Below are 288,358 nucleotides of genomic sequence, written 5' to 3'. Positions count from 1 at the left end.
AAATCAGTTCAATTAAGTCCCACAGTCAAACGTTTCACTGTTAAAAGCGATGCAACCTAGTAATATCCGAATACTATCGCTAAATACATGTTGGGCGAATATGTGACGCAACCGTTGTAACTCAATCGGATTGACACCGTTAGAAAGTCAACGAAAAGTAGTTTTTGAAACTGTCTCTATTTCTTCAGCGCGAACTAATGGCTGGGATTGGTCCCACAGTAAAGAATGACTTATTTAACCTAATTTTTAAATAAAACTCTACCACAGCGCCCAGTGCAATCGCTGAGTTCCAGCAATCAAGTCAAATTAAGAAGAATGATATTTCTTGTAGACAAACTGGCTCATTTATAACATTTATCAGGTCACAGTCCAAAGTTAGTTCAATTAAGTCCCACAGTCAATCGTTTCACTGTTAAAGGCGATGCAACCTAGTAATATCAGAATACTATCGCTAAATACATGTTGGTACGAATATGTGACGCAACCGTTGTAACTCAAACGGATTGATGTAGCCAAGAAGTCGATGAAGTGTAGTTTTTGAGAATCTCTCTATTTTTTCAGCGCGTGCTAACGGCTAGGATTAGTCCCAGAGTAAAAAAAGACTTATTTATCTAAATTTTTAAATAAAACGCTACCACAGTGCCCAGTGCAATCGCTTAGTTCCAGCAATCAAGTAAAATTAAGAATAATGTTACTTCTTGTAGTCAAACTGGCTCATTTATAACATTTTTAAGGTCAAAGTCCAAAATCATTTCAATTAAGTCCCACAGTCAAACGTTTCGCTGTTAAAAGCGATGCAACCTAGTAATATCCGAATACTATCGCTAAATACATATGGGGACGAATATGTGACGCAACCGTTGTAACTCAAACGGATTGGCACCGTTAGAAAGTCAATGAAATGTAGTTTTTAAAACTGTCTCTATTTCTTCAGCGCGTGCTAACGGCCAGGATTAGTCCCACAGTAAAAAAAGACTTATTAATCTAAATTTTTAAATAAAGCACTACCACAGAGCGTAGTGTACTCGCTGAATTCCAGCAATCATGTCAAATTAAGAAGAATGGTATTCCTCGGAGCTCAATTGGCACAATTATGTCATTTAGAAGGTCACAGTCCAGAATCAGTTCAATTAAGTCCCACAGTCAATCGTTTCACTGTTAAAAGCGATGCAACCTAGTAATATCAGAATACTATCGCTAAATACATGTTGGTACGAATATGTGAGGCAACCGTTGTAACTCAAACGGATTGATACCGCCAAGAAGTCGATGAAGTGTAGATTTTGAGAATGTCTCTATTTCTTCAGCGCGTGCTAACGGCCAGGATTAGTCCCACAGTAAAAAAAGACTTATTTATCTAAGTTTTTAAATAAGGCACTACTACAGAGCCTAGTGTACTGGCTGAAGTGCAGTAATTATGTCGAATTAAGAAGAATGTTATTCCTTGGGCCCAATTGGCTCATTTATCGCATTTACAAGGTCACAGTAAAGAATCAGTTCAATTAAGTCCCACAGTCAATCGTTTCACTGTTAAAAGCGATGCAACTTAGTCACATCGGAAAAAAATTACTTAATACATGTTGGTTCGAATATATGACGCCAGCGTTGTAACTCAAACGGATTGACACCGTTAGAAAGTCAACGAAAAATAGTTTTTAAATTTGTCTCTATTTCTTCAGCGCGAACTAATGGCTGGGATTGGTCCCACAGTAAAGAATGACTTATTTAACTTAATTTTTAAATAAAACCCTACCAAAACGCCCAGTGCGATCGCTGAGTTCCAGCAATCAAGTCCAATTAAGAAGAATGATATTTCTTGTAGACAAACTGGCTCATTTATAACATTTATCAGGTCACACTCCAAAGTTAGTTCAATTAAGTCCCACAGTCAATCGTTTCACTGTTAAAAGCGATGCAACTTAGTCACATCGGAAAAATATCACTAAATACATGTTGGTACGAATATGTGACGCAACTGTTGTAACTCAAACGGATTAACACCGTTAGAAAGTCAATGAAATGTAGTTTTTGAAACTGTCTCTATTTCTTCAGTGCGTGCTAACGGCCAGGATTACTCCCACAGTAAAAAAAGACTTATTTATCTAAGTTTTTAAATAAAGCACTACCACAGAGCCTAGTGTACTCGCTGAATTCCAGCAATCATATCGAATTAAGAAGAATGGTATTCCTTGGAGTCCAATTGGCTCATTTATCGAGTTTACAAGGTCACAGTCAAGAATCAGTTCAATTAAGTCCCACAGTCAATCGTTTCACTGTTAAAAGCCATGCAACTTAGTCACATCGGAAAAAAATCACTAAATACATGTTGGTACGAATATGTGAAGCAACCGTTGTAACTCAAACGGATTGAAACCGTTAGAAAGTCAATGAAATGTAGTTTTTAAAACTGTCTCTGTTTCTTCAGCGCGAACTAACGGCTGGGATTGTTCCCACAGTGAAAAATGACTTATTTAACTTAATTTTTAAATAAAACGCTACCACAGTGCCCAGTGCAATCGCTGAGTTCCAGAAATCAAGTCAAATTAAGAAAAATGTTACTTCTTGTAGTCAAACTGGCTCATTTATCACATTTACAAGGTCAAAGTCCAAAATCAGTTCAATTAAGTCCCACAGTCAAACGTTTCACTGTTAAAAGCGATGCAACCTAGTAATATCCGAATACTATCGCTAAATACATGTTGGGCGAATATGTGACGCAACCGTTGTAACTCAGTCGGATTGACACCGTTAGAAAGTCAACGAAAAGTAGTTTTTGAAACTGTCTCTATTTCTTCAGCGCGAACTAATGGCTGGGATTGGTCCCACAGTAAAGAATGACTTATTTAACCTAATTTTTAAATAAAACTCTACCACAGCGCCCAGTGCAATCGCTGAGTTCCAGCAATCAAGTCAAATTAAGAAGAATGATATTTCTTGTAGACAAACTGGCTCATTTATAACATTTATCAGGTCACAGTCCAAAGTTAGTTCAATTAAGTCCCACAGTCAATCGTTTCACTGTTAAAGGAGATGCAACCTAGTAATATCAGAATACTATCGCTAAATACATGTTGGTACGAATATGTGACGCAACCGTTGTAACTCAAACGGATTGATGCAGCCAAGAAGTCGATGAAGTGTAGTTTTTGAGAATCTCTCTATTTTTTCAGCGCGTGCTAACGGCTAGGATTAGTCCCAGAGTAAAAAAAGACTTATTTATCTAAATTTTTAAATAAAACGCTACCACAGTGCCCAGTGCAATCGCTTAGTTCCAGCAATCAAGTCAAATTAAGAATAATGTTACTTCTTGTAGTCAAACTGGCTCATTTATAACATTTTTAAGGTCAAAGTCCAAAATCATTTCAATTAAGTCCCACAGTCAAACGTTTCGCTGTTAAAAGCGATGCAACCTAGTAATATCCGAATACTATCGCTAAATACATGTGGGGACGAATATGTGACGCAACCGTTGTAACTCAAACGGATTGGCACCGTTAGAAAGTCAATGAAATGTAGTTCTTAAAACTGTCTCTATTTCTTCAGCGCGTGCTAACGGCCAGGATTAGTCTCACAGTAAAAAAAGACTTATTAATCTAAATTTTTAAATAAAGCACTACCACAGTGCCCAGTGCAATCGCAGAGTTCCAGCAATCAAGTCAAATTAAGAAGAATGTTATTTCTTGTAGTCAAACTGGCTCATTTACCACATTTACAATGTCAAAATCCAAAGTTAGTTCAATTAAGTCCCACAGTTAATCGTTTCACTGTTAAAAGCGATGCAACCTAGTAATATCCAAATACTATCGCTAAATACATGTGGGGCGAATATGTGACGCAATCGTTGTAACTTAAACGAATTGACACCGCTAGAAAGTCAAGGAAAAGTAGTTTTTGAAACTGTCTCTATTTCTTCAGCGCGAACTAATGGCTGGGATTGGTCCCACAGTAAAAAATGACTTATTTAACTTAATTTTTAAATAAAACTCTACCACAGCGCCCAGTGCAATCGCTGAGTTCCAGTAATCAAGTCAAATTAAGAAGAATGTTATTTCTTGTAGTCAAACTGGCTCATTTATAACATTTATCAGGTCACACTCCAAAGTTAGTTCAATTAAGTCCCACAGTCAATCGTTTCACTGTTAAAAGCGATGCAACTTAGTCACATCGGAAAAAAATCACTAAATACATGTTAGTACGAATATGTGATGCAACCGATGTAACTATAACGGATTAACACCGTTAGCAAGTCATTGAAATGTAGTTTTTGAGAATCTCTCTATTTCTTCAGCGCGTGCTAACGGCCAGGATTATTCCCGCAGTAAAAAAAAGACTTATTTATCTAAATTTTTTAATAAAACGCTACCACAGTGCCCAGTGCAATCGCTGAGTTCCAGCAATCAAGTCAAATTAAGAAGAATGTTATTTCTTGTAGTCAAACTGGCTCATTTATAACATTTATCAGGTCACAGTCCAAAGTTAGTTCAATTAAGTCCCACAGTTAATCGTTTCACTGATAAAAGCGATACAACTTAGTCACATCGGAAAAAAAATCACTAAATGCATGTTGGTACGAATATGTGACACAACTGTTGTAACTCAAACGAATTAACAGCGTTAGAAAGTCAATGAAATGTAGTTTTTGAAACCGTCTCTATTTCTTTAGCGCGAACTAACGGTTGGGAATGGTCCCACAGTAAAAAATGACTTATTAAAGTTAATTTTTAAATAAAGCACTACCACAGAGCGTAGTGTACTCGCTGAATTCCAGCAATCATGTCAAATTAAGAAGAATGGTATTCCTCGGAGCCCAATTGGCACAATTATGCCATTTAGAAGGTCACAGTCCAGAATCAGTTCAATTAAGTCCCACAGTCAATCGTTTCACTGTTAAAAGCGATGCAACCTAGTAATATCAGAATACTATCGCTAAATACATGTTGGTACGAATATGTGAGGCAACCGTTGTAACTCAAACGGATTGATACCGCCAAGAAGTCGATGAAGTGTAGATTTTGAGAATGTCTCTATTTCTTCAGCGCGTGCTAACGGCCAGGATTAGTCCCACAGTAAAAAAAGACTTATTTATCTAAATTTTTAAATAAAGCACTACCACAGAGCCTAGTGTACTCGCTGAATTCCAGCAATCATGTCGAATTAAGAAGAATGGTTTTCCTTGGAGTCCAATTGGCTCATTTATCGAGTTTACAAGGTCACAGTCCAGAATCAGTTCAATTAAGTCCCACAGTCAATCGTTTCACTGTTAAAAGCGATGCAACTTAGTCACATCGGAAAGAAATTACTAAATACATGTTGGTACGAATATGTGACGCAACCGTTGTAACTCAAACGGATTGAAACCGTTAGAAAGTCAATGAAATGTAGTTTTTAAAACTGTCTCTGTTTCTTCAGCGCGAACTAACGGCTGGGATTGTTCCCACAGTGAAAAATGACTTATTTAACTTAATTTTTAAATAAAACGCTACCACAGTGCCCAGTGCAATCGCTGAGTTCCAGAAATCAAGTCAAATTAAGAAAAATGTTACTTCTTGTAGTCAAACTGGCTCATTTATCACATTTACAAGGTCAAAGTCCAAAATCAGTTCAATTAAGTCCCAAAGTCAAACGTTTCACTGTTAAAAGCGATGCAACCTAGTAATATCCGAATACTATCGCTAAATACATGTTGGGCGAATATGTGACGCAACTGTTGTAACTCAATCGGATTGACACCGTTAGAAAGTCAACGAAAAGTAGTTTTTGAAACTGTCTCTATTTCTTCAGCCCGAACTAATGGCTGGGATTGGTCCCACAGTAAAGAATGACTTATTTATCTAAATTTTTAAATAAAACGCTACCACAGTGCCCAGTGCAATCGCTTAGTTCCAGCAATCAAGTCAAATTAAGAATAATGTTACTTCTTGTAGTCAAACTGGCTCATTTATAACATTTTTAAGGTCAAAGTCCAAAATCATTTCAATTAAGTCCCACAGTCAAACGTTTCGCTGTTAAAAGCGATGCAACCTAGTAATATCCGAATACTATCGCTAAATACATGTGGGGACGAATATGTGACGCAACCGTTGTAACTCAAACGGATTGGCACCGTTAGAAAGTCAATGAAATGTAGTTTTTAAAACTGTCTCTATTTCTTCAGCGCGTGCTAACGGCCAGGATTAGTCCCACAGTAAAAAAAGACTTAATAATCTAAATTTTTTAATAAAGCACTACCACAGAGCGTAGTGTACTCGCTGAATTCCAGCAATCATGTCAAATTAAGAAGAATGGTATTCCTCGGAGCCCAATTGGCACAATTATGCCATTTAGAAGGTCACAGTCCAGAATCATTTCAATTAAGTCCCACAGTCAAACGTTTCGCTGTTAAAAGCGATGCAACCTAGTAATATCCGAATACTATCGCTAAATACATGTGGGGACGAATATGTGACGCAACCGTTGTAACTCAAACGGATTGGCACCGTTAGAAAGTCAATGAAATGTAGTTTTTAAAACTGTCTCTATTTCTTCAGCGCGTGCTAACGGCCAGGATTAGTCCCACAGTAAAAAAAGACTTATTAATCTAAATTTTTTAATAAAGCACTACCACAGAGCGTAGTGTACTCGCTGAATTCCAGCAATCATGTCGAATTAAGAAGAATGGTTTTCCTTGGAGTCCAATTGGCTCATTTATCGAGTTTACAAGGTCACAGTCCAAAATCAGTTCAATTAAGTCCCACAGTCAATCGTTTCACTGTTAAAAGCGATGCAACTTTGTCACATCGGAAAGAAATTACTAAATACATGTTGGTACGAATATGTGACGCAACCGTTGTAACTCAAACGGATTGACACCGTTAGAAAGTCAACGAAAATTAGTTTTTAAAATTGTCTCTATTTCTTCAGCGCGAACTAATGGCTAGGATTGGTCCCACAATAAAGAATGACTTATTTAACTTAATTTTTAAATAAAACTCTACCACAGCGCCCAGTGCAATCGCTGAGTTCTAGCAATCAAGTCAAATTAAGAAGAATGATATTTCTTGTAGACAAACTGGCTCATTTATAACATTTATTAGGTCACACTCCAAAGTTAGTTCAATTAAGTCCCGCAGTCAATCGTTTCACTGTTAAAAGAGATGCAATTTAGTCACATCGGAAAAAAATCACTAAATACATGTTGGTACGAATATGTGACACAACCGTTGCAACTCAAACGGATTGACACCGTTAGAAAGTCAACGAAAATTAGTTTTTAAAATTGTCTCTATTTCTTCAGCGCGAACTAATGGCTGGGATTGGTCCCACAGTAAAGAATGACTTATTTAACTTAATTTTTAAATAAAACTCTACCACAGCGCCCAGTGCAATCGCTGAGTTCTAGCAATCAAGTCAAATTAAGAAGAATGATATTTCTTGTAGACAAACTGGCTCATTTATAACATTTATTAGGTCACACTCCAAAGTTTGTTCAATTAAGTCCCGCAGTCAATCGTTTCACTGTTAAAAGAGATGCAACTTAGTCACATCGGAAAAAAATCACTAAATACATGTTGGTACGAATATGTGACACAACCGTTGCAACTCAAACGGATTGACACCGTTAGAAAGTCAACGAAAATTAGTTTTTAAAATTGTCTCTATTTCTTCAGCGCGTGCTAACGGCCAGGATTAGTCCTACAGTAAAAAAAGACTTATTTATCTAAATTTTTATATAAAGCACTACCACAGAGCCCAGTGTACTCGCTGAATTCCAGCAATCATGTCAAATTAAGATGAATGGTATTTCTTGTAGACAAACTGTCTCATTTATAACATTTATCAGGTCACACTCCAAAGTTAGTTCAATTAAGTCCCACAGTCAATCGCTTCACTGTTAAAGGCGATGCAACCTAGTAATATCAGAATACTATCGCTAAATACATGTTGGTACGAATATGTGACGCAACCGTTGTAACTCAAACGGATTGATACCGCAGAGAAGTCGATGAAATGTAGTTTTTGAGAATGTCTCTATTTCTTCAGCGCGTGCTAACGGCCAGGATTAGTCCCACAGTAAAAAAAGACTTATTTATCTAAATTTTTAAATAAGGCACTACCACAGAGCCTAGTGTACTGGCTGAAGTCCAGCAATTATGTCGAATTAAGTAGAATGTTATTCCTTGGAGCCCAATTGGCTCAATTATCGCATTTACAAGGTCACAGTCAAGAATCAGTTCAATTAAGTCCCACAGTCAATCGTTTCACTGTTAAAAGCGATGCAACTTAGTCACATCGGAAAAAAATCACTAAATACATGTTGGTACGAATATGTGAGGCAACCGCTGTAACTCAAACGGATTGATACCGCCAAGATGTCGATGAAGTGTACTTTTTGAGAATGTCTCTATTTCTTCAGCGCGTGCTAACGGCCAGGATTAGTCCCACAGTAAAAAAAGACTTATTTATCTAAATTTTTAAATAAAGCACTACCACAGAGCCTAGTGTAGAAAGTCAATGAAATGTAGTTTTGAAACTGTCTCTATTTCTTCAGCGCGAACTTATGGCTGGGATTGGTCCCACAGTAAAAAATGACTTTTTTATTTAAATTTTTAAAGGAAGTGCTGCCACAGCGCCCAGTGTAATCGCTTAGTTCCGGCAATCATCTCAAATTAAGAAGAATGGTATTCCTTGGAGCCCAATTGGCTCATTTATCGAGTTTACAAGGTCACAGTCCAGAATCAGTTCAATTAAGTCCCACAGTCAATCGTTTCACTGTTAAAAGCGATGCAACCTAGTAATATCAGAATACTATCGCTAATTACATGTTGGTACGAATATGTGACGCAACCGTTGTAACTCAAACGGATTGATACCGCCAAGAAGTCGATGAAGTATAGTTTTTGAGAATGTCTCTATTTCTTCAGCGCGTGCTAACGGCCAGGATTAGTCCCACAGTAAAAAAAGACTTATTTATCTAAATTTTTAAATAAAGCACTACCACAGAGGCTAGTGTACTCGCTGAATTCCAGAAATCATGTCAAATTAAGAAGAATGGTTTTCCTTGGAGTCCAATTGGCTTATTTATCGAGTTTACAAGGTCACAGTCCAGAATCAGTTCAAATAAGTCCCACAGTCAATCGTTTCACTGTTAAAAGCGATGCAACTTAGTCACATCGGAAATAAATCACTAAATACATGTTGGTACGAATATGTGACGCAACCGTTGTAACTCAAACGGATTAACACCGTTAGAAAGTCAATGAAATGTAGTTTTTGAAACTGTCTCTATTTCTTCAGTGCGAACTAACGCCTGGGATTGGTCCCACAGTAAAAAATGACTTATTTAACCTAATTTTTAAATAAAACTCTACCACAGTGCCCAGTGCAATCGCTGAGTTCCAGCAATTAAGTCAAATTAAGAAGAATGTTACTTTTTGTAGTCAAACTGGCTCATTTATCACATCTATAAGGTCAAAGTCCAAAATCAGTTCATTTAAGTCCCACAGTCAAACGTTTCACTGTTAAAAGCGATGCAACCTAATAATATCCAAATACTATCGCTAAATACATGTGGGGACGAATATGTGACGCAACCGTTGTAACTCAAAACGGATTGAAACCGTTAGAAAGTCAATGAAATGTAGTTTTTGAAACTGTCTCTATTTCTTCAGCTCGAACTTATGGCTGGGATTGGTCCCACAGTAAAAAATGACTTTTTTATTTAAATTTTTAAATGAAGTGCTACACAGCGCCCAGTGTAATCGCTGAGTTGCGGCAATCATGTCAAATTAAGAAGAATGGTATTCCTTGGAGCCCACTTGGCTCATTTATCGCATTTACAAGGTCACAGTCAAGAATCAGTTCAATTAAGTCTCACAGTCAATCGTTTCACTGTTAAAAGCGATTCAACTTAGTCACATCGGAAAAATATCACTAAATACATGTTGGTACGAATATGTGACGCAACCGTTGTAACTCAAACGGATTCACACCGTTAGAAAGTCAATGAAATGTAGTTTTTGAAACTGTCTCTATTTCTTCAGCGCGTGCTAACGGCCAGGATTACTCCCACAGTAAAAAAAGACTTATTTATCTAAATTTTTAAATAAAGCACTACCACAGAGCCTAGTGTACTCGCTGAATTCCAGCAATCATGTCGAATTAAGAAGAATGGTATTCCTTGAAGTCCAATTGGCTCATTTATCGAGTTTACAAGGTCACAGTCCAGTATCAGTTCATTTAAGTCCCACAGTCAATCTTTTCACTGTTAAAAGCGATGCAACTTAGTGACATCGGGAAGAAATTACTAAATACATGTTGGTACGAATATGTAACGCAACCGTTGTAACTCAAACGGATTAGCACCGTTAGAAAGTCAATGAAATGTAGTTTTTGAAACTTTCTCTATTTCTTCAGCGCGTGCTAACGGCCAGGATTAGTCCCACAGTAAAAAAAGACTTATTTATCTCAATTTTTAAATAAAACGCTACCACAGTGCCCAGTGCAATCGCTTAGTTCCAGCAATCAAGTCAAATTAAGAATAATGTTACTTCTTGTAGTCAAACTGGCTCATTTATAACATTTTTAAGGTCAAAGTCCAAAATCATTTCAATTAAGTCCCACAGTCAAACGTTTCGCTGTTAAAAGCGATGCAACCTAGTAATATCCGAATACTATCGCTAAATACATGTGGGGACGAATATGTGACGCAACCGTTGTAACTCAAACGGATTGGCACCGTTAGAAAGTCAATGAAATGTAATTTTTGAAACTGTCTCTATTTCTTCAGCGCGAACTAACGGCTAGGATTGGTCCCACAGTAAAAAATGACTTATTTATCTTAATTTTTTAATAAAGTGCTACCACAGCGCCCTGTGTAATCGCTGAGTTCCAGCAATCATGTCAAATTAAGAAAAATTTTATTTCCTCTAGTCAAACTGGCTTATTAATAACATTTATCAGGTCACAGTCCAAAGTTAGTTCAATTAAGTCCCACAGTCAATCGTTTCACTGTTAAAGGCGATGCAACCTAGTAATATCAGAGTACTATCGTTAAATACATGTTGGAACGAATATGTGACGCAACCGTTGTAACTCAAACAGATTGATACTGCCAAGAAGTCGATGAAGTGTAGATTTTGAGAATGTCTCTATTTCTTCAGTGCGTGCAACGGCCAGGATTAGTCCCACAGAAACAAAGACTTATTTATCTAAATTTTTAAATAAAGCACTACCACAGAGCCTAGTGTACTCGCTGAATTCCAGCAATCATGTCGAATTAAGAAGAATGGTATTCCTTGGAGTCCAATTGGCTCATTTATCGAGTTTACAAGGTCACAGTCCAGAATCAGTTCAATTAAGTCCCACAGTCAATCTTTTCACTGTTAAAAGCGATGCAACTTAGTGACATCGGGAAGAAATGACTAAATACATGTTGGTACGAATATGTAACGCAACCGTTGTAACTCAAACGGATTAGCACCGTTAGAAAGTCAATGAAATGTAGTTTTTGAAACTGTCTCTATTTCTTCAGCGCGTGCTAACGGCCAGGATTAGTCCCACAGTAAAAAAAGACTTATTTATCTAAATTTTTAAATAAAGCACTACCACAGAGCCTAGTGTACTCGCTGAATTCCAGCAATCATGTCGAATTAAGAAGAATGGTTTTCCTTGGAGTCCAATTGGCTCATTTATCGAGTTTAAAAGGTCACAGTCCAGAATCAGTTCAATTAAGTCCCACAGTCAATCTTTTCACTGTTAAAAGCGATGCAACCTAGTAATATCAGAATACTATCGCTAAATACATGTTGGTACGAATATGTGACGCAACCGTTGTAACTCAAACGGATTGATACCGCAGAGAAGTCGATGAAATGTAGTTTTTGAGAATGTCTCTATTTCTTCAGCGCGTGCTAACGGCCAGGATTAGTCCCACAGTAAAAAAAGACTTATTTATCTAAATTTTTAAATAAAGCACTACCGCAGAGCCCAGTGTACTCGCTGAATTCCAGCAATCATGTCGAATTAAGAAGAATGGTATTTCTTGTAGACAAACTGGCTCATTTATAACATTTATCAGGTCACACTCCAAAGTTAGTTCAATTAAGTCCCACAGTCAATCGTTTCACTGTTAAAGGCGATGCAACCTAGTAATATCAGAATACTATCGCTAAATACATGTTGGTACGAATATGTGACGCAACCGTTGTAACTCAAACGGATTGATACCGCAGAGAAGTCGATGAAATGTAGTTTTTGAGAATGTCTCTATTTCTTCAGCGCGTGCTAACGGCCAGGATTAGTCCCACAGTAAAAAAAGACTTATTTATCTAAATTTTTAAATAAGGCACTACCACAGAGCCTAGTGTACTCGCTGAATTCCAGCAATCATGTCGAATTAAGAAGAATGGTATTCCTTGGAGTCCAATTGGCTCATTTATCGAGTTTACAAGGTCACAGTCCAGAATCAGTTCAATTAAGTCCCACAGTCAATCTTTTCACTGTTAAAAGCGATGCAACTTAGTGACATCGGGAAGAAATGACTAAATACATGTTGGTACGAATATGTAACGCAACCGTTGTAACTCAAACGGATTAGCACCGTTAGAAAGTCAATGAAATGTAGTTTTTGAAACTGTCTCTATTTCTTCAGCGCATGCTAACGGCCAGGATTAGTCCCACAGTAAAAAAAGACTTATTAATCTAAATTTTTAAAAAAAGTACTGCCACAGAGCGTAGTGTACTCGCTGAATTCCAGAAATCATGTCGAATTAAGAAGAATGGTATTCCTCGGAGCCCAATTGGCACAATTATGCCATTTAGAAGGTCACAGTCCAGAATCAGTTCAATTAAGTCCCACAGTCAATCGTTTCACTGTTAAAAGCGATGCAACCTAGTAATATCAGAATACTATCGCTAAATACATGTTGGTACGAATATGAGAGGCAACCGTTGTAACTCAAACGGATTGATACCGCCAAGAAGTCGATGAAGTGTATTTTGAGAATGTCTCTATTTCTTCAGCGCGTGCTAACGGCCAGGATTAGTCCCACAGTAAAAAAAGACTTATTTATCTAAATTTTTAAATAAAGCACTACCACAGAGCCTAGTGTACTCGCTGAATTCCAGCAATCATGTCGAATTAAGAAGAATGGTTTTCCTTGGAGTTCAATTGGCTCATTTATCGAGTTTACAAGGTCACAGTCCAGAATCAGTTCAATTAAGTCCCACAGTCAATCGTTTCACTGTTAAAAGCGATGCAACTTAGTCACATCGGAAAGAAATTACTAAATACATGTTGGTACGAATATGTGACGCAACCGTTGTAACTCAAACGGATTAACACCGTTAGAAAGTCAATGAAATGTAGTTTTCGAAACTGTCTCTATTTCTTCAGTGCGAACTAACGGCTGGGATTGGTCCCACAGTAAAAAATGACTTATTTAACTTAATTTTTAAATAAAACGCTACCACAGTGCCCAGTGCAATCGCTGAGTTCCAGCAATTAAGTCAAATTAAGAAGAATGTTACTTCTTGTAGTCAAACTGGCTCATTTATCACATTTTTATGGTCAAAGTCCAAAATCAGTTCAATTAAGTCCCACAGTCAATCGTCTCACTGTTAAAAGCGATGCAACCTAGTAATATCAGAATACTATCGCTAAATACATGTTGGTACGAATATGTGACGCAACCGTTGTAACTCAAACGGATTGATACCGCAGAGAAGTCGATGAAATGTAGTTTTTAAGAATGTCTCTATTTCTTCAGCGCGTGCTAACGGCCAGGATTAGTTCCACAGTAAAAAAAGACTTATTTATCTAAATTTTTAAATAAAGCACTACCGCAGAGACCAGTGTACTCGCTGAATTCCAGCAATCATGTCGAATTAAGAAGAATGGTATTTCTTGTAGACAAACTGGCTCATTTATAACATTTATCAGGTCACATTCCAAAGTTAGTTCAATTAAATCCCACAGTCAATCGTTTCACTGTTAAAGGCGATGCAACCTAGTAATATCAGAATACTATCGCTAAATACATGTTGGTACGAATATGTGACGCAACCGTTGTAACTCAAACGGATTGATACCGCAGAGAAGTCGATGAAATGTAGTTTTTGAGAATGTCTCTATTTCTTCAGCGCGTGCTAACGGCCAGGATTAGTCCCACAGTAAAAAAAGACTTATTTATCTAAATTTTTAAATAAGGCACTACCACAGAGCCTAGTGTACTGGCTGAAGTCCAGCAATTATGTCGAATTAAGTAGAATGTTATTCCTTGGAGCCCAATTGGCTCATTTATCGCATTTACAAGGTCACAGTCAAGAATCAGTTCAATTAAGTCCCACAGTCAATCGTTTCACTGTTAAAAGCGATGCAACTTAGTCACATCGGAAAAAAATCACTAAATACATGTTGGTACGAATATGTGAGGCAACCGCTGTAACTCAAACGGATTGATACCGCCAAGAAGTCGATGAAGTGTACTTTTTGAGAATGTCTCTATTTCTTCAGCGCGTGCAAACGGCCAGGATTAGTCCCACAGTAAAAAAAAGACTTATTTATCTAAATTTTTAAATAAAGCACTACCACAGAGCCTAGTGTAGAAAGTCAATGAAATGTAGTTTTTGAAACTGTCTCTATTTCTTCAGCGCGAACTTATGGCTGGGATTGGTCCCACAGTAAAAAATGACTTTTATATTTAAATTTTTAAAGGAAGTGCTGCCACAGCGCCCAGTGTAATCGCTGAGTTCCGGCAATCATATCAAATTAAGAAGAAGGGTATTCCTTGGAGCCCAATTGGCTTATTTATCGAGTTTACAAGGTCACAGTCCAGAATCAGTTCAATTAAGTCCCACAGTCAATCGTTTCACTGTTAAAAGCGATGCAACTTGGTCACATCGGAAAGAAACCGCTAAATACATGTTGGTACGAATATGTGACGCAACCGTTGTAACTCAAACGGATTAACACCGTTAGAAAGTCAATGAAATGTAGTTTTTGAAACTGTCTCTATTTCTTCAGTGCGAACTAACGGCTGGGATTGGTCCCACAGTAAAAAATGACTTATTTAACTTAATTTTTAAATAAAACGCTACCACAGTGCCCAGTGCAATCGCTGAGTTCCAGCAATTAAGTCAAATTAAGAAGAATGTTACTTCTTGTAGTCAAACTGGCTCATTTATCACATTTTTATGGTCAAAGTCCAAAATCAGTTCAATTAAGTCCCACAGTCAATCGTCTCACTGTTAAAAGCGATGCAACCTAGTAATATCAGAATACTATCGCTAAATACATGTTGGTACGAATATGTGACGCAACCGTTGTAACTCAAACGGATTGATACCGCAGAGAAGTCGATGAAATGTAGTTTTTAAGAATGTCTCTATTTCTTCAGCGCGTGCTAACGGCCAGGATTAGTTCCACAGTAAAAAAAGACTTATTTATCTAAATTTTTAAATAAAGCACTACCGCAGAGACCAGTGTACTCGCTGAATTCCAGCAATCATGTCGAATTAAGAAGAATGGTATTTCTTGTAGACAAACTGGCTCATTTATAACATTTATCAGGTCACACTCCAAAGTTAGTTCAATTAAATCCCACAGTCAATCGTTTCACTGTTAAAGGCGATGCAACCTAGTAATATCAGAATACTATCGCTAAATACATGTTGGTACGAATATGTGACGCAACCGTTGTAACTCAAACGGATTGATACCGCAGAGAAGTCGATGAAATGTAGTTTTTGAGAATGTCTCTATTTCTTCAGCGCGTGCTAACGGCCAGGATTAGTCCCACAGTAAAAAAAGACTTATTTATCTAAATTTTTAAATAAGGCACTACCACAGAGCCTAGTGTACTGGCTGAAGTCCAGCAATTATGTCGAATTAAGTAGAATGTTATTCCTTGGAGCCCAATTGGCTCATTTATCGCATTTACAAGGTCACAGTCAAGAATCAGTTCAATTAAGTCCCACAGTCAATCGTTTCACTGTTAAAAGCGATGCAACTTAGTCACATCGGAAAAAAATCACTAAATACATGTTGGTACGAATATGTGAGGCAACAGCTGTAACTCAAACGGATTGATACCGCCAAGAAGTCGATGAAGTGTACTTTTTGAGAATGTCTCTATTTCTTCAGCGCGTGCAAACGGCCAGGATTAGTCCCACAGTAAAAAAAAGACTTATTTATCTAAATTTTTAAATAAAGCACTACCACAGAGCCTAGTGTAGAAAGTCAATGAAATGTAGTTTTTGAAACTGTCTCTATTTCTTCAGCGCGAACTTATGGCTGGGATTGGTCCCACAGTAAAAAATGACTTTTATATTTAAATTTTTAAAGGAAGTGCTGCCACAGCGCCCAGTGTAATCGCTGAGTTCCGGCAATCATCTCAAATTAAGAAGAAGGGTATTCCTTGGAGCCCAATTGGCTTATTTATCGAGTTTACAAGGTCACAGTCCAGAATCAGTTCAATTAAGTCCCACAGTCAATCGTTTCACTGTTAAAAGCGATGCAACTTGGTCACATCGGAAAGAAACCGCTAAATACATGTTGGTACGAATATGTGACGCAACCGTTGTAACTCAAACGGATTAACACCGTTAGAAAGTCAATGAAATGTAGTTTTTGAAACTGTCTCTATTTCTTCAGTGCGAACTAACGGCTGGGATTGGTCCCACAGTAAAAAATGACTTATTTAACTTAATTTTTAAATAAAACGCTACCACAGTGCCCAGTGCAATCGCTGAGTTCCAGCAATTAAGTCAAATTAAGAAGAATGGTACTTCTTGTAGTCAAACTGGCTCATTTATCACATTTTTAAGGTCAAAGTCCAAAATCAGTTCAATTAAGTCCCACAGTCAATCGTCTCACTGTTAAAAGCGATGCAACCTAGTAATATTAGAATACTATCGCTAAATACATGTTGGTACGAATATGTGACGCAACCGTTGTAACTCAAACGGATTGATACCGCAGAGAAGTTGATGAAATGTAGTTTTTGAAACTGTCTCTATTTCTTCAGTGCGAACTAACGGCTGGGATTGGTCCCACAGTAAAAAATGACTTATTTAACTTAATTTTTAAATAAAACGCTACCACAGTGCCCAGTGCAATCGCTGAGTTCCAGCAATTAAGTCAAATTAAGAAGAATGGTACTTCTTGTAGTCAAACTGGCTCATTTATCACATTTTTAAGGTCAAAGTCTAAAATCAGTTCAATTAAGTCCCACAGTCAATCGTCTCACTGTTAAAAGCGATGCAACCTAGTAATATCAGAATACTATCGCTAAATACATGTTGGTACGAATATGTGACGCAACCGTTGTAACTCAAACGGATTGATACCGCCAAGAAGTCGATGAAGTGTAGTTTTTGAGAATGTCTCTATTTCTTCAGCGCGTGCTAACGGCCAGGATTAGTCCCACAGTAAAAAAAGACTTATTTATCTAAATTTTTAAATAAAGCACTACCACAGAGCCTAGTGTACTCGCTGAATTCCAGCAATCATGTCAAATTAAGAAGAATGGTTTTCCTTGGAGACCAATTGGCTCATTTATCGAGTTTACAAGGTCACAGTCCAGAATCAGTTCAAATAAGTCCCACAGTCAATCGCTTCACTGTTAAAAGCGATGCAACTTAGTCACATCGGAAAGAAATCACTAAATACATGTTGGTACGAATATGTGACGCAACCGTTGTAACTTAAACGGATTAACACCGTTAGAAAGTCAATGAAATGTAGTTTTTGAAACTGTCTCTATTTCTTCAGTGCGAACTAACGCCTGGGATTGGTCCCACAGTAAAAAATGACTTATTTAACTTAATTTTTAAATAAAACTCTACCACAGCGCCCAGTGCAATCGCTGAATTCCAGAATCAAGTCAAATTAAGAAGAATGATAATTCTTGTAGACAAACTGGCTCATTTATAACATTTATCAGGTCACACTCCAAAGTTAGTTCAATTAAGTCCCACAGTCAATCGTTTCACTGTTAAAGGCGATGCAACCTAGTAATATCAGAATACTATCGCTAAATACATGTTGGTACGAATATGTGACGCAACCGTTGTAACTCAAACGGATTGATACCGCAGAGAAGTCGATGAAATGTAGTTTTTGAGAATGTCTCTATTTCTTCAGCGCGTGCTAACGGCCAGGATTAGTCCCACAGTAAAAAAAGACTTATTTATCTAAATTTTTAAATAAGGCACTACCACAGAGCCTAGTGTACTCGCTGAATTCCAGCAATCATGTCAAATTAAGAAGAATGGTTTTCCTTGGAGTCCAATTGGCTCATTTATCGAGTTTACAAGGTCACAGTCCAGAATCAGTTCAAATAAGTCCCACAGTCAATCGTTTCACTGTTAAAAGCGATGCATCTTAGTCACATCGGAAAGAAATCACTAAATACATGTTGGTACGAATATGTGACGCAACCGTTGTAACTCAAACGGATTAACACCGTGAGAAAGTCAATGAAATGTAGTTTTTGAAACTGTCTCTATTTCTTCAGTGCGAACTAACGGCTGGGATTGGTCCCACAGTAAAAAATGACTTATTTAACTTAATTTTTAAATAAAACGCTACCACAGTGCCCAGTGCAATCGCTGAGTTCCAGCAATTAAGTCAAATTAAGAAGAATGTTACTTCTTGTAGTCAAACTGGCTCATTTATCACATTTTTATGGTCAAAGTCCAAAATCAGTTCAATTAAGTCCCACAGTCAATCGTCTCACTGTTAAAAGCGATGCAACCTAGTAATATCAGAATACTATCGCTAAATACATGTTGGTACGAATATGTGACGCAACCGTTGTAACTCAAACGGATTGATACCGCAGAGAAGTCGATGAAATGTAGTTTTTAAGAATGTCTCTATTTCTTCAGCGCGTGCTAACGGCCAGGATTAGTTCCACAGTAAAAAAAGACTTATTTATCTAAATTTTTAAATAAAGCACTACCGCAGAGACCAGTGTACTCGCTGAATTCCAGCAATCATGTCGAATTAAGAAGAATGGTATTTCTTGTAGACAAACTGGCTCATTTATAACATTTATCAAGTCACACTCCAAAGTTAGTTCAATTAAATCCCACAGTCAATCGTTTCACTGTTAAAGGCGATGCAACCTAGTAATATCAGAATACTATCGCTAAATACATGTTGGTACGAATATGTGACGCAACCGTTGTAACTCAAACGGATTGATACCGCAGAGAAGTCGATGAAATGTAGTTTTTGAGAATGTCTCTATTTCTTCAGCGCATGCTAACGGCCAGGATTAGTCCCACAGTAAAAAATGACTTATTTATCTAAATTTTTAAATAAGGCACTACCACAGAGCCTAGTGTACTGGCTGAAGTCCAGCAATTATGTCGAATTAAGTAGAATGTTATTCCTTGGAGCCCAATTGGCTCATTTATCGCATTTACAAGGTCACAGTCAAGAATCAGTTCAATTAAGTCCCACAGTCAATCGTTTCACTGTTAAAAGCGATGCAACTTAGTCACATCGGAAAAAAATCACTAAATACATGTTGGTACGAATATGTGAGGCAACCGCTGTAACTCAAACGGATTGATACCGCCAAGAAGTCGATGAAGTGTACTTTTTGAGAATGTCTCTATTTCTTCAGCGCGTGCAAACGGCCAGGATTAGTCCCACAGTAAAAAAAAGACTTATTTATCTAAATTTTTAAATAAAGCACTACCACAGAGCCTAGTGTAGAAAGTCAATGAAATGTAGTTTTTGAAACTGTCTCTATTTCTTCAGCGCGAACTTATGGCTGGGATTGGTCCCACAGTAAAAAATGACTTTTATATTTAAATTTTTAAAGGAAGTGCTGCCACAGCGCCCAGTGTAATCGCTGAGTTCCGGCAATCATCTCAAATTAAGAAGAAGGGTATTCCTTGGAGCCCAATTGGCTTATTTATCGAGTTTACAAGGTCACAGTCCAGAATCAGTTCAATTAAGTCCCACAGTCAATCGTTTCACTGTTAAAAGCGATGCAACTTGGTCACATCGGAAAGAAACCGCTAAATACATGTTGGTACGAATATGTGACGCAACCGTTGTAACTCAAACGGATTAACACCGTTAGAAAGTCAATGAAATGTAGTTTTTGAAACTGTCTCTATTTCTTCAGTGCGAACTAACGGCTGGGATTGGTCCCACAGTAAAAAATGACTTATTTAACTTAATTTTTAAATAAAACGCTACCACAGTGCCCAGTGCAATCGCTGAGTTCCAGCAATTAAGTCAAATTAAGAAGAATGGTACTTCTTGTAGTCAAACTGGCTCATTTATCACATTTTTAAGGTCAAAGTCCAAAATCAGTTCAATTAAGTCCCACAGTCAATCGTCTCACTGTTAAAAGCGATGCAACCTAGTAATATTAGAATACTATCGCTAAATACATGTTGGTACGAATATGTGACGCAACCGTTGTAACTCAAACGGATTGATACCGCCAAGAAGTCGATGAAGTGTAGTTTTTGAGAATGTCTCTATTTCTTCAGCGCGTGCTAACGGCCAGGATTAGTCCCACAGTAAAAAAAGACTTATTTATCTAAATTTTTAAATAAAGCACTACCACAGAGCCTAGTGTACTCGCTGAATTCCAGCAATCATGTCAAATTAAGAAGAATGGTTTTCCTTGGAGTCCAATTGGCTCATTTATCGAGTTTACAAGGTCACAGTCCAGAATCAGTTCAAATAAGTCCCACAGTCAATCGTTTCACTGTTAAAAGCGATGCATCTTAGTCACATCGGAAAGAAATCACTAAATACATGTTGGTACGAATATGTGACGCAACCGTTGTAACTCAAACGGATTAACACCGTTAGAAAGTCAATGAAATGTAGTTTTTGAAACTGTCTCTATTTCTTCAGTGCGAACTAACGCCTGGGATTGGTCCCACAGTAAAAAATGACTTATTTAACTTAATTTTTAAATAAAACTCTACCACAGCGCCCAGTGCAATCGCTGAGTTCCAGCAATCAAGTCAAATTAAGAAGAATGATATTTCTTGTAGACAAACTGGCTCATTTATAACATTTATCAGGTCACACTCCAAAGTTAGTTCAATTAAGTCCCACAGTCAATCGTTTCACTGTTAAAGGCGATGCAACCTAGTAATATCAGAACACTATCGCTAAATACATGTTGGTACGAATATGCGACGCAACCGTTGTAACTCAAACGGATCAACACCGTTAGAAAGTCATTGAAATGTAGTTTTCGAAGCTGTCTCTATTTCTTCAGCGCGTGCTAACGACCAGGATTAGTCCCACAGTAAAAAAAGACTTATTTATCTAAATTTTTAAATAAAGCACTACCACAGAGCCTAGTGTACTGGCTGAAGTCCAGCAATTATGTCGAATTAAGTAGAATGTTATTCCTTGGAGCCCAATTGGCTCATTTATCGCATTTACAAGGTCACAGTCAAGAATCAGTTCAATTAAGTCCCACAGTCAATCGTTTCACTGTTAAAAGCGATGCAACTTAGTCACATCGGAAAAAAATCACTAAATACATGTTGGTACGAATATGTGAGGCAACCGCTGTAACTCAAACGGATTGATACCGCCAAGAAGTCGATGAAGTGTACCTTTTGAGAATGTCTCTATTTCTTCAGCGCGTGCAAACGGCCAGGATTAGTCCCACAGTAAAAAAAAGACTTATTTATCTAAATTTTTAAATAAAGCACTACCACAGAGCCTAGTGTAGAAAGTCAATGAAATGTAGTTTTTGAAACTGTCTCTATTTCTTCAGCGCGAACTTATGGCTGGGATTGGTCCCACAGTAAAAAATGACTTTTATATTTAAATTTTTAAAGGAAGTGCTGCCACAGCGCCCAGTGTAATCGCTGAGTTCCGGCAATCATCTCAAATTAAGAAGAAGGGTATTCCTTGGAGCCCAATTGGCTTATTTATCGAGTTTACAAGGTCACAGTCCAGAATCAGTTCAATTAAGTCCCACAGTCAATCGTTTCACTGTTAAAAGCGATGCAACTTGGTCACATCGGAAAGAAACCGCTAAATACATGTTGGTACGAATATGTGACGCAACCGTTGTAACTCAAACGGATTAACATTGTTAGAAAGTCAATGAAATGTAGTTTTTGAAACTGTCTCTATTTCTTCAGTGCGAACTAACGGCTGGGATTGGTCCCACAGTAAAAAATGACTTATTTAACTTAATTTTTAAATAAAACGCTACCACAGTGCCCAGTGCAATCGCTGAGTTCCAGCAATTAAGTCAAATTAAGAAGAATGGTACTTCTTGTAGTCAAACTGGCTCATTTATCACATTTTTAAGGTCAAAGTCCAAAATCAGTTCAATTAAGTCCCACAGTCAATCGTCTCACTGTTAAAAGCGATGCAACCTAGTAATATTAGAATACTATCGCTAAATACATGTTGGTACGAATATGTGACGCAACCGTTGTAACTCAAACGGATTGATACCGCCAAGAAGTCGATGAAGTGTAGTTTTTGAGAATGTCTCTATTTCTTCAGCGCGTGCTAACGGCCAGGATTAGTCCCACAGTAAAAAAAGACTTATTTATCTAAATTTTTAAATAAAGCACTACCACAGAGCCTAGTGTACTCGCTGAATTCCAGCAATCATGTCAAATTAAGAAGAATGGTTTTCCTTGGAGTCCAATTGGCTCATTTATCGAGTTTACAAGGTCACAGTCCAGAATCAGTTCAAATAAGTCCCACAGTCAATCGTTTCACTGTTAAAAGCGATGCATCTTAGTCACATCGGAAAGAAATCACTAAATACATGTTGGTACGAATATGTGACGCAACCGTTGTAACTCAAACGGATTAACACCGTTAGAAAGTCAATGAAATGTAGTTTTTGAAACTGTCTCTATTTCTTCAGTGCGAACTAACGCCTGGGATTGGTCCCACAGTAAAAAATGACTTATTTAACTTAATTTTTAAATAAAACTCTACCACAGCGCCCAGTGCAATCGCTGAGTTCCAGCAATCAAGTCAAATTAAGAAGAATGATATTTCTTGTAGACAAACTGGCTCATTTATAACATTTATCAGGTCACACTCCAAAGTTAGTTCAATTAAGTCCCACAGTCAATCGTTTCACTGTTAAAGGCGATGCAACCTAGTAATATTAGAATACTATCGCTAAATACATGTTGGTACGAATATGTGACGCAACCGTTGTAACTCAAACGGATTGATACCGCAGAGAAGTTGATGAAATGTAGTTTTTGAAACTGTCTCTATTTCTTCAGTGCGAACTAACGGCTGGGATTGGTCCCACAGTAAAAAATGACTTATTTAACTTAATTTTTAAATAAAACGCTACCACAGTGCCCAGTGCAATCGCTGAGTTCCAGCAATTAAGTGAAATTAAGAAGAATGGTACTTCTTGTAGTCAAACTGGCTCATTTATCACATTTTTAAGGTCAAAGTCTAAAATCAGTTCAATTAAGTCCCACAGTCAATCGTCTCGCTGTTAAAAGCGATGCAACCTAGTAATATCAGAATACTATCGCTAAAAACATGTTGGTACGAATATGTGACGCAACCGTTGTAACTCAAACGGATTGATACCGCCAAGAAGTCGATGAAGTGTAGTTTTTGAGAATGTCTCTATTTCTTCAGCGCGTGCTAACGGCCAGGATTAGTCCCACAGTAAAAAAAGACTTATTTATCTAAATTTTTAAATAAGGCACTACCACAGAGCCTAGTGTACTCGCTGAATTCCAGCAATCATGTCAAATTAAGAAGAATGGTTTTCCTTGGAGTCCAATTGGCTCATTTATCGAGTTTACAAGGTCACAGTCCAGAATCAGTTCAAATAAGTCCCACAGTCAATCGTTTCACTGTTAAAAGCGATGCATCTTAGTCACATCGGAAAGAAATCACTAAATACATGTTGGTACGAATATGTGACGCAACCGTTGTAACTCAAACGGATTAACACCGTTAGAAAGTCAATGAAATGTAGTTTTTGAAACTGTCTCTATTTCTTCAGTGCGAACTAACGCCTGGGATTGGTCCCACAGTAAAAAATGACTTATTTAACTTAATTTTTAAATAAAGCACTACCACAGAGCCTAGTGTACTCGCTGAATTCCAGCAATCATGTCAAATTAAGAAGAATGGTTTTCCTTGGAGACCAATTGGCTCATTTATCGAGTTTACAAGGTCACAGTCCAGAATCAGTTCAAATAAGTCCCACAGTCAATCGTTTCACTGTTAAAAGCGATGCAACTTAGTCACATCGGAAAGAAATCACTAAATACATGTTGGTACGAATATGTGACGCAACCGTTGTAACTTAAACGGATTAACACCGTTAGAAAGTCAATGAAATGTAGTTTTTGAAACTGTCTCTATTTCTTCAGTGCGAACTAACGCCTGGGATTGGTCCCACAGTAAAAAATGACTTATTTAACTTAATTTTTAAATAAAACTCTACCACAGCGCCCAGTGCAATCGCTGAATTCCAGCAATCAAGTCAAATTAAGAAGAATGATAATTCTTGTAGACAAACTGGCTCATTTATAACATTTATCAGGTCACACTCCAAAGTTAGTTCAATTAAGTCCCACAGTCAATCGTTTCACTGTTAAAGGCGATGCAACCTAGTAATATCAGAATACTATCGCTAAATACATGTTGGTACGAATATGTGACGCAACCGTTGTAACTCAAACGGATTGATACCGCAGAGAAGTCGATGAAATGTAGTTTTTGAGAATGTCTCTATTTCTTCAGCGCGTGCTAACGGCCAGGATTAGTCCCACAGTAAAAAAAGACTTATTTATCTAAATTTTTAAATAAGGCACTACCACAGAGCCTAGTGTACTCGCTGAATTCCAGCAATCATGTCAAATTAAGAAGAATGGTTTTCCTTGGAGTCCAATTGGCTCATTTATCGAGTTTACAAGGTCACAGTCCAGAATCAGTTCAAATAAGTCCCACAGTCAATCGTTTCACTGTTAAAAGCGATGCATCTTAGTCACATCGGAAAGAAATCACTAAATACATGTTGGTACGAATATGTGACGCAACCGTTGTAACTCAAACGGATTAACACCGTTAGAAAGTCAATGAAATGTAGTTTTTGAAACTGTCTCTATTTCTTCAGTGCGAACTAACGCCTGGGATTGGTCCCACAGTAAAAAATGACTTATTTAACTTAATTTTTAAATAAAACTCTACCACAGCGCCCAATGCAATCGCTGAGTTCCAGCAATCAAGTCAAATTAAGAAGAATGATATTTCTTGTAGACAAACTGGCTCATTTATAACATTTATCAGGTCACACTCCAAAGTTAGTTCAATTAAGTCCCACAGTCAATCGTTTCACTGTTAAAAGCGATGCAACTTAGTCACATCGGAAAAAAATCACAAAATGCATGTTGATACGAATATGTGACGCAACCGTTGTAACTAAAACGGATTGATACCGCAGAGAAGTTGATGAAATGTAGTTTTTGAAACTGTCTCTATTTCTTCAGTGCGAACTAACGGCTGGGATTGGTCCCACAGTAAAAAATGACTTATTTAACTTAATTTTTAAATAAAACGCTACCACAGTGCCCAGTGCAATCGCTGAGTTCCAGCAATTAAGTCAAATTAAGAAGAATGGTACTTCTTGTAGTCAAACTGGCTCATTTATCACATTTTTAAGGTCAAAGTCTAAAATCAGTTCAATTAAGTCCCACAGTCAATCGTCTCACTGTTAAAAGCGATGCAACCTAGTAATATCAGAATACTATCGCTAAATACATGTTGGTACGAATATGTGACGCAACCGTTGTAACTCAAACGGATTGATACCGCCAAGAAGTCGATGAAGTGTAGTTTTTGAGAATGTCTCTATTTCTTCAGCGCGTGATAACGGCCAGGATTAGTCCCACAGTAAAAAAAGACTTATTTATCTAAATTTTTAAATAAAGCACTACCACAGAGCCTAGTGTACTCGCTGAATTCCAGCAATCATGTCAAATTAAGAAGAATGGTTTTCCTTGGAGACCAATTGGCTCATTTATCGAGTTTACAAGGTCACAGTCCAGAATCAGTTCAAATAAGTCCCACAGTCAATCGTTTCACTGTTAAAAGCGATGCAACTTAGTCACATCGGAAAGAAATCACTAAATACATGTTGGTACGAATATGTGACGCAACCGTTGTAACTTAAACGGATTAACACCGTTAGAAAGTCAATGAAATGTAGTTTTTGAAACTGTCTCTATTTCTTCAGTGCGAACTAACACCTGGGATTGGTCCCACAGTAAAAAATGACTTATTTAACTTAATTTTTAAATAAAACTCTACCACAGCGCCCAGTGCAATCGCTGAGTTCCAGCAATCAAGTCAAATTAAGAAGAATGATATTTCTTGTAGACAAACTGGCTCATTTATAACATTTATCAGGTCACACTCCAAAGTTAGTTCAATTAAGTCCCACAGTCAATCGTTTCACTGTTAAAGGCGATGCAACCTAGTAATATCAGAATACTATCGCTAAATACATGTTGGTACGAATATGTGACGCAACCGTTGTAACTCAAACGGATTGATACCGCAGAGAAGTCGATGAAGTGTAGTTTTTGAGAATGTCTCTATTTCTTCAGCGCGTGCTAACGGCCAGGATTAGTCCCACAGTAAAAAAAGACTTATTTATCTAAATTTTTAAATAAGGCACTACCACAGAGCCTAGTGTACTGGCTGAAGTCCAGCAATTATGTCGAATTAAGTAGAATGTTATTCCTTGGAGCCCAATTGGCTCATTTATCGCATTTACAAGGTCACAGTCAAGAATCAGTTCAATTAAGTCCCACAGTCAATCGTTTCACTGTTAAAAGCGATGCAACTTAGTCACATCGGAAAAAAATCACTAAATACATGTTGGTACGAATATGTGAGGCAACCGCTGTAACTCAAACGGATTGATACCGCCAAGAAGTCGATGAAGTGTACTTTTTGAGAATGTCTCTATTTCTTCAGCGCGTGCAAACAGCCAGGATTAGTCCCACAGTAAAAAAAAGAGTTATTTATCTAAATTTTTAAATAAAGCACTACCACAGATCCTAGTGTAGAAAGTCAATGAAATGTAGTTTTTGAAACTGTCTCTATTTCTTCAGCGCGAACTTATGGCTGGGATTGGTCCCACAGTAAAAAATGACTTTTTTATTTAAATTTTTAAAGGAAGTGCTGCCACAGCGCCCAGTGTAATCGCTGAGTTCCGGCAATCATCTCAAATTAAGAAGAAGGGTATTCCTTGGAGCCCAATTGGCTCATTTATCGAGTTTACAAGGTCACAGTCCAGAATCAGTTCAATTAAGTCCCACAGTCAATCGTTTCACTGTTAAAAGCGATGCAACTTAGTCACATCAGAAAGAAACCGCTAAATACATGTTGGTACGAATATGTGACGCAACCGTTGTGACTCAAACGGATTAACACCGTTAGAAAGTCAATGAAATGTAGTTTTTGAAACTGTCTCTATTTCTTCAGTGCGAACTAACGGCTGGGATTGGTCCCACAGTAAAAAATGACTTATTTAACTTAATTTTTAAATAAAACGCTACCACAGTGCCCAGTGCAATCGCTGAGTTCCAGCAATTAAGTCAAATTAAGAAGAATGGTACTTCTTGTAGTCAAACTGGCTCATTTATCACATTTTTAAGGTCAAAGTCCAAAATCAGTTCAATTAAGTCCCACAGTCAATCGTCTCACTGTTAAAAGCGATGCAACCTAGTAATATCAGAATACTATCGCTAAATACATGTTGGTACGAATATGTGACGCAACCGTTGTAACTCAAACGGATTAACACCGTTAGAAAGTCAATGAAATGTAGTTTTTGAAACTGTCTCTATTTCTTCAGTGCGAACTAACGCCTGGGATTGGTCCCACAGTAAAAAATGACTTATTTAACTTAATTTTTAAATAAAACTCTACCACAGCGCCCAGTGCAATCGCTGAGTTCCAGCAATCAAGTCAAATTAAGAAGAATGATATTTCTTGTAGACAAACTGGCTCATTTATAACATTTATCAGGTCACACTCCAAAGTTAGTTCAATTAAGTCCCACAGTCAATCGTTTCACTGTTAAAGGCGATGCAACCTAGTAATATTAGAATACTATCGCTAAATACATGTTGGTACGAATATGTGACGCAACCGTTGTAACTCAAACGGATTGATACCGCAGAGAAGTTGATGAAATGTAGTTTTTGAAACTGTCTCTATTTCTTCAGTGCGAACTAACGGCTGGGATTGGTCCCACAGTAAAAAAAGACTTATTTATCTAAATTTTTAAATAAGGCACTACCACAGAGCATAGTGTACTGGCTGAAGTCCAGCAATTATGTCGAATTAAGAAGAATGATATTTCTTGTAGACAAACTGGCTCATTTATAACATTTATCAGGTCACACTCCAAAGTTAGTTCAACTAAGTCCCACAGTCAATCGTTTCACTGTTAAAGGCGATGCAACCTAGTAATATCAGAATACTATCGCTAAATACATGTTGGTACGAATATGCGAGGCAACCGCTGTAACTCAAACGGATTGATACCGCCAAGAAGTCGATGAAGTGTAGTTTTTGAGAATGTCTCTATTTCTTCAGCGCGTGCTAACGGCCAGGATTAGTCCCACAGTAAAAAAAGACTTATTTATCTAAATTTTTAAATAAAGCACTACCACAGAGCCTAGTGTAGAAAGTCAATGAAATGTAGTTTTTGAAACTGTCTCTATTTCTTCAGCGCGAACTTATGGCTGGGATTGGTCCCACAGTAAAAAATGACTTTTTTATTTAAATTTTTAAAGGAAGTGCTGCCACAGCGTCCAGTGTAATCGCTGAGTTCCGGCAATCATGTCAAATTAAGAAGAATGGTATTCCTTGGAGCCCAATTGGCTCATTGCGGAGAGTAGCGGAGTGCGCGCCAGCGCACGGAGCGTAGCGGAGCCTATTTCCTCATTATATAAGCCAAATATAAGGGAAAAGAAGTACGATGGAGAGTATATAGCATTTCTATGCGATTTCGTCCCTATACATCCGAATTATAAAAATTCAAACAAAAAATCACAGTAATCCAGCAATTTAATGTGGTCATTCTTTAGTACAGTTTATAGTAAGCGAGACAACGTGTTTATCAAGGAGCAAAGCGATGGAGTGTTTGTTGTTTTTTAAAGATGGTGCTGTTCTGCCCGGATAATGAACTTTGGCCTGATTAAGTACGGCAGCTTGCCCCGGTTAAGAACAGGGCAGAAAATACATAATCAGGGCAACATAATCGGGACAGGCCAACTTATTACTCAAAAAATATTATTAAAACTGGCTACTTGGCCGGCATAAAATTAGCTATGTAGCTAGATTTAAATGATCCTTAAGACATATTTTTTAGTCATACACATACTGCACAATGAGTTAATTATGCTCTGATTAGGAAAGTACCATCAAATATCTACAATTATCCACAAAATATGTTGGTTTTAACAATTTTAGACAAAAAACTAAGAACCAAAAGTTTAGCAAAATCAGCAAAAGAACATTAATATAGACATATATTCTTTTTAGCAGAAGAGCCTGGACTTTTTTTATAACTAAAAGAATAAATGCAACCTCCATAATGTGTTTTTTGCAACCTTGTCCATAGTATTTATTTTGAAAAATATAGTGAAAATGGAAGGTTATGTAGAGCTATCACTATTTTTCACTTTTAGGTCATTCACACCCCTAAAAAGCTCCCTAACTAAAGCATAAAACATAATTTAGTGGCTCAGATTTTCTAGCTAAATAAAGAGGGTGCCGATAAGCCGCAAACGCCCGCATATATACGGGCGAGTTCGGGCGACTTTTCGAATTAAATTGACGGTTGTCGGTCGAAACCGCCCGCACTTTCCCGAACTCGCCCAGAACATTCCCGAAATGCAACACCTTGTAACATAAACATGGCGGACGACAGTTAAAAAAATGCGTTTGAAGAGAAAGGAGTTAATAAAGTTTATATATAAGTTATTTATCAAGTAAATCTTATCACAAATCATAAAAAACAGTTCTTTTAAGAACTTCGCTATTACATAGTTAGTTCATTTTAATTTTTATACTTTTTTAAATAATTCTTCGAGAGTCATTTGTGGTGAATCTTTTTTTTTTTCGGGCATTGTTCGGGACTATGCGGGTTTTTTCGGGCAAATACCTGACCTTTTTTCAAAAAGCCGAACTCGCCCGAAAATGCCCGCACTTTTTACGGCGTATGCGGCTTATCGGCACCCTCGTGCTAAATATACCAAACTAGGTGCCATATTTTTAAGTAAAAAGACTGTGAGCATATAGAAGATGCACATGTAAAGTTTTTCATATATATATAATCATGCCCTGTTGGTCTAATGCCTATGACACTCATACAAATGAGAGATCCAGGTTCAAAGCCTGGACAGGGCTAGGAAAAACATAATTATCTTGCACTTACAACAACCAGGTAAATGTTTCGCCTTTTTCGTGGACTTCTCTAATTATTTCTATATCTTGACTTTTTAATGTTGTTGTCATTGGAACCAAGTTAACTTTTAATCTCAGATTTATTAAAAATTGATAGTTTTTTTGGCGTTATGACCGATTGTTTAAATATTTGTATTGGCACATAATTCTGCTAACATGATTCACTGTATATATATTGACCGGATATAAATTTGAGAGCTTCGTTTGAGCTACTGAATTTGAAATATTTGCATCTCAATATTTTCTATACTCCTGGATTAATATGATACATATCTTAGATATATCGAGTATACGAATCTTTGAGTTGTAGGGGGATTCTCTATTAAGGTGCCTGCCCCTGCCTTGCCGTTCCCTTGCCTTGCCTAACCCTGCCTTGCTGATTCCTCTTCCTGTTTCCTTGCCTGTCTTTGCCTACCCTTCCTATGCCTTTTCTGGAGCCTGGCTTCTATGCCTTTGCCTGTGCCTCTATGCCTTGCCTACCCCTGCCTTGCTGATTCCTCTTCCTGTTTCCTTGCCTGCCTTTGCCGTGCCCTTTCCTTGCCGTGCTTTGCCTTGGCAACCTCTCCGCAACACTTTCTATATTGATTTATCGAGTTTACAAGGTCACAGTCCAGAATCAGTTCAATTAAGTCCCACAGTCAATCGTTTCACTGTTAAAAGCGATGCAACTTAGTCACATCGGAAAAAAATCACTAAATACATGTTGGTACGAATATGTGACACAACCGTTGCAACTCAAACGGATTGACACCGTTAGAAAGTCAATGAAATGTAGTTTTTGAAACTGTCTCTATTTCTTCAGCGCGAACTAATGGCTGGGATTGGTCCCACAGTAAAAAATGACTTATTTAACTTAATTTTTAAATAAAACTCTACCACAGCGCCCAGTGCAATCGCTGAGTTCCAGCAATCAAGTCAAATTAAGAAGAATGATATTTCTTGTAGACAAACTGGCTCATTTATAACATTTATCAGGTCACACTCCAAAGTTAGTTCAACTAAGTCCCACAGTCAATCGTTTCACTGTTAAAGGCGATGCAACCTAGTAATATCAGAATACTATCGCTAAATACATGTTGGTACGAATATGCGAGGCAACCGCTGTAACTCAAACGGATTGTTACCGCCAAGAAGTCGATGAAGTGTAGTTTTTGAGAATGTCTCTATTTCTTCAGCGCGTGCTAACGGCCAGGATTAGTCCCACAGTAAAAAAAGACTTATTTATCTAAATTTTTAAATAAAGCACTACCACAGAGCCTAGTGTAGAAAGTCAATGAAATGTAGTTTTTGAAACTGTCTCTATTTCTTCAGCGCGAACTTATGGCTGGGATTGGTCCCACAGTAAAAAATGACTTTTTTATTTAAATTTTTAAAGGAAGTGCTGCCACAGCGTCCAGTGTAATCGCTGAGTTCCGGCAATCATGTCAAATTAAGAAGAATGGTATTCCTTGGAGCCCAATTGGCTCATTGCGGAGAGTAGCGGAGTGCGCGCCAGCGCACGGAGCGTAGCGGAGCCTATTTCCTCATTATATAAGCCAAATATAAGGGAAAAGAAGTACGATGGAGAGTATATAGCATTTCTATGCGATTTCGTCCCTATACATCCGAATTATAAAAATTCAAACAAAAAATCACAGTAATCCAGCAATTTAATGTGGTCATTCTTTAGTACAGTTTATAGTAAGCGAGACAACGTGTTTATCAAGGAGCAAAGCGATGGAGTGTTTGTTGTTTTTTAAAGATGGTGCTGTTTTGCCCGGATAATGAACTTTGGCCTGATTAAGTACGGCAGCTTGCCCCGGTTAAGAACAGGGCAGAAAATACATAATCAGGGCAACATAATCGGGACAGGCCAACTTATTACTCAAAAAATATTATTAAAACTGGCTACTTGGCCGGCATAAAATTAGCTATGTAGCTAGATTTAAATGATCCTTAAGACATATTTTTTAGTCATACACATACTGCACAATGAGTTAATTATGCTCTGATTAGGAAAGTACCATCAAATATCTACAATTATCCACAAAATATGTTGGTTTTAACAATTTTAGACAAAAAACTAAGAACCAAAAGTTTAGCCAAATCAGCAAAAGAACATTGGTATAGACATATATTCTTTTTAGCAGAAGAGCCTGGACTTTTTTTATAACTAAAAGAATAAATGCAACCTCCATAATGTGTTTTTTGCAACCTTGTCCATAGTATTTATTTTGAAAAATATAGTGAAAATGGAAGGTTATGTAGAGCTATCACTATTTTTCACTTTTAGGTCATTCACACCCCTAAAAAGCTCCCTAACTAAAGCATAAAACATAATTTAGTGGCTCAGATTTTCTAGCTAAATAAAGAGGGTGCCGATAAGCCGCAAACGCCCGCATATATACGGCGAGTTCGGGCGACTTTTCGAATTAAATTGACGGTTGTCGGTCGAAACCGCCCGCACTTTCCCGAACTTGCCCAGAACATTCCCGAAATGCAACACCTTGTAACATAAACATGGCGGACGACAGTTAAAAAAATGCGTTTGAAGAGAAAGGAGTTAATAAAGTTTATATATAAGTTATTTATCAAGTAAATCTTATCACAAATCATAAAAAACAGTTCTTTTAAGAACTTCGCTATTACATAGTTAGTTCATTTTAATTTTTATACTTTTTTAAATAATTCTTCGAGAGTCATTTGTGGTGAATCTTTTTTTTTTTCGGGCATTGTTCGGGACTATGCGGGTTTTTTCGGGCAAATACCTGACCTTTTTTCAAAAAGCCGAACTCGCCCGAAAATGCCCGCACTTTTTACGGCGTATGCGGCTTATCGGCACCCTCGTGCTAAATATACCAAACTAGGTGCCATATTTTTAAGTAAAAAGACTGTGAGCATATAGAAGATGCACATGTAAAGTTTTTCATATATATATAATCATGCCCTGTTGGTCTAATGCCTATGACACTCATACAAATGAGAGATCCAGGTTCAAAGCCTGGACAGGGCTAGGAAAAACATAATTATCTTGCACTTACAACAACCAGGTAAATGTTTCGCCTTTTTCGTGGACTTCTCTAATTATTTCTATATCTTGACTTTTTAATGTTGTTGTCATTGGAACCAAGTTAACTTTTAATCTCAGATTTATTAAAAATTGATAGTTTTTTTCGCGTTATGACCGATTGTTTAAATATTTGTATTGGCACATAATTCTGCTAACATGATTCACTGTATATATATTGACCGGATATAAATTTGAGAGCTTCGTTTGAGCTACTGAATTTGAAATATTTGCATCTCAATATTTTCTATACTCCTGGATTAATATGATACATATCTTAGATATATCGAGTATACGAATCTTTGAGTTGTAGGGGGATTCTCTATTAAGGTGCCTGCCCCTGCCTTGCCGTTCCCTTGCCTTGCCTAACCCTGCCTTGCTGATTCCTCTTCCTGTTTCCTTGCCTGTCTTTGCCTACCCTTCCTATGCCTTTTCTGGAGCCTGGCTTCTATGCCTTTGCCTGTGCCTCTATGCCTTGCCTACCCCTGCCTTGCTGATTCCTCTTCCTGTTTCCTTGCCTGCCTTTGCCGTGCCCTTTCCTTGCCGTGCTTTGCCTTGGCAACCTCTCCGCAACACTTTCTATATTGATTTATCGAGTTTACAAGGTCACAGTCCAGAATCAGTTCAATTAAGTCCCACAGTCAATCGTTTCACTGTTAAAAGCGATGCAACTTAGTCACATCGGAAAAAAATCACTAAATACATGTTGGTACGAATATGTGACACAACCGTTGCAACTCAAACGGATTGACACCGTTAGAAAGTCAATGAAATGTAGTTTTTGAAACTGTCTCTATTTCTTCAGCGCGAACTAATGGCTGGGATTGGTCCCACAGTAAAAAATGACTTATTTAACTTAATTTTTAAATAAAACTCTACCACAGCGCCCAGTGCAATCGCTGAGTTCCAGCAATCAAGTTAAATTAAGAAGAATGATATTTCTTGTAGACAAACTGGCTCATTTATAAAATTTATCAGGTCACACTCCAAAGTTAGTTCAACTAAGTCCCACAGTCAATCGTTTCACTGTTAAAGGCGATGCAACCTAGTAATATCAGAATACTATCGCTAAATACATGTTGGTACGAATATGCGAGGCAACCGCTGTAACTCAAACGGATTGATACCGCCAAGAAGTCGATGAAGTGTAGTTTTTGAGAATGTCTCTATTTCTTCAGCGCGTGCTAACGGCCAGGATTAGTCCCACAGTAAAAAAAGACTTATTTATCTAAATTTTTAAATAAAGCACTACCACAGAGCCTAGTGTAGAAAGTCAATGAAATGTAGTTTTTGAAACTGTCTCTATTTCTTCAGCGCGAACTTATGGCTGGGATTGGTCCCACAGTAAAAAATGACTTTTTTATTTAAATTTTTAAAGGAAGTGCTGCCACAGCGTCCAGTGTAATCGCTGAGTTCCGGCAATCATGTCAAATTAAGAAGAATGGTATTCCTTGGAGCCCAATTGGCTCATTGCGGAGAGTAGCGGAGTGCGCGCCAGCGCACGGAGCGTAGCGGAGCCTATTTCCTCATTATATAAGCCAAATATAAGGGAAAAGAAGTACGATGGAGAGTATATAGCATTTCTATGCGATTTCGTCCCTATACATCCGAATTATAAAAATTCAAACAAAAAATCACAGTAATCCAGCAATTTAATGTGGTCATTCTTTAGTACAGTTTATAGTAAGCGAGACAACGTGTTTATCAAGGAGCAAAGCGATGGAGTGTTTGTTGTTTTTTAAAGATGGTGCTGTTCTGCCCGGATAATGAACTTTGGCCTGATTAAGTACGGCAGCTTGCCCCGGTTAAGAACAGGGCAGAAAATACATAATCAGGGCAACATAATCGGGACAGGCCAACTTATTACTCAAAAAATATTATTTGACACTTATAAAAGGAACATAATCAGGGCAGTTTATATACGACAGTGTAATATTATTTCTCACTTATTATAGAACGAACATAATCGGGGCAGGTCGACTTATGTATGACAGTCAAATATTATTCGACAATTATAGGACTTAAATAAAACAAATATAATTGGGGCTGACTGCTTTTATATCATTCGTGGCAAATACTAAATTTTGGGATTCGCAAGTTTAATAACTTTTCACCAAAATTAATTCCCGCAAAAAGAATAATTTAGGTTCCGTGAAATTTAGTTGCTTCAAAGTATATTATGTTGAAATGTATTTACTACAAGGGTAGTTTATACTAAGAATTACGTCGACACGTTGCTTCAAAGTATATTATGTTGAAATGTATTTACTACAAGGGTAGTTTATACTAAGAATTACGTCGACACTTTTTTATTTTGCCATGTCTAGTTTTTAGGGGTGTTCTATCTTCCAGAGAATGTTTAATTTACAAAAGCTTGAAGAAAATGCCAATCACAGCCTGTCTCCCAGCTATTTATATCAGCGTTCATAATCCGGTCACCACGACCAGTGCAAAAAAAACATAATCGGGCCGTGCGTACATAATCCGGCTGTCCCGGTTGTAAACAGGTCGTTTTCGCAATCTGGGCAGAACAGTGCCAAGCGGAAAATGGGGACGAACTGATATTTTCAAGAAAACGAAAGAGGGAAGTATGAATAGCTAGCTAGTATATCACTATTTTTTACATGTAATGAACCTCTTCTCACCCACACCTAACTAGCAAATAACTACCAACATATGTGGCAAAATAAGCTGGTATAACACTACCAAATTGGCTAGCTAGCAGCATAAACTAGGTAGATAACCAGCACAAAACTGTTTTTCTCACTAGCTACTTATCTGACATAAAACTGGCTACTTGGCCGGCATAAAATTAGCTATGTAGCTAGATTTAAATGATCCTTAAGACATATTTTTTAGTCATACAAATACTGCACAATGAGTTAATTATGCTCTGATTAGGAAAGTACCATCAAATATCTACAATTATCCACAAAATATGTTGGTTTTAACAATTTTAGACAAAAAACTAAGAACCAAAAGTTTAGCCAAATCAGCAAAAGAACATTGGTATAGACATATATTCTTTTTAGCAGAAGAGCCTGGACTTTTTTTATAACTAAAAGAATAAATGCAACCTCCATAATGTGTTTTTTGCAACCTTGTCCATAGTATTTATTTTGAAAAATATAGTGAAAATGGAAGGTTATGTAGAGCTATCACTATTTTTCACTTTTAGGTCATTCACACCCCTAAAAAGCTCCCTAACTAAAGCATAAAACATAATTTAGTGGCTCAGATTTTCTAGCTAAATAAAGAGGGTGCCGATAAGCCGCAAACGCCCGCATATATACGGGCGAGTTCGGGCGACTTTTCGAATTAAATTGACGGTTGTCGGTCGAAACCGCCCGCACTTTCCCGAACTCGCCCAGAACATTCCCGAAATGCAACACCTTGTAACATAAACATGGCGGACGACAGTTAAAAAAATGCGTTTGAAGAGAAAGGAGTTAATAAAGTTTATATATAAGTTATTTATCAAGTAAATCTTATCACAAATCATAAAAACAGTTCTTTTAAGAACTTCGCTATTACATAGTTAGTTCATTTTAATTTTTATACTTTTTTAAATAATTCTTCGAGAGTCATTTGTGGTGAATCTTTTTTTTTTTCGGGCATTGTTCGGGACTATGCGGGTTTTTTCGGGCAAATACCTGACCTTTTTTCAAAAAGCCGAACTCGCCCGAAAATGCCCGCACTTTTTACGGCGTATGCGGCTTATCGGCACCGTCGTGCTAAATATACCAAACTAGGTGCCATATTTTTAAGTAAAAAGACTGTGAGCATATAGAAGATGCACATGTAAAGTTTTTCATATATATATAATCATGCCCTGTTGGTCTAATGGCTATGACACTCATACAAATGAGAGATCCAGGTTCAAAGCCTGGACAGGGCTAGGAAAAACATAATTATCTTGCACTTACAACAACCAGGTAAATGTTTCGCCTTTTTCGTGGACTTCTCTAATTATTTCTATATCTTGACTTTTTAATGTTGTTGTCATTGGAACCAAGTTAACTTTTAATCTCAGATTTATTAAAAATTGATAGTTTTTTTCGCGTTATGACCGATTGTTTAAATATTTGTATTGGCACATAATTCTGCTAACATGATTCACTGTATATATATTGACCGGATATAAATTTGAGAGCTTCGTTTGAGCTACTGAATTTGAAATATTTGCATCTCAATATTTTCTATACTCCTGGATTAATATGATACAATCTTAGATATATCGAGTATACGAATCTTTGAGTTGTAGGGGGATTCTCTATTAAGGTGCCTGCCCCTGCCTTGCCGTTCCCTTGCCTTGCCTAACCCTGCCTTGCTGATTCCTCTTCCTGTTTCCTTGCCTGTCTTTGCCTACCCTTCCTATGCCTTTTCTGGAGCCTGGCTTCTATGCCTTTGCCTGTGCCTCTATGCCTTGCCTACCCCTGCCTTGCTGATTCCTCTTCCTGTTTCCTTGCCTGCCTTTGCCGTGCCCTTTCCTTGCCGTGCTTTGCCTTGGCAACCTCTCCGCAACACTTTCTATATTGATTTATCGAGTTTACAAGGTCACAGTCCAGAATCAGTTCAATTAAGTCCCACAGTCAATCGTTTCACTGTTAAAAGCGATGCAACTTAGTCACATCGGAAAGAAATCACTAAATACATGTTGGTACGAATATGTGACGCAACCGTTGTAACTCAAACGGATTAACACCGTTAGAAAGTCAATGAAATGTAGTTTTTGAAACTGTCTCTATTTCTTCAGTGCGAACTAACGGCTGGGATTGGTCCCACAGTAAAAAATGACTTATTTAACTTAATTTTTAAATAAAACGCTACCACAGTGCCCAGTGCAATCGCTGAGTTCCAGCAATTAAGTCAAATTAAGAAGAATGTTACTTCTTGTAGTCAAACTGGCTCATTTATCACATTTTTAAGGTCAAAGTCCAAGATCAGTTCAATTAAGTCCCACAGTCAATCGTCTCACTGTTAAAAGCGATGCAACCTAGTAATATCAGAATACTATCGCTAAATACGTGTTGGTACGAATATGTGACGCAACCGTTGTAACTCAAACGGATTGATACCGCCAAGAAGTCGATGAAATGTAGTTTTTGAGAATGCCTCTGTTTCTTCAGCGCGTGCTTACGGCCAGGATTAGTCCCACAGTAAAAAAAGTCTTATTTATCTAAATTTTTAAATAAGGCACTACTACAGAGCCTAGTGTACTGGCTGAAGTCCAGCAATTATGTCGAATTAAGAAGAATGGTATTCCTTGGAGCCCAATTGGCTCATTTATCGCATTTACAAGGTCACAGTCAAGAATCAGTTCAATTAATTCCCACAGTCAATCGTTTCACTGTTAAAAGCGATGCAACTTAGTCACATCGGAAAAAAATTACTAACTACATGTTGGTACGAATATGTGACGCAACCGTTGTAACTTAAACGGATTGAAACCGCTAGAAAGTCAATGAAATGTAGTTTTTGAAATTGTCTCTATTTTTTCAGCGCGTGCTAACGGCCAGGATTAGTCCCACAGTAAAAAAAGACTTATTTATCTAAATTTTTAAATAAAGCACTACCACAGAGCCTAGTGTACTCGCTGAATTTCAGCAATAATGTCGTATTAAGAAGAATGGTATCCCTTGGAGTCCAATTGGCTCATTTATCACATTTTTAAGGTCAAAGTCCAAGATCAGTTCAATTAAGTCCCACAGTCAATCGTCTCACTGTTAAAAGCGATGCAACCTAGTAATATCAGAATACTATCGCTAAATACGTGTTGGTACGAATATGTGACGCAACCGTTGTAACTCAAACGGATTGATACCGCCAAGAAGTCGATGAAATGTAGTTTTTGAGAATGCCTCTGTTTCTTCAGCGCGTGCTTACGGCCAGGATTAGTCCCACAGTAAAAAAAGTCTTATTTATCTAAATTTTTAAATAAGGCACTACTACAGAGCCTAGTGTACTGGCTGAAGTCCAGCAATTATGTCGAATTAAGAAGAATGGTATTCCTTGGAGCCCAATTGGCTCATTTATCGCATTTACAAGGTCACAGTCAAGAATCAGTTAAATTAATTCCCACAGTCAATCGTTTCACTGTTAAAAGCGATGCAACTTAGTCACATCGGAAAAAAATTACTAACTACATGTTGGTACGAATATGTGACGCAACCGTTGTAACTTAAACGGATTGAAACCGCTAGAAAGTCAATGAAATGTAGTTTTTGAAATTGTCTCTATTTTTTCAGCGCGTGCTAACGGCCAGGATTAGTCCCACAGTAAAAAAAGACTTATTTATCTAAATTTTTAAATAAAGCACTACCACAGAGCCTAGTGTACTCGCTGAATTTCAGCAATAATGTCGTATTAAGAAGAATGGTATCCCTTGGAGTCCAATTGGCTCATTTATCGAGTTTACAAGGTCACAGTCCAGAATCAGTTCAATTAAGTCCCACAGTCAAACGTTTCAATGTTAAAAGCGATGCAACTTAGTAATATCCGAATACTATCGCTAAATACATGTTGGTACGAATATGTGACGCAACCGTTATAACTCAAACGGATTAACACCGTTAGAAAGTCAATGAAATGTAGTTTTTGAAACTGTCTCTATTTCTTCAGTGCGAACTAACGGCTGGGATTGGTCCCACAGTAAAAAATGACTTATTTAACTTAATTTTTAAATAAAACGCTACCACAGTGCCCAGTGCAATCGCTGAGCTCCAGCAATTAAGTCAAATTAAGAAGAATGTTACTTCTTGTAGTCAAACTGGCTCATTTATCACATTTTTAAGGTCAAAGTCCAAAATCAGTTCAATTAGGTCCCACAGTCAATCGTCTCACTGTTAAAAGCGATGCAACCTAGTAATATCAGAATACTATCGCTAAATACATGTTGGTACGAATATGTGACGCAACCGTTGTAACTCAAACGGATTGATACCGCCAAGAAGTCGATGAAGTGTAGTTTTTGAGAATGTCTCTATTTCTTCAGCGCGTGCTAACGGCCAGGATTAGTCCCACAGTAAAAAAAGACTTATTTATATAAATTTTTAAATAAAGCACTACCACAGAGCCTAGTGTACTCGCTGAATTCCAGCAATCATGTCAAATTAAGAAGAATGGTTTTCCTTGGAGTCCAATTGTCTCATTTATCGAGTTTACAAGGTCACAGTCAAGAATCAGTTCAATTAAGTCCCACAGTCAATCGTTTCACTGTTAAAAGCGATGCAACTTAGTCACATCGGAAATAAATCACTAAATACATGTTGGTACGAATATGTGACACAACCGTTGCAACTCAAACGGATTGACACCGTTAGAAAGTCAATGAAATGTAGTTTTTGAAACTGTTTCTATTTCTTCAGCGCGAACTAATGGCTGGGATTGGTCCCACAGTAAAGAATGACTTATTTAACTTAATTTTTAAATAAAACTCTACCACAGCGCCCAGTGCAATCGCTGAGTTCCAGCAATCAAGTCAAATTAAGAAGAATGATATTTCTTGTAGACAAACTGGCTCATTTATAACATTTATCAGGTCACACTCCAAAGTTAGTTCAACTAAGTCCCACAGTCAATCGTTTCACTGTTAAAGGCGATGCAACCTAGTAATATCAGAATACTATCGCTAAATACATGTTGGTACGAATATGTGAGGCAACCGCTGTAACTCAAACGGATGGATACCGCCAAGAAGTCGATGAAGTGTAGTTTTTGAGAATGTCTCTATTTCTTCAGCGCGTGCTAACGGCCAGGATTAGTCCCACAGTAAAAAAAGACTTATTTATCTAAATTTTTAAATAAAGCACTACCACAGAGCCTAGTGTAGAAAGTCAATGAAACGTAGTTTTTGAAACTGTCTCTATTTCTTCAGTGCGAACTAACGGCTGGGATTGGTCCCACAGTAAAAAATGACTTATTTAACTTAATTTTTAAATAAAACGCTACCACAGTGCCCAGTGCAATCGCTGAGTTCCAGCAATTAAGTCAAATTAAGAAGAATGTTACTTCTTGTAGTCAAACTGGCTCATTTATCACATTTTTAAGGTCAAAGTCCAAAATCAGTTCAATTAAGTCCCACAGTCAATCGTCTCACTGTTAAAAGCGATGCAACCTAGTAATATCAGAATTCTATCGCTAAATACATGTTGGTACGAATATGTGACGCAACCGTTGTAACTCAAACGGATTGATACCGCCAAGAAGTCGATGAAATTTAGTTTTTGAGAATGTCTCTATTTCTTCAGCGCGTGCTTACGGCCAGGATTAGTCCCACAGTAAAAAAAGACTTATTTATCTAAATTTTTAAATAAGGCACTACTACAGAGCCTAGCGTACTGGCTGAAGTCCAGCAATTATGTCGAATTAAGAAGAATGTTATTCCTTGGAGCCCAATTGGCTCATTTATCGCATTTACAAGGTCACAGTCAAGAATCAGTTCAATTAATTCCCACAGTCAATCATTTCACTGTTAAAAGCGATGCAACTTAGTCACATCGGAAAAAAATTACTAACTACATGTTTGTACGAATATGTGACGCAACCGTTGTAACTTAAACGGATTGAAACCGCTAGAAAGTCAATGAAATGTAGTTTTTGAAATTGTCTCTATTTTTTCAGCGCGTGCTAACGGCCAGAATTAGTCCCACAGTAAAAAAAGACTTATTTATCTAAATTTTTAAATAAAGCACTACCACAGAGCCTAGTGTACTCGCTGAATTCCAGCAATAATGTCGAATTAAGAAGAATGGTATTCCTTGGAGTCCAATTGGCTCATTTATCGAGTTTACAAGGTCACAGTCAAGAATCAGTTCAATTAAGTCCCACAGTCAATCGTTTCACTGTTAAAAGCGATGCAACTTAGTCACATCGGAAAAATATCACTAAATACATGTTGGTACGAATATGTGACGCAACTGTTGTAACTCAAACGGATTAACACCGTTAGAAAGTCAATGAAATGTAGTTTTTGAAACTGTCTCTATTTCTTCAGCGCGTGCTAACGGCCAGGATTACTCCCACAGTAAAAAAAGACTTATTTATCTAAATTTTTAAATAAAGCACTACCACAGAGCCTAGTGTACTCCCTGAATTCCAGCAATCATATCGAATTTAGAAGAATGGTATTCCTTGGAGTCCAAGTGGCTCATTTATCTAGTTTACAACGTCACAGTCAAGAATCAGTTCAATTAAGTCCCACAGTCAATCGTTTCACTGTTAAAAGCGATGCAACTTAGTCACATCGAAAAAAAATCACTAAATACATGTTGGTACGAATATGTGACGCAACCGTTGTAACTCAAACGGATTGAAACCGTTAGAAAGTCAACGAAATGTAGTTTTTTAAACTGTCTCTGTTTCTTCAGCGCGAACTAACGGCTGGGATTGTTCCCACAGTGAAAAATGACTTATTTAACCTAATTTTTAAATAAAACGCTACCACAGTGCCCAGTGCAATCGCTGAGTTCCAGAAATCAAGTCAAATTAAGAAAAATGTTACTTCTTGTAGTCAAACTGGCTCATTTATCACATTTACAAGGTCAAAGTCCAAAATCAGTTCAATTAAGTCCCACAGTCAAACGTTTCACTGTTAAAAGCGATGCAACCTAGTAATATCCGAATACTATCGCTAAATACATGTGGTGCGAATATGTGACGCAACCTTTGTAACTCAATCGGATTGACACCGTTAGAAAGTCAACGAAAAGTAGTTTTTGAAACTGTCTCTATTTCTTCAGCGTGAACTAATGGCTGGGATTGGTGCCACAGTAAAGAATGACTTATTTAACTTAATTTTTAAATAAAACTCTACCACAGCGCCCAGTGCAATCGCTGAGTTCCCGCAATCAAGTCAAATTAAGAAGAATGATATTTCTTGTAGACAAACTGGCTCATTTATAACATTTATCAGGTCACACTCCAAAGTTAGTTCAATTAAGTCCCACAGTCAATCGTTTCACTGTTAAAGGCGATGCAACCTAGTAATATCAGAATACTATCGCTAAATACATGTTGGTACGAATATGTGACGCAACCGTTGTAACTCAAACGGATTGATGCAACCAAGAAGTCGATGAAGTGTAGTTTTTGAGAATCTCTCTATTTTTTCAGCGCGTGCTAACGGCCAGGATTAGTCCCAGAGTAAAAAAAGACTTATTTATCTAAATTTTTAAATAAAACGCTACCACAGTGCCCAGTGCAATCGCTTAGTTCCAGCAATCAAGTCAAATTAAGAATAATGTTACTTCTTGTAGTCAAACTGGCTCATTTATAACATTTTTAAGGTCAAAGTCCAAAATCATTTCAATTAAGTCCCACAGTCAAATGTTTCGCTGTTAAAAGCGATGCAACCTAGTAATATCCGAATACTATCGCTAAATACATGTGGGGACGAATATGTGACGCAACCGTTGTAACTCAAACGAATTGGCACCGTTAGAAAGTCAATGAAATGTAATTTTTGAAACTGTCTCTATTTCTTCAGCGCGAACTAACGGCTAGGATTGGTCCCACAGTAAAAAATGTCTTATTTATCTTAATTTTTTAATAAAGTGCTACCACAGCGCCCTGTGTAATCGCTGAGTTCCAGCAATCATGTCAAATTAAGAAAAATGTTATTTCTTGTAGTCAAACTGGCTTATTAATAACATTTATCAGGTCACAGTCCAAAGTTAGTTCAATTAAGTCCCACAGTCAATCGTTTCACTGTTGAAGGCGATGCAACCTAGTAATATCAGAATACTATCGTTAAATACATGTTGGTACGAATATGTGACGCAACCGTTGTAACTCAAACGGATTAACACCGCTAGAAAGTCAATGAAATGTAGTTTTTAAAACTGTCTCTGTTTCTTCAGCGCGAACTAACGGCTGGGATTGTTCCCACAGTGAAAAATGACTTATTTAACTTAATTTTTAAATAAAACGCTACCACAGTGCCAAGTGCAATCGCTGAGTTCCAGAAATCAAGTCAAATTAAGAAAAATGTTACTTCTTGTAGTCAAACTGGCTCATTTATCACATTTACAAGGTCAAAGTCCAAAATAAGTTCAATTAAGTCCCACAGTCAAACGTTTCACTGTTAAAAGCGATGCAACCTAGTAATATCCGAATACTATCGCTAAATACATGTGGGGCGAATATGTGACGCAACCGTTGTAACTCAATCGGATTGACACCGTTAGAAAGTCAACGAAAAGTAGTGTTTGAAACTGTCTCTATTTCTTCAGCGCGAACTAATGGCTGGGTTTGGTCCCACAGTAAAGAATGACTTATTTAACTTAATTTTTAAATAAAACTCTACCACAGCGCCCAGTGCAATCGCTGAGTTCCAGCAATCAAGTCAAATTAAGAAGAATGATATTTCTTGTAGACAAACTGGCTCATTTATAACATTTATCAGTTCACACTCCAAAGTTAGTTCAATTAAGTCCCACAGTCAATCGTTTCACTGTTAAAGGCGATGCAACCTAGTAATATCAGAATACTATCGCTAAATACATGTCGGTACGAATATGTGACGCAACCGTTGTAACCCAAACGGATTGATGCAACCAAAAAGTCGATGAAGTGTAGTTTTTGAGAATCTCTCTATTTTTTCAGCGCGTGCTAACGGCCAGGATTAGTCCCAGAGTAAAAAAAGACTTATTTATCTAAATTTTTGAATAAAACGCTACCACAGTGCCCAGTGCAATCGGTTAGTTCCAGCAATCAAGTCAAATTAAGAATAATGTTACTTCTTGTAGTCAAACTGGCTCATTTATAACATTTTTAAGGTCAAAGTCCAAAATCATTTCAATTAGGTCCCACAGTCAAATGTTTCGCTGTTAAAAGCGATGCAACCTAGTAATATCCGAATACTATCGCTAAATACATGTGGGGACGAATATGTGACGCAACCGTTGTAACTCAAACGAATTGGCACCGTTAGAAAGTCAATGAAATGTAATTTTTGAAACTGTCTCTATTTCTTCAGCGCGAACTAACGGCTAGGATTGGTCCCACAGTAAAAAATGTCTTATTTATCTTAATTTTTTAATAAAGTGCTACCACAGCGCCCTGTGTAATCGCTGAGTTCCAGCAATCATGTCAAATTAAGAAAAATGTTATTTCTTGTAGTCAAACTGGCTTATTAATAACATTTATCAGGTCACAGTCCAAAGTTAGTTCAATTAAGTCCCACAGTCAATCGTTTCACTGTTGAAGGCGATGCAACCTAGTAATATCAGAATACTATCGTTAAATACATGTTGGTACGAATATGTGACGCAACCGTTGTAACTCAAACGGATTAACACCGCTAGAAAGTCAATGAAATGTAGTTTTTAAAACTGTCTCTGTTTCTTCAGCGCGAACTAACGGCTGGGATTGTTCCCACAGTGAAAAATGACTTATTTAACTTAATTTTTAAATAAAACGCTACCACAGTGCCAAGTGCAATCGCTGAGTTCCAGAAATCAAGTCAAATTAAGAAAAATGTTACTTCTTGTAGTCAAACTGGCTCATTTATCACATTTACAAGGTCAAAGTCCAAAATAAGTTCAATTAAGTCCCACAGTCAAACGTTTCACTGTTAAAAGCGATGCAACCTAGTAATATCCGAATACTATCGCTAAATACATGTGGGGCGAATATGTGACGCAACCGTTGTAACTCAATCGGATTGACACCGTTAGAAAGTCAACGAAAAGTAGTGTTTGAAACTGTCTCTATTTCTTCAGCGCGAACTAATGGCTGGGTTTGGTCCCACAGTAAAGAATGACTTATTTAACTTAATTTTTAAATAAAACTCTACCACAGCGCCCAGTGCAATCGCTGAGTTCCAGCAATCAAGTCAAATTAAGAAGAATGATATTTCTTGTAGACAAACTGGCTCATTTATAACATTTATCAGTTCACACTCCAAAGTTAGTTCAATTAAGTCCCACAGTCAATCGTTTCACTGTTAAAGGCGATGCAACCTAGTAATATCAGAATACTATCGCTAAATACATGTCGGTACGAATATGTGACGCAACCGTTGTAACCCAAACGGATTGATGCAACCAAAAAGTCGATGAAGTGTAGTTTTTGAGAATCTCTCTATTTTTTCAGCGCGTGCTAACGGCCAGGATTAGTCCCAGAGTAAAAAAAGACTTATTTATCTAAATTTTTGAATAAAACGCTACCACAGTGCCCAGTGCAATCGGTTAGTTCCAGCAATCAAGTCAAATTAAGAATAATGTTACTTCTTGTAGTCAAACTGGCTCATTTATAACATTTTTAAGGTCAAAGTCCAAAATCATTTCAATTAGGTCCCACAGTCATACGTTTCGCTGTTAAAAGGGATGCAACCTAGTAATATCCGAATACTATCGCTAAATACATGTGGGGACGAATATGTGACGCAACCGTTGTAACTCAATCGGATTGACACCGTTAGAAAGTCAACGAAAAGTAGTTTTTGAAACTGTCTCTATTTCTTCAGCGCGAACTAATGGCTGGGATTGGTCCCACAGTAAAGAATGACTTATTTAACTTAATTTTTAAATAAAACTCTACCACAGCGCCCAGTGCAATCGCTGAGTTCCAGCAATCAAGTCAAATCAAGAAGAATGATATTTCTTGTAGACAAACTGGCTGATTAATAACATTTATCAGGTCACAGTCCAAAGTTAGTTCAATTAAGTCCCACAGTCAATCGTTTCACTGTTAAAGGCGATGCAACCTAGTAATATCAGAATACTATCGTTAAATACATGTTGGTACGAATATGTGACGCAACCGTTGTAACTCAAACGGATTAACACCGCTAGAAAGTCAATGAAATGTAGTTTTTAAAACTGTCTCTGTTTCTTCAGCGCGAACTAACGGCTGGGATTTTTCCCACAGTGAAAAATGACTTATATAACTTAATTTTTAAATAAAACGGTACCACAGTGCCCAGTGTAATCGCTGGGTTCCAGAAATCAAGTCAAATTAAGAAAAATGTTACTTCTTGTAGTCAAACTGGCTCATTTATCACATTTACAAGGTCAAAGTCCAAAATCAGTTCAATTAAGTCCCACAGTCATACGTTTCACTGTTAAAAGCGATGCAACCTAGTAATATCCGAATACTATCGCTAAATACATGTGGGGACGAATATGTGACGCAACCGTTGTAACTCAAACGATATGGCACCGTTAGAAAGTCAATGAAATGTAATTTTTGAAACTGTCTCTATTTCTTCAGCGCGAACTAACGGCTAGGATTGGTCCCACAGTAAAAAATGTCTTATTTAACTTAATTTTTAAATAAAACGCTACCACAGTGCCAAGTGCAATCGCTGAGTTCCAGAAATCAAGTCAAATTAAGAAAAATGTTACTTCTTGTAGTCAAACTGGCTCATTTATCACATTTACAAGGTCAAAGTCCAAAATCAGTTCAATTAAGTCCCACAGTCAAACGTTTCACTGTTAAAAGCGATGCAACCTAGTAATATCCGAATACTATCGCTAAATACATGTGGGGCGAATATGTGACGCAACCGTTGTAACTCAATCGGATTGACACCGTTAGAAAGTCAACGAAAAGTAGTGTTTGAAACTGTCTCTATTTCTTCAGCGCGAACTAATGGCTGGGTTTGGTCCCACAGTAAAGAATGACTTATTTAACTTAATTTTTAAATAAAACTCGACCACAGCGCCCAGTGCAATCGCTGAGTTCCAGCAATCAAGTCAAATTAAGAAGAATGATATTTCTTGTAGACAAACTGGCTCATTTATAACATTTATCAGTTCACACTCCAAAGTTAGTTCAATTAAGTCCCACAGTCAATCGTTTCACTGTTAAAGGCGATGCAACCTAGTAATATCAGAATACTATCGCTAAATACATGTCGGTACGAATATGTGACGCAACCGTTGTAACCCAAACGGATTGATGCAACCAAAAAGTCGATGAAGTGTAGTTTTTGAAAATCTCTCTATTTTTTCAGCGCGTGCTAACGGCCAGGATTAGTCCCAGAGTAAAAAAAGACTTATTTATCTAAATTTTTGAATAAAACGCTACCACAGTGCCCAGTGCAATCGGTTAGTTCCAGCAATCAAGTCAAATTAAGAATAATGTTACTTCTTGTAGTCAAACTGGCTCATTTATAACATTTTTAAGGTCAAAGTCCAAAATCATTTCAATTAGGTCCCACAGTCATACGTTTCGCTGTTAAAAGGGATGCAACCTAGTAATATCCGAATACTATCGCTAAATACATGTGGGGACGAATATGTGAAGCAACCGTTGTAACTCAAACGGATTGGCACCGTTAGAAAGTCAATGAAATGTAATTTTTGAAACTGTCTCTATTTCTTCAGCGCGAACTAACGGCTAGGATTGGTCCCACAGTAAAAAATGACTTAATTATCTTAATTTTTTAATAAAGTGCTACCACAGCGCCCTGTGTAATCGCTGAGTTCCAGCAATCATGTCAAATTAAGAAAAATATTATTTCTTGTAGTCAAACTGGCTGATTAATAACATTTATCAGGTCACAGTCCAAAGTTAGTTCAATTAAGTCCCACAGTCAATCGTTTCACTGTTAAAGGCGATGCAACCTAGTAATATCAGAATACTATCGTTAAATACATGTTGGTACGAATATGTGACGCAACCGTTGTAACTCAAACGGATTAACACCGCTAGAAAGTCAATGAAATGTAGTTTTTAAAACTGTCTCTGTTTCTTCAGCGCGAAATAACGGCTGGGATTTTTCCCACAGTGAAAAATGACTTATATAACTTAATTTTTAAATAAAACTTTACCACAGTGCCCAGTGTAATCGCTGGGTTCCAGAAATCAAGTCAAATTAAGAAAAATGTTACTTCTTGTAGTCAAACTGGCTCATTTATCACATTTACAAGGTCAAAGTCCAAAATCAGTTCAATTAAGTCCCACAGCCATACGTTTCACTGTTAAAAGCGATGCAACCTAGTAATATCCGAATACTATCGCTAAATACATGTGGTGCGAATATGTGACGCAACCGTTGTAACTCAAACGGATTAACACCGTTAGAAAGTCAATGAAATGTAGTTTTTGAAACTGTCTCTATTTCTTCAGCGCGTGCTAACGGCCAGGATTACTCCCACAGTAAAAAAAGACTTATTTATCTAAATTTTTAAATAAAGCACTACCACAGAGCCTAGTGTACTCGCTGAATTCCAGCAATCATATCGAATTAAGAAGAATGGTATTCCTTGGAGTCCAAGTGGCTCATTTATCGAGTTTACAAGGTCAAAGTCAAGAATCAGTTCAATTAAGTCCCACAGTCAATCGTTTCACTATTAAAAGCGATGCAACTTAGTCACATCGGAAAAAAATCACTAACTACATGTTGGTACGAATATGTGACGCAACCGTTGTAACTCAAACGGATTAACACCGCTAGAAAGTCAATGAAATGTAGTTTTTAAAACTGTCTCTGTTTCTTCAGCGCGAACTAACGGCTGGGATTAGTCCCAGAGTAAAAAAAGACTTATTTATCTAAATTTTTGAATAAAACGCTACCACAGTGCCCAGTGCAATCGGTTAGTTCCAGCAATCAAGTCAAATTAAGAATAATGTTACTTCTTGTAGACAAACTGGCTCATTTATAACATTTATCAGTTCACACTCCAAAGTTAGTTCAATTAAGTCCCACAGTCAATCGTTTCACTGTTAAAGGCGATGCAACCTAGTAATATCAGAATACTATCGCTAAATACATGTCGGTACGAATATGTGACGCAACCGTTGTAACCCAAACGGATTGATGCAACCAAAAAGTCGATGAAGTGTAGTTTTTGAGAATCTCTCTATTTTTTCAGCGCGTGCTAACGGCCAGGATTAGTCCCAGAGTAAAAAAAGACTTATTTATCTAAATTTTTGAATAAAACGCTACCACAGTGCCCAGTGCAATCGGTTAGTTCCAGCAATCAAGTCAAATTAAGAATAATGTTACTTCTTGTAGTCAAACTGGCTCATTTATAACATTTTTAAGGTCAAAGTCCAAAATCATTTCAATTAGGTCCCACAGTCATACGTTTCGCTGTTAAAAGGGATGCAACCTAGTAATATCCGAATACTATCGCTAAATACATGTGGGGACGAATATGTGACGCAACCGTTGTAACTCAATCGGATTGACACCGTTAGAAAGTCAACGAAAAGTAGTTTTTGAAACTGTCTCTATTTCTTCAGCGCGAACTAATGGCTGGGATTGGTCCCACAGTAAAGAATGACTTATTTAACTTAATTTTTAAATAAAACTCTACCACAGCGCCCAGAGCAATCGCTGAGTTCCAGCAATCAAGTCAAATCAAGAAGAATGATATTTCTTGTAGACAAACTGGCTGATTAATAACATTTATCAGGTCACAGTCCAAAGTTAGTTCAATTAAGTCCCACAGTCAATCGTTTCACTGTTAAAGGCGATGCAACCTAGTAATATCAGAATACTATCGTTAAATACATGTTGGTACGAATATGTGACGCAACCGTTGTAACTCAAACGGATTAACACCGCTAGAAAGTCAATGAAATGTAGTTTTTAAAACTGTCTCTGTTTCTTCAGCGCGAACTAACGGCTGGGATTTTTCCCACAGTGAAAAATGACTTATATAACTTAATTTTTAAATAAAACGGTACCACAGTGCCCAGTGTAATCGCTGGGTTCCAGAAATCAAGTCAAATTAAGAAAAATGTTACTTCTTGTAGTCAAACTGGCTCATTTATCACATTTACAAGGTCAAAGTCCAAAATCAGTTCAATTAAGTCCCACAGTCATACGTTTCACTGTTAAAAGCGATGCAACCTAGTAATATCCGAATACTATCGCTAAATACATGTGGGGACGAATATGTGACGCAACCGTTGTAACTCAAACGATATGGCACCGTTAGAAAGTCAATGAAATGTAATTTTTGAAACTGTCTCTATTTCTTCAGCGCGAACTAACGGCTAGGATTGGTCCCACAGTAAAAAATGTCTTATTTAACTTAATTTTTAAATAAAACGCTACCACAGTGCCAAGTGCAATCGCTGAGTTCCAGAAATCAAGTCAAATTAAGAAAAATGTTACTTCTTGTAGTCAAACTGGCTCATTTATCACATTTACAAGGTCAAAGTCCAAAATCAGTTCAATTAAGTCCCACAGTCAAACGTTTCACTGTTAAAAGCGATGCAACCTAGTAATATCCGAATACTATCGCTAAATACATGTGGGGCGAATATGTGACGCAACCGTTGTAACTCAATCGGATTGACACCGTTAGAAAGTCAACGAAAAGTAGTGTTTGAAACTGTCTCTATTTCTTCAGCGCGAACTAATGGCTGGGTTTGGTCCCACAGTAAAGAATGACTTATTTAACTTAATTTTTAAATAAAACTCGACCACAGCGCCCAGTGCAATCGCTGATTTCCAGCAATCAAGTCAAATTAAGAAGAATGATATTTCTTGTAGACAAACTGGCTCATTTATAACATTTATCAGTTCACACTCCAAAGTTAGTTCAATTAAGTCCCACAGTCAATCGTTTCACTGTTAAAGGCGATGCAACCTAGTAATATCAGAATACTATCGCTAAATACATGTCGGTACAAATATGTGACGCAACCGTTGTAACCCAAACGGATTGATGCAACCAAAAAGTCGATGAAGTGTAGTTTTTGAAAATCTCTCTATTTTTTCAGCGCGTGCTAACGGCCAGGATTAGTCCCAGAGTAAAAAAAACTTATTTATCTAAATTTTTGAATAAAACGCTACCACAGTGCCCAGTGCAATCGGTTAGTTCCAGCAATCAAGTCAAATTAAGAATAATGTTACTTCTTGTAGTCAAACTGGCTCATTTATAACATTTTTAAGGTCAAAGTCCAAAATCATTTCAATTAGGTCCCACAGTCATACGTTTCGCTGTTAAAAGGGATGCAACCTAGTAATATCCGAATACTATCGCTAAATACATGTGGGGACGAATATGTGAAGCAACCGTTGTAACTCAAACGGATTGGCAACGTTAGAAAGTCAATGAAATGTAATTTTTGAAACTGTCTCTATTTCTTCAGCGCGAACTAACGGCTAGGATTGGTCCCACAGTAAAAAATGACTTAATTATCTTAATTTTTTAATAAAGTGCTACCACAGCGCCTTGTGTAATCGCTGAGTTCCAGCAATCATGTCAAATTAAGAAAAATATTATTTCTTGTAGTCAAACTGGCTGATTAATAACATTTATCAGGTCACAGTCCAAAGTTAGTTCAATTAAGTCCCACAGTCAATCGTTTCACTGTTAAAGGCGATGCAACCTAGTAATATCAGAATACTATCGTTAAATACATGTTGGTACGAATATGTGACGCAACCGTTGTAACTCAAACGGATTAACACCGCTAGAAAGTCAATGAAATGTAGTTTTTAAAACTGTCTCTGTTTCTTCAGCGCGAACTAACGGCTGGGATTTTTCCCACAGTGAAAAATGACTTATATAACTTAATTTTTAAATAAAACTTTACCACAGTGCCCAGTGTAATCGCTGGGTTCCAGAAATCAAGTCAAATTAAGAAAAATGTTACTTCTTGTAGTCAAACTGGCTCATTTATCACATTTACAAGGTCAAAGTCCAAAATCAGTTCAATTAAGTCCCACAGCCATACGTTTCACTGTTAAAAGCGATGCAACCTAGTAATATCCGAATACTATCGCTAAATACATGTGGTGCGAATATGTGACGCAACCGTTGTAACTCAAACGGATTAACACCGTTAGAAAGTCAATGAAATGTAGTTTTTGAAACTGTCTCTATTTCTTCAGCGCGTGCTAACGGCCAGGATTACTCCCACAGTAAAAAAAGACTTATTTATCTAAATTTTTAAATAAAGCACTACCACAGAGCCTAGTGTACTCGCTGAATTCCAGCAATCATATCGAATTAAGAAGAATGGTATTCCTTGGAGTCCAAGTGGCTCATTTATCGAGTTTACAAGGTCAAAGTCAAGAATCAGTTCAATTAAGTCCCACAGTCAATCGTTTCACTATTAAAAGCGATGCAACTTAGTCACATCGGAAAAAAATCACTAACTACATGTTGGTACGAATATGTGATGCAACCGTTGTAACTCAAACGGATTAACACCGCTAGAAAGTCAATGAAATGTAGTTTTTAAAACTGTCTCTGTTTCTTCAGCGCGAACTAACGGCTGGGATTTTTCCCACAGTGAAAAATGACTTATATAACTTAATTTTTAAACAAAACGCTACCACAGTGCCCAGTGCAATCGCTGGGTTCCAGAAATCAAGTCAAATTAAGAAAAATGTTACTTCTTGTAGTCAAACTGGCTCATTTATCACATTTACAAGGTCAAAGTCCAAAATCAGTTCAATTAAGTCCCACAGTCATACGTTTCACTGTTAAAAGCGATGCAACCTAGTAATATCCGAATACTATCGCTAAATACATGTGGTGCGAATATGTGACGCAACCGTTGTAACTCAATCGGATTGACACCGTTAGAAAGTCAACGAAAAGTAGTTTTTGAAACTGTCTCTATTTCTTCAGGGCGAACTAATGGCTTGGATTGGTCCCACAGTAAAGAATGACTTTTTTAACTTAATTTTTAAATAAAACTCTACCACAGCGTTCAGTGCAATCGCTGAGTTCCAGCAATCAAGTCAAATTAAAAAGAATGATATTTCTTGCTGACAAACTGGCTCATTTATAACATTTATCAGGTCACACTCCAAAGTTAGTTCAATTAAGTCCCACGGTCAATCGTTTCACTGTTAAAGGCGATGCAACCTAGTAATATCAGAATACTATCGCTAAATACATGTTGGTACGAATATGTGACGCAACCTTTGTAACTCAAACGGATTGATGCAACCAAGAAGTCGATGAAGTGTAGTTTTTGAGAATCTCTCTAATTTTTCAGCGCGTGCTAACGGCCAGGATTAGTCCCAGAGTAAAAAAAGACTTATTTATCTAAATTTTTGAATAAAACGCTACCACAGTGCTCAGTGCAATCGCTTAGTTCCAGCAATCAAGTCAAATTAAGAATAATATTACTTCTTGTAGTCAAACTGGCTCATTTATAACATTTTTAAGGTCAAAGTCCAAAATCATTTCAATTAAGTCCCACAGTCAAACGTTTCGCTGTTAAAAGCGATGCAACCTAGTAATATCCGAATACTATCGCTAAATACATGTGGGGACGAATATGTGACGCAACCGTTGTAACTCAAACGGATTGGCACCGTTAGAAAGTCAATAAAATGTAATTTTTGAAACTGTCTCTATTTCTTCAGCGCGAACTAATGGCTGGGATTGGTACCACAGTAAAGAATGACTTATTTAACTTAATTTTTAAATAAAACTCTACCACAGCGCCCAGTGCAATCGCTGAGTTCCAGCAATCAAGTCAAATTAAGAAGAATGATATTTCTTGCTGACAAACTGGCTCATTTATAACATTTATCAGGTCACACTCCAAAGTTAGTTCAATTAAGTCCCACAGTCAATCGTTTCACTGTTAAAGGCGATGCAACCTAGTAATATCAGAATACTATCGCTAAATACATGTTGGTACGAATATGTGACGCAACCGTTGTAACTCAAACGGATTGATGCAACCAAGAAGTCGATGAAGTGTATTTTTTGAGAATCTCTCTATTTTTTCAGCGCGTGCTAACGGCCAGGATTAGTCCCAGAGTAAAAAAAGACTTATTTATCTAAATTTTTAAGTAAAACGCTACCACAGTGCCCAGTGCAATCGCTTAGTTCCAGCAATCAAGTCAAATTAAGAATAATGTTACTTCTTGTAGTTAAACTGGCTCATTTATAACATTTTTAATGTCAAAGTCCAAAATTATTTCAATTAAGTCCCACAGTCAAACGTTTCGCTGTTAAAAGCGATGCAACCTAGTAATATCCGAATACTATCGCTAAATACATGTGGGGACGAATATGTGACGCAACCGTTGTAACTCAAACGGATTGGCACCGTTAGAAAGTCAATAAAATGTAATTTTTGAAACTGTCTCTATTTCTTCAGCGCGAACTAACGGCTAGGATTGGTCCCACAGTAAAAAATGACTTATTTATCTTAATTTTTTAATAAAGTGCTACCACAGCGACCTGCGTAATCGCTGAGTTCCAGCAATCATGTCAAATTAAGAAAAATGTTATTTCTTGTAGTCAACTGGCTTATTAATAACATTTATCAGGTCACAGTCCAAAGTTAGTTCAATTAAGTCCCACAGTCAATCGTTTCACTGTTAAAGGCGATGCAATCTAGTAATATCAGAATACTATCGTTAAATACATGTTGGTACGAATATGTGACGCAACCGTTGTAACTCAAACGGATTGATACTGCCAAGAAGTCGATAAAGTGTAGTTTTTGAAACCGTCTCTATTTCTTCAGCGCGAACTAACGGCTAGGATTGGTCCCACAGTAAAAAATGACTTATTTATCTTAATTTTTTAATAAAGTGCTACCACAGCGCCCTGTGTAATCGCTGAGTTCCAGCAATCATGTCAAATTAAGAAAAATGTTATTTCTTGTAGTCAAACTGGCTTATTAATAACATTTATCAGGTCACAGTCCAAAGTTAGTTCAATTAAGTCCCACAGTCAATCGTTTCACTGTTAAAGGCGATGCAACATAGTAATATCAGAATACTATCGTTAAATACATGTTGGTACGAATATGTGACGCAACCGTTGTAACTCAAACGGATTGATACTGCCAAGAAGTCGATGAAGTGTAGATTTTGAGAATGTCTCTATTTCTTCAGTGCGTGCAACGGCCAGGATTAGTCCCACAGAAAAAAAGAATTATTTATCTAAATTTTTAAATAAAGCACTATCACAGAGCCTAGTGTACTTGCTGAATTCCAGCAATCATGTCGAATTGAGAAGAATGGTATTTCTTGGAGCCCAATTGGCTCATTTACCGCATTTACAAGGTCACTGTCCAGAATCAGTTCAATTAAGTCCCACAGTCAATCGTTTCACTGTTAAAAGCGATGCAACTTAGTCACATCGGAAAAAAATTACAAAATGCATGTTGATACGAATATGTGACACAACCGTTGTAACTCAAACGGATTAACACCGTTAGAAAGTCAATGAAATGTAGTTTTTGAAACCGTCTCTATTTCTTTAGCGCGAACTAACGGCTGGGAATGGTCCCACAGTAAAAAATGACTTATTAAACTTAATTTTTGAATAAAACGCTACCACAGTGCCCAGTGCAACCGCTGAGTTCCAACAATCAAGTCAAATTAAGAAGAATGTTACTTCTTGTAGTCAAACTGGCTCATTAATCACATTTTTAAGGTCAAAGTTCAAAATCAGTTCAATTAAGTCCCACAGTCAAACGTTTCACTGTTAAAACGATGCAACCTAGTAATATCCGAATACTATCGCTAAATACATGTGGGGACAAATATGTGAAGCAACCGTTGTAACTCAAACGGATTGAAACCGTTAGAAAGTCAATGAAATGTATTTTTTGAAACTGTCTCTATATCTTTAGCGCGAACTAACGGCAAGGATTGTTCCCACAGTAAAAAATGACTTATTTATCTTAATTTTTTAATAAAGTGCTACCACAGCGCCCTGTGTAATCGCTGGGTTCCAGCAATCATGTCAAATTAAGAAAAATGTTATTTCTTGTAGTCAAACTGGCCCATTTATAACATTTATCAGGTCACAGTCCAAAGTTAGTTCCATTCAGTCCCAGAGTCAATCGTTTCACTGTTAAAAGCGATGCAACCTAGTAATATCCGAATACTATCGCTAAATACATGTGGGACGAATATGTAAAGCAACCGTTGTAACTCAAACGGATTGATACTGCCAAGAAGTCGATGAAGTGTAGATTTTGAGAATGTCTCTATTTCTTTAGTGCGTGCAACGGCCAGGATTAGCCCCACAGAAAAAAAGACTTATTTATCTAAATTTTTAAATAAAGCACTATCACAGAGCCTAGTGTACTTGCTGAATTCCAGCAATCATGTCGAATTAAGAAGAATGGTATTTCTTGGAGCCCAATTGGCTCATTTACCGCATTTACAAGGTCACTGTCCAGAATTAGTTCAATTAAGTCCCACAGTCAATCGTTTCACTGTTAAAAGCGATGCAACTTAGTCACATCGGAAAAAAATCACAAAATGCATGTTGATACGAATATGTGACACAACCGTTGTAACTCAAACGGATTAACACCGTTAGAAAGTCAATGAAATGTAGTTTTTGAAACCGTCTCTATTTCTTTAGCGCGAACTAACGGCTGGGAATCGTCCCACAGTAAAAAATGACTTATTAAACTTAATTTTTAAATAAAACGCTACCACAGTGCCCAGTGCAATCGCTGAGTTCCAACAATCAAGTCAAATTAAGAAGAATGTTACTTCTTGTAGTCAAACTGGCTCATTTATCACATTTTTAAGGTCAAAGTTCAAAATCAGTTCAATTAAGTCCCACAGTCAAACGTTTCACTGTTAAAACGATGCAACCTAGTAATATCCGAATACTATCGCTAAATACATGTGGGGACGAATATGTGAAGCAACCGTTGTAACTCAAACGGATTGAAACCGTTAGAAAGTCAATGAAATGTATTTTTTGAAACTGTCTCTATATCTTCAGCGCGAACTAACGGCTAGGATTGTTCCCACAGTTAAAAATGACTTATTTATCTTAATTTTTTAATAAAGTGCTACCACAGCGCCCTGTGTAATCGCTGGGTTCCAGCAATCATGTCAAATTAAAAAAAATGTTATTTATTGTAGTCAAACTGGCCCATTTATAACATTTATCAGGTCACAGTCCAAAGTTAGTTCAATTAAGTCCCACAGTCAATCGTTTCACTGTTAAAAGCGATGCAACCTAGTAATATCCGAATACTATCGCTAAATACATGTGGGGACGAATATGTGAAGCAACCGTTGTAACTCAAACGGATTGAAACCGTTAGAAAGTCAATGAAATGTATTTTTTGAAACTGTCTCTATTTCTTCAGCGCGAACTAACGGCTAGGATTGGTCCCACAGTAAAAAATGACATATTTATCTTAATTTTTTAATAAAGTGCTACCACAGCGACCTGCGTAATCGCTGAGTTCCAGCAATCATGTAAAATTAAGAAAAATGTTATTTCTTGTAGTCAACTGGCTTATTAATAACATTTATCAGGTCACAGTCCAAAGTTAGTTCAATTAAGTCCCACAGTCAATCGTTTCACTGTTAAAGGCGATGCAATCTAGTAATATCAGAATACTATCGTTAAATACATGTTGGTACGAATATGTGACGCAACCGTTGTAACTCAAACGGATTGATACTGCCAAGAAGTCGATAAAGTGTAGTTTTTGAGACCGTCTCTATTTCTTCAGCGCGAACTAACGGCTAGAATTGGTCCCACAGTAAAAAATGACTTATTTATCTTAATTTTTTAATAAAGTGCTACCACAGCGCCCTGTGTAATCGCTGGGTTCCAGCAATCATGTCAAATTAAAAAAAATGTTATTTATTGTAGTCAAACTGGCCCATTTATAACATTTATCAGGTCACAGTCCAAAGTTAGTTCAATTAAGTCCCACAGTCAATCGTTTCACTGTTAAAAGCGATGCAACATAGTAATATCAGAATACTATCGTTAAATACATGTTGGTACGAATATGTGACGCAACCGTTGTAACTCAAACGGATTGATACTGCCAAGAAGTCGATGAAGTGTAGATTTTGAAACTGTCTCTATTTCTTCAGCGCGAACTAACGGCTAGGATTGGTCCCACAGTAAAAAATGACTTATTTATCTTAATTTTTTAATAAAGTGCTACCACAGCGACCTGCGTAATCGCTGAGTTCCAGCAATCATGTCAAATTAAGAAAAATGTTATTTCTTGTAGTCAACTGGCTTATTAATAACATTTATCAGGTCACAGTCCAAAGTTAGTTCAATTAAGTCCCACAGTCAATCGTTTCACTGTTAAAGGCGATGCAATCTAGTAATATCAGAATACTATCGTTAAATACATGTTGGTACGAATATGTGACGCAACCGTTGTAACTCAAACGTATTGATACTGCCAAGAAGTCGATAAAGTGTAGTTTTTGAGACCGTCTCTATTTCTTCAGCGCGAACTAACGGCTAGAATTGGTCCCACAGTAAAAAATGACTTATTTATCTTAATTTTTTAATAAAGTGCTACCACAGCGCCCTGTGTAATCGCTGAGTTCCAGCAATCATGTCAAATTAAGAAAAATGTTATTTCTTGTAGTCAAACTGGCTTATTAATAACATTTATCAGGTCACAGTCCAAAGTTAGTTCAATTAAGTCCCACAGTCAATCGTTTCACTGTTAAAGGCGATGCAACATAGTAATATCAGAATACTATCGTTAAATACATGTTGGTACGAATATGTGACGCAACCGTTGTAACTCAAACGGATTGATACTGCCAAGAAGTCGATGAAGTGTAGATTTTGAGAATGTCTCTATTTCTTCAGTGCGTGCAACGGCCAGGATTAGTCCCACAGAAAAAAAGAATTATTTATCTAAATTTTTAAATAAAGCACTATCACAGAGCCTAGTGTACTTGCTGAATTCCAGCAATCATGTTGAATTGAGAAGAATGGTATTTCTTGGAGCCCAATTGGCTCATTTACCGCATTTACAAGGTCACTGTCCAGAATCAGTTCAATTAAGTCCCACAGTCAATCGTTTCACTGTTAAAAGCGATGCAACTTAGTCACATCGGAAAAAAATTACAAAATGCATGTTGATACGAATATGTGACACAACCGTTGTAACTCAAACGGATTAACACCGTTAGAAAGTCAATGAAATGTAGTTTTTGAAACCGTCTCTATTTCTTTAGCGCGAACTAACGGCTGGGAATGGTCCCACAGTAAAAAATGACTTATTAAACTTAATTTTTGAATAAAACGCTACCACAGTGCCCAGTGCAATCGCTGAGTTCCAACAATCAAGTCAAATTAAGAAGAATGTTACTTCTTGTAGTCAAACTGGCTCATTAATCACATTTTTAAGGTCAAAGTTCAAAATCAGTTCAATTAAGTCCCACAGTCAAACGTTTCACTGTTAAAACGATGCAACCTAGTAATATCCGAATACTATCGCTAAATACATGTGGGGACAAATATGTGAAGCAACCGTTGTAACTCAAACGGATTGAAACCGTTAGAAAGTCAATGAAATGTATTTTTTGAAACTGTCTCTATATCTTTAGCGCGAACTAACGGCAAGGATTGTTCCCACAGTAAAAAATGACTTATTTATCTTAATTTTTTAATAAAGTGCTACCACAGCGCCCTGTGTAATCGCTGGGTTCCAGCAATCATGTCAAATTAAGAAAAATGTTATTTCTTGTAGTCAAACTGGCCCATTTATAACATTTATCAGGTCACAGTCCAAAGTTAGTTCCATTCAGTCCCACAGTCAATCGTTTCACTGTTAAAAGCGATGCAACCTAGTAATATCCGAATACTATCGCTAAATACATGTGGGACGAATATGTGAAGCAACCGTTGTAACTCAAACGGATTGATACTGCCAAGAAGTCGATGAAGTGTAGATTTTGAGAATGTCTCTATTTCTTTAGTGCGTGCAACGGCCAGGATTAGCCCCACAGAAAAAAAGACTTATTTATCTAAATTTTTAAATAAAGCACTATCACAGAGCCTAGTGTACTTGCTGAATTCCAGCAATCATGTCGAATTAAGAAGAATGGTATTTCTTGGAGCCCAATTGGCTCATTTACCGCATTTACAAGGTCACTGTCCAGAATCAGTTCAATTAAGTCCCACAGTCAATCGTTTCACTGTTAAAAGCGATGCAACTTAGTCACATCGGAAAAAAATCACAAAATGCATGTTGATACGAATATGTGACACAACCGTTGTAACTCAAACGGATTAACACCGTTAGAAAGTCAATGAAATGTAGTTTTTGAAACCGTCTCTATTTCTTTAGCGCGAACTAACGGCTGGGAATCGTCCCACAGTAAAAAATGACTTATTAAACTTAATTTTTAAATAAAACGCTACCACAGTGCCCAGTGCAATCGCTGAGTTCCAACAATCAAGTCAAATTAAGAAGAATGTTACTTCTTGTAGTCAAACTGGCTCATTTATCACATTTTTAAGGTCAAAGTTCAAAATCAGTTCAATTAAGTCCCACAGTCAAACGTTTCACTGTTAAAACGATGCAACCTAGTAATATCCGAATACTATCGCTAAATACATGTGGGGACGAATATGTGAAGCAACCGTTGTAACTCAAACGGATTGAAACCGTTAGAAAGTCAATGAAATGTATTTTTTGAAACTGTCTCTATATCTTCAGCGCGAACTAACGGCTAGGATTGTTCCCACAGTTAAAAATGACTTATTTATCTTAATTTTTTAATAAAGTGCTACCACAGCGCCCTGTGTAATCGCTGGGTTCCAGCAATCATGTCAAATTAAAAAAAATGTTATTTATTGTAGTCAAACTGGCCCATTTATAACATTTATCAGGTCACAGTCCAAAGTTAGTTCAATTAAGTCCCACAGTCAATCGTTTCACTGTTAAAAGCGATGCAACCTAGTAATATCCGAATACTATCGCTAAATACATGTGGGGACGAATATGTGAAGCAACCGTTGTAACTCAAACGGATTGAAACCGTTAGAAAGTCAATGAAATGTATTTTTTGAAACTGTCTCTATTTCTTCAGCGCGAACTAATGGCTGGGATAGGTCCCACAGTAAAGAATGACTTATTTAACTTAATTTTTAATTAAAACTCTACCACAGTGCCCAGTGCAATCGCTGAGTTCCAACAATCAAGTCAAATTAAGAAGAATGTTACTTCTTGTAGTCAAACTGGCTCATTTATCACATTTTAAGGTCAAAGTTCAAAATCAGTTCAATTAAGTCCCACAGTCAAACGTTTCACTGTTAAAAGCGATGCAACCTAGTAATATCCGAATACTATCGCTAAATACATGTGGGGAGGAATATGTGAAGCAACCGTTGTAACTCAAACGGATTGAAACCGTTAGAAAGTCAATGAAACGTATTTTTTGAAACTGTCTCTATATCTTCAGCGCGAACTAACGGCTAGGATTGTTCCCACAGTAAAAAATGACTTATTTATCTTAATTTTTTAATAGAGTGCTACCACAGCGCCCTGTGTAATCGCTGAGTTCCAGCAATCATGTCAAATTAAGAAAAATGTTATTTCTTGTAGTCAAACTGGCCCATTTATAACATTTATCTGGTCACAGTCCAAAGTTAGTTCAATTAAGTCCCACAGTCAATCGTTTCACTGTTAAAAGCGATGCAACCTAGTAATATCCGAATACTATAGCTAAATACATGCGGGGACGAATATGTGGCGCAACCGTTGTAACTCAAACGGATTAACACCGTTAGAAAGTCAATGAAATGTAGTTTTTGAAACCGTCTCTATTTCTTCAGAGCGAACTAACGGCTGGGATTGGTCCCACAGTATAAAATGTCTTATTAAATTTAATTTCTAAATAAAACGCTACCACAGTGCCCAGTGCAATCGCTGAGTTCCAGCAATCATGTCAAATTAAGAAGAATGTTACTTTTTGTAGTCACACTGGCTCATTTATCACATTTATAGGGTCAAAGTCCAAAATCAGTTCAATTAAGTCCCACAGTCAAACGTTTCACTGTTAAAAGCGATGCAACCTAGTAATATCCGAATACTATCGCTAAATACATGTGGGGACGAATATGTGAAGCAACCGTTGTAACTCAAACGGATTGAAACCGTTAGAAAGTCAATGAAACGTATTTTTTGAAACTGTCTCTATATCTTCAGCGCGAACTAACGGCTAGGATTGTTCCCACAGTAAAAAATGACTTATTTATCTTAATTTTTTAATAAAGTGCTACCACAGCGCCCGGTGCAATCGCTGAGTTCCAGCAATCAAGTCAAATTAAGAAGAATGTTACTTCTTGTAGTCAAACTGACTCATTCATCACATTTATAAGGTCAAAGTCCAAAATCAGTTCAAATAAGTCCCACAGTCAATCGTTTCACTGTTAAAAGCGATGCAACCTAGTAATATCAGAATACTATCGCTAAATACATGTGGGGACGAATATGTGGCGCAACCGTTGTAACTCAAACGGATTGATACCGTTAAAAAGTCAATGAATTGTAGTTTTTGAAACTGTCGCTATTTCTTTAGCGCGATAACGGCCAGGATTGGTCCCACAGTAAAAAAATGACTTATTTATCTAAATTTTTAAATAAAGCACTACCACAGAGCCTAGAGTACTCGCTGAATTCCAGCAATCATGTCGAATTAAGAAGAATGGTATTTCTTGGAGCCCAATTGGCTCATTTATCGCATTTACAAGGTCACAGTCCAGAATCAGCTCAATTAAGTCCCACAGTCAATCGTTTCACGCTTAAAAGCGATGCAACTAGTCACATCGGAAAGAAATCACTAAATACATGTTGGTACGAATATGTGACGCAACCGTTGTAACTCAAACGGATTAACACCGTTACAAAGTCAATGAAATGTAGTTTTTGAAACTGTCTCTATTTCTTCAGCGCGAACTGAGGGCTGGGATTGGTCCCACAGTAAAAAATGACTTATTTAACTTAATTTTTAAATAAAACTCTACCACAGCGCCCGGTGCAATCGCTGAGTTCCAGCAATCAAGTCAAATTAAGAAGAATGTTACTTCTTGTAGTCAAACTGACTCATTCATCACATTTATAAGGTCAAAGTCCAAAATCAGTTCAAATAAGTCCCACAGTCAATCGTTTCACTGTTAAAAGCGATGCAACCTAGTAATATCAGAATACTATCGCTAAATACATGTGGGGACGAATATGTGGCGCAACCGTTGTAACTCAAACGGATTGATACCGTTAAAAAGTCAATGAATTGTAGTTTTTGAAACTGTCGCTATTTCTTCAGCGCGATAACGGCCAGGATTGGTCCCACAGTAAAAAAATGACTTATTTATCTAAATTTTTAAATAAAGCACTACCACAGAGCCTAGAGTACTCGCTGAATTCCAGCAATCATGTCGAATTAAGAAGAATGGTATTTCTTGGAGCCCAATTGGCTCATTTATCGCATTTACAAGGTCACAGTCCAGAATCAGCTCAATTAAGTCCCACAGTCAATCGTTTCACGCTTAAAAGCGATGCAACTAGTCACATCGGAAAGAAATCACTAAATACATGTTGGTACGAATATGTGACGCAACCGTTGTAACTCAAACGGATTAACACCGTTACAAAGTCAATGAAATGTAGTTTTTGAAACTGTCTCTATTTCTTCAGCGCGAACTGAGGGCTGGGATTGGTCCCACTGTAAAAAATGACTTATTTAACTTAATTTTTAAATAAAACTCTACCACAGCGCCCGGTGCAATTGCTGAGTTCCAGCAATCAAGTCAAATTAAGAAGAATGTTACTTCTTGTAGTCAAACTGGCTCATTTATCACATTTATAAGGTCAAAGTCCAAAATCAGTTCAATTAAGTCCCACAGTCAATTGTTTCACCGTTAAAAGCGATGAAACCTAGTAATATCCGAATACTATAGCTAAATACATGTGGGGACGAATATGTGGCGCAACCGTTGTAACTCAAACGGATTAACACCGTTAGAAAGTCAATGAAATGTAGTTTTTGAAACTGTCTCTATTTCTTCAGAGCGAACTAACGGCTGGGATTGGTCCCACAGTAAAAAATGACTTATTAAATTTAATTTCTAAATAAAACGCTACCACAGTGCCCAGTGCAATCGCTGAGTTCCAGCAATCATGTCAAATTAAGAAGAATGTCACTTTTTGTAGTCACACTGGCTCATTCATCACATTTATAGGGTCAAAGTCCAAAATCAGTTCAATTAAGTCCCACAGTCAATCGTTTCACTGTTAAAAGCGATGCAACTAGTCACATCGGAAAGAAATCACTAAATACATGTTGGTACGAATATGTGACGCAACCGTTGTAACTCAAACGGATCAACACCGTTAGAAAGTCAATGAAATTTAGTTTTTGAAACTGTCTCTATTTCTTCAGCGCGAACTAACGGCTGGGAATGGTCCCACAGGAAAAAATGACTTATTAAACTTAATTTTTAAATAAAACGCTACCACAGTGCCCAGTGCAATCGCTGAGTTCCAACAATCAAGTCAAATTAAGAAGAATGTTACTTCTTGTAGTCAAACTGGCTCATTTATCACATTTATAAGGTCAAAGTCCAAAATCAATTCAATTAAGTCCCACAGTCAATCGTTTCACTGTTAAAAGCGATGCAACCAAGTAAAATACGAATACTCTCGCTAAATACATGTGGGGACGAATATGTGGCGCAACCGTTGTAACTCAAACGGATTGAAACCGTTAGAAAGCCAATGAAATGTAGTTTTTGAAACTGTCACTATTTCTTCAGCGCGCGATAACGGCTAGGATTGGTCCCACAGTAAAAAATGACCTATTTACCTAAATTTTTAATAAAGCGCTGCCACAGCGCCCAGTGTACCCGCTGAGTTCCAGCAATCATGTCAAATTAAGAAGAATGTTATTTCTTGTAGTCAAACTGGCTTATTTATAACATTTATCAGGTCACAGTCCAGAAACAGTTCAATTAAGTCCCACAGTCAATCGTTTCACTGTTAAAAGCGATGCAACCTAGTAAAAGCCGAATACTATCGCTAAATACATGTGGGGACAAATATGTGGCGCAACCGTTGTAACTCAAACGGATTGAAACCGTTAGAAAGTCAATGAAATGTAGCTTTTGAAACTGTCGCTATTTCTTCAGCGCGTAATAACGGCTAGGATTGGTCCCACAGTAAAAAATGCCTTTTTTATTTAAGTTTTTAATAAAGCGCTGCCACAGCGCCCAGTGTAATCGCTGAGTTCCAGCCATCAAGTCAAGGTAAGAAGAATGTTATTTCTTGTAGTCAAACTGGCTCATTTATAACATTTATCAGGTCACAGTCCAAAGTTAGTTCATTTAAGTCCCACAATCAATCGTTTCACTGTTAAAAGCGATGCAACCTAGTAATATCAGAACACTATCGCTTAATACATGTTGGTACAAATATGTGACGCAACCGTTGTAACTCAAACGGATTGATACCGCCAAGAAGTCGATGAAGTGTAGTTTTTAAGAATGTCTCTATTTCTTCAGCGCGTGCTAACGGCCAGGATTAATCCCGCAGTAAAAAAAGACTTATTTATCTAAATTTTTTAATAAAACGCTACCACAGTGCCCAGTGCAATCGCTGAGTTCCAGCAATCAAGTCAAATTAAGAAGAATGTTATTTCTTGTTGTCAAGCTGGCTCATTTATAACATTTATCAGGTCACAGTCCAAAGTTAGTTCAATTACGTCCCATAGTCAATCGTTTCACTGTTAAAGGCGATGCAACCTAGTAATACCAGAATACTATCGCTAAATACAAGTTGGTACGAATATGTGGCGCAACCGTTGTAACTCAAACGGATTGATACCGTTAGAAAGTCAATGAAATGTAGTTTTTGAAACTGTCTCTATTTCCTCAGCGCGAACTAATGGCTGGGATTGGTCCCACAGTAAAAAATGACTTATTTAACTTAATTTTTAAATAAAACTCTACCACAGCGCCCGGTGCAATCGCTGAGTTCCAGCAATTAAGTAAAATTAAGAAGAATGTTACTTCTCGTAGTCAAACTGGCTCATTTATCACATTTATAAGGTCAAAGTCCAAAATCAATTCAATTAAGTCCCACAGTCAATCGTTTCACTGTTAAAAGCGATGCAACCTAGTAAAATACGAATACTATCGCTAAATACATGTGGGGACGAATATGTGGCACAACCGTTGTAACTCAAACGGATTGAAACCGTTAGAAAGCCAATGAAATGTAGTTTTTGAAACTGTCACAATTTCTTCAGCGCGCGATAACGGCTAGGATTGGTCCCACAGTAAAAAATGACTTATTTACCTAAATTTTTAATAAAGCGCTGCCACAGCGCCAAGTGTAATCGCTGAGTTCCAGCAATCATGTCAAATTAAGAAGAATGTTATTTCTTGCAGTCAAACTGGCTCATTTATAACATTTATCAGGTCACAGTCCAGAAACAGTTCAATTAAGTCCCACAGTCAATAGTTTCACTGTTAAAAGCGATGTAACCTAGTAAAAGCAGAATACTATCGCTAAATACATGTGGGGACGAATATGTGGCGCAACCGTTGTAACTCAAACGGATTGAAACCGTTAGAAAGTCAATGAAATGTAGTTTTTGAAACTGTCGCTATTTCTTCAGCGCGTAATAACGGCTAGGATTGGTCCCACAGTAAAAAATGCCTCTTTTTTTTAAGTTTTTAATAAAGCGCTGCCACAGCGCCCAGTGTAATCGCTGAGTTCCAGCAATCATGTCAAATTAAGAAGAATTTTATTTCTTGTAGTCAAACTGGCTCATTTATAACATTTATCAAGTCACAATCCAAAGTTAGTTCATTTAAGTCCCACAATCAATCGTTTTACTGTTAAAAGCGATGCAACCTAGTAATATCAGAACACTATCGCTTAATACATGTTGGTACAAATATGTGACGCAACCGTTGTAACTCAAACGGATTGATACCGCCAAGAAGTCGATGAAGTGTAGTTTTTAAGAATGTCTCTATTTCTTCAGCGCGTGCTAACGGCCAGGATTAATCCCGCGGTAAAAAAAGACTTATTTATCTAAATTTTTTAATAAAACGCTACCACAGTGCCCAGTGCAATCGCTGAGTTCCAGCAATCAAGTCAAATTAAGAAGAATGTTATTTCTTGTTGTCAAGCTGGCTCATTTATAACATTTATCAGGTCACAGTCCAAAGTTAGTTCAATTACGTCCCATAGTCAATCGTTTCACTGTTAAAGGCGATGCAACCTAGTAATATCAGAACACTATCGCTAAATACATGTTGGTACGAATATGTGACGTTGTAACTCAAACTGATTGATACCGCCAAGAAATCGATGAAATGTAGTTTTTGAGAATGTCTCTATTTCTTCAGCACGTGCTAACGGCCAGGATTAGTCCCACAGTAAAAAAAGACATATTTATATAAATTTTTAATTAAAGCACTACCACAGAGCCTAGTGTACTCGCTCAATTCCAGCAATCATGTCGAATTATGAAGAATGTTTTTCCTTGGAGCCCAATTGGCTCATTTATCGCATTTACAAGGTCACAGTCAAGAATCAGTTCAATTAAGTGCCACAGTCAATCGTTTCACTGTTAAAAGCGATGCAACCTAGTAAAATACGAATACTATCGCTAAATACATGTGGGGACGAATATGTGGCACAACCGTTGTAACTCAAACGGATTGAAACCGTTAGAAAGCCAATGAAATGTAGTTTTTGAAACTGTCACTATTTCTTCAGCGCGCGATAACGGCTAGGATTGGTCCCACAGTAAAAAATGACTTATTTACCTAAATTTTTAATAAAGCGCTGCCACAGCGCCCAGTGTAATCGCTGAGTTCCAGCAATCATGTCAAATTAAGAAGAATGTTATTTCTTGTAGTCAAACTGGCTCATTTATAACATTTATCAGGTCACAGTCCAGAAACAGTTCAATTAAGTCCCACAGTCAATCGTTTCACTGTTAAAAGCGATGCAACCTAGTAAAAGCCGAATACTATCGCTAAATACATGTGGGGACGAATATGTGGCGCAACCGTTGTAACTCAAACGGATTGAAACCGTTAGAAAGTCTATGAAATGTAGTTTTTGAAACTGTCGCTATTTCTTCAGCGCGTAATAACGGCTAGGATTGGTCCCACAGTAAAAAATGACTTTTTTATTTAAGTTTTTAATAAAGCGCTGCCACAGCGCCCAGTGTACCCGCTGAGTTCCAGCAATCATGTCAAATTAAGAAGAATGTTATTTCTTGTAGTCAAACTGGCTTATTTATAACATTTATCAGGTCACAGTCCAGAAACAGTTCAATTAAGTCCCACAGTCAATCGTTTCACTGTTAAAAGCGATGCAACCTAGTAAAAGCCGAATACTATCGCTAAATACATGTGGGGACAAATATGTGGCGCAACCGTTGTAACTCAAACGGATTGAAACCGTTAGAAAGTCAATGAAATGTAGCTTTTGAAACTGTCGCTATTTCTTCAGCGCGTAATAACGGCTAGGATTGGTCCCACAGTAAAAAATGCCTTTTTTATTTAAGTTTTTAATAAAGCGCTGCCACAGCGCCCAGTGTAATCGCTGAGTTCCAGCCATCAAGTCAAGGTAAGAAGAATGTTATTTCTTGTAGTCAAACTGGCTCATTTATAACATTTATCAGGTCACAGTCCAAAGTTAGTTCATTTAAGTCCCACAATCAATCGTTTCACTGTTAAAAGCGATGCAACCTAGTAATATCAGAACACTATCGCTTAATACATGTTGGTACAAATATGTGACGCAACCGTTGTAACTCAAACGGATTGATACCGCCAAGAAGTCGATGAAGTGTAGTTTTTAAGAATGTCTCTATTTCTTCAGCGCGTGCTAACGGCCAGGATTAATCCCGCAGTAAAAAAAGACTTATTTATCTAAATTTTTTAATAAAACGCTACCACAGTGCCCAGTGCAATCGCTGAGTTCCAGCAATCAAGTCAAATTAAGAAGAATGTTATTTCTTGTTGTCAAGCTGGCTCATTTATAACATTTATCAGGTCACAGTCCAAAGTTAGTTCAATTACGTCCCATAGTCAATCGTTTCACTGTTAAAGGCGATGCAACCTAGTAATACCAGAATACTATCGCTAAATACAAGTTGGTACGAATATGTGGCGCAACCGTTGTAACTCAAACGGATTGATACCGTTAGAAAGTCAATGAAATGTAGTTTTTGAAACTGTCTCTATTTCCTCAGCGCGAACTAATGGCTTTGATTGGTCCCACCGTAAAAAATGACTTATTTATCTAAATTTTTAAATAAAGCACTACCACAGAGCCTAGTGTACTCGCTTAATTCCAGCAACCATGTCGAATTAAGAAGAATGGTATTCCTTGGAGTACAATTGTCTCATTTATCGCATTAACAAGGTGACAGTCCAGAATCAGTTCAATTAAGTCCCACAGTCAATCGTTTCACTGTTAAAGGCAATGCAACTTAGTCACATCGGAAAAAAATCACTAAATACATGTTGGTACGAATATGTGACGCAACCGTTGTAACACCAACGGATTAACACCGTTAGAAAGTCATTGAAATGTAGTTTTTGAAGCCGTCTCTATTTCTTCAGCGCGTGCTAACGGCCAGGATTGGTCGGACAGTAAAAAAAGACTTATTTATCTAAATTTTTTAATAAAGCACTACCACAGAGCCTAGTGTGCTCGCTCAATTCCAGCAATCATGCCGAATTAAGAAGAATGGTGTTCCTTGGAGTTCAATTGGCTCATTTAACGCATTTAAAAGGTCACAGTCCAGAATCAGTTCAATTAAGGCCCACAGTCAATCGTTTCACTGTTAAAAGCGATGTAACTTAGTCACATCGGAAAAAAATCACTAAATGCAGGTTGGTACGAATATGTGACGCAACCGTTGTAACTCAAACGGATTAACACCGTTAGAAAGACAATGAAATGTAGTTTTTGAAACAGTCTCTATTTCTTTAGCGCGAATTAACGGTTGGGAATAGTCCCACAGTAAAAAATGACTTATTAAAGTTAATTTTTAAATAAAACGCTACCACAGTGCCCAGTGCAATCGCTGAGTTCCAGCAATCAAGTCAAATTAAGAAGAATGTTACTTTTTGTAGTCAAACTGGCTCATTTATATCATTTATCAGGTCACAGTCCAAAATCAGTTCAATTAAGTCCCACAGTCAATCGTTTCACTGTTAAAAGCGATGCAACCTAGTAATATCAGAATACTATCGCTAAATACATGTTGGTACGAATATGTGACGCAACCGTTGTAACTCAAACTGATTGATACCGCCAAGAAATCAATGAAATATAGTTTTTGAGAATGTCTCTATTTCTTCAGCACGTGCTAACGACTAGGATTAGTCCCACAGTAAAAAAAGACATATTTATCTAAATTTTTAATTAAAGCACTACCACGAAGCCTAGTGTACTCGCTGAATTCCAGCAATCATGTCTAATTAAGAAGAATGGTATTCCTCGGAGCCCAATTGGCTCATTTATCGCATTTACAAGGTCACAGTCTAGAATCAGTTCAATTAAGTCCCACAATCAATCGTTTCACTGTTAAAAGCGATGCAACCTAGTAATATCAGAACACTATCGCTAAATACATGTTGGTACGAATATGTGATGCAACCGTTGTAACTCAAACGGATTGATACCGTTAGAAAGTCAATAAAATGTAGTTTTTGAAACTGTCGCTATTTCTTCAGCGCGCGATAACAGCTAGGGTTGGTCCCACAGTAAAAAATGACTTTTTTATTTCAATTTTTAATAAAGCGCTGCCACAGCGCCCAGTGTAATCGCTGAGTTCCAGCCATCAAGTCAAGGTAAGAAGAATGTTATTTCTTGTAGTCAAACTGGCTCATTTATAACATTTATCAGGTCACAGTCCAAAGTTAGTTCAATTAAGTCCCACAGTCAATCGTTTCACTGTTAAAAGCGATGCAACCTAGTAATATCAGAATACTATCGCTAAATACATGTTGGTACGAATAAGTGACGCAACCGTTGTAACTCAAACTGATTGATACCGCCAAGAAATCAATGAAATGTAGTTTTTGAGAATGTCTCTATTTCTTCAGCACGTGCTAACGGCCAGGATTAGTCCCACAGTAAAAAAAGACATGTTTATCTAGATTTTTAATTAAAGCACTACCAAAGAGCTTAGTGTACTCGCTGAATTCCAGCAATCATGTCGAATTAAGAAGAATGGTATTCCTCGGAGCCCAATTGGCTCATTTATCGCATTTACAAGGTCACAGTCCAGAATCAGTTCAATTAAGTCCCACAATCACTCGTTTCACTGTTAAAAGCGATGCAACCTAGTAATATCAGAACACTATCGCTTAATACATGTTGGTACGAATATGTGACGCAACCGTTGTAACTCAAACGGATTGATACCGCCAAGAAGTCGATGAAGTGTAGTTTTTGAAACAGTCTCTATTTCTTTAGCGCGAATTAACGGTTGGGAATAGTCCCACAGTAAAAAATGACTTATTAAAGTTAATTTTTAAATAAAACGCTACCACAGTGCCCAGTGCAATCGCTGAGTTCCAGCAATCAAGTCAAATTAAGAAGAATGTTACTTTTTGTAGTCAAACTGGCTCATTTATAACATTTATCAGGTCACAGTCCAAAATCAGTTCAATTAAGTCCCACAGTCAATCGTTTCACTGTTAAAAGCGATGCAACCTAGTAATATCAGAATACTATCGCTAAATACATGTTGGTACGAATATGTGACGCAACCGTTGTAACTCAAACTGATTGATACCGCCAAGAAATCAATGAAATATAGTTTTTGAGAATGTCTCTATTTCTTCAGCACGTGCTAACGACTAGGATTAATCCCACAGTAAAAAAAGACATATTTATCTAAATTTTTAATTAAAGCACTACCACGAAGCCTAGTGTACTCGCTGAATTCCAGCAATCATGTCGAATTAAGAAGAATGGTATTCCTCGGAGCCCAATTGGCTCATTTATCGCATTTACAAGGTCACAGTCCAGAATCAGTTCAATTAAGTCCCACAATCAATCGTTTCACTGTTAAAAGCGATGCAACCTAGTAATATCAGAACACTATCGCTAAATACATGTTGGTACGAATATGTGACGCAACCGTTGTAACTCAAACGGATTGATACCGCCAAGAAGTCAATGAAGTGTAGTTTTTAAGAATGTCTCTATTTCTTCAGCGCGTGCTAACGGCCAGGATTAATCCCGCAGTAAAAAAAGACTTATTTATCTAAATTTTTTAATAAAACGCTACCACAGTGCCCAGTGCAATCGCTGAGTTCCAGCAATCAAGTAAAATTAAGAAGAATGTTACGTCTTGTAGTCAAACTGGCTCATTTATCACACTTGTAAGGTCAAAGTCCAAAATCAGTTCAATTAAGTCCCACAGTCAATCGTTTCACTGTTAAAAGCGATGCAACCTAGTAAAATCCGAATACTATCGCTAAATACATGTGGGGACGAATATGTGGCGCAACCGTTGTAACTCAAACGGATTGAAACCGTTAGAATGTCAATGAAATGTAGTTTTTGAAACTGTCGCTATTTCTTCAGCGCAAGATAACGGCTAGGATTGGTCCCACAGTAAAAAATGACTTATTTACCTAAATTTTTAATAAAGCGCTACCACAGCGCCCAGTGTAATCGCTGAGTTCCAGCAATCATGTCAAATTAAGAAGAATGTTATTTCTTGTAGTCAAACTGGCTCATTTATAACATTTATCAGGTCACTGTGAAGAATCAGTTCAATTATGTCCCACAGTCAATTGTTTTACTGTTAAAAGCGATGCAACTTGGTCACATCGGAAAAAAATGACAAAATACATTTTGGTACGAAAATGTGACGCAAGCGTTGTAACTCAAACGAATTAACACCGTTAGAAAGTCAATAAAATTTAATTTTTAAAACTGTGTCTGTTTTTTCAGCGCGAACTAACGGCTGGGATTGCTCCCACAATGAAAAATGACTTATTTAGATTAATTTTTAAATAAAACTCTACCACAGCGCCCAGTGCAATCGCTGAGTTCCAGCAATCAAGTCAAATTAAGAAGAATGTTACTTCTTGTAGTCAAACTGGCTCATTTATAACATTTAACAGGTCACACTCCAAAGTTAGTTCAATTAAGTCCCAAAGTCAATCGTTTCACTGTTAAAGGCGATGCGACCTAGTAATATCAGAATACTATCGCTAAATACATGTTGGTACGAATATGTGACGCAACCGTTGTAACTCAAACGGATTGAAACTGCTAGAAAGTCAATGAAAGGTAGTTTTTGAAACTTTCTCTATTTCTTCAGGGCGTGCTAACGGCCAGGATTAGTCCCACAGTAAAAAAAAACTTATTTATCTAAATTTTTAAATAAAGCTCTACCACAGAGCCTAGTGTACACGCTGAATTCCAGCAATCATGTCAAATTAAGGAGAATGTTATTCCTTGGAGCCCAATTGGCTCATTTATCTCATTTACAAGGTCACAGTCAAGAATCAGTTCAATTAAGTCCCACAGTCAATCGTTTCACTGTTAAAAGGGATGCAACTTAGTCACATCGGAAAGAAATCACTAAATACATGTTGGTACGAATGTGTGACGCAAACGTTGTAACTCAGACGGATTAACACCGTTAGAAAGTCAATGAAAAGTAGTTTTTAAAACTGTGTCTGTCTCTTCAGCGCGAACTAACGGCTGGGATTGCTCCCACAGTGAAAAATGACTTATTTAACTTAATTTTTGAATAAAACGCTACCACAGCGCCCGGTGCAGTCGCTGAGTTCCAGCAATCAAGTAAAATTAAGAAGAATGTTACTTCTTGTTGTCAAACTGGCTCATTTATCACATTTATAAGCTCAAAGTCTAAAATCAGTTCAATTAAGTCCCACAGTCATTCGTTTCACTGTTAAAAGCGATGCAACCTAGTAAATTCCGAATACTATCGCTAAATACATGTGGGGACGAATATGTGGCGCAACCGTTGTAACTCAAACGGATTGAAACCGTTAGAATGTCAATGAAATGTAGTTTTTGAAACTTTCTCTATTTCTTCAGGGCGTGCTAACGGCCAGGATTAGTCCCACAGTAAAAAAAAACTTATTTATCTAAATTTTTAAATAAAGCACTACCACAGAGCCTAGTGTACACGCTGAATTCCAGCAATCATGTCAAATTAAGGAGAATGTTATTCCTTGGAGCCCAATTGGCTCATTTATCTCATTTACAAGGTCACAGTCAAGAATCAGTTCAATTAAGTCCCACAGTCAATCGTTTCACTGTTAAAAGGGATGCAACTTAGTCACATCGGAAAGAAATCACTAAATACATGTTGGTACGAATGTGTGACGCAAACGTTGTAACTCAGACGGATTAACACCGTTAGAAAGTCAATGAAATGTAGTTTTTAAAACTGTGTCTGTCTCTTCAGCGCGAACAAACGGCTGGGATTGCTCCCACAGTGAAAAATGACTTATTTAACTTAATTTTTAAATAAAACGCTACCACAGCGCCCGGTGCAGTCGCTGAGTTCCAGCAATCAAGTAAAATTAAGAAAAATGTTACTTCTTGTAGTCAAACTGGCTCATTTATCACATTTATAAGCTCAAAGTCCAAAATCAGTTCAATTAAGTCCCACAGTCATTCGTTTCACTGTTAAAAGCGATGCAACCTAGTAAATTCCGAATACTATCGCTAAATACATGTGGGGACAAATATGTGGCACAACCGTTGTAACTCAAACGGATTGATACCGTTAGAAAGTCAATAAAATGTAGTTTTTGAAACTGTCGCTATTTCTTCAGCGCGCGATAACAGCTAGGATTGGTCCCACAATAAAAAATGACTTTTTTATTTCAATTTTTAATAAAGCGCTGCCACAGCGCCCAGTGTACTCGCTGAATTCCAGCAATCATGTCTAATTAAGGAGAATGTTATTCCTTGGAGCCCAATTGGCTCATTTATTGCATTTACAAGGTCACAGTCCAGAATCAGTTCAATTAAGTCCTACAATCAATCGTTTCACTGTTAAAAGCGATGCAACCTAGTAATATCAGAACACTATCGCTAAATACATGTTGGTACGAATATGTGACGCAACCGTTGTAACTCAAACGGATTGATACCGCCAAGAAGTCGATGATGTGTAGTTTTTAAGAATGTCTCTATTTCTTCAGCGCGGGCTAACGGCCAGGATTAGTCCCGCAGTAAAAAAAGACTTATTTATCTAAATTTTTTAATAAAACGGTACCACAGTGCCCAGTGCAATCGCTGAGTTCCAGCAATCAAGTCAAATTAAGAAGAATGTTATTTCTTGTAGTCAAACTGGCTCATTTATAACATTTATCAGATCACAGTCCAAAGTTAGTTCAATTAAATCCCATAGTCAATCGTTTCACTGTTAAAGGCGATGCAACCTAGTAATACCAGAATACTATCGCTAAATACATGTTGGTACGAATATGTGACGCAACCGTTGTAACTCAAACGGATTGATACCGCCAAGAAGTCGATGAAGTGTAGTTATTGAGAATGTCTCTATTTCTTCAGCGCGTGCTAACGGCCAGGATTATTCCCGCAGTAAAAAAGACTTATTTATCTAAATTTTTTAACAAAACGCTACCACAGTGCCCAGTGCAATCGCTGAGTTCGAGCAATTAAGTCAAATTAAGAAGAATGTTTTTTCTTGTAGTCAAACTGGCTCATTTATAACATTTATCAGGTCACAGTCCAAAGTTAGTTCAATTAAGTCCCATAGCCAATCGTTTCACTGTTAAAGGCGATGCAACCTAGTAATATCAGAATACTATCGCTAAATACATGTTGGTACGAATATGTGACGCAACCGTTTTAACTCAAACGGATTGATACCGCCAAGAAGTTGATGAAGTGTAGATTTTGAGAATGTCTCTATTTCTTCAGCGCATGCAACGGTCAGGATTAGTCCCACAGAAAAAAAGACTTATTTATCTAAATTTTTAAATAGAGCACTACCACAGAGCCTAGTGTACTCGCTGAATTCCAGCAATCATGTCGAATTTAGAAGAATGATATTTCTTGGAGCCCAATTGGCTCATTTATCGCATTTACAAGGTCACAGTCCAGAATCAGTTCAATTAAGTCCCACAGTCAATCGTTTCACTGTTAAAAGCGATGCAACTTAGTCACATCGGCAAAAAATCACTAAATGCATGTTGGTACGAATATGTGACACAACCGTCGTAACTCAAACGGATTAACACCGTTAGAAAGTCAATGAAATGTAGTTTTTGAAACCGTCTCTATTTCTTTAGCGCGAACTAACGGCTGGGATTGCTCCCACAGTGAAAAATGACTTATTTAACTTAATTTTTAAATAAAACGCTACCACAGCGCCCGGTGCAGTCGCTGAGTTCCAGCGATCAAGTAAAATTAAGAAGAATGTTACTTCTTGTAGTCAAACTGACTCATTTATCACATTTATAAGCTCAAAGTCCAAAATCAGTTCAATTAAGTCCCACAGTCATTCGTTTCACAGTTAAAAGCGATGCAACCTAGTAAATTCCGAATACTATCGCTAAATACATGTGGGGACAAATATGTGGCACAACCGTTGTAACTCAAACGGATTGATACCGTTAGAAAGTCAATAAAATGTAGTTTTTGAAACTGTCGCTATTTCTTCAGCGCGCGATAACAGCTAGGATTGGTCCCACAGTAAAAAATGACTTTTTTATTTCAATTTTTAATAAAGCGCTGCCACAGCGCCCAGTGTACTCGCTGAATTCCAGCAATCATGGCAAATTAAGGAGAATGTTATTCCTTGGAGCCCAATTGGCTCATTTATTGCATTTACAAGGTCACAGTCCAGAATCAGTTCAATTAAGTCCTACAATCAATCGTTTCACTGTTAAAAGCGATGCAACCTAGTAATATCAGAACACTATCGCTAAATACATGTTGGTACGAATATGTGACGCAACCGTTGTAACTCAAACGGATTGATACCGCCAAGAAGTCGATGATGTGTAGTTTTTAAGAATGTCTCTATTTCTTCAGCGCGGGCTAACGGCCAGGATTAGTCCCGCAGTAAAAAAAGACTTATTTATCTAAATTTTTTAATAAAACGGTACCACAGTGCCCAGTGCAATCGCTGAGTTCCAGCAATCAAGTCAAATTAAGAAGAATGTTATTTCTTGTAGTCAAACTGGCTCATTTATAACATTTATCAGATCACAGTCCAAAGTTAGTTCAATTAAATCCCATAGTCAATCGTTTCACTGTTAAAGGCGATGCAACCTAGTAATACCAGAATACTATCGCTAAATACATGTTGGTACGAATATGTGACGCAACCGTTGTAACTCAAACGGATTGATACCGCCAAGAAGTCGATGAAGTGTAGTTATTGAGAATGTCTCTATTTCTTCAGCGCGTGCTAACGGCCAGGATTATTCCCGCAGTAAAAAAGACTTATTTATCTAAATTTTTTAACAAAACGCTACCACAGTGCCCAGTGCAATCGCTGAGTTCGAGCAATTAAGTCAAATTAAGAAGAATGTTTTTTCTTGTAGTCAAACTGGCTCATTTATAACATTTATCAGGTCACAGTCCAAAGTTAGTTCAATTAAGTCCCATAGCCAATCGTTTCACTGTTAAAGGCGATGCAACCTAGTAATATCAGAATACTATCGCTAAATACATGTTGGTACGAATATGTGACGCAACCGTTTTAACTCAAACGGATTGATACCGCCAAGAAGTTGATGAAGTGTAGATTTTGAGAATGTCTCTATTTCTTCAGCGCATGCAACGGTCAGGATTAGTCCCACAGAAAAAAAGACTTATTTATCTAAATTTTTAAATAGAGCACTACCACAGAGCCTAGTGTACTCGCTGAATTCCAGCAATCATGTCGAATTTAGAAGAATGATATTTCTTGGAGCCCAATTGGCTCATTTATCGCATTTACAAGGTCACAGTCCAGAATCAGTTCAATTAAGTCCCACAGTCAATCGTTTCACTGTTAAAAGCGATGCAACTTAGTCACATCGGCAAAAAATCACTAAATGCATGTTGGTACGAATATGTGACACAACCGTCGTAACTCAAACGGATTAACACCGTTAGAAAGTCAATGAAATGTAGTTTTTGAAACCGTCTCTATTTCTTTAGCGCGAACTAACGGCTGGGATTGCTCCCACAGTGAAAAATGACTTATTTAACTTAATTTTTAAATAAAACGCTACCACAGCGCCCGGTGCAGTCGCTGAGTTCCAGCAATCAAGTAAAATTAAGAAGAATGTTACTTCTTGTAGTCAAACTGACTCATTTATCACATTTATAAGCTCAAAGTCCAAAATCAGTTCAATTAAGTCCCACAGTCATTCGTTTCACAGTTAAAAGCGATGCAACCTAGTAAATTCCGAATACTATCGCTAAATACATGTGGGGACAAATATGTGGCACAACCGTTGTAACTCAAACGGATTGATACCGTTAGAAAGTCAATAAAATGTAGTTTTTGAAACTGTCGCTATTTCTTCAGCGCGCGATAACAGCTAGGATTGGTCCCACAGTAAAAAATGACTTTTTTATTTCAATTTTTAATAAAGCGCTGCCACAGCGCCCAGTGTACTCGCTGAATTCCAGCAATCATGGCAAATTAAGGAGAATGTTATTCCTTGGAGCCCAATTGGCTCATTTATTGCATTTACAAGGTCACAGTCCAGAATCAGTTCAATTAAGTCCTACAATCAATCGTTTCACTGTTAAAAGCGATGCAACCTAGTAATATCAGAACACTATCGCTAAATACATGTTGGTACGAATATGTGACGCAACCGTTGTAACTCAAACGGATTGATACCGCCAAGAAGTCGATGATGTGTAGTTTTTAAGAATGTCTCTATTTCTTCAGCGCATGCTAACGGCCAGGATTAGTCCCGCAGTAAAAAAAGACTTATTTATCTAAATTTTTTAATAAAACGGTACCACAGTGCCCAGTGCAATCGCTGAGTTCCAGCAATCAAGTCAAATTAAGAAGAATGTTATTTCTTGTAGCCAAACTGGCTCATTTATAACATTTATCAGATCACAGTCCAAAATCAGTTCAATTAAGTCCCACAGTCATTCGTTTCACTGTTAAAAGCGATGCAACCTAGTAAATTCCGAATACTATCGCTAAATACATGTGGGGACAAATATGTGGCACAACCGTTGTAACTCAAACGGATTGATACCGTTAGAAAGTCAATAAAATGTAGTTTTTGAAACTGTCGCTATTTCTTCAGCGCGCGATAACAGCTAGGATTGGTCCCACAGTAAAAAATGACTTTTTTATTTCAATTTTTAATAAAGCGCTGCCACAGCGCCCAGTGTACTCGCTGAATTCCAGCAATCATGTCAAATTAAGGAGAATGTTATTCCTTGGAGCCCAATTGGCTCATTTATTGCATTTACAAGGTCACAGTCCAGAATCAGTTCAATTAAGTCCTACAATCAATCGTTTCACTGTTAAAGGCGATGCAACCTAGTAATACCAGAATACTATCGCTAAATACATGTTGGTACGAATATGTGACGCAACCGTTGTAACTCAAACGGATTGATACCGCCAAGAAGTTGATGAAGTGTAGATTTTGAGAATGTCTCTATTTCTTCAGCGCATGCAACGGTCAGGATTACTCCCACAGAAAAAAAAGACTTATTTATCTAAATTTTTAAATAGAGCACTACCACAGAGTCTAGTGTACTCGCTGAATTCCAGCAATCATGTCGAATTTAGAAGAATGATATTTCTTGGAGCCCAATTGGCTCATTTATCGCATTTACAAGGTCACAGTCCAGGATCAGTTCAATTAAGTCCCACAGTCAATCGTTTCACTGTTAAAAGCGATGCAACTTAGTCACATCGGCAAAAAATCACTAAATGCATGTTGGTACGAATATGTGACACAACCGTTGTAACTCAAACGGATTAACACCGTTAGAAAGTCAATGAAATGTAGTTTTTGAAACCGTCTCTATTTCTTTAGCGCGAACTAACGTTTGGGAATGGTCCCACAGTAAAAAATGACTTATTAAAGTTAATTTTTAAATAAAACGCTACCACAGTGCGCAGTACAATCGCTGAGTTCCAGCAATCAAGTCAAATTAAGAAGAATGTTACTTTTTGTAGTCAAACTGGCTTATTTATAACATTAATCAGGTCACAGTCCAAAATCAGTTCAATTAAGTCCCACAGTCAATCGTTTCACTGTTAAAAGCGATGCAACCTAGTAATATCAGAATACTATCGCTCAATACATGTTGGTACGAATGTGTGACGCAACCGTTGTAACTCAAACTGATTGATACCGCCAAGAAATCAATGAAATGTAGTTTTTGAGAATGTCTCTATTTCTTCAGCACGTGCTAACGGCCAGGATTAGTCCCACAGTAAAAAAAGACATATTTATCTAAATTTTTAATTAAAGCACTACCACAGAGAATAGTGTACTCGCTGAATTCCAGCAATCATGTCAAATTAAGGAGAATGTTATTCCTTGGAGCCCAATTGGCTCATTTATCTCATTTACAAGGTCACAGTCAAGAATCAGTTCAATTAAGTCCCACAGTCAATCGTTTCACTGTTAAAAGGGATGCAACTTAGTCACATCGGAAAGAAATCACTAAATACATGTTGGTACGAATGTGTGACGCAAACGTTTTAACTCAGACGGATTAACACCGTTAGAAAGTCAATGAAAAGTAGTTTTTAAAACTGTGTCTGTCTCTTCAGCGCGAACTAACGGCTGGGATTGCTCCCACAGTGAAAAATGACTTATTTACCTAAATTTTTAATAAAGCGCTACCACAGCGCCCAGTGTAATCGCTGAGTTCCAGCAATCATGTCAAATTAAGAAGAATGTTATTTCTTGTAGTCAAACTGGCTCATTTATCTCATTTACAAGGTCACAGTCAAGAATCAGTTCAATTAAGTCCCACAGTCAATCGTTTCACTGTTAAAAGGGATGCAACTTAGTCACATCGGAAAGAAATCACTAAATACATGTTGGTACGAATGTGTGACGCAAACGTTGTAACTCAGACGGATTAACACCGTTAGAAAGTCAATGAAATGTAGTTTTTAAAACTGTGTCTGTCTCTTCAGCGCGAACTAACGGCTGGGATTGCTCCCACAGTGAAAAATGACTTATTTAACTTAATTTTTAAATAAAATGCTACCACGGCGCCCGGTGCAGTCGCTGAGTTCCAGCAATCAAGTAAAATTAAGAAGAATGTTACTTCTTGTAGTCAAACTGGCTCATTTATCACATTTATAAGCTCAAAGTCCAAAATCAGTTCAATTAAGTCCCACAGTCATTCGTTTCACTGTTAAAAGCGATGCAACCTAGTAAATTCCGAATACTATCGCTAAATACATGTGGGGACAAATATGTGGCACAACCGTTGTAACTCAAACGGATTGATACCGTTAGAAAGTCAATAAAATGTAGTTTTTGAAACTGTCGCTATTTCTTCAGCGCGCGATAACAGCTAGGATTGGTCCCACAGTAAAAAATGACTTTTTTATTTCAATTTTTAAATAAAGCGCTGCCACAGCGCCCAGTGTACTCGCTGAATTCCAGCAATCATGTCAAATTAAGGAGAATGTTATTCCTTGGAGCCCAATTGGCTCATTTATTGCATTTACAAGGTCACAGTCCAGAATCAGTTCAATTAAGTCCTACAATCAATCGTTTCACTGTTAAAAGCGATGCAACCTAGTAATATCAGAACACTATCGCTAAATACATGTTGGTACGAATATGTGACGCAACCGTTGTAACTCAAACGGATTGATACCGCCAAGAAGTCGATGATGTGTAGTTTTTAAGAATGTCTCTATTTCTTCAGCGCGTGCTAACGGCCAGGATTAGTCCCGCAGTAAAAAAAGACTTATTTATCTAAATTTTTTAATAAAACGGTACCACAGTGCCCAGTGCAATCGCTGAGTTCCAGCAATCAAGTCAAATTAAGAAGAATGTTATTTCTTGTAGTCAAACTGGCTCATTTATAACATTTATCAGATCACAGTCCAAAGTTAGTTCAATTAAATCCCATAGTCAATCGTTTCACTGTTAAAGGCGATGCAACCTAGTAATACCAGAATACTATCGCTAAATACATGTTGGTACGAATATGTGACGCAACCGTTGTAACTCAAACGGATTGATACCGCCAAGAAGTCGATGAAGTGTAGTTATTGAGAATGTCTCTATTTCTTCAGCGCGTGCTAACGGCCAGGATTATTCCCGCAGTAAAAAAGACTTATTTATCTAAATTTTTTAATAAAACGCTACCACAGTGCCCAGTGCAATCGCTGAGTTCGAGCAATTAAGTCAAATTAAGAAGAATGTTTTTTCTTGTAGTCAAACTGGCTCATTTATAACATTTATCAGGTCACAGTCCAAAGTTAGTTCAATTAAGTCCCATAGCCAATCGTTTCACTGTTAAAGGCGATGCAACCTAGTAATATCAGAATACTATCACTAAATACATGTTGGTACGAATGTGTGACGCAAACGTTGTAACTCAGACGGATTAACACCGTTAGAAAGTCAATGAAATGTAGTTTTTAAAACTGTGTCTGTCTCTTCAGCGCGAACTAACGGCTGGGATTGCTCCCACAGTGAAAAATGACTTATTTAACTTAATTTTTAAATAAAACGCTGCCACAGCGCCCGGTGCAGTCGCTGTGTTCCAGCAATCAAGTAAAATTAAGAAGAATGTTACTTCTTGTAGTCAAACTGGCTCATTTATCACATTTATAAGCTCAAAGTCCAAAATCAGTTCAATTAAGTCCCACAGTCATTCGTTTCACTGTTAAAAGCGATGCAACCTAGTAAATTCCGAATACTATCGCTAAATACATGTGGGGACAAATATGTGGCACAACCGTTGTAACTCAAACGGATTGATACCGTTAGAAAGTCAATAAAATGTAGTTTTTAAAACTGTCGCTATTTCTTCAGCGCGCGATAACAGCTAGGATTGGTCCCACAGTAAAAAATGACTTTTTTATTTCAATTTTTAATAAAGCGCTGCCACAGCGCCCAGTGTACTCGCTGAATTCCAGCAATCATGTCAAATTAAGGAGAATGTTATTCCTTGGAGCCCAATTGGCTCATTTATTGCATTTACAAGGTCACAGTCCAGAATCAGTTCAATTAAGTCCTACAATCAATCGTTTCACTGTTAAAAGCGATGCAACCTAGTAATATCAGAACACTATCGCTAAATACATGTTGGTACGAATATGTGACGCAACCGTTGTAACTCAAACGGATTGATACCACCAAGAAGTCCATGATGTGTAGTTTTTAAGAATGTCTCTATTTCTTCAGCGCGTGCTAACGGCCAGGATTAGTCCCGCAGTAAAAAAAGACTTATTTATCTAAATTTTTTAATAAAACGGTACCACAGTGCCCAGTGCAATCGCTGAGTTCCAGCAATCAAGTCAAATTAAGAAGAATGTTATTTCTTGTAGTCAAACTGGCTCATTTATAACATTTATCAGATCACAGTCCAAAGTTAGTTCAATTAAATCCCATAGTCAATCGTTTCACTGTTAAAGGCGATGCAACCTAGTAATACCAGAATACTATCGCTAAATACATGTTGGTACGAATATGTGACGCAACCGTTGTAACTCAAACGGATTGATACCGCCAAGAAATTGATGAAGTGTAGTTATTGAGAATGTCTCTATTTCTTCAGCGCGTGCTAACGGCCAGGATTATTCCCGCAGTAAAAAAGACTTATTTATCTAAATTTTTTAATAAAACGCTACCACAGTGCCCAGTGCAATCGCTGAGTTCGAGCAATTAAGTCAAATTAAGAAGAATGTTTTTTCTTGTAGTCAAACTGGCTCATTTATAACATTTATCAGGTCACAGTCCAAAGTTAGTTCAATTAAGTCCCATAGCCAATCGTTTCACTGTTAAAGGCGATGCAACCTAGTAATATCAGAATACTATCGCTAAATACATGTTGGTACGAATATGTGACGCAACCGTTTTAACTCAAACGGATTGATACCGCCAAGAAGTTGATGAAGTGTAGATTTTGAGAATGTCTCTATTTCTTCAGCGCATGCAACGGTCAGGATTAGTCCCACAGAAAAAAAAGACTTATTTATCTAAATTTTTAAATAAAGCACTACCACAGAGCCTAGTGTACTCGCTGAATTCCAGCAATCATGTCGAATTTAGAAGAATGATATTTCTTGGAGCCCAATTGGCTCATTTATCGCATTTACAAGGTCACAGTCCAGAATCAGTTCAATTAAGTCCCACAGTCAATCGTTTCACTGTTAAAAGCGATGCAACTTAGTCACATCGGCAAAAAATCACTAAATGCATGTTGGTACGAATATGTGACACAACCGTTGTAACTCAAACGGATTAACACCGTTAGAAAGTCAATGAAATGTAGTTTTTGAAACCGTCTCTATTTCTTTAGCGCGAACTAACGTTTGGGAATGGTCCCACAGTAAAAAATGACTTATTAAAGTTAATTTTTAAATAAAACGCAACCACAGTGCGCAGTGCAATCCCTGAGTTCCAGCAATCAAGTCAAATTAAGAAGAATGTTACTTTTTGTAGTCAAACTGGCTCATTTATAACATTAATCAGGTCACAGTCCAAAATCAGTTCAATTAAGTCCCACAGTCAATCGTTTCACTGTTAAAAGCGATGCAACCTAGTAATATCAGAATACTATCGCTCAATACATGTTGGTACGAATGTGTGAGGCAACCGTTGTAACTCAAACTGATTGATACCGCCAAGAAATCAATGAAATGTAGTTTTTGAAAATGTCTCTATTTCTTCAGCACGTGCTAACGGCCAGGATTAGTCCCACAGTAAAAAAAGACATATTTATCTAAAATTTTAATTAAAGCACTACCACAGAGACTAGTGTAATCGCTGAATTCCAACAATCATGTCGAATTAAGAAGAATGTTATTCCTCGGAGCCCAATTGGCTCATTTATCGCATTTACAAGGTCACAGTCCAGAATCAGTTCAATTAAGTCCCATAGTCAATCGTTTCACTGTTAAAAGCGATGCAAATTAGTCACATCGGAAAAAAATCACTAAATGCATGTTGGTACGAATATGTGACACAACCGTTGTAACTCAAACGGATTAACACCGTTAGAAAGTCAATAAAATGTAGTTTTTGAAACCGTCTCTATTTCTTTAGCGCGAACTAACGTTCGGGAATGGTCCCACAGTAAAAAATGACTTATTAAAGTTAATTTTTAAATAAAACGCTACCACAGTGCCCAGTGCAATCGCTGAGTTCCAGCAATCAAGTCAAATTAAGAAGAATGTTATTTCTTGTAGTCAAACTGGCTCATTTATAACATTTACAAGGTCACAGTCCAGAATCAGTTCAATTAAGTCCCATAGTCAATCGTTTCACTGTTAAAAGCGATGCAAATTAGTCACATCGGAAAAAAATCACTAAATGCATGTTGGTACGAATATGTGACACAACCGTTGTAACTCAAACGGATTAACACCGTTAGAAAGTCAATAAAATGTAGTTTTTGAAACCGTCTCTATTTCTTTAGCGCGAACTAACGTTTGGGAATGGTCCCACAGTAAAAAATGACTTATTAAAGTTAATTTTTAAATAAAACGCTACCACAGTGCCCAGTGCAATCGCTGAGTTCCAGCAATCAAGTCAAATTAAGAAGAATGTTATTTCTTGTAGTCAAACTGGCTCATTTATAACATTTATCAGGTCACAGTCCAAAGTTAGTTCAATTAAGTCCCATAGTCAATCGTTTCAGTGTTAAAGCCGATGCAACCTAGTAATGCCAGAGTACTATCGCTAAATACATGTTGGTACGAATATGTGACGCAACCGTTGTAACTCAAACGGATTGATACCGCCAAGAAGTCGATGAAGTGTAGTTTTTGGGAATGTCTCTATTTCTTTAGCGCGTGCTAACGGCCAGGATTATTCCCGCAGTAAAAAAAGACTTATTTATCTAAATTTTTTAATAAAACGCTACCACAGTGCCCAGTGCAATCGCTGAGTTCCAGCAATCAAGTCAAATTAAGAAGAATGTTATTTCTTGTAGTCAAACTGGCTCATTTATAACATTAATCAGGTCACAGTCCAAAATCAGTTCAATTAAGTCCCACAGTCAATCGTTTCACTGTTAAAAGCGATGCAACCTAGTAATATCAGAATACTATCGCTCAATACATGTTGGTACGAATATGTGACGCAACCGTTGTAACTCAAACTGATTGATATCGCCAAGAAATCAATGAAATGTAGTTTTTGAGAATGTCTCTATTTCTTCAGCACGTGCTAACGGCCAGGATTAGTCCCACAGTAAAAAAAGACATATTTATCTAAATTTTTAATTAAAGCACTACCACAGAGACTAGTGTACTTGCTGAATTCCAGCAATCATGTCGAATTTAGAAGAATGATATTTCTTGGAGCCCAATTGGCTCATTTATCGCATTTACAAGGTCACAGTCTAGAATCAGTTCAATTAAGTCCCACAGTCAATCGTTTCACTGTTAACAGCGATGCAACTTAGTCACATCGGAAAAAAATCACTAAATGCATGTTGGTACGAATATGTGACACAACCGTTGTAACTCAAACGGATTAACACCGTTAGAAAGTCAATGAAATGTAGTTTTTGAAACCGTCTCTATTTCTTTAGCGCGAACTAACGTTTGGGAATGGTCCCACAGTAAAAAATGACTTATTAAAGTTAATTTTTAATTAAACGCTACCACAGTGCCCAGTGCAATCGCTGAGTTCGAGCAATTAAGTCAAATTAAGAAGAATGTTTTTTCTTGTAGTCAAACTGGATCATTTATAACATTTATCAGGTCACAGTCCAAAGTTAGTTCAATTAAGTCCCATAGCCAATCGTTTTACTGTTAAAGGCGATGCAACCTAGTAATATCAGAATACTATCGCTAAATACATGTTGGTACGAATATGTGACGCAACCGTTTTAACTCAAACGGATTGATACCGCCAAGAAGTTGATGAAGTGTAGGTTTTGAGAATGTCTCTATTTCTTCAGCGCATACAACGGTCAGGATTAGTCCCACAGAAAAAAAAGACTTATTTATCTAAATTTTTAAATAAAGCACTACCACAGAGCCTAGTGTACTGGCTGAATTCCAGCAATCATGTCGAATTTAGAAGAATGATATTTCTTGGAGCCCAATTGGCTCATTTATCGCATTTACAAGGTCACAGTCCAGAATCAGTTCAATTATGTCCCACAGTCAATCGTTTCACTGTTAAAAGCGATGCAACTTAGTCACATCGGCAAAAAATCACTAAATGCATGTTGGTACGAATATGTGACACAACCGTTGTAACTCAAACGGATTAACACCGTTAGAAAGTCAATGAAATGTAGTTTTTGAAACCGTCTCTTTTTCTTTAGCGCGAACTAACGTTTTGGAATGGTCCCACAGTAAAAAATGACTTATTAAAGTTAATTTTTAAATAAAACGCTACCACAGTGCCCAGTGCAATCGCTGAGTTCCAGCAATCAAGTCAAATTAAGAAGAATGTTATTTCTTGTAGTCAAACTGGCTCATTTATCGCATTTACAAGGTCACAGTCCAGAATCAGTTCAATTAAGTCCCATAGTCAATCGTTTCACTGTTAAAGCCGATGAAACCTAGTAATACCAAAATACTATCGCTAAATACATGTTGGTACGAATATGTGACGCAACCGTTGTAACTCAAACGGATTGATACCGCCAAGAAGTCGATGAAGTGTAGTTTTTAAGAATGTCTCTATTTCGTCAGCGCATGCAACGGTCAGGATTAGTCCCACAGAAAAAAAAGACTTATTTATCTAAATTTTTAAATAAAGCACTACCACAGAGCCTAGTGTACTCGCTGAATTCCAGCAATCATGTCGAATTTAGAAAAATGATATTTCTTGGAGCCCAATTGGCTCATTTATCGCATTTACAAGGTCACAGTCCAGAATCAGTTCAATTAAGTCCCACAGTCAATCGTTTCACTGTTAAAAGCGATGCAACTTAGTCACATCGGAAAAAAATCACTAAATGCATGTTGGTACGAATATGTGACACAACCGTTGTAACTCAAACGGATTAACACCGTTAGAAAGTCAATGAAATGTAGTTTTTGAAACCGTCTCTATTTCTTTAGCGCGAACTAACGTTTTGGAATGGTCCCACAGTAAAAAATGACTTATTAAAGTTAATTTTTAAATAAAACGCTACCACAGTGCCCAGTGCAATCGCTGAGTTCCAGCAATCAAGTCAAATTAAGAAGAATGTTATTTCTTGTAGTCAAACTGGCTCATTTATAACATTTATCAGGTCACAGTCCAAAGTTAGTTCAATTAAGTCCCATAGTCAATCGTTTCAGTGTTCAAGCCGATGCAACCTAGTAATACCAGAGTACTATCGCTAAATACATGTTGGTACGAATATGTGACGCAACCGTTGTAACTCAAACGGATTGATACCGCCAAGAAGTCGATGAAGTGTAGTTTTTGGGAATGTCTCTATTTCTTTAGCGCGTGCTAACGGCCAGGATTATTCCCGCAGTAAAAAAAGACTTATTTATCTAAATTTTTTAATAAAACGCTACCACAGTGCCCAGTGCAATCGCTGAGTTCCAGCAATCAAGTCAAATTAAGAAGAATGTTACTTCTTGTAGTCAAACTGGCTCATTTATAACATTTATCAGGTCACAGTTCAAAGTTAGTTCAATTAAGTCCCATAGTCAATCGTTTCACTGTTAAAGGCGATGCAACCTAGTAATATCAGAATACTATCGCTAAATACATGTTGGTACAAATATGTGACGCAACCGTTTTAACTCAAACGGATTGATACCGCCAAGAAGTCGATGAAGTGTAGATTTTGAGAATGTCTCTATTTCTTCAGCGCGTGCAACGGTCAGGATTAGTCCCACAGAAGAAAAGGACTTATTTATCTAAATTTTTAAATAAAGCACTACCACAGAGCCTAGTGTACTCGCTGAATTCCAGCAATCATGTCGAATTTAGAAGAATGATATTTCTTGGAGCCCAATTGGCTCATTTATCGCATTTACAAGGTCACAGTCCAGAATCAGTTCAATTAAGTCCCATAGTCAATCGTTTCACTGTTAAAGCCGATGAAACCTAGTAATACCAAAATACTATCGCTAAATACATGTTGGTACGAATATGTGACGCAACCGTTGTAACTCAAACGGATTGATACCGCCAAGAAGTCGATGAAGTGTAGTTTTTAAGAATGTCTCTATTTCTTCAGCGCGTGCTAACGGCCAGGATTAGTCCCGCAGTAAAAAAAGACTTATTTATCTAAATTTTTTAATAAAACGCTACCACAGTGCCCAGTGCAATCGCTGAGTTCCAGCAATCAAGTCAAATTAAGAAGAATGTTATTTCTTGTCGTCAAACTGGCTCATTTATAACATTTATCAGATCACAGTCCAAAGTTAGTTCAATTAAATCCCATAGTCAATCGTTTCACTGTTAAAGGCGATGCAACCTAGTAATACCAGAATACTATCGCTAAATACATGTTGGTACGAATATGTGACGCAACCGTTGTAACTCAAACGGATGGATACCGCCAAGAAGTCGATGAAGTGTAGTTATTGAGAATGTCTCTATTTCTTCAGCGCGTGCTAACGGCCAGGATTATTCCCGCAGTAAAAAAGACTTATTTATCTAAATTTTTTAATAAAACGCTACCACAGTGCCCAGTGCAATCGCTGAGTTCGAGCAATTAAGTCAAATTAAGAAGAATGTTTTTTCTTGTAGTCAAACTGGCTCATTTATAACATTTATCAGGTCACAGTCCAAAGTTAGTTCAATTAAGTCCCATAGCCAATCGTTTTACTGTTAAAGGCGATGCAACCTAGTAATATCAGAATACTATCGCTAAATACATGTTGGTACGAATATGTGACGCAACCGTTTTAACTCAAACGGATTGATACCGCCAAGAAGTTGATGAAGTGTAGGTTTTGAGAATGTCTTTATTTCTTCAGCGCATGCAACGGTCAGGATTAGTCCCACAGAAAAAAAAGACTTATTTATCTAAATTTTTAAATAAAGCACTACCACAGAGCCTAGTGTACTCGCTGAATTCCAGCAATCATGTCGAATTTAGAAGAATGATATTTCTTGGAGCCCAATTGGCTCATTTATCGCATTTACAAGGTCACAGTCCAGAATCAGTTCAATTAAGTCCCACAGTCAATCGTTTCACTGTTAAAAGCGATGCAACTTAGTCACATCGGCAAAAAATCACTAAATGCATGTTGGTACGAATATGTGACACAACCGTTGTAACTCAAACGGATTAACACCGTTAGAAAGTCAATGAAATGTAGTTTTTGAAACCGTCTCTTTTTCTTTAGCGCGAACTAACGTTTTGGAATGGTCCCACAGTAAAAAATGACTTATTAAAGTTAATTTTTAAATAAAACGCTACCACAGTGCCCAGTGCAATCGCTGAGTTCCAGCAATCAAGTCAAATTAAGAAGAATGTTATTTCTTGTAGTCAAACTGGCTCATTTATCGCATTTGCAAGGTCACAGTCCAGAATCAGTTCAATTAAGTCCCATAGTCAATCGTTTCACTGTTAAAGCCGATGAAACCTAGTAATACCAAAATACTATCGCTAAATACATGTTGGTACGAATATGTGACGCAACCGTTGTAACTCAAACGGATTGATACCGCCAAGAAGTCGATGAAGTGTAGTTTTTAAGAATGTCTCTATTTCTTCAGCGCATGCAACGGTCAGGATTAGTCCCACAGAAAAAAAAGACTTATTTATCTAAATTTTTAAATAAAGCACTACCACAGAGCCTAGTGTACTCGCTGAATTCCAGCAATCATGTCGAATTTAGAAGAATGATATTTCTTGGAGCCCAATTGGCTCATTTATCGCATTTACAAGTTCACAGTCCAGAATCAGTTCAATTAAGTCCCACAGTCAATCGTTTCACTGTTAAAAGCGATGCAACTTAGTCACATCGGAAAAAAATCACTAAATGCATGTTGGTACGAATATGTGACACAACCGTTGTAACTCAAACGGATTAACACCGTTAGAAAGTCAATGAAATGTAGTTTTTGAAACCGTCTCTATTTCTTTAGCGCGAACTAACGTTTTGGAATGGTCCCACAGTAAAAAATGACTTATTAAAGTTAATTTTTAAATAAAACGCTACCACAGTGCCCAGTGCAATCGCTGAGTTCCAGCAATCAAGTCAAATTAAGAAGAATGTTATTTCTTGTAGTCAAACTGGCTCATTTATAACATTTATCAGGTCACAGTCCAAAGTTAGTTCAATTAAGTCCCATAGTCAATCGTTTCAGTGTTCAAGCCGATGCAACCTAGTAATACCAGAGTACTATCGCTAAATACATGTTGGTACGAATATGTGACGCAACCGTTGTAACTCAAACGGATTGATACCGCCAAGAAGTCGATGAAGTGTAGTTTTTGGGAATGTCTCTATTTCTTTAGCGCGTGCTAACGGCCAGGATTATTCCCGCAGTAAAAAAAGACTTATTTATCTAAATTTTTTAATAAAACGCTACCACAGTGACCAGTGCAATCGCTGAGTTCCAGCAATCAAGTCAAATTAAGAAGAATGTTATTTCTTGTAGTCAAACTGGCTCATTTATAACATTTATCAGGTCACAGTTCAAAGTTAGTTCAATTAAGTCCCATAGTCAATCGTTTCACTGTTAAAGGCGATGCAACCTAGTAATATCAGAATACTATCGCTAAATACATGTTGGTACAAATATGTGACGCAACCGTTTTAACTCAAACGGATTGATACCGCCAAGAAGTCGATGAAGTGTAGATTTTGAGAATGTCTCTATTTCTTCAGCGCGTGCAACAATCAGGATTAGTCCCACAGAAAAAAAGGACTTATTTATCTAAATTTTTAAATAAAGCACTACCACAGAGCCTAGTGTACTCGCTGAATTCCAGCAATCATGTCGAATTAAGAAGAATGGTATTCCTCGGAGCCCAATTGGCTCCTTTATCGCATTTACAAGTTCACAGTCCAGAATCAGTTCAATTAAGTCCCACAATTAATCGTTTCACTGTTAAAAGCGATGCAACCTAGTAATATCAGAACACTATCGCTAAATACATGTTGGTACGAATATGTGACGCAACCGTTGTAACTCAAACGGATTGATACCGCCAAGAAGTCGATGAAGTGTAGTTTTTGAGAATGTCTCTATTTCTTCAGCGCGTGCAACGGTCAGGATTAGTCCCACAGAAGAAAAGGACTTATTTATCTAAATTTTTAAATAAAGCACTACCACAGAGCCTAGTGTACTCGCTGAATTCCAGCAATCATGTCGAATTTAGAAGAATGATATTTCTTGGAGCCCAATTGGCTCATTTATCGCATTTACAAGGTCACAGTCTAGAATCAGTTCAATTAAGTCCCACAGTCAATCGTTTCACTGTTAACAGCGATGCAACTTAGTCACATCGGAAAAAAATCACTAAATGCATGTTGGTACGAATATGTGACACAACCGTTGTAACTCAAACGGATTAACACCGTTAGAAAGTCAATGAAATGTAGTTTTTGAAACCGTCTCTATTTCTTTAGCGCGAACTAACGGTTGGGAATGGTCCCACAGTAAAAAATGACTTATTAAAGTTAATTTTTAAATAAAACGCTACCACAGTGCCCAGTGAAATCGCTGAGTTCCAGCAATCAAGTCAAATTAAGAAGAATGTTACTTTTTGTAGTCAAACTGGTTTATTTATAACATTTATCAGGTCACACTCCAAAGTTAGTTCAATTAAGTCCCACAGTCAATCGTTTCACTGTTAAAAGCGATGCAACTTAGTCACATCGGAAAAAAATCACTAAATACATGTTGGTACGAATATGTGACGCAACCGATGTAACTATAACGGATTAACACCGTTAGAAAGTCATTTAAATGTAGTTTTTAAAGCTGTCTCTATTTCTTTAGCGCTTGCTAACGGCCAGGATTAGTCCCACAGTAAAAAAAGACTTATTTATCTAAATTTTTAAATAAAGCACTACCACAGAGCCTAATGTACTCGCTGAATTCCAGCAACCATGTCGACTTAAGAAGAATGGTATTCCTTGGAGTACAATTGTCTCATTTATCGCATTAACAAGGTCACAGTCCAGAATCAGTTCAATTAAGTCCCACAGTCAATCGTTTCACTGTTAAAGGTAATGCAACTTAGTCACATCGGGAAAAAATCACTAAATACATGTTGCTACGAATATGTGACGCAACCGTTGTAACTCAAACGGTGTAATGGCTGAGTTCCAGCAATCATGTCAAATTAAGAAAAATGTTATTTCTTGTAGTCAAACTGGCTCATTTATCACATTTATCAGGTCACAGTGGAAAGTTAGTTCAATTAAGTGCCACAGTCAATCGTTTCACTGTTAAAGGCTATGCAACCTAGTAATATCAGAATACCATCGCTAAATACATGTTGGTACGAGTATGTGACGCAACCGTTGTAACTCAAACGGATTGATACCGCCAAGAAGTGTATGAAATGTAGTTTTTGAGAATGTCTCTATTTCTTCAGCACGTGCTAACGGCCAGGACTAGTCCCACAGTAAAAAAAGACATATTTATCTAAATTTTTAATTAAAGCACTACCACAGAGCCTAGTGTACTAGCTGAATTCCAGCAATCATGTCGAATTAAGAAGAATGGTATTCCTTGGAGCCCAATTGGCTCATTTATCGCATTTACAAGGTCACAGTCCAGAATCAGTTCAATTTAGTCCCACAATCAATCGTTTCACTGTTAAAAGCGATGCAAACTAGTAATATCAGAACACTATCGCTAAATACATGTTGGTACGAATATGTGACGCAACCGTTGTAACTCAAACGGATTGATACCGCCAAGAAGTCGATGAAGTGTAGTTTTTTACAATGTCTCTATTTCTTCAGCGCGTGCTAACGGCCAGGATTATTCCCGCAGTAAAAAAAGACTTATTTATCTAAATTTTTTAATAAAACGCTACCACAGTGCCCAGTGCTATCGCTGAGTTCCAGCAATCAAGTCAAATTAAGAAGAATGTTATTTCTTGTAGTCAAACTGGCTCATTTATAACATTTATCAGGTCACAGTCCAATGTTAGTTCAATTAAGTCCCATAGTCAATCGTTTCACTGTTAAAGGCGATGCAACCTAGTAATATCAGAATACTATCGCTAAATACATGTTGGTACGAATATGTGACGCAACCGTTGTAACTCAAACGGATTGATGCCGCCAAGAAGTCGATGAAGTGTAGATTTTGAGAATGTCACTATTTCTTCAGCGCGTGCAACGGTCAGGATTAGTCCCACAGAAAAAAAAAGACTTATTTATCTAAATTTTTAAATAAAGCACTACCACAGAGCCTAATGTACTCGCTGAATTCCAGCAACCATGTCGACTTAAGAAGAATGGTATTCCTTGGAGTACAATTGTCTCATTTATCGCATTAACAAGGTCACAGTCCAGAATCAGTTCAATTAAGTCCCACAGTCAATCGTTTCACTGTTAAAGGCAATGCAACTTAGTCACATCGGGAAAAAATCACTAAATACATGTTGCTACGAATATGTGACGCAACCGTTGTAACTCAAACGGTGTAATGGCTGAGTTCCAGCAATCATGTCAAATTAAGAAAAATGTTATTTCTTGTAGTCAAACTGGCTCATTTATCACATTTATCAGGTCACAGTGGAAAGTTAGTTCAATTAAGTGCCACAGTCAATCGTTTCACTGTTAAAGGCTACGCAACCTAGTAATATCAGAATACCATCGCTAAATACAAGTTGGTACGAGTTTGTGACGCAACCGTTGTAACTCAAACGGATTGATACCGCCAAGAAGTGTATGAAATGTAGTTTTTGAGAATGTCTCTATTTCTTCAGCACGTGCTAACGGCCAGGACTAGTCCCACAGTTAAAAAAGACATATTTATCTAAATTTTTAATTAAAGCACTACCACAGAGCCTAGTGTACTCGCTGAATTCCAGCAATCATGTCGAATTAAGAAGAATGGTATTCCTCGGAGCCAAATTGGCTCATTTATCGCATTTACAAGGTCACAGTCCAGAATCAGTTCAATTAAGTCCCACAATCAATCGTTTCACTGTTAAAAGCGATGCAACCTAGTAATATCAGAACACTATCGCTAAATACATGTTGGTACGAATATGTGACGCAACCGTTGTAACTCAAACGGATTGATACCGCCAAGAAGTCGATGATGTGTAGTTTTTGAGAATGTCTCTATTTCTTCAGCGCGGGCTAACGGCCAGGATTAGTCCCGCAGTAAAAAAAGACTTATTTATCTAAATTTTTTAATAAAACGGTACCACAGTGCCCAGTGCAATCGCTGAGTTCCAGCAATCAAGTCAAATTAAGAAGAATGTTATTTCTTGTAGTCAAACTGGCTCATTTATAACATTTATCAGATCACAGTCCAAAATCAGTTCTATTAAGTCCCACAGTCATTCGTTTCACTGTTAAAAGCGATGCAACCTAGTAAATTCCGAATACTATCGCTAAATACATGTGGGGACAAATATGTGGCACAACCGTTGTAACTCAAACGGATTGATACCGTTAGAAAGTCAATAAAATGTAGTTTTTGAAACTGTCGCTATTTCTTCAGCGCGCGATAACAGCTAGGATTGGTCCCACAGTAAAAAATGACTTTTTTATTTCAATTTTTAATAAAGCGCTGCCACAGCGCCCAGTGTACTCGCTGAATTCCAGCAATCATGTCAAATTAAGGAGAATGTTATTCCTTGGAGCCCAATTGGCTCATTTATTGCATTTACAAGGTCACAGTCCAGAATCAGTTCAATTAAGTCCTACAATCAATCGTTTCACTGTTAAAAGCGATGCAACCTAGTAATATCAGAATACTATCGCTAAATACATGTTGGTACGAATATGTGACGCAACCGTTGTAACTCAAACGGATTGATACCGCCAAGAAGTCGATGATGTGTAGTTTTTAAGAATGTCTCTATTTCTTCAGCGCGGGCTAACGGCCAGGATTAGTCCCGCAGTAAAAAAAGACTTATTTATCTAAATTTTTTAATAAAACGGTACCACAGTGCCCAGTGCAATCGCTGAGTTCCAGCAATCAAGTCAAATTAAGAAGAATGTTATTTCTTGTAGTCAAACTGGCTCATTTATAACATTTATCAGATCACAGTCCAAAGTTAGTTCAATTAAATCCCATAGTCAATCGTTTCACTGTTAAAGGCGATGCAACCTAGTAATACCAGAATACTATCGCTAAATACATGTTGGTACGAATATGTGACGCAACCGTTGTAACTCAAATGGATTGATACCGCCAAGAAGTTGATGAAGTGTAGATTTTGAGAATGTCTCTATTTCTTCAGCGCATGCAACAGTCAGGATTACTCCCACAGAAAAAAAAGACTTATTTATCTAAATTTTTAAATAGAGCACTACCACAGAGTCTAGTGTACTCGCTGAATTCCAGCAATCATGTCGAATTTAGAAGAATGATATTTCTTGGAGCCCAATTGGCTCATTTATCGCATTTACAAGGTCACAGTCCAGAATCAGTTCAATTAAGTCCCACAGTCAATCGTTTCACTGTTAAAAGCGATGCAACTTAGTCACATCGGCAAAAAATCACTAAATGCATGTTGGTACGAATATGTGACACAACCGTTGTAACTCAAACGGATTAACACCGTTAGAAAGTCAATGAAATGTAGTTTTTGAAACCGTCTCTATTTCTTTAGCGCGAACTAACGTTTGGGAATGGTCCCACAGTAAAAAATGACTTATTAAAGTTAATTTTTAAATAAAACGCTACCACAGTGCGCAGTACAATCGCTGAGTTCCAGCAATCAAGTCAAATTAAGAAGAATGTTACTTTTTGTAGTCAAACTGGCTCATTTATAACATTAATCAGGTCACAGTCCAAAATCAGTTCAATTAAGTCCCACAGTCAATCGTTTCACTGTTAAAAGCGATGCAACCTAGTAATATCAGAATACTATCGCTCAATACATGTTGGTACGAATGTGTGACGCAACCGTTGTAACTCAAACTGATTGATACCGCCAAGAAATCAATGAAATGTAGTTTTTGAGAATGTCTCTATTTCTTCAGCACGTGCTAACGGCCAGGATTAGTCCCACAGTAAAAAAAGACATATTTATCTAAATTTTTAATTAAAGCACTACCACAGAGAATAGTGTACTCGCTGAATTCCAGCAATCATGTCAAATTAAGGAGAATGTTATTCCTTGGAGCCCAATTGGCTCATTTATCTCATTTACAAGGTCACAGTCAAGAATCAGTTCAATTAAGTCCCACAGTCAATCGTTTCACTGTTAAAAGGGATGCAACTTAGTCACATCGGAAAGAAATCACTAAATACATGTTGGTACGAATGTGTGACGCAAACGTTGTAACTCAGACGGATTAACACCGTTAGAAAGTCAATGAAATGTAGTTTTTAAAACTGTGTCTGTCTCTTCAGCGCGAACTAACGGCTGGGATTGCTCCCACAGTGAAAAATGACTTATTTAACTTAATTTTTAAATAAAACGCTACCACGGCGCCCGGTGCAGTCGCTGAGTTCCAGCAATCAAGTAAAATTAAGAAGAATGTTACTTCTTGTAGTCAAACTGGCTCATTTATCACATTTATAAGCTCAAAGTCCAAAATCAGTTCAATTAAGTCCCACAGTCATTCGTTTCACTGTTAAAAGCGATGCAACCTAGTAAATTCCGAATACTATCGCTAAATACATGTGGGGACAAATATGTGGCACAACCGTTGTAACTCAAACGGATTGATACCGTTAGAAAGTCAATAAAATGTAGTTTTTGAAACTGTCGCTATTTCTTCAGCGCGCGATAACAGCTAGGATTGGTCCCGCAGTAAAAAAAGACTTATTTATCTAAATTTTTTAATAAAACGGTACCACAGTGCCCAATGCAATCGCTGAGTTCCAGCAATCAAGTCAAATTAAGAAGAATGTTATTTCTTGTAGTCAAACTGGCTCATTTATAACATTTATCAGATCACAGTCCAAAGTTAGTTCAATTAAATCCCATAGTCAATCGTTTCACTGTTAAAGGCGATGCAACCTAGTAATACCAGAAAACTATCGCTAAATACATGTTGGTACGAATATGTGACGCAACCGTTGTAACTCAAACGGATTGATACCGCCAAGAAGTCGATGAAGTGTAGTTATTGAGAATGTCTCTATTTCTTCAGCGCGTGCTAACGGCCAGGATTATTCCCGCAGTAAAAAAGACTTATTTATCTAAATTTTTTAATAAAACGCTACCACAGTGCCCAGTGCAATCGCTGATTTCGAGCAATTAAGTCAAATTAAGAAGAATGTTTTTTCTTGTAGTCAAACTGGCTCATTTATAACATTTATCAGGTCACAGTCCAAAGTTAGTTCAATTAAGTCCCATAGCCAATCGTTTCACTGTTAAAGGCGATGCAACCTAGTAATATCAGAATACTATCACTAAATACATGTTGGTACGAATGTGTGACGCAAACGTTGTAACTCAGACGGATTAACACCGTTAGAAAGTCAATGAAATGTAGTTTTGAAAACTGTGTCTGTCTCTTCAGCGCGAACTAACGGCTGGGATTGCTCCCACAGTGAAAAATGACTTATTTAACTTAATTTTTAAATAAAACGCTGCCACAGCGCCCGGTGCAGTCGCTGAGTTCCAGCAATCAAGTAAAATTAAGAAGAATGTTACTTCTTGTAGTCAAACTGGCTCATTTATCACATTTATAAGCTCAAAGTCCAAAATCAGTTCAATTAAGTCCCACAGTCATTCGTTTCACTGTTAAAAGCGATGCAACCTAGTAAATTCCGAATACTATCGCTAAATACATGTGGGGACAAATATGTGGCACAAACGTTGTAACTCAAACGGATTGATACCGTTAGAAAGTCAATAAAATGTAGTTTTTAAAACTGTCGCTATTTCTTCAGCGCGCGATAACAGCTAGGATTGGTCCCACAGTAAAAAATGACTTTTTTATTTCAATTTTTAATAAAGCGCTGCCACAGCGCCCAGTGTACTCGCTGAATTCCAGCAATCATGTCAAATTAAGGAGAATGTTATTCCTTGGAGCCCAATTGGCTCATTTATTGCATTTACAAGGTCACAGTCCAGAATCAGTTCAATTAAGTCCTACAATCAATCGTTTCACTGTTAAAAGCGATGCAACCTAGTAATATCAGAACACTATCGCTAAATACATGTTGGTACGAATATGTGACGCAACCGTTGTAACTCAAACGGATTGATACCACCAAGAAGTCCATGATGTGTAGTTTTTAAGAATGTCTCTATTTCTTCAGCGCGTGCTAACGGCCAGGATTAGTCCCGCAGTAAAAAAAGACTTATTTATCTAAATTTTTTAATAAAACGGTACCACAGTGCCCAGTGCAATCGCTGAGTTCCAGCAATCAAGTCAAATTAAGAAGAATGTTATTTCTTGTAGTCAAACTGGCTCATTTATAACATTTATCAGATCACAGTCCAAAGTTAGTTCAATTAAATCCCATAGTCAATCGTTTCACTGTTAAAGGCAATGCAACCTAGTAATACCAGAATACTATCGCTAAATACATGTTGGTACGAATATGTGACGCAACCGTTGTAACTCAAACGGATTGATACCGCCAAGAAGTCGATGAAGTGTAGTTATTGAGAATGTCTCTATTTCTTCAGCGCGTGCTAACGGCCAGGATTATTCCCGCAGTAAAAAAGACTTATTTATCTAAATTTTTTAATAAAACGCTACCACAGTGCCCAGTGCAATCGCTGAGTTCGAGCAATTAAGTCAAATTAAGAAGAATGTTTTTTCTTGTAGTCAAACTGGCTCATTTATAACATTTATCAGGTCACAGTCCAAAGTTAGTTCAATTAAGTCCCATAGCCAATCGTTTCACTGTTAAAGGCGATGCAACCTAGTAATATCAGAATACTATCGCTAAATACATGTTGGTACGAATATGTGACGCAACCGTTTTAACTCAAACGGATTGATACCGCCAAGAAGTTGATGAAGTGTAGATTTTGAGAATGTCTCTATTTCTTCAGCGCATGCAACGGTCAGGATTAGTCCCACAGAAAAAAAAGACTTATTTATCTAAATTTTTAAATAAAGCACTACCACAGAGCCTAGTGTACTCGCTGAATTCCAGCAATCATGTCGAATTTAGAAGAATGATATTTCTTGGAGCCCAATTGGCTCATTTATCGCATTTACAAGGTCACAGTCCAGAATCAGTTCAATTAAGTCCCACAGTCAATCGTTTCACTGTTAAAAGCGATGCAACTTAGTCACATCGGCAAAAAATCACTAAATGCATGTTGGTACGAATATGTGACACAACCGTTGTAACTCAAACGGATTAACACCGTTAGAAAGTCAATGAAATGTAGTTTTTGAAACCGACTCTATTTCTTTAGCGCGAACTAACGTTTGGGAATGGTCCCACAGTAAAAAATAACTTATTAAAGTTAATTTTTAAATAAAACGCAACCACAGTGCGCAGTGCAATCCCTGAGTTCCAGCAATCAAGTCAAATTAAGAAGAATGTTACTTTTTGTAGTCAAACTGGCTCATTTATAACATTAATCAGGTCACAGTCCAAAATCAGTTCAATTAAGTCCCACAGTCAATCGTTTCACTGTTAAAAGCGATGCAACCTAGTAATATCAGAATACTATCGCTCAATACATGTTGGTACGAATGTGTGACGCAACCGTTGTAACTCAAACTGATTGATACCGCCAAGATATCAATGAAATGTAGTTTTTGAAAATGTCTCTATTTCTTCAGCACGTGCTAACGGCCAGGATTAGTCCCACAGTAAAAAAAGACATATTTATCTAAATTTTTAATTAAAGCACTACCACAGAGACTAGTGTACTCGCTGAATTCCAACAATCATGTCGAATTAAGAAGAATGTTATTCCTCGGAGCCCAATTGCCTCATTTATCGCATTTACAAGGTCACAGTCCAGAATCAGTTCAATTAAGTCCCATAGTCAATCGTTTCACTGTTAAAGGCGATGAAACCTAGTAATACCAGAATACTATCGCTAAATACATGTTGGTACGAATATGTGACGCAGCCGTTGTAACTCAAACGGATTGATACCGCCAAGAAGTCGATGAAGTGTAGTTTTTAAGAATGTCTCTATTTCTTCAGCGCATGCAACGGTCAGGATTAGTCCCACAGAAAAAAAAGACTTATTTATCTAAATTTTTAAATAAAGCACTACCACAGAGCCTAGTGTACTCGCTGAATTCCAGCAATCATGTCGAATTTAGAAGAATGATATTTCTTGGAGCCCAATTGGCTCATTTATCGCATTTACAAGGTCACAGTCCAGAATCAGTTCAAATAAGTCCCACAGTCAATCGTTTCACTGTTAAAAGCGATGCAACTTAGTCACATCGGAAAAAAATCACTAAATGCATGTTGGTACGAATATGTGACACAACCGTTGTAAGTCAAACGGATTAACACCGTTAGAAAGTCAATGAAATGTAGTTTTTGAAACCGTCTCTATTTCTTTAGCGCGAACTAACGTTTGGGAATGGTCCCACAGTAAAAAATGACTTATTAAAGTTAATTTTTAAATAAAACGCTACCACAGTGCCCAGTGCAATCGCTGAGTTCCAGCAATCAAGTCAAATTAAGAAGAATGTTATTTCTTGTAGTCAAACTGGCTTATTTATCGCATTTACAAGGTCACAGTCCAGAATCAGTTCAATTAAGTCCCATAGTCAATCCTTTCACTGTTAAAAGCGATGCAACTTAGTCACATCGGAAAAAAATCACTAAATGCATGTTGGTACGAATATGTGACACAACCGTTGTAACTCAAACGGATTAACACCGTTAGAAAGTCAATGAAATGTAGTTTTTGAAACCGTCTCTATTTCTTTAGCGCGAACTAACGTTTGGGAATGGTCCCACAGTAAAAAATGACTTATTAAAGTTAATTTTTAAATAAAACGCTACCACAGTGCCCAGTGCAATCGCTGAGTTCCAGCAATCAAGTCAAATTAAGAAGAATGTTATTTCTTGTAGTCAAACTGGCTCATTTATAACATTTATCAGGTCACAGTCCAAAGTTAGTTCAATTAAGTCCCATAGTCAATCGTTTCAGTGTTAAAGCCGATGCAACCTAGTAATACCAGAGTACTATCGCTAAATACATGTTGGTACGAATATGTGACGCAACCGTTGTAACTCAAACGGATTGATACCGCCAAGAAGTCAATGAAGTGTAGTTTTTGGGAATGTCTCTATTTCTTTAGCGCGTGCTAACGGCCAGGATTATTCCCGCAGTAAAAAAAGACTTATTTATCTAAATTTTTTAATAAAACGCTACCACAGTGACCAGTGCAATCGCTGAGTTCCAGCAATCAAGTCAAATTAAGAAGAATGTTATTTCTTGTAGTCAAACTGGCTCATTTATCACATTTATCAGGTCACAGTTCAAAGTTAGTTCAATTAAGTCCCATAGTCAATCGTTTCACTGTTAAAGGCGATGCAACCTAGTAATATCAGAATACTATCGCTAAATACATGTTGGTACGAATATGTGACGCAACCGTTTTAACTCAAACGGATTGATACCGCCAAGAAGTCGATGAAGTGTAGATTTTGAGAATGTCTCTATTTCTTCAGCGCGTGCAACGGTCAGGATTAGTCCCACAGAAAAAAAGGACTTATTTATCTAAATTTTTAAATAAAGCACTACCACAGAGCCTAGTGTACTCGCTGAATTCCAGCAATCAAGTCAAATTAAGAAGAATGTTATTTCTTGTAGTCAAACTGGCTCATTTATAACATTAATCAGGTCACAGTCCAAAATCAGTTCAATTAAGTCCCACAGTCAATCGTTTCACTGTTAAAAGCGATGCAACCTAGTAATATCAGAATACTATCGCTCAATACATGTTGGTACGAATATGTGACGCAACCGTTGTAACTCAAACTGATTGATATCGCCAAGAAATCAATGAAATGTAGTTTTTGAGAATGTCTCTATTTCTTCAGCACGTGCTAACGGCCAGGATTAGTCCCACAGTAAAAAAAGACATATTTATCTAAATTTTTAATTAAAGCACTACCACAGAGACTAGTGTACTTGCTGAATTCCAGCAATCATGTCGAATTTAGAAGAATGATATTTCTTGGAGCCCAATTGGCTCATTTATCGCATTTACAAGGTCACAGTCTAGAATCAGTTCAATTAAGTCCCACAGTCAATCGTTTCACTGTTAACAGCGATGCAACTTAGTCACATCGGAAAAAAATCACTAAATGCATGTTGGTACGAATATGTGACACAACCGTTGTAACTCAAACGGATTAACACCGTTAGAAAGTCAATGAAATGTAGTTTTTGAAACCGTCTCTATTTCTTTAGCGCGAACTAACGTTTTGGAATGGTCCCACAGTAAAAAATGACTTATTAAAGTTAATTTTTAATTAAACGCTACCACAGTGCCCAGTGCAATCGCTGAGTTCCAGCAATCAAGTCAAATTAAGAAGAATGTTATTTCTTGTAGTCAAACTGGCTCATTTATAACATTTATCAGGTCACAGTCCAAAGTTAGTTCAATTAAGTCCCATAGTCAATCGTTTCAGTGTTAAAGCCGATGCAACCTAGTAATACCAGAGTACTATCGCTAAATACATGTTGGTACGAATATGTGACGCAACCGTTGTAACTCAAACGGATTGATACCGCCATGAAGTCGATGAAGTGTAGTTTTTGGGAATGTCTCTATTTCTTTAGCGCGTGCTAACGGCCAGGATTATTCCCGCAGTAAAAAAAGACTTATTTATCTCAATTTTTTAATAAAACGCTACCACAGTGCCCAGTGCAATCGCTGAGTTCCAGCAATCAAGTCAAATTAAGAAGAATGTTATTTCTTGTAGTCAAACTGGCTCATTTATAACATTTATCAGGTCACAGTTCAAAGTTAGTTCAATTAAGTCCCATAGTCAATCGTTTCACTGTTAAAGGCGATTCAACCTAGTAATATCAGAATACTATCGCTAAATACATGTTGGTACAAATATGTGACGCAACCGTTTTAACTCAAACGGATTGATACCGCCAAGAAGTCGATGAAGTGTAGATTTTGAGAATGTCTCTATTTCTTCAGCGCGTGCAACGGTCAGGATTAGTCCCACAGAAAAAAAGGACTTATTTATCTAAATTTTTAAATAAAGCACTACCACAGAGCCTAGTGTACTCGCTGAATTCCAGCAATCAAGTCAAATTAAGAAGAATGTTATTTCTTGTAGTCAAACTGGCTCATTTATAACATTAATCAGGTCACAGTCAAGAATCAGTTCAATTAAGTCCCAAAGTCAATCGTTTCACTGTTAAAAGGGATGCAACTTAGTCACATCGGAAAGAAATCACTAAATACATGTTGGTACGAATGTGTGACGCAAACGTTGTAACTCAGACGGATTAACACCGTTAGAAAGTCAATGAAAAGTAGTTTTTAAAACTGTGTCTGTCTCTTCAGCGCGAACTAACGGCTGGGATTGCTCTCACAGTGAAAAATGACTTATTTAACTTAATTTTTAAATAAAACGCTACCACAGCGCCCGGTGCAGTCGCTGAGTTCCAGCAATCAAGTAAAATTCAGAAGAATGTTACTTCTTGTAGTCAAACTGGCTCATTTATCACATTTATAAGCTCAAAGTCCAAAATCAGTTCAATTAAGTCCCACAGTCATTCGTTTCACTGTTAAAAGCGATGCAACCTAGTAAATTCCGAATACTATCGCTAAATACATGTGGGGACGAATATGTGGCGCAACCGTTGTAACTCAAACGGATTGAAACCGTTAGAATGTCAATGAAATGTAGTTTTTGAAACTGTCGCTATTTCTTCAGCGCGCGATAACAGCTAGGATTGGTCCCACAGTAAAAAATGACTTTTTTATTTCAATTTTTAATAAAGCGCTGCCACAGCGCCCAGTGTACTCGCTGAATTCCAGCAATCATGTCAAATTAAGGAGAATGTTATTCCTTGGAGCCCAATTGGCTCATTTATTTCATTTACAAGGTCACAGTCCAGAATCAGTTCAATTAAGTCCTACAATCAATCGTTTCACTGTTAAAAGCGATGCAACCTAGTAATATCAGAACACTATCGCTAAATACATGTTGGTACGAATATGTGACGCAACCGTTGTAACTCAAACGGATTGATACCGCCAAGAAGTCGATGATGTGTAGTTTTTAAGAATGTCTCTATTTCTTCAGCGCGTGCTAACGGCCAGGATTAGTCCCGCAGTAAAAAAAGACTTATTTATCTAAATTTTTTAATAAAACGCTACCACAGTGCCCAGTGCAATCGCTGAGTTCCAGCAATCAAGTCAAATTAAGAAGAATGTTATTTCTTGTCGTCAAACTGGCTCATTTATAACATTTATCAGATCACAGTCCAAAGTTAGTTCAATTAAATCCCATAGTCAATCGTTTCACTGTTAAAGGCGATGCAACCTAGTAATACCAGAATACTATCGCTAAATACATGTTGGTACGAATATGTGACGCAACCGTTGTAACTCAAACGGATGGATACCGCCAAGAAGTCGATGAAGTGTAGTTATTGAGAATGTCTCTATTTCTTCAGCGCGTGCTAACGGCCAGGATTATTCCCGCAGTAAAAAAGACTTATTTATCTAAATTTTTTAATAAAACGCTACCACAGTGCCCAGTGCAATCGCTGAGTTCGAGCAATTAAGTCAAATTAAGAAGAATGTTTTTTCTTGTAGTCAAACTGGCTCATTTATAACATTTATCAGGTCACAGTCCAAAGTTAGTTCAATTAAGTCCCATAGCCAATCGTTTTACTGTTAAAGGCGATGCAACCTAGTAATATCAGAATACTATCGCTAAATACATGTTGGTACGAATATGTGACGCAACCGTTTTAACTCAAACGGATTGATACCGCCAAGAAGTTGATGAAGTGTAGGTTTTGAGAATGTCTTTATTTCTTCAGCGCATGCAACGGTCAGGATTAGTCCCACAGAAAAAAAAGACTTATTTATCTAAATTTTTAAATAAAGCACTACCACAGAGCCTAGTGTACTCGCTGAATTCCAGCAATCATGTCGAATTTAGAAGAATGATATTTCTTGGAGCCCAATTGGCTCATTTATCGCATTTACAAGGTCACAGTCCAGAATCAGTTCAATTAAGTCCCACAGTCAATCGTTTCACTGTTAAAAGCGATGCAACTTAGTCACATCGGCAAAAAATCACTAAATGCATGTTGGTACGAATATGTGACACAACCGTTGTAACTCAAACGGATTAACACCGTTAGAAAGTCAATGAAATGTAGTTTTTGAAACCGTCTCTTTTTCTTTAGCGCGAACTAACGTTTTGGAATGGTCCCACAGTAAAAAATGACTTATTAAAGTTAATTTTTAAATAAAACGCTACCACAGTGCCCAGTGCAATCGCTGAGTTCCAGCAATCAAGTCAAATTAAGAAGAATGTTATTTCTTGTAGTCAAACTGGCTCATTTATCGCATTTGCAAGGTCACAGTCCAGAATCAGTTCAATTAAGTCCCATAGTCAATCGTTTCACTGTTAAAGCCGATGAAACCTAGTAATACCAAAATACTATCGCTAAATACATGTTGGTACGAATATGTGACGCAACCGTTGTAACTCAAACGGATTGATACCGCCAAGAAGTCGATGAAGTGTAGTTTTTAAGAATGTCTCTATTTCTTCAGCGCATGCAACGGTCAGGATTAGTCCCACAGAAAAAAAAGACTTATTTATCTAAATTTTTAAATAAAGCACTACCACAGAGCCTAGTGTACTCGCTGAATTCCAGCAATCATGTCGAATTTAGAAGAATGATATTTCTTGGAGCCCAATTGGCTCATTTATCGCATTTACAAGTTCACAGTCCAGAATCAGTTCAATTAAGTCCCACAGTCAATCGTTTCACTGTTAAAAGCGATGCAACTTAGTCACATCGGAAAAAAATCACTAAATGCATGTTGGTACGAATATGTGACACAACCGTTGTAACTCAAACGGATTAACACCGTTAGAAAGTCAATGAAATGTAGTTTTTGAAACCGTCTCTATTTCTTTAGCGCGAACTAACGTTTTGGAATGGTCCCACAGTAAAAAATGACTTATTAAAGTTAATTTTTAAATAAAACGCTACCACAGTGCCCAGTGCAATCGCTGAGTTCCAGCAATCAAGTCAAATTAAGAAGAATGTTATTTCTTGTAGTCAAACTGGCTCATTTATAACATTTATCAGGTCACAGTCCAAAGTTAGTTCAATTAAGTCCCATAGTCAATCGTTTCAGTGTTCAAGCCGATGCAACCTAGTAATACCAGAGTACTATCGCTAAATACATGTTGGTACGAATATGTGACGCAACCGTTGTAACTCAAACGGATTGATACCGCCAAGAAGTCGATGAAGTGTAGTTTTTGGGAATGTCTCTATTTCTTTAGCGCGTGCTAACGGCCAGGATTATTCCCGCAGTAAAAAAAGACTTATTTATCTAAATTTTTTAATAAAACGCTACCACAGTGCCCAGTGCAATCGCTGAGTTCCAGCAATCAAGTCAAATTAAGAAGAATGTTATTTCTTGTAGTCAAACTGGCTCATTTATAACATTAATCAGGTCACAGTCAAGAATCAGTTCAATTAAGTCCCAAAGTCAATCGTTTCACTGTTAAAAGGGATGCAACTTAGTCACATCGGAAAGAAATCACTAAATACATGTTGGTACGAATGTGTGACGCAAACGTTGTAACTCAGACGGATTAACACCGTTAGAAAGTCAATGAAAAGTAGTTTTTAAAACTGTGTCTGTCTCTTCAGCGCGAACTAACGGCTGGGATTGCTCCCACAGTGAAAAATGACTTATTTAACTTAATTTTTAAATAAAACGCTACCACAGCGCCCGGTGCAGTCGCTGAGTTCCAGCAATCAAGTAAAATTCAGAAGAATGTTACTTCTTGTAGTCAAACTGGCTCATTTATCACATTTATAAGCTCAAAGTCCAAAATCAGTTCAATTAAGTCCCACAGTCATTCGTTTCACTGTGAAAAGCGATGCAACCTAGTAAATTCCGAATACTATCGCTAAATACATGTGGGGACGAATATGTGGCGCAACCGTTGTAACTCAAACGGATTGAAACCGTTAGAATGTCAATGAAATGTAGTTTTTGAAACTGTCGCTATTTCTTCAGCGCGCGATAACAGCTAGGATTGGTCCCACAGTAAAAAATGACTTTTTTATTTCAATTTTTAATAAAGCGCTGCCACAGCGCCCAGTGTACTCGCTGAATTCCAGCAATCATGTCAAATTAAGGAGAATGTTATTCCTTGGAGCCCAATTGGCTCATTTATTTCATTTACAAGGTCACAGTCCAGAATCAGTTCAATTAAGTCCTACAATCAATCGTTTCACTGTTAAAAGCGATGCAACCTAGTAATATCAGAACACTATCGCTAAATACATGTTGGTACGAATATGTGACGCAACCGTTGTAACTCAAACGGATTGATACCGCCAAGAAGTCGATGATGTGTAGTTTTTAAGAATGTCTCTATTTCTTCAGCGCGTGCTAACGGCCAGGATTAGTCCCGCAGTAAAAAAAGACTTATTTATCTAAATTTTTTAATAAAACGCTACCACAGTGCCCAGTGCAATCGCTGAGTTCCAGCAATCAAGTCAAATTAAGAAGAATGTTATTTCTTGTCGTCAAACTGGCTCATTTATAACATTTATCAGATCACAGTCCAAAGTTAGTTCAATTAAATCCCATAGTCAATCGTTTCACTGTTAAAGGCGATGCAACCTAGTAATACCAGAATACTATCGCTAAATACATGTTGGTACGAATATGTGACGCAACCGTTGTAACTCAAACGGATGGATACCGCCAAGAAGTCGATGAAGTGTAGTTATTGAGAATGTCTCTATTTCTTCAGCGCGTGCTAACGGCCAGGATTATTCCCGCAGTAAAAAAGACTTATTTATCTAAATTTTTTAATAAAACGCTACCACAGTGCCCAGTGCAATCGCTGAGTTCGAGCAATTAAGTCAAATTAAGAAGAATGTTTTTTCTTGTAGTCAAACTGGCTCATTTATAACATTTATCAGGTCACAGTCCAAAGTTAGTTCAATTAAGTCCCATAGCCAATCGTTTTACTGTTAAAGGCGATGCAACCTAGTAATATCAGAATACTATCGCTAAATACATGTTGGTACGAATATGTGACGCAACCGTTTTAACTCAAACGGATTGATACCGCCAAGAAGTTGATGAAGTGTAGGTTTTGAGAATGTCTTTATTTCTTCAGCGCATGCAACGGTCAGGATTAGTCCCACAGAAAAAAAAGACTTATTTATCTAAATTTTTAAATAAAGCACTACCACAGAGCCTAGTGTACTCGCTGAATTCCAGCAATCATGTCGAATTTAGAAGAATGATATTTCTTGGAGCCCAATTGGCTCATTTATCGCATTTACAAGGTCACAGTCCAGAATCAGTTCAATTAAGTCCCACAGTCAATCGTTTCACTGTTAAAAGCGATGCAACTTAGTCACATCGGCAAAAAATCACTAAATGCATGTTGGTACGAATATGTGACACAACCGTTGTAACTCAAACGGATTAACACCGTTAGAAAGTCAATGAAATGTAGTTTTTGAAACCGTCTCTTTTTCTTTAGCGCGAACTAACGTTTTGGAATGGTCCCACAGTAAAAAATGACTTATTAAAGTTAATTTTTAAATAAAACGCTACCACAGTGCCCAGTGCAATCGCTGAGTTCCAGCAATCAAGTCAAATTAAGAAGAATGTTATTTCTTGTAGTCAAACTGGCTCATTTATCGCATTTGCAAGGTCACAGTCCAGAATCAGTTCAATTAAGTCCCATAGTCAATCGTTTCACTGTTAAAGCCGATGAAACCTAGTAATACCAAAATACTATCGCTAAATACATGTTGGTACGAATATGTGACGCAACCGTTGTAACTCAAACGGATTGATACCGCCAAGAAGTCGATGAAGTGTAGTTTTTAAGAATGTCTCTATTTCTTCAGCGCATGCAACGGTCAGGATTAGTCCCACAGAAAAAAAAGACTTATTTATCTAAATTTTTAAATAAAGCACTACCACAGAGCCTAGTGTACTCGCTGAATTCCAGCAATCATGTCGAATTTAGAAGAATGATATTTCTTGGAGCCCAATTGGCTCATTTATCGCATTTACAAGTTCACAGTCCAGAATCAGTTCAATTAAGTCCCACAGTCAATCGTTTCACTGTTAAAAGCGATGCAACTTAGTCACATCGGAAAAAAATCACTAAATGCATGTTGGTACGAATATGTGACACAACCGTTGTAACTCAAACGGATTAACACCGTTAGAAAGTCAATGAAATGTAGTTTTTGAAACCGTCTCTATTTCTTTAGCGCGAACTAACGTTTTGGAATGGTCCCACAGTAAAAAATGACTTATTAAAGTTAATTTTTAAATAAAACGCTACCACAGTGCCCAGTGCAATCGCTGAGTTCCAGCAATCAAGTCAAATTAAGAAGAATGTTATTTCTTGTAGTCAAACTGGCTCATTTATAACATTTATCAGGTCACAGTCCAAAGTTAGTTCAATTAAGTCCCATAGTCAATCGTTTCAGTGTTCAAGCCGATGCAACCTAGTAATACCAGAGTACTATCGCTAAATACATGTTGGTACGAATATGTGACGCAACCGTTGTAACTCAAACGGATTGATACCGCCAAGAAGTCGATGAAGTGTAGTTTTTGGGAATGTCTCTATTTCTTTAGCGCGTGCTAACGGCCAGGATTATTCCCGCAGTAAAAAAAGACTTATTTATCTAAATTTTTTAATAAAACGCTACCACAGTGCCCAGTGCAATCGCTGAGTTCCAGCAATCAAGTCAAATTAAGAAGAATGTTATTTCTTGTAGTCAAACTGGCTCATTTATAACATTAATCAGGTCACAGTCAAGAATCAGTTCAATTAAGTCCCAAAGTCAATCGTTTCACTGTTAAAAGGGATGCAACTTAGTCACATCGGAAAGAAATCACTAAATACATGTTGGTACGAATGTGTGACGCAAACGTTGTAACTCAGACGGATTAACACCGTTAGAAAGTCAATGAAAAGTAGTTTTTAAAACTGTGTCTGTCTCTTCAGCGCGAACTAACGGCTGGGATTGCTCCCACAGTGAAAAATGACTTATTTAACTTAATTTTTAAATAAAACGCTACCACAGCGCCCGGTGCAGTCGCTGAGTTCCAGCAATCAAGTAAAATTCAGAAGAATGTTACTTCTTGTAGTCAAACTGGCTCATTTATCACATTTATAAGCTCAAAGTCCAAAATCAGTTCAATTAAGTCCCACAGTTATTCGTTTCACTGTGAAAAGCGATGCAACCTAGTAAATTCCGAATACTATCGCTAAATACATGTGGGGACGAATATGTGGCGCAACCGTTGTAACTCAAACGGATTGAAACCGTTAGAATGTCAATGAAATGTAGTTTTTGAAACTGTCGCTATTTCTTCAGCGCGCGATAACAGCTAGGATTGGTCCCACAGTAAAAAATGACTTTTTTATTTCAATTTTTAATAAAGCGCTGCCACAGCGCCCAGTGTACTCGCTGAATTCCAGCAATCATGTCAAATTAAGGAGAATGTTATTCCTTGGAGCCCAATTGGCTCATTTATTTCATTTACAAGGTCACAGTCCAGAATCAGTTCAATTAAGTCCTACAATCAATCGTTTCACTGTTAAAAGCGATGCAACCTAGTAATATCAGAACACTATCGCTAAATACATGTTGGTACGAATATGTGACGCAACCGTTGTAACTCAAACGGATTGATACCGCCAAGAAGTCGATGATGTGTAGTTTTTAAGAATGTCTCTATTTCTTCAGCGCGTGCTAACGGCCAGGATTAGTCCCGCAGTAAAAAAAGACTTATTTATCTAAATTTTTTAATAAAACGCTACCACAGTGCCCAGTGCAATCGCTGAGTTCCAGCAATCAAGTCAAATTAAGAAGAATGTTATTTCTTGTCGTCAAACTGGCTCATTTATAACATTTATCAGATCACAGTCCAAAGTTAGTTCAATTAAATCCCATAGTCAATCGTTTCACTGTTAAAGGCGATGCAACCTAGTAATACCAGAATACTATCGCTAAATACATGTTGGTACGAATATGTGACGCAACCGTTGTAACTCAAACGGATGGATACCGCCAAGAAGTCGATGAAGTGTAGTTATTGAGAATGTCTCTATTTCTTCAGCGCGTGCTAACGGCCAGGATTATTCCCGCAGTAAAAAAGACTTATTTATCTAAATTTTTTAATAAAACGCTACCACAGTGCCCAGTGCAATCGCTGAGTTCGAGCAATTAAGTCAAATTAAGAAGAATGTTTTTTCTTGTAGTCAAACTGGCTCATTTATAACATTTATCAGGTCACAGTCCAAAGTTAGTTCAATTAAGTCCCATAGCCAATCGTTTTACTGTTAAAGGCGATGCAACCTAGTAATATCAGAATACTATCGCTAAATACATGTTGGTACGAATATGTGACGCAACCGTTTTAACTCAAACGGATTGATACCGCCAAGAAGTTGATGAAGTGTAGGTTTTGAGAATGTCTTTATTTCTTCAGCGCATGCAACGGTCAGGATTAGTCCCACAGAAAAAAAAGACTTATTTATCTAAATTTTTAAATAAAGCACTACCACAGAGCCTAGTGTACTCGCTGAATTCCAGCAATCATGTCGAATTTAGAAGAATGATATTTCTTGGAGCCCAATTGGCTCATTTATCGCATTTACAAGGTCACAGTCCAGAATCAGTTCAATTAAGTCCCACAGTCAATCGTTTCACTGTTAAAAGCGATGCAACTTAGTCACATCGGCAAAAAATCACTAAATGCATGTTGGTACGAATATGTGACACAACCGTTGTAACTCAAACGGATTAACACCGTTAGAAAGTCAATGAAATGTAGTTTTTGAAACCGTCTCTTTTTCTTTAGCGCGAACTAACGTTTTGGAATGGTCCCACAGTAAAAAATGACTTATTAAAGTTAATTTTTAAATAAAACGCTACCACAGTGCCCAGTGCAATCGCTGAGTTCCAGCAATCAAGTCAAATTAAGAAGAATGTTATTTCTTGTAGTCAAACTGGCTCATTTATCGCATTTGCAAGGTCACAGTCCAGAATCAGTTCAATTAAGTCCCATAGTCAATCGTTTCACTGTTAAAGCCGATGAAACCTAGTAATACCAAAATACTATCGCTAAATACATGTTGGTACGAATATGTGACGCAACCGTTGTAACTCAAACGGATTGATACCGCCAAGAAGTCGATGAAGTGTAGTTTTTAAGAATGTCTCTATTTCTTCAGCGCATGCAACGGTCAGGATTAGTCCCACAGAAAAAAAAGACTTATTTATCTAAATTTTTAAATAAAGCACTACCACAGAGCCTAGTGTACTCGCTGAATTCCAGCAATCATGTCGAATTTAGAAGAATGATATTTCTTGGAGCCCAATTGGCTCATTTATCGCATTTACAAGTTCACAGTCCAGAATCAGTTCAATTAAGTCCCACAGTCAATCGTTTCACTGTTAAAAGCGATGCAACTTAGTCACATCGGAAAAAAATCACTAAATGCATGTTGGTACGAATATGTGACACAACCGTTGTAACTCAAACGGATTAACACCGTTAGAAAGTCAATGAAATGTAGTTTTTGAAACCGTCTCTATTTCTTTAGCGCGAACTAACGTTTTGGAATGGTCCCACAGTAAAAAATGACTTATTAAAGTTAATTTTTAAATAAAACGCTACCACAGTGCCCAGTGCAATCGCTGAGTTCCAGCAATCAAGTCAAATTAAGAAGAATGTTATTTCTTGTAGTCAAACTGGCTCATTTATAACATTTATCAGGTCACAGTCCAAAGTTAGTTCAATTAAGTCCCATAGTCAATCGTTTCAGTGTTCAAGCCGATGCAACCTAGTAATACCAGAGTACTATCGCTAAATACATGTTGGTACGAATATGTGACGCAACCGTTGTAACTCAAACGGATTGATACCGCCAAGAAGTCGATGAAGTGTAGTTTTTGGGAATGTCTCTATTTCTTTAGCGCGTGCTAACGGCCAGGATTATTCCCGCAGTAAAAAAAGACTTATTTATCTAAATTTTTTAATAAAACGCTACCACAGTGCCCAGTGCAATCGCTGAGTTCCAGCAATCAAGTCAAATTAAGAAGAATGTTATTTCTTGTAGTCAAACTGGCTCATTTATAACATTTATCAGGTCACAGTTCAAAGTTAGTTCAATTAAGTCCCATAGTCAATCGTTTCACTGTTAAAGGCGATGCAACCTAGTAATATCAGAATACTATCGCTAAATACATGTTGGTACAAATATGTGACGCAACCGTTTTAACTCAAACGGATTGATACCGCCAAGAAGTCGATGAAGTGTAGATTTTGAGAATGTCTCTCTTTCTTCAGCGCGTGCAACGGTCAGGATTAGTCCCACAGAAAAAAAGGACTTATTTATCTAAATTTTTAAATAAAGCACTACCACAGAGCCTAGTGTACTCGCTGAATTCCAGCAATCATGTCGAATTAAGAAGAATGGTATTCCTCGGAGCCCAATTGGCTCCTTTATCGCATTTACAAGTTCACAGTCCAGAATCAGTTCAATTAAGTCCCACAATTAATCGTTTCACTGTTAAAAGCGATGCAACCTAGTAATATCAGAACACTATCGCTAAATACATGTTGGTACGAATATGTGACGCAACCGTTGTAACTCAAACGGATTAATACCGCCAAGAAGTCGATGAAGTGTAGTTTTTGAGAATGTCTCTATTTCTTCAGCGCGTGCAACGGTCAGGATTAGTCCCACAGAAGAAAAGGACTTATTTATCTAAATTTTTAAATAAAGCACTACCACAGAGCCTAGTGTACTCGCTGAATTCCAGCAATCATGTCGAATTTAGAAGAATGATATTTCTTGGAGCCCAATTGGCTCATTTATCGCATTTACAAGGTCACAGTCTAGAATCAGTTCAATTAAGTCCCACAGTCAATCGTTTCACTGTTAACAGCGATGCAACTTAGTCACATCGGAAAAAAATCACTAAATGCATGTTGGTACGAATATGTGACACAACCGTTGTAACTCAAACGGATTAACACCGTTAGAAAGTCAATGAAATGTAGTTTTTGAAACCGTCTCTATTTCTTTAGCGCGAACTAACGGTTGGGAATGGTCCCACAGTAAAAAATGACTTATTAAAGTTAATTTTTAAATAAAACGCTACCACAGTGCCCAGTGAAATCGCTGAGTTCCAGCAATCAAGTCAAATTAAGAAGAATGTTACTTTTTGTAGTCAAACTGGTTCATTTATAACATTTATCAGGTCACACTCCAAAGTTAGTTCAATTAAGTCCCACAGTCAATCGTTTCACTGTTAAAAGCGATGCAACTTAGTCACATCGGAAAAAAATCACTAAATACATGTTGGTACGAATATGTGACGCAACCGATGTAACTATAACGGATTAACACCGTTAGAAAGTCATTGAAATGTAGTTTTTAAAGCTGTCTCTATTTCTTTAGCGCTTGCTAACGGCCAGGATTAGTCCCACAGTAAAAAAAGACTTATTTATCTAAATTTTTAAATAAAGCACTACCACAGAGCCTAATGTACTCGCTGAATTCCAGCAACCATGTCGACTTAAGAAGAATGGTATTCCTTGGAGTACCATTGTCTCATTTATCGCATTAACAAGGTCACAGTCCAGAATCAGTTCAATTAAGTCCCACAGTCAATCGTTTCACTGTTAAAGGTAATGCAACTTAGTCACATCGGGAAAAAATCACTAAATACATGTTGCTACGAATATGTGACGCAACCGTTGTAACTCAAACGGTGTAATGGCTGAGTTCCAGCAATCATGTCAAATTAAGAAAAATGTTATTTCTTGTAGTCAAACTGGCTCATTTATCACATTTATCAGGTCACAGTGGAAAGTTAGTTCAATTAAGTGCCACAGTCAAACGTTTCACTGTTAAAGGCTATGCAACCTAGTAATATCAGAATACCATCGCTAAATACATGTTGGTACGAGTATGTGACGCAACCGTTGTAACTCAAACGGATTGATACCGCCAAGAAGTGTATGAAATGTAGTTTTTGAGAATGTCTCTATTTCTTCAGCACGTGCTAACGGCCAGGACTAGTCCCACAGTAAAAAAAGACATATTTATCTAAATTTTTAATTAAAGCACTACCACAGAGCCTAGTGTACTCGCTGAATTCCAGCAATCATGTCGAATTAAGAAGAATGGTATTCCTTGGAGCCCAATTGGCTCATTTATCGCATTTACAAGGTCACAGTCCAGAATCAGTTCAATTTAGTCCCACAATCAATCGTTTCACTGTTGAAAGCGATGCAAACTAGTAATATCAGAACACTATCGCTAAATACATGTTGGTACGAATATGTGACGCAACCGTTGTAACTCAAACGGATTGATACCGCCAAGAAGTCGATGAAGTGTAGTTTTTTACAATGTCTCTATTTCTTCAGCGCGTGCTAACGGCCAGGATTATTCCCGCAGTAAAAAAAGACTTATTTATCTAAATTTTTTAATAAAACGCTACCACAGTGCCCAGTGCTATCGCTGAGTTCCAGCAATCAAGTCAAATTAAGAAGAATGTTATTTCTTGTAGTCAAACTGGCTCATTTATAACATTTATCAGGTCACAGTCCAATGTTAGTTCAATTAAGTCCCATAGTCAATCGTTTCACTGTTAAAGGCGATGCAACCTAGTAATATCAGAATACTATCGCTAAATACATGTTGGTACGAATATGTGACGCAACCGTTTTAACTCAAACGGATTGATGCCGCCAAGAAGTCGATGAAGTGTAGATTTTGAGAATGTCACTAATTCTTCAGCGCGTGCAACGGTCAGGATTAGTCCCACAGAAAAAAAAAGACTTATTTATCTAAATTTTTAAATAAAGCACTACCACAGAGCCTAATGTACTCGCTGAATTCCAGCAACCATGTCGACTTAAGAAGAATGGTATTCCTTGGAGTACAATTGTCTCATTTATCGCATTAACAAGGTCACAGTCCAGAATCAGTTCAATTAAGTCCCACAGTCAATCGTTTCACTGTTAAAGGCAATGCAACTTAGTCACATCGGGAAAAAATCACTAAATACATGTTGCTACGAATATGTGACGCAACCGTTGTAACTCAAACGGTGTAATGGCTGAGTTCCAGCAATCATGTCAAATTAAGAAAAATGTTATTTCTTGTAGTCAAACTGGCTCATTTATCACATTTATCAGGTCACAGTGGAAAGTTAGTTCAATTAAGTGCCACAGTCAATCGTTTCACTGTTAAAGGCTACGCAACCTAGTAATATCAGAATACCATCGCTAAATACAAGTTGGTACGAGTTTGTGACGCAACCGTTGTAACTCAAACGGATTGATACCGCCAAGAAGTGTATGAAATGTAGTTTTTGAGAATGTCTCTATTTCTTCAGCACGTGCTAACGGCCAGGACTAGTCCCACAGTCAAAAAAGACATATTTATCTAAATTTTTAATTAAAGCACTACCACAGAGCCTAGTGTACTCGCTGAATTCCAGCAATCATGTCGAATTAAGAAGAATGGTATTCCTCGGAGCCAAATTGGCTCATTTATCGCATTTACAAGGTCACAGTCCAGAATCAGTTCAATTAAGTCCCACAATCAATCGTTTCACTGTTAAAAGCGATTCAAACTAGTAATATCAGAACACTATCGCTAAATACATGTTGGTACGAATATGTGACGCAACCGTTGTAACTCAAACGGATTGATACCGCCAGGAAGTCGATGAAGTGTAGTTTTTGACAATGTCTCTATTTCTTCAGCGCGTGCTAACGGCCAGGATTATTCCCACAGTCAAAAAAGACATATTTATCTAAATTTTTAATTAAAGCACTACCACAGAGCCTAGTGTACTCGCTGAATTCCAGCAATCATGTCGAATTAAGAAGAATGGTATTCCTCGGAGCCAAATTGGCTCATTTATCGCATTTACAAGGTCACAGTCCAGAATCAGTTCAATTAAGTCCCACAATCAATCGTTTCACTGTTAAAAGCGATGCAAACTAGTAATATCAGAATACTATCGCTAAATACATGTTGGTACGAATTTGTGACACAACCGTTGTAAACCAAACGGATTAACACCGTTAGAAAGTCAATGAAATTTAGTTTTTGAAACTGTCTCTATTTCTTCAGCGCGAACTAACGGCTGGGATTAGTCCCACAGTAAAAAAAGACATATTTATCTAAATTTTTAATTAAAGCACTACCACAGAGCCTAGTGTACTTGCTGAATTCCAGCAATCATGTCGAATTAAGAAGAATGGTATTCCTCGGAGCTTAATTGGCTCATTTATCACATTTACAAGGTCACAATCCAGAATCAGTTCAATTAATTCCCACAATCAATCGTTTCACTGTTAAAAGCGATGCAACCTAGTAATATCAGAACACTATCGCTAAATACATGTTGGTACGAATATATGACGCAACCATTGTAACTCAAACGGATTGATACCGCCATGAAGTCGATGAAGTGTAGTTTTTAAGAATGTCTCTATTTCTTCAGCGCGTGCTAACGGCCAGGATTAGTCCCGCAGTAAAAAAAGACTTATTTATCTAAATTTTTTAATAAAACGCTACCACAGTGCCCAGTGCAATCGCTGAGTTCCAGCAATCAAGTCAAATTAAGAAAAATGTTATTTCTTGTAGTCAAACTGGCTCATTTACAGCATTTACAAGGTCACAGTCCAGAATCAGTTCAATTAAGTCCCACAGTCAATCGTTTCACTGTTAAAAGCGATGCAACTTAGTCACATCGGAAAAAAATCACTAAATGCATGTTGGTACGAATATGTGACACAACCGTTGTAACTCAAACGGACTAACACCGTTAGAAAGTCAATGAAATGTAGTTTTTGAAAAAGTCTCTATTTCTTTAGCGCGAACTAACGGTTGGGAATGATCCCACAGTAAAAAATGACTTATTAAAGTTAATTTTTAAATATAACGCTACCACAGGGCCCAGTGCAATCGCTGAGTTCCAGCAATCAAGTCAAATTAAGAAGAATGTTAGTTTTTGTAGTCAAACTGGCTCAATTATCACATTTATAAGGTCAAAGTCCAAAATCAGTTCAATTAGGTCCCACAGTCAAACGTTTCACTGTTAAAAGCGATGCAATCTAGTAATATCCGAATTCTATCGCTAAATACATGTGGGGACGAATATGTGACGCGACCGTTGTAAATTAAACGGATTGATACCGCCAAGAAGTCGATGAAGTGTAGATTTTGAGAATGTCTCTATTTCTTCAGCGCGTATAACGGCCAGGATTAATCCCTCAGAAAAAAAAGATTTATTTATCTAAATTTTTAAATAAAGCACTACCACAGAGCCTAGTGTACTCGCTGAATTCCAGCAATCATGTCGAATTAAGAAGAATGGTATTTCTTGGAGCCCAATTGGCTCATTTATAACATTTACAAGGTCACAGCCCAGAATCAGTTCAATTAAGTCCCACAGTCAATCGTTTCACTGTTAAAAGTAACTAAAGGCTTGAATTGCTCCCAAAGTAAGAAATGACTTATGTAACTTAATTTTTAAATAAAACGCTACCACAGTGCCCATTGCAATCGCTGAGTTCCAGCAATCAAGTCAAATTAAGAAGAATGTTACTTCTTGTAGTCAAACTGGCTCATTTACCACATTTACAAGGTCAAAATCCAAAATCAGTTCAATTAAGTCCCACAGTCAAACGTTTCACTGTTAAAAGCGATGCAACCTAGTAATATCCAAATACTATCGCTAAATACATATGGGGCGAATATGTGACGCAATCGTTGTAACTTAAACGAATTGACACCGCTAAAAAGTCAACGAAAAGTAGTTTTTGAAACTGTCTCTTTTTCTTCAGCGCGAACTAATGGCTGGGATTGGTCCCACAGTAAAAAATGACTTATTTAACTTAATTTTTAAATAAAACTCTACCACAGCGCCCAGTGCAATCGCTGAGTTCCAGTAATCAAGTCAAATTAAGAAGAATGTTATTTCTTGTAGTCAAACTGGCTCATTTATAACATTTATCAGGTCACACTCCAAAGTTAGTTCAATTAAGTCCCACAGTCAATCGTTTCACTGTTAAAAGCGATGCAACTTAGTCACATCGGAAAAAAATCACTAAATACATGTTAGTACGAATATGTGATGCAACCGATGTAACTATAACGGATTAACACCGTTAGAAAGTCATTGAAATGTAGTTTTTGAAGCTGTCTCTATTTCTTTAGCGCTTGCTAACGGCCAGGATTAGTCCCACAGTAAAAAAAGACTTATTTATCTAAATTTTTAAATAAAGCACTACCACAGAGCCTAATGTACTCGCTGAATTCCAGCAACCATGTCGAATTAAGAAGAATGGTATTCCTTGGAGTACAATTGTCTCATTTATCGCATTAACAAGGTCACTGTCCAGAATCAGTTCAATTAAGTCCCACAGTCAATCGTTTCACTGTTAAAGGCAATGCAACTTAGTCACATCGGAAAAAAATCACTAAATACATGTTGGTACGAATATGTGACGCAACTGTTGTAACTCAAACGGTGTAATGGCTGAGTTCCAGCAATCATGTCAAATTAAGAAAAATGTTATTTCATGTAGTCAAACTGGCTCATTTATCGCATTTACAAGGTCACAGTCCAGAATCAGTTCAATTAAGTCCCACAATCAATCGTTTCACTGTTAAAAGCGATGCAACCTAGTAATATCAGAATACTATCGCTAAATACATGTTGGTACGAATATGTGACGCAACCGTTGTAACTCCAGCGGATTGATACCGCCAAGAAGTCGATAAAGTGTAGTTTTTGAGAATGTCTCTATTTCTTCAGCGCGTGCTAACGGCCAGGATTATTCCCGCAGTAAAAAAAAGACTTATTTATCTAAATTTTTTAATAAAACGCTACCACAGTGCCCAGTGCAATCGCAGAGTTCCAGCAATCAAGTCAAATTAAAAAGAATGTTATTTCTTGTAGTCAAACTGGCTCATTTACCACATTTACAAGGTCAAAATCCAAAGTTAGTTCAATTAAGTCCCACAGTTAATCGTTTCACTGTTAAAAGCGATGCAACCTAGTAATATCCAAATACTATCGCTAAATACATGTGGGGCGAATATGTGACGCAATCGTTGTAACTTAAACGAATTGACACCGCTAGAAAGTCAAGGAAAAGTAGTTTTTGAAACTGTCTCTATTTCTTCAGCGCGAACTAATGGCTGGGATTGGTCCCACAGTAAAAAATGACTTATTTAACTTAATTTTTAAATAAAACTCTACCACAGCGCCCAGTGCAATCGCTGAGTTCCAGTAATCAAGTCAAATTAAGAAGAATGTTATTTCTTGTAGTCAAACTGGCTCATTTATAACATTTATCAGGTCACACTCCAAAGTTAGTTCAATTAAGTCCCATAGTCAATCGTTTCACTGTTAAAGGCGATGCAACCTAGTAATATCAGAATACTATCGCTAAATACATGTTGGTACGAATATGTGACGCAACCGTTGTAACTCAAACGGATTGATACCGCCAAGAAGTCGATGAAGTGTAGTTTTTGAGAATGTCTCTATTTCTTCAGCGCGTTCTAACGGCCAGGATTATTCCCGCAGTAAAAAAAGACTTATTTATCTAAATTTTTTAATAAAACGCTACCACAGTGCCCAGTGCAATCGCTGAGTTCCAGCAATCAAGTCAAATTAAGAAGAATGTTATTTCTTGTAGTCAAACTGGCTCATTTATAACTTTTATCAGGTCACAGTCCAAAGTTAGTTCAATTAAGTCCCATAGTCAATCGTTTCACTGTTAAAGGCGATGCAACCTAGTAATATCAGAATACTACAGCTAAATACATGTTGGTACGAATATGTGACGCAACCGTTTTAACTCAAACGGATTGATACCGCCAAGAAGTCGATGAAGTGTAGATTTTGAGAATGTCTCTATTTCTTCAGCGCGCGCAACGGTCAGGATTAGTCCCACAGAAAAAAAAGACTTATTTATCTAAATTTTTAAATAAAGCACTACCACAGAGACTAGTGTACTCGCTGAATTCCAGCATTCATGTCGAATTTGGAAGAATGATATTTCTTGGAGCCCAATTGGCTCATTTATCGCATTTACAAGGTCACAGTCCAGAATCAGTTCAATTAAGTCCCACAGTCAATCGTTTCACTGTTAAAAGCGATGCAACTTAGTCACATCGGCAAAAAATCACTAAATGCATGTTGGTACGAATATATGACACAACCGTTGTAACTCAAACGGATTAACACCGTTAGAAAGTCAATGAAATGCAGTTTTTGAAAAAGTCTCTATTTCTTTAGCGCGAACTAACGGTTGGGAATGGTCCCACAGTAAAAAATGACTTATTAAAGTTAATTTTTAAATATAACGCTACCACAGGGCCCAGTGCAATCGCTGAGTTCCAGCAATCAAGTCAAATTAAGAAGAATGTTACTTTTTGTAGTCAAACTGGCTCATTTATCACATTTATAAGGTCAAAGTCCAAAATCAGTTCAATTAGGTCCCACAGTCAAACGTTTCACTGTTAAAAGTGATGCAATTTAGTAATATCCGAATTCTATCGCTAAATACATGTGGGGACGAATATGTGACGCGACCGTTGTAAATTAAACGGATTGATACCGCCAAGAAGTCGATGAAGTGTAGATTTTGAGAATGTCTCTATTTCTTCAGCGCATGTAACGGCCAGGATTAGTCCCTCAGAAAAAAAAGACTTATTTATCTAAATTATTAAATAAAGCACTACCACAGAGCTAGTGTACTCGCTGAATTCCAGCAATCATGTCGAATTAAGAAGAATGGTATTTCTTGGAGTGCAATTGTCTCATTTATCGCATTAACAAGGTCATTGTCCAGAATCAGTTCAATTAAGTCCCACAGTCAATCGTTTCACTGTTAAAGGCAATGCAACTTAGTCACATCGGAAAAAAATCACTAAATACATGTTGGTACGAATATGTGACGCAACTGTTGTAACTCAAACAAATTGACACCGCTAGAAAGTCAACGAAAATTAGTTTTTGAAACTGTCTCTATTTCTTCAGCGCGAACTAATGGCTGGGATTGGTCCCACAGTAAAAAATGACTTATTTACATTAATTTTTAAATAAATCTCTACCACAGCGCCCTGTGCAATCGCTGAGTTCCAGTAATCAAGTCAAATTAAGAAGAATGTTATTTCTTGTAGTCAAACTGGCTCATTTATAACATTTATCAGCTCACACTCCAAAATTAGTTCAATTAAGTCCCACAGTCAATTGTTTCACTGTTAAAAGCGATGCAACTTAGTCACATCGGAAAAAAATCACTAAATACATGTTTGTACGAATATGTGATGCAACCGATGTAACTATAACGGATTAACACCGTTAGAAAGTCATTGAAATGTAGTTTTTGAAGCTGTCTCTATTTCTTTAGCGCTTGCTAACGGCCAGGATTAGTCCCACAGTAAAAAAAGACTTATTTATCTAAATTTTTAAATAAAGCACTACCACAGAGCCTAATGTACTCGCTGAATTCCAGCAACCATGTCGAAGTAAGAAGAATGGTATTCCTTGGAGTACAATTGTCTCATTTATCGCATTAACAAGGTCATTGTCCAGAATCAGTTCAATTAAGTCCCACAGTCAATTGTTTCACTGTTAAAGGCAATGCAACTTAGTCACATCGGAAAAAAATCACTAAATACATGTTGGAACGAATATGTGACGCAACTGTTGTAACTCAAACGGTGTAATGGCTGAGTTCCAGCAATCATGTCAAAATAAGAAAAATGTTATTTCTTGTAGTCAAACTGGCTCATTTATCACATTTATCAGGTCACAGTCCAAAGTTAGTTCAATTAAGTGCCACAGTCAATCGTTTCACTCTAAAAGGCTATGCAACCTAGTAATATCAGAATACCATCGCTAAATACATGTTGGTACGAGTATGTGACGCAACCGTTGTAACTCAAACGGATTGATACCGCCAAGAAGTGTATGAAATGTAGTTTTTGAGAATGTCTCTATTTCTTCAGCACGTGCTAACGGCCAGGACTAGTTCCACAGTAAAAAAAGACATATTTATCTAAATTTTCAATTAAAGCACTACCACAGAGCCTAGTGTACTCGTTGAATTCCAGCAATCATGTCGAATTAAGAAGAATGGTATTCCTCGGAGCCCAATTGGCTCATTTATCGCATTTACAAGGTCACAGTCCAGAATCAGTTCAATTAAGTCCCAAAATCAATCGTTTCATTGTTAAAAGCGATGCAACCTAGTAATATCAGAACACTATCGCTAAATACATGTTGGTACGAATATTTGACGCAACCGTTGTAACTCAAACGGATTGATACCGCAAAGAAGTCGATGAAGTGTAGTTTTTAAGAATGTCTCTATTTCTTCAGCGCGTGCTAACGGCCAGGATTAGTCCCGCAGTAAAAAAAGACTTATTTATCTAAATTTTTTAATAAAACGCTACCACAGTGCCCAGTGCAATCGCTGAGTTCCAGCAATCAAGTCAAATTAAGAAGAATGTTATTTCTTGTAGTCAAACTGGCTCATTTATAACATTTATCAGCTCACAGTCCAAAGTTAGTTCAATTAAGTCCCATAGTCAATCGTTTCACTGTTAAAGGCGATGCAACCTAGTAATATCAGAATACTATCGCTAAATACATGTTGGTACGAATATGTGACGCAACCGTTGTAACTCCAGCGGATTGATACCGCCAAGAAGTCGATAAAGTGTAGTTTTTGAGAATGTCTCTATTTCTTCAGCGCGTGCTAACGGCCAGGATTATTCCCGCAGTAAAAAAAAGACTTATTTATCTAAATTTTTTAATAAAACGCTACCACAGTGCCCAGTGCAATCGCTGAGTTCCAGCAATCAAGTCAAATTAAGAAGAATGTTATTTCTTGTAGTCAAACTGGCTCATTTATAACATTTATCAGGTCACAGTCCAAAGTTAGTTCAATTAAGTCCCACAGTTAATCGTTTCACTGTTAAAAGCGATGCAACTTAGTCACATCGGAAAAAAAATCACTAAATGCATGTTGGTACGAATATGTGACACAACCGTTGTAACTCAAACGGATTAACAGCGTTAGAAAGTCAATGAAATGTAATTTTTGAAACCGTCTCTATTTCTTTAGCGCGAACTAACGGTTGGGAATGGTCCCACAGTAAAAAATGACTTATTAAAGTTAATTTTCAAATAAAGCGCTACCGCAGAGCCCAGTGCAATCGCTGAATTCCAGCAATCATGTCAATTTAAGAAGAATGTAACTTCTTGGAGTCCAATTGGCTCATTTATCACATTTCTAAGGTCACAGTCCGGATTCAGTTCAATTAATTCCCAGAGTCAATCGTTTCACAGTTAAATGCGATGCAACCTAGTAATATCCGAATACTATCGCTAAGTACATGTGGGGACGAATATGTGGTGCAACCGTTGTAACTCAAACGGATTGACACCGTTAGAAAGTCAATGAAATGTAGTTTTTGAAACTGTCTTTAATTCTTCAGCGCGAACAAACGGCTGGGATTGGTCCCACAGTAAAAAACGACTTTTTTATTTAAATTTCTAATAAAGCGCTGCCACAGCGCCCAGTGTAATCGCTGAGTTCCAGCAATCATGTCAAATTAAGAAGAATGTTATTTCTTGTAGTCAAACTGGCTCATTTATCACATTTTTAAGGTCAAAGTCCAAAATCAGTTCAATTAAGTCCCACAGTCAATCGTTTCACTGTTAAAAGCGATGCAACCTAGTAATATCCGAATACTGTCGCTAAGTACATGTGGGGACGAATATGTGGCGCAACCGTTGTAACTCAAACGGATTGTTACCGTTAGAAAGTCAATGCAATGTAGTTTTTGAAACTGTTGCTATTTCTTCAGCGCGCGATAACGGCTAGGATTGGTCCCACAGTAAAAAATGACTTTTTTATTTAAATTTTAAATGAAGTGCTACCACAGCGCCCAGTGTAATCGCTGAGTTCCGGTAATCATGTCAAATTAAGAAGAATGTTACATCTTGGGTCCAGTTGGCTCATTTATAACATTTATAAGGTCACACTCCAAAGTTAGTTCAATTAAGTTCCACAGTCAATCGTTTCACTGTTAAAGGCAATGCAACTTAGTCACATCGGAAAAAAATCACTAAATATATGTTGGTACGAATATGTGACGCAACCGTTGTAACTCAAACGGTGTAATCGCTGAGTTCCAGCAATCATGTAAAACTAAGAAAAATGTTATTTCTTGTAGTCAAACTGGCTCATTTATCACATTTATCAGGTCACAGTCCAAAGTTAGTTCAATTAAGTGCCACAGTCAATCGTTTCACTGTTAAAGGCTATGCAACCTAGTAATGTCAGAATACCATCGCTAAATACATGTTGGTACGAGTATGTGACGCAACCGTTGTAACTCAAACGGATTGAAACCGCCAAGAAGTGTATGAAATGTAGTTTTTGAGAATGTCTCTATTTCTTCAGCGCGTGCCAACGGCCTGGATTAGTCCCACAGTAAAAAAAGACTTATTTATCTAAATTTTTAAATAATACACTACCACAGAGCCTAGTGTACTCGCTGAATTCCAGCAATCATGTCGAATTAAGAAAAATGTTATTCCTTGGAGCCCAATTGGCTTATTTATCGCATTTACAAGGTCACAGTCCAGAATATGTTCAATTAAGTCCCACAGTCAATCGTTTCACTGTTAAAAGCGATGCAACTTAGTCACATCGGAAAAAAATCACTAAATGCATGTTGATACGAATGTGTGACACAGCCGTTGTTACTCAAACGGATTGATACCGCCAAGAAGTCGATGAAATGTAGTTTTTGAGAATGTCTCTATTTCTTCAGCGCGAACTAATGGCTGGGATTGGTCCAACAGTAAAAAATGACTTATTTAACTTATTTTTTAAATAAAACTCTACCACAGCGCCCACTGCAATCGCTGAATTCCAGCAATTGTGTCGAATTAAGAAAAATGTTATTCCTTGGAGCCCAATTGGCTCATTTATCGCATTTACAAGGTCACAGTCCAAAATCAGTTCAATTAATTCCCAGAGTCAATCGTTTCACTGTTAAAAGCGATACAACTTAGTAATATCGGAAAAAAAGTTACGGTATTCATGTCAAATTAAGAAGAATGTTACTTCTTGTACTCAAACTGGCTCACTTATCACATTTATAAGGTCAGAGTCCAAAGTTAGTTCAATTAAGTTCCACAGCCGTTTCACTGTTAAAAGCGATATGACTTAGTAATATCGGAAAGATATCACTAAATACAGGTTGGTATGAATACGTGACGCAACCGTTGTAACTCAAACGGATTGATACCGCCAAGAAGTCAATGGAATGTAGTTTTTGAGAATGTCTCTATTTCTTCAGTGCGTGCTAACTGCCAGGATTGGTCCCACAGTAAAAAAAGACTTATTTATCTAAATTTTTAAATAAAGCGCTAACGCACAGCCTAGTGTATTCGCTGAATTCCAGCAATAATGTCAATTTAAGACGAATGTTACTTCTTGGAGTCCAATTGGCTCATTTATCACATTTATAAGGTCACAGTCCAAAATCAGTTCAATTAATTCCCAGAGTCAATCGTTTCACTGTTAAAAGAGATACAACTTAGTAATATCGGAAAAAAATCACTAAATACATGTTGGTACGAATATGTGACGCAACCGTTGTAACTGAAACGGATTAACACCGTTAGAAAGTCATTGAAATGGAGTTTTTAAAGCTGTCTCTATTTCTTCAGCGCTTGCTAACGGCCAGGATTAGTCCCACAGTAAAAAAAGTCTTATTTATCTAAATTTTTAAATAAAGCACTACCACAGAGCCTAGTGTACTCGCTGAATTCCAGCAACCATGTCGAATTAAAAAGAATGGTATTCCTTGGAGTCCAATTGGCTCATTTATCGTATTTACAAGGTCACAGTCCAGAATCAGTTCAATTAAGTCCCACAGTCAATCGTTTTACTGTTAAAGGCGATGCAACTTAGTCACATCGGAAAAAAATCACTAAATACATGTTGGTACGAATATGTGACGCAACCGTTGTAACTCAAACGAATTAACACCGTTAGAAAGTCAATGAAATGTAGTTTTTGAAACTGTCTCTATTTCTTCAGCGCAAACTAACGGCTGGGATTGGTCCCACAGTAAAAAATGACTTATTTAACTTAATTTTCAAATAAAGCGCTACCGCAGAGCCCAGTGCAATCGCTGAATTCCAGCAATCATGTCAATTTAAGAAGAATGTAACTTCTTGGAGTCCAATTGGGTCATTTATCACATTTCTAAGGTCACAGTCCGGATTCAGTTCAATTAATTCCCAGAGTCAATCGTTTCACTGTTAAAAGCGATGCAACCTAGTAATATCCGAATACTATCGCTAAGTACATGCCGGGACGAATATGTGGTGCAACCGTTGTAACTCAAACGGATTGACGCCGTTAGAAAGTCAATGAAATGTAGTTTTTGAAACTGTCTTTAATTCTTCAGCGCGAACTAACGGCTGGGATTGGTCCCACAGTAAAAAATGTCTTTTTTATTTAAATTTTTAATAAAGCGCTGCCACAGCGCCCAGTGTAATCGCTGAGTTCCAGCAATCATGTCAAATTAAGAAGAATGTTATTTCTTGTAGTCAAACTGGCTCATTTATCACATTTTTAAGGTCAAAGTCCAAAATCAGTTCAATTAAGTCCCACAGTCAATCGTTTCACTGTTAAAAGCGATGCAACCTAGTAATATCCGAATACTGTCGCTAAGTACATGTGGGGACGAATATGTGGCGCAACCGTTGTAACTCAAACGGATTGTTACCGTTAGAAAGTCAATGCAATGTAGTTTTTGAAACTGTTGCTATTTCTTCAGCGCGCGATAACGGCTAGGATTGGTCCCACAGTAAAAAATGACTTTTTTATTTAAATTTTAAATGAAGTGCTACCACAGCGCCCAGTGTAATCGCTGAGTTCCGGTAATCATGTCAAATTAAAAAGAATGTTACTTCTTGGGTCCAGTTGGCTCACTTATCACATTTATATGGTCAGAGTCCAAAGTTAGTTCAATTAAGTTCCACAGTCAATTGTTTCACTGTTAAAAGCAATATGACTTAGTATTATCGGAAAGATATAACTAAATACAGGTTGGTACGAATATGTGACGCAACCGTTGTAACTCAAACGGTGTAATCGCTGAGTTCCAGCAATCATGTAAAACTAAGAAAAATGTTATTTCTTGTAGTCAAACTGGCTCATTTATCACATTTATCAGGTCACAGTCCAAAGTTAGTTCAATTAAGTGCCACAGTCAATCGTTTCACTGTTAAAGGCTATGCAACTTAGTAATGTCAGAATACCATCGCTAAATACATGTTGGTACGAGTATGTGACGCAACCGTTGTAACTCAAACGGATTGAAACCGCCAAGAAGTGTATGAAATGTAGTTTTTGAGAATGTCTCTATTTCTTCAGCGCGTGCCAACGGCCTGGATTAGTCCCACAGTAAAAAAAGACTTATTTATCTAAATTTTTAAATAATACACTACCACAGAGCCTAGTGTACTCGCTGAATTCCAGCAATCATGTCGAACTAAGAAAAATGTTATTCCTTGGCGCCCAATTGGCTTATTTATCGCATTTACAAGGTCACAGTCCAGAATATGTTCAATTAAGTCCCACAGTCAATCGTTTCACTGTTAAAAGCGATGCAACTTAGTCACATCGGAAAAAAATCACTAAATGCATGTTGATACGAATGTGTGACGCAGCCGTTGTTACTCAAACGGATTGATACCGCCAAGAAGTCGATGAAATGTAGTTTTTGAGAATGTCTCTATTTCTTCAGCGCGAACTAATGGCTGGGATTGGTCCAACAGTAAAAAATGACTTATTTAACTTATTTTTTAAATAAAACTCTACCACAGCGCCCACTGCAATCGCTGAATTCCAGCAATTGTGTCGAATTAAGAAAAATGTTATTCCTTGGAGCCCAATTGGCTCATTTATCGCATTTACAAGGTCACAGTCCAAAATCAGTTCAATTAATTCCCAGAGTCAATCGTTTCACTGTTAAAAGCAATACAACTTAGTAATATCGGAAAAAAAGTTACGGTATTCATGTCAAATTAAGAAGAATGTTACTTCTTGTACTCAAACTGGCTCACTTATCACATTTATAAGGTCAGAGTCCAAAGTTAGTTCAATTAAGTCCCACAGTCAATCGTTTCACTGTTAAAAGCAATATGACTTAGTATTATCGGAAAGATATAACTAAATACAGGTTGGTACGAATATGTGACGCAACCGTTGTAACTCAAACTAGGCTGTTCAGGCTATTTTTAACAACATCGTTGTTTGCTTAGCTTATATGTTAACGTAAAAGAGCTATTATTGTGCTTTCCAACGAGGGTTAACATATAGAATAGAATAACTATTTTTTTTAAAAAAAAAGTGGGAGTGTCATGAGATATTCTGAAAGTATATTTTATAGACCAGATTCTTTGTAATTTCCAAACCAGATGCGAAATATGCTCAAAAAAAGCAAAAACAGTCAAACAAAAAGTGCAAATAAATAGGCATGATAGTATGACCAATACTTATCAAATAAATTATATGAAGTATCATGTTAAATCTCAAAATGTATATTTTACAGACCAGATTTAATGTAATTTACAGATTTGACAAAAAGACCAAATTTGTGAAAAATCATTGACTACATGTGCAAATATAAATAATTTAGATAATAAATAATATTACTGCAACTTGGAAAAAAATTATTGTGTGCTCAGTTATCAGAATCACATTTTACAGACTAGATTTATTATGATTCACAGAAGTAAGAAGTGAAGACCATAATGGTGAAAACTCATCAAATACATATGAATAATTGGATAAAATAAAATATATAATTGCTAGCAAAATATATTGTGCTGTTTCGTTATATTTCCAATTTACAGACCAGACCCCAACATAAGTGAAAAAGCAACCACAACCTATGAAAATTAAAACAAAAATGTTTGTTACTGCATAATCAAAAAAAATGTTTTTCCTACCACTAAAAAACAACAACATTGAAAGAACTCTTAACATGCAGGGCTCATATTATACAAAGCAACTCGACTGCAATTACTAACATCAATTTTAAACATCTGTGAGAATGATTCACAAACTTCAACAATGCTTAATTGATTTAACTTCGTATACCATTCATATATTTCACTATTAGTTATTTTTTATGGAAGCCATTATAACTTACTTGATCATCAAACACTAATAATTACACTGAAATAAAATAAAAGCACTTTGCATAACAGAGTAAGGAAAAACTTTAATATGAATTGTTACTGTATAAGTAAACGATACCTGCATATCGTAAACATATATTTAGGCCATGGTGGCCAGACACAAGTCTGTATCATACTGAACTTTGCTAGTGTTAGCTAGCTAGCATTAAATGTGCGTGCTTTTCTGGCTAGGATTTTTCTTCCTTCAAAACACAATGTAAGAAAGGATAAAATGTTGTATTAGAGCAAGTCATAACAACCTAGCTAGCTAGCTAGACTGTATTTAACATAATTTTACAATGCTTAATTTTGATTGTAAAATTATATCTGAGCAGTAACTTCTTAACTGTTGGCTAAAATCAACAAAATAAACACCTGTACTTGGCACATGGTTTAGCTTTTATTAACTAACTAACTAACTAACTAACCAACTAAATAACTATAACTAACTAGCTTTCAAACTTTATTTAGTATATTCTAGAAATGGAGACAAAAAGGGGCGCCCACAAAAAAAAAAAGGATAAAGAAAAAAAACTTTGTTTTCTTTGCTAAACCATTGCGTTGTTGTAAAAACTCTTATACAAACTTACAAAAGTGTCATTGAAGAGTGTTTCCCTTTTTCTCAAAATATGAAGTTTTTATTTACCTGATTTTTTTACTTCCTCAAACAGAAACCGGGATTTTCATCTTTGTTTACCTCAGAAAATCATCTACCTTTGCATAGGTACCCAACATAAACCGGCCTAAATTGGTTTAGTGCAAGAAAAGTACCCAAATGCTAAGGTGCCCATACGCTCACCTTTAAAAATTTTGAAGTTCTCAATTTCCGCCGCGCCGAGATTTTTTTTGACGGCAAGAATTGTCACGTGAGTGAACAGCCTACTCAAACGGATTGATACCGCCAAGAATTCAATGAAATGTAGTTTTGGAGAATGTCTCTATTTCTTCAGTGCGTGCTAACGGCCAGGATTGGTCCCACAGTAAAAAATGACTTATTTATCTCAATTTTCAAATAAAGCGCTACCGCAGAGCCTAGTGTATTCGCTGAATTCCAGCAATCATGTCAATTTAAGAAGAATGTAACTTCTTGGAGTCCAATTGGCTCATTTATCACATTTCTAAGGTCACAGTCCGGATTCAGTTCAATTAATTCCCAGAGTCAATCGTTTCACAGTTAAAAGCGATACAACTTAATGATATCGGAAAAATATCATTAAATACATGTTGGTATGAATATGTGACGCAACCGTTCTAACTCAAACGGATTGACACCGTTAGAAAGTCAATGAAATGTAGTTTTTGAAACTGTCTTTAATTCTTCAGCGCGAACTAACGGCTGGGATTGGTCCCACAGTAAAAAATGACTTTTTTATTTAAATTTTTAATAAAGCGCTGCCACAGCGCCCAGTGTAATCGCTGAGTTCCAGCAATCATGTCAAATTAAGAAGAATGTTATTTCTTGTAGTCAAACTGGCTCATTTAACACATTTATTAGGTCAAAGTTCAAAATCAGTTCAATTAAGTCCCACAGTCAAACGTTTCACTGTTAAAAGCGATGCAACCTAGTAATATCCGAACACTATCGATAAATACATGTTAAAACGAATATGTGACGCAATCGTTGTAACTCAAACAGATTTATACCACTAAAAAGTCAATGAAATGTAGTCTTTGGAACTGTTCCTCTATATTCAGCGCGTGCTAACGGCCAGGATTGGTCCCACAGTAAGAAAGGACTTATTTATCTAAATTTTTAAATAAAGCACTACCACAGAGCCTAGTGTACTCGCTGAATTCCAGCAACCATGTCGAATTAAAAAGAATGGTATTCCTTGGAGTCCAATTGGCTCATTTATCGTATTTACAAGGTCACAGTCCAGAATCAGTTCAATTAAGTCCCACAGTCAATCGTTTTACTGTTAAAGGCGATGCAACTTAGTCACATCGGAAAAAAATCACTAAATACATGTTGGTACGAATATGTGACGCAACCGTTGTAACTCAAACGAATTAACACCGTTAGAAAGTCAATGAAATGTAGTTTTTGAAACTGTCTCTATTTCTTCAGCGCAAACTAACGGCTGGGATTGGTCCCACAGTAAAAAATGACTTATTTAACTTAATTTTCAAATAAAGCGCTACCGCAGAGCCCAGTGCAATCGCTGAATTCCAGCAATCATGTCAATTTAAGAAGAATGTAACTTCTTGGAGTCCAATTGGGTCATTTATCACATTTCTAAGGTCACAGTCCGGATTCAGTTCAATTAATTCCCAGAGTCAATCGTTTCACTGTTAAAAGCGATGCAACCTAGTAATATCCGAATACTATCGCTAAGTACATGCCGGGACGAATATGTGGTGCAACCGTTGTAACTCAAACGGATTGACACCGTTAGAAAGTCAATGAAATGTAGTTTTTGAAACTGTCTTTAATTCTTCAGCGCGAACTAACGGCTGGGATTGGTCCCACAGTAAAAAATGTCTTTTTTATTTAAATTTTTAATAAAGCGCTGCCACAGCGCCCAGTGTAATCGCTGAGTTCCAGCAATCATGTCAAATTAAGAAGAATGTTATTTCTTGTAGTCAAACTGGCTCATTTATCACATTTTTAAGGTCAAAGTCCAAAATCAGTTCAATTAAGTCCCACAGTCAATCGTTTCACTGTTAAAAGCGATGCAACCTAGTAATATCCGAATACTGTCGCTAAGTACATGTGGGGACGAATATGTGGCGCAACCGTTGTAACTCAAACGGATTGTTACCGTTAGAAAGTCAATGCAATGTAGTTTTTGAAACTGTTGCTATTTCTTCAGCGCGCGATAACGGCTAGGATTGGTCCCACAGTAAAAAATGACTTTTTTATTTAAATTTTAAATGAAGTGCTACCACAGCGCCCAGTGTAATCGCTGAGTTCCGGTAATCATGTCAAATTAAAAAGAATGTTACTTCTTGGGTCCAGTTGGCTCACTTATCACATTTATAAGGTCAGAGTCCAAAGTTAGTTCAATTAAGTTCCACAGTCAATTGTTTCACTGTTAAAAGCAATATGACTTAGTATTATCGGAAAGATATAACTAAATACAGGTTGGTACGAATATGTGACGCAACCGTTGTAACTCAAACTAGGCTGTTCAGGCTATTTTTAACAACATCGTTGTTTGCTTAGCTTATATGTTAACGTAAAAGAGCTATTATTGTGCTTTCCAACGAGGGGTCACTCACCCTTCTAACATTTTTCGTTCCAAAGTTATGAAGATTTGAAGATACCCAATTGGAGTAAAAAATTAGACAAATTCCTGCGCATTCCTCCATATAAACACTGGCAATATTTTCGGCCCCGGCGGTTTTTGGTGCTCTGAAAAAGGTCAAAATGATGGTATGATGCAGATCAGCATAGTTCAATAAAAAATTATTGAGTTAAGCTAAAATTTGGTATAAATACAGAGAAAGATAAGTACTATATGATTATGTCGTATATATTACCAAATGCTATTGCGCATGCGCAAAATTACATTACAAAATATGGTCATAAATTTTAGGAATATAACAGGAAATCGTCAATAAAACACACGCAAATGCATAACTAAGCTACTTAAAATACCACATAGTTTAAAAATAAATTATGAGGTATCACGTGATCCTTCAAGAAGTACATTTTACGGACCAGATTCTTTGTAATTTCCAGACCAGGCGCAAAATATGTCCAAAATAGCAAAAACGATCATATAAAAAATGCGAATATTATTAAAGAGACATAATAGTATGATCACTACTTATCAAAATAAATTATATATATAAAGTACCATGTTAAAACTCGAAATGTATATTTTACAGACCAGATTTAGTGTAATTTACAGACTTGACAAAAAAAGACCAAAATCGTGAAAAATCATTGACTACGTGTGTAAATATGAATAATTAGGATGGTTTTATGTCTCGCAGTTAAGGAAAATACAATTATGAGGTATCACGTGATCCTTTAATAAATACATTTTACAGACCACATTTTTTGTAATTTACAGACCTAAAATATAACCAAAACAGTAAAAACTTCTCAAGGAAATGGGGGAGCAGAAAAAAATCAGAATAGAATAACTATTTTTTTTAAAAAAAAAAGTGGGAGTGTCATGAGATATTCTGAAAGTATATTTTATAGACCAGATTCTTTGTAATTTCCAAACCAGATGCGAAATATGCTCAAAAAAAGCAAAAACAGTCAAACAAAAAGTGCAAATAAATAGGCATGATAGTATGACCAATACTTATCAAATAAATTATATGAAGTATCATGTTAAATCTCAAAATGTATATTTTACAGACCAGATTTAATGTAATTTACAGATTTGACAAAAAGACCAAATTTGTGAAAAATCATTGACTACATGTGCAAATATAAATAATTTAGATAATAAATAATATTACTGCAACTTGGAAAAAAATTATTGTGTGCTCAGTTATCAGAATCACATTTTACAGACTAGATTTATTATGATTCACAGAAGTAAGAAGTGAAGACCATAATGGTGAAAACTCATCAAATACATATGAATAATTGGATAAAATAAAATATATAATTGCTAGCAAAATATATTGTGCTGTTTCGTTATATTTCCAATTTACAGACCAGACCCCAACATAAGTGAAAAAGCAACCACAACCTATGAAAATTAAAACAAAAATGTTTGTTACTGCATAATCAAAAAAAATGTTTTTCCTACCACTAAAAAACAACAACATTGAAAGAACTCTTAACATGCAGGGCTCATATTATACAAAGCAACTCGACTGCAATTACTAACATCAATTTTAAACATCTGTGAGAATGATTCACAAACTTCAACAATGCTTAATTGATTTAACTTCGTATACCATTCATATATTTCACTATTAGTTATTTTTTATGGAAGCCATTATAACTTACTTGATCATCAAACACTAATAATTACACTGAAATAAAATAAAAGCACTTTGCATAACAGAGTAAGGAAAAACTTTAATATGAATTGTTACTGTATAAGTAAACGATACCTGCATATCGTAAACATATATTTAGGCCATGGTGGCCAGACACAAGTCTGTATCATACTGAACTTTGCTAGTGTTAGCTAGCTAGCATTAAATGTGCGTGCTTTTCTGGCTAGGATTTTTCTTCCTTCAAAACACAATGTAAGAAAGGATAAAATGTTGTATTAGAGCAAGTCATAACAACCTAGCTAGCTAGCTAGACTGTATTTAACATAATTTTACAATGCTTAATTTTGAGTGTAAAATTATATCTGAGCAGTAACTTCTTAACTGTTGGCTAAAATCAACAAAATAAACACCTGTACTTGGCACATGGTTTAGCTTTTATTAACTAACTAACTAACTAACTAACCAACTAAATAACTATAACTAACTAGCTTTCAAACTTTATTTAGTATATTCTAGAAATGGAGACAAAAAGGGGCGCCCACAAAAAAAAAAAAAGGATAAAGAAAAAAAACTTTGTTTTCTTTGCTAAACCATTGCGTTGTTGTAAAAACTCTTATACAAACTTACAAAAGTGTCATTGAAGAGTGTTTCCCTTTTTCTCAAAATATGAAGTTTTTATTTACCTGATTTTTTTACTTCCTCAAACAGAAACCGGGATTTTCATCTTTGTTTACCTCAGAAAATCATCTACCTTTGCATAGGTACCCAACATAAACCGGCCTAAATTGGTTTAGTGCAAGAAAAGTACCCAAATGCTAAGGTGCCCATACGCTCACCTTTAAAAATTTTGAAGTTCTCAATTTCCGCCGCGCCGAGATTTTTTTTGACGGCAAGAATTGTCACGTGAGTGAACAGCCTACTCAAACGGATTGATACCGCCAAGAATTCAATGAAATGTAGTTTTGGAGAATGTCTCTATTTCTTCAGTGCGTGCTAACGGCCAGGATTGGTCCCACAGTAAAAAATGACTTATTTATCTCAATTTTCAAATAAAGCTCTACCAAGAAGCTTAATGTAATCGCTGAATTCCAGCCATCACGTCAAATTAAGAAGAAAGTTATTCCTTGGAGACCAACTGGCTCATCTGTCACATATATAAGGACATAGTCCAGAGTCAACTCAATTAATTTCCACAGTCACTCGTTTCACTGTTAAAGGCAATACAACTTAGTAAAATTGGAAGAAAATCACTAAATACATGTTGGTACGAATATGTGACGCAACCGTTGTAACTCAAACGGATTGACACCGTCAGAAAGTCAATGAAATCTAGTTTTTGAAAATGTCTCTAATTCTTCAGCGCAAACTAACGGCTAGGATTGGTCCTACAGTAAAAACAGACTTATTTATCTTCATTGTTTAACAAAGAGTTACCACAGTGCCCACTGTAATCGCTGAGTTCCAGCAATCAAGTCAAATTAAAAAGAATGTTACTTCTTGTAGTCAAACTGGCTCATTTATCACATTTATAAGGTCAAAGTCCAAAATCAGTTCAATTAAGTCCCACAGTCACTCGTTTCACTGTTAAAGGCGATGCAACTTAGTCACGTCGGAAAAAAATCACTAAATACATGTTGGTAGGAATATGTGACGCAACCGTTGTAACTCAAACGGATTAACACCGTCAGAAAGTCAATGAAATGTAGTTTTTGAAACTGTCGCTATTTCTTTAGCGCGCCATAACGGCTAGGATTGGTCCCACAGTAAAGAAAGACTTATTTATCTAAATTTTTAAATGAAGCACTACCACAGAGCCTAGTGTACTCGCTGAGTTCCAGCAATCAAGTCAAATTAAGAAGAATGTTACTTCTTGTAGTCAAACTAGCTTATTTATCACATTTAAAAGGTCAAACTCCAAAATCAGTTCAATTAAGTCCCACAGTCAAACGTTTCACTTTTAAAAGCGATGCAACCTAGTAATATCCGAATACTATCGCTAAATACATGTGGGGCGAATATGTGACGCAACTGTTGTAACTCAAACGGTTTAACACTGTTAGAAAGTCAATGAAATGTAGTTTTTGAAACTGTCTCTATTTCTTCAGCGCGAACTAACAGCTGGGATTGCTCCCACAGTGAAAAATGACTTATTTAACTTAATTTTTAAATAAAACGCTACCACAGAGCACAGTGCAATCGCTGAGTTCCAGCAATCAAGTCAAATTAAGAAGAATGTTACTTCTTGTAGTCAAACTGTCTCATTTATCACATTTACAAGGTCAAACTCCAAAATCAGTTCAATTAAGTCCCACAGTCAAACGTTTCACTTTTAAAAGCGATGCAACCTAGTAATATCCGAATACTATCGCTAAATACATGTGGGGCGAATATGTGACACAACCGTTGTAACTCAAACGGATTGACACCGTTAGAAAGTCAATGAAATGTAGTTTTTGAGAATGTCTCTAATTCTTCAGCGCAAACTAACGGCTAGGATTGGTCCCACAGTAAGAAAAGACTTATTTATCTAAATTATTAAATAAAGCGTTACCACAGAGCTTAATGTAATCTCTGAATTCCAGCCATCTCGTCAAATTAAGAAGAAAGTTATTCCTTGGAGACCAATTGGCTCATCTGTCACATATATAAGGACATAGTCCAGAGTCCACTCAATTAATTCCCACAGTCACTCGTTTCACTGTTAAAAGCAATACAACTTAGTAAAATTGGAAGAAAATCACTAAATACATGTTGGTACGAATATGTGACGCAACCGTTGTAACTCAAACGGATTGACACCGTTAGAAAGTCAATGAAATCTAGTTTTTGAGAATGTCTTTAATTCTTCAGCGCAAACTAACAGCTAGGATGGGTCCCACAGCAAAAACAGACATATTTATCTTCATTTTTTAACAAAGAGTTACAACAGTGCCCACTGTAAATGCTGAGTTCCAGCAATCAAGTCAAATTAAGAAAGAATGTTACTTCTTGTAGTAAAACTGGCTCATTTATCACATTTATAAGGTCAAAGTCCAAAATCAGTTCAATTAAGTCCCACAGTCAAATATTTCACTGTTAAAAGCGATGCAACCTAGTAATATCCGAATACTATCGCTAAATACATGTGGGGACGAAAATGTGACGCAACAGTTGTAAATCAAACGGATTGATACAGTTATAAAGTCAATGAAATGTAGTTTTTGAAACTGTCGCTATTTCTTCAGCGCGCGATAACGGATAGGATTGGTCCCACAGTAAAAAAAGACTTATTTATCTAAATTTTTAAATAAAGCACTACCACAGAGCCTAGTGCACTCGCTGCATTCCAGCAATCATGTCGAATTAAGAAGAATGGTATTCCTTGGAGACCAATTGGCTCATTTAATGCATTTACAAGGTCACAGTCCAGAATCAGTTCAATTAAGGCCCACAGTCAATCGTTTCACTGTTAAAAGCGATGCAACTTAGTCACATCGGAAAAAATCAGTAAATACATGTTGGTACGAATATGTGACGCAACCGTTGTAACTCAAACGGATTAACACCGTTAAAAAGCCAACGAAATGTAGTTTTTAAAACTGTCTTTATTTCTTCAGCGCGAACTAACGGCTGGGATTGGTCCCACAGTAAAAAATGACTTATTTAACTTAATTTTTAAATAAAACGCTACCACAGTGCCCAGTGCAATCGCTGAGTTCCAGCAATCAAGTCAAATTAAGAAGAATGTTACTTCTTGTAGTCAAACTAGCTTATTTATCACATTTAAAAGGTCAAACTCCAAAATCAGTTCAATTAAGTCCCACAGTCAAACGTTTCACTTTTAAAAGCGATGCAACCTAGTAATATCCGAATACTATCGCTAAATACATGTGGGGCGAATATGTGACGCAACTGTTGTAACTCAAACGGTTTAACACTATTAGAAAGTCAATGATATGTAGTTTTTGAAACTGTCTCTATTTCTTCAGCGCGAACTAACAGCTGGGATTGCTCCCACAGTGAAAAATGACTTATTTAACTTAATTTTTAAATAAAACGCTACCACAGTGCACTGTGCAATCGCTGAGTTCCAGCAATCAAGTCAAATTAAGAAGAATGTTACTTCTTGTAGTCAAACTGTCTCATTTATCACATTTACAAGGTCAAACTGCAAAATCAGTTCAATTAAGTCCCACAGTCAAACGTTTCACTTTTAAAAGCGATGCAACCTAGTAATATCCGAATACTATCGCTAAATACATGTGGGGCGAATATGTGACACAACCGTTGTAACTCAAACGGATTGACACCGTTAGAAAGTCAATGAAATGTAGTTTTTGAGAATGTCTCTAATTCTTCAGCGCAAACTAACGACTAGGATTGGTCCCACAGTAAGAAAAGACTTATTTATCTAAATTATTAAATAAAGCGTTACCACAGAGCTTAATGTAATCTCTGAATTCCAGCCATCTCGTCAAATTAAGAAGAAAGTTATTCCTTGGAGACCAATTGGCTCATCTGTCACATATATAAGGACATAGTCCAGAGTCCACTCAATTAATTCCCACAGTCACTCGTTTCACTGTTAAAAGCAATACAACTTAGTAAAATTGGAAGAAAATCACTAAATACATGTTGGTACGAATATGTGACGCAACCGTTGTAACTCAAACGGATTGACACCGTTAGAAAGTCAATGAAATCTAGTTTTTGAGAATGTCTTTAATTCTTCAGCGCAAGATAACGGCTAGGATTGGTCCCACAGTAAAAACAGACATATTTATCTTCATTTTTTAACAAAGAGTTACAACAGTGCCCACTGTAAATGCTGAGTTCCAGCAATCAAGTCAAATTAAGAAGAATGTTACTTCTTGTAGTAAAACTGGCTCATTTATCACATTTATAAGGTCAAAGTCCAAAATCAGTTCAATTAAGTCCCACAGTCAAATATTTCACTGTTAAAAGCGATGCAACCTAGTAATATCCGAATACTATCGCTAAATACATGTGGGGACGAAAATGTGACGCAACAGTTGTAAATCAAACGGCTTGATACCGTTAGAAAGTCAATGAAATGTAGTTTTTGAAACTGTCGCTATTTCTTCAGCGCGCGATAACGGATAGGATTGGCCCCACAGTAAAAAAAGACTTATTTATCTAAATTTTTAAATAAAGCACTACCACAGAGCCTAGTGCACTCGCTGCATTCCAGCAATCATGTCGAATTAAGAAGAATGTTACTTCTTGTAGTCAAACTGGCTCATTTATCACATTTACAAGGTCAAACTCCAGAATCAGTTCAATTAAGTCCCACAGTCAAACGTTTCACTTTTAAAAGCGATGCAACCTAGTAATATCCGAATACTATCGCTAAATACATGTGGGGCGAATATGTGACGCAACTGTTTTAACTCAAACGGATTAACACTGTTAGAAAGTCAATGAAATGTAGTTTTTGAAACTGTCTCTATTTCTTCAGCGCGAACTAAAGACTGGGATTGCTCCCACAGTGAAAAATGACTTATTTAACTTAATTTTTAAATAAAACGCTACCACAGTGCACAGTGCAATCGCTGAGTTCCAGCAATCAAGTCAAATTAAGAAGAATGTTACTTCTTGTAGTCAAACTGGCTCATTTATCACATTTACAAGGTCAAACTCCACAATCAGTTCAATTAAGTCCCACAGTCAAACGTTTCACTTTTAAAAGCGATGCAACCTAGTAATATCCGAATACTATCGCTAAATACATGCGGGGCGAATATGTGACACAACCGTTGTAACTCAAACGGATTGACACCGTTAAAAAGTCAATGAAATGTAGTTTTTGAGAATGTCTCTATTTCTTCAGCGCGAAATGAATAAGGCGCTACCACAGCGCCCAGTGTAATCGCTGAGTTCCAGAAATCATGTCAAATTAAGAAGAATGTTATTTCTTGTAGTCAAACTGGCTCATTTATCACATTTATAAGGTCAAAGCCCAAAATCAGTTCAATTAAGTCCCACAGTCAAACGTTTCACTGTTAAAAGCGATGCAACCTAGTAATATCCAAATACTATCGCTAAATACATGTGGGGACGAATATGCGGCTCAACCGTTGTAACTCAAACGAATTTATACCGTTAGAAATGCAATGAAATGTAGTCTTTGAAACTGTTCCTATTTATTCAGCGCATGCTAACGGCCAGGATTGGTCCCACAGTTAGAAAAGACTTATTTATCTAAATTTTTAAATAAAGCTCTACCACAGAGCTTAATGTAATCGCTGAATTCCAGCCATCACGTCAAATTAAGAAGAAAGTTATTCCTTGGAGACCAACTGGCTCATCTGTCACATATATAAGGACATAGTCCAGAGTCAATTCAATTAATTCCCACAGTCACTCGTTTCACTGTTAAAGGCAATACAACTTAGTAAAATTGGAAGAGAATCACTAAATACATGTTGGTACGAATATGTGACGCAACCGTTGTAACTCAAACGGATTGACACCGTCAGAAAGTCAATGAAACCTAGTTTTTGAGAATGTCTCTAATTCTTCAGCGCAAACTAACGGCTAGGATTGGTCCCACAGTAAAAACAGACTTATTTATCTTCATTTTTTAACAAAGAGTTACCACAGTGCCCACTGTAATCGCTGAGTTCCAGCAATCAAGTCAAATTAAGAAGAATGTTACTTCTTGTAGTCAAACTGGCTCATTTATCACATTTATAACGTCAAAGTCCAAAATCAGTTCAATTAAGTCCCACAGTCAAATATTTCACTGTTAAAAGAGATGCAACCTAGTAATATCCGAATACTATCGCTAACTACATGTGGGGATGAAAATGTGACGCAACAGTTTTAAACCAAACGGATTGATAACGTTAGAAAGTCAATGAAATGTAGTTTTTGAAACTGTCGCTATTTCTTCAGCGCGCGATAACGGCTAGGATTGGTCCCACAGTACAAAAAGACTTATTTATCTAAATTTTTAAATAAAGCACTACCACAGAGCCTAGTGTACTGGCTGCATTCCAGCAATCATGTCGAATTAAGAAGAATGGTATTCCTTGGAGACCAATTGGCTCATTTATCACATTTACAAGGTCAAACTCCAAAATCAGTTCAATTAAGTCCCACAGTCAAACGTTTCACTTTTAAAAGCGATGCAACCTAGTAATATCCGAATACTATCGCTAAATACATGTGGGGCGAATATGTGACACAACCATTGTAACTCAAACGGATTGACACCGTTAGAAAGTCAACGAAAATTTGTTTTTGAAACTGTTTCTATTTCTTCTGCGCGAACTAATGGCTGGGATTGGTCCCACAATAAAAAATGACTTATTTAACTTAATTTTTAAATAAAACGCTACCACAGTGCCCAGTGCAATCGCTGAGTTCCAGCAATCAAGTCAAATTAAGAAGAATGTTACTTCTTGTAGTCAAACTGGCTCATTTATCACATTTTTAAGGTCAAAGTCCAAAATCATTTTGATTAAGTCCCACAGTCAAACGTTTCACTGTTAAAAACGATGCAACCTAGTACTATCAGAAAAATATCACTAAATACATGTTCGTACGAATATGTGACGCAACCGTTGTAACTTAAACGGATTGATATGGCCAAGAAGTCGATGAAATGTATTTTCTGAGAATGTCTCTATTTCTTCAGCGCGAACTAACGGCTAGGATTGGTCCCACAGTGAAAAATGACTTATTTATCTTAATTTTTGAATAAAGCGCTACCACAGCGCCCAGTGTAATCGGTGAGTTCCAGCAATCATGTCAAATTAAGAAAAATGTTATTTCTTGTAGTCAAACTGGCTCATTTATCACATTTATAAGGTCAAAGCCCAAAATCAGTTTAATTAAGTCCCACAGTCAAACGTTTCACTTTTAAAAGCGATGCAACCTAGTAATATCCGAATACTTTCGCTAAATACATGTGGGGCGAATATGTGACGCAGCTGTTGTAACTCAAACGGATTAACACTGTTAGGAAGTCAATAAAATGTAGTTTTTGAAATTGTCTCTATTTCTTCAGCGCGAACTAACGGCTGGGATTGCTCCCACAGTGAAAAATGACTTATTTAACTTAATTTTTAAATAAAACGCTACCACAGTGCACAGTGCAATCGCTGAGTTCCAGCAATCTAGTCAAATTAAGAAGAATGTTACTTCTTGTAGTCAAACTGGGTCATTTATTACATTTACAAGGTCAAACTCTAAAATCAGTTCAATTAAGTCCCACAGTCAAACGTTTCACTTTTAAAAGCGATGCAACCTAGTAATATCCGAATACTATCGCTAAATACATGTAAGGCGAATATGTGACACAACCGTTGTAACTCAAACGGATTGACACCGTTAGAAAGTCAACGAAAATTTGTTTTTGAAACTGTTTCTATTTCTTCTGCGCGAACTAATGGCTGGGATTGGTCCCACAATAAAAAATGACTTATTTAACTTAATTTTTAAATAAAACGCTACCACAGTGCTCAGTGCAATCGCTGAGTTCCAGCAATCAAGTCAAATTAAGAAGAATGTTACTTCTTGTAGTCAAACTGGCTCATTTATCACATTTACAAGGTCAAACTCCAAAATCAGTTCAATTAAGTCCCACAGTCAAACGTTTCACTTTTAAAAGCGATGCAACCTAGTAATGTCCGAGTACTATCGCTAAATACATGTGGGGCGAATATGTAACGCAACTGTTGTAACTCAGACGGATTAACACTGTTAGAAAGTCAATGAAATGTAGTGTTTGAAACTGTCTCTATTTCTTCAGCGCGAACTAACGGCTGGGATTGCTCCCACAGTAAAAAATGACTTATTTAACTTAATTTTTAAATATAACGCTACCACAGTGCACAGTGCAATCGCTGAGTTCCAGCAATCAAGTCAAACTAAGAAGAATGTTACTTCTTGTAGTCAAACTGGCTCATCTGTCACATTTATAAGGACATACTCCAGAGTCAGCTTAATTAATTCTCACAGTCACTCGTTTCACTGTTAAAAGCAATACAACTTAGTAAAATTGGAAGAAAATCACTAAATACATGTTGGTACGAATATGTGACGCAACCGTTGTAACTCAAACGAAATTATACCGCTAGAAATTCAATGGAATGTAGTTTTTGAAACTGTTCCTATTCATTCAGGGCATGCTAACGGCAAGGATTGGTCCCACAGTAAGAAAAGACTTATTTATGTTAATTTTTGAATAAAGCGCTACCACAGCGCCCTGTGTAATCACTGAGTTCCAGCAATCATGTCAAATTAAGAAGAATGTTATTTCTTGTAGTCAAACTGGCTCATTTATTACATTTATAAGGTCAAAGCCCAAAATCAGTTTAAGTAAGTCCCACAGTCAAACGTTTCACTGTTAAAAACGATGCAACCCAGTACTATCAGAAAAATATCACTAAATACATGTTCGTACGAATATGTCACGCAACCGTTGTAGCTTAAACGGATTGATATGGCCAAGAAGTCGATGAAATGTAGTTTCTGAGAATGTCTCTATTTCTTCAGCGCGAACTAACGGCTAGGATTGGTCCCACAGTGAAAAATGACTTATTTATCTTAATTTTTGAATAAAGCGCTATCACAGCGCCCAGTGTAATCGCTGAGTTCCAGCAATCATGTCAAATTAAGAAGAATGTTATTTCTTGTAGTCAAACTGGCTCATTTATCACATTTTTAAGGTCAAAGTCCAAAATCATTTTGATTAAGTCCAACAGTCAAACGTTTCACTGTTAAAAACGATGCAACCTAGTACTATCAGAAAAATATCACTAAATACATGTTCGTACGAATATGTGACGCAACCGTTGTAACTTAAACGGATTGATATGGCCAAGAAGTCGATGAAATGTAGTCTCTGAGAATGTCTCTATTTCTTCAGCGCGAACTAACGGCTAGGATTGGTCCCACAGTGAAAAATGACTTATTTATCTTAATTTTTGAATAAAGCGCTACCACAGCGCCCAGTGTAATCGCTGAGTTCCAGCAATCATGTCAAATTAAGAAGAATGTTATTTCTTGTAGTCAAACTGGCTCATTTATCACATTTATATGGTCAAAGCCCAAAATCAGTTTAATTAAGTCCCATAGTCAAACGTTTCACTGTTAAAAGCGATGCAACCTAGTAATATCCAAATACTATCGCTAAATACATGTGGGGACGAATATGCGGCTCAAGCGTTGTAACTCAAACGAATTTATACCGCTAGAAATTCAATGAAATGTAGTCTTTGAAACTGTTCCTATTTATTCAGCGCATGCTAACGGCAAGGATTGGTCCCACAGTAAGAAAAGACTTATTTATCTAAATTTTTAAATAAAGCTCTACCACAGAGCTTAATGTAATCGCTGAATTCCAGCCATCACGTCAAATTAAGAAGAAAGTTATTCCTTGGAGACCAATTGGCTCATCTGTCACATTTATAAGGACATAGTCCAGAGTCATCTCAATTAATTCCCACAATCACTCGTTTCACTGTTAAAAGCAATACAACATAGTAAAATTGGAAGAAAATCACTAAATACATGTTGGTACGAATATGTGATGCAACCGTTGTAACTCAAACGGATTGACACCGTTAGAAAGTCAATGAAATGTAGTTTTTGAGAATGTCTCTAATTCTTCAGCGCGCGATAACGGCTTGTATTGGTCCCACAGTAAAAAATGACTTTTTAATTTAAATTTTTAAATGAAGTTCTACCACAGCGCCCAGTGTAATCGCTTAGTTCCGGCAATCATGTCAACTTCAGAAGAATGTTATTTCTTGGGTCCAGTTGGCTCAATTATGCTTTTATAAGATCACAGTGCAGAATCAGTTCAATTAAGTCCCACAGTCAATCGTTTTACTGTTAAAAGCGATGCAACTTAGTCATGTCGGAAAAAAATCACTACATACATGTTGGTACGAATATGTGACGCAACCGTTGTAACTCAAACGGATTGACACCGTTAGAAAGTCAATGAAATGTAGTTTTTGAGAATGTCTCTATTTCTTCAGCGCAAACTAACGGCTAGGATTGGTCCCACAGTAAAAACAGACTTATTTGTCTTCATTTTTTAACATAGAGTTACCACAGTGCCCACTGTAATCGCTGAGTTCCAGCAATCAAGTCAAATTAAGAAGAATGTTACTTCTTGTAGTCAAACTGGATCATTTATTACATTTATAAGGTCAAAGTCCAAAATCAGTTCAATTAAGTCCCACAGTCAAATATTTCACTGTTAAAAGCGATGCAACCTAGTAATATCCGATCACTATCGCTAAATACATATGGGGACGAATATGTGACGCAACAGTTGTATCTCAAACGGATTGATACCGTTAGAAATTCAATGAAATGTAGTTTTTGAAACTGTCGCTATTTCTTCAGCGCGCGATAACGGCTTGGATTGGTCCCAAAATAAAAAATGACTTTTTAATTTAAATTTTTAAATGAAGTTCTACAACAGCGCCCAGTGTAATCGCTGAGTTCCGGCAATCATGTCAACTTAAGAAGAATGTTATTTCTTGGGTCCAGGTGGCTCAATTATCACATTTATAAGGTCACAGTCCAGAATCAGTTCAATTAAGTCCCACAGTCAATCGTTTCACTGTTAAAGGCGATGCAACTTAGTCACGTCGGAAAAAAATCACTAAATACATGTTGGTAGGAATATGTGACGCAACCGTTGTAACTCAAACGGCTTGACACCGTTAGAAAGTCAACGAAAAGTAGTTTTTGAAACTGTTTCTATTTTTTCAGCGCGAACTAATGGCTGGGATTGGTCCCACAATAAAAAAAGACTTATTTATCAAAATTTTTAAATAAAGCACTACCACAGAGCCTAGTGTACTCGCTGATTTCCAGCAATCATGTCGAATTAAGAAGAATGGTATTCCTCGGAGCCCAATTGGCTCATTTATCGCATTTACAAGGTCACAGTCCAGAATTGGTTCAATTAAATCCCCCAGTCAATCGTTTCACTGTTAAAAGCAATACAACTTAGTAAAATTGGAAGAAAATCACTAAATACATGTTGGTACGAATATGTGACGCAACCGTTGTAACTCAAACGGATTGACACCGTTAGAAAGTCAATGAAATGTAGTTTTTGAGAATGTCTCTAATTCTTTAGCGCAAACTAACGGCTAGGATTGGTCCCACAGTAAGAAAAGACTTATTTATCTAAATTATTAAATAAAGCGTTACCACAGAGCTTAATGTAATCGCTGAATTCCAGCCATCACGTCAAATTAGGAAGAAAGTTATTCCTTGGAGACCAATTGGCTCATCTGTCACATATATAAGGATATAGTCCAGAGTCAACTCAATTAATTCCCACAGTCACTCGTTTCACTGTTAAAAGCAATACAACTTATTAAAATTGGAAGAAAATCACTAAATACATGTTTGTACGAATATGTGACGCAACCGTTGTAACCCAAACGGATTGACACCGTTAGAAAGTCAATGAAATGTAGTTTTTGAGAATGTCTCTATTTCTTCAGCGCAAACTAACGGCTAGGATTGGTCCCACAGTAAAAACAGACTTATTTGTCTTCATTTTTTAACAAAGAGTTACCACAGTGCCCACTGTAATCGCTGAGTTCCAGCAATCAAGTCAAATTAAGAAGAATATTACTTCTTGTAGTCAAACAGGATCATTTATCACATTTATAAGGTCAAAGTACAAAATCAGTTCAATTAAGTCCCACAGTCAAATATATCACTGTTAAAAGCGATGCAACCTAATAATATCCGAATACTATCGCTAAATACATATGGGGACGAATATGTGACGCAACAGCTGTATCTCAAACGGATTGATACCGTTAGAAATTCAATGAAATGTAGTTTTTGAAACTGTCGCTATTTCTTCAGCGCGCGATAACGGCTTGGATTGGTCCCAAAATAAAAAATGACTTTTTAATTTAAATTTTTACATAAAGTTCTACAACAGCGCCCAGTGTAGTCGCTGAGTTCCGGCAATCATGTCAACTTAAGAAGAATGTTATTCCTTGGGTCCAGTTGGCTCAGTTATCACATTTATAAGGTCACAGTCCAGAATCAGTTCAATTAAGTCCCACAGTCAATCGTTTCACTGTTAAAAGCGATGCAACTTAGTCACGTCGGAAAAAAATCACTAAATACATGTTGGTAGGAATATGTGACGCAACCGTTGTAACTCAAACGGATTAACACTGTTAGAAAGTCAATGAAATGTAGTTTTTGAAACTGTCTCTATTTCTTCAGCGCAAACTAACAGCTGGGATTGCTCCCACAGTAAAAAATAACTTATTTAAATAAATTTTTAAATAAAACGCTACCACAGTGCCCAGTGCAATCGCTGAGTTCCAGCAATCAAGTCAAATTAAGAAGAATGTTACTTCTTGTTGTCAAACTGGCTCATTTATCACATTTACAAGGTCACACTCCAAAATCAGTTCAATTAAGTCCCACAGTCAAACGTTTCACTTTTAAAAGCGATGCAACCTAGTAATATCCGAATACTATCGCTAAATACATGCGGGGCGAATATGTGACACAACCGTTGTAACTCAAACGGATTGACACCGTTAGAAAGTCAACGAAAAGTAGTTTTTGAAACTGTTTCTATTTTTTCAGCGCGAACTAATGGCTGGGAATGGTCCCACAATAAAAAATGACTTATTTAAATTAATTTTTAAATAAAATTCTACCACAGCGCCCAGTGCAATCGCTGAGTTCCAGCAATCAAGTCAAAATAAGAAGAATGTTACTTCTTGTAGTCAAACTGGCCCATTTATAACATTTATCAGGTCACACTCCAAAGTTAGTTCAACTAAGTCCCACAGTCAATCGTTTCACTGTTAAAGGCGATGCAACCTATTAATATCAGAATACTATCGCTAAATACATGTTGGTACGAATATGTGACGCAACCGTTGTTACTCAAACGGATTGATACCGCCAAGAAGTCGATGAAATGTAGTTTTTAAGAAAGTCTATTTCTTCACCGCCTTCTAACAGCCTGGATTAGTCCCACAGTAAAAAAAGACTTATTTATCTAAATTTTTAAATAAAGCACTACCACAGAGCTTAGTGTACTCGCTGATTTCCAGCAATCATGTCGAATTAAGAAGAATGTTATTCCTCGGAGCCCAATTGGCTCATTTATCGCATTTACAAGGTCACAGTCCAGAATCGGTTCAATTAAGTCCCCCAGTCAATCGTTTCACTGTTAAAAGCGATGCAACTTAGTCACATCGGAAAAAAATCACTAAATACATGTTGGTACGAATATGTGACGCAACCGTTGTAACTCAAACGGATTGACACCGTTAGAAAGTCAATGAAATGTAGTTTTTGAGAATGTCTCTAATTCTTCAGCGCAAACTAACGGCTAGGATTGGTCCCACAGTAAGAAAAGACTTATTTATCTAAATTATTAAATAAAGCGTTACCACAGAGCTTAATGTAATCGCTGAATTCCAGCCATCACGTCAAATTAAGAAGAAAGTTATTCCTTGGAGACCAATTGGCTCATCTGTCACATATATAAGGACATAGTCCAGAGTAAACTCAATTAATTCCCACAGTCACTCGTTTCACTGTTAAAAGCAATACAACTTAGTAAAATTGGAAGAAAATCACTAAATACATGTTGGTACGAATATGTGACGCAACCGTTGTAACTCAAACGGATTGACACCGTTAGAAAGACAATAAAATGTAGTTTTTGAGAATGTCTCTATTTCTTCAGCGCAAACTAACGACTAGGATTGGTCCCACAGTAAAAACAGACTTATTTGTCTTCATTTTTTAACAAAGAGTTACCACAGTGCCCACTGTAATCGCTGAGTTCCAGCAATCAAGTCAAATTAAGAAGAATGTTACTTCTTGTAGTCAAACAGGATCATTTATCACATTTATAAGGTCAAAGTCCAAAATCAGTTTAATTAAGTCCCACATTCAAGTATATCACTGTTAAAAGCGATGCAACCTAGTAATATCCGAATACTATCGCTAAATACATATGGGGACGAATATGTGACGCAACCGTTGTAACTCAAACGGATTGACACCGTTAGAAAGACAATAAAATGTAGTTTTTGAGAATGTCTCTATTTCTTCAGCGCAAACTAACGACTAGGATTGGTCCCACAGTAAAAACAGACTTATTTGTCTTCATTTCTTAACAAAGAGTTACCACAGTGCCCACTGTAATCGCTGAGTTCCACCAATCAAGTCAAATTAATTCTTGTAGTCAAACTGGATCATTTATCACATTTATAAGGTCAAAGTCCAAAATCAGTTCAATTAAGTCCCACAGTCAAATATTTCACTGTTAAAAGCGATGCAACCTAGTAATATCCGAATACTATCGCTAAATACATATGGGGACGAATATGTGACGCAACAGTTGTATCTCAAACGGATTGATACCATTAGAAATTCAATGAAATGTAGTTTTTGAAACTGTTGCTATTTCTTCAGCGCGCGATAACGGCTTGGATTGGTCCTAAAATAAAAAATGACTTTTTAATTTAAATTTTTAAATAAAGTTCTACAACAGCGCCCAGTGTAATCGCTGAGTTCCGGCAATCATGTCATCTTAAGAAGAATGTTATTTCTTGGGTCCAGTTGGCTCAGTTATCACATTTATAATGTCACAGTCCAGAATCAGTTCAATTAAGTCCCACAGTCAATCGTTTCACTGTTAAAAGCGATGCAACTTAGTCACGTCGGAAAAAAATCACTAAATACATGTTGGTAGGAATATGTGACGCAACCGTTGTAACTCAAACGGATTAACACTGTTAGAAAGTCAATGAAATGTAGTTTTTGAAACTGTCTCTATTTCTTCAGCGCAAACTAACAGCCGGGATTGCTCCCACAGTAAAAAAAAACTTATTTAACTTAATTTTTAAATAAAACGCTACAACAGTGCCCAGTGCAATCGCTGAGTTCCAGCAATCAAGTCAAATTAAGAAGAATGTTACTTCTTGTTGTTAAACTGGCTCATTTATTACATTTACAAGGTCACACTCCAAAATCAGTTCAATTAAGTCCCACAGTCAAACGTTTCACTTTTAAAAGCGATGCAACCTAGTAATATCCGAATACTATCGCTAAATACATGCGGGGCGAATATGTGACACAACCGTTGTAACTCAAACGGATTGACACCGTTAGAAAGTCAACGAAAAGTAGTTTTTGAAACTGTTTCTATTTTTTCAGCGCGAACTAATGGCTGGGATTGGTCCCACAATAAAAAATGACTTATTTAACTTAATTTTTAAATAAAACTCTACCACAGCGCCCAGTGCAATCGCTGAGTTCCAGCAATCAAGTCAAAATAAGAAGAATGTTATTTCTTGTAGTCAAACTGGCCCATTTATAACATTTATCAGGTCACACTCCAAAGTTAGTTCAACTAAGTCCCACAGTCAATCGTTTCACTGTTAAAGGCGATGCAACCTATTAATATCAGAATACTATCGCTAAATACATGTTGGTACGAATATGTGACGCAACCGTTGTTACTCAAACGGATTGATACCGCCAAGAAGTCGATGAAATGTAGTTTTTAAGAAAGTCTATTTCTTCACCGCCTTCTAACGGCCTGGATTAGTCCCACAGTAAAAAAAGACTTATTTATCTAAATTTTTAAATAAAGCACTACCACAGAGCCTAGTGTACTCGCTGATTTCCAGCAATCATGTCGAATTAAGAAGAATGTTATTCCTCGGAGCCCAATTGGCTCATTTATCGCATTTACAAGGTCACAGTCCAGAATCGGTTCAATTAAGTCCCCCAGTCAATCGTTTCACTGTTAAAAGCGATGCAACTTAGTCACATAGGAAAAAAAATCACTAAATACATGTTGGTACGAATATGTGACGCAACCGTTGTAACTCAAACGGATTAACACCGTTAGAAAGTCATTGAAATGTAGTTTTTGAAGCTGTGTCTATTTCTTCAGCGCGTGCTAACAGCCAGGATTAGTCCCACAGTAAAAAAAGACTTATTTATCTAAATCTTTAAAAAAAGCACTACCACAGAGCCTAGTGTGCTCGGTGAATTCCAGCAATCATGCCGAATTAAAAAGAATGGTGTTCCTTGGAGTCCAATTGGCTCATTTAACGCATTTAAAAGGTCACAGTCCAGAGTCAGCTCAATTAATTCCCACAGTCACTCGTTTCACTGTTAAAAGCAATACAACTTAGTAAAATTGGAAGAAAATCACTAAATACATGTTGGTACGAATATGTGACGCAACCGTTGTAACTCAAACGGATAAACACCGTTAGAAAGCCAATGAAATGTAGTTTTTGAAACTGTCTCTATTTCTTCAGCGCGAACTAACGGCTGTGATTGGTCCCATAGTAAAAAATGACTTATTTAACTTAATTTTTAAATAAAACGCTACCACAGTGCCCAGTGCAATCGCTGAGTTCCAGCAATCAAGACAAATTAAGAAGAATGTTACTTCTTGTTGTCAAACTGGCTCATTTATCACATTTTTAAGGTCAAAGTCCAAAATCAGTTCGATTATGTCCCACAATCAAACGTTTCACTGTTAAAAGCGATGCAACTTAGTGCTATCAGAAAAATATCGCTAAATACATGTTCGTACGAATATGTGACGCAACCGTTGTAAATTAAACGGATTGATACGGCCAAGAAGTCGATGAAATGTAGTTTCTGAGAATGTCTCTATTTCTTCAGCGCGAACTAACGGCTAGGATTGGTCCCACAGTGAAAAATGACTTATTTATCTTAATTTTTGAATAAAGCGCTACCACAGCGCCCTGTGTAATCGCTGAGTTCCAGCAATCATGTCAAATTAAGAAGAAAGTTATTTCTTGTAGTCAAACTGGCTCATTTATCACATTTATAAGGTCAAAGCCCAAAATCAGTTCAATTAAGTCCCACAGTCAAACGTTTCACTGTTAAAAGCGATGAAACCTAGTAATATCCAAATACTATCGCTAAATACATGTGGGGACGAATATGCGGCTCAACCGTTGTAACTCAAACGAATTTATACCGCTAGAAATTCAATGAAATGTAGTCTTTGAAACTGTTTCTATTTATTCATGGCATGCTAACGGCCAGGATTGGTCCCACAGTAAGAAAAGACTTATTTATCTAAATTTTTAAATAAAGCTCTACCACAGAGCTTAATGTAATCGCTGAATTCCAGCCATCAAGTCAAATTAAGAAGAAAGTTATTCCTTGAAGACCAATTGGCTCATCTGTCACATTTATAAGGACATAGTCCAGAGTCAGCTCAATTAATTCCCACAGTCACTCGTTTCACTGTTAAAAGCAATACAACTTAGTAAAATTGGAAGAAAATCACTAAATACATGTTGGTACGAATATGTGACGCAACGGTTGTAACTCAAACGGATTGACACCGTTACAAAGTCAATGTAATGTAGTTTTTGAGAATGTCTCTAATTCTTCAGCGCAAAATAACGACTAGGATTGGTCCCACAGTAAAAACAGACTTATTTGTCTTCATTTTTTAACAAAGAGTTACCACAGTGCCCACTGTAATCGCTGAGTTCCAGCAATCAAGTCAAATTAAGAAGAATGTTACTTCTTGTAGTCAAACAGGATCATTTATCACATTTATAAGGTCAAAGTCCAAAATCAGTTTAATTAAGTCCCACATTCAAGTATATCACTGTTAAAAGCGATGCAACCTAGTAATATCCGAATACTATCGCTAAATACATATGGGGACGAATATGTGACGCAACCGTTGTAACTCAAACGGATTGACACCGTTAGAAAGACAATAAAATGTAGTTTTTGAGAATGTCTCTATTTCTTCAGCGCAAACTAACGACTAGGATTGGTCCCACAGTAAAAACAGACTTATTTGTCTTCATTTTTTAACAAAGAGTTACCACAGTGCCCACTGTAATCGCTGAGTTCCACCAATCAAGTCAAATTAATTCTTGTAGTCAAACTGGATCATTTATCACATTTATAAGGTCAAAGTCCAAAATCAGTTCAATTAAGTCCCACAGTCAAATATTTCACTGTTAAAAGCGATGCAACCTAGTAATATCCGAATACTATCGCTAAATACATATGGGGACGAATATGTGACGCAACAGTTGTATCTCAAACGGATTGATACCATTAGAAATTCAATGAAATGTAGTTTTTGAAACTGTCGCTATTTCTTCAGCGCGCGATAACGGCTTGGATTGGTCCTAAAATAAAAAATGACTTTTTAATTTAAATTTTTAAATAAAGTTCTACAACAGCGCCCAGTGTAATCGCTGAGTTCCGGCAATCATGTCATCTTAAGAAGAATGTTATTTCTTGGGTCCAGTTGGCTCAGTTATCACATTTATAATGTCACAGTCCAGAATCAGTTCAATTAAGTCCCACAGTCAATCGTTTCACTGTTAAAAGCGATGCAACTTAGTCACGTCGGAAAAAAATCACTAAATACATGTTGGTAGGAATATGTGACGCAACCGTTGTAACTCAAACGGATTAACACTGTTAGAAAGTCAATGAAATGTAGTTTTTGAAACTGTCTCTATTTCTTCAGCGCAAACTAACAGCCGGGATTGCTCCCACAGTAAAAAAAAACTTATTTAACTTAATTTTTAAATAAAACGCTACAACAGTGCCCAGTGCAATCGCTGAGTTCCAGCAATCAAGTCAAATTAAGAAGAATGTTACTTCTTGTTGTCAAACTGGCTCATTTATTACATTTACAAGGTCACACTCCAAAATCAGTTCAATTAAGTCCCACAGTCAAACGTTTCACTTTTAAAAGCGATGCAACCTAGTAATATCCGAATACTATCGCTAAATACATGCGGGGCGAATATGTGACACAACCGTTGTAACTCAAACGGATTGACACCGTTAGAAAGTCAACGAAAAGTAGTTTTTGAAACTGTTTCTATTTTTTCAGCGCGAACTAATGGCTGGGATTGGTCCCACAATAAAAAATGACTTATTTAACTTAATTTTTAAATAAAACTCTACCACAGCGCCCAGTGCAATCGCTGAGTTCCAGCAATCAAGTCAAAATAAGAAGAATGTTATTTCTTGTAGTCAAACTGGCCCATTTATAACATTTATCAGGTCACACTCCAAAGTTAGTTCAACTAAGTCCCACAGTCAATCGTTTCACTGTTAAAGGCGATGCAACCTATTAATATCAGAATACTATCGCTAAATACATGTTGGTACGAATATGTGACGCAACCGTTGTTACTCAAACGGATTGATACCGCCAAGAAGTCGATGAAATGTAGTTTTTAAGAAAGTCTATTTCTTCACCGCCTTCTAACGGCCTGGATTAGTCCCACAGTAAAAAAAGACTTATTTATCTAAATTTTTAAATAAAGCACTACCACAGAGCCTAGTGTACTCGCTGATTTCCAGCAATCATGTCGAATTAAGAAGAATGTTATTCCTCGGAGCCCAATTGGCTCATTTATCGCATTTACAAGGTCACAGTCCAGAATCGGTTCAATTAAGTCCCCCAGTCAATCGTTTCACTGTTAAAAGCGATGCAACTTAGTCACATAGGAAAAAAAATCACTAAATACATGTTGGTACGAATATGTGACGCAACCGTTGTAACTCAAACGGATTAACACCGTTAGAAAGTCATTGAAATGTAGTTTTTGAAGCTGTGTCTATTTCTTCAGCGCGTGCTAACAGCCAGGATTAGTCCCACAGTAAAAAAAGACTTATTTATCTAAATCTTTAAAAAAAGCACTACCACAGAGCCTAGTGTGCTCGGTGAATTCCAGCAATCATGCCGAATTAAAAAGAATGGTGTTCCTTGGAGTCCAATTGGCTCATTTAACGCATTTAAAAGGTCACAGTCCAGAGTCAGCTCAATTAATTCCCACAGTCACTCGTTTCACTGTTAAAAGCAATACAACTTAGTAAAATTGGAAGAAAATCACTAAATACATGTTGGTACGAATATGTGACGCAACCGTTGTAACTCAAACGGATAAACACCGTTAGAAAGCCAATGAAATGTAGTTTTTGAAACTGTCTCTATTTCTTCAGCGCGAACTAACGGCTGTGATTGGTCCCATAGTAAAAAATGACTTATTTAACTTAATTTTTAAATAAAACGCTACCACAGTGCCCAGTGCAATCGCTGAGTTCCAGCAATCAAGACAAATTAAGAAGAATGTTACTTCTTGTTGTCAAACTGGCTCATTTATCACATTTTTAAGGTCAAAGTCCAAAATCAGTTCGATTATGTCCCACAATCAAACGTTTCACTGTTAAAAGCGATGCAACTTAGTGCTATCAGAAAAATATCGCTAAATACATGTTCGTACGAATATGTGACGCAACCGTTGTAAATTAAACGGATTGATACGGCCAAGAAGTCGATGAAATGTAGTTTCTGAGAATGTCTCTATTTCTTCAGCGCGAACTAACGGCTAGGATTGGTCCCACAGTGAAAAATGACTTATTTATCTTAATTTTTGAATAAAGCGCTACCACAGCGCCCTGTGTAATCGCTGAGTTCCAGCAATCACGTCAAATTAAGAAGAAAGTTATTTCTTGTAGTCAAACTGGCTCATTTATCACATTTATAAGGTCAAAGCCCAAAATCAGTTCAATTAAGTCCCACAGTCAAACGTTTCACTGTTAAAAGCGATGCAACTTAGTGCTATCAGAAAAATATCGCTAAATACATGTTCGTACGAATATGTGACGCAACCGTTGTAAATTAAACGGATTGATACGGCCAAGAAGTCGATGAAATGTAGTTTCTGAGAATGTCTCTATTTCTTCAGCGCGAACTAACGGCTAGGATTGGTCCCACAGTGAAAAATGACTTATTTATCTTAATTTTTGAATAAAGCGCTACCACAGCGCCCTGTGTAATCGCTGAGTTCCAGCAATCATGTCAAATTAAGAAGAAAGTTATTTCTTGTAGTCAAACTGGCTCATTTATCACATTTATAAGGTCAAAGCCCAAAATCAGTTCAATTAAGTCCCACAGTCAAACGTTTCACTGTTAAAAGCGATGAAACCTAGTAATATCCAAATACTATCGCTAAATACATGTGGGGACGAATATGCGGCTCAACCGTTGTAACTCAAACGAATTTATACCGCTAGAAATTCAATGAAATGTAGTCTTTGAAACTGTTTCTATTTATTCATGGCATGCTAACGGCCAGGATTGGTCCCACAGTAAGAAAAGACTTATTTATCTAAATTTTTAAATAAAGCTCTACCACAGAGCTTAATGTAATCGCTGAATTCCAGCCATCAAGTCAAATTAAGAAGAAAGTTATTCCTTGAAGACCAATTGGCTCATCTGTCACATTTATAAGGACATAGTCCAGAGTCAGCTCAATTAATTCCCACAGTCACTCGTTTCACTGTTAAAAGCAATACAACTTAGTAAAATTGGAAGAAAATCACTAAATACATGTTGGTACGAATATGTGACGCAACCGTTGTAACTCAAACGGATTGACACCGTTACAAAGTCAATGTAATGTAGTTTTTGAGAATGTCTCTAATTCTTCAGCGCAAAATAACGACTAGGATTGGTCCCACAGTAAAAACAGACTTATTTGTCTTCATTTTTTAACAAAGAGTTACCACAGTGCCCACTGTAATCGCTGAGTTCCAGCAATCAAGTCAAATTAAGAAGAATGTTACTTCTTGTAGTCAAACAGGATCATTTATCACATTTATAAGGTCAAAGTCCAAAATCAGTTTAATTAAGTCCCACATTCAAGTATATCACTGTTAAAAGCGATGCAACCTAGTAATATCCGAATACTATCGCTAAATACATATGGGGACGAATATGTGACGCAACCGTTGTAAATTAAACGGATTGATACGGCCAAGAAGTCGATGAAATGTAGTTTCTGAGAATGTCTCTATTTCTTCAGCGCGAACTGACGGCTAGGATTGGTCCCACAGTGAAAAATGACTTATTTATCTTAATTTTTGAATAAAGCGCTACCACAGCGCCCTGTGTAATCGCTGAGTTCCAGCAATCATGTCAAATTAAGAAGAATGTTATTTCTTGTAGTCAAACTGGCTCATTTATCATATTTATAAGGTCAAAGCCCAAAATCAGTTCAATTAAGTCCCACAGTCAAACGTTTCACTGTTAAAAGCGATGAAACCTAGTAATATCCAAATACTATCGCTAAATACATGTGGGGACGAATATGCAGCTCAACCGTTGTAACTCAAACGAATTTATGCCGCTAGAAATTCAATGAAATGTAGTCTTTGAAACTGTTTCTATTTATTCATGGCATGCTAACGGCCAGGATTGGTCCCACAGTAAGAAAAGACTTATTTATCTAAATTTTTAAATTAAGCTCTACCACAGAGCTTAATGTAATCGCTGAATTCCAGCCATCAAGTCAAATTAAGAAGAAAGTTATTCCTTGAAGACCAATTGGCTCATCTGTCACATTTATCAGGACATAGTCCAGAGTCAGCTCAAATAATTCCCACAGTCACTCGTTTCACTGTTAAAAGCACAACAACTTAGTAAAATTGGAAGAAAATCACTAAATACATGTTGGTACGAATATGTGACGCAACCGTTGTAACTCAAACGGATTGACATCGTTTTAAAGTCAATGTAATGTAGTTTTTGAGAATGTCTCTAATTCTTCAGCGCAAACTAACGGCTAGGATTGGTCCCACAGTAAAAAATGACTTATTTAACTTAATTTTTAAATAAAACGTTACCACAGTGCCCAGTGCAATCGCTGAGTTCCAGCAATCAAGACAAATTAAGAAGAATGTTACTTCTTGTTGTCAAACTGGCTCATTTATCACATTTTTAAGGTCAAAGTCCAAAATCAGTTCGATTATGTCCCACAATCAAACGTTTCACTGTTAAAAGCGATGCAACCTAGTGCTATCAGAAAAATATCGCTAAATACATGTTCGTACGAATATGTGACGTAACCGTTGTAAATTAAACGGATTGATACGGCCAAGAAGTCGATGAAATGTAGTTTCTGAGAATGTCTCTATTTCTTCAGCGCGAACTAACGGCTAGGATTGGTCCCACAGTGAAAAATGACTTATTTATCTTAATTTTTGAATAAAGAGTTACCACAGTGCCTACTGTAAATGCTGAGTTCCAGCAATCAAGTCAAATAAAGAAGAATGTTACTTCTTGTAGTCAAACTGGCTCATTTATCACATTTATAAGGTCAAAGTCCAAAATCAGTTCAGTTAAGTCCCACAGTCAAATATTTCACTGTTAAAAGCGATGCAACCTAGTAATATCCCAATACTATCGCTAAATACATGTGGGGACGAAAATGTGACGCAACAGTTGTAAATCAAACGCCTTGATACCGTTAGAAAGTCAATGAAATGTAGTTTTTGAAACTGTCTCTATTTCTTCAGCGCGAACTAACGGCTGGGATTGGTCCCACAGTAGAAAATGACTTATTAAATTTAATTTTTAAATAAAACGCTACCACAGAGCCTAGTGCAATTGGCTGAGTTCCAGCAATCAAGTCAAATTAAGAAGAATGGTATTCCTTGGAGTCCAATTGGCTCATTTAACGCATTTACAAGGTCACAGTCCAGAATCAGTTCAATTAAGTCCCACAGTCAAACGTTTCACTTTTAAAAGCGATGCAACCTACTAATATCCGAATACTATCGCTAAATACATGTGGGGCGAATATGTGACGCAACTTTTGTAACTCAAACGGATTAACACTGTTAGAAAGTCAATGAAATGTAGTTTTTGAAACTGTCTCTATTTCTCCAGCGCGAACTAACGGCTGGGATTGCTCCCACAGTGAAAAATGACTTATTTAACTTAATTTTTAAATAAAACGCTACCACAGTGCCCAGTGCAATCGCTGAGTTCCAGCAATCAAGTCAAATTAAGAAGAATGTTACTTCTTGTAGTCAAACTGGCTCATTTATCACATTTACAAGGTCAAACTCCAAAATCAGTTCAATTAAGTCCCACAGTCAAACGTTTCACTTTTAAAAGCGATGCAACCTAGTAATATCGAAATACTATCGCTAAATACATGTGGTGCGAATATGTGACACAACCGTTGTAACTCAAACGGATTGACACAGTTAGAAAGTCAACGAAAAGTAGTTTTTGAAACTGTTTCTATTTCTTCAGCGCGAACAAATGGCTGGTTTTGGTCCCACAATAAAAAATGACTTAATTAACTTAATTTTTAAATAAAACTCTACCACAACGCCCAGTGCAATCGCTGAGTTCCAGCAATCAAGTCAAATTAGGAGGAATGTTATTTCTTGTAGTCAAACTGGCTCATTGATAACATTTATCAGGTCACACTGCAGAGTTAGTTCAATTAAGTCCCACAGTCAATCGTTTCACTGTTAAAGGCGATGCAACCTATTAATATCAGAATACTATCGCTAAATACATGTTGGTACGAATATGTGACGCAACCGTTGTAACTCAAACAGATTGATACCGCCAAGAATTCGACGAAATGTATTTTTTAATAAATGTATTAGTCCCACAGTAAAAAAGGACTTATTTATCTAAATTTTTAAATAAAGCACTACCACAGAGTCTAGTGTACTCGCTTATTTCCAGCAATCATGTCGAATTAAGAAGAATGTTACTTGTTGTAGTCAAACTGGCTCATTTATCACATTTTTAAGGTCAAACTTCAAAATCAGTTCGATTAAGTCTCACAGTCAAACGTTTCACTGTTAAAAGTGATGCAACCTAGTAATATCCGAATACTATCGCTGAGTACATGTGTGGGTTTTTGAAACAGTCTCTATTTCTTCAACGCGAACTAATGGCTGGTATTGGTCCCACAGTAAAAAATGACTTATTTAAGTTAATTTTTAAATAAAACTCTACCACAGCGCCCAGTCCAATCGCTGAGTTCCAGCAATCAAGTCAAATTAAGAAGAATGTTACTTCTTGTAGTCAAACTGGCTCATTTATCACATTTATAAGGTCACAGTCCAAAGTTAGTTCAATTAAGTGCCACAGTCAATTGTTTTACTGTTAAAGGCTATGCAACCTAGTAATCATCAGAATACTATCGCTAAATACATGTGTGGACGAATATGTGGCGCAACCGTTGTAAATCAAACGGATTGATACCGTTACAAAGTCAATGAAATGTACTTTTTGAAACTGTCGTTTTTTCTTCAGCGCGCGATAACGGCTAGGATTGCTCCCACAGTAAAAAATGAGTTTTTTATTTAAATTTTTAATAAAGCGCTGCCACAGCGCCCAGTGGAATCGATGAGTTCCAGCAATCATGTCAAACTAAGAAGAATGTTAATTCTTGTAGTCAAACTGGCTCATTTATCACATTTATAAGGTCAAAGTCCAAAATCAGTTCAATTAAGTCCCACAGTCAATCGTTTCACTGTTAAAGGCGATGCAACCTATTAATATCAGAATACTATCGCTAAATACATGTTGCTACGAATATGTGACGCAACCGTTGTAACTCAAACAGATTGATACCGCCAAGAATTCGACGAAATGTATTTTTTAATAAATGTATTAGTCCCACAGTAAAAAAGGACTTATTTATCTAAATTTTTAAATAAAGCACTACCACAGAGCCTAGTGTACTCGCTTATTTCCAGCAATCATGTCGAATTAGGAAGAATGTTACTTGTTGTAGTCAAACTGGCTCATTTATCACATTTTTAAGGTCAAACTTCAAAATCAGTTCGATTAAGTCTCACAGTCAAACGTTTCACTGTTAAAAGTGATGCAACCTAGTAATATCCGAATACTATCGCTGAGTACATGTGTGGGTTTTTGAAACAGTCTCTATTTCTTCAACGCGAACTAATGGCTGGTATTGGTCCCACAGTAAAAAATGACTTATTTAAGTTAATTTTTAAATAAAACTCTACCACAGCGCCCAGTGCAATCGCTGAGTTCCAGCAATCAAGTCAAATTAAGAAGAATGTTACTTCTTGTAGTCAAACTGGCTCATTTATCACATTTATAAGGTCACAGTCCAAAGTTAGTTCAATTAAGTGCCACAGTCAATTGTTTTACTGTTAAAGGCTATGCAACCTAGTAATATCAGAATACTATCGCTAAATACATGTGTGGACGAATATGTGGCGCAACCGTTGCAAATCAAACGGATTGATACCGTTACAAAGTCAATGAAATGTACTTTTTGAAACTGTCGTTTTTTCTTCAGTGCGCGATAACGGCTAGGATTGCTCCCACAGTAAAAAATGAGTTTTTTATTTAAATTTTTAATAAAGCGCTGCCACAGCGCCCAGTGGAATCGATGAGTTCCAGCAATCATGTCAAACTAAGAAGAATGTTAATTCTTGTAGTCAAACTGGCTCATTTATAACATTTATCAGGTCACAGTCCAAAGTTAGTTCAATTAAGTGCCACAGTCAATCGTTTCACTGTTAAAGGCCATGCAACCTAGTAATATCAGAATACTATCGCTAAATACATGTTGGTACGAATATGTGACGCAACCGTTGTAACTCAAACAGATTGATACCGCCAAGAATTCGACGAAATGTATTTTTTAATAAATGTATTAGTCCCACAGTAAAAAAGGACTTATTTATCTAAATTTTTAAATAAAGCACTACCACAGAGCCTAGTGTACTCGCTTATTTCCAGCAATCATGTCGAATTAGGAAGAATGTTACTTGTTGTAGTCAAACTGGCTCATTTATCACATTTTTAAGGTCAAACTTCAAAATCAGTTCGATTAAGTCTCACAGTCAAACGTTTCACTGTTAAAAGTGATGCAACCTAGTAATATCCGAATACTATCGCTGAGTACATGTGTGGGTTTTTGAAACAGTCTCTATTTCTTCAACGCGAACTAATGGCTGGTATTGGTCCCACAGTAAAAAATGACTTATTTAAGTTAATTTTTAAATAAAACTCTACCACAGCGCCCAGTGCAATCGCTGAGTTCCAGCAATCAAGTCAAATTAAGAAGAATGTTACTTCTTGTAGTCAAACTGGCTCATTTATCACATTTATAAGGTCACAGTCCAAAGTTAGTTCAATTAAGTGCCACAGTCAATTGTTTTACTGTTAAAGGCTATGCAACCTAGTAATATCAGAATACTATCGCTAAATACATGTGTGGACGAATATGTGGCGCAACCGTTGCAAATCAAACGGATTGATACCGTTACAAAGTCAATGAAATGTACTTTTTGAAACTGTCGTTTTTTCTTCAGTGCGCGATAACGGCTAGGATTGCTCCCACAGTAAAAAATGAGTTTTTTATTTAAATTTTTAATAAAGCGCTGCCACAGCGCCCAGTGGAATCGATGAGTTCCAGCAATCATGTCAAACTAAGAAGAATGTTAATTCTTGTAGTCAAACTGGCTCATTTATAACATTTATCAGGTCACAGTCCAAAGTTAGTTCAATTAAGTGCCACAGTCAATCGTTTCACTGTTAAAGGCCATGCAACCTAGTAATATCAGAATACTATCGCTAAATACATGTTGGTACGAATATGTGACGCAACCGTTGTAACTCAAACGGATTGATACAGCCAAGAAGTCGATGAAATGTAGTTTGTGAGAATGTTTCTATTTGTTCAGCGCGTGCCAACGGCCAGGATTAGTCCCACAGTAAAAAAAGACTTATATATCTAAATTTTTAAATAAAGCACTACCACAGAGCCTAGTGTACTCGCTGAATTCCAGCAACCATGTCGAATTAAGAAGAATGGTATTCCTTGGAGTACAATTGTCTCATTTAACGCACTTACAAGGTCACAGTCCAGAATCAGTTCAATTAGGGCCCACAGTCAATCGTTTCACTGTTAAAAGCGATGCAACTTAGTCACATTGGAAAAAATCCCTAAATACATGTTGGTACGAATATGTGACGCAACCGTTGTAACTCAAACGAATTTATACCGCTAGAAATTCAATGAAATGTAGTCTTTGAAAATGTTTCTATTTGTTCAGCGCGTGCCAACGGCCAGGATTAGTCCCACAGTAAAAAAAGACTTATATATCTAAATTTTTAAATAAAGCACTACCACAGAGCCTAGTGTACTCGCTGAATTCCAGCAATCATGTCAAATTAAGAAGAAAGTTATTTCTTGTAGTCAAACTGGCTCATTTATCACATTTATAAGGTCAAAGCCCAAAATCAGTTCAATTAAGTCCCACAGTCAAACGTTTCACTGTTAAAAGCGATGAAACCTAGTAATATCCAAATACTATCGCTAAATACATGTGGGGACGAATATGCGGCTCAACCGTTGTAACTCAAACGAATTTATACCGCTAGAAATTCAATGAAATGTAGTCTTTGAAACTGTTTCTATTTATTCATGGCATGCTAACGGCCAGGATTGGTCCCACAGTAAGAAAAGACTTATTTATCTAAATTTTTAAATAAAGCTCTACCACAGAGCTTAATGTAATCGCTGAATTCCAGCCATCAAGTCAAATTAAGAAGAAAGTTATTCCTTGAAGACCAATTGGCTCATCTGTCACATTTATAAGGACATAGTCCAGAGTCAGCTCAATTAATTCCCACAGTCACTCGTTTCACTGTTAAAAGCAATACAACTTAGTAAAATTGGAAGAAAATCACTAAATACATGTTGGTACGAATATGTGACGCAACCGTTGTAACTCAAACGGATTGACACCGTTACAAAGTCAATGTAATGTAGTTTTTGAGAATGTCTCTAATTCTTCAGCGCAAACTAACGGCTAGGATTGGTCCCACAGTAAAAAATGACTTATTTAACTTAATTTTTAAATAAAACGCTACCACAGTGCCCAGTGCAATCGCTGAGTTCCAGCAATCAAGACAAATTAAGAAGAATGTTACTTCTTGTTGTCAAACTGGCTCATTTATCACATTTTTAAGGTCAAAGTCTAAAATCAGTTCGATTATGTCCCACAATCAAACGTTTCACTGTTAAAAGCGATGCAACCTAGTGCTATCAGAAAAATATCGCTAAATACATGTTCGTACGAATATGTGACGCAACCGTTGTAAATTAAACGGATTGATACGGCCAAGAAGTCGATGAAATGTAGTTTCTGAGAATGTCTCTATTTCTTCAGCGCGAACTAACGGCTAGGATTGGTCCCACAGTGAAAAATGACTTATTTATCTTAATTTTTGAATAAAGAGTTACAACAGTGCCTACTGTAAATGCTGAGTTCCAGCAATCAAGTCAAATTAAGAAGAATGTTACTTCTTGTAGTCAAACTGGCTCATTTATCACATTTATAAGGTCAAAGTCCAAAATCAGTTCAGTTAAGTCCCACAGTCAAATATTTCACTGTTAAAAGCGATGCAACCTAGTAATATCCCAATACTATCGCTAAATACATGTGGGGACGAAAATGTGACGCAACAGTTGTAAATCAAACGCCTTGATACCGTTAGAAAGTCAATGAAATGTAGTTTTTGAAACTGTCTCTATTTCTTCAGCGCGAACTAACGGCTGGGATTGGTCCCACAGTAGAAAATGACTTATTAAACTTAATTTTTAAATAAAACGCTACCACAGAGCCTAGTGCAATTGGCTGAGTTCCAGCAATCATGTCAAATTAAGAAGAATGGTATTCCTTGGAGTCCAATTGGCTCATTTAACGCATTTACAAGGTCGCAGTCCAGAATCAGTTCAATTAAGTCCCACAGTCAAACGTTTCACTTTTAAAAGCGATGCAACCTACTAATATCCGAATACTATCGCTAAATACATGTGGGGCGAATATGTGACGCAACTGTTGTAACTCAAACGGATTAACACTGTTAGAAAGTCAATGAGATGTAGTTTTTAAAACTGTCTCTATTTCTCCAGCGCGAACTAACGGCTGGGATTGCTCCCACAGTGAAAAATGACTTATTTAACTTAATTTTTAAATAAAACGCTACCACAGTGCCCAGTGCAATCGCTGAGTTCCAGCAATCAAGTCAAATTAAGAAGAATGTTACTTCTTGTAGTCAAACTGGCTCATTTATCACATTTACAAGGTCAAACTCCAAAATCAGTTCAATTAAGTCCCACAGTCAAACGTTTCACTTTTAAAAGCGATGCAACCTAGTAATATCGGAATACTATCGCTAAATACATGTGGTGCGAATATGTGACACAACCGTTGTAACTCAAACGGATTGACACAGTTAGAAAGTCAACGAAAAGTAGTTTTTGAAACTGTTTCTATTTCTTCAGCGCGAACAAATGGCTGGTTTTGGTCCCACAATAAAAAATGACTTATTTAACTTAATTTTTAAATAAAACTCTACCACAACGCCCAGTGCAATCGCTGAGTTCCAGCAATCAAGTCAAATTAAGAGGAATGTTATTTCTTGTAGTCAAACTGGCTCATTGATAACATTTATCAGGTCACACTGCAGAGTTAGTTCAATTAAGTCCCACAGTCAATCGTTTCACTGTTAAAGGCGATGCAACCTATTAATATCAGAATACATGTTCGTACGAATATGTGACGCAACCGTTGTAAATTAAACGGATTGATACCGCTAGAAATTCAATGAAATGTAGTCTTTGAAACTGTTCCTATTTATTCAGCTCATGCTAACGGCCAGGATTGGTTCCACAGTAAGAAAAGACTTATTTATCTAAATTTTTAAATAAAGCTCTACCACAGAGCTTAATGTAATCGCTGAATTCCAGCAATCAAGTCAAATTAAGAGGAATGTTATTTCTTGTAGTCAAACTGGCTCATTGATAACATTTATCAGGTCACACTGCAGAGTTAGTTCAATTAAGTCCCACAGTCAATCGTTTCACTGTTAAAGGCGATGCAACCTATTAATATCAGAATACTATCGCTAAATACATGTTGGTACGAATATGTGACGCAACCGTTGTAACTCAAACAGATTGATACCGCCAAGAATTCGACGAAATGTATTTTTTAATAAATGTATTAGTCCCACAGTAAAAAAGGACTTATTTATCTAAATTTTTAAATAAAGCATTACCACAGAGCCTAGTGTACTCGCTTATTTCCAGCAATCATGTCGAATTAAGAAGAATGTTACTTGTTGTAGTCAAACTGGCTCATTTATCACATTTTTAAGGTCAAACTTCAAAATCAGTTCGATTAAGTCTCACAGTCAAACGTTTCACTGTTAAAAGTGACGCAACCTAGTAATATCCCAATACTATCGCTGAGTACATGTGTGGGTTTTTGAAACAGTCTCTATTTCTTCAACGCGAACTAATGGCTGGTATTGGTCCCACAGTAAAAAATGACTTATTTAAGTTAATTTTTAAATAAAACTCTACCACAGCGCCCAGTGCAATCGCTGAGTTCCAGCAATCAAGTCAAATTAAGAAGAATGTTACTTCTTGTAGTCAAACTGGCTCATTTATCACATTTATAAGGTCACATTCCAAAGTTAGTTCAATTAAGTGCCACAGTCAATTGTTTTACTGTTAAAGGCTATGCAACCTAGTAATATCAGAATACTATCGCTAAATACATGTGTGGACGAATATGTGGCGCAACCGTTGTAAATCAAACGGATTGATACCGTTACAAAGTCAATGAAATGTACTTTTTGAAACTGTCGTTTTTTCTTCAGCGCGCGATAACGGCTAGGATTGCTCCCACAGTAAAAAATGAGTTTTTTATTTAAAATTTTAATAAAGCGCTGCCACAGCGCCCAGTGGAATCGATGAGTTCCAGCAATCATGTCAAACTAAGAAGAATGTTAATTCTTGTAGTCAAACTGGCTCATTTATCACATTTATAAGGTCAAAGTCCAAAATCAGTTCAATTAAGTCCCACAGTCAATCATTTCACTGTTAAAAGCAATACAACTTAGAAATATTGGAAAAAAATCACTAAATACATGTTGTTACGAATATGTGCGCAACCGTTGTAACTCAAACGGATTGACACCGTTAGTAAGTCAATGAAATGTAGTTCTTGAAACTTTCTCTATTTCTTCAGCGCGAACTAACGGCTAGGATTTGTCCCACAGTAAAAAATGACTTATTTATCTTAATTTTTTATTAAAGTGCTACCACAGCGCCCAGTTGAATCACTGAGTTCCAGCAATCATGTCAAATTATGAAGAATGTTATTTCTTGTAGTCAAACTGGCTCATTTATAACATTTATCAGGTCACAGTCCAAAGTTAGTTCAATTAAGTGCCACAGTCAATCGTTTCACTGTTAAAGGCCATGCAACCTAGTAATATCAGAATACTATCGCTAAATACATGTTGGTACGAATATGTGACGCAACCGTTGTAACTCAAACGGATTGATACAGCCAAGAAGTCGATGAAATGTAGTTTGTGAGAATGTTTCTATTTGTTCAGCGCGTGCCAACGGCCAGGATTAGTCCCACAGTAAAAAAAGACTTATATATCTAAATTTTTAAATAAAGCACTACCACAGAGCCTAGTGTACTCGCTGAATTCCAGCAACCATGTCGAATTAAGAAGAATGGTATTCCTTGGAGTACAATTGTCTCATTTAACGCACTTACAAGGTCACAGTCCAGAATCAGTTCAATTAGGGCCCACAGTCAATCGTTTCACTGTTAAAAGCGATGCAACTTAGTCACATTGGAAAAAATCCCTAAATACATGTTGGTACGAATATGTGACGCAACCGTTGTAACTCATTCGGATTTATACCGCTAGAAAGTCAATGAAATGTAGTCTTTGGAACAGTTCCTCTTTATTCAGCGCGTGCTAACGGCCAGGATTGGTACCACAGTAAGAAATGACTTATTTATCTTAATTTTTTAATAAAGCACTACCACAGAGCCTAGTGTGCTCGTTGAATTCCAGCCATCACGTCAAATTAAGAAGAAAGTTATTCCTTGGAGACCAATTGGCTCATCTGTCACATTTATAAGGACATAGTCCAGAGTCAGCTCTATTAATTCCCACAGTCACTCGTTTCACTGTTAAAAACAATACAACTTAGTAAAATTGGAAGAAAATTAAAAAATACATGTTGGTACGAATATGTGACGCAACCGTTGTAACTCAAACGGATTGACACCGTTAGAAAGTCAATGAAATGTAGTTTTTGAGAATGTCTCTAATTCTTCAGCGCAAACTAACGGCTAGGATTGGTCCCACAGTAAAAAATGACTTATTTAACTTAATTTTTAAATAAAACGCTACCACAGTGCCCAGTGCAATCGCTGAGTTCCAGCAATTAAGTCAAATTAAGAAGAATGTTAGTTGTTGTAGTCAAACTGGCTCATTTATCACATTTACAAGGTCAAACTCCAAAATCAGTTCAATTAAGTCCCACAGTCAAACGTTTCACTTTTAAAAGCGATGCAACCTACTAATATCCGAATACTATCGCTAAATACATGTGGGGCGTATATGTGACGCAACTGTTGTAACTCAAACGGATTAACACTGTTAGAAAGTCAATGAAATTTAGTTTTTGAAACTGTCTCTATTTCTTCAGCGCGAACTAACGGCTGGGATTGCTCCCACAGTGAAAAATGACTTATTTAACTTAATTTTTAATTAAAACGCTACCACAGTGCCCAGCGCAATCGCTGAGTTCCAGCAATCAAGTCAAATTAAGAAGAATGTTACTTCTTGTAGTCAAACTGGCTCATTTATCACATTTACAAGGTCAAACTCCAAAATCAGTTCAATTAAGTCCCACAGTCAAACGTTTCACTTTTAAAAGCGATGCAACCTAGTAATATCCGAATACTATCGCTAAATACATGTGGTGCGAATATGTGACACAACCGTTGTAACTCAAACGGATTGACACCGTTAGAAAGTCAACGAAAAGTAGTTTTTGAAACTGTTTCTATTTCTTCAGCGCGAACAAATGGCTGGGTTTGGTCCCACAATAAAAAATGACTTATTTAACTTAATCTTTAAACAAAACGCTACCACAGCGCCCAGTGCAATCGCTGAGTTCCAGCAATCAAGTCAAATTAAGAAGAATGTTATTTCTTGTAGTCAAACTGGCTCATTGATAACATTTATCAGGTCACACTGCAGAGTTAGTTCAATTAAGTCCCACAGTCAATCGTTTCACTGTTAAAGGCGATGCAACCTATTAATATCAGAATACTATCGCTAAATACATGTTGGTACGAATATGTGACGCAACCGTTGTAACTCAAACAGATTGATACCGCCAAGAATTCGACGAAATGTATTTTTTGAGAATGTCTCTATTCCTTCAGCGTGTGCTAACGGCCTGGATTAGTCCCACAGTAAAAAAAGACTTATTTATCTAAATTTTTAAATAAAGCACTACCACAGAGCCTAGTGTACCCGCTGATTTCCAGCAATCATGTCGAATTAAGAAGAATGGTATTCCTCGGATCCCAATTGGCTCATTTATTGCATTTACAAGGTCACAGTCCAGAATCAGTTCAATTAAGTCCCACAGTCAACCGTTTCACTGTTAAAAGCGATGCAACTTAGTCACATCGGAAAAAAATCACTAAATACATGTTGGTACGAATATGTGACGCAACCGTTGTAACTCAAACGGATTAACACCGTTAAAAAGTCAATGAAATGTAGTTTTTGAAACTGTCTCTATTTCTTCAGGGCGAACTAACGGCTGGGATTGGTCCCACAGTAAAAAATGACTTATTTAACTTAATTTTTAAATAAAACGCTACCACAGTGCCCAGTGCAATCGCTGAGTTCCAGCAATTAAGTCAAATTAGGAAGAATGTTACTTGTTGTAGTCAAATTGGCTCATTTATCACATTTTTAAGGTCACACTGCAGAGTTAGTTCAATTAAGTCCCACAGTCAATCGTTTCACTGTTAAAGGCGATGCAACTTAGTCACATCGGAAAAAATCACTAAATACATGTTGGTACGAATATGTGACGCAACCGTTGTAACTCAAACGGATTAACACCGTTAGAAAGTCATTGAAATGTATTTTTTGAGAATGTCTCTATTCCTTCAGCGTGTGCTAACGGCCTGGATTAGTCCCACAGTAAAAAAAGACTTATTTATTTAAATTTTTAAATAAAGCACTACCACAGAGCCTAGTGTACCCGCTGATTTCCAGCAATCATGTCGAATTAAGAAGAATGGTATTCCTCGGATCCCAATTGGCTCATTTATTGCATTTACAAGGTCACAGTCCAGAATCAGTTCAATTAAGTCCCACAGTCAACCGTTTTACTGTTAAAAGCGATGCAACTTAGTCACATCGGAAAAAAATCACTAAATACATGTTGGTACGAATATGTGACGCAACCGTTGTAACTCAAACGGATTAACACCGTTAAAAAGTCAATGAAATGTAGTTTTTGAAACTGTCTCTATTTCTTCAGCGCGAACTAACGGCTGGGATTGGTCCCACAGTAAAAAATGACTTATTTAACTTAATTTTTAAATAAAACGCTACCACAGTGCCCAGTGCAATCGCTGAGTTCCAGCAATTAAGTCAAATTAGGAAGAATGTTACTTGTTGTAGTCAAACTGGCTCATTTATCACATTTTTAAGGTCACACTGCAGAGTTAGTTCAATTAAGTCCCACAGTCAATCGTTTCACTGTTAAAGGCGATGCAACTTAGTCACATCGGAAAAAATCACTAAATACATGTTGGTACGAATATGTGACGCAACCGTTGTAACTCAAACGGATTAACACAGTTAGAAAGTCATTGAAATGTAGTTTTTGAAGCTGTCTCTACTTCATCAGCGCCTGCTAACGGCCAGGATTAGTCCCACAGTAAAAAAATACTTATTTATCTAAATTTTTAAATAAAGCACTACCACAGAGCCTAGTGTACTCGCTGAATTCCAGCAATCATGTCGAATTAAGAAGAATGGTATTCCTCGGATCTCAATTGGCTCATTTATCGCATTTACAAGGTCACAGTCCAGAATCAGTTCAATTAAGTCCCACAGTCAACCATTTCACTGTTAAAAGCGATGCAACTTAGTCACATCGGAAAAAATCACTAAATACATGTTGGTACGAATATGTGACGCAACCGTTGTAACTCAAACGGATTAACACCGTTAGAAAGTCATTGAAATGTAGTTTTTGAAGCTGTCTCTACTTCATCAGCGCGTGCTAACGGCCAGGATTAGTCCCATAGTAAAAAAATACTTATTTATCTGAATTTTTAAATAAAGCACTACCACAGAGCCTAGTGTACTCGCTGAATTCCAGCAATCATGTCGAATTAAGAAGAATGGTATTCCTTGGAGTCCAATTGGCTCATTTAACGCATTTGCAAGGTCACAGTCCAGAATCAGTTTAATTAAGGCCCACGGTCAATCGTTTCACTGTTAAAAGCGATTCAACTTAGTCACATCGGAAAAAATCACTAAATACATGTTGGTACAAATTTGTGACGGAACCGTTGTAACTCAAACGGATTAACACCGTTAAAAAGTCAATGAAATGTAGTTTTTGAAACTGTCTTTATTTCTTCAGCGCGAACTAACGGCTGGGATTGGTCCCCCAGTAAAAAATGACTTATTTAACTTAATTTTTAAATAAAACGCTACCACAGTGCCCAGTGCAATCGCTGAGTTCCAGCAATTAAGTCAAATTAAGAAGAATGTTACTTGTTGTAGTCAAACTGGCTCATTTATCACATTTACAAGGTCAAACTTCAAAATCAGTTCGATTAAGTCTCACAGTCAAACGTTTCACTGTTAAAAGCGACGCAACCTAGTAATATCCGAATACTATCGCTGAGTACATGTGGGGACGAATATGTAACGCAACCGTTGTAACTCAAACGGATCGACACCGTTAGAAAGTCAATGAAATGTAGTTTTTGAAACTGTCTCTATTTCTTCAGCGCGAACTAATGGCTGGTATTGGTCCCACAGTAAAAAATGACTTATTTAAGTTAATTTTTAAATAAAACTCTACCACAGCGCCCAGTGCAATTGCTGAGTTCCAGCAATCAAGTCAAATTAAGAAGAATGTTACTTCTTGTAGTCAAACTGGCTCATTTATCACATTTATAAGGTCACAGTCCAAAGTTAGTTCAATTAAGTGCCACAGTCAATTGTTTTACTGTTAAAGGCTATGCAACCTAGTAATATCAGAACACTATCGCTAAATGCATGTTGGTACGAATATGTGACGCAACCGTTGTAACTCAAACGGATTAACACCGTTAGAAAGTCATTGAAATGTAGTTTTTGAAGCTGTCTCTATTTCTTCAGCGCGTGCTAACGGCCAGGATTAGTCCCACAGTAAAAAAAGACTTATTTATCTAAATTCTTAAATAAAGCACTACCACAGAGCCTAGTGTACTCGCTGAATTCCAGCAATCATGTCGAATTAAGAAAAATGGTATTCCTTGGAGTTCAATTGGCTCATTTAACGCATTTACAAGGTCACAGTCCAGGATCAGTTCAATTAAGGCCCACGGTCAATCGTTTCACTGTTAAAAGCGATGCAACTTAGTCACATCGGAAAAAATCACTAAATACATGTTGGTACGAATATGTGACGCGACCGTTGTAACTCAAACGGATTAACACCGTTAAAAAGTCAATGAAATATAGTTTTTGAAACTGTCTCAATTTCTTCAGCGCGAACTAACGGCTGGGATTGGTCCCACAGTAAAAAATGACTTATTTAACTTAATTTTTAAATAAAACTCTACCACAGCGCCCAGTGCAATCGCTGAGTTCCAGCAATCAAGTCAAATTAAGAAGAATGTCATTTCTTGTAGTCAAACTGGCTCATTGATAACATTTATCAGGTCACACTGCAGAGTTAGTTCAATTAAGTCCCACAGTCAATCGTTTCACTGTTAAAGGCGATGCAACCTATTAATATCAGAATACTATCGCTAAATACATGTTGGTACGAATATGTGACGCAACCGTTGTAACTCAAACAGATTGATACCGCCAAGAATTCGACGAAATGTATTTTTTGAGAATGTCTCTATTTCTTCAGCGTGTGCTAACGGCCTGGATTATTCCCACAGTAAAAAATGACTTATTTAAGTTAATTTTTAAATAAAACTCTACCACAGCGCCCAGTGCAATCGCTGAGTTCCAGCAATCAAGTCAAATTAAGAAGAATGGTATTCCTCGGATCCCAATTGGCTCATTTATCGCATTTACAAGGTCACAGTCCAGAATCAGTTCAATTAAGTCCCACAGTCAACCGTTTCACTGTTAAAAGTGATGCAACTTAGTGACATCGGAAAAAATCACTAAATACATGTTGGTACGAATATGTGACGCAACCGTTGTAACTCCAACGGACTAACACCGTTAGAAAGTCATTGAAATGTAGTTTTTGAAGCTGTCTCTACTTCATCAGCGCGTGCTAACGGCCAGGATTAGTCCCACAGTAAAAAAATACTAATTTATCTAAATTTTTATATAAAGCACTACCACAGAGCCTAGTGTACTCGCTGAATTCCAGCAATCATGTCGAATTAAGAAGAATGGTATTCCTTGGAGTCCAATTAGCTCATTTAACGCATTTGCAAGGTCACAGTTCAGAATGAGTTCAATTAAGTCCCACGGTCAATCGTTTCACTGTTAAAAGCGATTCAACTTAGTCACATCGGAAAAAATCACTAAATACATGTTGGTACAAATGTGTGACGCAACCGTTGTAACTCAAACGGATTAACACCGTTAAATGGTCAATGAAATTTAGTTTTTGAAACTGTCTCTATTTCTTCAGCGCGAACTAACGGCTGGGATTGGTCCCACAGTAAAAAATGACTTATTTAACTTAATTTTTAAATAAAACGCTACCACAGTGCCCAGTGCAATCGCTGAGTTCCAGCAATTAAGTCAAATTAAGAAGAATGTTACTTGTTGTAGTAAAACTGGCTCATTTATCACATTTTTAAGGTCAAACTTCAAAATCAGTTCGATTAAGTCTCACAGTCAAACGTTTCACTGTTAAAAGCGATGCAACCTAGTAATATCCGAATACTATCGCTGAGTACATGTGGGGACGAATATGTAACGCAACCGTTGTAACTCAAACGGATCGACACCGTTAGAAAGTCAATGAAATGTAGTTTTTGAAACTGTCTCTATTTCTTCAGCGTGTGCTAACGGCCTGGATTAGTCCCACAGTAAAAAAAGACTTATTTATCTAAATTTTTTAATAAAGCACTACCACAGAGCCTAGTGTACCCGCTGATTTCCAGCAATCATGTCGAATTAAGAAGAATGGTATTCCTCGGATCCCAATTGGCTCATTTATCGCATTTACAAGGTCACAGTCCAGAATCAGTTCAATTAAGTCCCACAGTCAACCGTTTCACTGTTAAAAGCGATGCAACTTAGTCACATCGGAAAAAATCACTAAATACATGTTGGTACGAATATGTGACGCAACCGTTGTAACTCCAACGGACTAACACCGTTAGAAAGTCATTGAAATGTAGTTTTTGAAGCTGTCTCTACTTCATCAGCGCGTGCTAACGGCCAGGATTAGTCCCACAGTAAAAAAATACTAATTTATCTAAATTTTTATATAAAGCACTACCACAGAGCCTAGTGTACTCGCTGAATTCCAGCAATCATGTCGAATTAAGAAGAATGGTATTCCTTGGAGTCCAATTAGCTCATTTAACGCATTTGCAAGGTCACAGTCCAGAATGAGTTCAATTAAGTCCCACGGTCAATCGTTTCACTGTTAAAAGCGATTCAACTTAGTCACATCGGAAAAAATCACTAAATACATGTTGGTACAAATGTGTGACGCAACCGTTGTAACTCAAACGGATTAACACCGTTAAATGGTCAATGAAATTTAGTTTTTGAAACTGTCTCTATTTCTTCAGCGCGAACTAACGGCTGGGATTGGTCCCACAGTAAAAAATGACTTATTTAACTTAATTTTTAAATAAAACGCTATCACAGTGCCCAGTGCAATCGCTGAGTTCCAGCAATTAAGTCAAATTAAGAAGAATGTTACTTGTTGTAGTAAAACCGGCTCATTTATCACATTTTTAAGGTCAAACTTCAAAATCAGTTTGATTAAGTCTCACAGTCAAACGTTTCACTGTTAAAAGCGATGCAACCTAGTAATATCCGAATACTATCGCTGAGTACATGTGGGGACGAATATGTAACGCAACCGTTGTAACTCAAACGGATTGACACCGTTAGAAAGTCAATGAAATGTAGTTTTTGAAACTGTCTCTATTTCTTCAGCGCGAACTAATGGCTGGTATTGGTCCCACTGTAAAAAATGACTTATTTAAGTTAATTTTTAAATAAAACTCTACCACAGCGCCCAGTGCGATCGCTGAGTTCCAGCAATCAAGTCAAATTAAGAAGAATGTTACTTCTTGTAGTCAAACTGGCTCATTTATCACATTTATAAGGTCACAGTCCAAAGTTAGTTCAATTAAGTGCCACAGTCAATTGTTTTACTGTTAAAGGCTATGCAACCTAGTAATATCAGAACACTATCGCTAAATACATGTTGGTACGAATATGCGACGCAACCGTTGTAACTCAAACGGATCAACACCGTTAGAAAGTCATTGAAATGTAGTTTTCGAAGCTGTCTCTATTTCTTCAGCGCGTGCTAACGACCAGGATTAGTCCCACAGTAAAAAAAGTCTTATTTATCTAAATTTTTAAATAAAGCACTACCACAGAGCCTAGTGTACTCGCTGAATTCCAGCAATCATGTCGAATTAAGAAGAATGGTATTCCTTGGAGTCCAATTGGCTCATTTAACGCATTTACAAGGTAACAGTCCAGGATCAGTTCAATTAAGGCCCACGGTCAATCGTTTCACTGTTAAAAGCGATGCAACTTAGTCACATCGGAAAAAATCACTAAATACATGTTGGTACGAATATGTGACGCAACCGTTGTAACTCAAACGGATTAACACCGTTAAAAAGTCAATGAAATGTAGTTTTTGAAACTGTCTCTATTTCTTCAGCGCGAACTAACGGCTGGGATTGGTCCCACAGTAAAAAATGACTTATTTAACTTAATTTTTAAATAAAACGCTACCACAGTGCCCAGTGCAATCGCTGAGTTCCAGCAATTAAGTCAAATTAAGAAGAATGTTACTTGTCGTAGTCAAACTGGCTCATTTATCACATTTTTAAGGTCACACTGCAGAGTTAGTTCAATTAAGTCCCACAGTCAATCGTTTCACTGTTAAAGGCGTTGCAACCTATTAATATCAGAAAACTATCGCTAAATACATGTTGGTACGAATATGTGACGCAACCGTTGTAACTCAAACAGATTGATACCGCCAAGAATTCGACGAAATGTATTTTTTGAAAATGTCTCTATTTCTTCAGCGTGTGCTAACGGCCTGGATTAGTCCCACAGTAAAAAAAGACTTATTTATCTAAATTTTTAAATAAAGCACTACCACAGAGCCTAGTGTACCCGCTGATTTCCAGCAATCATGTCGAATTAAGAAGAATGGTATTCCTCGGATCCCAATTGGCTCATTTATCGCATTTACAAGGTCACAGTCCAGAATCAGTTCAATTAAGTCCCACAGTCAACCGTTTCACTGTTAAAAGCGATGCAACTTAGTCACATCGGAAAAAATCACTAAATACATGTTGGTACGAATATGTGACGCAACCGTTGTAACTCAAACGGATTAACACCGTTAGAAAGTCATTGAAATGTAGTTTTTGAAGCTGTCTCTACTTCATCAGCGCGTGCTAACGACCAGGATTAGTCCCACAGTAAAAAAATACTTATTTATCTAAATTTTTAAATAAAGCACTACCACAGAGCCTAGTGTACTCGCTGAATTCCAGCAATCATGTTGAATTAAGAAGAATGGTATTCCTTGGAGTCCAATTAGCTCATTTAACGCATTTGCAAGGTCACAGTCCAGAATCAGTTCAATTAAGGCCCACGGTCAATCGTTTCACTGTTAAAAGCGATTCAACTTAGTCACATCGGAAAAAATCACTAAATACATGTTGGTACAAATATGTGACGCAACCGTTGTAACTCAAACGGATTAACACCGTTAAAAAGTCAATGAAATGTAGTTTTTGAAACTGTCTCTATTTCTTCAGCACGAACTAACGGCTGGGATTGGTCCCACAGTAAAAAATGACTTATTTAACTTAATTTTTAAATAAAACGCTACCACAGTGCCCAGTGCAATCGCTGAGTTCCAGCAATTAAGTCAAGTTAAGAAGAATGTTACTTGTTGTAGTAAGACTGGCTCATTTATCACATTTTTAAGGTCAAACTTCAAAATCAGTTCGATTAAGTCTCACAGTCAAACGTTTCACTGTTAAAAGCGATGCAACCTAGTAATATCCGAATACTATCGCTGAGTACATGTGGGGACGAATATGTAACGCAACCGTTGTAACTCAAACGGATCGACACCGTTAGAAAGTCAATGAAATGTAGTTTTTGAAACTGTCTCTATTTCTTCAGCGCGAACTAATGGCTGGTATTGGTCCCACAGTAAAAAATGACTTATTTAACTTAATTTTTAAATAAAGCGCTACCACAGTGCCCAGTGCAATCGCTGAGTTCCAGCAATCAAGTCAAATTAAGAAGAATGTTACTTCTTGTAGTCAAACTGGCTCATTTATCACATTTATAAGGTCACAGTCCAAAGTTAGTTCAATTAAGTGCCACAGTCAATTGTTTTACTGTTAAAGGCTATGCAACCTAGTAATATCAGAACAATATCGCTAAATACATGTTGGTACGAATATGCGACGCAACCGTTGTAACTCAAACGGATCAACACCGTTAGAAAGTCATTGAAATGTAGTTTTCGAAGCTGTCTCTATTTCTTCAGCGCGTGCTAACGACCAGGATTAGTCCCACAGTAAAAAAAGACTTATTTATCTAAATTTTTAAATAAAGCACTACCACAGAGCCTAGTGTACTCGCTGAATTCCAGCAATCATGTCGAATTAAGAAGAATGGTATTCCTTGGAGTCCAATTGGCTCATTTAACGCATTTACAAGGTCACAGTCCAGGATCAGTTCAATTAAGGCCCACGGTCAATCGTTTCACTGTTAAAAGCGATGCAACTTAGTCACATCGGAAAAAATCACTAAATACATGTTGGTACGAATATGTGACGCAACCGTTGTAACTCAAACAGATTGATACCGCCAAGAATTCGACGAAATGTATTTTTTGAGAATGTCTCTATTTCTTCAGCGTGTGCTAACGGCCTGGATTAGTCCCACAGTAAAAAAAGACTTATTTATCTAAATTTTTAAATAAAGCACTACCACAGAGCCTAGTGTACCCGCTGATTTCCAGCAATCATGTCGAATTAAGAAGAATGGTATTCCTCGGATCCCAATTGGCTCATTTATCGCATTTACAAGGTCACAGTCCAGAATCAGTTCAATTAAGTCCCACAGTCAACCGTTTCACTGTTAAAAGCGATGCAACTTAGTCACATCGGAAAAAATCACTAAATACATGTTGGTACGAATATGTGACGCAACCGTTGTAACTCAAACGGATTAACACCGTTAGAAAGTCATTGAAATGTAGTTTTTGAAGCTGTCTCTACTTCATCAGCGCGTGCTAACGGCCAGGATTAGTCCCACAGTAAAAAAATACTTATTTATCTAAATTTTTAAATAAAGCACTACCACAGAGCCTAGTGTACTCGCTGAATTCCAGCAATCATGTTGAATTAAGAAGAATGGTATTCCTTGGAGTCCAATTGGCTCATTTAGCGCATTTGCAAGGTCACAGTCCAGAATCAGTTCAATTAAGGCCCACGGTCAATCGTTTCACTGTTAAAAGCGATTCAACTTAGTCACATCGGAAAAAATCACTAAATACATGTTGGTACGAATATGTGACGAAACCGTTGTAAATTAAACGGATTAACACCGTTAAAAAGTCAATAAAATGTAGTTTTTGAAACTGTCTCTATTTCTTCAGCGCGAACTAATGGCTGGTATTGGTCCCACAGTAAAAAATGACTTATTTAAGTTAATTTTTAAATAAAACTCTACCACAAGGCCCAGTGCAATCGCTGAGTTCCGGCAATCAAGTCAAATTTAGAAGAATGTTACTTCTTGTAGTCAAACTGGCTCATTTATCACATTTATAAGGTCAACGTCCAAAATCAGTTCAATTAAGTCCCACAGTCAATCATTTCACTGTTAAGTGCGATGTAACCTAGTAATATCCGAATACTATCGCTAAATACATGTGTGGACGAATATGTGGCGCAACCGTTGTAACTCAAACGGATTGATACCGTTACAAAGTCAATGAAATGTAGTTTTTGAAACTGTCGTTTTTTCTTCAGCGCGCGATAACGGCTAGGATTGCTCCCACAGTAAAAAATGAGTTTTTTATTTAAATGTTTAATGAAGCGCTGCCACAGTGCCCAGTGGAATCGATGAGTTCCAGCAATCATGTCAAACTAAGAAGAATGTTAATTCTTGTAGTCAAACTGGCTCATTTATCACATTTATAAGGTCAAAGTCCAAAATCAGTTCAATTAAGTCCCACAGTCAATCATTTCACTGTTAAAAGCAATACAACTTAGAAATATCGGAAAAAAATCACTAAATACATGTTGGTACGAATATGTGACGCAACCGTTGTAACTCAAACGGATTGATACAGCCAAGAAGTCGATGAAATGTAGTTTGTGAGAATGTCTCTATTTCTTCAGCGTGTGCTAACGGCCTGGATTAGTCCCACAGTAAAAAAAGACTTATTTATCTAAATTTTTAAATAAAGCACTACCACAGAGCCTAGTGTACCCGCTGATTTCCAGCAATCATGTCGAATTAAGAAGAATGGTATTCCTCGGATCCCAATTGGCTCATTTATCGCATTTACAAGGTCACAGTCCAGAATCAGTTCAATTAAGTCCCACAGTCTACCGTTTCACTGTTAAAAGCGATGCAACTTAGTCACATCGGAAAAAATCACTAAATACATGTTGGTACGAATATGTGACGCAACCGTTGTAACTCAAACAGATTGATACCGCCAAGAATTCGACGAAATGTATTTTTTGAGAATGTCTCTATTTCTTCAGCGTGTGCTAACGGCCTGGATTAGTCCCACAGTAAAAAAAGACTTATTTATCTAAATTTTTAAATAATAAAATAAGGACATAGTCCAGAGTCAGCTCTATTAATTCCCACAGTCACTCGTTTCACTGTTAAAAGCAATACAACTTAGTAAAATTGGAAGAAAATTACCAAATACATGTTGGTACGAATATGTGACGCAACCGTTGTAACTCAAACGGATTGACACCGTTAGAAAGTCAATGAAATTTAGTTTTTGAGCATGTCTCTAATTCTTCAGCGCAAACTAACGGCTAGGATTGGTCCCACAGTAAAAACAGACATATTTATCTTCATTTTTTAACAAAGAGTTACCACAGTGCCTACTGTAAATGCTGAGTTCCAGCAATCAAGTCAAATTAAGAAGAATGTTACTTCTTGTAGTCAAATTGGCTCATTTATCACATTTATAAGGTCAAAGTCCAAAATCAGTTCAGTGAAGTCCCACAGTCAAATATTTCACTGTTAAAAGCGATGCAACCTAGTAATATCCGAATACTATCGCTAAATACATGTGGGGACGAAAATGTGACGCAACAGTTGTAAATTAAACGGGTTGATACCGTTAGAAAGTCAATGAAATGTAGTGTTTGAAACTGTCGCTATTTCTTCAGTGCGCGATAACGGCTAGGATTGGTCCCACAGTAAAAAAGACTTATTTCTCTAAATTTTTAAATAAAGCACTACCACAGAGCCTAGTGTACTCGCTGCATTCCAGCAATCATGTCGAATTAAGAAGAATGGTATTCCTTGGAGTCCAATTGGCTCATTTAACGCATTTACAAGGTCACAGTCCAGAATCAGTTCAATTAAGGCCCACAGTCAATCGTTTCACTGTTAAAAGCGATGCAACTTAGTCACATCGGAAAAAATCACTAAATACATGTTGGTACGAATATGTGACGCAACCGTTGTAACTCAAACGGATTAGCACCGTTAAAAAGCCAATGAAATGTAGTTTTTGAAACTGTCTCTATTTCTTCAGCGCGAACTAACGGCTGGGATTGGTCCCACAGTAGAAAATGACTTATTTAACTTAATTTTTAAATAAAACGCTACCACAGTGCCCAGTGCAATCGCTGAGTTCCAGCAATCAAGTCAAATTAAGAAGAATGTTACTTGTCGTAGTCAAACTGGCTCATTTATCACATTTACAAGGTCAAACTCCAAAATCAGTTCAATTAAGTCCCACAGTCAAACGTTTCACTTTTAAAAGCGATGCAACCTACTAATATCCGAATACTATCGCTAAATACATGTGGGGCGAATATGTGACGCAACTGTTGCAACTGAAACGGATTAACACTGTTAGAATGTCAATGAAATGTAGTTTTTGAAACTGTCTCTATTTCTTCAGCGCGAACTAACGCCTGGGATTGTTCCCACAGTGAAAAATGACTTATTTAACTTAATTTTTAATTAAAACGCTACCACAGTGCCCAGTGCAATCGCTGAGTTCCAGCAATCAAGTGAAATTAAGAAGAATGTTACTTCTTGTAGTCAAACTGGCTCATTTATCGCATTTACAAGGTCAAACTCCAAAATCAGTTCAATTAAGTCCCACAGTCAAACGTTTCAGTTTTAGAAATATCGGAAAAAAATCACTAAATACATGTTGGTACGAATATGTGACGCAACCGTTGTAAATTAAACGGATTGATACGGCCAAGAAGTCGATGAAATGTAGTTTCTGAGAATGTCTCTATTTCTTCAGCGCAAACTAACGGCTAGGATTGGTCCAACAGTGAAAAATGACTTATTTATCTTAATTTTTGAATAAAGCGCTACCACAGCGCCCTGTGTAATCGCTGAGTTCCAGCAATCTTGTCAAATTAAGAAGAATGTTACTTCTTGTAGTCAAACTGGCTCATTTATCACATTTATAAGGTCAAAGTCCAAAATCAGTTCAATTAAGTCCCACAGTAAAACGTTTCACTGTTAAAAGCGATGCAACCTAGTAATATCCAAATACTATCGCTAAATACATGTGGGGACGAATATGCGTCTCAACCGTTGTAACTCAAACAAATTTATACCACTAGAAATTCAATGAAATTTAGTCTTTGAAACTGTTCCTATTTATTCAGCGCATGCTAACGGCCAGGATTGGTCCCACAGTAAGAAAAGACTTATCTATCTAAATTTTTAAATAAAGCTCTACCACAGAGCTTAATGTAATCGCTGAATTCCAGCCATCATGTCAAATTAAGAAGAAAGTTATTCCTTGGAGACCAATTGGCTCATCTGTCACATTTATAAGGACATAGTCCAGAGTCAGCTCTATTAATTCCCACAGTCACTCGTTTCACTGTTAAAAGCAATACAACTTAGTAAAATTGGAAGAAAATTACCAAATACATGTTGGTACGAATATGTGACGCAACCGTTGTAACTCAAACGGATTGACACCGTTAGAAAGTCAATGAAATTTAGTTTTTGAGAATGTCTCTAATTCTTCAGCGCAAAATAACGGCTAGGATTGGTCCCACAGTAAAAACAGACATATTTATCTTCATTTTTTAACAAAGAGTTACCACAGTGCCTACTGTAAATGCTGAGTTCCAGCAATCAAGTCAAATTAAGAAGAATGTTACTTCTTGTAGTCAAATTGGCTCATTTATCACATTTATAAGGTCAAAGTCCAAAATCAGTTCAGTGAAGTCCCACAGTCAAATATTTCACTGCTAAAAGCGATGCAAACTAGTAATATCCGAATACTATCGCTAAATACATGTGGGGACGAAAATGTGACGCAACGGTTGTAAATTAAACGGATTGATACCGTTAGAAAGTCAATGAAATGTAGTGTTTGAAACTGTCGCTATTTCTTCAGCGCGCGATAACGGCTAGGATTGGTCCCACAGTAAAAAAGACTTATTTCTCTAAATTTTTAAATAAAGCACTACCACAGAGCCTAGTGTACTCGCTGCATTCCAGCAATCATGTCGAATTAAGAAGAATGGTATTCCTTGGAGTCCAATTGGCTCATTTAACGCATTTACAAGGTCACAGTCCAGAATCAGTTCAATTAAGACCCACAGTCAATCGTTTCACTGTTAAAAGCGATGCAACTTAGTCACATCGGAAAAAATCACTAAATACATGTTGGTACGAATATGTGACGCAACCGTTGTAACTCAAACGGATTAGCACCGTTAAAAAGCCAATGAAATGTAGTTTTTGAAACTGTCTCTATTTCTTCAGCGCGAACTAACGGCTGGGATTGGTCCCACAGTAGAAAATGACTTATTTAACTTAATTTTTAAATAAAACGCTACCACAGTGCCCAGTGCAATCGCTGAGTTCCAGCAATCAAGTCAAATTAAGAAGAATGTTACTTCTTGTAGTCAAACTGGGTCATTTATCACATTTACAAGGTCAAACTCCAAAATCAGTTCAATTAAGTCCCACAGTCAAACGTTTCACTTTTAAAAGCGATGCAACCTACTAATATCCGAATACTATCGCTAAATACATGTGGGGCGAATATGTGACGCAACTGTTGCAACTGAAACGGATTAACACTGTTAGAATGTCAATGAAATGTAGTTTTTGAAACTGTCTCTATTTCTTCAGCGCGAACTAACGCCTGGGATTGTTCCCACAGTGAAAAATGACTTATTTAACTTAATTTTTAATTAAAACGCTACCACAGTGCCCAGTGCAATCGCTGAGTTCCAGCAATCAAGTGAAATTAAGAAGAATGTTACTTCTTGTAGTCAAACTGGCTCATTTATCGCATTTACAAGGTCAAACTCCAAAATCAGTTCAATTAAGTCCCACAGTCAAACGTTTCAGTTTTAGAAATATCGGAAAAAAATCACTAAATACATGTTGGTACGAATATGTGACGCAACCGTTGTAAATTAAACGGATTGATACGGCCAAGAAGTCGATGAAATGTAGTTTCTGAGAATGTCTCTATTTCTTCAGCGCGAACTAACGGCTAGGATTGGTCCAACAGTGAAAAATGACTTATTTATCTTAATTTTTGAATAAAGCGCTACCACAGCGCCCTGTGTAATCGCTGAGTTCCAGCAATCTTGCCAAATTAAGAAGAATGTTACTTCTTGTAGTCAAACTGGCTCATTTATCACATTTATAAGGTCAAAGTCCAAAATCAGTTCAATTAAGTCCCACAGTCAAACGTTTCACTGTTAAAAGCGATGCAACCTAGTAATATCCAAATACTATCGCTAAATACATGTGGGGACGAATATGCGTCTCAACCGTTGTAACTCAAACAAATTTATACCACTAGAAATTCAATGAAATTTAGTCTTTGAAACTGTTCCTATTTATTCAGCGCATGCTAACGGCCAGGATTGGTCCCACAGTAAGAAAAGACTTATCTATCTAAATTTTTAAATAAAGCTCTACCACAGAGCTTAATGTAATCGCTGAATTCCAGCCATCATGTCAAATTAAGAAGAAAGTTATTCCTTGGAGACCAATTGGCTCATCTGTCACATTTATAAGGACATAGTTCAGAGTCAGCTCTATTAATTCCCACAGTCACTCGTTTCACTGTTAAAAGCAATACAACTTAGTAAAATTGGAAGAAAATTACCAAATACATGTTGGTACGAATATGTGACGCAACCGTTGTAACACAAACGGATTGACACCGTTAGAAAGTCAATGAAATTTAGTTTTTGAGAATGTCTCTAATTCTTCAGCGCAAACTAACGGCTAGGATTGGTCCCACAGTAAAAACAGACATATTTATCTTCATTTTTTAACAAAGAGTTACCACAGTGCCTACTGTAAATGCTGAGTTCCAGCAATCAAGTCAAATTAAGAAGAATGTTACTTCTTGTAGTTAAATTGGCTCATTTATCACATTTATAAGGTCAAAGTCCAAAATCAGTTCAGTTAAGTCCCACAGTCAAATATTTCACTGTTAAAAGCGATGCAACCTAGTAATATCCGAATACTATCGCTAAATACATGTGGGGACGAAAATGTGACGCAACAGTTGTAAATTAAACGGATTGATACCGTTAGAAAGTCAATGAAATGTAGTGTTTGAAACTGTCGCTATTTCTTCAGCGCGCGATAACGGCTAGGATTGGTCCCACAGTAAAAAAAGACTTATTTCTCTAAATTTTTAAATAAAGCACTACCACAGAGCCTAGTGTACTCTCTGCATTCCAGCAATCATGTCGAATAAAGAAAAATGGTATTCCTTGGAGTCCAATTGGCTCATTTAACGCATTTACAAGGTCACAGTCCAGAATCAGTTCAATTAAGGCCCACAGTCAATCGTTTCACTGTTAAAAGCGATGCAACTTAGTCACATCGGAAAAAATCACTAAATATATGTTGGTACGAATATGTGACGCAACCGTTGTAACTCAAACGGATTAACACCGTTAAAAAGCCAATGAAATGTAGTTTTTGAAACTGTCTCTATTTCTTCAGCGCGAACTAACGGCCTGGATTAGTCCCACAGTAAAAAAAGACTTATTTATCTAAATTTTTAAATAAAGCACTACCACAGAGCCTAGTGTACTCGCTGATTTCCAGCAATCAAGTCGAATTAAGAAGAATGGTATTCCTCGGATCCCAATTGGCTCATTTATCGCATTTACAAGGTCACAGTCCAGAATCAGTTCAATTAAGTCCCACCGTCAACCGTTTCACTTTTAAAAGCGATGCAACCTACTAATATCCGAATACTATCGCTAAATACATGTGGGGCGAATATGTGACGCAACTGTTGCAACTGAAACGGATTAACACTGTTAGAAAGTCAATGAAATGTAGTTTTTGAAACTGTCTCTATTTCTTCAGCGCGAACTAATGGCTGGAATTGTTCCCACAGTGAAAAATGACTTATTTAACTTAATTTTTAATTAAAACTCTACCACAGTGCCCAGCGCAATCGCTGAGTTCCAGCAATCAAGTCAAATTAAGAAGAATGTTACTTCTTGTAGTCAAACTGGCTCATTTATCGCATTTACAAGGTCAAACTCCAAAATCAGTTCAATTAAGTCCCACAGTCAAACGTTTCACTTTTAAAAGCGATGCAACCTACTAATATCCGAATACTATCGCTAAATACATGTGGGGCGAATATGTGACGCAACTGTTGCAACTGAAACGGATTAACACTGTTAGAAAGTCAATGAAATGTAGTTTTTGAAACTGTCTCTATTTCTTCAGCGCGAACTAACGCCTGGGATTGTTCCCACAGTGAAAAATGACTTATTTAACTTAATTTTTAATTAAAACTCTACCACAGTGCCCAGTGCAATCGCTGAGTTCCAGCAATCAAGTGGAATTAAGAAGAATGTTACTTCTTGTAGTCAAACTGGCTCATTTATCGCATTTACAAGGTCAAACTCCAAAATCAGTTCAATTAAGTCCCACAGTCAAACGTTTCAGTTTTAAAAGCGATGCAACCTAGTAATATCCGAATACTATCGCTAAATACATGTGGTGCGAATATGTGACACAACCGTTGTAACTCAAACGGATTGACACCGTTAGAAAGTCAACGAAAAGTAGTTTTTGAAATTGTTTCTATTTCTTCAGCGCGAACAAATGGCTGGGTTTGGTCCCACAATAAAAAATGACTTATTTAACTTAATTTTTAAATAAAACTCTACCACAGCGCCCAGTGCAATCGCTGAGTTCCAGCAATCAAGTCAAATTAAGAAGAATGTTATTTCTTCTAGTCAAACTGGCTCATTGATAACATTTATCAGGTCACACTGCAGAGTTAGTTCAATTAAGTCCCACAGTCAATCGTTTCACTGTTAAAGGCGATGCAACCTATTAATATCAGAATACTATCGCTAAATACATGTTGGTACGAATATGTGACGCAACCGTTGTAACTCAAACAGATTGATACCGCCAAGAATTCGACGAAATGTATTTTTTGAGAATGTCTCTATTTCTTCAGCGTGTGCTAACGGCCTGGATTAGTCCCACAGTAAAAAAAGACTTATTTATCTAAATTTTTAAATAAAGCACTACCACAGAGCCTAGTGTACTCGCTGATTTCCAGCAATCAAGTCGAATTAAGAAGAATGGTATTCCTCGGATCCCAATTGGCTCATTTATCGCATTTACAAGGTCACAGTCCAGAATCAGTTCAATTAAGTCCCACCGTCAACCGTTTCACTTTTAAAAGCGATGCAACCTACTAATATCCGAATACTATCGCTAAATACATGTGGGGCGAATATGTGACGCAACTGTTGCAACTGAAACGGATTAACACTGTTAGAAAGTCAATGAAATGTAGTTTTTGAAACTGTCTCTATTTCTTCAGCGCGAACTAATGGCTGGTATTGGTCCCACAGTAAAAAATGATTTATTCAAGTTAATTTTTACATAAAACTCTACCACAGCGCCCAGCGCAATCGCTGAGTTCCAGCAATCAAGTCAAATTAAGAAGAATGTTACTTCTTGTAGTCAAACTGGCTCATTTATCACATTTATAAGGTCACAGTCCAAAGTTAGTTCAATTAAGTGCCACAGTCAATTGTTTTACTGTTAAAGGCTATGCAACCTAGTAATATCAGAACACTATCGCTAAATACATGTTGGTACGAATACATGACGCAACAGTTGTAACTCAAACGGATTAACACCGTTAAAAAGCCAATGAAATGTAGTTTTTGAAACTGTCTCTATATCTTCAGCGCAAACTAACGGCTGGGATTGGTCCCACAGTAGAAAATGACTTATTTAACTTAATTTTTAAATAAAACGCTACCACAGTGCCCAGTGCAATCGCTGAGTTCCAGCAATCAAGTCAAATTAAGAAGAATGTTACTTCTTGTAGTCAAACTGGCTCATTTATCACATTTACAAGGTCTAACTCCAAAATCAGTTCAATTAAGTCCCACAGTCAAACGTTTCACTTTTAAAAGCGATGCAACCTACTAATATCCGAATACTATCGCTAAATACATGTGGGGCGAATATGTGACGCAACTGTTGCAACTGAAACGGATTAACACTGTTAGAAAGTCAATGAAATGTAGTTTTTGAAACTGTCTCTATTTCTTCAGCGCGAACTAACGCCTGGGATTGTTCCCACAGTGAAAAATGACTTATTTAACTTAATTTTTAATTAAAACGCTACCACAGTGCCCAGTGCAATCGCTGAGTTCCAGCAATCAAGTGAAATTAAGAAGAATGTTACTTCTTGTAGTCAAACTGGCTCATTTATCGCATTTACAAGGTCAAACTCCAAAATCAGTTCAATTAAGTCCCACAGTCAAACGTTTCAATTTTAAAAGCGATGCAACCTAGTAATATCCGAATACTATCGCTAAATACATGTGGTGCGAATATGTGACACAACCGTTGTAACTCAAACGGATTGACACCGTTAGAAAGTCAACGAAAAGTAGTTTTTGAAATTGTTTCTATTTCTTCAGCGCGAACAAATGGCTGGGTTTGGTCCCACAATAAAAAATGACTTATTTAACTTAATTTTTAAATAAAACTCTACCACAGCGCCCAGTGCAATCGCTGAGTTCCAGCAATCAAGTCAAATTAAGAAGAATGTTATTTCTTCTAGTCAAACTGGCTCATTGATAACATTTATCAGGTCACACTGCAGAGTTAGTTCAATTAAGTCCCACAGTCAATCGTTTCACTGTTAAAGGCGATGCAACCTATTAATATCAGAATACTATCGCTAAATACATGTTGGTACGAATATGTGACGCAACCGTTGTAACTCAAACAGATTGATACCGCCAAGAATTCGACGAAATGTATTTTTTGAGAATGTCTCTATTTCTTCAGCGTGTGCTAACGGCCTGGATTAGTCCCACAGTAAAAAAAGACTTATTTATCTAAATTTTTAAATAAAGCACTACCACAGAGCCTAGTGTACTCGCTGATTTCCAGCAATCAAGTCGAATTAAGAAGAATGGTATTCCTCGGATCCCAATTGGCTCATTTATCGCATTTACAAGGTCACAGTCCAGAATCAGTTCAATTAAGTCCCACCGTCAACCGTTTCACTTTTAAAAGCGATGCAACCTACTAATATCCGAATACTATCGCTAAATACATGTGGGGCGAATATGTGACGCAACTGTTGCAACTGAAACGGATTAACACTGTTAGAAAGTCAATGAAATGTAGTTTTTGAAACTGTCTCTATTTCTTCAGCGCGAACTAATGGCTGGTATTGGTCCCACAGTAAAAAATGATTTATTCAAGTTAATTTTTATATAAAACTCTACCACAGCGAGTTCCAGCAATCAAGTCAAATTAAGAAGAATGTTACTTCTTGTAGTCAAACTGGCTCATTTATCACATTTATAAGGTCACAGTCCAAAGTTAGTTCAATTAAGTGCCACAGTCAATTGTTTTACTGTTAAAGGCTATGCAACCTAGTAATATCAGAACACTATCGCTAAATACATGTTGGTACGAATATGTGACGCAACCGTTGTAACTCAAACGGATTAACACCGTTAGAAAGTCAATGAAATGTAGTTCTTGAATCTTTCTCTATTTCTTCAGCGCGAACTAACGGCTAGGATTTGTCCCACAGTAAAAAATGACTTATTTATCTTAATTTTTTAATAAAGTGCTACCACAGCGCCCAGTTGAATCGCTGAGTTCCAGAAATCATGTCAAATTATGAAGAATGTTATTTCTTGTAGTCAAACTGGCTCATTTATAACATTTATCAGGTCACAGTCCAAAGTTAGTTCAATTAAGTGCCACAGTCAATCGTGTCGCTGTTAAAGGCCATGCAACCTAGTAATATCAGAATACTATCGCTAAATACATGTTGGTACGAATGTGTGACGCAACCGTTGTAACTCAAACGGATTGATACAGAGAAGAAGTCGATGAAATGTAGTTTGTGAGAATGTCTCTATTTCTTCAGCGCGTGCCAACGGCCAGGATTAGTCTCACAGTAAAAAAAGACTTATTTATCTAAATTTTTAAATAAAGCACTACCACAGAGCCTAGTGTACTCGTTGTATTCCAGCAATCATGTCGAATTAAGAAGAATGGTATTCTTTGGAGTACAATTGTCTCATTTATGGCATTAACAAGGTCACACTCCAGAATCATTTCAATTAAGTCCCACAGTCAATCGTTTCACTGTTAAAGGCAATGCAACTTAGTCACATCGGAAAAAAATCACTAAATACATGTTGGTACGAATATGTGACGCAACCGTTGTAACACCAACGGAGTAACACCGTTAGAAAGTCATTGAAATGTAGTTTTTGAAGCCGTCTCTATTTCTTCAGCGCGTGCTAACAGCCAGGATTGGTCCCACAGTAAAAAAAGACTTATTTATCTAAATTTTTTAATAAAGCACTACCACAGAGCCTAGTGTACTAGCTGAATTCCAGTAATCATGTCGAATTAAGAAGAATGGTATTCCTTGGAGTCCAACTGGCTCATGTAACGCATTTACAAGGTCACAGTCCAGAATCAGTTCAATTAGGGCCCACAGTCAATCGTTTCACTGTTAAAAGCGATGCAACTTAGTCACATTGGAAAAAATCACTAAATACATGTTGGTACGAATATGTGTTGCAACCGTTGTAACTCATTCGGACTTATACCGCTAGAAAGTCAATGAAATGTAGTCTTTGGAACAGTTCCTCTTTATTCAGCGCGTGCTAACTGCCAGGATTGGTCCCACAGTAAGAAATAACTTATTTATCTTAATTTTTTAATAAAGTGCTACCACAGCGCCCAGTTGAATCGCTGAGTTCCAGCAATCATGTCAAATTATGAAGAATGTTACTTCTTGTAGTCAAACTGGCTCATTTATCACATTTATAAGGTCAAATACCAAAATCAGTTCAATTAAGTCCCAAAGTGAACTGTTTCACTGTTTAAAGCGATACAACTTAGTAATATCGGAAAAAAATCACTAAATACATGTTGGTACGAATATGTGACGCAACCGTTGTAACTCAAACGGATTTAAACCGCTAGAAAGTCAATGAAATATAGTCCTTGGAACAGTTACTCTTTATTCAGCGCGTACTAACAGCCAGGATTGGTCCCACAGTAAGAAAAGACTTATTTATCCAAATTTTTAAATAAAGCGCTACCACAAAGACTAATGTAATCGCTGAATTCCAGCAACCATGTCAAATTAAGAAGAATGTTATTCCTTGGAGACCAATTGGTTCATTTATCACATTTATAAGGTCACATTCCAGAATCAGTTCAATTAATTCCCAAAGTCAATCGTTTCACTGTTAAAAGCAATACAACTTAGAAATATCGGAAGAAAATCACTTAATACATGTTGGTACGAATATGTGACGCAACCGTTGTAACTCAAACGGATTTATACCGCCAGAAAGTCAATGAAATATAGTCCTTGAAACAGTTACTCTTTATTCAGCGCGTAATAACAGCCAGGATTGGTCCTACAGTAAGAAAAGACTTATTTATCCAAATTTTTAAATAAAGCGCTACCACAGAGACTAATGTAATCGCTGAATTCCAGCAACCATGTCAAATTTAGAAGAATGTTATTCCTTGGAGACCAATTGGTTCATTTATCACATTTATAAGGTCACATTGCAGAATCAGTTCAATTAATTCCCAAAGTCAATCGTTTCACTGTTAAAAGCAATACAACTTAGAAATATCGGAAAAAAATCACTTAATACATGTTGGTACGAATATGTGACGCAACCGTTGTAACTCAAACGGATTGACACCGTTAGTAAGTCAATGAAATGTAGTTCTTAAAACGTTCGCTATTTCGTCAGCGCGAACTAACAACTAGGATTGGTCCCACAGTAAAAAATGACTTATTTATCCTAATTTTTCAATAAAGTGCTACCACAGTGCCCAGTGTAATCGCTGAGTTCCAGCAATCATGTCAAATTAAGAAGAATGTTATTTCTTGTAGTCAAACTGGCTCATTTATCATATTTATAAGATCAAAGTCCAAAATCAGTTCAATTAAGTCCCACAGTCAACCGTTTCACTGTTAAAAACGATGCAACCTAGTATTATCCGAATACTATCGCTAAATACATGTTTGTACGAATTTGTGAGGCAACCGCTGTAACTCAAACGGATTTATACCGCTATAAAGTCAATGAAATGTAGTCTTTGAAACTGTTCCTATTTATTCAGGGCATGCTAACGGCCAGGATTGGTCTAACAGAAAGAAAAGACTTATTTTTCTAAATTTTTAATTAAAGCGCTACCACAGATCCTAATGTAATCGCTGAATTCCAGCCATCACGTCAAATTAAGACGAAAGTTATTCCTTGGAGACCAATTGGCTCATCTATCACATCTATAAGGACATAGTACAGAGTCAGTTCAATTAATTCCCACAGTCAATCGTTTCACTGTTATGAGCAATACAACTTAGTAAAATTGGAAGAAAATTACTAAATACATGCTGGTACGAATATGTGACGCAACCGTTGTAACTCAACCGGATTGACACCGTAGAAAGTCAATGAAATGTAGTTTTTAAAACAGTTCCTCTTTATTCGGCGCGTGCTAACGGCCAGGATTGGTCTCACAGTAAGAAAAGACTTATTTATCCAAATTTTTAAGTAAAACTCTACCACAGCGCCCATTGCAATAGCTGAGTTCCAGCAATCAAGTCAAATTAGGAAGAATGTTATTTCTTGTAGTCAAACTGGCTCATTTATCACATTTACAAGGTCAAAGTCAAAAATCAGTTCAATTAAGTCCCACAGTCAAATGTTTCACTGATAAAAGCGATGCAATCTAGTAATATCCGAATACTATCGCTAAATACATGTGGGGACGAATATGTGGCGCAACCGTTGTAACTCAAACGATTTGATACCGTTGTAAAGTCAATGAGATGTAGTTTTTGAAACTGTCGCTATTTCTTCAGCGCGCGATAACGCCTAGGATTGGTCCCACTGTAAAAAATGACTTTTCTTTTAAATTTTCTAATAAAGCGCTGCCACAGCGCCCAGTGTAATCGCTGAGTTCCAGCAATCATGTCAAATTAAGAAGAATGTTATTCTTGTAGTCAAACTGGCTCATTTATCACATTTATAAGGTCAAATTCCAAAATCAGTTCAATTAAGTCCCAGAGTCAATCATTTCACTGTTTAAAGCGATACAACTTAGTAATATCGGAAAAAAATCACTAAGTACATGTTGGTACGAATATGTGACGCAACCGTTGTAACTCAAACGGATTTATACCGCCAGAAAGTCAATGAAATGTAGCCTTTGAAACTGTTCCTATTTATTCAGGGCATGCTAACGGCCCGGATTGGTCAAACAGTAAGAAAAGCCTTTTTTTTCTAAATTTTTAAATAAAGCGCTACCACAGATCCTAATGTAATCGCTGAATTCCAGCCATCACGTCAAATAAAGAAGAAAGTTACTCCTTGGAGACCAATTGGCTCATCTATCACATTTATAAGGACATAGTACAGAGTCAGTTCAATTAATTCCCACAGTCAATCGTTTCACTGTTATAAGCAATACAACTTAGTAAAATTGGAAGAAAATCACTAAATACATGTTGGTACGAATATGTGACGCAACCGTTGTAACTCAAACGAATTGATACCGCTGTAAAGTCAATGAAATGTAGTTTTTGAAACTGTCGCTATTTCTTCAGCGCGCGATAACGCCTAGGATTGGTCCCACAGTAAAAAATGAATTTTTTATTAAATTTTTTAATAAAGCGCTGCCACAGCGCCCAGTGTAATCGCTGAGTTCCAGCAATCATGTCAAATTAGGAAGAATGCTATTTCTTGTAGTCAAACTGGCTCATTTATCACATTTATAAGGTCAAAGTCCAAAATCAGTTTAATTAAGTCCCACAGTCAAACGTGTCACCGTTAAAATCGATGCAACCTAGTAATATCGGAGAAAAATCACTAAATACATGTTGGTACGAATATGTGACGCAACCGTTCTAACTCAAACGGATTGACACCGTTAGAAATTCAATGAAATTTAGTTTTTGAAACTGTCTCTATTTCTTCAGCGCGAACTAACGGTTGGGATTGGTTCCTCAGTAAAAAATCACTTATTTAACTTAATTTTTAAGTAAATCTCTACCACAGCGCCCATTGCAATAGCTGAGTTCCAGCAATTAAGTCAAATTAGGAAGAATGTTACTTCTTGTAGTCAAACTGGCTCATTTATCACATTTATTAGGTCAAAGTCAAAAATCAGTTCAATTAAGTCCCGCAGTCAAACGTTTCACTGATAAAAGCGAAGCAACCTAGTAATATCCGAATACTATCGCTAAATACATGTTGGGACGAATATGTGGCGCAACCGTTGTAACTCAAACGAATTGATACCGCTGTAAAGTCAATGAAGTGTAGTTTTTGAAACTGTCGCTATTTCTTCAGCGCGCGATAACGCCTAGGATTGGTCCCACAGTAAAAAATGAATTTTTTATTAAATTTTTTAATAAAGCGCTGCCACAGCGCCCAGTGTAATCGCTGAGTTCCAGCAATCATGTCAAATTAAGAAGAATGTTATTTCTTGTAGTCAAACTGGCTCATTTATCACATTTATTAGGTCAAAGTCAAAAATCAGTTCAATTAAGTCCCACAGTCAAACGTTTCACTGTTAAAAGCGATGCAACCTAGTAATATCGGAAAAAAATTACTAAGTACATGTTGGTACAATTATGTGACGCAATCGTTCTAACTCAAACGGATTGACACCGGTAGAAAGTCAATGAAATGTACTTTTTGAAACTGTCTCTATTTCTTCAGCGCGAACTAACGGCTGGGATTGGTCCCACAGTAAAAAATGACTTACTTATCTAAATTTTTAAATAAAGCACTACCACAGAGCCTAGTGTATTCGCTGAATTCCAGCAATCATGTCGAATTAAGAAGAATGTTATTCCTTGGAGCCCTATTGGCTCATTTATCGCATTTACAAGGTCACAGTCCAGAATCAGTTCAATTAATTCCCAGAGTCAATCGTCTCACTGTTAAAAGCGATACCACTTAGTAATATCGGAAAAAAAATCACTAAGTACATGTTGGTACGAATATGTGACGCAATCGTTCTAACTCAAACGGATTGACACCGGTAGAAAGTCAATGAAATTTACTTTTTGAATCTGTCTCTATTTCTTCAGCGCGAACTAACGGCTGGGATTGGTCCCACATTAAAAAATGACTTATTTAACTTAATTTTTAAATAAAACTCTACCACAACGCCCAGTGCAATCGCTGAGTTCCTGCAATCAAGTCAAATTAAGAAGAATGTTACTTCTTGTAATCAAACTGGCTCATTTATCACATTTATAAGGTCAAAGTCCAAAATCAGATCAATTAAGTCCCACAGTCAAACGTTTCGCTGTTTAAAGCGATGCAACCTAGTAATATCCAAATACTATAGCTAAATACATGTGGGGACGAATATGTGGCGCAACCGTTGTAACTCAAGCGGATTGATACCGTTAGGAAGTCAATGAAATGTAGTTTTTGAAACTGTCGCTTTTTCTTCAGCGCGCGATAACAGGTAGGATGGGTCCCACAGTAAAAAATGACTTTTTTATTTAAATTTTTTAATAAAGTGCTACCACAGCGGCCAGTGTAATCGCTGAGTTCCGGCAATCATGTCAAATTAAGAAGAATGTTATTTCTTGGGTCCTGTTGGCTTGCTTATCACATTTATAACGTCACACTCCCAAGTTAGTTCAATTAAGTTCCACAGTCAATCGTTTCACTGTTAAAAGCAATACAACTTAGAAATATCGGAAGAAAATCACTTAATACATGTTGGTACGAATATGTGACGCACCAGTTGTAACTCAAACGGATTGACACCGTTAGTAGGTCAATGAAATGTAGTTCTTGAAACTTTCGCTATTTCGTCAGCGCAAACTAACGCCTAGAATTGGTCCCACAGTAAAAAATGACTTTTTTATTTAAATTTTTAAATGAAGTGCTACCACAGCGCCCAGTGTAATCGCTGAGTTCCGGCAATCATGTCAAATTAAGAAGAATGTTATTTCTTTGGTCCAGTTGCCTCGCTTATCACATTTATAACGTCACACTCCCAAGTTAGTTCAATTAAGATCCACAGTCAATCGTTTCACAGTTAAAAGCAATACAACTTAGAAATATCGGAAGAAAATCACTTAATACATGTTGGTACGAATATGTGACGCAACCGTTGTAACTCAAACGGATTGACACCGTTAGTAAGTCAATGAAATGTAGTTCTTGAAACTTTCGCTATTTCGTCAGCGCGAACTAACGGCTAGGATTAGTCCCACAGTAAAAAATGACTTATTTATCCTAATTTTTTAATAAAGTTCTACCACAGCGCCCAGTGTAATCGCTGAGTTCTAGCAATCTTGTCAAATTAAGAAGAATGTTATTTCTTGTAGTCAAACTGGCTCATTTATAATATTTATCAGGTCACAGTCCAAAGTTAGTTCAATTAAGTCCCACAGTCAATCGTTTCACTGTTAAAAGCGATGCAACTTAGTCATATCGGAAGAAAATCACTAAATACATGTTGGTACGAATATGTGACGCAACCGTTGTAACTCAAACGGATTGACACTGTTAGTAAATCAATGAAATGTAGTTCTTGAAACTGTCGCTATTTCTTCAGAGCGCGATAACGGCTAGGATTGGTCCCACAGTAAAAAATGACTTTTTTATTTAAATTTTTAAATAAAGTGCTACCACAGCGCCCAGTGTAATCGCTGAGTTCCGGCAATCATGTCAAATTAAGAAGAATGTTATTTCTTGTAGTCAAACTGGCTCATTTCTCACATTTATAAAGTCAAAGTCCAAAATCAGTTCAATTAAGTCCCACAGTCAAACGTTTCACTGTTAAAAGCGATGCAACCTAGTAATATCTGAGTACTATCGCTAAAAACTTGTTGGTACGAATATGTGACGCAATCGTTCTAACTTAAACGAATTGACACCGGTAGAAAGTCAATGAAATGTACTTTTTGAAACTGTCTCTATTTCTTCAGCGCGAACTAACGGCCGGGATTGGTCCCACAGTAAAAAATGACTTATTTATCTAAATTTTTAAATAAAGCACTACCACAGAGCCTAGTGTACTCGCTGAATTCCAGCAATCATGTCGAATTAAGAAGAATGATATTTCTTGTAGTCAAACTGGCTTATTTATAACATTTATCAGGCCACAGTCCAAAGTTTGTTCAATTGAGTCCCACAGTCAATCGTTTCAATGTTAAAGGCGACGCAACCTAGTAATATCAGAAAAATATCGCTAAGTACATGCTGGTACGAATATGTGACGCAACCGTTCTAACTCAAACGGATTGACACCGTTAGAAAGTCAATGAAATTTAGTTTTTGAAACTGTCTCTATTTCTTCAGCGCGAACTAACGGTAGGGATTGGTCCCTCAGTAAAAAATCACTTATTTAACTTAAATTTTAAGTAAAACTCTACCACAGCGCCCAATGCAATAGCTGAGTTCCAGCAATCAAGTCAAATTAAGAAGAATGTTACTTCTTGTAGTCAAACTGGCTCATTTATCACATTTATTAGGTCAAAGTCAAAAATCAGTTCAATTAAGTCCCACAGTCAAACGTTTCACTGATAAAAGCGATGCAACCTATTAATATCCGAATACTATCGCTAAATACATGTTGGGACGAATATGTGGCGCAACCGTTGTAACTCAAACGAATTGAAACCGTTGTAAAGTCAATGAGATGTAGTTTTTGAAACTGTCGCTATTTCTTCAGCGCGCGATAACGCCTAGGATTGGTCCCACAGTAAAAAATGAATTTTTTATTAAATTTTTTAATAAAGCGCTGCCACAGCGCCCAGTGTAATCGCTGAGTTCCAGCAATCATGTCAAATTAAGAAGAATGTTATTTCTTGTAGTCAAACTGGCTCATTTATCAGATTTATAAGATCAAAGTCCAAAATCAGTTCAATTAAGTCCCACAGTCAAACGTTTCACTGTTAAAAGCGATGCAACCTAGTAATATCCGAGTACTATCCTTAAATACATGTTGATACGAATATGTGACGCAACCGTTATAACTCAAACGGATTTATACCGCCAGAAAGTCAATGAAATATAGTCTTTGGAACAGTTACTCTTTATTCAGCGCGTACTAACGGCCAGGATTGGTCCCACAGTAAGAAAAGACTTATTTATCCAAATTTTTAAATAAAGCGCTACCACAGAGCCTAATGTAATCGCTGAATTCCAGCAACCATGTCAAATTAAGAAGAATGTTATTCCTTGGAGACCAATTGGCTCATTTATCACATTTATAAGGTCACATTCCAGAATCAGTTCAATTAATTCCCACAGTCAATCGTTTTATTGTTAAAAGCAATACAACTTAGAAATATCGGAAGAAAATCACTTAATACATGTTGGTACGAATATGTGACGCAACCGTTGTAACTCAAACGGATTGACACCGTTAGTAAGTCAATAAAATGTAGTTCTTGAAACTTTCGCTATTTCGTCAGCGCGAACTAACAGCTAGGATTGGTCCAACAGTAAAAAATGACTTTTTTATTTAAATTTTTAATAAAGCGCTGCCACAGCGCCCAGGGTAATCTCTGAGTTCCAGCAATCATGTCAAATTAAGAAGAATGTTATTTCTTGTAGTCAAACTGGCTCATTTCTCACATTTATAAAGTCAAAGTCCAAAATCAGTTCAATTAAGTCCCACAGTCAAACGTTTCACTGTTATAAGCGATGCAACCTAGTAATATCTGAGTACTATCGCTAAAAACTTGTTGGTACGAATATGTGACGCAATCGTTCTAACTTAAACGAATTGACACCGGTAGAAAGTCAATGAAATGTACTTTTTGAAACTGTCTCTATTTCTTCAGCGCGAACTAACGGCCGGGATTGGTCCCACAGTAAAAAATGACTTATTTATCTAAATTTTTAAATAAAGCACTACCACAGAGCCTAGTGTACTCGCTGAATTCCAGCAATCATGTCGAATTAAGAAGAATGATATTTCTTGTAGTCAAACTGGCTTATTTATAACATTTATCAGGCGACAGTCCAAAGTTTGTTCATTTGAGTCCCACAGTCAATCGTTTCAATGTTAAAGGCGACGCAACCTAGTAATATCAGAAAAATATCGCTAAGTACATGCTGGTACGAATATGTGACGCAATCGTTCTAACTCAAACGGATTGAGACCGATAGAAAGTCAATGAAATGTACTTTTTGAAACTGTCTATATTTCTTCAGCGCAAACTAACGGCTGGGATTGGTTCCACAGTAAAAAATGACTTATTTAACTTAATTTTTAAATAAAACTCTTCCACAACGCCCAGTGCAATCGCTGAGTTCCAGCAATCAAGTCAAATTAAAAAGAATCTTAATTCTTGTATTCAAACTGGCTCATTTATCACATTTATAAGGTCAAAGTCCAAAATCAGTTCAATTAAGTCCCACAGTCAAACGTTTCACTGTTTAAAGCGATGCAACCTAGTAATATCCAAATACTATCGCTAAATACATGTGGGGACGAATATGTGGCGCAACCGTTTTAACTCAAGCGGATTGATACCGTTAGAAAGTCAATGACATGTAGTTTTTGAAACTGTCGCTATTTCTTCAGGGCGCTATAACGCCTAGATTGGTCCCACAGTAAAAAATGACTTTTTTATTTAAATTTTTAATAAAGCGCTGCCACAGCGCCCAGTGTAATCGCTGAGTTCCAGCAATCATGTCAAATTAAGAAGAATGTTATTTCTTGTAGTTAAACTGGCTCATTTATCACATTTATCAGGTCAAAGTCCAAAATCAGTTCAATTAAGTCCCAGAGTCAATCGTTTCACTGTTTAAATCGATACAACTTAGTAATATATGAAAAAAATCACTAAATACATGTTGGTACGAATATGTGACGCAACCGTTCTAACTCAAACGGATTGACACCGTTAGAAAGTCAATGAAATTTAGTTTTTGAAACTGTCTCTATTTCTTCAGCGCGAACTAACGGTAGGGATTGGTCCCTCAGTAAAAAATCACTTATTTAACTTAAATTTTAAGTAAAACTCTACCACAGCGCCCAATGCAATAGCTGAGTTCCAGCAATCAAGTCAAATTAAGAAGAATGTTACTTCTTGTAGTCAAACTGGCTCATTTATCACATTTATTAGGTCAAAGTCAAAAATCAGTTCAATTAAGTCCCACAGTCAAACGTTTCACTGATAAAAGCGATGCAACCTATTAATATCCGAATACTATCGCTAAATACATGTGGGGACGAATATGTGGCGCAACCGTTGTAACTCAAACGAATTGAAACCGTTGTAAAGTCAATGAGATGTAGTTTTTGAAACTGTCGCTATTTCTTCAGCGCGCGATAACGCCTAGGATTGGTCCCACAGTAAAAAATGAATTTTTTATTAAATTTTTTAATAAAGCGCTGCCACAGCGCCCAGTGTAATCGCTGAGTTCCAGCAATCATGTCAAATTAAGAAGAATGTTATTTCTTGTAGTCAAACTGGCTCATTTATCAGATTTATAAGATCAAAGTCCAAAATCAGTTCAATTAAGTCCCACAGTCAAACGTTTCACTGTTAAAAGCGATGCAACCTAGTAATATCCGAGTACTATCCTTAAATACATGTTGGTACGAATATGTGACGCAACCGTTATAACTCAAACGGATTTATACCGCCAGAAAGTCAATGAAATATAGTCTTTGGAACAGTTACTCTTTATTCAGCGCGTACTAACGGCCAGGATTGGTCCCACAGTAAGAAAAGACTTATTTATCCAAATTTTTAAATAAAGCGCTACCACAGAGCCTAGTGTACTCGCTGAATTCCAGCAATCATGTCGAATTAAGAAGAATGATATTTCTTGTAGTCAAACTGGCTTATTTATAACATTTATCAGGCGACAGTCCAAAGTTTGTTCATTTGAGTCCCACAGTCAATCGTTTCAATGTTAAAGGCGACGCAACCTAGTAATATCAGAAAAATATCGCTAAGTACATGCTGGTACGAATATGTGACGCAATCGTTCTAACTCAAACGGATTGAGACCGATAGAAAGTCAATGAAATGTACTTTTTGAAACTGTCTATATTTCTTCAGCGCAAACTAACGGCTGGGATTGGTTCCACAGTAAAAAATGACTTATTTAACTTAATTTTTAAATAAAACTCTTCCACAACGCCCAGTGCAATCGCTGAGTTCCAGCAATCAAGTCAAATTAAAAAGAATCTTAATTCTTGTATTCAAACTGGCTCATTTATCACATTTATAAGGTCAAAGTCCAAAATCAGTTCAATTAAGTCCCACAGTCAAACGTTTCACTGTTTAAAGCGATGCAACCTAGTAATATCCAAATACTATCGCTAAATACATGTGGGGACGAATATGTGGCGCAACCGTTTTAACTCAAGCGGATTGATACCGTTAGAAAGTCAATGACATGTAGTTTTTGAAACTGTCGCTATTTCTTCAGGGCGCTATAACGCCTAGATTGGTCCCACAGTAAAAAATGACTTTTTTATTTAAATTTTTAATAAAGCGCTGCCACAGCGCCCAGTGTAATCGCTGAGTTCCAGCAATCATGTCAAATTAAGAAGAATGTTATTTCTTGTAGTTAAACTGGCTCATTTATCACATTTATCAGGTCAAAGTCCAAAATCAGTTCAATTAAGTCCCAGAGTCAATCGTTTCACTGTTTAAATCGATACAACTTAGTAATATATGAAAAAAATCACTAAATACATGTTGGTACGAATATGTGACGCAACCGTTCTAACTCAAACGGATTGACACCGTTAGAAAGTCAATGAAATTTAGTTTTTGAAACTGTCTCTATTTCTTCAGCGCGAACTAACGGTAGGGATTGGTCCCTCAGTAAAAAATCACTTATTTAACTTAAATTTTAAGTAAAACTCTACCACAGCGCCCAATGCAATAGCTGAGTTCCAGCAATCAAGTCAAATTAAGAAGAATGTTACTTCTTGTAGTCAAACTGGCTCATTTATCACATTTATTAGGTCAAAGTCAAAAATCAGTTCAATTAAGTCCCACAGTCAAACGTTTCACTGATAAAAGCGATGCAACCTATTAATATCCGAATACTATCGCTAAATACATGTGGGGACGAATATGTGGCGCAACCGTTGTAACTCAAACGAATTGAAACCGTTGTAAAGTCAATGAGATGTAGTTTTTGAAACTGTCGCTATTTCTTCAGCGCGCGATAAGGCCTAGGATTGGTCCCACAGTAAAAAATGAATTTTTTATTAAATTTTTTAATAAAGCGCTGCCACAGCGCCCAGTGTAATCGCTGAGTTCCAGCAATCATGTCAAATTAAGAAGAATGTTATTTCTTGTAGTCAAACTGGCTCATTTATCAGATTTATAAGATCAAAGTCCAAAATCAGTTCAATTAAGTCCCACAGTCAAACGTTTCACTGTTAAAAGCGATGCAACCTAGTAATATCCGAGTACTATCCTTAAATACATGTTGGTACGAATATGTGACGCAACCGTTATAACTCAAACGGATTTATACCGCCAGAAAGTCAATGAAATATAGTCTTTGGAACAGTTACTCTTTATTCAGCGCGTACTAACGGCCAGGATTGGTCCCACAGTAAGAAAAGACTTATTTATCCAAATTTTTAAATAAAGCGCTACCACAGAGCCTAATGTAATCGCTGAGTTCCAGCAATCATGTCAAATTAAGAAGAATGTTATTCCTTGGAGACCAATTGGATCATCTATCACATTTATAAGGACATAGTACAGAGTCAGTTCAATTAATTTCCACAGTCAGTCGTTTCACTGTTAAAAGCGGTACAACTTAGTAATATCGGAAAAAAATTACTAAGTACATGTTGGTACGAATATGTGGCGCAACCGTTGTAACTTAAACGAATTGATACCGTTGGAAAGTCAATGAAATGTACTTTTTGAAACTGTCTCTATTTCTTCAGCGCGCGATAACGCCTAGGATTGGTCCCACAGAAAAAAATGACTTTTTTATTTAAATTTTTAATAAAGCGCTGCCACAGCGCCCAGGGTAATCTCTGAGTTCCAGCAATCATGTCAAATTAAGAAGAATGTTATTTCTTGTAGTCAAACTGGCTCATTTCTCACATTTATAAAGTCAAAGTCCAAAATCAGTTCAATTAAGTCCCACAGTCAAACGTTTCACTGTTATAAGCGATGCAACCTAGTAATATCTGAGTACTATCGCTAAAAACTTGTTGGTACGAATATGTGACGCAATCGTTCTAACTTAAACGAATTGACACCGGTAGAAAGTCAATGAAATGTACTTTTTGAAACTGTCTCTATTTCTTCAGCGCGAACTAACGGCCGGGATTGGTCCCACAGTAAAAAATGACTTATTTATCTAAATTTTTAAATAAAGCACTACCACAGAGCCTAGTGTACTCGCTGAATTCCAGCAATCATGTCGAATTAAGAAGAATGATATTTCTTGTAGTCAAACTGGCTTATTTATAACATTTATCAGGCGACAGTCCAAAGTTTGTTCATTTGAGTCCCACAGTCAATCGTTTCAATGTTAAAGGCGACGCAACCTAGTAATATCAGAAAAATATCGCTAAGTACATGCTGGTACGAATATGTGACGCAATCGTTCTAACTCAAACGGATTGAGACCGATAGAAAGTCAATGAAATGTACTTTTTGAAACTGTCTATATTTCTTCAGCGCAAACTAACGGCTGGGATTGGTTCCACAGTAAAAAATGACTTATTTAACTTAATTTTTAAATAAAACTCTTCCACAACGCCCAGTGCAATCGCTGAGTTCCAGCAATCAAGTCAAATTAAGAAGAATGTTACTTCTTGTATTCAAACTGGCTCATTTATCACATTTTTAAGGTCAAAGTCCAAAATCAGTTCAATTAAGTCCCACAGTCAAACGTTTCACTGTTTAAAGTGATGCAACCTAGTAATATCCAAATACTATCGCTAAATATATGTGGGGACGAATATGTGGCGCAACCGTTTTAACTCAAGCGGATTGATACCGTTAGAAAGTCAATGAGATGTAGTTTTTGAAACTGTCGCTATTTCTTCAGGGCGCTATAACGCCTAGGATTGGTCCCACAGTAAAAAATGACTTTTTTATTTAAATTTTTAATAAAGCGCTGCCACAGCGCCCAGTGTAATCGCTGAGTTCCAGCAATCATGTCAAATTAAGAAGAATGTTATTTCTTGTAGTTAAACTGGCTCATTTATCACATTTATCAGGTCAAAGTCCAAAATCAGTTCAATTAAGTCCTAGAGTCAATCGTTTCACTGTTTAAAGCGATACAACTTAGTAATATCGGAAAAAAATCACTAAATACATGTTGGTACGAATATGTGACGCAACCGTTCTAACTCAAACGGATTGACACCGTTAGAAAGTCAATGAAATTTAGTTCTTGAAACTGTCTCTATTTCTTCAGCGCGAACTAACGGTTGGGATTGGTCCCTCAGTAAAAAATCACTTATTTAACTTAAATTTTAAGTAAAACTCTACCACAGCGCCCAATGCAATAGCTGAGTTCCAGCAATCAAGTCAAATTAAGAAGAATGATACTTCTTGTAGTCAAACTGGCTCATTAATCACATTTATTAGGTCAAAGTCAAAAATCAGTTCAATTAAGTCCCACAGTCAAACGTTTTACTGATAAAAGCGATGCAACCTATTAATATCCGAATACTATCGCTAAATACATGTGGGGACGAATATGTGGCGCAACCGTTGTAACTCAAACGAATTGATACCGTTGTAAAGTCAATGAGATGTAGTTTTTGAAACTGTCGCTATTTCTTCAGCGCGCGATAACGCCTAGGATTGGTCCCACAGTAAAAAATGAATTTTTTATTAAATTTTTTAATAAAGCACTGCCACAGCGCCCAGTGTAATCGCTGAGTTCCAGCAATCATGTCAAATTAAGAAGAATGTTATTTCTTGTAGTCAAACTGGCTCATTTATCAGATTTATAAGATCAAAGTCCAAAATCAGTTCAATTAAGTCCCACAGTCAAACGTTTCACTATTAAAAGCGATGCAATCTGGTAATATCCGAGTAATATCCTTAAATACATGTTGGTACGAATATGTGACGCAACCGTTATAACTCAAACGGATTTATACCGCCAGAAAGTCAAAGAAATATAGTCTTTGGAACAGTTACTCTTTATTCAGCGCGTACTAACGGCCAGGATTGGACCCACAGTAAGAAAAGACTTATTTATCCAAATTTTTAAATAAAGCGCTACCACAGAGCCTAATGTAATCGCTGAATTCCAGCAACCATGTCAAATTAAGAAGAATGTTATTCCTTGGAGACCAATTGGCTCATTTATCACATTTATAAGGTCACATTCCAGAATCAGTTTAATTAATTCCCAAAGTCAATCGTTTCACTGTTAAAAGCAATACAATTTAGAAATATCGGAAGAAAGTCACTTAAGACATGTTGGTACGAATATGTGACGCAACCGTTGTAACTCAAACGGATTTATACCGCTATAAAGTCAATGAAATGTAGTCTTTGAAACTGTTCCTATTTATTCAGGGCATGCTAACGGCCAGGATTGGTCTAACAGTAAGAAAAGACTTATTTTTCTAAATTTTTAAATAAAGCGCTACCACAGATCCTAATGTAATCGCTGAATTCCAGCCATCACGTCAAATTAAGAAGAAAGTTATTCCTTGGAGACCAATTGGCTCATCTATCACATTTATAAGGACATAGTACAGAGTCAGTTCAATTAATTCCCACAGTCAATCGTTTCACTGTTATAAGCAATACAACTTAGTAAAATTGGAAGAAAATCACTAAATACATGTTGGTACGACTATGTGACGCAACCGTTGTGACTCAAACGGATTGACACGGTAGAAAGTCAATGAAATGTAGTTTTTGAAACTGTCTCTATTTCTTCAGCGCGAACTAACGGCTAGGATTGGTCCCACAGTAAAAGATGACTTATTTATCTTAATTTTTTAACAAAGAGTTACCACAGTGCCCAGTGTAATCGCTGAGCTCCAGCAATCATGTCAAATTAGGAAGAATACTATTTCTTGTAGTCAAACTGGCTCATTTATCACATTTATAAGGTCAAAGTCAAAAATCAGTTCAATTAAGTCCCACAGTCAAACGTTTCACCGTTAAAAACGATGCAACCTAGTAATATCGGAGAAAATTCACTAAATACATGTTGGTACGAATGTGTGACGCAACTGTTCTAACTCAAACGGATTGACACCGGTAGAAAGTCAATGAAATGTAGTTTTTGAAACTGTATCTATTTCTTCAGCGCGAACTAACGGCTAGGATTGGTCCCACAGTAAAAAATGACTTATTTATCCTAATTTTTTAATAAAAATCTACCACAGCGCCCAGTGTAATCGCTGAGTTCCAGCAATCATGTCAAATTAAGAAGAATGTTATTTCTTGTAGTCAAACTGGCTCATTTATCACATTTACAAGGTCACAGTCCAGAATCAGTTCAATTAAGTTCCACAGTCAAACGTTTCACTGTTAAAAGCAATGCAACCTAGTAATATCGGAAAAAAATTACTAAGTACATGTTGGTACAATTATGTGACGCAATCGTTCTAACTCAAACGGATTGACACCGGTAGAAAGTCAATGAAATGTTCTTTTTTAAACTGTCTCTATTTCTTCAGTGCGAAATAACGGCTGGCATTGGTCCCACAGTAAAAAATGACTTATTTATCTAAATTTTTAAATAAAGCACTACCACAGAGCCTAGTGTACTCGCTGAATTCCAGCAATCATGTCGAATTAAGAAGAATGTTATTCCTTGGAGCCCAATTGGCTCATTTATCGCATTTACAAGGTCACAGTCCAGAATCAGTTCAATTAATTCCCAGAGTCCACCGTTTCACTGTTAAAGGCGATACCACCTAGTAATATCGGAAAAAAATCACTAAGTACATGTTGGTACGAATATGTCACGCAATCGTTCTAACTCAAACGGATTGACACCGGTAGAAAGTCAATGAAATGTTCTTTTTTAAACTGTCTCTATTTCTTCAGCGCGAAATAACGGCTGGGATTGGTCCCACAGTAAAAAATGACTTATTTATCTAAATTTTTAAATAAAGCACTACCACAGAGCCTAGTGTACTTGCTGAATTCCAGCAATCATGTCGAATTAAGAAGAATGTTATTCCTTGGAGCCCAATTGGCTCATTTATCGCATTTACAAGGTCACAGTCCAGAATCAGTTCAATTAATTCCCAGAGTCAACCGTTTTACTGTTAAAGGCGACACCACTTAGTAATATCGGAAAAAAATCACTAAGTACATGTTGGTACGAATATGTGACGCAATCGTTCTAACTCAAACGGATTGACACCGGTAGAAAGTCAATGAAATTTACTTTTTGAATCTGTCTCTATTTCTTCAGCGCGAACTAACGGCTGGGATTGGTCCCACATTAAAAAATGACTTATTTAACTTAATTTTTAAATAAAACTCTACCACAACGCCCAGTGCAATCGCTGAGTTCCTGCAATCAAGTCAAATTAAGAAGAATGTTACTTCTTGTAATCAAACTGGCTCATTTATCACATTTATAAGGTCAAAGTCCAAAATCAGTTCAATTAAATCCCAGAGTCAACCGTTTCACTGTTAAAAGCGATACCACTTAGTAATATCGGAAAAAAATCACTAAGTACATGTTGGTACGAATATGTGACGCAATCGTTCTAACTCAAACGGATTGACACCGGTAGAAAGTCAATGAAATTTACTTTTTGAATCTGTCTCTATATCTTCAGCGCGAACTAACGGCTGGGATTGGTCCCACATTAAAAAATGACTTATTTAACTTAATTTTTAAATAAAACTCTACCACAACGCCCAGTGCAATCGTTGAGTTCCTGCAATCAAGTCAAATTAAGAAGAATGTTACTTCTTGTAATCAAACTGGCTCATTTATCACATTTATAAGGTCAAAGTCCAAAATCAGTTCAATTAAGTCCCACAGTCAAACGTTTCATTGTTTAAAGCGATGCAACCTACTAATATCCAAATACTACCGCTAAATACATGTGGGGACGAATATGTGGCGCAACCGTTGTAACTCAAGCGGATTGATACCGTTAGAAAGTCAATGAAATGTAGTTTTTGAAACTGTCGCTTTTTCTTCAGCGCGCGATAACAGGTAGGATGGGTCCCACAGTAAAAAATGACTTTTTTATTTAAATTTTTTAATAAAGTCCTACCACAGCGCCCAGTGTAATCGCTGAGTTCCAGCAATCATGTCAAATTAAGAAGAATGTTATTTCTTGTAGTCAAACTGGCTTATTTATAACATTTATCAGGGCACAGTCCAAAGTTTGTTCATTTAAGTCCCACAGTCAATCGTTTCATTGTTAAAGGCGATGCAACCTAGTAATATCAGAAAAATATCGCTAAATACATTTTGGTACGAATATGTGACGCAATCGTTCTAACTCAAACGGATTGATACGGCCAAGAAGTCGATGAAATGTAGTTTTTGAGAATGTCTCTATTTCTTCAGCGCGAACTAACAGCTTTGATTGGTCCCACATTAAAAAATGACTTATTTCTCTTAATTTTTTAATAAAGCGCTACCACAGCGCCCAGTGTAATCGCTGAGTTCCAGCAATCATGTCAAATTAAGAAGAATGTTATTTCTTGTAGTCAAACTGGCTCATTTATCACATTTATAAGGTCAAAGTCCAAAATCAGTTCTATTAAGTCCCACAGTCAACCGTTTCACTGTTAAAAGCGATGCAACCTAGTAATATCGGGAAAAAATTACTAAGTACATGTTGGTACAATTAAGTGACGCAATCGTTCTAACTCAAACGGATTGACACCGGTAGAAAATTAATGAAATGTTCTTTTTTAAACTGTCTCTATTTCTTCAGCGCGAACTAACGGTTGGGATTGGTCCCACAGTAAAAAATGACTTATTTATCTAAATTTTTAAATAAAGCACTACCACAGAGCCTAGTGTACTCGCTGAATTCCAGCAATCATGTCGAATTAAGAAGAATGTTATTCCTTGGAGCCCAATTGGCTCATTTATCGCATTTACAAGGTCACAGTCCAGAATCAGTTCAATTAATTCCCAGATTCAATCGTTTCACTGTTAAAAGCGATACCACTTAGTAATATCGGAAAAAAATCACTAAGTACATGTTGGTACGAATATGTGACGCAATCGTTCTAACTCAAACGGATTGACACCGGTAGAAAGTCAATGAAATTTACTTTTTGAATCTGTCTCTATTTCTTCAGCGCGAACTAACGGCTGGGATTGGTCCCACATTAAAAAATGACTTATTTAACTTAATTTTTAAATAAAACTCTACCACAACGCCCAGTGCAATCGCTGAGTTCCTGCAATCAAGTCAAATTAAGAAGAATGTTACTTCTTGTAATCAAACTGGCTCATTTATCACATTTATAAGGTCAAAGTCCAAAATCAGTTCTATTAAGTCCCACAGTCAACCGTTTCACTGTTAAAAGCGATGCAACCTAGTATTATCCGAATACTATCGCTAAATACATGTGGGGACGAATATGTGGCGCAACTGTTGTAACTCAAGCGGATTGATACCGTTAGAAAGTCAATGAAATGTAGTTTTTGAAACTGTCGCTTTTTCTTCAGCGCGCGATAACAGGTATGATGGGTCCCACAGTAAAAAATGACTTTTTTATTTAAATTTTTTAATAAAGTCCTACCACAGCGCCCAGTGTAATCGCTGAGTTCCAGCAATCATGTCAAATTAAGAAGAACGATATTTCTTGTAGTCAAACTGGCTTATTTATAACATTTATCAGGTCACAGTCCAAAGTTTGTTCATTTAAGTCCCACAGTCAATCGTTTCATTGTTAAAGGCGATGCAACCTAGTAATATCAGAAAAATATCGCTAAATGCATTTTGGTACGAATATGTGACGCAATCGTTCTAACTCAAACGGATTGATACGGCCAAGAAGTCGATGAAATGTAGTTTTTGAGAATGTCTCTATTTCTTCAGCGCGAACTAACAGCTTTGATTGGTCCCACATTAAAAAAAGACTTATTTCTCTTAATTTTTTAATAAAGCGCTACCACAGCGCCCAGTGTAATCGCTGAGTTCCAGCAATCATGTCAAATTAAGAAGAATGTTATTTCTTGTAGTCAAACTGGCTCATTTATCACATTTATAAGGTCAAAGTCTAAAATCAGTTCTATTAAGTCCCGCAGTCAACCGTTTCACTGTTAAAAGCGATACAACCTAGTATTATCTGAATACTATCGCTAAATACATGTTGGTACGAATATGTGACGCAACCGTTGTAACTCAAACGGATTTATACCGCTAGAAAGTCAATGAAATGTAGCATTTGAAACTGTTCCTATTTATTCAGCGCATGCTAACGGCCAGGATTTGTCCCACAGTAAGAAAAGACTTATTTATCTAAATTTTTAAATAAAGCGCTACCACAGAGCCTAATGTAATCGGTGAATTCCAGCCATCACGTCAAATTAAGAAGAAAGTTATTCCTTGGAGACCAATTGGCTCATCTGTCACATTTATAAGGACATAGTCCAGAGTCAGTTCAAATAATTCTCACAGTCGCTCGTTTCACTGTTAAAAGCAATACAACTTAGTAAGATTGGAAAAAAATCACTAAATACATGTTGGTACGAATACGTGACGCAACCGTTGTAACTCAAACGGATTGACACCGTTAGTAAGTCAATGAAATGTAGTTCTTGAAACTTTCTCTATTTCTTCAGCGCCAACTAACGGCTAGGATTGGTCCCACAGTAAAAAATGACTTATTTATCCTAATTTTTTAATTAAGTGCTACCACAGCGCCCAGTGCAATCGCTAAGTTCCAGCAATCAATTCAAATTAAGAAGAATGTTACTTCTTGTAATCAAACTGGCTCATTTATCACATTTAGAAGGTCAAAGTCCAAAATCAGTTCAATTAAGTCCCACAGTCAAACGTTTCACTGTTTAAAGCGATGCAACCTAGTAATATCCAAATACTACCGCTAAATACATGTGGGGACGAATATGTGGCGCAACCGTTGTAACTCAAGCGGATTGATACCGTTAGAAAGTCAATGAAATGTAGTTTTTGAAACTGTCGCTTTTTCTTCGGCGCGCGATAACAAGTAGGATGGGTCCCACAGTAAAAAATGACTTTTTTATTTAAATTTTTTAATAAAGTCCTACCACAGCGCCCAGTGTAATCGCTGAGTTCCAGCAATCATGTCAAATTAAGAAGAATGATATTTCTTGTAGTCAAACTGGCTTATTTATAACATTTATCAGGTCACAGTCCAAAGTTTGTTCATTTAAGTCCCACAGTCAATCGTTTCATTGTTAAAGGCGATGCAACCTAGTAATATCAGAAAAATATCGCTAAATACATGTTGGTACGAATATGTGACGCAATCGTTCTAACTCAAACGGATTGATACGGCCAAGAAGTCGATGAAATGTAGTTTTTGAGAATGTCTCTATTTCTTCAGCGCGAACTAACAGCTTTGATTGGTCCCACATTAAAAAATGACTTATTTCTCTTAATTTTTTAGTAAAGCGCTACCACAGCGCCCATTGTAATCGCTGAGTTCCAGCAATCACGCCAAATTAAGAAGAATGTTATTTCTTGTAGTCAAACTGGCTCATTTATCACATTTATAAGGTCAAAGTCCAAAATCAGTTCTATTAAGTCCCACAGTCAACCGTTTCACTGTTAAAAGCGATGCAACCTAGTATTATCCGAATACTATCGCTAAATACATGTTGGTACGAATATGTGACGCAACCGTTGTAACTCAAACGGATTTATACCGCTAGAAAGTCAATGAAATGTAGCATTTGAAACTGTTCCTATTTATTCAGCGCATGCTAACGGCCAGGATTTGTCCCACAGTAAGAAAAGACTTATTTATATAAATTTTTAAATAAAGCGCTACCACAGAGCCTAATGTAATCGGTGAATTCCAGCCATCACGTCAAATTAAGAAGAAAGTTATTCCTTGGAGACCAATTGGATCATCTGTCACATTTATAAGGACATAGTCCAGAGTCAGTTCAAATAATTCTCACAGTCGCTCGTTTGACTGTTAAAAGCAATACAACTTAGTAAGATTGGAAGAAAATTACTAAATACATGTTGGTACGAATACGTGACGCAACCGTTGTAACTCAAACGGATTGACACCGTTAGTAAGTCAATGAAATGTAGTTCTTGAAACTTTCTCTATTTCTTCAGCGCGAACTAACGGCTAGGATTCGTCCCACAGTAAAAAATGACTTATTTATCCTAATTTTTTAACAAAGTGCTACCACAGCGCCCAGTGCAATCGCTAAGTTCCAGCAATCAAGTCAAATTAAGAAGAATGTTACTTCTTATAATCGAACTGGCTCATTTATCACATTTAGAAGGTCAAAGTCCAAAATCAGTTCAGTTAAGTCCCACAGTCAAATGTTTCACTGTTGAAAGGGATGCAACCTAGTAATATCTGAATACTATCGCTAGATACATGTGGGGACGAATATGTAACGTAACAGTTGTAACTCAAACGGATTGATACCGTTAGAAAGTCAATGAAATGTAGTTTTTGAAACTGTCGCTATTTCTTCAGCGCGCAATAACGGCTAGGATTGGTCCCACAATAAAAAATGACTTTTTTATTTAAATTTTTAAATGAAGTGCTACCACAGCGCCCAGTATAATCGCTGAGTTCCGGCAATCATGTCAAATTAAGAAGAATGTTATTTCTTGGGTCCTGTTGGCTTGCTTATCACATTTATAACGTCACACTCCCAAGTTAGTTTAATTAAGTTCCACAGTCAATCGTTTCACTGTTAAAATCAATACAATTTAGAAATATCGGAAGAAAATCACTTAATACATGTTGGTACGAATATATGACGCAACCGTTGTAACTCAAACGGATTGACACCGTTGGTAAGTCAATGAAATGTAGTTCTTGAAACTTTCGCTATTTCGTCAGCGCGAACTAACGGCTAGGATTGGTCCCACAGTAAAAAATGACTTATTTATCCTAATTTTTTAATAAAGTTCTACCACAGCGCCCAGTGTAATCGCTGAGTTCTAGCAATCTTGTCAAATTAAGAAGAATGTTATTTCTTGTAGTCAAACTGGCTCATTTATAATATTTATCAGGTCACAGTCCAAAGTTAGTTCAATTAAGTCCCACAGTCAATCGTTTCACTGTTAAAAGCGATGCAACTTAGTCATATCGGAAGAAAATCACTAAATACATGTTGGTACGAATATGTGACGCAACTGTTGTAACTCAAACGGATTGACACTGTTAGTAAGTCAATAAAATGTAGTTCTTGAAACTGTCGCTATTTCTTCAGCGCGCGATAACGGCTAGGATTGGTCCCACAGTAAAAAATGACTTTTTTATTTAAATTTTTAAATGAAGTGCTACCACAGCGCCCAGTGTAATCGCTGAGTTCCGGCAATCATGTCAAATTAAGAAGAATGTTATTTCTTGTAGTCAAACTGGCTCATTTTTAATATTTATCAGGTCACAGTCCAAAGTTAGTTCAATTAAGTCCCACAGTCAATCGTTTCACTGTTAAAAGCAATACAACTTAGAAATATCGGAAGAAAATCACTTAATACATGTTGGTACGAATATGTGACGCAACCGTTGTAACTCAAACGGATTGACACCGTTAGTAAGTCAATGAAATGTAGTTCTTGAAACTTCCGCTCTTTCGTCAGCGCGAACTAACGGCTAGGATTGGTCCCACAGTAAAAAATGACTTATTTATCCTAATTTTTTAATAAAGTTCTACCACAGCTCCCAGAGTAATCGCTGAGTTCTAGCAATCTTGTCAAATTTAGAAGAATGTTATTTCTTGTAGTCAAACTGGCTCATTTATCACATTTATAAGATCAAAGTCCAAAATCAGTTCAATTAAGTCCCCTAGTCAACCGTTTCACTTTTAAAAGCGATGCAACCTAGTATTATCCAAATACTATCGCTAAATACATGTTGGTACGAATATGTGACGCAACCGTTGTAACTCAAACGGATTTATACCGCTAGAAAGTCAATGAAATGTAGTCTTTGAAACTGTTCCTATTTATTCAGGGCATGCTAACGGCCAGGATTGGTCTAACAGTAAGAAAAGACTTATTTATCTAAATTTTTAAATAAAGCGCTACAACAGATGCTAATGTAATCGCTGAATTCCAACCATCACGTCAAATTAAGAAGAAAGTTATTCCTTGGAGACCAATTGGATCATCTATCACATTTATAAGGACATAGTACAGAGTCAGTTCAATTAATTTCCACAGTCAGTCGTTTCACTGTTATAAGCAATACAACTTAGTAAGATTGGAAGAAAATCACTAAATACATGTTGGTACGAATATTTGACGCAACCGTTCCAACTCAAACGGATTGACACCGTTATAAAGTCAATGAAATGTAGTTTTTGAAACTGTCTCTATTTCTTTAGCGCGAACTAAAGGCTGGGATTGGTCCCTCAGTAAAAAATGACTTATTTATCTTAATTTTTAAGTAAGACTTTACCACAGCGCCCACTGTAATCGCTGAATTCCAGCCATCACGTCAAATTAAAAAGAATGTTACTTCTTGTAGTCAAACTGGCTCATTTATCACATTTATAAGGTCAAAGTCCAAGATCAGTTCAATTAAGATCCAAAGTCAAACGTTTCACTGATAAGAGCGATGCAACCTAGTAATATCCGAATACTATCCCTAAATACATGTGGGGACGAATATGTGGCGCAACCGTTGTAACTTAAACGAATTGATACCGCTGGAAAGTCAATGAGATGTAGTTTTTGAAACTGTCGCTATTTCTTCAGCGCGCGATAACGCCTAGGATTGGTCCCACAGTAAAAAATGACTTTTTTATTTAAATTTTTAATAAAGCGCTGCCACAGCGCCCAGGGCTAATCTCTGAGTTCCAGCAATCATGTCAAATTAAGAAGAATGCTATTTCTTGCAGTCAAACTGGCTCATGTATCACATTTATAAAGTCAAAGTTCAAAATCAGTTCAATTAAGTCCCACAGTCAAACGTTTCACTGTTAAAAGCGATGCAACCTAGTAATATCTCAGTACTATCGCTCAATACTTGTTGGTACGAATATGTGACGCAACCGTTGTAACTCAAACGGATTTATACCGCTAGAAAGTCAATGAAATGTAGTCTTTGGAACAGTTACTCTTTATTCAGCGCGTGCTAACGGCCTGGATTGGTCCCACAGTAAGAAAAGACTTATTTATCCAAATTTTTAAATAAAGTTCTACCACAGCGCCCAGTGTAATCGCTGACTTCCAGCAATCATGTCAAATTAAGAAGAATGTTATTTCTTGTAGTCAAACTGGCTCATTTATCACAATTACAAGGTCACAGTCCAGAATCAGTTCAATTAATTCCCACAGTCAATGTTTTACTGTTAAAAGCAATACAACTTAGAAATATCGGAAGAAAATCGCTTAATACATGTTGGTACGAATATGTGACGCAACCGTTGTAACTCAAACGGATTGACACCGTTAGTAAGTCAATGAAATGTAGTTCTTGAAACTTTCGCTATTTCGTCAGCGCGAACTAACAGTTAGGATTGGTCCCACAGTAAAAAATGACTTATTTATCCTAATTTTTTAATAAAGTTCTACCACAGCGCCCAGTGTACTCGCTGAATTCTAGCAGTCATGTCGAATTAAGAAGAATGTTATTTCTTGGAGCCCAATTGGCTCATTTATCGCATTTACAAGGTCACAGTCCAGAATCAGTTCAATTAATTCCCAGAGTCAATCGTTTCACTGTTAAAAGCGATACCACTTAGTAATATCGGAAAAAAATCACTAAGTACATGTTGGTACGAATATGTGACGCAATCGTTCTAACTCAAACGGATTGACACCGGTAGAAAGTCAATGAAATGTACTTTTTGAAACCGTCTCTATTTCTTCAGCGCGAACTAAAGGCTGGGATTGGTCCCTCAGTAAAAAATGACTTATATATCTTAATTTTTAAGTAAGACTTTACCACAGCGCCCACTGTAATCGCTGAATTTCAGCCATCACGTCAAATTAAAAAGAATGTTACTTCTTGTAGTCAAACTGGATCATTTATCACATTTATAAGGTCAAAGTCCAAGATCAGTTCAATTAAGATCCAAAGTCAAACGTTTCACTGATAAGAGCGATGCAACCTAGTAATATCCGAATACTATCCCTAAATACATGTGGGGACGAATATGTGGCGCAACCGTTGTAACTTAAACGAATTGATACCGTTGGAAAGTCAATGAGATGTAGTTTTTGAAACTGTCGCTATTTCTTCAGCGCGCGATAACGCCTAGGATTGGTCCCACAGTAAAAAATGACTTTTTTATTTAATATTTTAATAAAGCGCTGCCACAGCGCCCAGGGCTAATCTCTGAGTTCCAGCAATCATGTCAAGTTAAGAAGAATGTTATTTCTTGCAGTCAAACTGGCTCATGTATCACATTTATAAAGTCAAAGTCCAAAATCAGTTCAATTAAGTCCCACAGTCAAACGTTTCACTGTTAAAAGCGATGCAACCTAGTAATATCTCAGTACTATCGCTAAATACTTGTTGGTACGAATATGTGACGCAACCGTTGTAACTCAAACGGATTTATACCGCTAGAAAGTCAATGAAATGTAGACTTTGGAACAGTTACTCTTTATTCAGCGCGTGCTAACGGCCTGGATTGGTCCCACAGTAAGAAAAGACTTATTTATCCAAATTTTTAAATAAAGCGCAACCACAGAGCCTAATGTAATTGCTGAATTCCAGCAACCATGTGAAATTAAGAAGAATGTTATTCCTTGGAGAGCAATTGGCTCATTTATCACAATTACAAGGTCACATTCCAGAATCAGTTCAATTAATTCCCACAGTCAATGTTTTACTGTTAAAAGCAATACAACTTAGAAATATCGGAAGAAAATCGCTTAATACATGTTGGTACGAATATGTGACGCAACCGTTGTAACTCAAACGGATTGACACCGTTAGTAAGTCAATGAAATGTAGTTCCTGAAACTTTCGCTATATCGTCAGCGCGAACTAACAGCTAGGATTGGTCCCACAGTAAAAAATGACTTATTTATCCTAATTTTTTAATAAAGTTCTACCACAGCGCCCAGTGTAATCGTTGAGTTCCAGCAATCATGTCAAATTAAGAAGAATGTTATTTCTTGTAGTCAAACTGGCTCATTTATCACAATTACAAGGTCACAGTGCAGAATCAGTTCAATTAATTCCCAGAGTCAATCGTTTCACTGTTAAAAGCGGTACAACTTAGTAATATCGGAAAAAAATTACAAAGGACATGTTGGTACGAGTATGTGACGCAATCGTTCTAACTCAAACGAATTGACACCGGTAGAAAGTCAATGAAATGTACTTTTTGAAACTGTCTCTATTTCTTCAGCGCGAACTAACGGCTGGGATTGGTCCCACAGTAAAAAATGACTTATTTATCTAAATTTTTAAATAAAGCACTACCACAGAGCCTAGTGTACTCGCTGAATTCCAGCAATCATGTCGAATTAAGAAAAATGTTATTTCTTGGAGCCCAATTGGCTCATTTATCGCATTTACAAGGTCACAGTCCAGAATCAGTTCAATTAATTCCCAGAGTCAATCGTTTCACTATTAAAAGAGATACCACTTAGTAATATCGGAAAAAAATCACTAAGTACATGTTGGTACCAATATGTGACGCAATCGTTCTATAACTCAAACGGAATGACACCGGTAGAAAGTCAATGAAATTTACTTTTTGAATCTGTCTCTATTTCTTCAGCGCGAACTAACGGCTGGGATTGGTCCCACAGTAAAAAATGACTTATTTCTCTTAATTTTTTAATAAAGCGCTACCACAGCGCCCAGTGTAATCGCTGAGTTCCAGCAATCATGTCAAATTAAGAAGAATGTTATTTCTTGTAGTCAAACTGGCTCATTTATCACATTTATAAGGTCAAAGTCCAAAATCAGTTCTATTAAGTCCCACAGTCAACCGTTTCACTGTTAAAAGCGATGCAACATAGTATTATCCGAATACTATCGCTAAATACATGTTGGTACGAATATGTGACGCAACCGTTGTAACTCAAACGGATTTATACCGCTAGAAAGTCAATGAAATGTAGCATTTGAAACTGTTCCTATTTATTCAGCGCATGCTAACGGCCAGGATTTGTCCCACAGTAAGAAAAGACTTATTTATCTAAATTTTTAAATAAAGCGCTACCACAGAGCATAATGTAATCGGTGAATTCCAGCCATCACGTCAAATTAAGAAGAATGTTATTTCTTGGTGCCCAATTGGCTCATTTATCGCATTTACAAGGTCACAGTCCAGAATCAGTTCAATTAATTCCCAGAGTCAATCGTTTCACTGTTAAAAGCGGTACAACTTAGTAATATCGGAAAAAAATTACTAAGTACATGTTGGTACGAATATGTGACGCAATTGTTCTAACTCAAACGAATTGACACCGGTAGAAAGTCAATGAAATGTACTTTTTGAAACTGTCTCTATTTTTTCAGCGCGAACTAACGGCTGGGATTGGTCCCACAGTAAAAAATGACTTATTTATCTAATTTTTTAAATAAAGCACTACCACAGAGCCTAGTGTACTCGCTGAATTCCAGCAATCATGTCGAATTAAGAAGAATGTTATATCTTGGAGCCCAATTGGCTCATTGATCGCATTTACAAGGTCACAGTCCAGAATCAAATCAATTAATTCCCAGAGTTAATCGTTTCACTGTTAAAAGCGATACAACTTAGTAATATCGGAAAAAAATCACTAAGTACATGTTGGTACGAATATGTGACGCAATCGTTCTAACTCAAACGGATTGACACCGGTAGAAAGTCAATGAAATTTACTTTTTGAATCTGTCTCTATTTCTTCAGCTCGAACTAACGGCTGGGATTGGTCCAACAGTAAAAAATGACTTATTTAACTTAATTTTTAAATAAAACTCTACCACAACGCCCAGTGCAATCGCTGAGTTCCTGCAATCAAGTCAAATTAAGAAGAATGTTACTTCTTGTAATCAAACTGGCTCATTTATCACATTAATAAGGTCAAAGTCCAAAATTAGTTCAATTAAGTCCCACAGTCAAACGTTTCACTGTTTAAAGCGATGCAACCTAGTAATATCCAAATACTATCGCTAAATACATGTGGGACGAATATGTGGCGCAACCGTTGTAACTCAAGCGGATTGATACCGTTAGAGAAGTCAATGAATTGTAGTTTTTGAAACTGTCGCTTTTTCTTCAGCGCGCGATAACGGCTAGGATTGGTCCCATAGTAAAAAATGACTTTTTTATTTAAATTTTTTAATAAAGTGCTACCACAGCGCCAATGTGTAATCGCTGAGTTCCAGCAATCATGTCAAATTAAGAAGAATGATATTTCTTGTAGTCAAACTGGCTTATTTATAACATTTATCAGGCCACAGTCCAAAGTTTGTTCATTTGAGTCCCACAGTCAATCGTTTCAATGTTAAAGGCGATGCAACCTAGTAATATCAGAAAAATGTCGCTAAGTACACGTTGGTACGAATATGTGACGCAATCATTCTAACTCAAACGGATTGAGACCAATAGAAAGTCAATGAAATGTACTTTTTGAAACTGTCTATATTTCTTCAGCGCAAACTAACAGCTGGGATTGGTTCCACAGTAAAAAATGACTTATTCAACTTATTTTTTAAATAAAACTCTACCACAACGCCAAGTGCAATCGCTGAGTTCCAGCAATCAAGTCAAATTAAGAAGAATGTTACTTCTTGTAATCAAACTGGCTCATTTATCACATTTATAAGGTCAAAGTCCAAAATCAGTTCAATTAAGTCCCACAGTCAAACGTTTCACTGTTTAAAGCGATGCAACCTAGTAATATCCAAATACTACCGCTAAATACATGTGGGGACGAATATGTGGCGCAACCGTTGTAACTCAAGCGGATTGATACCGTTAGAAAGTCAATGATATGTATTTTTTGAAACTGTCTCTATTTCTTCAGCGCGAACTAACGGTTGGGATTGGTCCCACAGTAAAAAATGACTTATTTATCTAAATTTTTAAATAAAGCACTACCACAGAGCCTAGTGTACTCGCTGAATTCCAGCAATCATGTCGAATTAAGAAGAATGTTATTTCTTGGAGGCCAATTGGCTCATTTATCGCATTTACAAGGTCACAGTCCAGAATCAGTTTAATTAATTCCCAGAGTCAATCGTTTCACTGTTAAAAGCGATACAACTTAGTAATATCGGAAAAAAATCACTAAGTACATGTTGGTACGAATATGTGACGCAATCGTTCTAACTCAAACGGATTGACACCGGTAGAAAGTCAATGAAATTAACTTTTTGAATGTGTCTCTATTTCTTCAGCGCGAACTAACGGCTGGGATTGGTCCCTCAGTAAAAAATGACTTATTTATCTAAATTTTTAAATAAAGCACTACCACAGAGCCTAGTGTACTCGCTGAATTCCAGCAATCATGTCGAATTAAGAAGAATGTTATTTCTTGGAGCCCAATTGGCTCATTTATCGCATTTACAAGGTCACAGTCCAGAATCAGTTCAATTAATTCCCAGAGTCAATCGTTTCACTGTTAAAAGCGGTAAAACTTAGTAATATCGGAAAAAAATTACTAAGTACATGTTGGTACGAATATGTGACGCAATCGTTCTAACTCAAACGAATTGACACCGGTAGAAAGTCAATGAAATGTACTTTTTGAAACTGTCTCTATTTTTCAGCGCGAACTAACGGCTGGGATTGGTCCCACAGTAAAAAATGACTTATTTATCTCAATTTTTAAATAAAGCACTACCACAGAGCCTAGTGTACTCGCTGAATTCCAGCAATCATGTCGAATTAAGAAGAATGTTATTTCTTGGAGCCCAATTGGCTCATTTATCGCATTTACAAGGTCACAGTCCAGAATCAGTTCAATTAATTCCCAGAGTCAATCGTTTCACTGTTAAAAGCGATACAACTTAGTAATATCGGAAAAAAATCACTAAGTACATGTTGGTACGAATATGTGACGCAATCGTTCTAACTCAAACGGATTGACACCGGTAGAAAGTCAATGAAATTAACTTTTTGAATGTGTCTCTATTTCTTCAGCGCGAACTAACGGCTGGGATTGGTCCCTCAGTAAAAAATGACTTATTTATCTAAATTTTTAAATAAAGCACTACCACAGAGCCTAGTGTACTCGCTGAATTCCAGCAATCATGTCGAATTAAGAAGAATGTTATTTCTTGGAGCCCAATTGGCTCATTTATCGCATTTACAAGGTCACAGTCCAGAATCAGTTCAATTAATTCCCAGAGTCAATCGTTTCACTGTTAAAAGCGGTAAAACTTAGTAATATCGGAAAAAAATTACTAAGTACATGTTGGTACGAATATGTGACGCAATCGTTCTAACTCAAACGAACTGACACCGGTAGAAAGTCAATGAAATGTACTTTTTGAAACTGTCTCTATTTCTTCAGCGCGAACTAACGGCTGGGATTGGTCCCACAGTAAAAAATGACTTATTTATCTAAATTTTTAAATAAAGCACTACCACAGAGCCTAGTGTACTCGCTGAATTCCAGCAATCATGTCGAATTAAGAAGAATGTTATTTCTTGGAGCCCAATTGGCTCATTTATCGCATTTACAAGGTCACAGTCCAGAATCAGTTCAATTAATTCCCAGAGTCAATCGTTTCACTGTTAAAAGCGATACAACTTAGTAATATCGGAAAAAAATCACTAAGTACATGTTGGTACGAATATGTGACGCAATCGTTCTAACTCAAACGGATTGACACCGGTAGAAAGTCAATGAAATTTACTTTTTGAATCTGTCTCTATTTTTTCAGCTCGAACTAACGGCTGGGATTGGTCCCACAGTAAAAAATGACTTATTTAACTTAATTTTTAAATAAAACTCTACCACAACGCCCAGTGCAATCGCTGAGTTCATGCAATCAAGTCAAATTAAGAAGAATGTTACTTCTTGTAATCAAACTGGCTCATTTATCACATTAATAAGGTCAAAGTCCAAAATTAGTTCAATTAAGTCCCACAGCCAAACGTTTCACTGTTTAAAGCGATGCAACCTAGTAATATCCAAATACTATCGCTAAATACATGTGGGACGAATATGTGGCGCAACCGTTGTAACTCAAGCGGATTGATACCGTTAGAGAAGTCAATGAAATGTAGTTTTTGAAACTGTCGCTTTTTCTTCAGCGCGCGATAACGGCTAGGATTGGTCCCATTGTAAAAAATGACTTTTTTATTTAAATTTTTTATTAAAGTGCTACCACAGCGCCAATGTGTAATCGCTGAGTTCCAGCAATCATGTCAAATTAAGAAGAATGATATTTCTTGTAGTCAAACTGGCTTATTTATAACATTTATCAGGCCATAGTCCAAAGTTTGTTCATTTGAGTCCCACAGTCAATCGTTTCAATGTTAAAGGCGATGCAACCTAGTAATATCAGAAAAATATCGCTAAGTACCCGTTGGTACGAATATGTGACGCAATCGTTCTAACTCAAACGGATTGAGACCAATAGAAAGTCAATGAAATGTACTTTTTGAAACTGTCTATTTTTCTTCAGCGCAAACTAACGGCTGGGATTGGTTCCACAGAAAAAAATGACTTATTTAACTTAATTTTTAAATAAAACTCTACCACAACGCCCGGTGCAATCGCTGAGTTCCAGCAATCAAGTCAAATTAAGAAGAATGTTACTTCTTGTAATCAAACTGGCTCATTTATCACATTTATAAGGTCAAAGTCCAAAATCAGTTCAATTAAGTCCCACAGTCAAACGTTTCACTGTTTAAAGCGATGCAACCTAGTAATATCCAAATACTATTGCTAATTACATGTGGGGACGAATATGTGGCGCAACCGTTTTAACTCAAGCGGATTGATACCGTTAGAAAGTCAATGAAATGTAGTTTTTGAAACTGTCGCTTTTTCTTCAGTGCGCGATAACGGGTAGGATTGGTCCCCCAGTAAAAAATGACTTTTTTATTTAAATTTTTTAATAAAGTGCTACCACAGCGCCCAGTGTAATCGCTGAGTTCCAGCAATCATGTCAAATTAAGAAGAATGTTATTTCTTGTAGTCAAACTGCCTCATTTATCACATTTATAACGTTAAAGTCCAAAATCAGTTCTATTAAGTCCCACAGTCAACCGTTTCACTGTTAAAAGCAATGCAACCTAGTATTATCCGAATACTATCGTTAAATACATGTGGGGACCAATATGTGACGCAACAGTTGTAACTCAAACGGATTGATACCGTTAGAAAGTCAATGAAATGTAGTCTTTGAAACTGTCGCTATTTCTTCAGCGCGCGAAAACGGCTAGGATTGGTCCAAAAGTGAAAAATGACTTTTTTATTTAAATTTTTAAATGGAGTGCTACCACCGCGCCCAATGTAGTCGCTGAGTTCTGGCAATCATGTCAAATTAAGAAGAATGTTATTTCTTGGGTCCAGCTGGCTCACTTATCACATTTATAACGTCACACTTCCAAGTTAGTTCAATTAAGTTCCACAGTCAATCGTTTCACTGTTAAAAGCGATGCAACCTAGTAATATCCGAATACTATCGCTAAATACATGTTGGTACGAATATGTGACGCAACCGTTGTAACTCAAACGGATTTATACCGCTAGAAAGTCAATGAAATGTAGTCTTTAAAACTGTTCCTATTGATTCAGGGTATGCTAACGGCCAGGATTGGTGTAACAGTAAGAAAAGACTTATTTATCTAAATTTTTAAATAAAGCGCTACCACAGATCCTAATGTAATAGATGAATTCCAGCCATCACGTCAAATTAAGAAGAAAGTTATTCCTTGGAGACCAATTGGCTCATCTATCACATTTATAAGGACATAGTACAGAGTCAGTTCAATTAAGTCCCACAGTCAAGCGTTTCACTGTTAAAAGCGATGCAACCTAGTAATATCCGAATACTATCGCTAAATACATGTGGGGACGAATATGTGACGCAACAGTTGCAACTCAAACGGATTGATACCGTTAGAAAGTCAATGAAATGTAGTTTTTGAAACTGTCGCTATTTCTTCAGCGCGCGATAACGGCTAGCATTGGTCCCACAGTAAAAAATGACTTTTTTATTTAATTTTTTAAATGAAGTGCTACCACAGCGCCCAGTGTAATCGCTGAGTTCCAGCAATCATGTCAAATTAAGAAGAATGTTATTTCTTGTAGTCAAACTGGCTTATTTATTACATTTATCAGGTCACAGTCCAAAGTTAGTTCAATTAAATCCCACAGTCAATCATTTCATTGTTAAAGGCGATGCAACCTAGTAATATCAGAACAGTATCGCTAAATACATGTTGGTACGAATATGTGACGCAACCGTTGTAACTCAAACGGTTTGATACCGTTAGAAAGTCAATGAAATGTAGTCTTTGAAACTGTCGCTATTTCTTCAGCGCGCGATAACGGCTAGGATTGGTCCCGCAGTAAAAAATGACTTTTTAATTTAAATTTTTAAATGGAGTGCTACCACCGCGCCCAGTGTAGTCGCTGAGTTCCGGCAATCATGTCAAATTAAGAAGAATGTTATTTCTTGGGTCCAGCTGGCTCACTTATCACATTTATAACGTCACACTTCCAAGTTAGTTCAATTAAGTTCCACAGTCAATCGTTTCACTGTTAAAAGCGATGCAACCTAGTAATATCCGAATACTATCGCTAAATACATGTTGGTACGAATATGTGACGCAACCGTTGCAACTCAAACGGATTTATACCGCTAGAAAGTCAATGAAATGTAGTCTTTAAAACTGTTCCTATTGATTCAGGGTATGCTAACGGCCAGGATTGGTCTAACAGTAAGAAAAGACTTATTTATCTAAATTTTTAAATAAAGCGCTACCACAGATCCTAATGTAATCGATGAATTCCAGCCATCACGTCAAATTAAGAAGAAAGTTATTCCTTGGAGACCAATTGGCTCATCTATCACATTTATAAGGACATAGTGCAGAGTCAGTTCAATTAAGTCCCACAGTCAACCGTTTCACTGTTAAAAGGGATGCAACCTAGTAATATCCGAATACTATCGCTAAATACATGTTGGGACGAATATGTGACGCAACAGTTGTAACTCAAGCGGATTGATACCGTTAGAAAGTCAATGAAATGTAGTTCTTGAAACTTTCGCTATTTCTTCAGCGCGAACTAACGGCTAGGATTGGTCCCACAGTAAAAAATGACTTATTTATCCTATTTTTTTAATAAAGTTCTACCACAGCGCCCAGTGTAATCGCTGACTTCTAGCAATCTTGTCAATTTAAGGAGAATGTTATTTCTTGTAGTCAAACTAGCTCATTTATCACATTTATAAGATCAAAGTCCAAAATCAGTTCAATTAAATCCCACAGTCAACCGTTTTACTTTTAAAAGCGATGCAACCTAGTATTATCCGAATACTATCGGTAAATACATGTTGGTACGAATATGTAACGCAACCGTTGTAACTCAAAAGTGAAAAATGACTTTTTTATTTAAATTTTTAAATGGAGTGCTACCACCGCGCCCAATGTAGTCGCTGAGTTCTGGCAATCATGTCAAATTAAGAAGAATGTTATTTCTTGGGTCCAGCTGGCTCACTTATCACATTTATAACGTCACACTTCCAAGTTAGTTCAATTAAGTTCCACAGTCAATCGTTTCACTGTTAAAAGCGATGCAACCTAGTAATATCCGAATACTATCGCTAAATACATGTTGGTACGAATATGTGACGCAACCGTTGTAACTCAAACGGATTTATACCGCTAGAAAGTCAATGAAATGTAGTCTTTAAAACTGTTCCTATTGATTCAGGGTATGCTAACGGCCAGGATTGGTGTAACAGTAAGAAAAGACTTATTTATCTAAATTTTTAAATAAAGCGCTACCACAGATCCTAATGTAATAGATGAATTCCAGCCATCACGTCAAATTAAGAAGAAAGTTATTCCTTGGAGACCAATTGGCTCATCTATCACATTTATAAGGACATAGTACAGAGTCAGTTCAATTAAGTGCCACAGTCAAGCGTTTCACTGTTAAAAGCGATGCAACCTAGTAATATCCGAATACTATCGCTAAATACATGTGGGGACGAATATGTGACGCAACAGTTGCAACTCAAACGGATTGATACCGTTAGAAAGTCAATGAAATGTAGTTTTTGAAACTGTCGCTATTTCTTCAGCGCGCGATAACGGCTAGCATTGGTCCCACAGTAAAAAATGACTTTTTTATTTAATTTTTTAAATGAAGTGCTACCACAGCGCCCAGTGTAATCGCTGAGTTCCAGCAATCATGTCAAATTAAGAAGAATGTTATTTCTTGTAGTCAAACTGGCTTATTTATTACATTTATCAGGTCACAGTCCAAAGTTAGTTCAATTAAATCCCACAGTCAATCATTTCATTGTTAAAGGCGATGCAACCTAGTAATATCAGAACAGTATCGCTAAATACATGTTGGTACGAATATGTGACGCAACCGTTGTAACTCAAACGGTTTGATACCGTTAGAAAGTCAATGAAATGTAGTCTTTGAAACTGTCGCTATTTCTTCAGCGCGCGATAACGGCTAGGATTGGTCCCGCAGTAAAAAATGACTTTTTAATTTAAATTTTTAAATGGAGTGCTACCACCGCGCCCAGTGTAGTCGCTGAGTTCCGGCAATCATGTCAAATTAAGAAGAATGTTATTTCTTGGGTCCAGCTGGCTCACTTATCACATTTATAACGTCACACTTCCAAGTTAGTTCAATTAAGTTCCACAGTCAATCGTTTCACTGTTAAAAGCGATGCAACCTAGTAATATCCGAATACTATCGCTAAATACATGTTGGTACGAATATGTGACGCAACCGTTGCAACTCAAACGGATTTATACCGCTAGAAAGTCAATGAAATGTAGTCTTTAAAACTGTTCCTATTGATTCAGGGTATGCTAACGGCCAGGATTGGTCTAACAGTAAGAAAAGACTTATTTATCTAAATTTTTAAATAAAGCGCTACCACAGATCCTAATGTAATCGATGAATTCCAGCCATCACGTCAAATTAAGAAGAAAGTTATTCCTTGGAGACCAATTGGCTCATCTATCACATTTATAAGGACATAGTGCAGAGTCAGTTCAATTAAGTCCCACAGTCAACCGTTTCACTGTTAAAAGGGATGCAACCTAGTAATATCCGAATACTATCGCTAAATACATGTTGGGACGAATATGTGACGCAACAGTTGTAACTCAAGCGGATTGATACCGTTAGAAAGTCAATGAAATGTAGTTCTTGAAACTTTCGCTATTTCTTCAGCGCGAACTAACGGCTAGGATTGGTCCCACAGTAAAAAATGACTTATTTATCCTATTTTTTTAATAAAGTTCTACCACAGCGCCCAGTGTAATCGCTGACTTCTAGCAATCTTGTCAATTTAAGGAGAATGTTATTTCTTGTAGTCAAACTAGCTCATTTATCACATTTATAAGATCAAAGTCCAAAATCAGTTCAATTAAATCGCACAGTCAACCGTTTTACTTTTAAAAGCGATGCAACCTAGTATTATCCGAATACTATCGGTAAATACATGTTGGTACGAATATGTAACGCAACCGTTGTAACTCAAACGGATTTATACCGCTAGAAAGTCAATGAAATGTAGTCTTTGAAACCGTTCCTACTTATTCAGGGCATGCTAACGGCCAGGATTGGTCTAACAGTAAGAAAAGACTTTATGATCTAAATTTTTAAATAAAGCGCTACCACAGATCCTAATGTAATCGATGAATTGCAGCCATCACGTCAAATTAAGAAGAAAGTTATTCCTTGGAGACCAATTGGCTCATCTATCACATTTATAAGGACATAGTGCAGAGTCAGTTCAATTAAGTCCCGCAGTCAACCGTTTCACTGTTAAAAGCGATGCAACCTAGTAATATCCGAATACTATCGCTAAATACATGTTGGGACGAATATGTGACGCAACAGTCGTAACTCAAGCGGATTGATATCGTTAGAAAGTCAATGAAATGTAGTTTTTAAAACTGTCGCTATTTCTTTAGCGCGCGATAACGGCTAGGATTGGTCCCACAGTGAAAAATGACTTTTTTATTTTAATTTTTAAATGAAGTGCTACAACAGCGCCCAGTGTAATCGCTGAGTTCCAGCAATCATGTCAAATTAAGAAGAATGTTATTTCTTGTAGTCAAACTGGCTTATTTTTAACATTTATCAGGTCACAGTCCAAAGTTAGTTGAATTAAGTCCCACAGTCAATCGTTTCATTGTTTAAGGCGATGCAACCTAGTAATATCAGAAAAATATCGCTAAATACATGTTGGTACGAATATGTGACGCAACCGTTGTAACTCAAACGGATTGATACGGCCAAGAAGTTGATGAAATGTAGTTTTTGAGAATGTTGCCATTTCTTCAGCGCGCGATAACGGCTAGGATTGGTCCCACAGTAAAAAATAACTTTTTTATTTAAATTTTTAAATGAAGCGCTACCACAGCGCCCAGTGTAATCGCTGAGTTCCGGCAATCATGTCAAATTAAGAAGAATGTTATTTCTTGGGTCCAGTTGGCTCACTTATCACATTTATAACGTCACACTCCCAAGTTAGTTCAATTAAGTTCCACAGTAAATCGTTTCACTGTTAAAAGCAATACAACTTAGAAATATCGGAAGAAAATCACTTAATACATGTTGGTACGAATATGTGACGCAACCGTTGTAACTCAAACGGATTGACACCGTTAGTAAGTCAAGGAAATGTAGTTCTTCAAACTTTCGCTATTTCGTCAGCGCGAACTAACGACTAGGATTGGTCCCACAGTAAAGCGTGACTTATTTATCCTAATTTTTTAATAAAGTTCTACCACAGCGCCCAGTGTAATCGCTGAGTTCTAGCAATCTTGTCAAATTAAGAAGAATGTTATTTCTTGTAGTCAAACTGGCTCATTTATCACATTTATAAGATCAAAGTCCAAAATCAGTTTAATTAAGCCCCACAGTCAACCGTTTCACTTTTAAAAGCGATGCAACCTAGTATTATCCGAATACTATCGCTAAATACATGTTGGTACGAATATGTGATGCAACCGTTGTAACTCAAACGGATTTAAACCGCTAGAAAGTCAATGAAATGTAGTCTTCGAAACTGTTCCTATTTATTCAGGGCATGCTAACGGCCAGGATTGGTCTAACAGTAAGAAAAGACTTATTTATCTAAATTTTTAAATAAAGCGCTACCACAGATCCTAATGTAATCGATGAATTCCAGCCATCACGTCAAATTAAGAAGAAAGTTATTTCTTGGAGACCAATTGGCTCATCTATCACATTTATAAGGACATAGTACAGAGTCAGTTCAATTAAGTCCCACAGTCAATCGTTTCATTGTTAAAGACGAAGCAACCTAGTAATATCAGAAAAATATCGCTAAATACATGTTGATACGAATATGTGACGCAACCGTTGTAACTCAAACGGATTGATACGGCCAAGAAGTTGATGAAATGTAGTTTTTGAGAATGTCTCTATTTCTTCAGCGCGAACTAACAGCTTTGATTGGTCCCACAGTAAAAAATGACTTATTTCTCTTAATTTTTTAATAAAGCGCTACCACAGCGCCCAGTGTAATCGCTGAGTTCCAGCAATCATGTCAAATAAAGAAGAATGTTATTTCTTGTAGTCAAACTGGCTCATTTATCGCATTTATAAGGTCAAAGTCCAAAATCAGTTCTATTAAGTCCCACAGTCAACCGTTTCACTGTTAAAAGCGATGCAACCTAGTAATATCCGAATACTATCGCTAAATACATGTTGGGACGAATATGTGACGCAACAGTTGGAACTCAAGCGGATTGATACCGTTAGAAAGCCAATGAAATGTAGTTTTTGAAACTGTCGCTATTTCTTTAGCGCGCGATAACGGCTAGGATTGGTCCCACAGTAAAAAATGACTTTTTTATTTAAATTTTTAAATGAAGTGCTACAACAGCGCCCAGTGTAATCGCTGAGTTCCAGCAATCATGTCAAATTAAGAAGAATGTTATTTCTTGTAGTCAAACTGGCTTATTTATAACATTTATCAAGTCACAGTCCAAAGTTAGTTGAATTAAGTCCCACGGTCAATCGTTTTATTGTTTAAGGCGATGCAACCTAGTAATATCAGAAAAATATCGCTAAATACATGTTGGTACGAATATGTGACGCAACCGTTGTAACTCAAACGGATTGATACGGCCAAGAAGTTGATGAAATATAGTTTTTGAGAATGTCTCTATTTCTTCACCGCGAACTAACGCTTGGATTGGTCCCACAGTAAAGAATGACTTATTTATCTTAACTTTTTAATAAAGCGCTACCACAGCGCCCAGTGTAACCGCTGAAGTTCCAGCAATCAAGTCAAATTAAGAAGAATGTTACTTCTTGTAATCAAACTGGCTCATTTATCACATTTAAAATGTCAAAGTCCAAAATCAGTTCAATTAAGTCCCACAGTCAAATGTTTCACTGTTAAAAGCGATGCAACCTAGTAATATCTGAATACTATCGCTAAATACATGTGGGGACGAATATGTGACGCAACAGTTGTAACTCAAACGGATTGATACCGTTAGAAAGTCAATGAAATGTAGTTTTTGAAACTGTCGCTATTTCTTCAGTGCGCGATAACGGCTAGAATTGGTCCCACAGTAAAAAATGACTTATTTATCCCAATTTTTTAATAAAGTTCTACCACAGCGCCCAGTGTAATCGCTGAGTTCTAGCAATCTTGTCAAATTAAGAAGAATGTTATTTCTTGTAGTCAAACTGGCTCATTTATCACATTTATAAGATCAAAGTCCAAAATCAGTTTAATTAAGCCCCACAGTCAACCGTTTCACTTTTAAAAGCGATGCAACCTAGTATTATCCGAATACTATCGCTAAATACATGTTGGTACGAATATGTGACGCAACCGTTGTAACTCAAACGGATTTAAACCGCTAGAAAGTCAATGAAATGTAGTCTTCGAAACTGTTCCTATTTATTCAGGGCATGCTAACGGCCAGGATTGGTCTAACAGTAAGAAAAGACTTATTTATCTAAATTTTTAAATAAAGCGCTACCACAGATCCTAATGTAATCGATGAATTCCAGCCATCACGTCAAATTAAGAAGAAAGTTATTTCTTGGAGACCAATTGGCTCATCTATCACATTTATAAGGACATAGTACAGAGTCAGTTCAATTAAGTCCCACAGTCAATCGTTTCATTGTTAAAGACGAAGCAACCTAGTAATATCAGAAAAATATCGCTAAATACATGTTGATACGAATATGTGACGCAACCGTTGTAACTCAAACGGATTGATACGGCCAAGAAGTTGATGAAATGTAGTTTTTGAGAATGTCTCTATTTCTTCAGCGCGAACTAACAGCTTTGATTGGTCCCACAGTAAAAAATGACTTATTTCTCTTAAATTTTTAAATGAAGTGCTACAACAGCGCCCAGTGTAATCGCTGAGTTCCAGCAATCATGTCAAATTAAGAAGAATGTTATTTCTTGTAGTCAAACTGGCTTATTTTTAACATTTATCAGGTCACAGTCCAAAGTTAGTTGAATTAAGTCCCACAGTCAATCGTTTCATTGTTTAAGGCGATGCAACCTAGTAATATCAGAAAAATATCGCTAAATACATGTTGGTACGAATATGTGACGCAACCGTTGTAACTCAAACGGATTGATACGGCCAAGAAGTTGATGAAATGTAGTTTTTGAGAATGTTGCCATTTCTTCAGCGCGCGATAACGGCTAGGATTGGTCCCACAGTAAGAAATAACTTTTTTATTTAAATTTTTAAATGAAGCGCTACCACAGCGCCCAGTGTAATCGCTGAGTTCCGGCAATCATGTCAAATTAAGAAGAATGTTATTTCTTGGGTCCAGTTGGCTCACTTATCACATTTATAACGTCACACTCCCAAGTTAGTTCAATTAAGTTCCACAGTAAATCGTTTCACTGTTAAAAGCAATACAACTTGGAAATATCGGAAGAAAATCACTTAATACATGTTGGTACGAATATGTGACGCAACCGTTGTAACTCAAACGGATTGACACCGTTAGTAAGTCAAGGAAATGTAGTTCTTCAAACTTTCGCTATTTCGTCAGCGCGAACTAACGACTAGGATTGGTCCCACAGTAAAACGTGACTTATTTATCCTAATTTTTTAATAAAGTTCTACCACAGCGCCCAGTGTAATCGCTGAGTTCTAGCAATCTTGTCAAATTAAGAAGAATGTTATTTCTTGTAGTCAAACTGGCTCATTTATCACATTTATAAGATCAAAGTCCAAAATCAGTTTAATTAAGCCCCACAGTCAACCGTTTCACTTTTAAAAGCGATGCAACCTTGTATTATCCGAATACTATCGCTAAATACATGTTGGTACGAATATGTGACGCAACCGTTGTAACTCAAACGGATTTAAACCGCTAGAAAGTCAATGAAATGTAGTCTTCGAAACTGTTCCTATTTATTCAGGGCATGCTAACGGCCAGGATTGGTCTAACAGTAAGAAAAGACTTATTTATCTAAATTTTTAAATAAAGCGCTACCACAGATCCTAATGTAATCGATGAATTCCAGCCATCACGTCAAATTAAGAAGAAAGTTATTTCTTGGAGACCAATTGGCTCATCTATCACATTTATAAGGACATAGTACAGAGTCAGTTCAATTAAGTCCCACAGTCAATCGTTTCATTGTTAAAGACGAAGCAACCTAGTAATATCAGAAAAATATCGCTAAATACATGTTGATACGAATATGTGACGCAACCGTTGTAACTCAAACGGATTGATACGGCCAAGAAGTTGATGAAATGTAGTTTTTGAGAATGTCTCTATTTCTTCAGCGCGAACTAACAGCTTTGATTGGTCCCACAGTAAAAAATGACTTATTTCTCTTAATTTTTTAATAAAGCGCTACCACAGCGCCCAGTGTAATCGCTGAGTTCCAGCAATCATGTCAAATAAAGAAGAATGTTATTTCTTGTAGTCAAACTGGCTCATTTATCGCATTTATAAGGTCAAAGTCCAAAATCAGTTCTATTAAGTCCCACAGTCAACCGTTTCACTGTTAAAAGCGATGCAACCTAGTAATATCCGAATACTATCGCTAAATACATGTTGGGACGAATATGTGACGCAACAGTTGGAACTCAAGCGGATTGATACCGTTAGAAAGCCAATGAAATGTAGTTTTTGAAACTGTCGCTATTTCTTTAGCGCGCGATAACGGCTAGGATTGGTCCCACAGTAAAAAATGACTTTTTTATTTAAATTTTTAAATGAAGTGCTACAACAGCGCCCAGTGTAATCGCTGAGTTCCAGCAATCATGTCAAATTAAGAAGAATGTTATTTCTTGTAGTCAAACTGGCTTATTTATAACATTTATCAAGTCACAGTCCAAAGTTAGTTGAATTAAGTCCCACGGTCAATCGTTTTATTGTTTAAGGCGATGCAACCTAGTAATATCAGAAAAATATCGCTAAATACATGTTGGTACGAATATGTGACGCAACCGTTGTAACTCAAACGGATTGATACGGCCAAGAAGTTGATGAAATATAGTTTTTGAGAATGTCTCTATTTCTTCACCGCGAACTAACGCTTGGATTGGTCCCACAGTAAAGAATGACTTATTTATCTTAACTTTTTAATAAAGCGCTACCACAGCGCCCAGTGTAACCGCTGAAGTTCCAGCAATCAAGTCAAATTAGGAAGAATGTTACTTCTTGTAATCAAACTGGCTCATTTATCACATTTAAAATGTCAAAGTCCAAAATCAGTTCAATTAAGTCCCACAGTCAAATGTTTCACTGTTAAAAGCGATGCAACCTAGTAATATCTGAATACTATCGCTAAATACATGTGGGGACGAATATGTGACGCAACAGTTGTAACTCAAACGGATTGATACCGTTGAAAAGTCAATGAAATGTAGTTTTTGAAACTGTCGCTATTTCTTCAGTGCGCGATAACGGCTAGAATTGGTCCCACAGTAAAAAATGACTTATTTATCCCAATTTTTTAATAAAGTTCTACCACAGCGCCCAGTGTAATCGCTGAGTTCTAGCAATCTTGTCAAATTAAGAAGAATGTTATTTCTTGTAGTCAAACTGGCTCATTTATCACATTTATAAGATCAAAGTCCAAAATCAGTTTAATTAAGCCCCACAGTCAACCGTTTCACTTTTAAAAGCGATGCAACCTAGTATTATCCAAATACTATCGCTAAATACATGTTGGTACGAATATGTGACGCAACCGTTGTAACTCAAACGGATTTAAACCGCTAGAAAGTCAATGAAATGTAGTCTTTGAAACTGTTCCTATTTATTCAGGGCATGCTAACGGCCAGGATTGGTCTAACAGTAAGAAAAGACTTATTAATCTAAATTTTTAAATAAAGCGCTACCACAGATCCTAATGTAATCGATGAATTCCAGCCATCACGTCAAATTAAGAAGAAAGTTATTTCTTGGAGACCAATTGGCTCATCTATCACATTTATAAGGACATAGTCCAAAGTTAGTTGAATTAAGTCCCACGGTCAATCGTTTTATTGTTTAAGGCGATGCAACCTAGTAATATCAGAAAAATATCGCTAAATACATGTTGGTACGAATATGTGACGCAACCGTTGTAACTCAAACGGATTGATACGGCCAAGAAGTTGATGAAATATAGTTTTTGAGAATGTCTCTATTTCTTCAGCGCGAACTAACGCTTGGATTGGTCCCACAGTAAAGAATGACTTATTTATCTTAACTTTTTAATAAAGCGCTACCACAGCTGTGACATTTATAAGATCAAAGTCCAAAATCAGTTCAATTAAGCCCCACAGTCAACCGTTTCACTTTTAAAAGCGATGCAACCTAGTATTATCCGAATACTATCGCTAAATACATGTTGGTACGAATATGTGACGCAACCGTTGTAACTCAAACGGATTTATACCGCTAGAAAGACAATGAAATGTAGTCTTTGAAACTGTTCCTATTTATTCAGGGCATGCTAACGGCCAGGATTGGTCTAACAGTAAGAAAAGACTTATTTATCTAAATTTTTAAATAAATCATGTCGAATTAAGAAGAATGTTATTTCTTGGAGCCCAATTGGCTCATTTATCGCATTTACAAGGTCACAGTCCAGAATCAGTTCAATTAATTCCCAGAGTCAATCGTTTCACTGTTAAAAGCGGTACAACTTAGTAATATCGGAAAAAAATTACTAAGTACATGTTGGTACGAATATGTGACGCAATCGTTCTAACTCAAACGAATTGACACCGGTAGAAAGTCAAAGAAATGTACTTTTTGAAACTGTCTCTATTTCTTCAGCGCGAACTAACGGCTGGGATTGGTCCCACAGTAAAAAATGACTTATTTATCTAAATTTTTAAATAAAGCACTACCACAGAGCCTAGTGTACTCGCTGAATTCCAGCAATCATGTCGAATAAAGAAGAATGTTATTTCTTGGAGCCCAATTGGCTCATTTATCGCATTTACAAGGTCACAGTCAAGAATCAGTTCAATTAATTCCCAGAGTCAATCGTTTCACTGTTAAAAGCGATACAACTTAGTAATATCGGAAAAAAATCACTAAGTACATGTTGGTACGAATATGTGACGCAATCGTTCTAACTCAAACGGATTGACACCGGTAGAAAGTCAACGAAATTTACTTTTTGAATCTGTCTCTATTTCTTCAGCGCGAACTAACGGCTAGGATTGGTCCCACAGTAAAAAATGACTTATTTATCCTAATTTTTTTATAAAGTGCTACCACAGCGCCCAGTGCAATCGCTAAGTTTCAGCAATCAAGTCAAATTAAGAAGAATGTTACTTCTTGTAATCAAACTGGCTCATTTATCACATTTAGAAGGTCAAACTCCAAAATCAGTTCAGTTAAGTCCCACAGTCAAATGTTTCACTGTTAAAATCGATGCAACCTAGTAATATCTGAATACTATCGCTAAATACATGTGGGGACGAATATGTGACGTAACAGTTGTAACTCAAACGGATTGATACCGTTAGAAAGTCAATGAAATGTAGTTCTTCAAACTTTCGCTATTTCGTCAGCGCGAACTAACGACTAGGATTGGTCCCACAGTAAAAAGTGACTTATTTATCCTAATTTTTTAATAAAGTTCTACCACAGCGCCCAGTGTAATCGCTGAGTTCTAGCAATCTTGTCAATTTAAGCAGAATGTTATTTCTTGTAGTCAAACTAGCTCATTTATCACATTTATAAGATCAAAGTCCAAAATCTGTTCAATTAAATCCCACAGTCAATTGTTTTACTTTTAAAAGCGATGCAACCTAGTATTATCCGAATACTATCGGTAAATACATGTTGGTACGAATATGTAACGCAACCGTTGTAACTCAAACGGATTTATACCGCTAGAAAGTCAATGAAATGTAGTCTTTGAAACCGTTCCTACTTATTCAGGGCATGCTAACGGCCAGGATTGGTCTAACAGTAAGAAAAGACTTATTTATCTAAATTTTTAAATAAAGCGCTACCACAGATCCTAATGTAATCGATGAATTGCAGCCATCACGTCAAATTAAGAAGAAAGTTATTTCTTGGAGACCAATTGGCTCATCTATCACATTTATAAGGACATAGTACAGAGTCAGTTCAATTAAGTCCCACAGTCAATCGTTTCATTGTTAAAGGCAAAGCAACCTAGTAATATCAGAAAAATATCGCTAAATACATTTTGATACGAATATGGGACGCAACCGTTGTAACTCAAACGGATTGATACGGCCAAGAAGTTGATGAAATGTAGTTTTTGAGAATGTCTCTATTTTTTCAGCGCGAACTAACGCTTGGATTGGTCCCACAGTAAAGAATGACTTATTTATCTTAACTTTTTAATAAAGCGCTACCACAGCGCCCAGTGTAATCGCTGAGTTCTAGCAATCTTGTCAAATTAAGAAGAATGTTATTTCTTGTAGTCAAACTGGCTCATTTATCACATTTATAAGATCAAAGTCCAAAATCAGTTTAATTAAGCCCCACAGTCAACCGTTTCACTTTTAAAAGCGATGCAACCTAGTATTATCCGAATACTATCGCTAAATACATGTGGGGACGAATATGTGACGCAACAGTTGTAACTCAAACGGATTGATACCGTTAGAAAGTCAATGAAATGTAGTTTTTGAAACTGTCGCTATTTCTTCAGTGCGCGATAACGGCTAGAATTGGTACCACAGTAAAAAATGACTTATTTATCCCAATTTTTTAATAAAGTTCTACCACAGCGCCCAGTGTAATCGCTGACTTCTAGCAATCTTGTCAATTTAAGGAGAATGTTATTTCTTGTAGTCAAACTTGCTCATTTATCACATTTATAAGATCAAAGTCCAAAATCAGTTCAATTAAATCCCACAGTCAACCGTTTTACTTTTAAAAGCGATGCAACCTAGTATTATCCGAATACTATCGGTAAATACATGTTGGTACGAATATGTGACGCAACCGTTGTAACTCAAACGGATTTATACCGCTAGAAAGTCAATGAAATGTAGTCTTTGAAACTGTTCCTACTTATTCAGGGCATGCTAACGGCAAGGATTGGTCTAACAGTAAGAAAAGACTTATTTATCTAAATTTTTAAATAAAGCGCTACCACAGATCCTAATGTAATCGATGAATTGCAGCCATCACGTCAAATTAAGAAGAAAGTTATTCCTTGGAGACCAATTGGCTCATCTATCACATTTATAAGGACATAGTGCAGAGTCAGTTCAATTAAGTCCCGCAGTCAACCGTTTCACTGTTAAAAGCGATGCAACCTAGTAATATCCGAATACTATCGCTAAATACATGTTGGGACGAATATGTGACGCAACAGTTGTAACTCAAGCGGATTGATACCGTTAGAAAGTCAATGAAATGTAGTTTTTGAAACTGTCGCTATTTCTTTAGCGCGCGATAACGGCTATGATTGGTCCCACAGTAAAAAATGACTTTTTTATTTAAATTTTTAAATGAAGTGCTACAACAGCGCCCAGTGTAATCGCTGAGTTCCAGCAATCATGTCAAATTAAGAAGAATGTTATTTCTTGTAGTCAAACTGGCTCATTTATAATATTTATCAGGTCACAGTCCAAAGTTAGTTGAATTAAGTCCCACAGTCAATCGTTTCATTGTTTAAGGCGATGCAACCTAGTAATATCAGAAAAATATCGCTAAATACATGTTGGTACGAATATGTGACGCAACCGTTGTAACTCAAACGGATTGATACGGCCAAGAAGTTGATGAAATGTAGTTTTTGAGAATGTCGCCATTTCTTCAGCGCGCGATAACGACTAGGATTGGTCCCACAGTAAAAAATAACTTTTTTATTTAAATTTTTAAATGAAGCGCTACCACAGCGCCCAGTGTAATCGCTGAGTTCCGGCAATCATGTCAAATTAAGAAGAATGTTGTTTCTTGGGTCCAGTTGGCTCACTTATCACATTTATAACGTCACACTCCCAAGTTAGTTCAATTAAGTTCCACAGTAAATCGTTTCACTGTTAAAAGCAATACAACTTAGAAATATCGGAAGAAAATCACTTAATAAATGTTGGTACGAATATGTGACGCAACCGTTGTAACTCAAACGGATTGACACCGTTAGTAAGTCAATGAAATGTAGTTCTGGAAACTTTCGCTATTTCGTCAGCGCGAACTAACGGCTAGGATTGGTCCCACAGTAAAAAATGACTTATTTATCCTAATTTTTTAATAAAGTTCTACCACAGCGCCCAGTGTAATCGCTGAGTTCTAGCAATCTTGTCAAATTAAGAAGAATGTTATTTCTTGTAGTCAAACTGGCTCATTTATCACATTTATAAGATCAAAGTCCAAAATCAGTTTAATTAAGTCCCACAGTCAACCGTTTCACTTTTAAAAGCGATGCAACCTAGTATTATCCGAATACTATCGCTAAATACATGTTGGTACGAATATGTGACGCAACCGTTGTAACTCAAACGGATTTAAACCGCTAGAAAGTCAATGAAATGTAGTCTTTGAAACTGTTCCTATTTATTCAGGGCATGCTAACGTCCAGGATTGGTCTAACAGTAAGAAAAGACTTGTTTATCTAAATTTTTAAATAAAGCGCTACCACAGATCCTAATGTAATCGATGAATTCCAGCCATCACGTCAAATTAAGAAGAAAGTTATTTCTTGGAGACCAATTGGCTCATCTATCACATTTATAAGGACATATTACAGAGTCAGTTCAATTAAGTCGCACAGTCAATCGTTTCATTGTTAAAGGCGAAGCAACCTAGTAATATCAGAAAAATATCGCTAAATACATGTTGATACGAATATGTGACGCAACCGTTGTAACTCAAACGGATTGATACGGCCAAGAAGTCGATGAAATGTAGTTTTTGAGAATGTCTCTATTTCTTCAGCGCGAACTAACAGCTTTGATTGGTCCCACAGTAAAAAATGACTTATTTCTCTTAATTTTTTAATAAAGCGCTACCACAGCGCCCAGTGTAATCGCTAAGTTCCAGCAATCAAGTCAAATTAAAAAGAATGTTATTTCTTGTAGTCAAACTGGCTCATTTATCACATTTATAAAGTCAAAGTCCAAAATCAGTTCAATTAAGTCCCACAGTCAAACGTTTACTCTGGGCATTAATTGAACTGATTCTGGACTTTGACATTTTAAATGTGATAAATGAGCCAGTTTGACTACAAGAAGTAACATTCTTCTTAATTTGACTTGATTGCTGGAACTCAGCGGTTACACTGGGCGCTGTGGTAGCGCTTTATTAAAAAGTTAAGATAAATAAGTCATTCTTTACTGTGGGACCAATCCAAGCGTTTGTTCGCGCTGAAGAAATAGAGACATTCTCAAGAACTTCATTTCATCAACTTCTTGGCCGTATCAATCCGTTTGAGTTACAACGGTTGCGTCACATATTCGTACCAACATGTATTTAGCGATATTTTTCTGATATTACTAGGTTGCATCGCCTTAAACAATGAAACGATTGACCGTGGCACTTAATTCAACTAACTTTGGACTGTGACCTGATAAATGTTATAAATAAGCCAGTTTGACTACAAGAAATAACATTCTTCTTAATTTGACATGATTGCTGGAACTCAGCGATTACACTGAGCGCTGTTGTAGCACTTCATTTAAAAATTTAAATAAAAAAGTCATTTTTTACTGTGGGACCAATCCTACCGTTATCGCGCGCTAAAGAAATAGGGACAGTTTCAAAAACTACATTTCATTGACTTTCTAACGGTATCAATCCGTTTGAGTTACAACGGTTGCGTCACATATTCGTACCAACAAGTATTTAGCGATAGTACTCAGATATTACTAGGTTGCATCGATTTTAACATTGAAACGTTTGACAGTGGGACTTAATTGAACTGATTTTGGACTTTGACTTTATAAATGTGATAAATGAGCCAGTTTGACTACAAGAAATAACATTCTTTTTAATTTGACTTGATTGCTGGAACTCAGCAATTGCACTGGGCGCTGTGGTAGAGTTTTACTTAAAACACTCCCAAGTTAGTTCAATTAAGTTCCACAGTCAATCGTTTTACTGTTAAGAGCGGTCAAATTAGTAATATCGGAAAAAAATTACAAAGTACATGTTGGTACGAGTATGTGACGCAATCGTTCTAACTCAAACGAATTGAAACCGGTAGAAAGTCAATGAAATGGACTTTTTGAAACTGTCTCTATTTCTTCAGCGCGAACTAACGGCTGGGATTGGTCCCACAGTAAAAAATGACTTATTTATCTAAATTTTTAAATAAAGCACTACCACAGAGCCTAGTGTACTCGCTGAATTCCAGCAATCATGTCGAATTAAGAAGAATGTTATTTCTTGGAGCCCAATTGGCTCATTTATCGCATTTACAAGGTCACAGTCCAGAATCAGTTCAATTAATTCCCAGAGTCAATCGTTTCACTGTTAAAAGCGGTACAACTTAGTAATATCGGAAAAAAATTACTAAGTACATGTTGGTACGAATATGTGACGCAATTGTTCTAACTCAAAGGAATTGACACCGGTAGAAAGTCAATGAAATGTACTTTTTGAAACTGTCTCTATTTCTTCAGCGCGAACTAACGGCTGGGATTGGTCCCACAGTAAAAAATGACTTATTTATCTAAATTTTTAAATAAAGCACTACCACAGAGCCAAGTGTACTCGCTGAATTCCAGCAATCATGTTGAATTAAGAAGAATGTTATTTCTTGGAGCCAAATTGGCTCATTTATCGCATTTACAAGGTCACAGTCCAGAATCAGTTCAATTAATTCCCAGAGTCAATCGTTTCACTGTTAAAAGCGGTACAACTTAGTAATATCGGAAAAAAATTACTAAGTACATGTTGGTACGAATATGTGACGCAATTGTTCTAACTCAAAGGAATTGACACCGGTAGAAAGTCAATGAAATGTACTTTTTGAAACTGTCTCTATTTCTTCAGCGCGAACTAACGGCTGGGATTGGTCCCACAGTAAAAAATGACTTATTTATCTAAATTTTTAAATAAAGCACTACCACAGAGCCAAGTGTACTCGCTGAATTCCAGCAATCATGTTGAATTAAGAAGAATGTTATTTCTTGGAGCCAAATTGGCTCATTTATCGCATTTACAAGGTCACAGTCAAGAATCAGTTCAATTAATTCCCAGAGTCAATCGTTTCACTGTTAAAAGCGATACAACTTAGTAATATCGGAAAAAAATCACTAAGTACATGTTGGTACGAATATGTGACGCAATCGTTCTAACTCAAACGGATTGACACCGGTAGAAAGTCAACGAAATTTACTTTTTGAATCTGTCTCTATTTCTTCAGCGCGAACTAACGGCTAGGATTGGTCCCACAGTAAAAAATGACTTATTTATCCTAATTTTTTTATAAAGTGCTACCACAGCGCCCAGTGCAATCGCTAAGTTTCAGCAATCAAGTCAAATTAAGAAGAATGTTACTTCTTGTAATCAAACTGACTCATTTATCACATTTAGAAGGTCAAACTCCAAAATCAGTTCAGTTAAGTCCCACAGTCAAATGTTTCACTGTTAAAAGCGATGCAACCTAGTAATATCTGAATACTATCGCTAAATACATGTGGGGACGAATATGTGACGTAACAGTTGTAACTCAAACGGATTGATACCGTTAGAAAGTCAATGAAATGTAGTTTTTGAAACTGTCGCTATTTCTTCAGCGCGCGATAACGGCTAGGATTGGTCCCACAGTAAAAAATGACTTTTTTATTTAAATTTTTAAATGAAGTGCTACCACAGCGCCCAGTGTAATCGCTGAGTTCCGGCAATCATGTCAAATTAAGAAGAATGTTATTTCTTGGGTCCTGTTGGCTTGCTTATCACATTTATAACGTCACACTCCCAAGTTAGTTCAATTAAGTTCCACAGTCAATCGTTTCACTGTTAAAAGCAATACAACTTAGAAATATCGGAAGAAAATCACTTAATACATGTTGGTACGAATATGTGACGCAACCGTTGTAACTCAAACGGATTGACACCGTTAGTAAGTCAATGTAATGTAGTTCTTGAAACTTTCGCTATTTCGTCAGCGCGAACTAACGGTTACGATTGGTCCCACAGTAAAAAATGACTTATTTATCCTAATTTTTTAATAAAGTTCTACCACAGCGCCCAGTGTAATCGCTGAGTTCTAGCAATCAAGTCAAATTAAGAAGAATGCTATTTCTTGTAGTCAAACTGGCTCATTTATAATATTTATCAGGTCACACTCCCAAGTTAGTTCAATTAAGTCCCACAGTCAATCGTTTCACCGTTAAAAGCGATGCAACTTAGTCATATCGGAAGAAAATCACTAAATACATGTTGGTACGAATATGTGACGCAACCGTTGTAACTCAAAGGGATTGACACTGTTAGTAAGTCAATGAAATGTAGTTCTTGAAACTGTCGCTATTTCTTCAGCGCGCCATAACGGCTAGGATTGGTCCCACAGTAAAAAATGACTTTTTATTTAAATTTTTAAATGAAGTGTTACCACAGCGCCCAGTGTAATCGCTGAGTTCCGGCAATCATGTCAAATTAAGAAGAATGTTATTTCTTGGGTCCTGTTGGCTTGCTTATCACATTTATAACGTCACACTCCCAAGTTAGTTCAATTAAGTTCCACAGTCAATCGTTTCACTGTTAAAAGCAATACAACTTAGAAATATCGGAAGAAAATCACTTAATACATGTTGGTACGAATATGTGACGCAACCGTTGTAACTCAAACGGATTGACACCGTTAGTAAGTCAATGTAATGTAGTTCTTGAAACTTTCGCTATTTCGTCAGCGCGAACTAACGGTTACGATTGGTCCCACAGTAAAAAATGACTTATTTATCCTAATTTTTTAATAAAGTTCTACCACAGCGCCCAGTGTAATCGCTGAGTTCTAGCAATCAAGTCAAATTAAGAAGAATGCTATTTCTTGTAGTCAAACTGGCTCATTTATAATATTTATCAGGTCACACTCCCAAGTTAGTTCAATTAAGTCCCACAGTCAATCGTTTCACCGTTAAAAGCGATGCAACTTAGTCATATCGGAAGAAAATCACTAAATACATGTTGGTACGAATATGTGACGCAACCGTTGTAACTCAAACGGATTGACACTGTTAGTAAGTCAATGAAATGTAGTTCTTGAAACTGTCGCTATTTCTTCAGCGCGCCATAACGGCTAGGATTGGTCCCACAGTAAAAAATGACTTTTTATTTAAATTTTTAAATGAAGTGCTACCACAGCGCCCAGTGTAATTGCTGAGTTCCGGCAATCATGTCAAATTAAGAAGAATGTTATTTCTTGGGTCCAGTTGGCTCGCTTATCACATTTATAACGTCACACTCCCAAGTTAGTACAATTAACTTCCACAGTCAATCGTTTCACTGTTAAAAGCGATACAACTTAGTAATATCGGAAAAAAATCACTAAGTACATGTTGGTACGAATATGTGACGCAATCGTTCTAACTCAAACGGATTGACACCGGTAGAAAGTCAACGAAATTTACTTTTTGAATCTGTCTCTATTTCTTCAGCGCGAACTAACGGCTAGGATTGGTCCCACAGTAAAAAATGACTTATTTATCCTAATTTTTTTATAAAGTGCTACCACAGCGCCCAGTGCAATCGCTAAGTTTCAGCAATCAAGTCAAATTAAGAAGAATGTTACTTCTTGTAATCAAACTAGCTCATTTATCACATTTAGAAGGTCAAACTCCAAAATCAGTTCAGTTAAGTCCCACAGTCAAATGTTTCACTGTTAAAAGCGATGCAACCTAGTAATATCTGAATACTATCGCTAAATACATGTGGGGACGAATATGTGACGTAACAGTTGTAACTCAAACGGATTGATACCGTTAGAAAGTCAATGAAATGTAGTTTTTGAAACTGTCGCTATTTCTTCAGCGCGCGATAACGGCTAGGATTGGTCCCACAGTAAAAAATGACTTTTTTATTTAAATTTTTAAATGAAGTGCTACCACAGCGCCCAGTGTAATCGCTGAGTTCCGGCAATCATGTCAAATTAAGAAGAATGTTATTTCTTGGGTCCTGTTGGCTTGCTTATCACATTTATAACGTCACACTCCCAAGTTAGTTCAATTAAGTTCCACAGTCAATCGTTTCACTGTTAAAAGCAATACAACTTAGAAATATCGGAAGAAAATCACTTAATACATGTTGGTACGAATATGTGACGCAACCGTTGTAACTCAAACGGATTGACACCGTTAGTAAGTCAATGTAATGTAGTTCTTGAATCTTTCGCTATTTCGTCAGCGCGAACTAACGGTTACGATTGGTCCCACAGTAAAAAATGACTTATTTATCCTAATTTTTTAATAAAGTTCTACCACAGCGCCCAGTGTAATCGCTGAGTTCTAGCAATCAAGTCAAATTAAGAAGAATGCTATTTCTTGTAGTCAAACTGGCTCATTTATAATATTTATCAGGTCACAGTCCAAAGTTAGTTCAATTAAGTCCCACAGTCAATCGTTTCACCGTTAAAAGCGATGCAACTTAGTCATATCGGAAGAAAATCACTAAATACATGTTGGTGCGAATATGTGACGCAACCGTTGTAACTCAAACGCATTGACACTGTTAGTAAGTCAATGAAATGTAGTTCTTGAAACTGTCGCTATTTCTTCAGCGCGCCATAACGGCTAGGATGGTCCCACAGTAAAAAATGACTTTTAATTTAAATTTTTAAATGAAGTGCTACCACAGCGCCCAGTGTAATTGCTGAGTTCCGGCAATCATGTCAAATTAAGAAGAATGTTATTTCTTGGGTCCAGTTGGCTCGCTTATCACATTTATAACGTCACACTCCCAAGTTAGTACAATTAACTTCCACAGTCAATCGTTTCACTGTTAAAAGCAATACAACTTAGAAATATGGGAAGAAAATCACTTAATACATGTTGGTACGAATATGTGACGCAACCGTTGTAACTCAAACGGATTGACACCGTTAGTAAGTCAATGAAATGTAGTTCTGGAAACTGTCGCTATTTCTTCAGCGCGCGATAACGGCTAGGATTGGTCCCACAGTAAAAAATGACTTTTTTATTTAAATTTTTAAATGAAGTGCTACCACAGCGCCCAGTGTAATCGCTGAGTTCCGGCAATCATGTCAAATTAAGAAGAATGTTATTTCTTGGGTCCTGTTGGCTTGCTTATCACATTTATAACGTCACACTCCCAAGTTAGTTCAATTAAGTTCCACAGTCAATCGTTTCACTGTTAAAAGCAATACAACTTAGAAATATCGGAAGAAAATCACTTAATACATGTTGGTACGAATATGTGACGCAACCGTTGTAACTCAAACGGATTGACACCGTTAGTAAGTCAATGTAATGTAGTTCTTGAATCTTTCGCTATTTCGTCAGCGCGAACTAACGGTTACGATTGGTCCCACAGTAAAAAATGACTTATTTATCCTAATTTTTTAATAAAGTTCTACCACAGCGCCCAGTGTAATCGCTGAGTTCTAGCAATCAAGTCAAATTAAGAAGAATGCTATTTCTTGTAGTCAAACTGGCTCATTTATAATATTTATCAGGTCACAGTCCAAAGTTAGTTCAATTAAGTCCCACAGTCAATCGTTTCACCGTTAAAAGCGATGCAACTTAGTCATATCGGAAGAAAATCACTAAATACATGTTGGTGCGAATATGTGACGCAACCGTTGTAACTCAAACGCATTGACACTGTTAGTAAGTCAATGAAATGTAGTTCTTGAAACTGTCGCTATTTCTTCAGCGCGCCATAACGGCTAGGATGGTCCCACAGTAAAAAATGACTTTTAATTTAAATTTTTAAATGAAGTGCTACCACAGCGCCCAGTGTAATTGCTGAGTTCCGGCAATCATGTCAAATTAAGAAGAATGTTATTTCTTGGGTCCAGTTGGCTCGCTTATCACATTTATAACGTCACACTCCCAAGTTAGTACAATTAACTTCCACAGTCAATCGTTTCACTGTTAAAAGCAATACAACTTAGAAATATGGGAAGAAAATCACTTAATACATGTTGGTACGAATATGTGACGCAACCGTTGTAACTCAAACGGATTGACACCGTTAGTAAGTCAATGAAATGTAGTTCTGGAAACTTTCGCTATTTCGTCAGCGCGAACTAACGGCTAGGATTGGTCCCACAGTAAAAAATGACTTATTTATCCTAATTTTTTAATAAAGTTCTACCACAGCGCCCAGTGTAATCGCTGACTTCCAGCAATCAAGTCAAATTAAAAAGAATGTTACTTCTTGTAGTCAAACTGGCTCATTTATCACATTTATAAGGTCAAAGTCCAAAATCAGTTCAATTAAGTCCCACAGTCAAACGTTTCACTGTTTAAAGCGATGCAACCTAGTAATATCCAAATACTATCGCTAAATACATGTGGGGACGAATATGTGGCGACACCGTTTTAACTCAAGCGGATTGATACCGTTAGAAAGTCAATGAAATGTAGTTTCTGAAACTGTCGCTTTTTCTTCAGTGCGCGATAGCGGGTAGGATTGGTCCCCCAGTAAAAAATGACTTTTTTATTTAAATTTTTTAATAACGTGCTACCACACCACCCAGTGTAATCGCTGAGTTCCAGCAATCATGTCAAATTAAGAAGAATGTTATTTCTTGTAGTCAGACTGGCTCATTTATCACATTTATAAGGTCAAAGTGCAAAATCAGTTCAATTAAGTTCCACAGTCAATCGTTTCACTGTTAAAAGCAATACAACTTAGAAATATCGGAAGAAAATCACTTAATCCATGTTGGTACGAATATGTGACGCAACCGTTGTAACTCAAACGGATTAATACGGCAAAGAAGTCGATGAAATGTAGTTTTTCAGAATGTCTTTATTTCTTCAGCGCGAACTAACAGCTTTGATTGGTCCCACAGTAAAAAATTACTTATTTCTCTTAATTTTTTAATAAAGCGCTACCACAGCGCCCAGTGTAATCGCTGAGTTCCAGCAATCATGTCAAATTAAGAAGAATGTTATTTCTTGTAGTCAAACTGGCTCATTTATCACATTTATAAGGTCAAAGTCTAAAATCAGTTCTACTAAGTCCCACAGTCAACCGTTTCACTGTTAAAAGCGATGCAACCTAGTATTATCCGAATACTATCGCTAAATACATGTTGGTACGAATATGTGACGCAACCGTTGTAACTCAAACGGATTTATACCGCTAGAAAGTCAATGAAATGTAGTATTTGAAACTATTCCTATTTATTCAGCGCATGCTAACGGCCAGGATGTGTCCCACAGTAAAAAAGACTTATTTATCTAAATTTGTAAATAAAGCGCTACCACAGAGCCTAATGTAATCGGTGAATTCCAGCCATCACGTCAAATTAAGAAGAAAGTTATTCCTTGGAGACCAATTGGCTCATCTGTCACATTTATAAGGACATAGTCCAGAGTCAGTTCAATTAATTCTCACAGTCAATCGTTTCACTGTTAAAAGCAATACAACTTAGAAATATGGGAAGAAAATCACTTAATACATGTTGGTACGAATATGTGACGCAACCGTTGTAACTCAAACGGATTGACACCGTTAGTAAGTCAATGAAATGTAGTTCTGGAAACTTTCGCTATTTCTTCAGCGCGAACTAACGGCTAGGATTGGTCCCACAGTAAAAAATGACTTATTTATCCTAATTTTTTAATAAAGTTCTACCACAGCGCCCAGTGTAATCGCTGACTTCCAGCAATCAAGTCAAATTAAAAAGAATGTTACTTCTTGTAGTCAAACTGGCTCATTTATCACATTTATAAGGTCAAAGTCCAAAATCAGTTCAATTAAGTCCCACAGTCAAACGTTTCACTGTTTAAAGCGATGCAACCTAGTAATATCCAAATACTATCGCTAAATACATGTGGGGACGAATATGTGGCGACACCGTTTTAACTCAAGCGGATTGATACCGTTAGAAAGTCAATGAAATGTAGTTTTTGAAACTGTCGCTTTTTCTTCAGTGCGCGATAGCGGGTAGGATTGGTCCCCCAGTAAAAAATGACTTTTTTATTTAAATTTTTTAATAACGTGCTACCACACCACCCAGTGTAATCGCTGAGTTCCAGCAATCATGTCAAATTAAGAAGAATGTTATTTCTTGTAGTCAGACTGGCTCATTTATCACATTTATAAGGTCAAAGTCCAAAATCAGTTCAATTAAGTTCCACAGTCAATCGTTTCACTGTTAAAAGCAATACAACTTAGAAATATCGGAAGAAAATCACTTAATCCATGTTGGTACGAATATGTGACGCAACCGTTGTAACTCAAACGGATTAATACGGCAAAGAAGTCGATGAAATGTAGTTTTTCAGAATGTCTTTATTTCTTCAGCGCGAACTAACAGCTTTGATTGGTCCCACAGTAAAAAATTACTTATTTCTCTTAATTTTTTAATAAAGCGCTACCACAGCGCCCAGTGTAATCGCTGAGTTCCAGCAATCATGTCAAATTAAGAAGAATGTTATTTCTTGTAGTCAAACTGGCTCATTTATCACATTTATAAGGTCAAAGTCTAAAATCAGTTCTACTAAGTCCCACAGTCAACCGTTTCACTGTTAAAAGCGATGCAACCTAGTATTATCCGAATACTATCGCTAAATACATGTTGGTACGAATATGTGACGCAACCGTTGTAACTCAAACGGATTTATACCGCTAGAAAGTCAATGAAATGTAGTATTTGAAACTATTCCTATTTATTCAGCGCATGCTAACGGCCAGGATTTGTCCCACAGTAAAAAAGACTTATTTATCTAAATTTGTAAATAAAGCGCTACCACAGAGCCTAATGTAATCGGTGAATTCCAGCCATCACGTCAAATTAAGAAGAAATTTATTCCTTGGAGACCAATTGGCTCATCTGTCACATTTATAAGGACATAGTCCAGAGTCAGTTCAATTAATTCTCACAGTCAATCGTTTCACTGTTAAAAGCAATACAACTTAGTAAGATTGGAAGAAAATCACTAAGTACATGTTGGTACGAATACGTGACGCAACCGTTGTAACTCAAACGGATTGTCACCGTTAGTAAGTCAATGAAATGTAGTTCTTGAAACTTTCTCTATTTCTTCAGCGCGAACTAACAGCTAGGATTGGTCCCACAGTAAAAAAAGACTTACTTATCCTAATTTTTTAATAAAATGCTACCACAGCGCCCAGTGCAATCGCTAAGTTCCAGCAATCAAGTCAAATTAAGAAGAATGTTAATTCTTGTAATCAAACTGGCTCATTTATCACATTTAGAAGGTCAAAGTCCAAAATCAGTTCAATTAAGTCCCACAGTCAAATGTTTCACTGTTAAAAGCGATCATACCTGGTAATATCTGAATACTATCTCTAAATACATGTGGGGACGAATATGTGACGCAACAGTTGTAACTCAAACGGATTGATACCGTTAGAAAGTCAATGAAATGAAGTTTTTGAAACTGTCGCTATTTCTTCAGCGCGCGATAACGGCTAGGATTGGTCCCACAGTAAAAAATAACTTTTTTATTTAAATTTTTAAATGAAGTGCTACCACAGCGCCCAGTGTAATCGCTGAGTTCCGGCAATCATGTCAAATTAAGAAGAATGTTATTTCTTGTAGTCAGACTGGCTCATTTATCACATTTATAAGGTCAAAGTCCAAAATCAGTTCAATTAAGTTCCACAGTCAATCGTTTCACTGTTAAAAGCAATACAACTTAGAAATATCGGAAGAAAATCACTTAATCCATGTTGGTACGAATATGTGACGCAACCGTTGTAACTCAAACGGATTAATACGGCAAAGAAGTCGATGAAATGTAGTTTTTCAGAATGTCTTTATTTCTTCAGCGCGAACTAACAGCTTTGATTGGTCCCACAGTAAAAAATTACTTATTTCTCTTAATTTTTTAATAAAGCGCTACCACAGCGCCCAGTGTAATCGCTGAGTTCCAGCAATCATGTCAAATTAAGAAGAATGTTATTTCTTGTAGTCAAACTGGCTCATTTATCACATTTATAAGGTCAAAGTCTAAAATCAGTTCTACTAAGTCCCACAGTCAACCGTTTCACTGTTAAAAGCGATGCAACCTAGTATTATCCGAATACTATCGCTAAATACATGTTGGTACGAATATGTGACGCAACCGTTGTAACTCAAACGGATTTATACCGCTAGAAAGTCAATGAAATGTAGTATTTGAAACTATTCCTATTTATTCAGCGCATGCTAACGGCCAGGATTTGTCCCACAGTAAAAAAGACTTATTTATCTAAATTTGTAAATAAAGCGCTACCACAGAGCCTAATGTAATCGGTGAATTCCAGCCATCACGTCAAATTAAGAAGAAATTTATTCCTTGGAGACCAATTGGCTCATCTGTCACATTTATAAGGACATAGTCCAGAGTCAGTTCAATTAATTCTCACAGTCAATCGTTTCACTGTTAAAAGCAATACAACTTAGTAAGATTGGAAGAAAATCACTAAGTACATGTTGGTACGAATACGTGACGCAACCGTTGTAACTCAAACGGATTGTCACCGTTAGTAAGTCAATGAAATGTAGTTCTTGAAACTTTCTCTATTTCTTCAGCGCGAACTAACAGCTAGGATTGGTCCCACAGTAAAAAAAGACTTACTTATCCTAATTTTTTAATAAAATGCTACCACAGCGCCCAGTGCAATCGCTAAGTTCCAGCAATCAAGTCAAATTAAGAAGAATGTTAATTCTTGTATTCAAACTGGCTCATTTATCACATTTAGAAGGTCAAAGTCCAAAATCAGTTCAATTAAGTCCCACAGTCAAATGTTTCACTGTTAAAAGCGATCATACCTGGTAATATCTGAATACTATCTCTAAATACATGTGGGGACGAATATGTGACGCAACAGTTGTAACTCAAACGGATTGATACCGTTAGAAAGTCAATGAAATGAAGTTTTTGAAACTGTCGCTATTTCTTCAGCGCGCGATAACGGCTAGGATTGGTCCCACAGTAAAAAATAACTTTTTTATTTAAATTTTTAAATGAAGTGCTACCACAGCGCCCAGTGTAATCGCTGAGTTCCGGCAATCATGTCAAATTAAGAAGAATGTTATTTCTTGTAGTCAGACTGGCTCATTTATCACATTTATAAGGTCAAAGTCCAAAATCAGTTCAATTAAGTTCCACAGTCAATCGTTTCACTGTTAAAAGCAATACAACTTAGAAATATCGGAAGAAAATCACTTAATCCATGTTGGTACGAATATGTGACGCAACCGTTGTAACTCAAACGGATTAATACGGCAAAGAAGTCGATGAAATGTAGTTTTTCAGAATGTCTTTATTTCTTCAGCGCGAACTAACAGCTTTGATTGGTCCCACAGTAAAAAATTACTTATTTCTCTTAATTTTTTAATAAAGCGCTACCACAGCGCCCAGTGTAATCGCTGAGTTCCAGCAATCATGTCAAATTAAGAAGAATGTTATTTCTTGTAGTCAAACTGGCTCATTTATCACATTTATAAGGTCAAAGTCTAAAATCAGTTCTACTAAGTCCCACAGTCAACCGTTTCACTGTTAAAAGCGATGCAACCTAGTATTATCCGAATACTATCGCTAAATACATGTTGGTACGAATATGTGACGCAACCGTTGTAACTCAAACGGATTTATACCGCTAGAAAGTCAATGAAATGTAGTATTTGAAACTATTCCTATTTATTCAGCGCATGCTAACGGCCAGGATTTGTCCCACAGTAAAAAAGACTTATTTATCTAAATTTGTAAATAAAGCGCTACCACAGAGCCTAATGTAATCGGTGAATTCCAGCCATCACGTCAAATTAAGAAGAAATTTATTCCTTGGAGACCAATTGGCTCATCTGTCACATTTATAAGGACATAGTCCAGAGTCAGTTCAATTAATTCTCACAGTCAATCGTTTCACTGTTAAAAGCAATACAACTTAGTAAGATTGGAAGAAAATCACTAAGTACATGTTGGTACGAATACGTGACGCAACCGTTGTAACTCAAACGGATTGTCACCGTTAGTAAGTCAATGAAATGTAGTTCTTGAAACTTTCTCTATTTCTTCAGCGCGAACTAACAGCTAGGATTGGTCCCACAGTAAAAAAAGACTTACTTATCCTAATTTTTTAATAAAATGCTACCACAGCGCCCAGTGCAATCGCTAAGTTCCAGCAATCAAGTCAAATTAAGAAGAATGTTAATTCTTGTAATCAAACTGGCTCATTTATCACATTTAGAAGGTCAAAGTCCAAAATCAGTTCAATTAAGTCCCACAGTCAAATGTTTCACTGTTAAAAGCGATCATACCTGGTAATATCTGAATACTATCTCTAAATACATGTGGGGACGAATATGTGACGCAACAGTTGTAACTCAAACGGATTGATACCGTTAGAAAGTCAATGAAATGAAGTTTTTGAAACTGTCGCTATTTCTTCAGCGCGCGATAACGGCTAGGATTGGTCCCACAGTAAAAAATAACTTTTTTATTTAAATTTTTAAATGAAGTGCTACCACAGCGCCCAGTGTAATCGCTGAGTTCCGGCAATCATGTCAAATTAAGAAGAATGTTATTTCTTGGGTCCAGTTGGCTCATTTATCACATTTATAAGATCAAAGTCCAAAATCAGTTCAATTAAGTCCCACAGTCAAATGTTTCACTGTTAAAAGCGATGCAACCTAGTAATATCTGAATACTATCGCTAATTACATGTGGGGACGAATATGTGACGCAACAGTTGTAACTCAAACGGATTGATACCGTTAGAAAGTCAATGAAATGTAGCTTTTGAAACTGTCGCTATTTCTTCAGCGCGCGATAACGGCTAGGATTGGTCCCACAGTAAAAAATTACTTATTTCTCTTAATTTTTTAATAAAGCGCTACCACAGCGCCCAGTGTAATCGCTGAGTTCCAGCAATCATGTCAAATTAAGAAGAATGGTATTTCTTGTAGTCAAACTGGCTCATTTATCACATTTATAAGGTCAAAGTCTAAAATCAGTTCTACAAAGTCCCACAGTCAACCGTTTCACTGTTAAAAGCGATGCAACCTAGTATTATCCGAATACTATCGCTAAATACATGTTGGTACAAATATGTGACGCAACCGTTGTAACTCAAACGGATTTATACCCCTAGAAAGTCAATGAAATGTAGTATTTGAAACTATTCCTATTTATTCAGCGCATGCTAACGGCCAGGATTTGTCCCACAGTAAGAAAAGACTTATTTATCTAAATTTGTAAATAAAGCGCTACCACAGAGCCTAATGTAATCGGTGAATTCCAGCCATCACGTCAAATTAAGAAGAAAGTTATTCCTTGGAGACCAATTGGCTCATTTGTCACATTTATAAGGACATAGTCCAGAGTCACTTCAATTAATTCTCACAGTCAATCGTTTCACTGTTAAAAGCAATACAACTTAGTAAGATTGGAAGAAAATCACTAAATACATGTTGGTACGAATACGTGACGCAACCGTTGTAACTCAAACGGATTGACACCGTTAGTAAGTCAATGAAATGTAGTTCTTGAAACTTTCGCTATTTCGTCAGCGCGAACTAACGGCTACGATTGGTCCCACAGTAAAAAATGACTTATTTATCCTAATTTTTTAATAAAGTTCTACCACAGCGCCCAGTGTAATCGCTGAGTTCTAGCAATCTTGTCAAATTAAGAAGAATGTTATTTCTTGTAGTCAAACTGGCGCACTTATCACATTTATAAGATCAAAGTCCAAAATCAGTTCAATTAAGTCCCACAGTCAACCGTTTCACTGTTAAAAGCGATGCAACCTAGTAATATCCGAATACTATCGCTAAATACATGTGGGGACGAATATGTGACAGAACAGTTGTAACTCAAGCGGATTGATACCGTTAGAAAGTCAATGAAATGTAGTTTTTGAAACTGTCGCTATTTCTTCAGCGCGCGATAACGGCTAGGATTGGTCCCACAGTAAAAAATGACTTTTTTATTGAAATTTTTAAATGAAGTGCTACCACAGCGCCCAGTGTAATCGCTGAGTTCCAGCAATCATGTCAAATTAGGAAGAATGTTATTTCTTGTAGTCAAACTGGCTTCTTTCTAACGTTTATCAGGTCACAGTACAAAGTTAGTTCAATTAAGTCCCACAGTCAATCGTTTCATTGTTTAAGGCGATGCAACCTAGTAATATCAGAAAAATATCGCTAAATACATGTTGGTACGAATATGTGACGCAACCGTTGTAACTCAAACGGATTGATACGACCAAGAAGTTGATAAAATGTAGTTTTTGAGAATGTCTCCATTTCTTCAGCGCAAACTAACGCTTGGATTGGTCCCACAATAAAAATGACTTATTTCTCTTAATTTTTTAATAAAGCGCTACCACAGCGTCCAGTGTAATCGCTGAGTTCCAGCAATCATGTCAAATTAAGAAGAATGTTATTTTTTGTAGTCAAACTGGCTCATTTATCACATTTATGAGATCAAAGTCCAAAATCAGTTCTATTAAGTCCCACAGTCAACCGTTTCACTGTTAAAAGCGATGCAACCTAGTATTATCCGAATACTATCGTTAAATACATGTGGGGACGAATATGTGACGCAACAGTTGTAACTCAAACGGATTGATACCGTTAGAAAGTCAATGAAATGTAGTCTTTGAAACTGTCGCTATTTCTTCAGCGCGCGATAACGGCTAGGATTGGTCCCACAGTAAAAAATGACTTTTTTATTTAAATTTTTAAATGAAGTGCTACCACAGCGCCCAGTGTAATCGCTGAGTTCCAGCAATCATGTCAAATTAGGAAGAATGTTATTTCTTGTAGTCAAACTGGCTTATTTCTAACATTTATCAGGTCACAGTACAAAGTTAGTTCAATTAAGTCCCACAGTCAATCGTTTCATTGTTTAAGGCGATGCAACCTAGTAATATGCGAATACTATCGCTAAATACATGTGGGGACGAATATGTGACAGAACAGTTGTAACTCAAGCGGATTGATACCGTTAGAAAGTCAATGAAATGTAGTTTTTGAAATTGTCGCTATTTCTTCAGCGCGCGATAACGGCTAGGATTGGTTCCACAGTAAAAAATGACTTTTTTATTGAAATTTTTAAATGAAGTGCTACCACAGCGCCCAGTGTAATCGCTGAGTTCCAGCAATCATGTCAAATTAGGAAGAATGTTATTTCTTGTAGTCAAACTGGCTTCTTTCTAACGTTTATCAGGTCACAGTACAAAGTTAGTTCAATTAAGTCCCACAGTCAATCGTTTCATTGTTTAAGGCGATGCAACCTAGTAATATCAGAAAAATATCGCTAAATACATGTTGGTACGAATATGTGACGCAACCGTTGTAACTCAAACGGATTGATACGACCAAGAAGTTGATAAAATGTAGTTTTTGAGAATGTCTCTATTTCTTCAGCGCAAACTAACGCTTGGATTGGTCCCACAATAAAAATGACTTATTTCTCTTAATTTTTTAATAAAGCGCTACCACAGCGTCCAGTGTAATCGCTGAGTTCCAGCAATCATGTCAAATTAAGAAGAATGTTATTTTTTGTAGTCAAACTGGCTCATTTATCACATTTATGAGATCAAAGTCCAAAATCAGTTCTATTAAGTCCCACAGTCAACCGTTTCACTGTTAAAAGCGATGCAACCTAGTATTATCCGAATACTATCGTTAAATACATGTGGGGACGAATATGTGACGCAACAGTTGTAACTCAAACGGATTGATACCGTTAGAAAGTCAATGAAATGTAGTCTTTGAAACTGTCGCTATTTCTTCAGCGCGCGATAACGGCTAGGATTGGTCCCACAGTAAAAAATGACTTTTTTATTTAAATTTTTAAATGAAGTGCTACCACAGCGCCCAGTGTAATCGCTGAGTTCCAGCAATCATGTCAAATTAGGAAGAATGTTATTTCTTGTAGTCAAACTGGCTTATTTCTAACATTTATCAGGTCACAGTACAAAGTTAGTTCAATTAAGTCCCACAGTCAATCGTTTCATTGTTTAAGGCGATGCAACCTAGTAATATCCGAATACTATCGCTAAATACATGTGGGGACGAATATGTGACAGAACAGTTGTAACTCAAGCGGATTGATACCGTTAGAAAGTCAATGAAATGTAGTTTTTGAAATTGTCGCTATTTCTTCAGCGCGCGATAACGGCTAGGATTGGTCCCACAGTAAAAAATGACTGTTTTATTGAAATTTTTAAATGAAGTGCTACCACAGCGCCCAGTGTAATCGCTGAGTTCCAGCAATCATGTCAAATTAGGAAGAATGTTATTTCTTGTAGTCAAACTGGCTTCTTTCTAACGTTTATCAGGTCACAGTACAAAGTTAGTTCAATTAAGTCCCACAGTCAATCGTTTCATTGTTTAAGGCGATGCAACCTAGTAATATCAGAAAAATATCGCTAAATACATGTTGGTACGAATATGTGACGCAACCGTTGTAACTCAAACGGATTGATACGACCAAGAAGTTGATAAAATGTAGTTTTTGAGAATGTCTCCATTTCTTCAGCGCAAACTAACGCTTGGATTGGTCCCACAATAAAAATGACTTATTTCTCTTAATTTTTTAATAAAGCGCTACCACAGCGTCCAGTGTAATCGCTGAGTTCCAGCAATCATGTCAAATTAAGAAGAATGTTATTTTTTGTAGTCAAACTGGCTCATTTATCACATTTATGAGATCAAAGTCCAAAATCAGTTCTATTAAGTCCCACAGTCAACCGTTTCACTGTTAAAAGCGATGCAACCTAGTATTATCCGAATACTATCGTTAAATACATGTGGGGACGAATATGTGACGCAACAGTTGTAACTCAAACGGATTGATAGCGTTAGAAAGTCAATGAAATGTAGTCTTTGAAACTGTCGCTATTTCTTCAGCGCGCGATAACGGCTAGGATTGGTCCCACAGTAAAAAATGACTTTTTTATTTAAATTTTTAAATGAAGTGCTACCACAGCGCCCAGTGTAATCGCTGAGTTCCAGCAATCATGTCAAATTAGGAAGAATGTTATTTCTTGTAGTCAAACTGGCTTATTTCTAACATTTATCAGGTCACAGTACAAAGTTAGTTCAATTAAGTCCCACAGTCAATCGTTTCATTGTTTAAGGCGATGCAACCTAGTAATATCCGAATACTATCGCTAAATACATGTGGGGACGAATATGTGACAGAACAGTTGTAACTCAAGCGGATTGATACCGTTAGAAAGTCAATGAAATGTAGTTTTTGAAATTGTCGCTATTTCTTCAGCGCGCGATAACGGCTAGGATTGGTCCCACAGTAAAAAATGACTGTTTTATTGAAATTTTTAAATGAAGTGCTACCACAGCGCCCAGTGTAATCGCTGAGTTCCAGCAATCATGTCAAATTAGGAAGAATGTTATTTCTTGTAGTCAAACTGGCTTCTTTCTAACGTTTATCAGGTCACAGTACAAAGTTAGTTCAATTAAGTCCCACAGTCAATCGTTTCATTGTTTAAGGCGATGCAACCTAGTAATATCAGAAAAATATCGCTAAATACATGTTGGTACGAATATGTGACGCAACCGTTGTAACTCAAACGGATTGATACGACCAAGAAGTTGATAAAATGTAGTTTTTGAGAATGTCTCCATTTCTTCAGCGCAAACTAACGCTTGGATTGGTCCCACAATAAAAATGACTTATTTCTCTTAATTTTTTAATAAAGCGCTACCACAGCGTCCAGTGTAATCGCTGAGTTCCAGCAATCATGTCAAATTAAGAAGAATGTTATTTTTTGTAGTCAAACTGGCTCATTTATCACATTTATGAGATCAAAGTCCAAAATCAGTTCTATTAAGTCCCACAATCAACCGTTTCACTGTTAAAAGCGATGCAACCTAGTATTATCCGAATACTATCGTTAAATACATGTGGGGACGAATATGTGACGCAACAGTTGTAACTCAAACGGATTGATACCGTTAGAAAGTCAATGAAATGTAGTCTTTGAAAATGTCGCTATTTCTTCAGCGCGCAATAACGGCTAGGATTGGTCCCACAGTAAAAAATGACTTTTTTATTTAAATTTTTAAATGAAGTGCTACCACAGCGCCCAGTGTAATCGCTGAGTTCCAGCAATCATGTCAAATTAGGAAGAATGTTATTTCTTGTAGTCAAACTGGCTTATTTATCACATTTATAAGATCAAAGTCCAAAATCAGTTATATTAAGTCCCACAGTCAACCGTTTTACTTTTAAAAGCGATGCAACCTAGTATTATCCGAATACTATCGCTAAATACATGTTGGTACGAATATGTGACGCAACCGTTGTAACTCAAACGGATTTATACCGCTAGAAAGTCAATGAAATGTAATCTTTGAAACTGTTCCTATTGATTCAGGGCATTCTAATGGCCAGGATTGGTCTAACAGTAAGAAAAGACTTATTTATCTAAATTTTTAAATAAAGTTCTACCACAGCGCCCAGTGTAATCGCTGAGTTCTAGCAATCTTGTCAAATTAAGAAGAATGTTATTTCTTGTAGTCAAACTGGCGCACTTATCACATTTATAAGATCAAAGTCCAAAATCAGTTCAATTAAGTCCCACAGTCAACCGTTTCACTGTTAAAAGCGATGCAACCTAGTAATATCCGAATACTATCGCTAAATACATGTGGGGACGAATATGTGACAGAACAGTTGTAACTCAAGCGGATTGATACCGTTAGAAAGTCAATGAAATGTAGTTTTTGAAACTGTCGCTATTTCTTCAGCGCGTGATAACGGCTAGGATTGGTCCCACAGTAAAAAATGACTTTTTTATTGAAATTTTTAAATGAAGTGCTACCACAGCGCCCAGTGTAATCGCTGAGTTCCAGCAATCATGTCAAATTAGGAAGAATGTTATTTCTTGTAGTCAAACTGGCTTATTTTTAACGTTTATCAGGTCACAGTACAAAGTTAGTTCAATTAAGTCCCACAGTCAATCGTTTCATTGTTTAAGGCGATGCAACCTAGTAATATCAGAAAAATATCGCTAAATACATGTTGGTACGAATATGTGACGCAACCGTTGTAACTCAAACGGATTGATACGACCAAGAAGTTGATGAAATGTAGTTTTTGAGAATGTCTCCATTTCTTCAGCGCAAACTAACGCTTGGATTGGTCCCACAATAAAAAATGACTTATTTCTCTTAATTTTTTAATAAAGCGCTACCACAGCGTCCAGTGTAATCGCTGAGTTCCAGCAATCAAGTCAAATTAAGAAGAATGTTATTTTTTGTAGTCAAACTGGCTCATTTATCACATTTATGAGATCAAAGTCCAAAATCAGTTCTATTAAGTCCCACAGTCAACCGTTTCACTGTTAAAAGCGATGCAACCTAGTATTATCGGAATACTATCGTTAAATACATGTGGGGACGAATATGTGACGCAACAGTTGTAACTCAAACGGATTGATACCGTTAGAAAGTCAATGAAATGTAGTCTTTGAAACTGTCGCTATTTCTTCAGCGCGCGATAACGGCTAGGATTGGTCCCACAGTAAAAAATGACTTTTTTATTTAAATTTTTAAATGAAGTGCTACCACAGCGCCCAGTGTAATCGCTGAGTTCCAGCAATCATGTCAAATTAGGAAGAATGTTATTTCTTGTAGTCAAACTGGCTTATTTCTAACATTTATCAGGTCACAGTACAAAGTTAGTTCAATTAAGTCCCACAGTCAATCGTTTCATTGTTTAAGGCGATGCAACCTAGTAATATCAGAAAAATATCGCTAAATACATGTTGGTACGAATATGTGACGCAACCGTTGTAACTCAAACGGATTGATACGGCCAAGAAGTTGATGAAATGTAGTTTTTGAGAATGTCTCCATTTCTTCAGCGCGAACTAACGCTTGGATTGGTCCCACAGTAAAAAATGACTTATTTCTCTTAATTTTTTAATAAAGCGCTACCACAGCGTCCAGTGTAATCGCTGAGTTCCAGCAATCAAGTCAAATTAAGAAGAATGTTATTTTTTGTAGTCAAACTGCCTCATTTATCACATTTATGAGATCAAAGTCCAAAATCAGTTCTATTAAGTCCCACAGTCAACCGTTTCACTGTTAAAAGCGATGCAACCTAGTATTATCCGAATACTATCGTTAAATACATGTGGGGACGAATATGTGACGCAACAGTTGTAACTCAAACGGATTGATACCGTTAGAAAGTCAATGAAATGTAGTCTTTGAAACTGTCGCTATTTCTTCAGCGCGCGATAACGGCTAGGATTGGTCCCACAGTAAAAAATGACTTTTTTTTTTAAATTTTTAAATGGAGTGCTACCACAGCGCCCAGTGTAGTCGCTGAGTTCCGGCAATCATGTCAAATTAAGAAGAATGTTTTTTCTTGGGTCCAGTTGGCTCACTTATCACATTTAAAACGTCACACTTCCAAGTTAGTTCAATTAAGTTCCACAGTCAATCGATTGACACCGTTAGTAAGTCAATGAAATGTAGTTCTTGAAACTTTCGCTATTTCGTCAGCGCGAACTAACGGCTAGGATTGGTCCCACAGTAAAAAATGACTTATTTATCCTAATTTTTTAATAAAGTTCTACCACAGCGCCATGTGTAATCGCTAAGTTCTAGCAATCTTGTCAAATTAAGAAGAATGTTATTTCTTGTAGTCAAACTGGCTCATTTATCACATTTATAAGATCAAAGTCCAAAATCAGTTCAATTGAGTCCCACAGTCAACCGTTTTACTTTTAAAAGCGATGCAACCTAGTATTATCCGAATACTATCGCTAAATACATGTTGGTACGAATATGTGACGCAACCGTTGTAACTCAAACGGATTTATACCGCTAGAAAGTCAATGAAATGTAATCTTTGAAACTGTTCCTATTGATTCAGGGCATGCTAACGGCCAGGATTGGTCTAACAGTAAGAAAAGACTTATTTATCTAAATTTTTAAATAAAGCGCTACCACAGATCCTAATGTAATCGATGAATTCCAGCCATCACGTCAAATTAAGAAGAAAGTTATGCCTTGGAGACCAATTGGCTCATCTATCACATTTATAAGGACATAGTACAGAGTCAGTTGAATTAAGTCCCACAGTCAAGCGTTTCACTGTTAAAAGCGATGCAACCTAGTATTATCCGAATACTATCGTTAAATACATGTGGGGACGAATATGTGACGCAACAGTTGTAACTCAAACGGATTGATACCGTTAGAAAGTCAATGAAATGTAGTCTTTGAAACTGTCGCTATTTCTTCAGCGCGCGATAACGGCTAGGATTGGTCCCACAGTAAAAAATGACTTTTTTATTTAAATTGTTAAATGGAGTGCTACCACAGCGCCCAGTGTAGTCGCTGAGTTCCGGCAATCATGTCAAATTAAGAAGAATGTTATTTCTTGGGTCCAGTTGGCTCATTTATCGCATTTATAACGTCACACTTCCAAGTTAGTTCAATTAAGTTCCACAGTCAATCGTTTCACTGTTAAAAGCAATACAACTTAGAAATATCGGAAGAAAATCACTTAATACATGTTGGTACGAATATGTGACGCAACTGTTGTTACTCAAACGGATTGACACCGTTAGTAAGTCAATGAAATGTAGTTCTTGAAACTTTCGCTATTTCGTCAGCGCGAACTAACGGCTAGGATTGGTCCCACAGTAAAAAATGACTTATTTATCCTAATTTTTTAATAAAGTTCTACCACAGCGCCCAGTGTAATCGCTGAGTTCTAGCAATCTTGTCAAATTAAGAAGAATGTTATTTCTTGTAGTCAAACTGGCTCATTTATCACATTTATAAGATCAAAGTCCAAAATCAGTTCAATTAAGTCCCACAGTCAACCGTTTTACTTTTAAAAGCGATGCAACCTAGTATTATCCGAATACTATCGCTAAATACATGTCGGTACGAATATGTGACGCAACCGTTGTAACTCAAACGGATTGATACCGTTAGAATGTCAATGAAATGTAGTTTTTGAAACTGTCGCTATTTCTTCAGCGCGCGATAACGGCTAGGATTGGTCCCACAGTAAAAAATTACTTTTTTATTGAAATTTTTAAATGAATTGCTGCCACAGCGCCCAGTGTAATCGCTGAGTTCCAGCAATCATGTCAAGTTAGAAAGAATGTTATTTCTTGTAGTCAAACTGGCTTATTTATAACATTTATCAGGTCACAGTACAAAGTTAGTTCAATTAAGTCCCACAGTCAATCGTTTCATTGTTTAAGGCGATGCAACCTAGTAATATCAGAACAATATCGCTAAATACATGTTGGTACGAATATGTGACGCAACCGTTGTAACTCAAACGGATTGATACCGCTGGAAAGTCAATGAAATGTGGTATTTGAAATTGTTCCTATATATTCAGCGCATGCTAACGGCCAGGATTTGTCCCACAGTAAGAAAAGACTTATTTATCTAAATTTGTAAATAAAGCGCTACCACAGAGCCTAATGTTATCGGTGAATTCCAGCCATCACGTCAAAGTAAAAAGAAAGTTATTCCTTGGAAACCAATTGGCTCATCTGTCACATTTATAAGGACATAGTCCAGAGTCAGTTCAATTAATTCTCACAGTCGCTCGTTTCACTGTTAAAAGCAATACAACTTAGTAAGATTGGAAGAAAATCACTAAATACTTGTTGGTACGAATACGTGACGCAACCGTTGTAACTCAAACGTATTGACACCGTTAGTAAGTCAATGAAATTTACTTCTTGAAACTTTCTCTATTTCTTCAGCGCGAACTAACGGCTAGGATAGGTCCCACAGTAAAAAATGACTTATTTATCCTAATTTTTTAATAAAGTGCTACCACAGCGCCCCGTGCAATCGCTAAGTTCCAGCAATCAAGTCAAATTAAAAAGAATATTACTTCTTGTAATCAAACTGGCTCATTTATCACATTTAGAAGGTCAAAGTCCAAAATCAGTTCAATTAAGTCCCACAGTCAAATGTTTCACTGTTAAAAGCGATGCAACCTAGTAATATCTGAATACTATCGCTAAATACATGTGGGGACGAATATGTGACGCAACCGTTGGAAATCAAACGGATTTAAACCGCTAGAAAGTCAATGAAATGTAGTCTTTGAAACTGTTCCTACTAATTCAGGGCATGCTAACGGCCAGGATTGATCTAACAGTAAGAAAAGAATTACTTCTCTTAATTTTTTAATAAAGCGCTTCCACAGCGCCCAGTGTAATCGCTGAGTTCCAGCAATCAAGCCAAATTAAGAAGAATGTTACTTCTTGTAGTCAAACTGGCTCATTTATCCCATTTATAAGGTCAAAGTCCAAAATCAGTTCAATTAAGTCCCACAGTCAAATGATTCACTGTTAAAAGCGATGCAACCTAGTAATATCTGAATACTATCGCTAATTACATGTGGGGACGAATATGTGACGCAACAGTTTTAACTCAAACGGATTGATACCGTTAGAAAGTCAATGAAATTTAGTTTTTGAAACTGTCGCTATTTCTTCAGCGCGCGATAACGGCTAGGATTGGTCCCACAGTAAAAAATGACTTTTTTATTTAATTTTTCAGATGAAGTGCTACCACAGCGCCCAGTGTAATCGCTGAGTTCCAGCAATCATGTCAAATTAAGAAGAATGTTATTTCTTGTAGTCAAACTGGCTTATTTATTACATTTATCAGGTCACAGTCCAAAGTTAGTTCAATTAAATCCCACAGTCAATCATTTCATTGTTAAAGGCGATGCAACCTAGTAATATCAGAAAAATATCGCTAAATACATGTTGGTACGAATATGTGACGCAACCGTTGTAACTCAAACGGATTGATACCGCTAGAAAGTCAATGAAATGTAGTATTTGAAACTGTTCCTATTTATTCATTGCATGCTAACGGCCAGGATTTGTCCCACAGTAAGAAAAGACTTATTTATCTAAATTTGTAAATAAAGCTCTACCACAGAGCCTAATGTTATCGGTGAATTCCAGCCATCACGTCAAATTAAGAAGAAAGTTATTCCTTGGAAACCAATTGGCTCATCTGTCACATTTATAAGGACATAGTCCAGAGTCAGTTCAATTAATTCTCACAGTCGCTCGTTTCACTGTTAAAAGCAATACAACTTAGTAAGATTGGAAGAAAATCACTAAATACATGTTGGTACGAATACGTGACGCAACCGTTGTAACTCAAACGGATTGACACCGTTAGTAAGTCAAAGGAATGTAGTTTTTGAAACCTTCTCTATTTCTTCAGCGCGAACTAACGGCTAGGATTGGTCCCACAGTAAAAAATGACTTATTTATCCTAATTTTTTAATAAAGTGCTACCACAGCGCCCAGTGCAATCGCTAAGTTCCAGCAATCAAGTCAAATTAAAAAGAATGTTACTTCTTGTAATCAAACTGGCTCATTTATCACATTTAGAAGGTCAAAGTCCAAAATCAGTTCAATTAAGTCCCACAGTCAAATGTTTCACTGTTAAAAGCGATGCAACCTAGTAATATCTGAATACTATCGCTAAATACATGTGGGGACGAATATGTGACGCAACAGTTTTAACTCAAACGGATTGATACCGTTAGAAAGTCAATGAAATGAAGTTTTTGAAACTGTCGCTATTTCTTCAGCGCGCGATAACGGCTAGGATTGGTCCCACAGTAAAAAATAACTTTTTTATTTAAATTTTTAAATGAAATGCTACCACAGCGCCCAGTGTAATCGCTGAGTTCCGGCAATCATGTCAAATTAAGAAGAATGTTATTTCTTGGGTCCAGTTGGCTCACTTATCACATTTATAACGTCACACTCCCAAGTTACTTCAATTAAGTTCCACAGTCAATCGTTTCACTGTTAAAAGCGATGCAACCTAGTAATATCTGAATACTATCGCTAAATACATGTGGGGACGAATATGTGACGCAACCGTTGTAACTCAAACGGATTGACACCGTTAGTAAGTCAATGAAATTTACTTCTTGAAACTTTCTCTATTTCTTCAGCGCGAACTAACGGCTAGGATAGGTCCCACAGTAAAAAATGACTTATTTATCCTAATTTTTTAATAAAGTGCTACCACAGCGCCCAGTGCAATCGCTAAGTTCCAGCAATCAAGTCAAATTAAAAAGAATATTACTTCTTGTAATCAAACTGGCTCATTTATCACATTTAGAAGGTCAAAGTCCAAAATCAGTTCAATTAAGTCCCACAGTCAAATGTTTCACTGTTAAAAGCGATGCAACCTAGTAATATCTGAATACTATCGCTAAATACATGTGGGGACGAATATGTGACGCAACCGTTGTAACTCAAACGGATTTAAACCGCTAGAAAGTCAATGAAATGTAGTCTTTGAAACTGTTCCTACTAATTCAGGGCATGCTAACGGCCAGGATTGGTCTAACAGTAAGAAAATAATTATTTCTCTTAATTTTTTAATAAAGTGCTACCACAGCGCCCAGTGTAATCGCTGAGTTCCAGCAATCAAGCCAAATTAAGAAGAATGTTACTTCTTGTAGTCAAACTGGCTTATTTATCCCATTTATAAGGTCAAAGTCCAAAATCAGTTCAATTAAGTCCCACAGTCAAATGATTCACTGTTAAAAGCGATGCAACCTAGTAATATCTGAATACTATCGCTAATTACATGTGGGGACAAATATGTGACGCAACAGTTTTAACTCAAACGGATTGATACCGTTAGAAAGTCAATGAAATGTAGTTTTTGAAACTGTCGCTATTTCTTCAGCGCGCGATAACGGCTAGGATTGGTCCCACAGTAAAAAATGACTTTTTTATTTAATTTTTCAGATGAAGTGCTACCACAGCGCCCAGTGTAATCGCTGAGTTCCAGCAATCATGTCAAATTAAGAAGAATGTTATTTCTTGTAGTCAAACTGGCTTATTTATTACATTTATCAGGTCACAGTCCAAAGTTAGTTCAATTAAATCCCACAGTCAATCATTTCATTGTTAAAGGCGATGCAACCTAGTAATATCAGAAAAATATCGCTAAATACATGTTGGTACGAATATGTGACGCAACCGTTGTAACTCAAACGGATTGATACCGCTAGAAAGTCAATGAAATGTAGTATTTGAAACTGTTCCTATTTATTCATTGCATGCTAACGGCCAGGATTTGTCCCACAGTAAGAAAAGACTTATTTATCTAAATTTGTAAATAAAGCGCTACCACAGAGCCTAATGTTATTGGTGAATTCCAGCCATCACGTCAAATTAAGAAGAAAGTTATTCCTTGGAAACCAATTGGCTCATCTGTCACATTTATAAGGACATAGTCCAGAGTCAGTTCAATTAATTCTCACAGTCGCTCGTTTCACTGTTAAAAGCAATACAACTTAGTAAGATTGGAAGAAAATCACTAAATACATGTTGGTACGAATACGTGACGCAACCGTTGTAACTCAAACGGATTGACACCGTTAGTAAGTCAATGAAATGTAGTTTTTGAAACCTTCTCTATTTCTTCAGCGCGAACTAACGGCTAGGATTGGTCCCACAGTAAAAAATGACTTATTTATCCTAATTTTTTAATAAAGTGCTACCACAGCGCCCAGTGCAATCGCTAAGTTCCAGCAATCAAGTCAAATTAAAAAGAATGTTACTTCTTGTAATCAAAGTGGCTCATTTATCACATTTAGAAGGTCAAAGTCCAAAATCAGTTCAATTAAGTCCCACAGTCAAATGTTTCACTGTTAAAAGCGATGCAACCTAGTAATATCTGAATACTATCGCTAAATACATGTGGGGACGAATATGTGACGCAACAGTTGTAACTCAAACGGATTGATACCGTTAGAAAGTCAATGAAATGAAGTTTTTGAAACTGTCGCTATTTCTTCAGCGCGCGATAACGGCTAGGATTGGTCCCACAGTAAAAAATAACTTTTTTATTTAAATTTTTAAATGAAATGCTACCACAGCTCCCAGTGTAATCGCTGAGTTCCGGCAATCATGTCAAATTAAGAAGAATGTTTATTCTTGGGTCCAGTTGGCTCACTTATCACATTTATAACGTCACACTCCCAAGTTACTTCAATTAAGTTCCACAGTCAATCGTTTCACTGTTAAAAGCAATGCAACTTAGAAATATCGGAGAAAAATCACTTAATACATGTTGGTACGAATATGTGACGCAACCGTTGTAACTCAAACGGATTGACACCGTTAGTAAGTCAATGAAATGTAGTTCTTGAAACTTTCGCTATTTTGTCAGCGCGAACTAACGGCTAGGATTGGTCCCATAGTAAAAAATGACTTATTTATCCTAATTTTTTAATAAAGCGCTACCACAGCGCCCAGTGTAATCGCTGAGTTCCAGCAATCATGTCAAATTAAGAAGAATGTTATTTCTTGTAGTCAAACTGGCTCATTTATCACATTTATAAGATCAAAGTCCAAAATCAGTTTAATTAAGTCCCACAGTCAACCGTTTCACTTTTAAAAGCGATGCAACCTAGTATTATCCGAATACTATCGCTAAATACATGTTGGTACGAATATGTGACGCAACCGTTGTAACTCAAACGGATTTATATCGCTAGAAAGTCAATGAAATGTAGTCTTTGAAACTGTTCCTCTTTATTCAGGGCATGCTAACGGCCACGATTGGTCTAACAGTAAGAAAAGACTTATTTATCTAAGTTTTTAAATAAAGCGCTACCACAGATCCTAATGTAATCGATGAATTCCAGCCATCACGTCAAATTAAGAAGAAAGTTATTTATTAGAGACCAATTGGCTCATCTATCACATTTATAAGGACATAGTACAGAGTCACTTCAATTAAGTCCCCCAGTCAATCGTTTCATTGTTAAAGGCGAAGCAACCTAGTAATATCAGAAAAATATCGCTAAATACAATTTGATACGAATATGTGACGCAACCGTTGTAACTCAAACGGATTGATACGGCCAAGAGGTCGATGATATGTAGTTTTTGAGAATGTCTCTATTTCTTCAGCGTGAACGAACAGCTTTGATTGGTCCCACAGTAAAAAATGACTTATTTCTCTTAATTTTTTAATAAAGCGCTACCACAGCGCCCAGTGTAATCGCTGAGTTCCAGCAATCATGTCAAATTAAGAAGAATGTTATTTCTTGTAGTCAAACAGGCTCATTTATCGCATTTAAAAGGTCAAAGCCAAAATCAGTTCTATTAAGTCCCACAGTCAACCGTTTCACTGTTAAAAGCGATGCAACCTAGTATTATCCGAATACTATCGCTAAGTACATGTGGGGACGAATATGTGACGCAACAGTTGTAACTCAAACGGATTGAAACCGTTAGAAAGTCAATGAAATGTAGTTTTTGAAACTGTCGCTATTTCTTCAGCGCGCGATAACGGCTAGGATTGCTCCCACAGTAAAAAATGACTTTTTTATTTAAATTTTTAAATGAAGTGCTACCACAGCGCCCAGTGTAGTCGCTGAGTTCCAGCAATCATGTCAAATTAAGAAGAATGTTTATTCTTGGGTCCAGTTGGCTTACTCATCGCATTTATAACGTCACACTTCCAAGTTAGTTCAATTAAGTTCCACAGTCAATCGTTTCACTGTTAAAAGCAATACAACTTAGAAATATCGGAAGAAAATCACTTAATACATGTTGGTACGAATATGTGACGCAACCGTTGTAACTCAAACGGATTGACACCGTTATTAAGTCAATTAAATGTAGTTCTTGAAACTTTCGCTATTTCGTCAGCGCGAACTAACGGCTAGGATTGGTCCCACAGTAGAAAATGACTTATTTATCCTAATTTTTTAATAAAGTTCTACCACAGCGCCCAGTGTAATCGCTGAGTTCTAGCAATCTTGTCAAATTAAGAAGAATGTTATTTCTTGTAGTCAAACTGGCTCATTTATCACATTTATAAGATCAATGTCCAAAATCAGTTCAATTAAGTCCCACAGTCAACCGTTTTACTTTTAAAAGCGATGCAACCTAGTATTATCCGAATACTATCGCTAAATACATGTTGGTACGAATATGTGACGCAACCGTTGTAACTCAAACGGATTGATACCGTTAGAATGTCAATGAAATGTAGTTTTTGAAACTGTCGCTATTTCTTCAGCGCGCGATAACGGCTAGGATTGGTCCCACAGTAAAAAATGACTTTTTTATTGAAATTTTTAAATGAATTGCTGCCACAGCGCCCAGTGTAATCGCTGAGTTCCAGCAATCATGTCAAGTTAGGAAGAATGTTATTTCTTGTAGTCAAACTGGCTTATTTATAACATTTATCAGGTCACAGTACAAAGTTAGTTCAATTAAGTCCCACAGTCAATCGTTTCATTGTTTAAGGCGATGCAACCTAGTAATATCAGAACAATATCGCTAAATACATGTTGGTACGAATATGTGACGCAACCGTTGTAACTCAAACGGATTGATACCGCTAGAAAGTCAATGAAATGTAGTATTTGAAACTGTTCCTATTTATTCAGCGCATGCTAACGGCCAGGATTTGTCCCACAGTAAGAAAAGACTTATTTATCTAAATTTGTAAATAAAGCCCTACCACAGAGCCTAATGTTATCGGTGAATTCCAGCAATCACGTCAAATTAAAAAGAAAGTTATTCCTTGGAAACCAATTGGCTTATCTGTCACATTTATAAGGACATAGTCCAGAGTCAGTTCAATTAACTCTCACAGTCGCTCGTTTCACTGTTAAAAGCAATACAACTTAGTAAGATTGGAAGAAAATCACTAAATACTTGTTGGTACGAATACGTGACGCAACCGTTGTAACTCAAACGGATTGACACCGTTAGTAAGTCAATGAAATTTACTTCTTGAAACTTTCTCTATTTTTTCAGCGCGAACTAACGGCTAGGATTGGTCCCACAGTAAAAAATGACTTATTTATCCTAATTTTTTAATAAAGTGCTACCACAGCGCCCAGTGCAATCGCTAAGTTCCAGCAATCAAGTCAAATTAAAAAGAATGTTACTTCTTGTAATCCAACTGGCTCATTTATCACATTTAGAAGGTCAAAGTCCAAAATCAGTTCAATTAATTCCCACAGTCAAATGTTTCACTGTTAAAAGCGATGCAACCTAGTAATATCTGAATACTATCGCTAAATACATGTGGGGACGAATATGTGACGCAACCGTTGTAACTCAAACGGATTTAAACCGCTAGAAAGTCAATGAAATGTAGTCTTTGAAACTGTTCCTACTAATTCAGGGCATGCTAACGGCCAGGATTGGTCTAACAGTAAGAAAAGAATTATTTCTCTTAATTTTTTAATAAAGCGCTACCACAGCGCCCAGTGTAATCGCTGAGTTCCAGCAATCAAGCCAAATTAAGAAGAATGTTACTTCTTGTAGTCAAACTGGCTCATTTATCCCATTTATAAGGTCAAAGTCAAAAATCAGTTCAATTAAGTCCCACAGTCAAATGATTCACTGTTAAAAGCGATGCAACCTAGTAATATCTGAATACTATCGCTAATTACATGTGGGGACGAATATGTGACGCAACAGTTTTAACTCAAACGGATTGATACCGTTAGAAAGTCAATGAAATGTAGTTTTTGAAACTGTCGCTATTTCTTCAGCGCGCGATAACGGCTAGGATTGGTCCCACAGTAAAAAATGACTTTTTTATTTAATTTTTTAGATGAAGTGCTACTACAACGCCCAGTGTAATCGCTGAGTTCCAGCAATCATGTCAAATTAAGAAGAATGTTATTTCTTGTAGTCAATCTGGCTTATTTATTACATTTATCAGGTCACAGTCCAAAGTTAGTTCAATTAAATCCCACAGTCAATCATTTCATTGTTAAAGGCGATGCAACCTAGTAATATCAGAAAAATATCGCTAAATACATGTTGGTACGAATATGTGACGCAACCGTTGTAACTCAAACGGACTGATACTGCTAGAAAGTCAATGAAATGTAGTATTTGAAACTGTTCCTATTTATTCAGCGCATGCTAACGGCCAGGATTTGTCCCACAGTAAGGAAAGACTTATTTATCTAAATTTGTAAATAAAGCGCTACCACACAGCCTAATGTTATCGGTGAATTCCAGCCATCACGTCAAATTAAGAAGAAAGTTATTCCTTGGAAACCAATTGGCTCATCTGTCACATTTATAAGGACATAGTCCAGAGTCAGTTCAATTAATTCTCACAGTCGCTCGTTTCACTGTTAAAAGCAATACAACTTAGTAAGATTGGAAGAAAATCACTAAATACATGTTGGTACGAATACGTGACGCAACCGTTGTAACTCAAACGGATTGACACCGTTAGTAAGTCAATGAAATGTAGTTCTTGAAACCTTCTCTATTTCTTCAGCGCGAACTAACGGCTAGGATTGGTCCCACAGTAAAAAATGACTTATTTATCCTAATTTTTTAATAAAGTGCTACCACAGCGCCCAGTGCAATCGCTAAGTTCCAGCAATCAAGTTAAATTAAAAAGAATGTTACTTCTTGTAATCAAACTGGCTCATTTATCACATTTAGAAGGTCAAAGTCCAAAATCAGTTCAATTAAGTCCCACAGTCAAATGTTTCACTGTTAAAAGCGATGCAACCTAGTAATATCTGAATACTATCGCTAAATACATGTGGGGACGAATATGTGACGCAACATATGTAACTCAAACGGATTGATACCGTTAGAAAGTCAATGAAATGAAGTTTTTGAAACTGTCGCTATTTCTTCAGCGCGCGATAACGGCTAGGATTGGTCCCACAGTAAAAAATAACTTTTTTATTTAAATTTTTAAATGAAATGCTACCACAGCGCCCAGTGTAATCGCTGAGTTCCGGCAATCATGTCAAATTAAGAAGAATGTTATTTCTTGGGTCCAGTTGGCTCACTTATCACAATTATAACGTCACACTCCCAAGTTACCTCAATTAAGTTCCACAGTCAATCGTTTCACTGTTAAAAGCAATGCAACTTAGAAATATCGGAGAAAAATCACTTAATACATGTTGGTACGAATATGTGACGCAACCGTTGTAACTCAAACGGATTGACACAGTTAGTAAGTCAATGAAATGTAGTTTTTGAAACTTTCGCTATTTCGTCAGCGCGAACTAACGGCTAGGATTGGTCCCACAGTAAAAAATGACTTACTTATCCTAATTTTTTAATAAAGCGCTACCACAGCGCCCAGTGTAATCGCTGAGTTCCAGCAATCATGTCAAATTAAGAAGAATGTTATTTCTTGTAGTCAAACTGGCTCATTTATCACATTTATAAGATTAAAGTCCAAAATCAGTTTAATTAAGTCCCACAGTCAACCGTTTCACTTTTAAAAGCGATGCAACCTAGTATTATCCGAATACTATCGCTAAATACATGTTGGTACGAATATGTGACGCAACCGTTGTAACTCAAACGGATTTATACCGCTAGAAAGTCAATGAAATGTAGTCTTTGAAACTGTTCCTATTTATTCAGGGCATGCTAACGGCCACGATTGGTCTAACAGTAAGAAAAGACTTATTTATCTAAGTTTTTAAATAAAGCGCTACCACAGATCCTAATGTAATCGATGAATTCCAGCCATCACGTCAAATTAAGAAGAAAGTTATTTCTTAGATACCAATTGGCTCATCTATCACATTTATAAGGACATAGTACAGAGTCACTTCAATTAAGTCCCACAGTCAATCGTTTCATTGTTAAAGGCGAAGCAACCTAGTAATATCAGAAAAATATCGCTAAATACAATTTGATACGAATATGTGACGCAACCGTTGTAACTCAAACGGATTGATACGGCCAAGAAGTCGATGATATGTAGTTTTTGAGAATGTCTCTATTTCTTCAGCGTGAACGAACAGCTTTGATTGGTCCCACAGTAAAAAATGACTTATTTCTCTTAATTTTTTAATAAAGCGATACCACAGCGCCCAGTGTAATCGCTGAGTTCCAGCAATCATGTCAAATTAAGAAGAATGTTATTTCTTGTAGTCAAACAGGCTCATTTATCACATTTATCAGGTCACAGTCCAAAGTTAGTTCAATTAAATCCCACAGTCAATCATTTCATTGTTAAAGGCGATGCAACCTAGTAATATCAGAAAAATATCGCTAAATACATGTGGGGACGAATATGTGACGCAACAGTTGTAACTCAAACGGATTGATACCGTTAGAAAGTCAATGAAATGTAGTTTTTGAAACTGTCGCTATTTCTTCAGCGCGCGATAACGGCTAGGATTGGTCCCACAGTAAAAAATGACTTTTTTATTTAAATTTTTAAATGAAGTGCTACTACAGCGCCCAGTGTAGTCGCTGAGTTCCGGCAATCATGTCAAATTAAGAAGAATGTTTATTCTTGGGTCCAGTTGGCTTACTCATCGCATTTATAACGTCACACTTCCAAGTTAGTTCAATTAAGTTCCACAGTCAATCGTTTCACTGTTAAAAGCAATACAACTTAGAAATATCGGAAGAAAATCACTTAATACATGTTGGTACGAATATGTGACGCAACCGTTGTAACTCAAACGGATTGACACCGTTATTAAGTCAATGAAATGTAGTTCTTGAAACTTTCGCTATTTCGTCAGCGCGAACTAACGGCTAGGATTGGTCCCACAGTAAAAAATGACTTATTTATCCTAATTTTTTAATAAAGTTCTACCACAGCGCCCAGTGTAATGGCTGAGTTCTAGCAATCTTGTCAAATTAAGGAGAATTTTATTTCTTGTAGTCAAACTGGCTTATTTATCACATTTATAAGATCAAAGTCCAAAATCAGTTCAATTGAGTCCCACAGTCAACCGTTTCACTTTTAGAAGCGATGCAACCTAGTATTATCCGAATACTATCGCTAAATACATGTTGGTACGAATATGTGACGCAACCGTTGTAACTCAAACGGATTTATACTGCTAGAAAGTCAATGAAATTTAGTCTTTGAAACTGTTCCTATTTATTCAGGGCATGCTAACGGCCAGGATTGGTCTAACAGTAAGAAAAGACTTATTTATCTAAATTTTTAAATAAAGCGCTACCACAGATCGTAATGTAATCGATGAATTCCAGCCATCACGTCAAATTAAGAAGAAAGTTATTCCTTGGAGACCAATTGGCTCATCTATCACATTTATAAGGACATAGTACAGACTCAGTTCAATTAATTCTCACAGTCGCTCGTTTCACTGTTAAAAGCAATACAACTTAGTAAGATTGGAAGAAAATCACTAAATACATGTTGGTACGAATACGTGACGCAACCGTTGTAACTCAAACGGATTGACACCGTTAGTAAGTCAATGAAATGTAGTTCTTGAAACCTTCTCTATTTCTTCAGCGCGAACTAACGGCTAGGATTGGTCCCACAGTAAAAAATGACTTATTTATCCTAATTTTTTAATAAAGTGCTACCACAGCGCCCAGTGCAATCGCTAAGTTCCAGCAATCAAGTTAAATTAAAAAGAATGTTACTTCTTGTAATCAAACTGGCTCATTTATCACATTTAGAAGGTCAAAGTCCAAAATCAGTTCAATTAAGTCCCACAGTCAAATGTTTCCCTGTTAAAAGCGATGCAACCTAGTAATATCTGAATACTATCGCTAAATACATGTGGGGACGAATATGTGACGCAACATTTGTAACTCAAACGGATTGATACCGTTAGAAAGTCAATGAAATGAAGTTTTTGAAACTGTCGCTATTTCTTCAGCGCGCGATAACGGCTAGGATTGGTCCCACAGTAAAAAATAACTTTTTTATTTAAATTTTTAAATGAAATGCTACCACAGCGCCCAGTGTAATCGCTGAGTTCCGGCAATCATGTCAAATTAAGAAGAATGTTATTTCTTGGGTCCAGTTGGCTCACTTATCACAATTATAACGTCACACTCCCAAGTTACCTCAATTAAGTTCCACAGTCAATCGTTTCACTGTTAAAAGCAATGCAACTTAGAAATATCGGAGAAAAATCACTTAATACATGTTGGTACGAATATGTGACGCAACCGTTGTAACTCAAACGGATTGACACAGTTAGTAAGTCAATGAAATGTAGTTCTTGAAACTTTCGCTATTTCGTCAGCGCGAACTAACGGCTAGGATTGGTCCCACAGTAAAAAATGACTTACTTATCCTAATTTTTTAATAAAGTGCTACCACAGCGCCCAGTGTAATCGCTGAGTTCCAGCAATCATGTCAAATTAAGAAGAATGTTATTTCTTGTAGTCAAACTGGCTCATTTATCACATTTATAAGATTAAAGTCCAAAATCAGTTTAATTAAGTCCCACAGTCAACCGTTTCACTTTTAAAAGCGATGCAACCTAGTATTATCCGAATACTATCGCTAAATACATGTTGGTACGAATATGTGACGCAACCGTTGTAACTCAAACGGATTTATACCGCTAGAAAGTCAATGAAATGTAGTCTTTGAAACTGTTCCTATTTATTCAGGGCATGCTAACGGCCACGATTGGTCTAACAGTAAGAAAAGACTTATTTATCTAAGTTTTTAAATAAAGCGCTACCACAGATCCTAATGTAATCGATGAATTCCAGCCATCACGTCAAATTAAGAAGAAAGTTATTTCTTAGATACCAATTGGCTCATCTATCACATTTATAAGGACATAGTACAGAGTCACTTCAATTAAGTCCCACAGTCAATCGTTTCATTGTTAAAGGCGAAGCAACCTAGTAATATCAGAAAAATATCGCTAAATACAATTTGATACGAATATGTGACGCAACCGTTGTAACTCAAACGGATTGATACGGCCAAGAAGTCGATGATATGTAGTTTTTGAGAATGTCTCTATTTCTTCAGCGTGAACGAACAGCTTTGATTGGTCCCACAGTAAAAAATGACTTATTTCTCTTAATTTTTTAATAAAGCGCTACCACAGCGCCCAGTGTAATCGCTGAGTTCCAGCAATCATGTCAAATTAAGAAGAATGTTATTTCTTGTAGTCAAACAGGCTCATTTATCACATTTATCAGGTCACAGTCCAAAGTTAGTTCAATTAAATCCCACAGTCAATCATTTCATTGTTAAAGGCGATGCAACCTAGTAATATCAGAAAAATATCGCTAAATACATGTGGGGACGAATATGTGACGCAACAGTTGTAACTCAAACGGATTGATACCGTTAGAAAGTCAATGAAATGTAGTTTTTGAAACTGTCGCTATTTCTTCAGCGCGCGATAACGGCTAGGATTGGTCCCACAGTAAAAAATGACTTTTTTATTTAAATTTTTAAATGAAGTGCTACCACAGCGCCCAGTGTAGTCGCTGAGTTCCGGCAATCATGTCAAATTAAGAAGAATGTTTATTCTTGGGTCCAGTTGGCTTACTCATCGCATTTATAACGTCACACTTCCAAGTTAGTTCAATTAAGTTCCACAGTCAATCGTTTCACTGTTAAAAGCAATACAACTTAGAAATATCGGAAGAAAATCACTTAATACATGTTGGTACGAATATGTGACGCAACCGTTGTAACTCAAACGGATTGACACCGTTATTAAGTCAATGAAATGTAGTTCTTGAAACTTTCGCTATTTCGTCAGCGCGAACTAACGGCTAGGATTGGTCCCACAGTAAAAAATTACTTATTTATCCTAATTTTTTAATAAAGTTCTACCACAGCGCCCAGTGTAATGGCTGAGTTCTAGCAATCTTGTCAAATTAAGGAGAATTTTATTTCTTGTAGTCAAACTGGCTTATTTATCACATTTATAAGATCAAAGTCCAAAATCAGTTCAATTGAGTCCCACAGTCAACCGTTTCACTTTTAGAAGCGATGCAACCTAGTATTATCCGAATACTATCGCTAAATACATGTTGGTACGAATATGTGACGCAACCGTTGTAACTCAAACGGATTTATACTGCTAGAAAGTCAATGAAATTTAGTCTTTGAAACTGTTCCTATTTATTCAGGGCATGCTAACGGCCAGGATTGGTCTAACAGTAAGAAAAGACTTATTTATCTAAATTTTTAAATAAAGCGCTACCACAGATCGTAATGTAATCGATGAATTCCAGCCATCACGTCAAATTAAGAAGAAAGTTATTCCTTGGAGACCAATTGGCTCATCTATCACATTTATAAGGACATAGTACAGACTCAGTTCAATTAAGTCCCACAGTCAACCGTTTCACTGTTAAAAGCGATGCAACCTAGTAATATCCGAATACTATCGCTAAATACATGTGGGGACGAATATGTGACGCAACAAATGTAACTCAAGCGGATTGAAACCGTTAGAAAGTCAATGAAATGTAGTTTTTGAAACTGTCGCTGTTATTTTAGCGCGCGATAACGGCTAGGATTGGTCCCACAGTAAAAAATGACTTTTTTATTTAAATTTTTAAATGAAGTGCTATCACAGCGCCCAGTGTAATCGCTGAGTTCCAGCAATCATGTCAAATTAAGAAGAATGTTATTTCTTGTAGTCAAACTGGCTTATTTATAACATTTATCAGCTCACAGTCCAAAAATTAGTTCAATTAAGTCCCACAGTCAATCGTTTCATTGTTTAAGGCGATGCAACCTAGTAATATCAGAAAAATATCGCTAAATACATGTTGGTACGAATATGTGACGCAACCGTTGTAACTCAAACGGATTAAATGCGGCCAAGATGTTGATGAAATGTAGTTTTTGAGAATGTCTCTATTTCTTCAGCGCGAACTAACGCTTGGATTGGTCCCACAGTAAAAAATGACTATTTTATTTAAATTTTTAAATGAAGTGCTATCAGAGCGCCCAATGTAATCGCTGATTTCCAGCAATCATGTCAAATTAAGAAGAATGTTATTTCTTGTAGTCAAACTGGCTCATTTATCGCATTTATAAGGTCAAAGTCCAAAATCAGTTCTATTAAGTCCCACAGTCAACCGTTTCACTGTTAAAAGCGATGCAACCTAGTATTATCCGAGTACTATCGCTAAATACATGTGGGGACGAATATGTGACACAAAAGTTGTAACTCAAACGGATTGATACCGTTAGAAAGTCAATGAAATGTAGTCTTTGAAAATGTTTCTATTTATTCAGGGCATGCTAACGGCCAGGATTGGTCTAACAGTAAGAAAATACTTATTTATCTAAATTTTTAAATAAAGCGCTACCACAGATCCTAATGTAATCGATGAATTCCAGCCATCATGTCAAATTAAGAAGAAAGTTATTCCTTGAAGACCAATTGGCTCATCTATCACATTTATAAGGACATAGTACAGAGTCGGTTCAATTAAGTCCCACAGTCAACCGTTTCACTGTTGAAAGCGATGCAACCTAGTAATATCCGAATACTATCGCTAAATACATGTTGGTACGAATATGTGACGCAACCGTTGTAACTCAAACGGATTGATACGGCCAAGAAGTTGATGAAATGAAGTTTTTGAGAATGTCTCTATTTCTTCAGCGCAAACTAACGCTTGGATTGGTCTCACAGTAAAAAATGACTTATTTATCTTAATTTTTTAATAAAGCGCTACCACAGCGCCCAGTGTAACCGCTGAGTTCCAGCAATCAAGTCAAATCAAGAAGAATGTTACTTCTTGTAGTCAAACTGGCTCATTTATCCCATTTATAAGGTCAAAGTCCAAAATCAGTTCAATTAAGTCCCACAGTCAAATGTTTCACTGTTAAAAGCGATGCAACCTAGTAATATCTGAATAGTATCGCTAAATAGATGTGGGGATGAATATGTGACGCCACAGTTGTAACTCAAACGGATTGATACCGTTAGAAATTCAATGAAATGTAGTTTTTGAAACTGTCGCTATTTCTTCAGCGCGCGATAACAGCTAGGATTGGTCCCACAGTAAAAAAAGACTTTTCTATTTAAATTTTTAAATGAAGTGCTACCACAGCGCCCAGTGTAATCGCTGAGTTCCGGCAAGCATATCAAATTAAGAAGAATGTTATTTCTTGGGTCCAGTTCGCTAACTTATCACATTTATAAGGTCACACTCCCAAGTTAGTTCAATTAAGTTCCACAGTCAATCGTTTCACTGTTAGAAGCGATATAATATAGAAATATCTGAAGAAAATCACTAAATACATGTTGGTACGAATATGTGACGCAACCGTTGTAACTCATCGGATTGACACCGTTAGTGAGTCAATGAAATGTAGTTTTTGAAACTTTCTCTATTTCTTCAGCGCGATCTAACCGCTAGGATTGGTCCCACAGTAAAAAATGACTTATGTATCCTAATTTTTCAATAAAGTGCTACCACAGCGCTCAGTGCAATCGCTGAGTTCCAGCAATCAAGTCAAATTAAGAAGAATGTTAGTTCTTGTAATCAAACTGGCTCATTTATCACATTTATAAGGTCACAGTCCAACGTTAGTTCAATTAAGTCCCACAGTCAATCGTTTCATTGTTAAAGGCGATGCAACCTAGTAATATCAGAAAAATATCCCTAAATACATGTTGGTACGAATATGTGACGCAACCGTTGTAACTCAAACGGATTGATACGGCCAAGAATTTGATGAAATGTAGTTTTTGAGAATATCTCTATTTCTTCAGCGCGAACTAACGCTTGGATTGGTCCCACAGTAAAAAATGACATATTTATCTTAATTTTTAATAAAGCGCTACCATAGCGCCAAGTGTAATCGCTGAGTTCCAGCAATCAAGTCAAATTATGAAGAATGTTACTTCTTGTAGTCAAACTGGCTCATTTATCACATTTATAAGGTCAAAGTCCAAAATCAGTTCAATTAAGTCCCACAGTCAAATGTTTCACTGTTAAAAGCGATGCAACCTAGTAATATCTGAATACTATGGCTAAATACATGTGGGGACGAACATGTGACGCAACAGTTGTAACTCAAACGGATTGATACCGTTAAAAAGTCAATGAAATGTAGTTTTTGAAACTGTCGCTAATTCTTCAGCGCGTGATAACGGCTGGGATTGGTCCCACTGTAAAAAATGACTTTTTTTATTTAATTTTTTAAATTAAGTGCTACTACAGCGCCCAGTGTAATCGCTGAGTTCCAGCAATCATGTCAAATTAAGAAGAATATCATTTCTTGTAGTCAAACTGGCTTATTTATTACATTTATCAGGTCACAGTCCAAAGTTAGTTAAATTAAATCTCACAGTCAATCATTTCATTGTCAAAGGCGATGCAACCTAGTAATATCAGAAAAATATCGCTAAATGCATGTTGGTACGAATATGTGACGCAACCGTTGTAACTCAAACGGATAGATACGACCAAGAAGTTGATGAAATGTAGTTTTTGAGAATGTCTCTATTTCTTTAGCGCGAACTAACCGCTTGGATTGGTCCCACAGTAAAAGATGACTTATTTATCTTAATTTTTTAATAAAGCGCTACCACAGCGCCCAGTGTAATCGCTGAGTTCCAGCAATCAAGTCAAATTAAGAAGAATGTTACTTCTTGTAGTCAAACTGGCTCATTTATCACATTTATCAGGTCAAAGTCCAAAATCAGTTCAATTAAGTCCCACAGTCAAATGTTTCACTGTTAAAAGCGATGCAACCTAGTAATATCTGAATAATATCGCTAAATACATGTGGGGACGAATAAATGACGCAACAGTTGTAACTCAAATGGATTGATACCGTTAGAAAGTCAATGAAATGTAGTCTTTGAAAATGTTTCTATTTATTCAGGGCATGCTAACGGCCAGGATTGGTCTAACAGTAAGAAAATACTTATTTATCTAAATTTTTAAATAAAGCGCTACCACAGATCCTAATGTAATCGATGAATTCCAGCCATCATGTCAAATTAAGAAGAAAGTTATTCCTTGAAGACCAATTGGCTCATCTATCACATTTATAAGAACATAGTACAGAGTCGGTTCAATTAAGTCCCACAGTCAACCGTTTCACTGTTGAAAGCGATGCAACCTAGTAATATCCGAATACTATTGCTAAATACATGTGGGGACGAATATGTGACGCAACAGTTGTAACTCAAGCAGATTGATACCGTTAGAAAGTCAATGAAATGTAGTTTTTGAAACTGTCGCTATTTCTTTAGCGCGCGATAACGGCTAGGATTGGTCCCACAGTAAAAAATGACTTTTTTATCTAAATTTTTAAATGAAGTGCTACCACAGCGCCCAGTGTAATCGCTGAGTTCCAGCAATCATGTCAAATTAAGAAGAATGTTATTTCTTGTAGTCAAACTGGCTTATTTATAATATTTATCAGGTCACAGTCCAAAGTTAGTTCAATTAAGTCCCACAGTCAATCGTTTCATTGTTTAAGGCGATGCAACCTAGTAATATCAGAAAAATATCGCTAAATACATGTTGGTACGAATATGTGACGCAACCGTTGTAACTCAAACGGATTGATACGGCCAAGAAGTTGATGAAATGAAGTTTTTGAGAATGTCTCTATTTCTTCAGCGCAAACTAACGCTTGGATTGGTCTCACAGTAAAAAATGACTTATTTATCTTAATTTTTTAATAAAGCGCTACCACAGCGCCCAGTGTAACCGCTGAGTTCCAGCAATCAAGTCAAATTAAGAAGAATGTTACTTCTTGTAGTCAAACTGGCTCATTTATCCCATTTATAAGGTCAAAGTTCAAAATCAGTTCAATTAAGTCCCACAGTCAAATGTTTCACTGTTAAAAGCGATGCAACCTAGTAATATCTGAATACTATCGCTAAATACATGTGTGGACGATTATGTGACACAACAGTTGTAACTCAAGCGGATTGATACCGTTAGAAAGTCAATGAAATGTAGTTTTTGAAACTGTCGCTATTTCTTCAGCGCGCGATAACGGCTAGGATTGGTCCCACAGTAAAAAATTACTTTTTTATTTACATTTTTAAATGAAGTGCTACCACAGCAACCAGTGCAATCGCTGAGTTCCAGCAAATCAAGTCAAATTAAGAAGAATGTTACTTCTTGTAATCAAACTGGCTCATTTATCACATTTATCAGGTCACAGTCCAAAGTTAGTTCAATTAAATCCCACAGTCAATCATTTCATTGTTAAAGGCGATGCAACCTAGTAATATCAGAAAAATATCGCTAAATACATGTTGGTACGAATATGTGACGCAACCGTTGTAACTCAAACGGATTGATACGGCCAAGAAGTTAATGAAATTTAGTTTTTGAGAATGTCTCTATTTTTTCAGCGCGAACTAACGGCTTGGATTGGTCCTGCAGTAAAAAATGAATTATTTCTCCTAATTTTTTAATAAAGCGCTACCACAGCGCCCAGAGTAATCGCTGAGTTCCAGCAATCAAGTCAAATTAAGAAGAATGTTACTTCTTGTAGTCAAACTGGCTCATTTATCCCATTTATAAAGTCAAAGTCCAAAATCAGTTCAATTAAGTCCCACAGTCAAATGTTTCACTGTTAAAAGCGATGCAACCTAGTAATATCTGAATAGTATCGCTAAATAGATGTGGGGATGAATATATGACGCAACAGTTGTAACTCAAACGGATTGATACCGTTAGAAATTCAATGAAATGTAGTTTTTGAAACTGTCGCTATTTCTTCAGCGCGCGATAACGGCTAGGATTGGTCCCACAGTAAAAAATGACTTTTCTATTAAAATTTTTAAATGAAGTGCTACCACAGCGCCCAGTGTAATCGCTGAGTTCCGGCAAGCATGTCAAATTAAGAAGAATGTTATTTCTTGGGTCCAGTTCGCTAACTTATCACATTTATAAGGTCACACTCCCAAGTTAGTTCAATTAAGTTCCACAGTCAATCGTTTCACTGTTAAAAGCGATATAATATAGAAATATCTGAAGAAAATCACTAAATACATGTTGGTACGAATATGTGACGCAACCGTTGTAACTCAAACGGATTGACACCGTTAGTGAGTCAATGAAATGTAGTTTTTGAAACTTTCTCTATTTCTTCAGCGCGATCTAACCGCTAGGATTGGTCCCACAGTAAAAAATGACTTATGTATCCTAATTTTTCAATAAAGTGCTACCACAGCGCCCAGTGCAATCGCTGAGTTCCAGCAATCAAGTCAAATTAAGAAGAATGTTAGTTCTTGTAATCAAACTGGCTCATTTATCACATTTATAAGGTCACAGTCCAACGTTAGTTCAATTAAGTCCCACAGTCAATCGTTTCATTGTTAAAGGCGATGCAACCTAGTAATATCAGAAAAATATCCCTAAATACATATTGGTACGAATATGTGACGCAACCGTTGTAACTCAAACGGATTGATACGGCCAAGAATTTGATGAAATGTAGTTTTTGAGAATGTCTCTATTTCTTCAGCGCGAACTAACGCTTGGATTGGTCCCACAGTAAAAAATGACATATTTATCTTAATTTTTAATAAAGCGCTACCATAGCGCCAAGTGTAATCGCTGAGTTCCAGCAATCATGTCAAATTATGAAGAATGTTACTTCTTGTAGTCAAACTGGCTCATTTATCACATTTATAAGGTCAAAGTCCAAAATCAGTTCAATTAAGTCCCACAGTCAAATGTTTCACTGTTAAAAGCGATGCAACCTAGTAATATCTGAATACTATCGCTAAATACATGTGGGGACGAACATGTGACGCAACAGTTGTAACTCAAACGGATTGATACCGTTAAAAAGTCAATGAAATGTAGTTTTTGAAACTGTCGCTAATTCTTCAGCGCGCGATAACGGCTGGGATTGGTCCCACTGTAAAAAATG

Source organism: Hydractinia symbiolongicarpus, chromosome 9 (assembly GCF_029227915.1).
Source record: "Hydractinia symbiolongicarpus strain clone_291-10 chromosome 9, HSymV2.1, whole genome shotgun sequence".
Classification (NCBI taxonomy): domain Eukaryota; kingdom Metazoa; phylum Cnidaria; class Hydrozoa; order Anthoathecata; family Hydractiniidae; genus Hydractinia; species Hydractinia symbiolongicarpus.
Note: the sequence above shows the minus strand (reverse complement) of the source record.